This window comes from Lissotriton vulgaris, chromosome 7 (assembly GCF_964263255.1).
Source record: "Lissotriton vulgaris chromosome 7, aLisVul1.2, whole genome shotgun sequence".
In the NCBI taxonomy this organism is placed as follows: domain Eukaryota; kingdom Metazoa; phylum Chordata; class Amphibia; order Caudata; family Salamandridae; genus Lissotriton; species Lissotriton vulgaris.
This window is the reverse complement of record NC_141695.1, coordinates 1,438,541,674-1,438,830,031: the sequence shown is the minus strand read 5'-3', so window position 1 is coordinate 1,438,830,031 and position 288,358 is coordinate 1,438,541,674. Positions and strand designations below refer to the sequence as shown.

Here is a 288,358-nt window from a genome sequence, read left to right as displayed (position 1 = left end):
AACATCCCATGTCTATTTTCAAGGACAGTAATAGGGTGGCACTATTCCAGGAGTCGCCAACTCGTTCATCCACATATGGACATCGAAAACCTAAGTTTAGGGTTAATAGCGGTGACGTCATAGGGTGGGTCCCTGTCAAAGCCTTTGCACTTCAAAAGACTTCTATGGACGTCAATCCACCAAAATGCCTGGAATAGCAGAGCTGACATCATACACCCTTTGACTCCTAATGACGTCATATGTTGGACCAATTGACTACTCCTTAGCACCTTAACATCTTAATGTTTGCTCTTAAGGGGCTGAGGCAAATTGCAGTGAGTAGGCACTATAGAAAGAAATCAGGGTTATTTGATCCTTGTTTACTCTCTCTTCCAGCCACTGGCTTTTTGGCTTCTGAGAGAAGGAGTATTAATGACAGTGCCAGGGTGACCAAAGGGACACCACAGACCAGCATTTGCCATACTTCCTTACTCCATATTGACCTCCAGGCTGCCTACTATTTGCTGATATGGGCAGGAGTAGGGGAAGGCAGTGGGAACTAAAAAGCTCCTCAATGTCCCTTTCATTGCCTTCGTAGCCCCAGAGATCACGGGTAATAAAGGACAGTGCCTGGCAGTGGTGGCTGGTGACATTTGAAAATGGTGCGGCATAAATGTTTGTGATGAGTGCCCGGTGGCGAGCAAGCATTGCCAGCGAGCCTGACCATAATAAGGGGGGTGGGGGCGTTCAATTTTATTGTGTGCATTTTTAAGCATATTTGAGAAAGTAAGAAGGTTAATAAAGCAATTGTGAAAGTGTAGTTATTACATCCAATTCAAAAGTACTTTATTCGGTTTTTTACACAAAACCATAAAAGTTCCCAATACAAAATAAATCTCAGGTTTGTTAAAAGAAGAGCATGTTAAAATATATGTTGTTTAAAACAGGTATACCCTGGCATTAAAAAGGAGATCCATCTATTCCACATTTTAAAATACATCATACAGTTCTATACATCCAGTCATTTTCTGTAAATCATTTCACTTTTTAAAAAGCCAATCACATGAGGTATACAATCTAATTTTATTAGTTGCAGGTAAAGGAGAGCAGGGCGTGCTTGTACAAAGAGCATTCTTTTTAAAATAGGTTTAAGGCAAAAAGCTCTGGGGAATTCATAATATTTACAAAAAAAAATGAAATGCAACATGTCCTGCGGAGACAAACTGTCGTAGCCGCAGGGTTCTAGTACTGTTCCTCTGTGACTTCCCCTTGGCACTGCTATTAAGATGTGAAACAAATTAAACCTAAACCTAGTTAATAGGAAGCGCTCATACGTTGTTAAAGGCAATAGGAGATAAGGTTCCTCTCCGGGGCAGGTTTTAAGCATCATGTGTAGACGCGTATTTTGCATCGTCATGTCCTTTTCCTGCCTTTCCATTGCTTTTCGTGTGGAGAAGGTCTTTTTAATGTACTCTACATCATTTATGGTGATACCTTCCGGGTTTAAAAACAAATCCAGACGCCCCTCATTCCCAAGTCTGGTTTTGAGATACTTCAGCCAGGGAATCTTGGACATACAGTCTAGGCTCATTGTCTCTTTCAAGATACTGTGTGTTAAACCAAGCTGCTTATTGAGCCAACATTGTAGCCAGAATATAAGAGGTCGCAAGGACAAGGTGTTGCTAATAAAAGGCTGACCAGTCTCTTCATGTACAGATATGTTCGATGTCCCCTGTGGGACACACAGGAGCTTTTTTTTAAATTTATTTTCAACCACCTGTAGTCCCTCAAGGTTCCAGTAGCCCCATAACTCGCTTCCATAGGACGCTATCGCAATACTTTTTGCGCGATAGACCTTCAGCATGGCTCCCACAGGTCTATTGCCCATTCTCCCAGCAAAATCAAATAGTGCAGCGTTAGCCCTTGTAACTTCTCCCCTCTTTTTGTTCAGAAGTGGGGCCCAGTTCAGATGGTGATCAAAATAGAGAGAAAGTATTACACATAGGCACCGTGGTGCCATTAACTCGGATGTTGTGTTTTTTTCTCGCTAATTTCCCCATCTGCATCACGTAAGATTTTGTGTTGTTTATGGATAGGTCGCGGCTGGCCATAAACCCGTGGAATGTGTCAAGTAAAGTTTGAAGCCGTTTCGAGGTACGGGCTAGGAGGACGGCGTCGTTAGCATAAAGCAAGACGGGCAGTCCTCGACGGCCCACATAAGGATAGTCCGCCCCTGTATCCACCAATGTCTCTTCAAGGTCATTTATATAAAGATTAAAAAGAAAGGGAGCCAGGATGCACCCCTGCCTGACCCCCCGACTAGTTCTGAAATTCCTTGTTACCTTGAGATCCACTGTGTATCTTACATTAGCCCTTGTGTCACTATGAAGATCTTTCAAAAAATTCACCAGTTTTTGCTCTACCCCCATGGCCTCCATGGACTGCCACAACTTTCCCCGGTTGACACAGTCAAAAGCCGAGGAAAGGTCCATAAAAACCATACAGATAGTCCCAGATCATGCGGGAGTGTATTTGCCCAATATCAAATAAAGATTTAGGCATTGCGCCACAGTCGAGTGCCCAGTCGGGAACCCATACTGGGCGTCTGAAATTATCTGCTTCTCCTCTGCCCACGGGGTTAGCCTTTTAAGTATGACTCCCCCTAGAACTTTTACAATGGAGTCAATCAAGGAGATGGGCCTATAGTTTAGGGTGCTGTTTCGATCTCCCTTCTTAAACACCGGTACAATTGTTGAAAGACCCCATGACGATGGGCAACCCTTTTCTGCTGCGGCGTTTCCCACTACTGTCAAAATTGGGGCCCAGAATGGGGGACTAAATTTAAATAGGTCAGGGGGAATACCATCTGGGCTGGGGGCCTTCTTGTTCGAGAGATTATTAATTCCCTCTGTTATTTCCGCAACTGAAAATGTCGTAAAAGCCACTACCGTCTCTGCTATTGGTAGGTCAGGGCATGGCACAGTGTCTTTAAAGATTGTAGCAAAATGGGACACCCACTCCTCCTCCATGATATTTGATCCCACCTCGTTCATCCCTGCCATTAATAATGGTGAGCGGTTGATTGTGGTCCAGAATCTAGAGGAACTGCCCAGGGTGACGGGATCCAAGAGTTCCTTCCATAGATAATTTTTCATTTCCTTTTTCCTGTTGGCCAGTACACTTTTATAGGTAAAACGGAGTGTACGGATCCTACATCTGTCCCGGGGATTTATTTTAAGGGCCTTTTTTAGTTCTCTGGATGCCTTAGAGCAGTTATGACAGAATCATTTGGGGTCTCCAGATACTGGTTTCCCCCTAGGGGCCTGTAGCATCTTTCCTACATGATCGGCTATGCTCTCAAAGGCTTTAAGAACTCCTTCCACCGATGGTTCTATACTAGTGCAAATTGACAATTCAGTGGCACAGTCTTTTTTTAGGCTCTCTAGGAAATCGGGCGGGGTAACCTGGTTCCATTTAATACGTCGTCCTCCGTTTACGGGTTTGGACGTGTTACTTCCCACAATTTTTTCCCTTTTCTTCATAAGATTTCTTCCTAGTAGGATGCAGACTGGGTTGTGATCACTATGTGCGCTCGATGTTATACAAAAGGCCAAAAGGAGACTCATGATAGCTCTGGAAACTAGGATAAAATCTATGAAACTCCCTGGACTTCTACCCTTAAACGTGGGATCCTTTTGTGTTGATAACGGGGGTGCAATGCTCATAGTGAACAGGAGATCTTGCTCGTCTAAGATATGGTTCAACTCATTTCCCTGTTTTGTATGTTCAAAGTGTAACCCCGTTATCTGCTGGCAGCCCATAGTCAATAAGGTGTTTAGCAGAGGGTCGCCGCAGGGATGTACATTGAAGTCGCCTGCTAATAGTAGGTTCCTTCTAGTTGGGCCGCGACATTGTGTTATGAAGTTATGTAGTTCTGTTATCCTACAACCCTCGCCCTGGTTGGTTGCGTTATAAAAATTTATCACGCACAGGCTGCTTTCTTTTTTCCCCAGGAGGATGGCCTGGATGTTTTTCGTTGCCTGAAGAAAGAGCCCTAATATTACATCTTAGTGCCAGGGAGGTAAAGATAACTAATCCTTCCGACGTTCGGCCACTATTTGAGCTTTTCGCAGGAACATAGAATGATTTGTAACCCACCAATGACGGGTTACTGTTGGTAATCCAAGTTTCTTGAAGACAGATGATGGAGTATGTGCTTACAAACTGCACCCATAAGGGGTCTTGAATCTTTCCCACCAGCCCGGCAATATTCCAGGAGAGAATGTTAAATTCTTGGTTAGCATCTCCAAGCACCCTGACAGGCTGTCTAGATAGAACAGGTTGGGTTGGTCTAGGGTGGGTTACCCTACAAGGTCCTTTGACTGATAACAGTGCAGTATCAGTTGGGATGCCAGAGGTAAAGTTATTAAAATCACTCTCTGGGCTAACCGGTGTTGTGGGGTATACAGGGAAGGTGTGAGAGGTATCTTGTGAGGGGAACCTAGAAGGAATACCAGAGGTAAGGTTATTAGAATCACTCTCTGGACTGGCCGGTTCTGAAGCGTATACAGGGGAGTTATGAGAATCGTTGTGATGATGGTAACTAAGAGACTTTCCCCCCAGTCAGTCACAGTCATTAATGCCCGATAGGGCGTTGAATCTGTTTGTAACCTCTATGTCCGACAAGTAACCTGGTCCCCCCTCATCATCTGTGCTGCATTGAATATCAAGGGAATTGTTTTCCACCCTTCTATCCTTCTGGGATAAACCTGATTGTTAACAGGCATCCTGTTTCTATTGGTGTAGTGGCTGGGAGCACCCTGCAGCCCTGGTCTATAAAAGAATCCAAGGGGCAATATTTCTATTCCCTGCCCCCCCTGCAGGAGACTACCCTCTGCCCCCCTAAGTATCATCTCTACTGGGACTGGGCTGTTAAAATTTACTACAATGCAGTCTCCTTTCCTAGTTTTCCTGGAGTGACCTACCCAGGCTACTCGAATTACCATAATTATATTATGAACTGCCCTTTTGCCTCCCGCGGTGTTTCGAGAGAGCCAGTGTGTGACCTTGTTTTTAATCTGAGAGAAGTCCTCTCTTTCTCCTTGACGGAGAGGGGGAACGTTTCCCAGAACGATCACTAAGGGAGTGCTTTGGGGGGGGGGGGAGATCTAGAAACATGCAATTGCCCACCCCCTGCACTGGTATTTTGGTCTGTGTGTGTCCCTTAGTCACTGTGGCTGGTTGGTCGCCCTCAACCTGGTGTATTTGGGATATCCTCACAGTGCTACAGCTACCCTCCGTGCTCTGACAACTGTCCTTAATGACAGTTGGACTGTTGTCGTTATTAGTGGAAATTCTTTTTTCTGATTGTGTTACAGGATTGGTGGAGATAGGTGCGGGGGTTGGTTTAAAGTTGGGCCGTTTGCCTGGATGTGTAACATGTCCTCCCTCCTTATTAATATCCACTAGATAGTGTAATAGTTGAGTATTGTCAGCTGTACCTGTTGCAGTTTATCAATGCTTGTACTAATTATTTTCAATCTCTCAATGAGAGGTAACATTAGAGACTTTACAAGCTGTTCCGCCCGTCCGTTCAGCCCTTCCTCTCCTTGTATCGTCGGGGGAAAATGTTTCGTTTGATGTAGTTGGCCGTTTATCTGAAGAAGGGGTGCGCTCCTATTCTGAGCGGAAGAGACTACCTCTTTCTGTTTATGTATGCTTACCCCTTTACCCATCTTAGTTGTTAATTTGGGGACCTTTGACTGTTTGCCTTTCTGTTCATCCCCACCCTGCTTTCGTTTCCCGTTTTTTGTGGTACATGGTAGCGTTTCGGTACTAAGACATACCGGTGTCTTTATAAGGGGTGTCTTACAGGGCACATTTTCCTCGTTGATGATAGCGTTTTGTGTGTCCAGTATGCTACTCTCCAAGATGATATCACTTTGTGTATCCGACCCTATACTTAAGTCGGGCAAACCCAGATCACTAAGGCGTTGATTTAAACGGTTCTCAGGGGTTATACAACTCTTGATAGGACCCAGGGAGTATCGTTTTGAAAATATTTCTAATGAGAGCCGTTTTTCCACATCTACAATCTCCCGGTCTAGTGCTGCTGCTGCCCGGGTGATGTAGTTATCTAAAGTCCCCATGAGGCTCCCACCTGTGTGTTTAGAAAAGGGATTTCCCCCTTTATCTGTTAGTGTAGGCATGGTATAAGAGACAGCACTTAAATGTGATATATCAATTGACAATTATTCTCAACATATATGTATTCAGACCTTGGGGATCCGGAAGCGTCTCGTTCGCCTATAACTCCAGTCTATAATGTAGTGGTCGCGATCTTAGGGGGGTGGCCCAGCCCGGCCTCCTTCGGCCCGGACGGCCACAGATGGCCCGCCCTTTGCCCGGGCTTAGCCCGGTGTGACCCGCGCGCGACCTCGCGGGGCGAGGGACCAGGCGTGCTCTTATGCGCCTCCTGGCGCGCGATGCTGACTCGTCCTGCCCCAAAGGATCGTGGGACTTGCTGTCCTCAGCGGAGCCAAGCCTGGCCGGACAGCAAACTGGAGCAGGGATGTCGTCAGAGGGTGGAGGGGCGGAGCCAAGCCCGGCCGTGGTGGAGGGATGAAAGAATCAAAGGAGCCCAGCAGAAAAAGTCATCAGGTAGGGAGTGCCCCAAAGGATCATGGGACTTGCTGTCCTCAGCAGAGCCAAGCCCGGCCGGACACCAAATTGGAGCAGGGATGTCGTCAGAGGGTGGAGGGGCGGAGCCAAGCCCGGCCGCGGTGGAGGGATGAAAGAATCAAAGGAGCCCAGCAGAAAAAGTCGTCAGGTAGGGAGTGCTCTGTTTCAAAAGGATTTACCACATCAATAAAGAGATTTCATGTGACAATGACCTAGGGGGCTGCTTATTCAGAATAAGCTCATAGCTATTAGTTTGTCTGACATGGCTGTCCATTTCTCTCTGCCCAGGCTCATCTCGAGCCCCAGCCTCTATCCTCCTTCCTGCTAGCCCCTAATGTTTTTGTGCTCTCGATTATCTCCACTGAGTTCCCAGCCAGTCAACCCCTTGTACTGACGGTGTTCTCTCGGTTCAAGCACATTGCGTGTGTGCTCTCTTCCCCTTTCCATGCTCTCTCCCCTACACTAGACTGTACCAGAAGTCTCCTGGGCTATCTTGTGACACCTTTACATTGCTCTTGTGCTCCCTCCCCTCCCAATGCTCTCTCTCTCTGAACCATCAGCCTCCTGTGGTATCCTTCGACTCCAGTGCTTTAGTCCTACAATCTCTCGTCCCGGTCCTTTCTACTTCTCTGCACCCCCAGCTTCCTGAAATCTCAAATCAAGAACTTACAGTAAGTGAATTCTCTGGATCATTCTAAAACCTCTGTTCATAAAAAACTTACACAAACTCTTTTACATGCAAACAACTAGCCAGAGAACTGTCAATCTGACAAACCTGGAGAACCATCGATACAGTGACGCAACAGATCAGTATTATCCTTAAAATTCCCTGTTCAAAACTCCCTTACTCCAGACAGGCATTCAATTTTGTGAATCTCAGGGTTTGCGTTCACAAAAATGCCTTGCACATGAGGCCTTTACACACCTTTTGCTAGTGGGACACCCCAGATGCACAGTGGGACAGACTACCTTACATCATTCCTTATGTAGTCTGTCTTCTTTATGTATCCACAGAAAGGAAGGCAACAGAATGGTAGGCAGCAAGAACACCAAAATATAAAGAACAGTAAAATAAGTAAAGGCAACAGTACTCTAGCTCCCTATTACGTATGGCAGCATAAACATTCTACGGTGTTACTTCTATTCAGTAAGATAGCTGAGCGCGTGCTGCAGTGATTTACATTATAACCTGTAAGTAATAGTTCAGACACTTTGATGACGCCTCAGCGTTTCACACTTTTGTGGATCATAAAATGACTATCAGTGGTGCAATAAAAGCTATATTACACAACGCTCTTGACACAATTTAGTATCTGATACAAGCTATATAACACCATATCATTCTGGCTAACCAAAGCAAATTTTGTTGAACCTGTTCGTTTAAGGCTACCACTTTTAAATGTCACTAGCGGCCATTGACTTTGTCTTGGTTATTAGTGACGTCCCAGACTAAGAAGACAGTACTATGCATTGTATGAAAAGCACTGCATGGTCTGACGTCTAATTACATTTCTAAATATTTGACTCTAACAATACTACAGAGACAGTTAGATTTGTAGCAGAAAAAAACTTGCTACCCATAAGTGGAACTTTTATAAGATGGTAGAAAGGTAGCAAGCACTTGCGGGTAGCTGGGGTCACGCTATTGATCCAATTGCCAGTATCACTTTGTTCTGTCTCATGTCTTCTTGGTTTTCAGCATGAGTTTAAAAGATTATTACCTGAGCCAGAAATATTTTTTATACCTTTGTAGAGTATTTCTTCTTTTTCGCAATGTGTTAGTCCTTGGATTCTCACAAAGCGCACTTACTTCAGAGAAAGACCTCAATATTTCTTGCCCAGAGAGATTAAACAGGTGCAGTGCATTACAAGAATTAAGTAAGGTGAAATGCTTGCTCAAAGAGCTGGATTTTGAGCCTACCTTTTTACACAGTCAGAACTCCAAGATCCTTAATGGGCAGAAGGGCATTCCATTCCAGGCCACAGAAAATGAAAATGCAAGTCCACTCTCCCTGGTCTGTCTGAATCTTGACACACAGAGCTACATGATTTTTGCAGTCTGCGATGCTCTCGGATGGAAGAAAGGAAACAATTGAGCTCAAATGGCAATGTGTACCAGACAGAGAGACTTAATTGTGTGCGTTCCTGTAATGATAGCTTCTGCTTACTGGGAAAAATGATGTGGAATTCTGGGTAAGCCGGCACATCGCGTTAGCGGTTGCATTTTGGAGTTGTTGCAGCTTATCAAGCACATAGGTGCATACATTAACAATTAACAGTAGAGTCTGTAGCAGATACCTAAGGCTGCTTGTTTCTGCGAAATAATGAGAAGTGCGAAGATCTTACTTAAAAAATGATGAGGTGAAAAAATCACTTGCAAAGGATGAGGTCCATTTCACATACTGTAGTTGAGATGGTTAATTCTGCCATCACAGGCACTTGAAAGCTATCATTGCCTTTCATATGTTGTTAACACAATATAAGCTTTATCAGTGGGCTGCACGCTCATCCCCAAGGCTGTCTCTGGGCGTTCTTGATAAATATTAAGGGCCAGATGTAGGTAATCCTATTTTACCGATTCTAAAATACCGAATTTTACCGATTCGGTATTTCAGAATCGGTAAATGGGATGTAGCTAATTATTCGGTAAATTTTACCGAATCGGTAGGATTCGGTATTTACCGAATCGGTAAATACCGATTCTGTATTTACCGAATCAGTATTTCCCATTCATTCCTATGGACCTGGAGGCCCATAGGAATGATTGGGAATTACCGATTCGGACCGATTCGGTAAATACCGAATCGGTAATAGGCGGACCATGTTCAAGGGTGGCAGGGTGTCACATTGACAGCCTGTTGCACCCCTGAATAGTGCATGGGTGCACATGTGGCACACATACATGCCCTAAGGGCATGTATGTCTGCCACATGGCACAGTAAAAAAAGCACAAAATTGCTTTTTATTAAGGTTTTCGATATTTACCACCAACCTTTATTTGGTAGTAAATACATAGGGCCCGATGTAGGTAATATTGATTTACCGATTTTTAATTACAGAATTTTACCGATTCGGTAATTGAAAATCGGTAAATCAATGTGGTTGACATGTAGGTATTTCCAGATGTGGAAATACCGATTCTGTAACATTCGGTATTTACCGATTCTGTAAATACAGAATCGGTATTTCCCATTGATTCCTATGGGCTTCAAAGCCCATAGGAATCAATGGGAAATACCGATTCTGTATTTACAGAATCGGTAAATACCGAATTTTGCAAGGGTGCAGGGGGTGTCACTTTGACACCCTCTGGCACCCCACAAATAGGCATGTGCACCATGTGGCACACAGACATGCCCTAAGGGCATGTCTGTCTGTCACATGGCTAGGTGTGCATGCACACATGTGCATGCACACCTGAAATCGGTATTTTACCACACAATAGGATTGTGTGGTAAAATACCGATTTTGTAGGGCCTTTGGGACTCAGAAGAGTCCCACCTACATCTGAGATTTACCGAATCGGTAAAAATACCGATTTGGTATTATTTCTGAATCGGTAACTTTACCGAATCGGTAAAGTTACCGATTCTGTAAAATTGTGCCCCTACATTTCAAATCATGTATACCGGTCGGTAACGGCCGAAAATACCGATTTTCGGCCGTTACCGACCGACCTACATCTGGCCCCAAATCCTTAACTGTGCCAAGCACTCATTTGAGTGCTCCCAACATTTCAGATTCGGCAATTTACCGATTCGGTATTTTAAGGAATCGGTAATGTACCGATTCCTTAAATTACCGATTCGGTAAATTATCGAATCTGAAATGTAGCCACCTACATCCCAAATGCCCAATACCGGTCGGTTACGGCCGAAATTCGGTAATTTCAGCCGTTACCGACCGGTATTGGGCCACCTACATCTGGCCCTAAATCTCTTATGTTTTTCGGAATTCAATGTCATTCCTTTATCGATTTATAAAGACTCTGCTCCCGCCCAGTATCGAATCTGTGCAAAATTCAAGGAGTGGGTTCAGGAGTCTTGTTACTGCAGCCGATAGCTGTCACCTAAGTAGTGATGCATAACAAGCACAGTAGGATATGAAAGCAAGACGTTTAATAGCATAAACAAGAAGCCACAGCATCAGCCTGCAGGATGGTATGTAAGATTTTGTGGAAAAATCCTAGGTAACGCTTGCAGTTTTCATTCATACCTCTGCCCTGAGCAGTAATCCCCAACAACACTACACTCCTCAAGGACTAACCAAGCTGGGCCTGTAGGACGCACAGCATAAACAGGAGTATATAAAGACATTCAGCCATTCTCCCACATAGGTAAATCACGTTGCATTGCCATTTTAAATCTCCTTTACCATTATGGTCTTGCTAGTACTTACATTCCCTTGTATTGAATGCATTGCTGGCACTTTCTTGGTGCTGATGGGGCAGACCATCCAACAGTAGATTGCAGCCTATGTAGGAAGGCTTTTCTGGCTAGTTCGCCTGACCCTCAGACTGTGTTAATGAGAACAATTCAGTTAAACAAAGCAAATACTATAGTCAATGCAGAAGCACACACAAATAGGAGAGGTATCGCGGCCTGCAGCAACTCGTCTACTAACAGTGCAACCTTTGCGGCCATTAAGTAGGATCTCTTGTGCACTTCAGAATAAGTGGAAACGCAGCCTCCATGGCCAGACGGGCAGTAGCGGGCCCTGAGTGTTTTACCGGAGGGCTGGAAGGGTGGGTACCGGTTTTCGAGCGGTGAGGTTGGTTTTGTGACTGGAGGCCGGTTTTGCAGCAGTGCTGCAATATGAATATAGGACGTTACAATGCATACATTTACAACGCATGCCTTTACAATGCAGTTTTTACATTGCAACATCCATTACTAAGCATGATTTTACTTCGCATGTCATCACAGCACATTTTTAGAAACTTCATTTACAACGCATTCCATTACAGCGCATACCATTACAACGCATACCATTACAATGCATATTACTTTTAGGGCAACAGTAGGGTAAGTGTTGGATAATGTAGGGGTAAAAATTACTATTCCCACTCCAGTGAGGGCAACAGTAGGGTAAGTGTTGGATAGTGTAGGGGTAAAAATTTCTATTCCCCATTACTTATCTTTTATTGCATTGTAATGGCATGCGTTGTAGTGACATGTGATGTAATAGCTGCGTTGTAATGGCATGCGTTGTAAAGGATGTTGCACTGTAATGACTGCGTTATAAAGGTAGTGCGATGTAATGACTGCGTTGTAAAGGTTGTTTCCCCTGCAATATGGACCCCCTGTCACAAAAGTGGCAGTAGTGCTAAAGCGGCAGCAGTTCTACTTACTAGCAACCCCCCCAACCCCCAGGGAGCGGTCCAGCTGAATTGCCAGGGCTTGTTAGTGTCCCTATTCTGGCTCTGGCTACCTTCCTCCTCCAGGTCACTTGCTGAGTGAGTTGGTGGACATGTTGCTAGTTATAATAAACCATATCAAGCATAGGTTGAAAATATTCACATGAAGGGTAAGGGAGTGCATGAAACAAACAGACACATACGTATTTTAAACATACCAAAAATCAACTTACCTCAGCACTGCAGTAGATCTTCTTTCTACACCCGCAGCCTGACTCAGCTGAGCAATGCATGCTGGGCAGGCAAAGTGAAACGAAAACACCATGCATCTCATCCAATGAAAACACAGCTCTCATGCTGTTTATAACAGTAAACAGCATAAGAGTAGTGCAAGGATTGGCTGGGACAGGTGACCACAGCACTCCATCTTAGACCAATGGGGCGGTGCTGATTGTTCAGCTCGCTGGCAACTATATCTAGGAGGAAACCATGAGCAAAATACCAGCCAACCTGACATGCACAGCTCAGTTAAAACAGCCCTAGCAGCCAGTCGGCAATCAAGCCACGCCTACTACTGTTAGTGAATGGCTTGCAGCTCCGTGTAGTGGCATATATACAGTTTGTATGTACATACAAGTAATTCTATGGCTGCATTCAGGGGGTCAACACCTGTGTGTTCTTATGTTGAAACCACTGCTGGAAAAATGCGCAATTTTAATATTTTTTTAACTTTAATAATCAAGGATGACAGATGCCACATGGAGCGGTAAATAAAACAAGCATTGGCAAAGTCAATAGATTTGGCCTAAGTGAAAAATATTGGCTTTGTCAATTTTTTGACGCGTTACACAGCTGTGTGAGCTTCTGTATAACATAGCTTAAAGTAAAAAAAATAAATAATAGCACTTTTTTCCCCTTTAAACCATGTTGCAAAGCAGCCAGCACAGCTGGTCAATATGTAAAAAACTGTGAGAAGCGTTGAGGGGGGCAACACATTGGAGAAGGAGAGTTATTTTTGGACATCCACTCAATAAGAGTGGGTGTCCAAAAGTAGCAAACGAATACCTGAGAGCCTGTGGCCAGTGGGAGGACACTGGTCACTGGAAGCTGTCATTGGAATATGCTCCATTGTAGGGACACACAGAGAAACCCCAGATGGAAACTGAGGCGAGGAGGTGGCACTGGCCAATGGCAAATAATGAAACAACTGTCACGTGGGAGTCAACTGATGGTAAGTAAAGGTAAGTAACAGGCAAGCTGTAAGCACATTTTTGGATTATTATTTTTAGAACAATAGCTTTCTCACACAGTGCATGCCTAAAAATTAGTTCTCACTTGGCAAAAGTGCATTTGTGAAAGTGGAGAAGCCTTGCAAAAAATTGCAGTTGTCTGGTCTACAAAAAATTGAACAAATAAGTATTTTAAGGACCACGAGTGAAGGGAGATCAATAAAGAAGCAAGTGGGGGGAGCTGGTGGGGCGAAACAGCGGGTAGCTGGTCACTCTGAAATACTGACAAAAATAAAAAGCCATGTAGACCTGACCTCACCAAAAACAAACATTGTCAAAGCCAAGAAAGAAACAAGCATGCTTTGCTAATGATTTTGCTGTTTGTGAATGATTTTTGTTAAATTGTACAAGGGAACCACTTTTGGTGAGTAAGTGCACATTATGAAAGAGCAGAAAGCGGTCACTCAAGTGGGCAGACCCTTTGCCTCATGTTTATGCTGTGGCTGGGAGAACAAAAACGTGAATGGCCCAAAAAGAGACCAATAGTTGAAGAGGGACAGTTGAAAGTCTCTATAAGTAAGTTTATGACACAAAGATAATTTTAGTAAAATCAAAACCCTAGCTAACACCAAACTTATCAAGCATTGGCATAGCCAATAGGTCTCGCATTTTTGGACCTTATAAATATTTAGTTATCCAGCACAATATCCTTAGTGCAACAACATCAAGTGTTGCATGACTAAACACTTATAAGGTCCCAAAAGCGAGACATATTGGCTATGCCAATGCTTGTTTATCAATTCGGTTGCACCGGGGTGAGCTTAGACTGGCTACAAACATACCTTAATGAACTTAATGTATTCTTATAAATATGTAAAGCGGATGGTCCCGTTGCCTTGCTTGTCGGTTTACGTCCTGCTTTTTGGTGAAGAATGGTTGGCATCAACTATTCAAAATGGCGTCAAAACAAGCGCGTTAATGGAAGGGGAAACCATTAACAGACAGACGTCACATTAGCAAAAAAAACAGATTGCTCCTTATTAAGGCTAAAGAAAGGCAAAACTCAAAAAGGCAATTTTCAAGGTTAACGTAGGTTTATGGCAGAGAATGGCGGGTTTCCTGTTTGCTAGCCAAGCTCAAAAGGAAACTAGGCAGGTGGCAATCCATTTAGTACGGCATGATTGTATGCCAGGCCTTCCTTCAAATATACAGGAGTAACACCCACATAAGGATTGGACAGTGGGCGTACAAGTCTTCTGAGTGAGTTAGTGAGCGCCTACAAAAAACATTCGTTTTCGAGTATTTATAAATTCTTCTGTCCCTCTCTCACCCATGAAATGGTCAGCTATTTACAGACATTACTGTCATCTCAAATGTAATTTTGTGCATCTCAAACAAACATTGACATAGTCAGTATGCCTTGCTTTTTGTGAACAGAGGTGTTTGGTAATTGCAGGTCAGCATTTTGTGTTTGCCCCAGTGTTAATTGCAGGTCACACCTCTCTAAACGTATCCTTTTTGTGGGAGAAAGCTTGATAAGGACAACACTCTTTAACTGCAACACCACCGTCCTCCAGATTTAGTGGACGGGCTGCGGGGATACACTAAACTAGGCCCCAAAAGAATATTTGCTTAGAGGATGGAAGGCAGGCATGCACAACAGGCACTCAAAAGAAAAGAAAGATCAGCATTATATAAAAGAAAGACGAGGAAAATGACTCTGTCTCTTCCTTACTGCCCAGAGCAGACAAAGACAATGTCCTCTTCTTTTCTGTGCTGGCAGCAGGGGGAGGGGAAGAGAGGAGGGGGCCTGCGCCGGATTCCCTTGCAGGAGCGAACTGGGACCATATGTCAAAGCTCGCTCCCGCAAGGTAATCGCCAAGCGTGCTCGCGTTGCCATTGAAGACAAGGCAATGCGTGCACCTTTTTGGCAGACAAACTGCATCGATGGCTAAAGGTCTTTTCCCTAGCACATATGCGCTGTGTAGGCGAGTCCTAAAAAGGGCATGTGTAACAGTCCCTGACAAGCAACCTTTAAATAAAAGTTAGCAGATAGATTTATGCAGTGTTGACAAGTGATATGCTATCTGCAACGCCAGAAGGCAGTCTGGGAATCCTACTGCTAGGTATTGAACAAATTCTTTTCAGACCACAGATAGTTTCAAGTTCTAGCAATAAAACAAAGAGGAGTTTCTGGTGTGACAGAGCTTGAGTGAGGTATTAGCAGGATCATTGGAATAATACACACATGATTTTCACTGACTAGAAGATTTGTCCAGTAGGAGTCTAGATCAACAATTTCTTTAATATACATTGTCGCAAAATATGTAGACGATTAAAACAGCAATACTTGGGTGTTTTGCTGGCTGCCCAATTGATGAAACCAGGCAATGTTTTATCAAAAGTTTCCCTTATGGCAGTGGTGTAGCTAGACCTTTTGCTGCTTGTGATATTCGGGTCGTTTGCCATCCTGCGATGGCCAGAGGTAATAGCGGGGGTGGTGACGGCACCACAACGGCCGCAGGTAAGAGCGGGGGATAGAGCGATGGTACCGAGACGGCCACAGGTAAGAGCAGTGGAGGTCTGCCACCCCCAAAGCTCGCCCCCCCTTGCTATGCCACTGCCTCATAGTGCTGTTGCAAAAATGTACGATACAGAAACTAGCAAATTATCACCTGCCTTGAAGGGATATGTTGTAGAAAGGTTTGATAATGCAGCGAATTCATAACGTATGTTCTTTAGGCAATGAAAACTCAATTATTACAATTCCTATTCAAAGATGCACCGGGGCAAAGAATAATATTTTTGTCAGGCTTTTTCAGTGTCTACCCTGCAATTCTGGACCTGATTCACAAGCAGTCATTGGGGACTTTTCGCACTGATTCCGGTTCAAGTGCAGAGACTCAACCACTACTGGTGCGAGTGCGGAGGCCCTTTGAAATTCAGGTGGTAAAGTTTTCCTCAGTAACAGGGACGCTAGGTACACTATTCATACTAGAGTCTTGGAGGGTCATTAGGATGACGGGCGGACTTATTCCGCCCGCCCTACTATCGGTGATAGGGACTGCCCGCTATAAGGGCGGGGGCCCCGTGGGGGGTATTAGTATGCAGGAAATAGGCAATTTTGCCCACCCTAGTGTTATGAAAATATAAAGGCTGCCTGTACCATTTTCATACAATCCTGCATTGAACGGTGTTAATAATCACGTATATACCCAAGAGTGTACCAACATTTATAATCAAATTTTGATCTCGTATTATTGTAGTTTTTAGCTTCCTGTGCTATTGAATATGCTTTCTAACTTTCATGGCTAAAGAAGACTGGAAACCAGAAGGCTCAGGATTGTACATTTGCAAATTTTCTAGGAGCACAACCACTCTTTCTAATCTGGAAAGTGGAAGTGCGATTTAGGAGAATAATGAGACTAGGATTGTACATATGAATGACATCTACCTCTCAAGGGCATCCAGCATTTACTTAAGGAGAAGATACTGAAACCTGCTTATTAAATTCATTTTCACCGAGAGTAACACGTTTGTCAAGTGATTAAGTATGTATCCTTATAGTTTAGCTCTATGCCCCGAACTAACCACTTCCCAGTGAGAGCCCTGGCCAGACAGTTGGCTTTGATCTTTTATTATACTGCTTTCCATTTTACATTAAGCACTGGTTGGACAACAGGCTTCCTGACACGTTGTGTTTTTATTTTATCAGATGGTGCATGTGGCATTGGTATTCACCTCAACAGAAAGAAATCAAAGAAGGTGCGCGATAGACAGAAGTCCACATGATGACTCTAGGTGCCAGAGATGAAGATGTTGTTTCTCTAGGGAATGGGTCTTTCAAACTTTCTTGCTCTTAGCCCTCCAAAGTAAAATATTTAGAATTTGGGGTCCCCATTAAAACTTTATAGCAAGGATTGTAGTAGTGCAGGGGCAGAGCGGAGCACAGGTGTGGAGTTTTTAAGATCATATGATGGATAGTTTTTTCAGTAGTTTATAATCCACACTACCCGTGAGATTTGTAATAGCGCAAATTCAGCAAACAAAAACAGATTCCACCAAATACGATAGTGCTCCCCATAATTTGGGTGTTGTGAGACCCTCACTTCTGGGCCCCAATGCAACTGCACTACTGATAGCTCTGTCTCCTCTGTAGCTTTCATCCCAACCATGCCCGGCCATCACTCCAATTTTGAAACAGGGACTCTGTCCCAGTTAAAAAAAAATTAGATTTATGCCACGCAAACTCGGCCCTAGAGCACTGGAACAGTTTACATTGCAATAGCTCAGATTCATTTTTTTTATACGGGTAAACTGAGTGATTGGCCCAGAATCACAGAATGTTGAACTGATACCAGGACTTGAACCCGGATCATAAAAATGTCTGGTCTTGGTGTTAGGCGATATCTCCTCCCTTTTAGAAAGAAATGAGCTCCAACATGTTGCACCACACCTTTTTGCAGTAAAAGTGCTCTCAGCTCTAAAGCTACCAGGGAAAATTAACTCCAATACCCTTTTTATCTAGTCGGTTCCTTAGAACTCTGGACCCCAGTGCTGCTACACCTGCTTCCCTAATGATAGCTACTGCCTTGTAAGGAGGGCTGCTTCCTCTGCCCTTTTGTTAAAAACATGGACTCCTATTTTGCATCATCCCCCTCGCTGTCATCTCTCTGACTTCCAAATTAAGGTGTCTCCTGTTTCAATTTTCCCCTCCGTGTGTCCTTACTCTGGGGTCCAATGCAACAACAGCGGGGGCCTCATTTATGAGGCTGTGCGTCACTTTTACGCCGCCGATGCGTCACTTTTTGTGACGCACCAGTGGTGTAAAAAATGCGCCTTGTTGCGCCATATTTACAAAGTGACGCATCGAGGTAGATGCGTCACTTTGTAAACCCCTGCGCCACATTATACCTGCGCCAGGTATAATGTATGCAAGGGGGGCGTATTGACGCAAGGAAGGGTCGTAGAAGTGACGCAGTGAAATCTATGAGATTTCACTGCGTCACTTTTAGGACGCCGTTGCGTCAAAATCTTGCACCTGCCTCACAGCAGGCGTAAGACTGATGCAGGCCCTTTCACATGGGGCTTGGCCCATGTGAAAGGACGCATTGCTGGAGTTGCGTCACTTTTGTGACACACTCCAGCAATGCGTCACTTTTGCGATTACAGATACGTCAGAAATACTGACCTATCTGTAACTCCTTGCGACATGATGTGTCATACATTAAATATGACGCATCAGGAATGTCGCAAGGAGTGCGCACAGAGAAGTGACGCATCGCTGCTTTCACGCAGCGATGCTCATTTCTCATAAATGAGGCCCCAAGTGTGCATTTGGACCCTCATGCAAGCAATGAAAGATAGTAAAGCAATAATAATTGGAATTCAGTCAGGGTCACTAAAATTACGTGAATCTGCTGACATGGTGTGTTTTGCATAATTATGGGTTGAAATATTTGCTTCATAATCCATCATCTGCTGCATAATCTCTAGATTTGTACGAAATAAAAAAATAGTTTCTAACTCAAACAGGCAAACGTTACTAAAAATAAGGCGACATATGTTATCACACAGTAAAAGGCCCTTTGCAAAGCGTGACTGGTCACCTTTCAGTTGCCTATTGCTATATTTGGAGGCCAAACTGTTATAAATGTGGTGAAACCTGTGCCCAGGCAGTGTTACAAAATTTGAAAATGGCAAAATATTGATGTAATGCTATCACAAAATGTCTTTCTTGATGCATAATTTACTCAACAATGCCACATGATTTGGTCGCCTCATGCCACATAATTCCAGTCACCCTGGGCCTAGTTGGCCTTTGATACCGCTCAACCCTGTGCAATTGCTTAAGTACCAAATATAAAGTTTGCTTGGGAGCTAGTATATGTATGTTGGAGTCATTTGGAATTCCACTGTGAGAAAGATGTATTGTTCTTGGGTGATAATATAAGGGTGTTACCAGTTGAGTTCTGGAGTGTATTATTTTAATGAACATTTATTAAAATGCTTCTAGGTATAGTCTGATTACTTATTACTAAAATATATAAAACATCAATAATGATTTAGAGATCCACGGTGCTTTTCGCCACAAGCTGGAATCTTGCAGCACTCTAAATACACAAGTCATTATTCCCCACTATGCCAACCAGGATTCAATTCTGTGAGCTAGAGTTTGTGTACCAGCTACTCTTCCTCCTCCCTATCTATTTCCCCAGCTTACTGAACCACAAGAGAAAGAGAAGGAAAGCACAATGGTGGAGGATTTGTGGCACATGCTCCACATGCCAGCTGAGAAGTTTGGGGATGCATCTGATGAAGCACCCAAAAAGGGAGCAGCGCCTGCAGGACAATGTGCAGTTGGAGCACAAGGAGGTAATGCACAAATGAGCACTGTGATGTAATTGGCTGTAAAACACCTAGGTCAGAGGCTGATTCCATGGCTATGGATTAGCATAGCGTGTGCACATATTCTGCCCCTGGGCATAGAGACCAATTAGAAGTCCTACAATCACTCATAAAATCTTAGGAGTGATTTGATATCTGTGTATTATGTCTATTCTCTTTGTGTTTTTATCTTGTTTGCATTTGAATCATCTCGGGTGTGCCCTGGTCACTTGCCTGTTAGAATGTAGAATGTTGTCTTTCGAAGTCTCTTGGACTTGTAACAGGCAGGAGACCGGAGGTGGAGTTTCCTTTCCTCCTGTATTAAACTTGGATTTCATCTACTCACCCGGATCCTGGTGATATTTGATCAACCCCAACCTCACATTGGAAGCAAACAATATTTGCAATTCAATAGATCTTGCATTTGCTGAGGTCGCTGCTCTCGCTCAAGCACCTGTATTCTGGAACTCCATGATGCTTCTGCAGCTATTCCTGTGTGACAAGCGAGTTATTAGGTATCTTCCTGTTAGGCATCTGAGTGAATGCACCAGTCAAGTGTCAGTGAAGCGTATCTATTGCAGGAACGTTTGATGCATGTGTGTGCATTCAGCCACCTAGCACTCACAAACCCTACATGCTGCCATCTTGAAAGGGTTCCTGATGCGACTTTTTATGCTGTGCCAACCAGGTTGTCAGGGTTATGCTTACAATCTCCCGACGTACAGCCAAGTTATTGTCTGCTTCCAGCTGTGTCACTCTGACATGCCTTGCGAGTGACTGTATCACCTATGTTTTTTGGATGCTGCGCGTATCTGCACTGATGGCAGCTAGTATCTGTTGAGGGCAGCTAGTTTCTAACTACATTTGCTGCTACCTACGGGGAGCTTCCGGTGAGTCTTCTGCATTTTCTGTGCCACAGTGTGATTTTGATCCGCCACGCAGAGTGATTTTCTTTTGCCTGTTTTTCACGTTCTGTGTGTTTTGTACTTGCATTTGATAACTTTGTTTCCAGTTTAAGGTGTATGTTAAGACTTGCAGGTGCAAAATGACAATTCTGGTTCAGTAATACAGCTACATCATTCCAGTGCAAAAGAGTCAATTTAGGCATCTATTTGTTTCTTTATATTTAATTAAGAAGTGTGAAATGCCGAACATATCTCCCTCACCATTCTTTCTGGCCTCACCAGGTGAACCTGTACTTCCATGGGTTAAGTGGAAAAACGTTTTTGTTAATTACCCGAAGGTGTTTGGGACGAGTTTGTCTCCAGAGAAGAAGTCGGCCATGCTGCTTCACTTTCTTGGTGTGGAAGGGCAGAATGTTTTTGAGAACCGTCCTGAGTAAGTGGTACATGAGGATGGTGAAGGGGAGCATGGTGACAAGGATTTCGAGAGGGCAGTCACAATGCTGGATGATCACTATCTACCCAAGCTCTCTATCATACTAGAGATGTTTCACTTTGGGGGCAGTAAACTGGGTCCTGATGAATCCATTGAGGAGTTAATGCAAATTAGCTTCATCTTACAATTTTGGCATGGAGGTAGAGGAATGGATAAGGGATTGCTTTTTGCTGCAGTGCAATTCTGATCAAATCAGGGAGGAATTATGGTAAAAAAACTATCCTACATTATCTGAATTCATCATTATAGCAAAAATGGTAGAACTTTCTGTGGAGTTCATCAAAGAATTACAGAAGCAAAAGGACCATTCAACCCCATTTCAAGTTGTGAGCGCAGATACGAAGAAGTGTTTCTGGTAATGCCGTGCCGAAGGGTGTGTGTTTCAGATGTATGATCCCAAATCATTTTGCAAACTTCAAAGAGTGTCCTTCGGTTAAGGTTACCTGCGAAAATAGTTCTAAATGGGTCCCTTTGCTAAATGTTGCAGAGCAAAAATGATGAAGGAGAAAATTAATGAGTTAGACTTTGTGAGGGATCCTGTAGTCTTAGAGGTGATGAATGATGTCAGATGCGGGGTGTGACTATCCTTCAAGGCTAAATAAACAAAATGAATGCAGGGGCTGCATGACCCCCTTTGCAGCCCGTTTAAACACTGTTCAAACAGTTAACGCTGTCCTGGGGATCCCAACCTTCACAAGGCTGAAAATCAAAGAAGGTGGGAGGCCCGCGTGGCCCCATGCAGCCTCGGGAACTGCCAACTCTTAAGGGCAATTATTATATTGTAGGGGGACACGCAGCCCCAGGGACTGCCCCCTCCCCGGGGCACTGTTTAAATAAATGTGGGGGTCTATGCTCACCCCAGCCCCAGGGACTGCCTCCTCCATGGGGCTGAAGATAAAAATATGCGGAGGTCCATGTGGCCCCCACAGCCCCAGAGACCGCCACCTTCCTGGGGCAATCATTAAATTGTATGAGGAGCAGGCAGCCCGTGCCCCAGGGAACATCACCTCCATAAAGCTACAATCAAATAATGAAGGTGGTCCATTGCAACACCAGTGACCACCACCTTCCTCGGGCATGAAAAAATGATAAGAGGGAAATGTACAGCCCCCTGGAGGAGCCATAGATGGCCTTGAGTACCGCCACCACCCTGGGCCCGCTTCTGCTACCTACTAGGTGACCACCCTCGGAGGTGGCTATTTGCTTTTGCTTGTGGGAGCTGACAGCTTCCACCAAGCAAAAGCAATAGCAAACATAACTCTGCTTTCAGCAAGTGGGAGCTGTTAAACAACTTCCGCTTGCAGAAAGAGGAGTTTTCATCTGTTTCCTTGCATGCACCTATGCATGCAGGGAAACAGGTAAAAACATTACTCCAGCAAGCAGGGAGCTGATATTTAAAGCAACTCCCTACTTGCTAGAGCAATGCCGGCTACCACAGGAGTGGGAAGCTGGGACCACAGGGCATTGAGGTTTCCCCACATGGTCCCATTGCACACTTGGTGCCCTAGGTAGGCTTCAGGGCACCCAGAAAACATGGCTGGGCCCCAGGGGATGGGGTCCTCAGGCCGAAGTTGGCCTAGGGAGTTGGACACATAAAATCCTCCCATTAAAAAATAAAAACATTGCCCCGGGAGGCCCACGTGACCTCCCTTTTTATTTAGTTAATGGAGCCCCAGGGTGGTGGTGGTCCCTAGGGCCCGGGGGATTCATGCAGCGCAATAAATAGATTTTATGTTGTCCCGGGAGGTGGTGTTGCCTGGGAACTGGGGGGTGCATGGACCCCCCTAACTATTTTTGTTATTCTGCCCTGGGGAGTTTGTGGTCTCCGGGGACTAGGGGTCTTCGTGGTTACCCCCATTTATTTATTTATTGTAGCCCTGTGGAGATTGTGGTCAAAGGAGCCAGGGAGGGTCCATGTGGATCTCACATATAAATTAATTTCATGTTTTTCTGGGGAGTTGGTGGTCCCCAGGGCCCCACAGGGGACCACGTGGCCTGACTAACATTTTTAATTAGATTTTCCCAGGGTGGTTGTGGTCCCTGGGGCCTGGGGCTCCGCATGGGTAGCCTTATTTTTAATTAATGTAGTCCCGGGGAGGTGTTGAGTTCCAGGACCTGGGAGGTCCATGCAGCCCCTAAAAAAACAAAGGTTACAGGGATGTTATAGTTAGGAAATAGAATTTGAAAAAAGATAGAAATTCACTCAAAAAAAATCAAAGGCTACAGGGAAGTTATAGTTATGAATTTGCGTGTGTGTTAGAAGTTGGGAGTGTTTGTATGGCTGTGTCGGTGATTGAGTGCATGTGTCAGTATGGGTGAGTAAATGGGTATGTGAAAGGCCATATAGGTGATTGACGGGCTATATGAGTGACTGTATGCGTGAGTGAGTGAATGTGAGAGTGGCTATATGGATGAGTGCATGCTTCTGTCAGTGACTATAGGTGAGTGAGTATGTGTTACTATTTGTATGAGTAAGTAAGTGGGTGTGTGAGTAACTGTTTTGGTGAGTAAGTGGTTGTGTGATTGACTGTATAGGTGAGTATCTAGGTGTGTGAGTAGTTCTATGCTTACTCACTCAGTGTGTGAGTGCCTGTATAGGTGTATGAGTACATATGTCAAGGGCTGTATTAGTGAGTGAGTGGGTCTATGAGTGTCAGTATGGTTGAGCAAGTGAATATGTGTGTATATTTATGAAACAGTGAGTGGGTGTGTAAGTACTGGTATGACTCTGTGAATGGGTTTGTGAATGATTGTGTGGGAGTGGTGGTGGGTGTATAAAAGATTTGAAATGTCATCAGTGATGTCACTGATCATGTCATGAGTGATGTAAAATGTGGGATCATAAGCAGTGCATTGTGGGGACACGAGTTATAGTCAACTCAGGAAACTATAAAGGCTGAATTTCTGATGAAACATTAAACAAAATGCTGATGGACCATCCGGATATCATCTACAGAAATGTTGCATTGTTACGTGATATCCTAACCAGTAATCATTATATTCATGAGATTGTGAAGAAGAAAAAATGGCTAAATGAACCAGGGTTCTGGAAATGTTCAAAATGTAAAGCGTGCAAACATGGAACAGATAAAACCAGTTATAGATTGCACAATGGCGAAGATGAGAAGATTAATGAACACATAACATGTAATACAGACTTTGCAATCTAAGTTTTAGAGTTGCCATGTGGAAAATAGTACGTGATGAGTATGGTAAACAGGCTGTGATTACGAATCCTGCAACACCTTCTAGCAATGAAGAATCAAGACTTTTCAGATCCTGTTGCCAAACATTTTTGGGATGAACATGAAGGAAATGCAAAGAGTCTATGCTACTTTGGAATCAAACACATAAAGAAAATTGACAAAGGGGAGACTGTCAACTAACCCTGAGGAAGATGAAATTAAGACTGATTACCTTGATGGGCACAGAGGCACCAATGGGTCACAACTTAGACGCTGAACTGTATGTACGTTTATAAAATCATATTGCACCCTCAAGAATATAAAACTGTAATGGTCCTGAAACACAAACAAAATTGGTGGTGTCATAGGAAGAGATGTTTGGACTTGATGAGCAATAACTGTATAAACTTTCAGAAGGGAGGAGAGATAGAGGATTTAATTGAAGAAGAACCATCAACGTTATGCAGTATTGCCAATGCACTTGTACTTAAAACTTCTATTGATCAAAGTGATGATATTTGCGCATTAAGTAATTTTATTTTAAAAAGTATTTGCACTTGACCACTTGCACTTTGAATAGATTAGCATAGGCAATTATTAATAATTAAAATATCTCAATCAAATTGTCCTTCTAACTCCCTTATGTCTTAATTGATATTTATCTGTCTCTCTCTTTTACTATCTTGACCAAAATCACCCAAGTCGGATTGACCACATGTCGCAGAATTCATTACGGTGCATTACCAAGTAAATCAATGGCGCATTTCAAGTTCAATCCTTCGAAGTTGCACAAGAAATGCTGGATTGGTCTGACTGTTGTCCAATCAGTACCCAAATTCACCAAGTAACTAAGAGGTTTCAAAAGAAGCTGTCACAGATTCCCTGAGAGACTCTAAGGAGGCGACCCTTTGCTCTGCATGATCCACTGAGAGCATGTTCATGTACGTTGTGATCAATTAATACAAAATAACATTGCTGGTAGCATTACCTGTAATTTTTTTGAACTTTGTTTTTTTATCAAACACCCTTTGCCACATGCATGTTGACTGCAGCAAGCTTAAGTAATTAACTGCTAGAATATTGAAGAAGCCTCAGCTTTCATGCCAAAACTGAGGCCCTTCAATACATCATTTAATTAACAGCCTCTGTCTTTAAAACTGTTTTTATTAACCTCACCCAACCAATGCCTAAGTGTTTACTTTCAATATTGTGTTTCAACAAAAAGCCAGCACAGGTTTTGCAACAAAATAGGTGAAACTTTTTAAGTAAACTGTTCAGTTCTTCAGAACCACTGCCTCATGTTCAAACAGAATAATTCAATCTGACATGCATGAACTTTGAACAGTTCACACAGCCTCTTTACAAAAACAATTATACTGATAAAAGATCACGGTTTCCACCTAGGCTTCTGAAAAATTGTTGGAGACCTCAACAGGCTCAAAAATGAAATGAAACATAGCTTTATAATTCAATTGATCCTGCCGAATAGATATGCATTTTAGAATGTAATTGATCCTGCAGAATAGATATGCATCAAAGAAGAAGTCTGATCACCTTGTATTGAAGCAAACACAAGGAGCTGATGAACGGAGTGCTGACACTTTTCAGACACTCACTCCCAGTCATGGATCTGGCTTAAATCTATCATGATTCTTTAGTTCACTTTCCACCCCAGTTCAGACACAGCTATATGCAAATCAGTCTTGACCCTGTGCCTCAGTCCAGCCCGAACTGCCAAGCCATGTCTTCACTTGACCAGAAACAAGCATCCTGGTCCGGTATCTGGGCAACACCCTTCATCAGCCAGGCTAGCTTGAATCCAGTGGCAAAGTGAGCAAGGGAACCCTGCCAACTTAGGGCAAACAAAGCAAACACAAGGAGATGATGGACGGAGTGCTGAACTTTTCAGACACTCAGTCACAGATCTGGGTTGAATCCATCATTATTCTTTAGCTCACTTTGCCACCCCAGTTTAGGCACAGCTATATGCAAATCAGTCTTTACCCTGTGCCTCATGGGAACAGTCCAGCCCTAATTGCCAAGCCATGTCTTCATTGGACTGGAAACGAGCATCCTGGGATCAGTTCTGGGTAAGACCTTTCGTCAGACAGGCTAGCTTGAATCCAGTGACAAAGTGAGCAAGGGACCCACGTCTGGGCATACCCTGCCAAATTAGGACGAACAGAGCAAACACAATGTATTGAAGCCCATATAAGTTGCTAAAAGCAAAAAGGTTTGCACGACACAGGTCACAATATATAGGAACAATTTGGAATTTCATGGTCCCTGTTGTCAGTCTTTGGTGACACTTTATCACTTCCATCCCTTGTATGTCCATTAAATAGGGGCTCCCACTTATTTTGAAATTCCACATAGGCTCCCTTTTGGTGTTAAAAGTACGTACTGTGATATATTTTGTTCATGTTATTTTTCAAGAGCATGTTCCACAATTTGTGTTCATTCACTGTTTAATGTTTTGTGTTACTTGCTTTTAAGTCACAAAAGCTACAACAAGTATTCTTTGAAGTTAAATTAATGTTGTTTGTTTGTTCCTACATCTATGACAGATACAAAAAACTAATAATGATCTGGTGAAAAAAGAATGATGAAATAAATAGTGACCACGCTAATTAAGTTCAAAGGTCACAAACATAAAATAAGGCTTGCTTGAAGCAATGTCATTACTGGTTCTTGTGTTGTATTTGATATCTAAAGTGGACTAGCCTTGCTGAAAAAACAAAATTGGACCAACCCCTGGTTTGTTTTATAATTGCCACATGGGTGCATTTCATTTGTTCACCTTTAACTGCCAAGTGTAGGCTCTGATTAGGTATACTCCAAGTTCCTATGTGGAAAAGGACCTGAATGCATTTTCCATAAACAAGGTCAGAAAAAGACATGCTGTCATACACAGAGGATCAAATTCAAAAATGGATTTCGACTCCCTCATTTTTTTTTCAGTCACTCAGTTTTACGGCTAAGCAGCAAAATTAATCTGACAAACTGTTGAGACTTCAAAAGAAACGAATTTGGACTGAACTGCATGGTTACTTTTTACTTGAGCATTTAAAAGCTAACACAATTCGGTATAAATATACAACATCTCTGTATTTTGTATGGAGAATCCTGAATATCGGAAAGGATACAGTTTCATTGGCACAAAATCAGCTGCGATTTAATGGTCCTTTCAATTGCTCAAGAAACAATTAGACGAGATCTTACGTCTGGAACAAGGAATAATGGATAATCACTCATTGGTTCATGCTAAGACACTTTTGAAGAAAATAGACAAAGAAATTGCTGATTTCAAAGATTTCAAAATCAACCAAAAAAATACCAAGCTTGAGAGAGACAAGAAGTTGTTCAATTTGAAAACAGTCTATCCATACTTAAAAGAAAATTTCTTTCTCTCCCTTTATCTCTGAGATTTTTCTTCACAAGTTGACCTCGCACACCAAAAACAGTATAATAAACACGATATTAGTGCTTGATAAACATTTGTTTTGTGACAAAGATGGAATCCAACAGTTCTCCCAAGAAAATTTCAAGTCAGTTTTCTTCGTTTTATTCTTTCTTTTATTATTCAAAGTTCGCAGATAAAAATAGCCAACGCGTTTCGTCCGAAACCGGACTTCTTCAGGGCTTCATTTAAAAAGATACAAAAGTATATATAAGTGTGTGTATAGATACAGAAGTACGTGCACAGATAAATAAATCATACAGTTTAAACTCAGAGAAACAATTTATAATACACCAGACAATTTAGAAATTTACAACATACGAAAAAAGACTTGGAAGAAATGCATCTAAATTCCAGGGAGAACATACGTTGTTGCCAAAAATTATTCTAAATATAAAACGATATACTGTATACAGAGTATTATTAACCTAACCATTTAAGAAAGGGATTGTGAAAAGAGAGTGACTACTAAACTCTAACTTGAGTACACATTGTGATATTTACATAACAACTTTATAAACATAAATGGTTTTAAATACCTTTACGCAGTGTATTTTTATGCTACACGTCCCATCCGTCTTGAAAGTTGTCTCAACAATGTGGTTCTATAAGTAAATATATCCATGTTTTAGAGAGCATGGTCATATTTGGGATCCTATATTAACAAACAACCGTTGGTATCTATAAGGTTTAAAACTAGTTTAGGTGGAAGCATAGTCGATATCTAAATAGTATGCCTAATCTATGGGGCTATTTTATGAAAATATGCTTTTATTTAAAAAACAAAAAACTGGCAAAGGAGAGCCTACCTGTTTAAAAACACAAAAGTGTATACAGGGGTTAGAGAACGTTTGTTAATCACAGAGATGGGAAAATGAGCACTTACTATAATTGTATAGTAGGCAGATCTAATAACATCCATTCGTTAAGATCCAGTGGGATAAGAGAAGAATAAAGTGTATGCCTGAAAAGAAGGATTGGCAGAATATTATACAGAGAAGTGAAAACTATATGTTATAAGACCATAGACAACAGGTATTGATTAGTAAATGGTAGTCAACAGAGTGAAAGCCTTTTTGCATATATCCGTATGAGTAAAAGAGGAGTGTTGGACAAATGTCTAAAAAACCCATAATCACTGTAGTCAATATTTAGACATGTGAGATTTTGAACATATCGCGATAGTGAGGGAGTTCAACTAATAGGAAAATAGCCTAAGAGTACTTATATCCCTAAGATTTGAGCACTAACGATATTATATAAAGAGTCAGAAAATACGTGTTAGTTGTAAAACAATCACGCAATAAGGCTAAATATATTGTAAAGACCTATCTCATAGTACATAAGCACAAGCGGCAAACAGATGAAATAAGCCGATTGTGCAAGATAACAGTCAAGAAGAAAACCCCAACCTGTTACACAGTACGTCATGTACCGACCGAAAAAAGACACGAAAACGTGCCCGCCATCTTAGCGCGTATAGCCTGCATAGTCAGTCAGCTACAAAAGTCCATACACAGTAAATATTGTGATAGGATTAGACCCAGTGAGACAGCAAAAACTGTCAAAGAGTTATAAAAAGTATGTCTAAACAGACAATCTAGGAACCCATATAGCGTAATCCTTTGGGACTCACCATATATTCGGCGTCGTCGTCTCGTGCGTATGCGGTCGTCTGGTCTGCCGGTGAATAATGAAGGCATTTTTTGGAGGGTATATATATCCTCCAGAGGTGTGTAATTAATCAATTAAGATCACTAATTAGTCAAACACAAAAGGCGCGCAGTCCCTGATGACGTGAAGGACAATGCTAGCATAGCCGCCATCTTGGTCTAGTCAAAAGAAGACGGAAAAAGTAACGAAAAACGGATGAAGAGGTGATTTTTTGTTCTTTTGTACAAAAAGCAAGATAGTTTAGTGGCCGATAATATTACTAGGGATGGTTATAATTAGAAATCGTGCTAGCAAGTTAAAAAAGGAGCCTATTTATGGAATATTTATGGACGGTAAGACAAATATGTTAGGGTCCCAAAAGACATAAATGCGAGCAGACATCTTGTAATGGTAAAAATTAGGCATGAGAAGCCACATACACTTAAAAACAAGAGTCAAACATATCGTTATTGGGCTTACAATTATATACAGGCGTGATGTGACAATTTGAAAGAAAAATAAGCGCAATAGAATATTTTGCACATATTTATCAAAAAGTCCCGAATTATATCCCGTTTGAGGAGTCTTTGCTCACCTCAAATATTGGCGCTTATATATGCACGATTAAATGTAAGGAAGCTAAATAACGCACATACATTTGTGCTCACAGCCCAGGCATGTATAATGGCCAGCAGTCTGGAAAAAGGGTCAGATGTTAGTTTAGAGAGAACGCACTAAATGGTGTACAAAGCTGGCCATTGCGTCTATGGCCAGATATGTATGAGAGTCTGATCGATATGGCTATACAACACAAATATAGTCATGGTCATCTCTGAGATTTTTGCCTGAATACCAAGGGATATCAAAGAACCAATTCATTTTTTTCAGAAACTGCTTCAGACTTTACAGGTGAACCTGGCCCAGGGGAAGGTCCACCCAACCAGGCTTCACATCCAAAGAAACAATAGACAATAGACATTTTAGGGTGGGGCCAGCAAAGAGGCAGTGGAAGAAACAGATAAAACAACCAATCATTGAAAATGAGAATCCACTGTTAGTTATACAAGAACCAAAAAAATCTTATGTTTTCAATTAGTCCAAAAGAAAACACTCTGCAACTTGGAAAGCATTCTTTAAAAAAAAATGTTTTTTCACATTTGTGATTTCTGCTACAGAACCAGGAGAGGCTAAGAGTTTAGCTAGGGAGGTCCAGTTTCTCCACTTGGGACGGATGTGAATATCACGGGCCAAAAACATCCAGCGAAATCAAAGACCTGGGCCACCTACGCAAACACAGTCCATTGGAGAAGGGATTACAGCCATACAAAAGGCTACCCTGGTCGCGTAAACCAGTATAACATACAAATAATCATTGGACCAGTAGGTTAATTCACAGAGAAAAAGAATGGTTAGAGGGTGATATTGACGGAGTGATGTTTATAGCAGTATTCCCAGATCTCCCAGAATGTTGTTCTCTTTGAGTGAGCAGTTCTCTGGTCTAACTAAGATGTTCTTTGTACTGAGCATAGCCATTCCGACTCCGGGAGGGGATGGAGCAAGCGAGAACCCACTTAATACATAACTCTTTTTGTGCAAGTAAAATTAAAACAAAAATAAGTAATTTTTGTGCCTTAGAAAGTCATAAGTTATCCCCCCTTCCACCATACACCCCAAAAATTACCAAAGGCATGCTCACATTTAACTCATGGCCCGTAATCTTCAAATGAGTCTTACCAACTTTATGCCAGAAAATCTGAATTGAAGGGCACTGTAAGAACATATGGACATCAACAGCATTTTTTTCGCCCGCTTCGGGCACTTTCCTGCAACCCGATTTCCCAGCTTCAAAAGTTTCCTTGGAGTCCAGTGTAGACAGTAAAGAGATGGTTTCTCTTAAGCGGCACAGCCTTTACAGATAGCTATAAATAAGACATAGATACTTGCCAGACTGATTCGAGGTCTTGTCTGGCAGTTCCTTCTTCCAAATCTCTGTGAGAAAAGTTTGCATCTCTTCCCCAGCCTGGACTAACATCCAGTATCACTCTGAAACTTGCTTCCATAGAAATGGTTGTTGAGGTATCCTGTCCTCCTAATACTGGTTCCCCTTGCAATTTGTTCCTAGGTCCTTTGCCCAACTTGATAGTTGATAATATTTGAATTCCAATACGGAGCCTTCAGTAATATCTGCCAAATGCTGCCAGGATACTAACTGACTATTGTCTATTATTTGCCCCCATATGTGTCTCATAAAAGGGTTGCGAGAGTGGCAAGAAGGAAGGCTGGATTACCAGGTGAGTCCCATATGGGAGCAAATCTACTGTAATATGGAATTTCTAGTGAGAGTTTTACTTGGTACCAAAGCTTGCATGCGCCAGCCAGAATCTTAAGTCACACTTTTTAAGAGAATTTCAGGTGGCTAAATTTAAAGAGGTAAAAGTCCCAGTGTCCGGGAAGACCCACAGTAAGACCTCTGTTGGACTTCGCCCTTTTTGCAGGATCATCCCTGAGCTTTCTGCCTTCCTTCTATATTTCTTCTGACCTGTTGTTGGCTATTTTATGACTCTGGGCACTTTATCACTGCTGAACAGTGCTAAAGTGCATATGCTCTCCTTATTGTAAATTACTGTATGTATTAATTGGTGATTCCATGATTGATTATTTGGTTTACTTGTCAGACCCTAGTACAGTGCACTGAGTGTGCCAAGGGCGTATAATTCCAAATGCTGCTAGTGGGCTTGCAGCACTGGTTGGGCCACCCATAGAAGCGGCCTTGTAAAATGTGTCTAAGGTCTGCCATTGCAGAGCCTGCGTGCAGTCTGGTACTGTCATGCTGACTGGGCAAGTGCACCCACTTGCCAGTCCCTTAACCTTCCCTTGTCTTCATATTAGTCACCCCTATGGTAGGCCCATGGGCAGGGTGCATTGTAAGTATAAGGTAGGACAATCCCTGATGTGTGTGGCCTGTCCTAATAGTGAATTACAGCCATTTTCGTTCTTCACTAATGCAAGGCTACCTGTTCTCAATAGGCCAGAATGGGCTGCTAGATTATTACATGTTTATAATCCTAACAGACTCAGAGAACATGGTAGAAATTCGAGTTTAGTATGCCTGGACACAGAATAATAAAATACATCTTTTAGTGAAGTTTATTTTAATATTCTGTGTTTGCAAATACCACTTTTAGAAAGTAGGTATTTGCTTGCCTAACCATTTAAGCCTACCTCTGCGAGGTTGTGTATTCCTTCGTCTGGTTTTGTGAGTGACAGGGCTGGGGGATTCCAAGAGACTCGCTGGGACAGCCCGGTCGTGAATAGGGAGATCTGCATCTATATGGGAGGGAGGAGTTGCACCTGGGACCTGAATAGGGCTCGGCCTTCCCTCTACAATGCTGGCTCCACCTCTTGGGGTGTGGCTGATGTCTCTGCCCTGCACACTGAAAGAAGAGAAGGAAGACTGTCAACAGAGTGCTCCAGGACTGTTCTTGCCTTCCACAATGCCGGCTCCACCTCCTGTGGGGCGTCTGATGTGCCTGCCCTGCACTGTGAAAGGAAAGGAGAAGTCTGGCAAACAAAGTGCTTCAGAACTGGTTTTGACTGGGCACAGGCCTCTCTCCCCTTAGATAACAAATGATTTTGGGGTATAAGTATTGGGACCCTGATCCCAAGAAGTTAGATCACTTCTGGACTTACAAGACAAAACCTCTGCTGAGGCGAGGAACCTGAAGAAACTGAGGAGGGACTATTCCAAAGTTGAAGTGCTGCTTGGGGGATTGGCCTGCAGTGGTTGCCTGACTGCCAGAGAGAGGAGAAGGAACTTTGTGTACTTTACTTTCAACTTGTGAAAAGATTTCCAAGGTCTTGAAAGAGAGCTTGCCCACTGACCGAAGTCTCAGTACCAGTAGACTTCACCAGCCTTTGTGAATTGCTGCTGGAAACGCTGTTTCAGTGGCTACAGAGGCAGGGAGCTGTGACCAACTCTCACGACCAGCCCAGTGTCATGTACGCACCGCATCAAGCAACGTCCGCCTCGAACAACGCAAGCTCTGAGCTCACCGACTCTGTCCTGATGCCGTCACCGAGCCGTTGCCTGCACCGCGACTGATGGACACAGCGACGTGCAACGCCTCGCTACAGCGACTCATACTGGTCTGCCCGACACGGTCACTGCTGCTGACTTCGAGTCCTGTGAACGCACCGGAGTTGGTCACCGCCTCGCACGCTTCGCGATACACCGCCCAACTCGCACCGATGTCTGGACTGATCGACGCCTGCTCCCGAACTCCAGCTCTGTCACCGCACCGCAAGCTGCAAGCACCGCATCGAAGCACCGTCTCGCCCTGCAATGCACGCCTTGGATCCACCGACTCTGTCAACGGGCCACTGCCTGCATCGAGGGACAACGCATCCTGCAACGCTTCCTTTCTGCATCGCAACAAACCCCGGAACCGGCTCACACATCCGTGCCGGCCGCCTCATCTAAAAGGTACTGTGACTGAGTCTGTTGACATTTGAGTGGGCCCGTACCGACATGGTCCACTGGATTTGCTAGACTCTGTGTTATTTCAACAACCCTGTAGCCAGACCGGGCTACCGACTCGCACAGAACCTTGAGTTAAGCCTTTTAACCAGAACCCTCGAAATCTAATAGTACTGTGGATTATTTTTGTCCTTTATTGGTCTTGTGGTAACTCTATATAAAATATGCATATTTTTTACATAAAACCTTGTGTGGTGTCCATTTGTAGTGTTGTCACTGGGTTACTGTATGTGGTCACAAATGCTTAACTTACAACGCCTCTGAGATAAAGCTTTGCTGCTCTTGCCAAGCTACTAAGGGGGTGAGCAGGGGTTATTTTAGGAGTGTAATCCACTTATCCTGAGTAGAGGAGAGGGTCCCTATTTGTCACAAGTACCTACCTGTGCCAACTAGAGACCCCCAATTCTAACAAGTTCTTACTATCGGCGAAAAAAGGAACTATCCATCAATAACCATTTTACGTTGTTTAGATGAAAAGCACAATAATATTGATAGAGCATTCTTGAGAAAGCGTTGTCTTTTGTGCCCTTGAGACATACAGATTTTGTCTGCTTATAGACAGAAGCACTGGAATTATTTTGAAAAATATGTCTCAAAGCATATTTCTGGAACACAATTCTCCACAGAATACTGAAGTTGCAAATCTTGGAAACAAATACACTTTCTGACCTCCACCTAATACCATTCTAAAAGCAGGTCTAATGTTTCAGCAATCTGTTGTTTCAGCTGTTAATCATGTGGAACAGGAAAAAGAGTATGATAAAAGCAAAGTCACAAAGGACCAACAAACTGCCTTAGGAAATCTGAAAAATGATGACATGGTTGTAGTTGAAGTTTAGTAGGGTCTGCTTCCTATGGTTACCCCCACTTTTTGCTGTGTTTCACTGGTTTTTCGACTTTAGTATGACTGTGGCCCTGCTAATCAGGACCACAGCCTAGCTGTTCTCTCTCTAAATTGAAACCATGTACTTTAGGTACATACCAGATTGGTTACTGGGTCACCCTTATGAGTCCCTGTGTATGGTACCTTAGGTACCAAGGGCATAGGTACCACAGAGGCCTACCAGGGGCTGTAGCATGTATTGTGCCACCCCTGGTTACCCTTCCAAACTGACACCACAGGTCTGCACTTGCAGCCTGGGTAAGGTGGTGTAAGCACCCCTTACTTAGATATAGTATACCTATATCTACCTTTACATATAGACACATAGTAACCTATAATTCACTCCTATAGCAGGCCTTGACAATCCTGAAGGTAGAGCGCTTGATTTTGTGTGAGAGGGTGCCCTAGCATGAGCTGCGCCCCTCTGCAGCTTTCAGAAATATCTCCTTATAGCTTTTCTATGATATAGCCATACCGTATACTCTTAAGTGCATTATAATCCTCGCGGTTAATGCTAACTTTGGTTTGGCTTTATCAAAACATGTCGTGTTTGGTGTCAAACACTTTGGAATACTACCCCCCACCAGTTCTGGTGGTTGGGGTAGCATTCCACCCTTCTAGGGGGAGAAGACATGTACACACTGGTATACCTGGTTATAGTTAAACAGAGCCTCAGCATCACAAAATGGATGCTGATGGCACAGACACAAGTCTGCCCTCCTACTGCTGGATGAAACTCCAGCAGGGGAGGCCTGGACAAAAGGTTTCCTGTCCAGGGAGATGCTAGCACCTCCCCAGACAGGCTTTAGTGTATTGGGGCAGGGTGGGTTGCATTCAGTGAATGCTTTTCAGACACTGCTTGGGGCATACAAGGTGCTCCATGCATTTCGTGCTCCATGCATTTCCTAGTTCAAACCGGTTGCTGGGGCACTCAGCCCCAGCTCTGGAGCAAAACTGGACAAAGGGGAAGGGGTATAAACACCCCTTCCCCAGGTCCACCCATAGGAAGGACCTTAGAGTTAGTCCAACCCCTAAACTTGCTATAAGAATAGAAACCCAGTCCCTAGGACTTTAGGTTACCCTGGACAAAACTCTGCAACATATATCATGGACCTTCGACATTCCATATCGACTGGAAGATGGAAGAAATCTCCCTTGTGGCTAAGGAGTGACCACCCTGTTCAAACAGGCAACAAAAGCATCTTTGCCGGTTTGCATTTTTGAGGCTCCCGCCAGATCCCGAAGAATCCACAACACAGAACATGGACTTCCAGACATCTCTGAGCTGACCCAAGATCCCAGCAAAGCTGAGACCCGTAGCTGACATGAGAGACCCGAACTCCTGGACATCCTGCATTTTTGCATCTGCACCTACTTCCCGAGGTATCCCGAAGTTATGCATTGGGGTATTTGATGCCCCTGCCGAGCACCTTTTTTCACCAAAGTACAGAGGCCAGCACTCCACAAGTGACCCGTGACTCCCCTTTCTTCACTGCAGCTTGAGGCCCCTTTGCGGTTCATAGTCTGGTGGCTAGTGAGCCCCCACAAAGGCCAATCCTTGATTTCTTGAGCTTTCTTGGTTGCTCCAGAGGTGCTCTGACTCCCCTCCAAAAGAGGAGTCCCCCAGACCTTGCTGGTCTGAATCAAAGCCAATCTTGTTATCTTGCGTGGGTTGCTGTTGCCAAGGCTTGTTGGGTCCACTCTGAATTCTGACACGGCAGCACTTGACATCCTTTGTAGGATAGCTCAAATTCAGCTCCTGGTTGTCGTAGACGCCTCCTGGTCCGTGTGGCTGAAAAGTCAAGCTTCACCTCTTTCACCTGAAAACACCCGACATTGGTTGGCATCTTCCCATCGCCATCCTGGTCACTGGCTAGTGACCCAGACACTGTCCCTTCTGCTTTCAGGTTCTTTAAATCTCCGATCCACCCTTGGATCTACCCGGACACTTTTCCTCTGGTTGTCTGCAGCATTTCATTGCAGCTCTCCATGGCAATCGACGACGAAACCCGAAACCAAAAGACACCTATTCAGCCGTCTTCACTGGGTGAAGTAACACGAGTACTCCAGTGCTCCCGTGGGTTTTGACTCTCGAAGTGTCCTAGTCTAAAAGGGTTCCATCGTAGTTCACCTCTAAGTTCCCTTAATCTTTAAAATTGTAACTTGTTCGTTCTCCATAGAAAGTCAATGGTGATCCGCGGATGTGTTTAGACACTGCACACGTCCCCCGTGGACCTTGGGTGGTTCCTCATAGCCCCAGTAGTTCTACAAGCCCTAAGACTGCTTTCTAACCCTCACGTGGTTCTTATACCACTATTTTAGTATATGGTTTGTGAGACCCCTAGGGCATAACGTATACTGTGCAACTTATCATATGCTAATTAAGTTCTTTGTATTGCACTTTTACCTCTGACCTCATAAAGAGTCCAGAGGGGTTGTGTTTAGAATACATACATATTTGATATATATACCTTGTGTGGTGTGCTTTCATTTGATCATTCAAGAGATTATAATTGGTAAAACAACTTGCTTAACTCCCCTCTAAGTCTTAGCCTGAAGGTTGCTCTCCACATCTACCACTAGGATAGCTTTCTATAAAGGTTGACTAAAAACCTACCATCAATAAGGGTCGTTTGGACTGGTGCAAGGTGCCCTCTAGAATAGTGGAAATCATATGCCAGGCCAACTTCTCACAGTAGTAACACAGGAAGACAAGGGAGGGGCCATAGTAATATGGTCCACAGAAGAACAGAAAAGAAAGAAGGACAGAGACAGATTCTCAATCAAAAGTTCCATCATAGGATCTCTGGAGATCTTACTAAGGAAATTCAAGGTGAAATTGTAACTATTCTAAAGGATACATTGGTCCAAAAGAACATGGTTTACTCCCAGTGAACCTCTTCTTGAAAAAAATCCAAAGAAAGCATCAGAACGTCGTTTGTGTCTCAACATTTTGCTCACAAACCGATCGATTTAAGAAAATAATTCCACAGAATTTGTATTTCATTGCAAACCTGGATGAGTCATTTGAACCACTGTTTGCACATAAAAAGGACCAAAGTATTGGCAGATAAATAGCTCATGCTCATTTTCCTGCACCTACTCCCAAATGTATTCTCAGGCCACTTAGGAATCTCTCACCCTTGGAAGGATACCACAAATGTGGCGCCTGCATTGGTTTCCACCAAACCATAGAGGGGAATCAATTTCAACACAATAATACAAAATAAACATGTAAAGTTATTTTTAAATTGTAAAACAAAAAATGTCATTTATGGGATAATTTGTCCATATAAAAAAATATATATTGGAAAAACTAATCAGGAGATTCACCAAAGAATCATCCAGCACAAATCAAGAATGTGCTGGAAAGTCATTTCAGCACCACCGGTCAATCACTTCATGGAGAAACAACACAGTGAAGATGATTTTCATTGGACAGTTTTGGCAGTCATCCAACCAAACCCTTGTGGGGGCAGTGTTAAAAGAAGTTTGAATTAAAAAGAAGCTTATCTCATATTCATTTCAACATAGCCACTAATGGCCTAAATTAAATGACAGAGTTACATAACCTATGAGATGATTTCACTTTAATGATATCAGCAATCTAAATTAATAGTCCACATTTTGACTTTGTGGCCTCCCCTTTAGAGTCACACATTGGTACCCACTACAACTTATTTTCTAGTCCAGAAATGGTCCTAGGTCTCATATATAGTACAGTATGATTACTACACTACCAAGAATGCATCTTTGTTCACATTTCAGCAACAAAATGGCACTGTAACAATTGCAGTGTACGATTCAAAACAAGCCGGGTCTAACAGTTTTCCCATGTTATTAGTAGTGTCTGCCCTTGAAATGTTTTTTGGCCCTACTCCAGAGATATACATTTGGTCCCATAGTGACTAATCCCGGCCCCCTGATACACCTCTGTAAAATATTATTTGTCCAGAGATTTTCATTTTTGATTTGTGTTTTTGGATCATTAGAGAAGTAATTTAGGTTGAGTAGACATTGCTGGACAACATTTTTAAAAAGGGCGGCTGTGTTGAAGTGATGATGTAATATTTCAGGAACCATGAGACCTATATATTGCATTTTGGTGTCAAAATGTAGGTTTTGGGGGTCAAGTAGTTTTAGAGGGGCAGAAAATACCTCCTAAGAGCAACTCTACCGCCATTTTTCAAAATGGCGACTATAATGGAGGAAGAAGAAACATATATAGAAATGAAACAAATAATGTATTCTAATCCTTTTATGTATACACAAAACAATGTTTATGATCTGAATATGAAAAACGATTATGTTTATCACTGCTGCTTTAGATGCATTTTCACAGTTCACTTTATGTATTTGTTTCAACTATTGCTTGTGATACATTTGCAGAATGTTTAACATTTAAAAAGCGCATATCGACTCGGACATCTTTTTGTAGCACAGGATTTGCATGTACATGTGTGTGTAAGTTCTGTCTATAGAGGCTTTAGAAATTACAAAGGTTTTATAACCCTATCAATATCTTCCCAACCAAGTTCACATGGATCTTTCTCTACATATGCATGATCCAAACCATTTACACATCTTATGGTCAAGTAGCATGCTCTTTTAATTTGTCCAAGCACAGAATATGACATTGGTGCAAGGTCCCTTAGTGGGACTGATCACTTGAACTCACTGTACCGAAGATCGTCAAACGTGTGACAGACAGGACTTGTTTTCCATACATGCACAAGGTATTTTTCTATGTATTTAAAGTCAGATTCTTCTTCTGTCTCAGCAAATCCTTTTAGAAACTTCACAGTTCCAACAGTTAAAGCTCCAAGTTTTGTTTTAATTTTTCTCATAGTGTCATCACCCCTAAGAATATGTCCCTTGATAAGAACATTGGGCATCTCTAGTTCAAGTTTCTTGTACAGAATATGAAGAGTGATTGAGTGTCTTTTCTCACCTGTTCCATAACGCATCTATACATCTGACAATCCTTGACTTATGAACTTTGCAACAAATCTAAGTAGCACAATAATAACTTTTGTGTCATTTGATAGTACAATGACTCAATTGGAACCATTTTGAACAGCCCACTCAACATGTGGCAAAACGCAAAGGCCAGCTTCCTCCAGTTTGCTGTTAAGTTCTTGAACAATATGGCCTTACCTTTTGAATATATCTCTGTAGGCATAAATAACTCATTGACAATCATTCCACTTGCAATAATTGGAAATTCAGTGTTCACTGAAGCATCAACAATGGTTTTGTGAGTTAACTTCCCCAAGTTCATCTTGTTTGATGTTGGTGACCGGAATTTATCAAGTTGCACAAATATAGGTGTCGAATTTTTGATGCAGGCAAGTTCAGTTGTTCTATTTGTAGGCATTTGTCTGATTCTCTCACATTCTTTGACAGATAGTTCAAGAGGTGTACAGACAAAATATCGACTCCAAAATATCGACTGGACATAATATCGAGTTTTAAATATAGACTGGACAAAATATCGACTGGACATAATATCGACTACAAAAATATCGTTTTTCAGGTAAGTGAAGTAATATCGACTGTATAAAATATAGATAGCAAAAATATCGAATTTTTAATAATATAATATTTTATAGTGTATTTTTATGTAATAATATGTGTGAAAAGTGTGTCTTAATGTTATAAAATATTTTATTAAATGAATTTTGTTTTTATAATAATTGCGTAATGTAATTCTGTAGCGGGTTGTGGGTTTATAGGGGAATAGGGTGGGAAGTAATTTAATAATAATTAATTAATTAATATATGTTTGTTAATATTTTTAATTAATAATTAATTGATAATTAATTAATATTAATTAGTTAATTAATTAATATAATTTTGAACATATTTTGTATTAGTAATTAATTGGTAATTAATTAATTGTAATTAGTTAATTACATTAATTAGAGTAAATTTTTAATATATATAATTTTGTGTTATTTTTAAGTAATTAATTTGGAAAAAATAATATTAATTATTAAAATAATTACAGCTAATGTGCTAATATATTTACTTTATTGTTATTGTTAATTAATAATTAATTGGCAATTAAATAATATTGATACATTTTGGGTAAAGGAGCATTTTTAGGGTTCAGGGTCAGTTTTCAGTTTTAGGGTAAAGGGGTATTTTTGGGGTTAAGGGTCAGTTTTCAGTTTTTGGGTAAAGGGGCATTTTTAGGGTTCAGGGTCAGTTTTCAGTTTTAGGGTAAAGGGGTATTTTTAGGGTTCAGGGTCAGTTTTCAGTTCATGGGTAAAGGGGTATTTTTAGGGTTCAGGGTCAGTTTTCAGTTCATGGGTAAAGGGCTATTTTTAGGGTTCAGGGTCAGTTTTCAGTTCTTGGGTAAAGGGGTATTTTTAGGGTTCAGGGTCAGTTTTCAATTTTTGGGTAAAGGGGCATTTTTAGGGTTCAGGGTCAGTTTTCAGTTTTTGGGTAAAGGGGTATTTTTAGGGTTCAGGGTCAGTTTTGGGTTTTGGGGTAAAGGGGTATTTTTAGGGTTCAGGGTCAACAAATAAGATTGTAAAAAATTATTTTTATTATTTTCATTTATTATTTAATTATTATAATTTAATTTAAGTATTTTTAGGTATATTTTAGTAATTAAAATTTAATATTAATTTAATTTAACACTGTTTTTAATAAAGTCGATATTTTTTACATCTATATTATTGTTAACGATATTTTGTACTCGATATTTTTGTACTTACCTGTTTGTAGATACAAACTCGATATTTTGACTGTCGATATTTTGTCCACGATATTTTGGCAAGTCGATATTTTGTCCCTCAATATTATTTCAGTGATCCAGTTCAAGATAACTGTCAAAGACAATGAGCAGTTCTTGCAAGGTGCACATTGACTATGATATATGTAGAACACTCTAAATTACCTCTCTGAAGTTTTGCATGGACGCAATCAAGGTCATTCGCCATTGTGACATGCAGTCCACAGCATCAGTAGCTTTCAATAAGGACACCTTTCCAAATTGAAATTCTTCAGGTCAAAGCTTTTTTTCGAGCTCTTGTATGAGTTTGCGCTTCACTGGTTTGGTTGCAGCATCTCGATCAAATAATGTGTTTGTTGTAAGAAGATCCTGCGACAGAATGTCCTTGATAAATTCACCACTTTCTTTTGCCATCTCCATCTCTCTATGCCCTTGCAAAAGTTGTTTTTTGTAACCTGTTTTGTAGTGGCTGGTTGGATGAAACTTACAATGCCAATTAAAGCGTGGAAGTTTATCTTTAGTTATTATATCAAACAGCTTTTTCTCTTTCAATACAAATCTCTCCTGCGTCTGTTCTGTGTGCAGTTTTGATCCATGTTCCAGAACGTCTAGTACACATATCTTTATATGGTTGTGTAAGAGCAGAGAGGCGCACACAGTGAAGTCAATAGTATACAGAAGTCCAAAAAGAATTGTAGGTCTTCGGTTCTTATTAGTAAAAGTTTTCTTTATTTTCATGTACAGCGGCACAGCCAATGCGTTTCATTCCCATTCGTGCCTTGGGAATTTCATCAGGGCATGTATTAGACAGTCTAGTCTGTGCGGTTACTCTCGATATCGTACTTCTTCTAGAACAGTTTGAAGGGCAGTCACAGTGGGTCACAATGTGTACCTGCAGAATGCTTAATGTTGGAATCCAAGTGGAATGAAGGTCCAAGTTTCCACGAAATATCAGGTCGCTGTCACTATGATAGGTCAATAAAAGTAACAAATCCGGACCCCTCGGGGGAACTCCAGAGGGGAAGGGGAGTCTAAGTGCCCAACGAAGTCTCCGGCTTCAAAAGGGGTCCGCAGAAGCGTAGTGACGCCACGGTGCCTTCGGTATGGCCCCCGTTCTCCGCTGCTCCTCCTCCTGGAATTATGGACGCCGATATCTTTATATCACTATCCACATATTGTTTGGTCATGAAGTTGTGTAGTTGCACAGGCTCAATCCTTTCAAAGGGGGTTCCTTGTCGCTGCATGAAATGAAGAAGGCTGTCAACATGTTTGCTAAAGTTCCCCCTCTCTTTCTCACAAGTTTGCGGTGAGGAACAGTTTCACAATGCCCCATACATTTTGAATTCGTCATCTCTCTGATAACATTGCAAATAGAATGGACTTCATGGTAAACTAACTGCCATTGAGCAACATATCAACTCTTATATGTCTGATCAACAATTCCCTTGAAGCTTTTCTGTGATATCTGGATTGTCTGTTTAAGTTTTGTATCAGCATTTAACCTTCCCTGTGTTTCACCCCAAAATGTTTTTGGTGAATTTTCTGCAGAGGTATGTTTTTACCACTTCTTGCTTCTTCACTCTTTGCAAATACCAGGACCCATATCTCAGGTAGTTTATGCAATCAAATACAGGAAACACAGTAATCAGGAACTCCACAGTCTTGACGTGCAGCTCACAATAACCTTCAAAATCAGCATCGAACATGTTTGTCACTAGAGCTATCATGTGTAAACCATTTCCCCAGTAGTTGCAAAGTTCAGATTTTTATTCAAGCTCTTTGACAAACTCTACAAACTTGATTTTCAGGATTTTGGATTTTGAACTGAGTGCATTAAACATTGCCTGGCTTTTCATTATATTTTTTGAATGAAGTGCACCTTGTGCTTTTTTTCACTTCTGAGATAAGCAGCAGTGGCCGGTGAAGGTAAGTGCTGTACAGTGGTGAGGCGGGGTGCTGCTGTTGGTAAGTCAATGGAATAGGAGTTATTTATTTAATTTGTCTTATTCTATTGTCTCTGGATATTCACCCCACCACGCTTACCTGCTGCTGGAGTTAAGATAAGCAAAACCTAATTTGTCATTCTTGTCCCAGAAAGCATTGCAAAACACAATGTTTCTATAGCCTCAGTTATGATGAGCATAACTTGTAACGGAAGAAACATAATGAGTTCCACTCAATACTGACTGGACGGTTTTGCTTCCAAAGATTTCTGCCTCAATAAGTGCATCGTCAATGCCACATCCACTGAAATAACTTCCTGCACACTGCAATGCAACTTTTGTCATGTGAAAAGATGACCATTATTGGCTAAAGATCATAAAATTCTATTGGATTGCTCATAAAAATATCAGCTACAATACGAAAAACACCTTCATTGCAGAAAGCTTGCAGGATGGGTTGGTCTTCAAGCTGAGCACACATATTTTGGACATTTTTTAATAGGTATGTACATTGCTGCATAGTTTGTGACTGGAGATGCTACTACTGGTAAAAACTCAACCTTATTCAGTCGGACAGTATTCTGGCTGTTCAAAGCATGAATTCCTGTCCACGGTGGAACTGGCTTTTCATGATCCTTCAGGCTGCACCGAATTAGCGATATGATACATTCAGTTAAATCAGCTTTGCAGACCACAGCATCAGGTAGAAGAAGATCCATATGTATGATTCAAAACAAGATGGGTCTAATAGTTTTCCCATGTTTTTAGTAGTGTCTGCCCTTGTATAATCTTTTAGCCCTTCTCCAGAGATATACATTTGGTCCCATCATGATTAATCCCGGCCACCTGATACACTTCTGTAAAAGTATACTTGTCCAGAGATTTTCAATTTTGATTTGTGTTTTTGGATCATTAGAGAAGTAATTTAGCTTGAGTAGACATTGCTAATCTGGACCAAATTTGTCTTGACAACATTTTTAGGTCTCGGCTTAGCATACACTGCGCAGCAGTGTCGCACAGTCGAGATTTTATGTTTACAGTATGGGAGGCTTGAACCCGCCCATCTTCTCCATTGGCTGGCTTCCTGAACGGAGGCCAGCCATTGGAGGAGAGGGGCATCACTCAGTACAAGACGGGATTCGGGTGTGTGTTTTTTGGTGTTATTTCTCTCCCTGACATCATCAGCAGAGAGTACGCCCCTCATCACGCTGCCTGCACGCCCAAGTCAGCTTTCTGATTGGTCTTCCTGATTAACCAATCAGAGGTCCGGCTGGCGCGTGCAGGCAGCGTGAGACATGAAATCCCTGACTCATGGAGATGTTCTCGTATTAATCCGCCGCCTGCTTCTCACCCCAGTTTTCGTTTCTCAGTTGTAGTTGTGTGCAGGGTTTTCTGCCATTGCTCTGTACCCGGCTGTGTGTTCAGTGCACACTACGTGCTCCGTCTCCTCTCGCTCTGCGTCCAGCCCGCGGCTCTTCTTGTGCCAAATAGCCCACCCCTCTCTCGGGCTGACGTCCCCACGCCTGCTCTGTGTGTCCTTTCATCTGGTATAGGATGCAGTCACCCGCCCGGCCTCAGAGTTTGCACGGAGGAGCTGCCGCTTCTCACTCACCGCATCTCCGAGAGCCTGCACCAGGAGTACAATGAGTCCATACAACCCCTGCTTCAGCGCATGACCTCATGCAATTCCTCCGAGGAGCAGCAGCTCTACGGATTGTGGCAGGCCCCGCCCCTGGTGGGCTCCCCCTACTGCCTGCTGGCCTCCCTGCTCTACGCCGTCCGAGACTGCAGCAAGATGCAGGCCTCTCGCCTGGAGGCGGCGGAGCACGGCCTGGGCTGCAGCCTGGCCCGGGATGTGCTCCAGAGCCTGGAGGCCGCGCTCTCCATCAGCAGTGAGCCGGAGCCCGGGGCCTCAGCAGCAGACGAGGCTGGGCACAGGGAGACGCAGCTGCTGGGCGACCCCTCCGAATACATCTCAGCCGAGGAGAAGATGGAGCTGCTGTTGGCAAGCCTCCTGAACATGGGGCAGCTGCTCAAGGTCATGACCCGCCTATCCCAGTCCAAGGAGGAGCCCGAGAAGGCCGAGCTGAGCACCACCGCTGAGGCCATCACAGACAGCATCAGGGATGCCCTGGGCTCCTTGACAAGCGGCGCCAACCCTCCCCAGAACTCATCCGCAGACCAGGGCCAGTGGGTGCCTCTGAAATGCTCATCCGGGGGGCCCCTCAATGCCACGTCCACTCAAAGGCTGTCTGCGCCCCTCATATCCGCAGGGCACTCTGGATGGCAAAAGCGCAACAGCTCCACGGGGAGTGCCAGCCCCGGCCGGGCCCAGCGCTGCTCCGCAGGAGGCGAGACACGGGCCCCACAGGCCTCATGTCCGGGGAGCCCCTCACCAGGAACGTGGCCCTGGACTTCCCTGCCAGGCACCTGCCCTCCCATGCCAACCTGTCCCGCCCCAGTGGGCAGAGCTGGTACTTCCTGCAGGCACATGGGCAATGCCAGCTGCTGACCAGCCGAGCCATCAAGAGCGCACCCTCGGAGCAGGACTATGACGAGGCACAGCCGCGAGTAGAGAAGCTGCCGAGTCCTCTGCCCCAGCTGGTGAGTGCTCGCTTTTCTTGCCCTTTCCTGCCCCCTCGCTGTGCTTGCTCTCCTGCCCCATCGCTGTGCTTGCTCTCCTGCCCCCTCGCTGTGCTTGCTCTCCTGCCCCCCTCGCTGTGCTTGCTCTCCTGCCCCCTCGCTGTGCTTGCTCTCCTGCCCCCCTGGTTGTGCGTGCTCTCCTGCCCCCTGGCTGTGCTTGCTCTCCTGCCCCCTGGCTGTGCTTGCTCTCCTGCCCCCTGGCTGTGCTTGCTCCCCTGCCCCCTCGCTGTGCTTGCTCCCCTGCCCCCTCGCTGTGCTTGCTCTCCTGCCCCCCGGCTGTGCTTGCTCTCCTGCCCCCCCGGCTGTGCTTGCTCTCCTGCCCCCTGGCTGTGCTTGCTCTCCTGCCCCCTGGCTGTGCTTGCTCTCCTGCCCCCTGGCTGTGCTTGCTCTCCTGCCCCCTGGCTGTGCTTGCTCTCCTGTCCCCTGGCTGTGCTTGCTCTCCTGCCCCCTCGCTGTGCTTGCTCCCCTGCCCCCTCGCTGTGCTTGCTCCCCGGCCACCTGGCTGTGCTTGCAACCCTGCCCCCTGGCTGTGCTTGCTCCCCTGCCCCCTGGCTGTGCTTGCTCCCCTGCCCCCTGTCTGTGCTTGCTCTCCTGCCCCCTGGCTGTGCTTGCTCCCCTGCCCCCTGGCAGTGCTTTTTCGCCTACCCCTGCCTGTGCTTGCTCTCCTGCCCCCTTGCTGTGCTTGCTTTCCTGCCCCCTCGTTGTGAGCATTTTTTCTGGCCTCTGTTCCCTCGTTGTGAGCGTTTTTTCTGGCCTCTGTTCCCTGTGTGTGGCTCTGTGTGTGTGTGTGTTAGTGTGTGGCTCTGTGTGTGTGTGTGGCTCTGTGCGTGTGTGTGGCTCTGTGTGTGTGTGTCTGTGTGTGTGTGTGTGTGACTCTGTGTGTGTGTGGCTCTGTGTGCGTGTGGCTCTGTGTGTGTGGCTGTGTGTGTGTGGCTGTGTGTGTGTGTGGCTCTGTGTGTGTGGCTGTATGTGTCTGGCTCTGTGTGTGTGTGGCTCTTTGTGTGTGTGTGGCTCTGTGTGTGTGTTTAGCTCTGTGTGTGTGTGTGTGTGTGTGTGGCTCTGTGTGTATGTGTGACTCTGTGGGTGTGTGTGGCTCTGTGGGTGTGGCTCTGTGTGTGTGTGTGGCTCTGTGTGTGTGGCTCTGTGTGTGTGGCTCTGTGTGTGGCTCTGTGTGTGTGTGTGTGTGGCTCTGTGAGTGTATGGCTGTGTGTGTGGCTCTGTGTGTGTGTGTGGCTCTGAAAGTGTGTGTGTGGCTCTGTGTGTGTGTGTGTGGCTCTGTGTGTGGGTGTGGCTCTGTGTGTGTGTGGCTCTGTGTGTGTTGCTCTGTGTGTGTGTGTGGCTCTGTGTGTGGCTCTGTGTGTTTGTGTGGCTCTGTGTGTGTGGCTCTGTGTGTGTGTGTGGCTGTGTGTGTGGCTGTGTGTGTGTGGCTCTGTGTGTGTGGCTCTGTGTGTGTGTGTGTGTGTGTGTGTGTGGCTGTGTGTGTGTCTCTGTGTGTGTGGCTCTGTGTATGTGTGGCTCTGTGTGTATGTGTGTGGCTGTGTGTGTGTGTGTGGCTGTGTGTGTGTGGCTGTGTGAGTGTGGCTGTGTGTGTGTGTGGCTGTGTGTGTGTGGCTGTGTGTGTGGGTGTGGCTCTGTGTGTGTGTGGCTGTGTGTGTGTGTGGCTCTGTGTATGTGTGTGGCTCTATGTGTGTGTGGCTCTGTGTGTGTGTGTGGCTCTGTGTGTATGTGTGGCTCTGTGTGTGTGTGTGGCTTTGTGTGGGTGGCTCTGTGTGGGTGCAAATGCAATAGGTCTCGCATTTGCGAGCGAATAAGCTATTGCCATTGTAAACGACAATGCCATTTATTTATGTTTTAAAAAGAAAAACATGAATAAAAATAATGTCATGAGCAATGCCAATAGCTCTAACTTTAACAATGCCGAGACCATTGCATTGTAAATGCTCATTTAAAATGTGTGCTGGGTGTTCCAGACAAAGAGGACCTGTCTTCAAAATCAAAATTATCAAGAGCGGCAACTGTAAATCCATTCCGGGAAAAGTGAAGTGGTCTGCTGCGGATTCACAAGATTTTACTCCGTACCATGTCATTATAACTTTTTGAGACACCAATCCTATTCATTGAAGTGATTAACACTACTTTTGCACTTGCCATAGATTGCATGGCCAGTCATCAGGTGTAGCAGAGTTCTATTTTTTGCAGTGATGTAATTCATAAAACATGATTTTGGAAACAACAGTACATTTGCACAGCATAAGCCTGTCGGTTCATGGGATTGCCTTCTACTTCTTCATTTATATCTGCAAAGCCATCATAAGTGTTGTCGGCTTCTGTTACAAATTCATGAACTTTAGTTTGTAACAGTCTGCTTTGCTTTTATTAAACAATGATGTAAAAGAATGTTAAGATAATATCAGGTATTCCTGTTGACTCCTATGATTTGCGGAGCTCTGAGGCATCACGAAATGCGTAATTAAGTCTGAATCTAAATCTTTTTGGACATTTCTTAAAAGGGTTCCTGCTGATTTTACTGCATCCTGTGATCTTATTTTGGCAGCAGGAACTTCAGGAGTCAAATCATCTGAGAACACCATAAGTGGCTCATTATTTTATTTAGACTGACATAAACAATGTTTTCATTGTACATTATCATCAGAAAAATCTTAATTTCGTTATTATAGATCAATACAGTTTCCTCAGTTAGGAGGGGGGTGGGCGCACACTGCCTCACACTCCAGCACTCAATTTGCCACGATGCATCATAATAAATGCAGTGCATGATAACACTTTCTTCGGTGTCAGGTTTGAGTTTTTCACCCTTGTTGGTGCAGTCAGTGCTGTGTATCTCTAGACACGTGTTTCAGGATAATTGTCCTTCTTCAGTAGAGAGCAACACATTTTTGGGGGTGCTGGAGATGCTGCCCAAAGTCTTCTCAGGTCTCAGTACCACTCGCTGGGCGCAGGTGCATCAACCAGAGGTCATCAGCTCGTTAGCTCAAGGGAGCCTTTTCAAATAGGAAGGAGGTGGGCACACACTGCCTCACACTCTAGCACTCAGTTTGCCCCGATGCATTATAATAAATGCAATGCATGATAACACTTTTGTCCAATGTCAGGCTATAGTTTTTCACCCTTGTTGGTGCAGCCAGTGCTGTGTATCTCTAGACAAGTGTTTCAGGATAATTGTCCTTCTTCAGTAGAGAGCAACACTTTTTTGGGTGATGCTGGAGATGCTTCCCAAAGTCTTCTCAGGTCTCCGTACCACTCACTGGGCGCAGGTGTATCAACCAGAGCTCGTCAGCTCGTTAGCTCAAGGGAGCCTTTCCAAATAGGAGGGGATGGGCGCACACTGCCTCACACTCCAGCAATCAGTTTGCCCCGATGCATCATAATAAATGCAGTGCATGATAACACTTTCTTTGGTTTCAGGTTTGAGTTTTTCACCCTTCTTGGTGCAGCCAGTGCTGTGTATCTCTAGACACGTGTTTCAGGATAATTATCCTTCTTCAGTAGAGAGCAAAACTTTGTGGGGGGAGCTGGAGATGCTGCCCAAAGTCTTCTTAGGTCTCAGTACCACTCACTGGGCGCAGGTGCATCAACCAGAGCTCGTCAGCTCGTTAGCTCAAGGGAGCCTTTTCAAATAGGGGGGGGGGGGAGTGCACACTTCCTCACACTCCAGCACTCAGTTTACCCCGATGCATCATAATAAATGCAGTGCATAAGTTGTGAACAGTTGAAGACACCCCTCTTTACTTAGCATATACAGCGGCAATTGAGTAATTAATGGCCTCTTCTATCTTCAACTCAGCAGAGAAAGTTTCATGAAGAGTCTGACCTTGATGGGTTGATGGAAAAGGGAAAGTAGGATGGAAGGAGGAAGGACAGGTGAAATGTAATATGATTGGTGGAGAAGGATGCGTGGGTGAAAAGATGCATATAGGTGGCTGATAGTATGCATGGGTGGGTGAAGGATTGATGAAAGGTGAATGAATGGATGCCTGCCTGCGTGGTTAAAAGTGTATGGGTAAAAGGAACGCTCAAGGGGTTTTCATGGGTCAAAGGAGGTTGCATGGGTGGTTAAATGACAAATGTATATTGGTGAAAGGCTTGTTGAGAATGGTAGGCATGTTTGGATGGGTGGATGGTATTCATAGGTGAAGAGTGGATGAAGAGAATGTAAAACTTAACGGTGACTGAGTAGCAAATCCAAGGGTGAAAAATAAGAATAATATTAGAAGAACAATGTAAGGTTAAATGGAAAAATCCCTAGGAAGAAGAGTAAACAAGGAATTTTTTTTCAAGGGTTTTGATTCAAAGGTTTGAGGTTGTATTTCAGACTACTCACTTGACTCACAGTAGTTTTCAACCACAACATATATTATGTACCCATCCATCATCATCAATCACCACGCTCCGAGTCCTTACCCATGGCATTTCACCAGTGTCAGCCATGGGTGTCATATCATCTGCATGGTTACAATAGTAGTACCTCACTTTGTGCCATATATCATTCATATTTTAGTAACCATTCATCTGCCTTGATGTAGTAAGGGTGAAATTGAGCATTTAACAAAGCATGGCCTTGATAGGAAAATAGATAAGTGTATAGTACAGCCCGCAGACAGTAGCAATGTAACGCTACATGGGTATGTCTGTCTAGGGAGCAAGCTGAGCTGGCATGCTTACATTCATTTAGCTTAAAAAGAGAGAGATGAAAAATACGTGTATACTCCATAGTGCGTAATGTCTGAAACTCTATTCACATCAAAATTGATTAGGCTGAGGAATCAGGGACACCAGCAAATGTTATGTACTGGTAGTGCTACTTTGCCACTATATAATTTTATGTGTTACTGTTTTGCTAGGAGTATTGGTTACAATTTGGCTTTTTTTATCTTGATATAGCTACTCCTGCCAATCCATCACAACCTAACAGGCAGGCGGTAGCGGCCAAGACCCAGTAAAGAAAGATGGAGACCATCAGGGCCGAATACCAGAGGTTGGTAGTCTTGGAGGAGGATACGACGAAGTGGCAGCAGCTGCTGCCTCCAATGCCCCGGACCCTGGCCAAGCCTCAGTGCCTCCGGTAGTACAGCACCATCGTCAGGCAACCACCGGCAGCCATTCAACCACTGCTGCTTCCCCTTATAGACTCCATAGAGCCTTTCAGCACTGCATGCTCCAGAGGATGGCCTATTTGGAAGCCAGGATAAAGGAGCATTTCAACAGGTTGGCGAGGAAGCTCCTAGCCCACCACTAGACATCTCTTGCCCCTTTTTTATTTAATCTTCTGTTTGGTGGGTTGGATGTGTTGGAGAGAGGGTGGTAATGTTTGAGCATGGGAAATCTCAGGGTATTTCTCGTATTTATTTATGAATGTCAGGGACTCTTGGTACTCACTTGAAGCCAGTACTCCCTGGAGCAGAATGTAGAGTATTTCACAATTCCCACCCCAGGCTTTCACACGAAAACCAAATTGACTGGCGGTTGCGTGAACCCTGTCAGGGGAAAGGAGAAGTGGACAGAGAAGAGACTGCCTTGACTTTCTCTGTATCTTCTCACAAGCCTTCTTTTTCTTTCTTCTGAATGTACTTTTTCTTCCTGCTTTCTCACTCTTATCCTATTGCTATTGTGGAGATACTGTAATAGAAAGCACACAATTATTATTTCTCTCCCTGCCTCTCCTTGATATCTTTCTCCTAAACTTCCTTACCCAATTTGTCTAAGGCCTTAGCTCCTCTTCTATCTTCTTTTTAAAGTGTTTTGTAACTGACTTCCTAAACCATAAACAAGACTTCATAAGTTCTCCCTAGTAAATTCTCACATTAATTAATTATAGCTCTCCCACTCACACTCTGTCTTACTTGTTATTTTCTGTAACTCTCTTTGGTATTTTCTTCCGCAGGAGAATGAGTATGCTGAACGCTGTTGTCAATTGGGAGACTCAGGACCATCTGACAAACGGTAAGTGAAAATTCTTCCTTTGCCTATTTTTGCTATAACAACCTATGAACTGAATGCTAATTTCTGTCTAACTATCGCCGCAATGAAAAATGTTACCCTGCGCCTTAGCCCAGCAAGAAAACTAACCCAAACACTGACTGACTAACCACAGCTTCAAAGACTAACTCCTCACTCGGGAAATACGTTGGTGAAGTGTGCGGTACTGAATTCGACCGCGGCACTTCACAGCTGAGCAAGATCTCGCACCCGGTCCCTGGCACATGAAACTAGACCGCCAACCTCTCGAGCATTCCTTACTGTTGGGAGAACTGGACTGGTTCCCTTATTTCGCGCATCGATCACCAGTGATTCATTTTGAGCAGGTGATCGTTTCAAAATTGTTTTCCCCAGGACTGTAGTTGCGCAATGGAGTTTATGAACTCCTTACATTCCAACCCTGACAATGGACATGTGATTTATAGACAATTACGTTTTCTTTACTTTGGACATTGTTTGAGGTTAGGGAGTGAGGTGGGCCAGATGTTGTAGGTTTATTAGTTTATATTTGTTAGGGAAATACATTGTTTCTAGTTATACATATGATTTGAATCTTTTGGGGGGGTTACTCTTTTACTTCACACTGTTTCCTTGCCGCAGGCCCGCAGCCAATTTTTAAAATCTGCCAATAGTGTAACACACCAACAGATAGTTATGCGGTGCCCTCACTTGTCCTAATACCCTCTCCTTCTTGTCTCTGCAGTCTGCAATAATATTATCCCCTACAAACTCAGAGGGTGTGTGGGTGTGTGAATTTCCATTGTATATAGATTATTGCAGCTCACTAATGAATGTCCCCAGTTCTTCTCTTACCTGTGATTAGGCGAAACGATGCCTGCATGGTTTCCTAAGGTGCTATGGTGGTGGTAGTAGACAGTAGCAGGATGCTAGCAGACTAGTTAAATACTAGTAAAAGCACCAGATCCAGAATCAAGGTCCCACTCCCTCCTAGCCAAACAAAAACTGTAGGATGAGGAATTTTCATTGCAGGTAACAAATTAAATTGAAATAAAAACTGAGTTAATGCCGTTTTATATGCAAGGTTTGCAAAAAGAATGAGACAGTCTACAGAGGGAGACTAGAGTACGACTAGTAATAATCAAGAAAAAGAGAGCTAAATGAGAAAACATGACAACCAATGCTAAAGTGAAATCATATGAATGGTGAGTTAGTAAAAGTTACAGAATGAAGTTGACTTGAGCTATGAAATGGACAAGAATAACCTTTATTGCCGGAAGGATGATGATGCCGGCAAGTATGAATTATGTTCCTCTGAATAAAATGTAAATATCGAATACTGTGCAATGGTGGGCAATCTAATCTATATAATATTGCCAGTGTGGTCTATACTTAAAGCAGAAGAAGACCCTCACCCTGCCTTGAGTTGGTGTTCCTTTTATCACATCCGCCCCACCAAGTGTGTGATCAATTAATGGTGTAAATTAAATTTAGTCACACCTCAATAAATCACACAGTCCGTGGTTAGATAGTTAGGGGTTTGATGAATTGATGGGAAGGGGGATTTAAGGGAAAGGTTTGACAAAGACAAGCACTTTACAAGGACAACATTCATTTTGGTAGCCGACCATCATAAAACTGTTATGGGAGGGAAAGGAAATGCATGCATGATGATGAGTACAAGGAACAGGTAACCAAATCAAATTGTCCGTCTTCCCCCATTGAGGTTCCGTGACGATTTGAACCCGTGTTTTCAACATTGTCGTAAATACATAATTTTGGTATCAGTGAACCGCAAATGATCCATTTAGCATATCCTGGTGTTTTCGCTATGCTACGAGCAAGAGCACTCCTGTTATGAACACATTTCTGATCTACCCATGGCATCCATCTTAGATTACGGCAGCCATTTTGTATTTCTTGCCCTCACATAGTCAATGGACATGCAGTGACCTCTTTCACTTAAGGACACGTAAGCTTTAGCCGGAGATTCACCTTGCTAGTGACACGTGCACCTTAGGACAGAACACGCCATGGCTGCATGCCTCCTCGGCCTGAGGCCAGTCCTGCTATACTGGTTCTCGTGTTCGTTGGCCTGATCATGATTAGGCGGCCGAAGCTGGTAGCCTTGCCCATTTACGACCCACAAACATCTCTTATCCTGCTTTTCTATCTTCTGCACCTGGCTCTGCTCCTTTCCTTCTGGGCCTTTATTAGGGGGAGGTAACGAAATTTACGATGAGGCGGTCCGGCTCTTGAATGAAAAGTTGACATGGGATTATGATGGAACAGTGGGAACCCCTCGTTCGTAATGTTTTGACATCAAATATTGTTGACGATTCCTGTGCAACGCCAAATATTTATTGTTTAGGACACAAAGGTTTAGAAATGTACTAACATGTAAAGAATTTGCCCCAAGCCTAAAATTTAGTATATAAGGAGCAACCCACTTTGTACAAATCGAACAGGCTCCTAGATACTGCCCGTGTGTAGTTTCTGTGACTTCTGTGTCCCTGCAGTAATAAACCTTTGGTCTTTGACGCCACCATCGAGAAGCCCGTGTTTCTGTTTATTTGTGCACCGAGACAGGTAGAACTCCGGGGTCTTCGGGTGTTATCCCTGATACCTCTGGACGGAACCAAAAAGTCCAGAACTCCAATTGGCGCCCAACGTGGGGCGACGTCATTCGGTACCGGTCCAAAAGCCTGAAGAGTTCGAGAAGCTTCGTGTGAAGATTCCTGAGGGAGGCGCCCCACTTCATCGATCCCGGCATATTGCAAAAGTGGCCCGACGTTCTCTTCCACGAGGGTTCCCGTTCGGACGGCTGCAGTGGTCCGTTGCCTTGACCGTCGCCCTGTCTTGGACCCGAGGTGCAGTCCTTAGTACGGCGAGACGTGACGGGTTTCTCCTTGGTGACGTCTTCAGTGCCTCAGTTAAGTATTAAGTGGTTGCTAGTTGGTTACTTCGTAAGGGTTGCTCCTGTTTGGATAATCCTTTTAGTTCTTGGTTTGGTTTGGTTTCGTAAGATTATCACTGGTTGTTCTAGTTACGATAATCATTTGGTTTAGTTTGGGTATCGATACATTTGTTCGCTTTGGTAGGCCTAAGTTCTTGGTTCGAGTGCGCACCTTTTGTTTGTGATTTGTCTGTTCTGTGTTCCGGATTATAAAATGGTAAGTCGGAAAACTTGTATGTTGTCGTGTTTTGGTTGCAACAGTGATTCCCGGTTGGAGGACTCATGTCTGGTTCCTCCGATTGGAACTCCTCTTTATGATCTCTATTGTAAGTTTGGTGTGGGTCCTATATCTTATAATGAGGTGTGGATCCGATATACAGAGAAAGACGGTGTCCTTAGTTGCCCACTGCATGGTAGTTTTGAACCCGAAGTTCTTGATAATTTGGAAATGAAATTGTTTAAGAAGAAAGCCCGGCCGGCAATGTTTGATTCTTTCCGTTATTGGCGAAAAGAATCTAAACAGAGAGAAATTAAAAAGTTAAGGAAAGAACAGAAAGAGCAAGACGTGACTTTAGAACAGTCTGCCAAGCAGCTGCCACTCAACGAGTCTGAGAAAGCAATGGAGGTGGCCAATAGAGAGCGTAATTTAGCGATAGACAAGTGCTATCCTGCTTTGCCATCGAGTACAGCTAAGATAATAGAGGACCCCGAAAAGGATCCTCTGCTGTCTTACTTGTTGAGGTCACCCCCACCGTATGCACAGGGTGCTACGGCTCCACCTTTACCGAATGTTCCATTACCGGTTACTGGACAGCCTGGTATTCCTGCTCCTGCTCCCCTGAATCAAGCTCCTGTACCTCCTGTGGTCAATGTTAATGTTCCTTCGGCACCCCTTCTTCCAGGGTTGCCAGCTTCTTTGCCTGTGCCTGTACCGCTCATACCTGTTGTTTCACAAGCTACTTTGCCTGCTACTCCTACTGGTCCTGTTTTATCTGTTCCAACTGCTACTTTACTTACGGCTTCTGCTAGCATTATGACTCCCTTTTCTGTTCGACGGAGAATCACTGATTCTGTCTCTAATATTCTATCTCCCTTCTATAAAACTTTAATTAAGACTCCTGCCTCTGACTCTGTGCAGAGACGTAGTCAGCTTCCCAGTACTGAAGAACGGGGAATATTAGATTCCACAGCTCTTAGATGGATTTCGAAAAGTGGAAGATATAGTACTAGAGATGTATTAGATACATTTATGCAATGGAATGAACCGACACAGCGATATGTGTTTGATGAAATGTGCTCCCTTTTGCGTGAGGAATTGGAAGAGGATGACTCTGAATCAAATCTAGAAGAATTAATTCAAGTCCAGAAAGAATTTGCTGCAGGTATGATAGTTGGTCAAAGTATAAAGGAAGCGATGGAACTGATTTTAAGTTATAGGAATGATCCATCCCTTCGTTCACCTAGGGAGTTAGAGAAACGTAGCACGAAACAAGGTCGCCAATATCCTATGAGGGAGGTTCCTCCAATTTGGCGCGAAGCTGTACAAGCTGATGCACATCGTGGTATTGCTGCCGCTCCGGCCCAATTCCAGAGAGTGTGGATACACATTCCGTGGAAGCGAGCCGAAGTGTTAGCAGTGAAACAGGCCTTGCCTGATCCGCGTAAGAATCCCGCCGGATACTACAAAGAGTTAGCGCAGACAGTTGAAGCTTGTGTGATGAATTTAGCGGACATTGACATGTTATTTGGTAATGTAGTACCGCAACCAATTTGGGCTAAAATTCGTAAAGAGAATCATCCAGTTGCCCTAGGTGGTGATTGGGCAGCTATAATAGCAGCGGATGGTCAACAAGTAGGTGGTTCCAAACCCGAACCTCTAATTGCTGATTTACCTGGTAGAATAATAGATTTAATGAAGACTCTGATGCCAGCATTGCGCGTTAACTGGGACAAGTTGTCCGCATGCAGGCAGAAGAAAGACGAAAGTGTTTCCGACTTTTTCACAAGGTTTGAAGAGACTTTCGTAGATCACAGTGGTCAGGATATGAGCACGGAAGGAGGACAGAGACTATTTGTTGATAAATTTGTGCACAATCTGTTACCAGAACTTAGTAATAAATTGAAAGATTCTGAGAGTGCATGGGCTGTCTCTACGACTGCGCAAATACTTGCAACTGCCCAGTATTATGAAAATAGGAATAAAGAAGAGAAGGAAAAGTCAGATAAGAAAACGAAAGATTTAAAAACTAAAGTTCTTTTACAGCAAGCATATCCGCTTCGCACGAATCAGACTAACACACAGCAAGGATCATATCAAAGGACAGATTATGGTTCTCTGAGACCGCAATATCAGTGGAATCAGTGTGCTTACTGCAAGAAAGAAGGTCATTATAAGAATGAGTGTCCAGTGTTAGCACAGAATAATGCTGCAGCAGCTCAAAGAGGTCGTGGTGGTTCCATGCAAAATTCTAGAGGTAGAGGACGAGGTGCTATGCCTCCACAGACGAATGATCGCCCTTCTAATCATTTTGATCAGCGAAATGGACAGTCTGCTCAACAAAATAGATCTCAACAGTATCATGTTGAAGACTACTGTGAAGCTAGTGAGGAATTTCAGCAAAGTGAGTATTAGGACAGCTATGGACAAAGAGAGGGAGTAGTATCAGTTCCAGTAGATCAGAGTGGGCCTTATGTCGCAGTAGCAACATCAGGTGTAGTTGAACCGTTTCTGTTGGATACTGGTGCAGCAAAAAGTTCTATCATTCATGCGAAACTCCCTGGCGCACCTTTGTCTGGCTTAACAAATGTTTCCGTAGGTTTTTCAGGCGCCCCTGTTTACAACCCCGTATCTGGTCCTTTGTCTATTTCTGTTGGACCCCGTCAATTGAAAGCACCCTTGATTTTGATGACAGGTTGTAATGAAAATCTGCTTGGTTTAGACTTGTTAAAACGCCTGTACGCGACATTGTACTGTTCTCCGGCAGGAGTACAGCTTACATTGGGTAAAAGAATCATCTCTCCGATGTACTTGTCGATGGATGCGCTCCCACCAGAGCTGCGTTCTCTCCCTGATTCTCTTTGGGCGACTGGTCCTAACGATGTAGGTCTTTTAGAAATTCCACCATATGTAGTCACTTTGAAAGCAAATGTCAAATTTCCACGAATCCCACAATACAAGATCTCTAGTGAAGGTGAACGTGCGCTTTTATTGATTGCGCAAGATTTGATCAAGAAAGACGTAGTAGAAGAAACTAGAGGAAATGTCTGTAACAGTCCTGTATTACCAATTCTGAAACGCACTGATCCTTCAAAACCTCCAGTCTATAGGTTTGTAATCGATCTTAGAGAGGTTAACAAAATTGTGATTCCACAGTTCCCTGTGGTTCCAGACATTACTGCATTGTTAACATTGATTCCTGCCACAGCCACATGGTTTTCAGTTATCGACTTGAAGAATGCCTTTTTCAGCATTCCGATAGCCGAGGAGAGCAGAGATATTTTCGGCTTCTCTCTAGGAGGTCGAAGCTTCAGGTTTAAACGTGCTCCACAAGGCTATTGTGAGAGCCCATCCATTTACAGCCAGGCATTAAAAAGTCAGTTAGATTCCTTTGTACTTCCTTCTGGTTCTGCTTTAGTGCAATATGTCAATGATCTTCTAGTGGCTGCCGATGACAAGGAAACTTGCAGGCAGCTACAATTTCCTTATTGCATCATTTGTCTACTTTGAATCACAAGGTGTCACCTTCGAAAATGCAATACTGTTGCCAAGAAGTGACCTACCTAGGTCATCTCTTGTCAAAGGAGGGAAGAAAGTTGACCCCAGAGAGAATAAAAGCAATTACGCAAATGAGTGTTCCTAGCACACAGAGAGAAGTACGTGCCTTTTTAGGTATTACCTCATACTGTAGGCAATGGATCCCAAATTTTTCTCTTTTGGCAAAACCATTGGTAGCTTTGACTGGGAAAGGTGTTCCGAGTCCGGTGCCATGGTCTGCCGAATGTCAGCAGAGTTTTTCTGACTTACGAAATGCATTGTGTTCAGCTCCTGTATTGGGTACACCTGACTACAGTAAGCCATTTACGCTCTATGTTCACGAGAGAGAAGGTTGCGCGTTGAGTGTTCTGACACAAAGATTTGGTGATAAACAACGCCCTTGTGCGTATTTTTCATCAACATTAGATCCGGTAGCCAGAGCGTTGCCTAGTTGTTTGAGAGCTACAGCGGCAGCCGCAGCGTCCATTCGACAATCTGCTGGTTTGGTTATGAACAACATGCTAGTGGTCATGGTTCCACATGCCGTGGATACACTCATGAACCGAACCAAGACGCAACACCTTACCAGTGCTAGATTATCAGGCTACGAGCTGACACTGCTAGCGAGTCATATTCAGATCAAAAGATGCAATGTATTGAATCCAGCAACATTGTTGCCGACTAATCAGGAGTCGAGTGATTCGGAACCACATGACTGTTGTTTCAGAACCGAGGAAGAGACAAAAGGACAAATTGATCTTAAAAGACACTCCGTTACCAGATCCAGATGGCACGTTGTATGTTGATGGGTCTTGCTTTAAATTGGAGAATGGTGATGTGACTGCTGCTTATGCAGTAACGACTTTGAGTACGATTGTGGAGACTGCAAGAGTGAGTCAGAATTCTGCCCAAGCTGCAGAATTGATCGCACTAACGAGAGCGTGTGTTTTAGCTAAGGGAAAGAGAGTGAATGTGTTCACAGATAGTCAGTACGCGTTCGGCGTGGCCCATAGTTTTGGCCGTTTGTGGAAAGAGAGAGGTTTCATTACGTCCCATGGGACCAAGATTCAACATGGTCAGCTAGTTAATGACTTGTTGGAATCTCTAACCTTGCCGACTGAAGTTGCGATTGTGAAATGCAGTGCTCATAAAGCAATCACGGATGATGTTGGTCGTGGGAATGCTTTTGCTGATGAGACCGCTAAACAGACAGCTAGGAATATGATGAGTAGAATGTATGTTGCAACGTCTGCAAGATGGATTTCTGAGTCTGGAATGTGTGAGGACACAGTGGAAAGTGTGAAAGAAATTCAGAAAGAGGCGACTGAGGAGGAAAAGCTTGCATGGAAAGAGAATACGGGTAAATTGGACTCGAGTGGGTGTTGGATTGATTTGTCAGAACAACAGCGTTGGATGTTGCCTGATGCGTATGTGCTTGCAGTAGTAACGATGGCGCATGGAGCAGCGCACATCAGTTCTAAAGGGATTTGTAAGATGTTGGCTCCAGTCTGGAAGAATGATGGGATTAGTAAGTGTGCAGAGAGAGTGGTGAGAAATTGCATGGTATGCCTGATGCATAATCCTGGCAAGGGAATCCCCACACCCGCTGGTCATTTCGCTCCTCCTTCTTGCCCCTTTGAAGTGATTCAGCTAGACTTCATTCACATGGATCGTTGCAATAATCTAAAGTACATCCTAGTGGTAGTCTGTGCTTTTTCCAGATGGATCGAAGCATACCCACTGAAGGACAATACTGCCTTGTCCACTGCCAAAATCCTTCTCAAAGAATACTTCCCCAGATTTGGAATGCCACGGATTGTATGGTCAGATAATGGAAGTGAGTTCGTAGGGAAAGTTATGCAGAGTGTGTGTGCCGGCTTAGGGATAAAACAGAAGTTCCACAGTGCGAATCATCCCCAGTCTGCTGGTTTAGTTGAGGGTTACAATGGCACCCTCAAACTAAAACTTGCTAAGATACAAGCATCCACGGGTTTGTCCTGGCCAGATGCACTACCTTTGGCTCTGTTATCCACAAGAGCGACCGTGCATTCTAGAGTAGGGCTTAGTCCGTATGAAATTGTTTTTGGTCGGCCTGCAAATGTTTGGGGGGTACCTAGACCGAAGGAGTTTAAACAGCTGGAATACCCAATGTTAATTGATTACCTTTTCGACTTGACTGCTAAATTGAGTCTTATTCACCAACAGGTTTTCGATGCATTGCCAAAGCCACCGGAGAGTCGAGGTCATCAGCTGAAACCAGGTGACCAAGTGGTCATACGAAATTTTGGACGGACGAGAAATCTCCAACCCAGATTCGTCGGACCATTTCAAGTGTTGTTGGCAATGAGAACTGCTATTCGTGTGGCTGGCGGAAAGAACTGGATCCATACAACGCATGTCAAACGTGTGCCTCTGCCGCTTCCTTATGATAACTGGGTGAAGAAAGGAATCGGTGCCTCTGAAACTGAACAAGTCCCCAGGTTCATCCCTTTCAGCGATGCAGAACTGATCACTGATTCACCGAACTCTGACTCCCCTTCTGAAACTGCTCCTTTGAACTCCGAACATTTGTCCTCTGCATCAAAAGAACATTTGCCATCTGCGAACTTGAACATTGCAACCTCTGCTGAAAATACACTGTTTCCAGATCAAACAGCTCCTGCAAAATTGAGATACAATTTACGATCTCGCAATATGGACAAATAAAGCAGGAAACTGCCTATTTTACACATTTGAATTTCGATACATTGCCTCCAGCCAGGAAGTTTGCTAATACTTTGTATTGTTATGTTGTTTTAAAATTGCCTTGCCGTCTGGGTAGCCGTAGGGTCGTGGCTGTGTGCCTAGTTGAATCTGCGGGGGTCAGACACAAGGTCGATCTTTCTGTTAGTTCTGGGAACTCCCAGGGCTGATAGAGGCATTTTCATCTACGTACACATCATCAGTGGTCGCGAGCGGGTTGTAGAAGATGGAGCTTCCTGAGCTGCAACGAGAGAATGTAATTTATGTTCGCAGAAATAGACTTTACAAGATTCTTCATAGCAAATGCTTTCTGATGCAATGTGCAATTACGTTTTTGATTGTTTTAATAACGTTGGTGGGTGGAATCGTCTTTGGTGTGCATCTAATTTTTACACCGGTAACAACTACAGTACCTCCCCTTGATCCTGTTTCTTCTACTGTTGCTTCTATGCATTCTTTTCACTCGTTTCCTGAACATGAACAAGCTCGACGCTCAGAATTCATTAATAACACTTTTGTACAGCTCTTGCATCAACACCAACTGGTAGTTAACACAACAGACTGCTGGGTGTGTGGCCTGATACCCCACACTATGGATAAAGGCATTCCCTATCTAGTCTTGCCTTTTAGCTATAATGGATCATTTCAGGCCTTTCAGACCATTTTTACCTATGCCCTTGAGACCTATCCTCCGCGTCCACCACGTTCCACTAAATACAACTCTGCCAATAAAGCTTTAGTTCAGGGAATCATTGACATGATTAAAGACGTCAATAATACCCCATCTTACCCTAGAGATGAATTACGGGTATATTTGAGTTGGAATTCTACAGAGTATCGCATTAGTTTGGGAGAAAGCAAGCGTAAGAGCTCCACTCCAGTCTGGGTCGTACCTCACCGAGGTCTAGTCTGTTTGCAAGGAAATGGGAGAAATCCGAGAGCTCAGCTAGGGAAGAGTGAGTGCGTTGAGACTTACGTGTTTCCGTCTAACTCTTCCCCTGCCTTTCTTACTGCTAGGGGTACCTACTTCATCTGTCAAGACAGAGCGTATACATCGTTGCCTGCTGACTTTTCAGGTTCATGTTATATTGCTCGACTGTTGCCTCCAACGTACACTGCTTCTTCAGATTATCACAAGACCAGAGTAGCAAGAGGTGTTTTCAGCAAGGAAGATACCGCTGGTCAGGAAGCTGGAGACTTCTTCAAAGGTTTCCTTCCGTTCTGGGGGCCTATGGCCAATAGTAGAAATCTACGTCAGCTAACACGGGTAGTTGAATCTACTATTACAGAAACTGCTGGTGCCCTTAGTAACTTAACAGCTGAGCTTCAGGCGGATCGTCTCATGACGTTGCAGAACCGTATGGTTCTAGACGTAATACTTGCAGATCGAGGTGGGGTATGCAGAATGATCCAATCGAGCTGCTGTGTTTTTATTCCCAATAATGCTCCGACTGTCTATGAGGCGATCTCTAAGCTACACAAGATTTCCGAGTCTATTCACGTAGACAAGGGAAACTGGTCCTTAATGGAGTGGCTTTGGACTCTGTTATCAGCGTGGGGATGGAAGGTTCTGATGGTCATTGGTATCATCCTAGTATTCCTGTTCTCGTGCTGCCTTATTATCCAATGTGGTCCCGCTTTGTGTAGTCTCTGTGCTGCAACCTGTTTCAGAAAACCACCTGCGTTTGGAGAAAAGGTGCGAGAAAGGATGATGATACAACAACATGTCACTGACCTGCTGAGCATAGAGATAGACTCTGACATAGACTGAGTGATTGCCTATGTAAGGGCAAAAGGAGGGTCTGAGGTTCCGTGACGATTTGAACCCGTGTTTTCAACATTGTCGTAAATACATAATTTTGGTATCAGTGAACCGCAAATGATCCATTTAGCATATCCTGGTGTTTTCGCTATGCTACGAGCAAGAGCACTCCTGTTATGAACACATTTCTGATCTACCCATGGCATCCATCTTAGATTACGGCAGCCATTTTGTATTTCTTGCCCTCACATAGTCAATGGACACGCAGTGACCTCTTTCACTTAAGGACACGTAAGCTTTAGCCGGAGATTCACCTTGCTAGTGACACGTGCACCTTAGGACAGAACACGCCATGGCTGCATGACTCGACAGAAGCTGCCTCCTCGGCCTGAGGCCAGTCCTGCTATACTGGTTCTCGTGTTCGTTGGCCTGATCATGATTAGGCGGCCGAAGCTGGTAGCCTTGCCCATTTACGACCCACAAACATCTCTTATCCTGCTTTTCTATCTTCTGCACCTGGCTCTGCTCCTTTCCTTCTGGGCCTTTATTAGGGGGAGGTAACGAAATTTACGATGAGGCGGTCCGGCTCTTGAATGAAAAGTTGACATGGGATTATGATGGAACAGTGGGAACCCCTCGTTCGTAATGTTTTGACATCAAATATTGTTGACGATTCCTGTGCAACGCCAAATATTTATTGTTTAGGACACAAAGGTTTAGAAATGTACTAACATGTAAAGAATTTGCCCCAAGCCTAAAATTTAGTATATAAGGAGCAACCCACTTTGTACAAATCGAACAGGCTCCTAGATACTGCCCGTGTGTAGTTTCTGTGACTTCTGTGTCCCTGCAGTAATAAACCTTTGGTCTTTGACGCCACCATCGAGAAGCCCGTGTTTCTGTTTATTTGTGCACCGAGACAGGTAGAACTCCGGGGTCTTCGGGTGTTATCCCTGACACCTCTGGACGGAACCAAAAAGTCCAGAACTCCACCATAGAGACCCAAGTTACATTATGTTCAGTTGTACCGAGCTGTGAAAGATACTTAGCAAATAACATTAAAATATCTGTAGGAGTCAAGAAAACAAACATAAACAACACACACAGTTCTGATGATTAAAGAGAAAAAATTTGAGTCTATTGCCAAATTGGGAGTTGCATCTGAATTCCTCTTGGAATGTCTGTCAATCCTGGGTAGCTGGTGGATGTGGTTCTGTAAGGTAAGTGTGAGTATGTTATATTGTTTTTCCAGTATGGCGCAAGGTAAAGCACCTGTAGATTGAAAAACAAAAATGATATTGAAGAATCAAGGTGAAAAGTTAAACTAAATAAGGAGGCAATGATAGGACTCAGAGGTAGCATGGCTAAATGTCTGTTTCCTGCAGTTACCTTCAACAACAGGCCCCCTAACCAACCACCACTTAGCTATGAATTTGAGCCAGACAGCAGTGAGCACACACACCCAGCAACACAGCGTTTTCCAAATCAAGTAAAAAATAAACGCACCGCTGTTAGTCACACCATGCACCACCCCCACTTGTGTAGGTCTGTTGTTTACTTTTAGGCCACTTCAAAGTCATCATTATACAAATCAGTTGGTTTCAGTGAATTTGAAAACTTAAATCTTCTTCTGGTGGCAGTTCTCAAAGTAGTTATGCTCACGCCAACGCCATGATTTATTCTATCATCTTTGATCCTCTTAAGTTTGACCCCGAGTATGGTGTAAAACTTGATGCCAACTGTGCCCAAGTCCCCAACTCAAAATGTAATAGATCGGTGTTGGACTTGGCCCTTTTCCCAGGGTCATCTCTAAACTTTTTGCCTTTCTCCTAGCCTTTTTTCTGACATGGTGTTGGTGGTTTTAGGACTCTGTGCACTTTAGCACTGCTGTCCAGTGTAAAGTGTGTGACCTCTCTGTGTTACATTTGGTAAGATTGGTCTACACCTGTTTGGCATATTTAATTTACCTGTCTGTTCCTTGTAAAGTGGTATCTCATATACCCAGGGCTGGTAAATTAAATTCTACTGGTGGGCTTGCAGTACTGATTGCGCTACCCACCAAAGTAGCCTTGCCAACCTATCTTACGCCTCTGCCATCGCAGGGCCTGTGCGCGCAGTGTCACTGCCGCTGTGACGTGGTACCTATAGTGTGTGCCATGTCTGTGACCCCTCTTTTCCTGCATGTCAGTCACCCTTTAGGTAGGCTCTAGCTAGCCCTATGGGCAGGGTACATTGTAGGTAAAAGACAGGACATGTACCTTAAGTGTGTGACATGTCCTGGTAGTGACAATTTGCCATTTTGGTTTCTCACTACTGTGGGGCTGCCCTCCTATAGGAATGCATTGGGGATTTCCTGATAAGTGTTTCAGTGGGAATTCCTGATTTGAGAGGAACAGCGTGGTCAAGTTTAGTATATTTGGGATTGTCATAATAAATGCTGTGCAATGGTGTGTGCAGATTTATTATAACTATTTTAGAAATGCCACTTTTAGAAGTTGGCATTTCTGTGTGCTATGTGTCTGCCTGCCTGATGTGAATTGCATGTCTGGATTTTGAGTGACAGAGGCTGGGAGGTGTGTGTGGCTCCAGGAGGGGCAGGGTGAGTCAGCACTAGGCTGAATCGGACATCTGCATTGGGAGCAGGGAGAGTAGTAATCCCCTGACCCTGAATAGGTCTGTGCCTAGCCTGTGCAATGCTGGCTCCGCCCCCTGTGGTGTGTCTGATCACTGAGCCCCCACCTGACAAAGGGGAAGTGGAGCCTTGTAAACAAAGTGCTCCAATTCGCCCCTGAACCAGTTGCATCTGGTTCCCCCATGCCCTGCACTGCAGACAAAGGAGAAACAGAGTATAAGTATAGGGCCTGTGACCCCATATGTTTTGTGCTGTTCCTGGACCTTTGGGGGCTTGCCTCCCTGCTGGAGGGCCCTGTGTGCTGGCCTCCCTGGGACCAGCTATGCCCCCATGGACCCTGGAAGACTCTTAATGACTTTTTGCTGCGTCTAGTGCCTTGTGAGTGCTATATTTTAATTAGGAGGAGAAGAGCTTGTGGGCCTAGTGGCGCCGAACCTACAACTGATTTGGAGGGAATCCCAACTGGGGATCCCTCCTCCCAGTGATGCAGTGGAGCAGGTGCCCCCTCTGCATGCTTTGCGTACCGAGTGGGAGCCCACACCGCTTATTGAATAATTAAATTACTCACAACAAGTTCACATAACAACAAACAACAATCGCTCAGCGTGCAATGCATGCCAGCATTTACCTATTCCTACAGTGTGCTCACCTGATCAATTTGTGGTACATTGCAATATGCAGATCCTCATTTGTTCATGAAACACAGAATTGCCAATGTAAATTGAATTATAATAATGTCATATGTGGGGCAGTCCCTCTAGGGTGGCAAAGGATAGATAGTCACAGCACAGGGTTGGAGGCAGGCACACATGTATTTGTAATTTCTGTCCAATGTCTGGCTTGAAGTAAAAGGCTTTGGAGGGTGAGTCAGGACTTCTTGACTGCAAACAGTTGCAACTCTAAACTGGCAATAAAATGTGTCTAAGAGTAAGACAGTGGGAATTAATTGGTCAACCAGACCCACACAAAAAAATAGTAAATAATGTTCCCTAGCTATATTTTTTTTTTGGGTGGAGAGGTTTGGCATCAGAGAAAAAAAGAAAGCCTAGTAGTCTGGAAAGTAGAGCTCATCCTCAAACTCAGGTGGTTCGCCCAGAAGTAGGTAATCTAACACACTACTTCCATGACCTGAGTCTCCCTCTTCTTCCTCCTGTTTTACTTCATGTATGGTATAATCCGGTGGTATAAAGTGCTGATTCATTTTGATCATGCTTAATTTCTCCACATTTTGGGGCAAGAGACTGGTCCTTGTCACTGTAACAACGGCACCAGCGGCACTGAAAACACACTCCCCTAAGACACTGGCTACAGGGCAAGCCAGATAGTTTATTGCAAGACTGCTGAGCACTGGCCATTGGTGCCTCTTTCCATACCAATACACAAATGGGTTTTGATCAAGGTAGATCTCTGTTGCATCATCCAGATAGGGCTCGACCATTCGCTCAAATGTTCATTGATAGTGCTCCACTTTGCTCAACCTCTTTTTCCTTCACTACTGCACTGGACTTAAGCTCTTGCAGGAGAAAACACTCAGTTGCAGATTTGGGAGCTGGCTGATTCTCCTGGTCTTGTTGATTGTGTTCTTGTTGGTTTTGACTGCTGTGAGCCAACAGCACTACCCTCAGGCTCTGAACTTGACGGCTGCTCCACAGGACCTGTGCCGTAGAGCAGTTGACATCTAATTCCTTGTTGTTCTTTTTCTAGCTCACTGTCATGCCCAGCTTCCATGTTCTGCATTTTCTAGCATCCCTGTCTGAAAAAGGAATTAAAGTGAACAGAAATAGTTTTACTGTGGATCAAGAATTGTGGAACTGATGTAATGTATCTAGGACACAATGTCTTTGTGCACCCTTGTATCAGCAGACAAGTGAAGGATTAAGCTTTCCACCAAGTCATATGCGTCTTTGTTTCTTTCACACCTGTGTACAGTGCAGACACCTCCTTTAGCTGTTCCTGTAGCATGTGCAACAATGGCATAGCCTGGCCCATGGTACTGTCGTCCTTGCTGACTTCCTTGGTGACCTCTCTGACTCTGTGAGAGTCGGTCGCTCCCCACGCTCCCTGCCTGGATACCGCTGCTTGGCGTTTGGTTCTCACTGCTTGCCTGTTACAATATTGCTGCCTGGGTATCGTAGCGCTTGTGAAGATTACACGCATACATTTTGTGCCTGCTATTGTCCTTTGTATCGTAGCGCTTGCTGGCACTACACGCTAAGATTTTGTGCCTGCTATTGTCCTTTGCATTTAATTTGTGGCGCTCGCATTGCTGGAATTTAAAATTATTAATTATTGCCTGATTGTGCTTCATCTGTGTGCCCCAATCTCGCCCTGTTTCTGCTTTGTTTTCATCAGCCATTTTGTTTGTTGTGCCTCGTAGCCGGCCTCTCCGCCCCGCTCCCGCCTCCCAGCTGCTCCTCCCACGCTCCGCCCCCTCCACTATCCACTTATGACAGATGGTTTTGCGCGCAGCGTTCACGCGCAGCAGTCGCGCCCCATGCGCGCCGAAGGTGCACCAAAGGTAAGCCCGTCTACGCCCATTGGCGCCTGGACCGCGCCCAGCGCCATACCCCCTGGCCCCGCACTTCCCAGTCCGCCTGCATTACTTATAACGCCGCTTCCCTCTCAGCCCTTAACCCCGGCCGACTCCCAGACTGCTACCAAGCCGCTCCAGGTCACACCCATGGACCCTTCGCCTGCCACTCCTGCAAGTTCAACTGCATCAGGAACCACACCAAATCCACAAACTCCAAACAGAGCTCCGACACTAACCACCTAAAGTGCATCCTGATCAACACCCGCTCCGTCCACAGACACTCCGTTGAACTTTGGAACGTACTCGACACTACATCGCCGGACGTCGCCTTCCTCACAGAAACATGGATGAACGCCTCATCAGCGCCCGAAATCGCCATAGCCATCCCAGAAGCCTACAAGATCACCCGAAAAGATAGCACCAACCAAACAGGAGGAGGCATCGCCATCGTCCATAAGAACACCATCCGCATCACGACTAGTTCCATTGATAACCTCGCTTCCGCCGAACACCTTCACTTCCAGATTCACACCGACCACAAAACTACACTCAGAGGCACCCTCATCTACAGACCACCAGGTCCCCGCACACAATTCAACGAAGACATCGCTGACTTCATCAGCCCACATGCCCTCCCCTCCGAGAACTACATTCTACTGGGAGACCTCAACTTCCACCTGGAAAAGAAAAACGACAACAACACCACCACCCTTCTGGATAACCTGGCCAATCTAGGACTCAAACAACTTGTAGACACCCCCACCCACTACGCCGGACACACGCTCGACCCTATCTTCACCTCCAGCAAGCACATCTCCTTCGATCACACCACCGCTCTCCATTGGACGGACCACAGTTGCGTTCACTTCAACTACAAAAAACCCACGACCCAGAATCCCCCACTACCTATTCCTCGAAGAAATTGGAACAAAATCACCACCAAACAACTCTTCACATTGCTTCACCAAAACCCTCCCACCAAATCATCGGACCCTAACCAAGCAGCCACTAACTTCACTCAATGGATCACCCATAGTGCCGACGAACTTGCACCCTTGAAAAAGCATCTAATCAAGCAAGGTAGCAAAAAAGCCCCCTGGTTCAACGATGACCTCAAGAAATCCAAGAAGGTCTGTCGTACTCTCGAGAAAACCTGGAGAAAAAACCCAACCACTGATAACTTAGCCACCTTCAAGAACGCCACCCGCATACACCACCAACTAATCCGATCCACCAAAAAATCAGCATTCAAGGATCGACTTGACAACGATGCCCAAAACAGCAAGGAACTATTCAACATCGTCAAAGATTTTACTAACCCCACCGCCGGCACTAACGACATCTCTCCCTCCCAAGACCTCTGCGACTCTCTATCCTCATTCTTCCACAACAAAATCGCCGATATACATAACAGCTTTGACAACCAGTCCGAAGACATGTCCACTCCACCCATTTCCAATCCAATACCGCCCTCTAACATCCTTTACACCTGGAACCCAATCACCACCGAAGACACCATCCGCCTGATGAACTCCATCCACTCAGGATCGCCAACCGACCCCTGTCCCCACCACATTTTCAACAAAGCAGACTCCATCATCGCACCCCATCTCCGCGATGTCATCAACTGTTCCTTCAACTCCGCTACCTTCCCGGAAATCTGGAAACATGCCGAACTCAGCGCCCTTCTGAAGAAACCCACAGCAGACCCCACCGAACTCAAGAACTATCGCCCCATCTCGCTCCTCCCTTTCCCCGCCAAAGTCATCGAGAAAGCCGTTAATAGTCAGCTCGCCGCCTTCCTCGAATCCAACAAATCCCTCGACCCTTCACAATCTGGCTTCCGAGCCAAACACAGTACCGAAACCGCCCTCATCGCAGCAACAGACGACATCCGAACACTACTGGACAACGGAGAAACAGTTGCCCTCATCTTACTTGACCTCTCCGCAGCCTTCGACACAGTCTGTCATAACACCCTTATACAATGCCTCAGCAACATCGGAATACAAGGAAAAGCATTGGACTGGATCATCTCGTTCCTCGCCGGAAGAACCCAGAGAGTCCGCCTCCCCCCCTTCAAATCAGAGGCTAACGAAGTCATCTGCGGCGTACCACAAGGTTCTTCACTCAGTCCCACCCTCTTGTATGTATGTATTGTATGTATTGGCATTTATATAGCGCACTACTTACCCGTAGGGTCCCAAGGCGCTTCGACCGCTGCGAAACCCTTCCTGGCTTCCCTGAGAGATGGTCCCTTAATGGGTATCTCCAGGGTGAGACCAGGCATCCCCGGCGGTCTGGTGGGGCCGTTAGTGAAGATGAGGCAAGCTAATGCCCAGAGTTGCCGAGTGTGATCGCTGATCAGAGTGGGCACCGAGGCGAGAGAATTATCGAGTCCGCTGACCCTGGTCCAGAAACCTGCCGCGCCGGGAATCAAACCCTGGTCCCGGGCCGTCCTCTGCTCTCGGGTCTGCCGCCTCTAACCAGTGAGCCACACTACTTCACTATACTTCACTATACTCTTCAACGTATACATGAGTCCCCTCGCATCCATCGCGCACCAACACAACCTCAACATCATCTCTTACGCAGATGACACCCAGCTGATCCTCTCCCTCACCAAAGACCCGCACACCGCCAAAACCAACCTACACGAAGGAATGAAAGAAGTAGCCGAGTGGATGAAGAACAGCCGCTTAAAACTGAACTCGAACAAAACGGAAGTCCTCATCTTAGGATCATCTCCCTCGGCCTGGGATGACTCTTGGTGGCCAACAGCCCTGGGAACCGCACCCATTCCAACGGATCACGCACGTAACCTGGGCTTCATCCTGGACTCCTCCCTCTCAATGACCAGACAAGCCAATGCCGTCTCATCATCCTGCTTCAACATCCTACGCATGCTCAAAAAAGTCTTCCGTTGGATCCCCACGGAAACAAGAAAGACGGTCACCGACGCACTTGTCACCAGCCGACTGGATTACGGAAACACCCTCTACGCCAGAACCACAGCCAAACTACAGAAAAAACTTCAACACATTCAAAACGCATCAGCCAGACTCATATTGGACATCCCTCGTCAAGCTCACATTTCCGGTCACCTGAGAGATCTCCACTGGCTCCCTGTCAACAAGAGAATAACATTCCATCTCCTCACCCACGCACACAAAGCCCTCTACGACCTAGGACCCGAATGCCTCAACACGAGACTGTCCTTCTACACCCCCACCCGCCAACCACGATCATCCAACCAAGCCCTCGCCGCCATTCCTTGCATCCACTGATCCACCATGGGGGGAAGATCCTTCTTCTACTTAGCAGCCAAGACCTGGAATTCTCTCCCCACCCACCTACGCCTGACTCAGAACCACCTCTCCTTCAGAAAGCAATTAAAAACTTGGATATTCGATAAGTAAACGCTCCCGCCTCCTCAAGCGCCTTGAGACCCTCTGGGTGAGTAGTGCGCTATATAAATTTATGAACTTGAACTTGAACTTGACTTCCCACGTGAACACCTCAAAAGGAAGCAGCATCTCTGTCAGGGATTTGCCTAGGGCCTTATTAGTCCATTTCAATGATCATGCCTTTCACAGTTGCATCCCCTCTGTGCAGGACATATTCATTGATAGGTGTGTACTGCTCAAACAGGCATTCAAGAATGTAATAAGTGGAGTTCCATTGTGTTGGCACCGCCTGTACGAGTGCTTTAACTGGCATTCTTTTATCACATTGAATGACCCTCAGTATATTCGGGGCTTTAAATGAATGGCTGAAATGAGTGCTGATTCTTCTGCAGGTGGACAGTAAGTTGCTTACTTGGTCTTCTTTTTTTTTTAAAGTCCTGTACAATGATGTTGATGCAGTGCGCCAAACACAGAACTCTGAAATAACTACCATCTGTCATGACCTTAACTATATTACTTCCATTGTCAGTGGCAACAAACCCAATCTTAAGCCCTCTTGGTCGCACCATTCAAAACCTTGTTGTTAAAGTCTTCCAAAACTCTTTGCAGCCGTATGGGATTTCTTCTTTACGAACATCGCTACTGGTGCATGCTTCTGAGCAGCATTAAAAATCTCAGCAGTGTCAACACATGCAGATATTTTTTCTCTTGCCCCATCAAAAGAGACCTAGTGTTCAGTGATGCTCATGTAATCAGTCGCTTGGCAACTGGTCCACATGTCTGTTGTCAGGTTGATACTGTTAACAGCACTCTGCTGCAAACCTTGTCCAAGCAATTCAAGCACATCGTGATGTAGCGCTGGAACAGCAACTCTGGAAAAATAGGACCAGCTTGGAACCTACCATTTCTGGCAGATGGCTGCCACGAATTCAAGAAAACCCACCCCTTCCACAAAAGAAAAAGGGAGGAGGTCCAGAGCTAACATTTCAACCAGCTTTGCGCTGTACAAACATGCTGTCTGGCAGTGGTGTTCATACTGCGCCTCTGGCCTAAACATGCAGGAATAGTGACCTGACTTTTTTTCTTGCCTGATGCCACTGATGTAGGTAACTTCTTGAGAGCAGGTGGTGGTAGGCTCAATGTGCTTTTCAGCACTGTCCTCTGTTGCCTTGGTGTCTCGACCTGAGTCTTGTGCCATTGCGATGTTGCTGATGTGGGCGATACTACTGAACTGTTGGAGAGAGGGCTGCTTTGCGTAATGACGATGTCTTCCTCTTCTTCACCTTCCAGCGGGATCAGATCTAATTTGGATTCCCTGATCAGCCGGCTTTCACCCACTTCACCAAGAACACTTGCAGTTTTTTGGCCACTAAGGTGCACCTCCCAACTGATTGTATGGTGCTTTCTCAAATGGGTTGTTTGGCCAAGGTAACTATAGTTTGTACTAAGCTTACCCCGAGTAATACTTGCTCAACAAAGGGAGCATATGGCAATGGTTGCCTCCTCCTGTGTAACTGAAAAGAAGCCCCAAACTGGGGAGCTCAACTTTCTGATGCTGGCGCCAAAGCCAATGTCGGATGAACTGGCGATAGGTGGGCGTTTTGAATTTTGACTCTCTGTAGTACCTGAGGTGGTTGTGGATGTAGGTCGCTGACGGGACTTTGCAAATATGGCAGCTGGTGGTGGTTGGATCTGAAGTGCCACTGCCACATCCCCCCAGGGAAATTGGGATGGGGTAACGTCGCTCTCTACTGAGGGTGGGCTAACATCCATGATGGCTGGCTCGTCATAATCTTCCTCTTCTATATCTGCCACCATAACTCTAAAACTTTCCGGAATCTTCAATGTCCCTAGCCTTATCTGGGCCATCTAGTGGTGTTTCTCACTCTCAGACTGAGGCGGGATCCAAGCGGTGTCTAGATCATCAGAAGGTGGACTTGAAGATGAAGATGATGCACCACTTAGCCTCTTTTTCTAGCTGGAGATCTAGAAGACGATAGACCTTCTGGAGCAGATTGTTCTACTTCCTTAGGATGAAGCTCAATCCCTTGAACTGCTTCTACTTCAGGAGGAACGACTTTTGATGGTTTTGGCTGTTGTTCTTGTCCACTTCTCTGAGTTTCCTGCAACGATTGGGTACTACTTTGCGATAGAGATAAGCATATGTCAACATCACTGCTCGTGGGCTTTGCCGTGATTAGACTGGCTCCCTCTGTGACAGACATGGACTTGGGCCTAGATTGGGGTGGGTCCACTGATTTGGGGGTAGGGCTCCCAGCTTTCTCCCCAGAGGCCGGAATGGCAGGCCCAGTTTTTATTAACAAAAAACATCTGGGGCGACATACCAGTGGTGGTGGTGGTGGTTGGCTCCTTCTTATTCTCACTGGCCACTCTCTCGTTAGCAGTTTTAGGACCTTTATTTTTGGCCATCTAGAAGCTGTCAGTTAGCAGTGGCACTTAGCTTCACCAGTTGAAGAGATGTCTGATGTGCGGATCACTCAGGTGTCATGCTGTGCAGTGCCTTCATTCTGGCAGTACTGTGGGTGATGCTGTCTCTTGTTGTCTTGTTGTGCACCTAAAGGAAGCAAGAAGGACATAAGTGAAACATGGCATTGATGCTGTTCAATTAGTATTACAAACACAATATAATTTAGTGTGGTCACTGGTTGCTCCCTTTTAATTTACCCTACAGTGTATATCAATTTGTAAAACAGAAAACCACACCAATATAAACTTTCATGGTGGCTGACTGTACACTCAGGAAGAATAAAAGAGAACAGAAGCAACAACATACAGATTAAACTGATTGCTTCATGTGCATCATGGGACGTCACTCACATGTGATGTGGCACTCAGGGAGGTGCAGCTGACAAATGACAATGGAATAAATGATCTGTAGACATTGTATGCTGCTGTGCACCTATAGCAGACATGGGGTTGATTGATGCCTGATGTAGTAGAAAATGGAATGACCCAAAAAAAATGTAAAAAAATGTTTAAATGAATAATTATAAAATATAATTTGCCAATTAATTTAAAAAATGGAAAAATTGAAAATTTAAATATTAAACATATGAGAAGATAGCCTCAAAGATATAATAAAAAGTTATTATTAAACTGCTATCTCATTGCTCAACCATCCATACATCCTGTGGCAAAAGGACGACTTTGGTTGGACGCACAAAATGGCTGCCAGCCAGTGCCACATTGCCATCAACAACAACACTTTACAGGAAGGCATTCATTGGGAACAAAAAGAATATATATAGGCCTATAGGGAAAACACACTGGCTGGATGCACAAAATGGCTGCCACCCACATGGTCAAAACAAGAAGCAGGAGGCTTAGAACAAAGAGCGCATTCAGTCCTACGGCAAAGCACACTGGCTGCCTACACAAAATGGCTGTCAGCCACAGGATCACAACAACCAGCAAGAAGGCATGGTCATAACAAAGAAGACATGCAGGCTTATGGCAAAAGCACACTGGCTGGCAACACAAAATGGCCAACAGCCACATACTCACAACAAGAAGCTGGAGGCCTAGAACAATTAACGCATGCAGGCCTATGGCAAAAGCACACTGGCTAGATACACAAAATGGCTGCCACCCACATGGTCAAACAGCAAGAAGCTGGAGGCCTAGAACAAGGAACGCATGCAGGCCTATTGAAAAAGCACACTGGATGCCTACCCAAAATGGCCGCCAGCTACATGGTCACAACAAGAAGCTGGAGGCCTAGAACAAAGAACACATGCATGCCTATGGCAAAAGCACACTGGCTGAATACATAAAATGGCCGATAGCCACATTTTTGTCAAACATATTTTATTTGTTTTTGTACAAAGTACATCAAACAGAACTATCAAGTCACCCCTCACATGGGGTCTCCAGATTCAATGAGACTGTAATTGGCCAATAACACTTAACATTCCCCATCAATCCAACCCCACTATCACTGGATTGCTAAAAAGAGTTACAGTTCCTTGTATTGACGGGGTGTGGGTGAGGCCTTTAACAGCTTTTTAATGATAGCCAGCGTGTCAGTATGCATCCCATCTTTCTTTTGTGATGGAAAGAACATTGAATCCCTCATCAGAGGGATGCACTTGAACAGTTCATATTTGTGCAGGAACAATCCCCAACCAGGGGAAAACGGGAACAAACATAAAAATAATCCCTCTCTCCCTCCCTCCCCCCTCCCCGACATTGGTGGCGGTGGCGTTCAAACAGCTAGTCTGACTATGGCTGTGTAAGGCAGATTATAGTTGAAAAAGATGAAGAGCTCTAATGGATGAAGGGCATACAGCAGACTGTAGACCTCGTGAAAGGAAGGCTACCAGGGGACCCCACTTGAATTCAAAGTTCTTAAAGTCATCTCGTAAGACATCTGACATTTGTTCCAGACTGAGAAGTTTCCATAACCTAGAATGACACAAGGAGATCGCCGGTGCCTCCCTCCTTTTCCAGGCAGCTGCCAGGGGGATTATTGCTGCGCCTATACATAGCCACATGATTGTTTTCTCTGCTCGAGTCTGGTGCTCTAGTGCAGGATCACAAAGACCCAGAAGGACCCCCACAATGGTGGTTGGAATAGGGAACCCCAGCATATCCTTAATGTGCGCGAGTATTTCCTCCCAGAAGGGGCGAATAGTCAGGCAATCCCACTAGAAATGCGGAAAGTCTCTGAGTAACCCGCACCCTCTCCAGCATCTATCAGAAACGGTGTAGAAGAAAAGCTTGAGCTTGAAGGGGTGGAGGTACCAGTCCATCATGGTCTTTAGGTGAGCTTCCCGTAGATCATAGGAATGATTGAAACGTGTAATGTCGGTCCACAGGTGTTCCCATTCAGTATATGAGATGGGACGTTATAAAATGTCTTCCCACATGGACATGTATTGTGGCCTCGGAGAAGCGGTAGTGGTGAGAAGGAATTTGTATAAGAATGAGATCCCCCCTTCATGGTTGTGGTCTTAGTGAGGAAGGATTCTAATTGTGTGAGGGGCCGGGTAGCTGCTTCGCGAAATTTGTTGTGTTAGGGCCCAGTGCATCAATTGGGTATAGTGGTATCGCTCTGTGGTTCCCAGGCCATAGTCCCGCTGGCAACGGTCGAAGGTAAGAGGGTCATAATTATGAAAAAGGTGAGTCAGAGCAAGACAGCCCCTATCCCTCCAGGCATCAAAAGGCCCCTCTAAAATACCCGGTGGGAATTCTGGATTAAAGTGGAGTGGCGTAAACGGTGAAGGGAATGAGGTCCACCTTTCTTCTCCCGATACCGCATCCCATACTTTCACCGTGGTGCGCGTGGGCATAGCGATGTATGCGTTTTGGGGTTTATCTTGTTTAGGGCGCCAGATCAAGACCCAAATGGTTCTCCCAGTTACACTACGGTCCATGTGCAGCCAATGTTTGGCGGATTCCCTTTTTGACCACTCGACCAAGACTCTCAGCTGCGCAGCCTTGTAATACAACTGGATGTCTGGGAGGCCTACTCCCCCTTCTGAGCGGGTGCGACACAGCAGGGAGAAGGAGAAACAGGCAAGTCCCCCTTGCCATATAAAATGTAGGACCATAGTCTTAACTTGGCGGAAGAAGTCTCTTTCTACTCTATGGGCAGGGCCTGGAATAAATTAAGAAGCTTAGGGAGGAGTGTCATCTTCACTGCATGTATCTGGCCCAGCCAAGACAGGAAGAGGGGCTTCCATTTTGTAAGTTCCACTGGGTTGCGGTTGAGAATGAGCGGAAAATTAGCTGCATAGAGTTTTTCAATCTTCAGCGTCAGTTGAAGTCCTAGGTATAGTATGGAGGAGGAAGCCCATGTGAGGGAAATAAGAGGTTGGAGTCTGTGGACCTCTGTTGGTGGCAGTGTGAGGTTAAGGATGCAGGATTTGCTAACATTTATTTTAAAGCCTGCAACTAGTTTGTATAGTTCAAGTTCTGTCTGCAGGGCCGGAAGAGATGTGACCGGGTCCGAAAGAGAAAGGAGAACATTGTCTGCGAATAAGGAGATTTTATGTCGTTCCCCAGTGAATGGTAGACCCTGAATACTGGAATTATCTCTAATTGCCATAGCCAGGGGCTCTATGCTAAGGGCAAAGAGTAGGGGTGAAAGGGGACACACCTGTCTAGTGCCTCTAGAGTGAAAGAAGGAGGCTGAACTTACCCAGCTGACAACCACCCTGGAACGAGGTTGCTGATAATTGGCTTGGATCATGGTTAGAAATTTACCTGAAAATCCGAATGCCTTGAAGGTGTGGAACAAAAATGCCCAGTTAACTTGATCGAAAGCTTTCTCAGTGTCTAGATCCACTAGGACAGCAGGGATCTGACGTCTGTTGGCTTTTTCAATGAGATGGATAATTCTACGAGTGGTGTCGTGTGTTTGGCGGCCCTTAATGAATCCGGACTGGTCAGGATGTATGAGGTCAGGCATAAGATCATTCTGTCGTTTGGCTAAGATGGAGGAATATAATTTAGCATCTAGGTTGAGGAGCACAATAGGGCGATATGAGGCACAGTGTTGGGGATCTTTTCCAGGTTTCGGTATCACTGAGATCATGGCTTCAGTCATAGATGTAACAGGTTCCCCATCTTCGGCCATCTAATTGAAAAGCCACGTAAGGTAGGGGCAGATGTCTGGGGCAAAGGTCTTATAAAAAGGGCGGTATACCCGTCCGGGCCTGGGGCTTTGTGGGGTTTAAGGGCTTTAATCGCTAGATTGACTTCTTCATAGGTGCTGGGAGCGGAGAGTAGCTTGTTCCATTCGTTGGAAACCTGAGGTAGGGTGTCAGTATCTAAGTCATCAAATGAGCCAAAGATTTCGGCATTGTCTTCATCCCTGTGTGCAACCCCCCCAGAGGGACCCACAATGCCACCTATGTATTCTTTCTTCCGTTTATCTCATAATTGTCTGGCTAAATGTTTACCGATTTTATTGCTTTGGGAGTAAGATAAGAGGCGGAGTTTAAGATGTGTGAACAAAGCTCTGTAATTATAAATGGCACGAAGCATGCCGCAAAGTGCTGTCAAGTTGCGGAGAGTCTGTCGAGTGGGGTTACGTTTGTGGGCATTTTTGACAGAGGTCAGTTCCTGCTCTAGTTGTTCTCTTTCCCTAGTACGATGCACGTTTAATGCTACTGTTTTTCAGCCGTATCTAGACAATGTTAAGTTTTTTTCTCTTGAATCGGACGCCGCAGTGGGCGTGAATGGGGACCTCGGACCCATTGTCACCCCTGGTTTCCGCGGGGGCTTTACGCTCCCGGTGGAGCACTGTTAACAAATTTTGGAATCGCATTCTAATTTATGTATGTTTCTTTCTGTTGGGGGTTTGGGATGGGTTAGGGTGGGGACATGGTGGCGCCTTTTTATCATATAGCTCTGGTGGGCCCTTGGGTATTTGTACACCTTCGGATGAAATGAATGAGCAACACAACCTCCTCAGGGGGCTGGCGACGACACGGTACACACTTAGAATAAGGGGGCTTCTAAAGAGTCTACACATCTCCCACTGACACTATGACAGTTACCATTGGAACCTGGAATGTCAAAGGCCTTAATTCCCCTCAAAAACGCCAGAAAGTTTGGAAGTATATTATTAATCACCATTTAGATGTGGTGGCACTCCAGGAGACACATCTCACCAGAGCCTAAACACACGCTTTTGACACAAACAATGCCCCTTAATCTAGAGATCTTCGGCTCTTACCAAGCATAGCGGGGTGGCAATCCTGTTCCGCTCTACCATACATTTACAACCCCTAGATGTTCTTAGAGATAAGGAGAGTCTGTGGATCATGGTCAAGGGCCATTTGAGAGGGAAGATTTGCACCTTTGTAGAACTATACATGCCCAATTCTGGTCAGACGCTGTCCCTGCATACAATGCTGGGGAAGCTACTGGATTTTGCAGAGGGACAGATAGTCTTCATGGGAGACTTTAATTTGACCTGGCATAAGGAAATGGACAGCACAAACTCACAGAACTCTGAACTAGACTCTTTTTCCGCTGACATTCAACAACAAATCCAAGACCTAGGCCTGCTAGACTCATGGCATACTCTCTACCCACACACACAGGATTATAACTTTTACTCACATGTGCACCGCACATACTCCAGGCTTGATTATATTTTTATTAGTCAGTCCCTATTGGGTTCCCTCCAGGATGCCAAAATCTCCAGACCCTCCTTCAAATCGGTGATGTGGCGACGTTTGTTCTTAAAATCAAAACTTAACCTGAATGGATATGTCCCTCTATATCGAATGTGGTCCTCACGTAGTTTGGTAGTAATGCCTCTGAACAGTTATTCCCGCGCCAGAGTTGCCGGCGCTAGGTCTTGGTAGAATGAACACAGATGATTTTGGAATGAAATGGAGCTCTTCGTCCTGGACGCCTGGTGGACCGCATCTTTCACTTTGAAAGAATGGAACTTTGCTAAGATGTTGCGCGTTTTTTTCTTCTCACCAAGTTGCGCAGGGCCCACACGGTGTACCCTGTCCAGTTTGATTTTAGGTGTTTGGAGGACAGTATTTCCGCAAAAAGCCCCTCCACGAAGGCCGCCAGGTTGGGTCCCTCTGCGCCCTCTTCTAGGTCTCTAATACGTATGTTCTCTCTCCGTGACTGATTTTCAAGGTCCTCCGCCTTCAGTAGAGATTGGTGGAGCTGCTCCTGAAGTTGGCGGACATCTTCCTGCAGCTCTGTAGTTAGACGCTCTTGGGAATGCGTCTCTAGGTCAAGGACTCTAGTGCCCATGGAGTCCACATCTTGCTGGAGGAAGGTCAAGCGGTTTGTTAGGTCTGTCCGTAGTTGATCTATGGAGGTCCTAATGTCCTGGCTTAGGTCATTACGAAGTTCTGTTATAAAGTCTTTAAACATAGCCGTCAGGTCCGCTTTCGTGAGCGTCATTACAGTGGCTCCTGTGTCGCCCCGCAGTATAGGGTGTTTGTCTGAAGGGATGAAAAAATCAGAGACTTTACCCATCTGTTTGCTCGTCGTCTTCTTTGGCTGCATAGGCTGGCCCCTGAGTACCCGTCTGAGAAGATGAGGCTGCTGTGCTCCCATTCGCAGGCGTCCAAATGGGGCGATAAAGGTAGAGAGAGGGCTGTCAGGCTCCCAAGCGCGGCCCCGGTGAAAGATGTGTAATCTTCTAGTTAGGGATGCCTCATGGCGAGTGGGACGTGACTAGCCGGTGCCAGCAGTGCGATGAAGGGGTGCAACCATCAGGTGAGGGCCAATGAGGGGTGGTACAGTCTGTGGCCCGTCTGGTCATGCCAGAGTGCAGAGGCAGCGCACCAAGAGTTGTCGGTGTGAGCCGGGTCTGACTTTAGGTGTTCGGAACCACTGGCAGCGTGGTGTGCCCAGGCCGAGGTCCCCCAAGGCGCAAACACTATCGCGGAACCGGTGTTTCCAGGGTCAGGTCAAGCCCGGGGGCAGATCCGGACCATTCTGCCATTGGCTGGCCAAGAAGCAGGCTGAAGATTCAGGGGGAGACCGCAGGATTCGCTGGGAGACGGTGCAAGATTAGGATGAGCCAGGGAAGGCGCTGTTCATCGTCTGAAGGTCGCCGATAGCAGCCATCTTAGAGTCAGGCAAGTGCTAGGTGGAATATCTCAAAGGGGTCACCACCAAAGTGTACCTGATTAATATGCCCCCTCAGCCAGAAGGGTCAGCGGGAGTCTCCGCGGGGTGACAGAGCGCAGGCAGCAATCCTACCTCCTGTAGGTGGCCCCAGTCGGTGGTGTCCTCGGCAAGGTGCTGGCCACCATTTTGTGCGCCGCTGTTTCCCTGCTCCGCCGAGGAAATCAGCTGTGTCCGTGGCACCAGGAGCAGGCAAAGTTGCTCAGGGGATGCCCCAAACACTCCGCTTCAGGAAGGAATCATTAGTGTCAAGTAAGAAGCTCTGTAGCTGCCTAGAGCCGGGCCGGAGCAAAGCGTGGACCAGGAGCCGAGATTATCTACATCCGCTCGGCCATCTTGCCTGGCCGCGCCCCCGATAGCCACATTTTTCAGAACAAGAAGCTGGAGGCCTGGAGCAAAGAACACATGCGGGCCTATGAGAAAAGCACAATTGCTGCCTGCAAAAAATGGCTGACAGCAACACGGTCACCCAAAAGCCACAACAAGAGTCAGCAGCCTGAAAAACAAACTGCAGGCCTAGGGACAGTCCATTGACTATACAAAACGGCCGCTGGCCAATGGCCACATGGCATCTGGAACAAAGGCAAATGGTGGCCTATGGCAAACACACACACTAACCAGACAAAGGAGGCATGGTAAAACAGAGAAAACACACATCTTTTAAAGGCATTACCCCACCTAGTTCTTTGTACTGTTTGCATGAAAAAAACATTAAATACCACAAAAAACACATTTTCTATTTGAATCCAAATCCATCCATGGCCTAAATGCTGTAAACACCACAGAAAGAGTTGCTTCATGCACCCTTGACTAGCACTGGGCCTTCTAGCTGGAAGTCCAATTGGCAGACTAGGCCATATAGTGAATTACTTCAATATTGCAAATGTATTAAAAAAAAACATGGAGGAAATGTAGTAAAATTTGAAACATTTTTCCTTTACGAAAGAAGACAAATAAAATGCAAAAAAATCACTGATCACTAGGCCCCTACTGAAAACACAGGCCACCCATCACAAAAAATGTTTAAAATCCATTAACAGTACAAATGAATAAAGGTGCATGGCCCCAATCAAACAAACAACATCAGTTTTACAACTTACTTGTAAAAACTCAAATACAAAAAGTCCTTCAATGCAATGAGATATTCAGCACACACAAAGAGTGATTGTTCCAGCTCCAAATCCATATGAAAAGTGATCAGGAGATTGACAAAGCACTGGGAGGCACCTGTTGGACAGGAACATGAAGTTGGAGACTGAGGCACATCCTTCCAGTTAAAAAAAGTTAAAAACAAAAAAAGACTGCTCACACAAAACAACCACCACCAAATGTCAATTTGTGGAGGTTTTTAACTCCAAATCTTCAGTTTGGGAAGATTTTGATGCTCCTCAAAGGGAGAATCTTCCCCAGATTGCAGCTGCTGTAGATCCTGCACTTTTGAGATCGTGTACAGCAGAAAACATCCACCGGAAGTCGCTGGCGCACCCGAATTACATGTTGGCCACCGCAAAATCTTGTGAGATCATGCAACAGGCTAGCACATCTGGTGGAGCCGCGAACAGCACTAAAAATCTCGTGGGCAATCGTGAGTGCCCAACAAGTTGCTCCCGCATGAATAAAATGACATTTTGAGCGCGCTGACCATACAAAAAAGCTCAGCTCTGTTGCGGAGTGCGGAGTTCAATGGTAACTCTGCTTTTTCCGCAGAATGAAGAGTTGCCAAATTCGACAAACTCCGCGAACGGAGCTTAGTTTTGCGCCAGGGCTTACATGCAATGCTGCGCTAACCAGGATTTAAGGCTTTGTTTAGCAGGTCTAACTGGGTCCCTGTATCCAGCTCACACTCAATTGTGGTCAGCCTGAACTGGTGACTCTGGTGCGGCACGACCAGATATCCATAGATGGCACTATGTGCTTTTTTGGCACTATTTTTACAAAAATCTTTAAAGTTGAATATCTAAAGCTCTACTGATTTTATTTTCATTGTTTTGGTCTTGTTTTAGGTATCATAAATTACTCTACTTTTTAATCTTGATTTGGAATCCTTTTGTGGTGAGTTTTCAACGTGTTTGAAGTGTTGCACAAAATACTTTACACATTACCTCTGAGTTAAGCCTATCTGCTTCTGTGACAAGCTTCCCAATCGATGAGAACAGCTTAATTTAGGGTTTGCTTGTGACTTCAACCTGAGAATAATTGCAGTTGCTGACAGACCAGGGCTCTCACTCCAGTCAACCAACAACCCAATTTCCTACAGAACTGTAAACTAGGTAAAGCCCTTTCAGGGTCTCACAATCTGTGATTTTGTGAATCAGAGGCTTTGAGACTACATACTTTACATTTCAGGTACTACACACATCCCACAACAAACTGTGAGGAAAGCTGGTGATTATCAAATGCACTGTGCATCCAAACTGTATGATAATGAGGACATTTTCCACTGACATCTGCAGCGATCTGAAGGTCATACGTTTGATTACCAACAACGCAGGATCAGAATTTCATCATCCTGAAGCTGGTGAATTGAGCATCATTAAATTGGATATTTGTAACATTATTACAACACTTACAAATGCCATCACTCTATAACAAGAAGTAATTATATTTGCACTATTTCCCCTTTTGTTTCAAGGTCTGTTACAAATTGGGCAGCCTACATTTGGTGGTTAATGCACCACCAGCAGGGATTGAGTTGCAATATAAAGATCAACCACTGATAGATATACCTATCTGTGATGCTGTAGAGTATTGCACTCTGCCGCTGAAATTCCCAATGGACTTGTAATTGCACAGCAATGGTAGGTCATGTCACTCTCATAATGTGTATTGGAATTTTAACATGTCTGATCAATAGTAGCAGTGCTTTAAGTCGAATTTAAAGGGTGGGGAGTTGATTTGACAGCGATGCAGCCTCAAAAAAGCATAAATACAAACCATTTTCAATGGATTTGGCCAGGGCACAAGTCCTAAAAAAATAAGTGGGGGGACTAACCAAGTTAGGCAGTATGCAAGTGAAATCAATATGCATGCCATCATAGTGCATGATGTCACGACACATGACATTGCACGTGACCTCACTGGACGTGACCGCACTGTAAGTGACATCACAAGAAGTGACATCAGATATTAAGACCGCACATATGTTTATCTGGTATATCACGAGTACTTTTAAGTGCATTATGAGATTTACTAAATGAGATTTGGCATTGGAGTTGTGCCAAAAAAGTGGCGCAATCCCATGCAAAATCTGGGCCTTGACTAACACATTTTTTTTAAACCCTGCCACAAAGAAATTGGCAACAAGGAGACACATGGCAGTAGATCTCTTATGCTTAATTGGTTGCAACGTCTGCATTTTAAAATATTTGATTGGGTTAAGGCATCTGCTACAAAGGTGCCCAGTAAATCTCAGGGGATAATAATAATGGTGAGATAACCCTGGAGTTTAACAAACACATTTGTTGGAGAACTGTGCTTTTGTGTAGTCCCAGATTTGAATCAAATAAGGTTAATGTGTCTCCTGCAAAGCACACCACGTAACATGCAGATGACAGATTTTTATTTTATGTAGATAGTAAAGTATACCAGTATAGTTACTGCTTTTAACATGGAGATCATTTTGTTACCTAAAGTAAATAAAATGTAATCCTTCTAATATAGCACAGTGAGCTATAAAAGATATGTGGCTCGGACACCTTGCATCCCTCACTGTCTCTTGTAACTCATCTTGTACATTGATTAACACATGTACATGATTTATTGTCAATGTATATTGTGTATGTTACCTAAAGAGCTCTGCCACCCTGCATTGTGTTGCGTAGCACCATAAAAGAAATAAAATTGTGCTATTGAAATTGTTATGTTTGTAAATACTGGGACAGACCAACACTTTTGGCATTGTTACAGTGCATGCATCTCTTATATACAGGGACTGAACAAATGGAAAAGCATGGCTCTCCTAAGTACCTGTGAAGCGATAACAAGCTGTGTGCCTTTTTTCTTTTTTCACCTCCGTGGCATTTACATTTAGGTGTGAGGTTACAGGTCGCCTCCAGTCAGGATATTCAAACAAAAAGAGGCCTGATGGTGCCTTAACTTTGGCACATTTGGAGGTTAAAAAAAACTCCCTTGTTACCTGCATGTTGCCCCAAGGGAAATGCAGACAACCCACAGGTGCTGCTGAACGTGTCCAGGTGTCTGAAAATTGCACCAGGACAATTTCAGCAAATTTCTGTGGGGCTCAACTTCTTGGCAGGGGGGACAGTGTCTACCCCGTGAAATTACTGGGTGGACACTGTGTAAAAATAAAAAAAATGCCAGTATTTGAAAAGTGCACAGCTACCTCAAACGGAAGTGTCCCGGCACTGTCCGTATATCGCTTAGGAACCCTTCCTGGCTTTTCCCTGTGAATTGTCCACTCCTTGGCACCCCCAAGGTGAAGCCAGGCATCCCAGCGCTGTTGGGGTCGTTGTGGAGATTAAGCAAGCTATTGCCCAGAGTTGCAGAGTGGGACCCATGATTAGAATAGGCACCTAGGCGAGAATTATCAGGTCCGAGGAAATTGAACACAAGACCCGCCAAGGCGGGTATTGAACCCTGGTCCTGGGCCAGACCTCTGCATCAGAGTCTGCCACTCTAACCATTGAGCCACACTTCTCCACACTTTGTACCAGCGTGTACCCCCGACTTGTGCCCTGGAGGTGGCCCCTGTAATTAGGGGACTTGCTTACCACATAGTCTACTGAAATCCAACCCTTCTGAAAGAGCGCCACCTGACCAGTATTTGAGCTTCTTAGTCAGTTTTCAAATATGTCATCCAGATATATCATTCAACAACGAGCAGTCAAATGAGTAACAATGATTTTGTTGTGAATAATTAAAACTGAAACTATTTGAAGTCTGAAAACTATAGACTGTTATTCTAAATTTCCCAACTAATAAAATGGTATTCATAGGGCTGGAAGGGTTAGATGACTAAGTAATACATCACTAGGAGAGTTCAACAAGCACTGGCGTTGCCAATAGGTCTCGCAGTAGGAAAGTTGGAGCTATTGGTTTTGTGAGTGGCGTTGCGTGTGTGAGTGGCGTTGCGTGTGTGAGTGGCGTTGCGTGTGTGAGTGGCGTTGCGTGTGTGAGTGGCGTTGCGTGTGTGAGTGGCATTGCGTGTGTGAGTGGCGTAGTGTGTGTGAGTGGCGTAGTGTGTGTGAGTGGCGTTGCGTGGGTGAGTGGCGTTGCGTGTGTGAGTGGCGTTGCGTGTGTGAGTGGCGTTGCGTGGGTGAGTTGTGTTGCGTGTGTGAGTGGTGTTGCTTGGGTGAGTGGCGTTGCGTGGATGAGTGGCATTGCGTGGATGAGTGGGGTTGCGTGGATGAGTATGAGTGGGGTTGCGTGGATGAGTGGCGTTGCGTGTGTGAGTGGTGTTGCTTGGGTGAGTGGCGTTGCGTGGTTGAGTGTGGTGTTGCGTGGATGATAGTGGGCTTGCGTGGGTGTGAGTGGCGTTGTGTGTCTGTAAGTGTTGCTGTGTGGGTGAAAGTGGCACAGAGCCTTTGATGTGACATTTCAGGTGCAGAGCATGAGATTGATGCAAGGAGCAGGCATGGGAAACAAAACCTTCCTGATGTGAGAGACGATAACGGGTGCATATGCATAGGAGGAGAATACAGGTATATGGCATGTGAAGATATCAGGTGGAAAGATTGGGTAGGGAAGATAATAGGTTCAGGGCTTGCAAGGCATGAGTAGAGTAAAGCATGACTAAATGGTGCAAGGCATGAAAAGAAACTAATGCCAGGTGTGGAAATTGAGGAGTAAAAATAACGATACGGCATGAGATGTCCAGCAAGAGAATATAAAATGTGTGCCAAATTCAGGTGGCATGGGTAGGTAATGTAGTTCAAGCAACTGTGATATAAGTGACATCACAGGCTTTGGTGTGCAAGGCTAGCGAAGGGCCGTCACTGATGTAAGGCTTAGGAAGAGAACATAAAACGTCGAAAACAAGGAAAGCGAAGAAGATAGCTGTCTGACCATAGCTGATCCGAAAGTAGCCTTGTTTGCTATGATTACAAGTGCAAAGAATGTCCCGAGAAGGTAGGGAGTGCAAGGCATGATACAGGAAATTATGTGTGCCTTAAACCATGGTAATGTAAGCAAACTGATACAAGTTGATCGGCCGGGAAGCGGCCAGGAAACACAAGTACGGCCGGCCACATAATTAGGGGAGGAGAAGCCGCACAGCACACGCTGGGAGAAGCCCTTTGATGTGCTGTGCGGCCGCGATGCGCGCTCTGTGCTGGGGGAGGGGGAGGGCCATTAGGAACAGGAACAGATGGCCATGAAAGTGTATGGGCCAAATGCGCGTGCCTGTACGTGCACTCGAAGAAAACGCCACGGAAAAAAGCGGTGGTTTGACTATCCGATGGAGCACATGAATTCTCCCCCATTTCCCATTGCTTCATTGTTTTGTTTCAAATATTTACGCACAAACAAGAACCAAAAAAAAAAAGCGAGGTCATTGAAACCAAAGCGGTCATTCGTCTGCACGTGATCAGATGACTCAAGGGATCTGTTTTTCATTTGTGGCTCTTTTTGACTGTTATTCAAAGAGACTGGCTCTTTCTGTGCAGTTGGCTCGGCGCTTCATACATCTGCAGTTCAGAACAAGTCGGGTTGGGGCGGGAGAGTGAGAGAGTGGGAGGGAAGAGCTGGAAAAGCCCAGGCTCGGCAGTGCAGCATGGCTGTGATTGCGTGGAGAGAGAGGGGAGGTGCTGGTGTGGGAGGGGGAGGCTGTGATTGCGTGGAGAGAGAGGGGAGGTGCTGGTGTGGGAGGGGGGAGGTGCTGGTGTGGGGGGGGAGGCTGTGATTTCGTGGAAAGAGAGGGGAGGTGCTGGTGTGGGAGGGGGGAGGTGCTGGTGTGGGAGGGGGAGGCTGTGATTGCGTGGAGAGAAAGGGGAGGTGCTGGTGTGGGAGGGGGGAGTTGCTGGTGTGGGAGGAGTGCTGCTAGGGGAGGAGAAGCCTGATGCCGGATGGGGGCGGGAGAGGCTGGGCTTGCATGCGATGCGCGTGCATGTTCACGTGAACTTCATGAAAACCGCGGGGCTGAAAGCCCTTTGGTTTGAAGATGTTTTCGCCACATGAATTCTCGCTACGCTCGATGCGCTTGCGCACATCGATAGGTCGCGAGACCTAAAAACATGTGGGTACAGCTTTCCGGCTGTTTTTTTAAATATTATTAAAGGTGGCTTTTATCCAATAAATATATATGTAGAAAATGTGATACCAAATGTGTTTCAAATTTCGTTGGTGGGATAACCCACGCTTTCCTGGAGAGGGATGGAATGTTTTGCTGTGGTTGCTCAATACAATAAATGACTATGACTGATGCGTTTTCAAAGCTGATTTTTAGCTCACAGTCTATCAGTGAAATAGTAAGCATGAAAAAATGGGAGATTTTTTAGTTCTTTTGTCCTATTTCCCCATTTCAAACTCCACCTCCACCCTAAAAGAAAAGTTTAAAGGGACCCTTTTTATTTATATTGTGCTTCTACGTCCCAAAATATATTGATATCGTAGGCCCAAAAAAACAAAGGAAATTGTATGGCCAAATATGTATGCCTGTCTAGTATCCATCAAAGGATATTTAGTATTTGGTACTGCATAACAACGTTGTACAATGTTGCAGTAGTAAACCCCATGCAAGGGTAGTTTTAGTGGCTCAACAGTAATCTGTATTAGGAGTTTGGAAATGCCTAACGTGTGCCTTTGTAGGCATCCTCAGACTCTTCTCTTCCCTTTCCCATCTCGAACATTTTTGAAGATCTCCTCCAGGAAAGTGCTGGAGTAAATTCACTTCCAGCGTGGTAAGGGGGAAATAACACCCAAAATGTCCTGGGGTGCAGTGAAAGGAATTTCTCCACAAATACAAATATTATTTCCTGTAGAGAAAACACATTGCAACTCAGGGTTCCTCTAAAACAGTGACATGTTTTATTAGCAGGACTATTGTTGACATGTATAGAGCAGGTTAGTGAGCGACATTTACTTTTGCAAATGCCCTGCTCTCCAACAGTCACATTTGTAAACAAATGTCCTATTACTTACCGTAATCTTCATTACTCCGGGTCCCGTAGTCCACAACACTTTCATAACAAAGTGAGATAATCCATCTCACTGACAGCAAAAAAGAACGAAGGAATACTGGACCTACCCTCCCCCTCCCGCTGGGAGTACATAAGCGTACAGGTCCCAGCATTCCCTCTGAAATACCAAGCCATGAATGAAGGCCACAGATCGGGAGGGAGGGAGGGAATCCATGACCCCGGCATTCATCCAAAAACATAACAAACCACCAGGACACCAAATAAACCCAGAGATTTTTTGGACAAAAACAGAAGAAATCAGGAGCGAACACAGCCCAACACACCCAAAGCAAAACCGCCCTCAATCCCCAGAAGATGGAGAAGGCGGAAATGACAGACAAAAGTATCAGAAGAAGCCCAAGTGGCCGCCCTACAGAACACAGAGAGAGGAACACCCTGGACCTCAGCCCAAGAGGCAGCCACCCCCTCGTAGAACGACCATGAACTCCCACAGGAGGAGCCAAGCTGCAAGGGAGCACCCAGCGGGGCATATAGAACCCCCCCGAACCACCAGGAGAAAGGATTCCTGGAGAAGCGGAAGCCCCCAAGGAGTAACGCAGCCAGGAAGGACAAAAGACCAGGGAGAAAAAAACAGCAAGGGAGAAACCCACAGCCCCAGGTACCGCCAAGCAGCCGCCCCACCAGGGACAAAACAGGCCTACCCGGCCCAACCACTGAGAGAGCACGAGAACAGGCTGCACAGGAGGACACCACCAAGGCCCAGAAAGGAACCAGCAGGGGCAAGACAGAGAGTGAACCCCTCCCCAATGCAGGGAAGAAAGTGACCCACAGCCAGGGCAACCCACAAACGACCAAACCAAAAGGCGAGGGGAAGGAAGACGAGACCGAAGAGGCACGCCAAAGTGGGAACAAAACAAACGGGACCAACCACCGGCCAACCCCAATGCACCAGGGGAAGCCACCAGCAGAGACACCAAGACCGAAGAGGGAGGAACCAGACAAGAAAGCAGGCACCGACCCAGAGCAACAACCAGGAAGAAAGGGGCCAAGGAACCCAGACACGGCCGCCACCAACAGCCGACAGCCGCAGCAAAGGGGAACCGGAGGCACAGAAAACCCCCAGAAGGCCCAGCCAAGGCAAGAAAGACAAGCAGCCAACCCCAACAGAGACACCGGGCGCGAGGCCGCCACACCAGGAGAAGAAACCCGGGGCACAGGAACCAGCCAGCGGCCAGGCCCGAGGCAACCAAAAGCAGGAGACAAAGGGACATGAACCCAGGAACCTGCCCAGACCAGGCCAGGGAGAGCTAAAACAGCACCCAAAGCAGACACCACAAACGGCCAGGGCACAGACAAGAGAGAAAAACCAATGGCCGAACACGGAACCGGGGAAACCAATCCCAGAAACAGTAAGGAGGAACCGCCAGCAACTAAGAGCAGACCCACTAGCCAGGAGGACCCCAAGGAACTACCCAAGGCAAACCCCAAGAAGGGCAAAACATGAAGGCCAACAAGGAGGCCAAGAGCCCAACAACGCAGGAGGCCCAGAAAGACCCAAGAAGCCAACCGGACAATCGACATGCCAGCCAGCCAGGAGGACCCCAAAACGGCACCGGCAGAACGTGAAAGGGGAGGCAGAGGGCCAACCAACCAACCCCAAAAACCACAGAACAAGAAGGAGCCCATGGAAAGGCGCCAAAGCCCGCCACAGCCAAGCCAACAAGAGAGGAGAAGCAGCAGGAAGACAGAGAGGGAGACCGGCAAGCCACAACCGTCAAACAACACAAAGGGCCCAGCACACCAGCCAGGCGCAAAGGAGCGGCACAGGAAAGGACACAAGCCCAACCCAATACCCAGACGAACAGGGACAGAACCACCGGATACCAAGAGGCCACAAGAAAAGACACCCAAAGCACCAGAGAACGAGTGGCCAGGAGGCCAAGAACAGGGACCACCAGGGAACAACCCCAACAGAGGCAGAGCCGAGACCCCGAAAACCCAAGGCAACCCCAAACCACAGGAGAGGAGCCCGGAGAGACCAAAAAGGTGTACAACCCCCGAGAGGTGCGGGAACAGACCCAAAAAGGGGAAGAACAAACCCGGCAGAGACAGCAAGAGCAACGACCAGAGACACCACACGCCGAAAGCAGGCCGAAAGCAGGCCGCACAGGATGCGAAAACATCCAACCCCAAGGACAGGCCCGCAAGGGGAACACCACAGCACCAGGGCCAGGAAGGTCGGAAAGTGGAGCGGGGACGGAGTCAAGCGACCCACACACCAGGAGAGTCCGACACCAGACCACAACCGGCAACCACACCACTAAACCCACCTGCCAAGACCAAGAGAAGGCATGGGGAGGAGGACACAATGAACCGCACCAAAAAAGCAGGAAAGAAGGGCACAGGGCAACCCAAACCCTGAAATAGGGAGGGGCACAGAAGCAGCGCACCCAAGAAACCAAGGGGCCACCCAGGCAGAAGCCAAGGAAGACCCACAACACCCAGCCAACACAGGAGTCAAAGGGAGTGGCATCCTGCAAAAGGAAAAGGACCCCAAAGTGCACCAAGCCACAAAAAGAGCCAAAAGAGGGGAAAAGGAAACCACCACTGGAAACCAAACCCTACAAGCCAACCAAGCGCAACACAACATAGCACCAGGCAAGAGGCAAGCCACAACCATAGCCAGAAAGCCCACCAGGGGCCCCAGCAGGACATACCCGAAGCAACAGCCAACCAAGGCTCACCAGGACAGAGGGAGGGCAGAACAGCCCCCTTGCCCTGGAAAAAAACAACAGAACTTAGGAAACAGGGAGTCCGGAAGCACCAAGGATCCCGAAGCAGGAAGCACGAAGTGACCCAGCCAAAACCAAGCAGGGGCCAAGCTCAAGAGCAGATGCGCCACACCCAAACACAGGGTGGAACGGGGGCAGCACGGCCACCACCACGACCCGCAACCAGCACGAACCCCACTCACAGGAAACTCACCGGGGGAAAAACCCCACAGCCTGGGCAGGAGGGCACGCAGAAGGAGAGGAGCGAACGCAAGGGCACCGGAGGGCCCAGCTGCCACACCCAGGCACCATCAGGTGCCAGCAGGGAGGAAAAGGCCACAGGACAGGAAACCCCACACAGCGAAAACCAGAGCACCGGCCATGCACCAGGGGACAAGAAAAAACATGGCACCCCGAGCACGGGCCAAGCCAACACCCCGGGAAGGACACAAAGGAGCACCCAGCACCAGGAGTCACAGGCAGGCACCCAGACAGGAACGCATCAGGACCGAACCCACAAGAACAGGCAGGAACCAACAGGGCGGACAGGAGCAGAAGGCGGAAGAATCCAAGAAACTGGAAACCAAGGGCGACACCCCACCAGGCACCAAGGACGTCCAGGGGGAACAGAAGCACACAGAGCAGGAAGGCAAGAAGCCCTGAGGCCAGAGTATAGAACCAGGCCAAAACCTCGCCAAAGGAAACGCCTACGAGAGGGGAAAACATGGAGTAAAGGCTGCAGGCCAGCACAGCAGAAGAGTACAGCACATGGAAGAAGAAACCCGCAATGTGCAAACATAGTCCGACCCATAACCCCTCCGCCCAGACGCCAACCAGCAACAAGCGCCGGGCAAGCAGAAAGCCAGGAGGCCTGAGAATCCAAAACCTGTGGAGGTAGAAGCGCGCAGCACAGGGAAGAAAGGAAGAGACAGAGCGCAAAAACCACGCAAAGTCCCAACCCAGCGCAGGGACAGGAATCGTCACAAGCCAGAGAAAAGCCCCCGAAGACGCCGAGCAGGACTCCCAGACAGGACCCCTGAGGCAGCCCCACTACGCACAGCCAGACCCAACCAGGCAAAGCACAAAACACATGGCCATAGGAACATGGAAGTGCGAGGCAACTGGGGAAAAAGCGGAACTTCTATGCGGTACTCACCACAGGGGCAGGAAGGACTCCAAGCGCCCTGCCCCCAAGAGCCAGCCCAGGCGCCACCCATGACACCAGCGCCAGGCGGGGAAGAGGACTGCAGCCACCGGTCCGACACCGACCCTCCATAAAGCAGGCCTTCGCATCAACACCATGAACAGCAGGGGCGACAGAGAGGAATAAAGTCAGCAGCACCTCCACATAACTGGGGATGTATCCCAGTAGCAGATGGCATGCTGCGCATGCATGAGGCCCGGGTCAATCCTCTGCAGCACCAGGCATCTCCGTTGCCCATCCCGGCATTTCTCCAGAAGGGTAGCCTGCCATCATGCCATCAAACCAGGTAGGGGGACCAGGAGCACCGCCCAGCTTAGGCCCTGGGCCCCCAAAACAGCCTCAACTGCGCGTCATCCAACTGGCCAAGCCATAGGAAGACGCGCGCTGTAACCCAGAAGGAATCCTGGAGGAGCGGTGCCCCAGCCGCAAAGGGCCGGGCGCCCATCAACGCGACTCACAGCAAGCCCGGCAGGCCAGGAGAAGCGGAACAGCATGAAGAATCCACGGAAGAAACAGGTAAGCAGCAAACACGTCCTATACTGTCGGAGACAGAAAAAAAGAACAGAGGGAATGCTGGGACCTGTACGCTTATGTACTCCCAGCGGGAGGGGGATGGTAGGTCCAGCATTCCTTTGTTCTTTTTTTCTGTCAGTGAGATGGATTATCTCACTTTGTTATGGGTGTCGAGGACGTAGGGACCTGGGGGTAATGGCTTCCAGTGGAGTGTGTGCTGATGAACATTCTGTGAGACTCGAAGTTGGCCGACAGTCAATGCTTAATTTGAAATGGTTGTTTTGGGTGCTGGGGTTAATTATCAACACCAACTCCTATGACAGTCTGAACTATGATGCGCTGTTTGTCTAATTAAGAGAAGAGCACAACAACAGTTATTTATTCATTCATTAAATATTACAAATGACTAATACCTAATAATAAGCCATCATTATAGCTCAGGGCGCCTGGGATTGCATTGTTGCCTCTCTTGTAGGAGTGAGATGGCTAGTTGTTACCAGGGCTTTAAGTGGGGTGAAAAATCTGGGGGTCTTTCAAAGGGGCGTGGCCAGTGTAATTAAGGGCTGAGCACCGGTGAGACCCGGCCCACTTAAAACTTGTTACATTGGTACTGTCAGAGCTGGCTCCGGCAATGGGTGGTGCAAGCTGCAGCGGGCTCTGTAAAGTTAACTTCTTGACACAAGCTGCTCTTGAAGCATTTTATTAACATAGACAACACACCAAGGGAAGGTCTGCAGGGCAGGGAGCAGAGCCCGTTAATACCGTCAGCTGTCAAGGTCAGCCCAGCTGTCAACATGCCAGCTGGTTGCTGACCAATGAGGCGCAAGGGAAAGGCACATGCAAGGGAGGGTAAGGGAAAGAATGGAAGGACTAACCACAACACATCTCCTTCCCTAAGAAACAAAAGAAGGTTAGACAATAGCTACCCCCCCTAAGCTGTAACATTTTTAAACATGTCAGTCAACCACAAAGTCTTTATATTTGCTTAGTTTGCTCAGAATGGGCCATAGCTGCTAGTGCCAGCGCTTGCTTCTCCGGCACCATCCGTGGACCTACTACTTGTGTCCTCAGTGGATATGTCCTCCACACTCACAGCATCGCCTGTCTCCTTTAAGTTGAGATCACACTCCTGCTCCCCATTACCAGAAGTCTCATGTTCAGAGTCTATTCAGCTTGTCTGCGCACTTTCCTGTGGCTCCACAGACTCGCCTGAGCTTAGAGTCTTGTCCATTCCAATTGATTCTATGCATTCTTGGTTTTGCCTCATTCTGAATTCTGTACTCTCCACTGGTGCACCGAATTGACTGCCTTCCACATCTTCCTCATCATCTGTACATTCCAGGTGATGTCCGCCCTGCTTGTCACTACGTTCCATTTCACTTCGTTCCTTTACCTCTGATCTATGACACATTGCCATCCTTGAAGCGTGCCATACTTTTCCATCACTGAGTAATGCCGAGTTACAAAAAACTTCAACCACCTCTAAGGGTGATATCTAGTCTCCCCCTTGACTACATGTCCACTTTTTTAAATTCTCACCTTGTCCCCTACCCTGATGCACACATCTTTGAAATTCTTTCTCTTGTCGTGCTATTCCTTGTAAATATCTTGTGCTTTCTTTATCTTCTCCCTACTGGTTTCCACGGACCATTGTGTTGTTCTCGCTGACTTGAGCCATCCGATGTTGTCCATAGAAATGGGCGTTCTTCCTCTCATTTCTTCGAATGGGCTCACTAATGTTTTTTCTCCTGGAGTAATCCTGTACCGCCATATCATTTCCTTTACTTCCTTCCTCCAACATTTTCCACTGTTGTTAGCCAATTGGATGGTTCCTTTTATCACTCTATTAAACCTTTCCACTGCGCCATTTCCCGCTGGATGATAGACAGACGTGGTTTTTGTGGGTGATATTCCTGGCAACAAACATTTTGAAAGCTTCCGAAGTGAATTGGCTGCCATTTTCGCTAACTATAGTTTTCGGAATACCTTCCCTGGTGAATACATCGTCCATGAATGTTAATATGTCGCATGTGTCCACCTTCTTGCACACCTTTATTTCTGGCCATTTTGACAGATGGTCCACCATTACTATTATGTACACCTGTTCATCCTGCCATCTTATGAGTCCTGTTATGTCCACTCCGATCCTCTCCCACGGCATGTTAGGGCACGTCAAAGGTTTCAATGTAGGCCGGAGATCTGTTTGTGATTTGTCTGAATTTTCTCAATCTACACAGTCTCTTACCACTCTTTCTATTTCCAAGACGGGCTCCGAGCTGTTTGGGTTAAGGGTAATGCAAAGCTTTCCCTGGTCTTTCCATCCTAATACTGACGGGCCTGTAGCCGCCACATACAATTTACTGCACATTTCTCTTTCCTTGAAGAAGAAAGGTACCTCTCTGTACCCCAGAAGCTTTATTAGTTCCCCAGTAAATGTTTTCAACATTATGTCAGGCTTCTCCAATCTTTTTCCCAAGACACGTTTAAACTTTCCTTCCCACACTTCGTGGTTGACAATGGTGCATGGTGAACCCGAGTCTGCAATTATTTCAAGCTCTACACCTCATATTTCCACCTTGCAAACTGGTTTCTTCTTATTGTCTTTGTTGTCACCTTTGTTATCTGATGCCTCTGGCACATTTAATATGCAGAAATCATATTCCGATTCTTCTGATGAGTTTTCCTCATCCTCCTCTTCCTCTTGAACATATTTTACTTTAATTTTTCCACTTCTCTTGCATGCTTTTTGGAAATGTCCCACCAATCCACACTTGCTGCATTTGGTGTTCCTCGCCGGGCAGTTCCAATCATTAGCTAAGTGCCTGTCACTGTTACAGCGATAATGTAATAATAATAATAATAATAATAATAATAATAATAATAATAATAATAATAATAATAATAATAATAATGATAATGATAATGATAATAATAATAATAATAATAATAATAATAATAATAATAATGATTTGTTTCCTGACGAGTGTCCTCCCGTTTTTTTTTTTGCGAACTAATTTCTTCCTACAGCTGCATGCGACCGGGAGTGCTGCCCGCCCGAGAGGACATCCCAAACGCATGCGCCAAGTTATCAGAGTTCCTGAATTTCATGTCCATCCTTCCTCTCTTCACCAATCATTTTTTCACAGGATGCTCTCTGTATCCCCCCGAGATGTACAGTTGAAAAAATACAGTAGAGGAGGAGGAGGGGCACTCCGCAAGCCCCAGGACAAAACCAGCTGCGCCAGCATAGGACTTCTTCAGCAGCGCGCGGTCGGTGTGGATACTCGAAGCTGATGCGCGAGCGCAAACTGCCGTCAGGTAAGAGCCGTCACGAGGCTAGTTCTGGAATGAATTCTATGCCACGCGACTTCCCCAAACTCGTTATCTGCCACGGCGATCCGAGTGTGCGGATAACAGTCGTGATGCCGCGTTGGAAACTTCACTTAACCTTTATTTCCGAGCACGAGCCAGCAGGACCAGGACTCGACACTAAGCTATTGAAGCGCTTTGCACGAGCACCAGTTCTTTTAGGCTAGGAAGGTCACATTCGTTTTTTGTGCACGGGGAGATTAGATGATTCCCTAGAATCACAGAATGTTCAGCTGATGCCGACGATTGAACCTGGCTCCCCAGTTCCTAGGTCGGCAGCTGTGGCTGTAACGCTACATCCTCACGAACCGAGTCAGTGCTCGCAGTTAATAAAGATGGTGAGGTGATCTGAGGTAATGAGGAGTTGAATATATGTTCTTATAGGCACGCTGTTACCTTGGTGCCCAGAGCAATCGCGGTTCTCTTCCAAAAAACACGCAGTGTCAGAAAATCCTGTATTTCTATTTGCAGTCGCCTGGGCATGTCAACCTTTTGAAATGAAAGGGGTCCCATCTCTCTCCCTGGTATAGGTGAAATGTGATGGGACGAGCTTGGACCTGCGTGCAGGCAAGCAACATTAAGTTTCTGCTTTTTTCCTCACAACCCTGGCGCTTAGCTCAGACTTAGCTGGCAGTAAAGGATGTACGATATGCTTTGCTCTCTCTACTTATTCTGATGCTGTGTTGTATTATGGCGTTGATGTTTGCAGAGTTCATGTCTCCTATTGGAATATAGCCTAGGTTTAGGTATGGGGGCATAAAATATTGTTTCGAAAGGAGCCCCTCCTCGTATGAATACTATTTTGGGTAACAATTAGCACTTGAAAGCCAATTCACAGAGAGCATTTTTTAGTATTGGCTATAATACAACAGGAATACTCTTGTACATAATCTTACATGCCTGTATATCAATACTTCCATTGTATTCCCATTGTAGGTGTTTTGAGGCTAAGTCACACAATCATGTATTAGTACATAAAAGTATTCTACGTTGCATACTCTGAAATGCCTTTGTGACTAAACCTCCTCCCATTCAGTGGCAAGATACTCCTCAGGGTGATCATGAGCACTACATTTTCTGTTATGTTTATTTTCAACCGGCTTGCAGGCAATGCATGTTTCAGTGCTCCTGATAGGATCTGCTTTGCATGGGCAAGCTCTACTTTGTGGCAGTGTGGGGTTTTGGATGGTGTCTCAAACAGATTCACTGACACAGGATGTCGGGGTAGTGCGGGTTTTATTATCTTATAAAGTCTGCGTTTCTGTACAGGCACTCGGTAGAAAGGTAGGGGTTGTTCTGCTTCTTCCGTGGTGGATCTTCCCCCTCCGGACCGTCGGTCCCACTGCCTCCTGGGAGCTGTAGGCCTTCTCCCCGCCGTCTCGATATCCTCGGTATGCCGGTATGAAAAAGAAAGGAAATCGTCTCAGTCAAACTGATCGGTGCGACACTTGCTCGCAGGGAAAGGGAGTGAGGAAACACACGTGAAACCCGTACCCCTGATCAGTGACGTGACCTCGTGTAAAGACAAGGGGGGGGATGTGCAGTAGGGGTCTCGTGCATTCAGTGAGGCTTGCCTCGTCTAATGCCCGCCCACCCGCTGAACCTGGACCGTACCTGGTCGAGCCACACTTCCGTGTTAGTGTGGCTGGGCGAAGCGCGGTCCACAATGCCTCCTGGCTTGAAGCTGTAGTCGCCCTCAGCGTCGACCTTCGGACCTGGCGCCGCCTTCTCTCCTGAAGCCTCCTCGGAACTCCGCTCCGCCTGATGTTCTTCCCCCGTCCTTCTCCGAGGTCCCGGTCCGTATCCCCCGTCTTTCCTCCGATGTTCCACCACGTCCTCCGCCTCCGTCCTACGCTCTTCTTCCTCTTCGTCCTCCGATCCTCGTCCTCCTCCGTCCTCCGATACTCATCCTCCTCCGTTCTCCGATCCTCGTCCTCCGTCCACTCCGCTCCGCTCTCTCTCCACTCTCGCCACCAGTCTCCTACTCCGCCTCCGGGTGTCTCGCACACCTGGTTGGACTCCGGGATGGGTTTTACCTCTTCGGTGAGGGCGTGCCGCCATTCTGGGTCCGCCCCCTTAAAGGTGTAAGGCTGCCTGTTCTCCATATCGGGCCGACGTCGGATGACATCCGGAGTGTTCCAGGCCTCTGTGTGCTGCACAAAAAGAGTAGAGACGTTAATAGGCATACCCGGGGGCCCCTCGTCCGGGTCCCCCATGTCACACACCTCCCCCCTAGGAATCTCCCGATCGGGGAGAGGGTACCGAGACAGGAAGTCCGCATTGATATTGTCAGACCCCTTCTGGTGCCGGACCTGGAACCTGAAGGGTTGCAAGGCCAGGAACCAGCGCATTACTCGTGGGTTATTTGAAATGTTCCTTGCCATCCACAATAGAGGGGCATGGTCAGTGTACAACAGGAAGGTACGCCCCTCCAGATAGTAGCGCAGCTTGTCCACCGCCCACCGGATGGCAAGGCACTCCTTCTCGATGGTAGGATACCTGACCTCCCGTGGGAACAGCTTCTTGCTGATGTACAGGATGGGCTGAATGCCCCCCTCCCCTGTGTCCTGGGATAAAACAGCCCCGATGCCGAAGTCCGAAGCATCCGTATTCAAGATGAAGGGTTTGTTGAAATCGGGAGATGTCAGCGCCGGACTGGTGGTGATAGCCTTTTTAAGGGTTTGGAAGGCCTTCCACATGGCCGGTGTCGGGCTGTGGAAGTCCGTGCCGGTTTTTGTTTTCCTGAGGGTATCGGTCAGGGGCGCCGCCACCTCTGAAAAAGCTGGTATGAATCTCCGGTAGTAGCCTACCAAGCCTAAAAAGGCTCGCATATCCTTCATGTTTTTCGGGAAAGGGGTGTCCGCTATGGCCCTCACTTTTTCTATTTGCGGTTCGATGGCACCATGTCCCAGGAGGTATCCCAAATATTTGACCTTATGGAATCCTATTCTGGACTTCTTGGAGTTCACGTGTAGGCCGGCGGTTTTTAGCAGTTGTAGCACAATGCCGAGATGGTGTAGGTGGTCTTCCCATGAGGGGCTAAAAATGATAATGTCATCTAGGTATGCAGAGCAATACCGATGATGTCCCCGTAAGACCGTATTCATGAGCCTCTGAAAAGTGGCAGGGGCTCCGTGCAGTCCGAAGGGCAAGACAGTGAATTCGTATAGTCCCTCAGGTGTTGCGAATGCTGTTTTTTTTCTGTCTTCCTCCCGTAGGGGTACCTGCCAATACCCCTTGGTCAGGTCTAGTGTGCTTATGTACTTCGCGTCCCGAGTTTCTCGATGAGCTCATCTATCCGGGGAATGGGGTAAGAATCGAATGCAGATACCGCGTTTAGAGCACGGAAGTCCATACAAAAACGGCTACTGCCATCAGGTTTTGGTACCATGACAATGGGTGATGACCACTCACTCCTGGACGGCCGTATCACGCCTAACCTGAGCATCTCCTCTACCTCTCTCGCGATTGCTTCTCTTTTGGCAGCGGGTATCCTGTATGGACGCTGTTTGACTGTGGTCCCAGCAGGCGTATCGATCCTGTGTTCTACTAGGCTGGTCCTTCCTGGAAGGTCGGAGAATATAGGAGCAAACCCCTTCAATACCTGGCGGAGTCCGTCCTGTTCGTCCTTGTACAGCTCCTCGTTGACAACCAAATCATCCAGGGTGGTTGTGGCGTCCGTCTTGTTTGTGGTTACCAGATGGGCTGTCACTGGATTTGTTCCCAGCCATTTCTTCAGCAAATTTATGTGGAATATCTGGGATTTTTTTGCTGAGAGACGCAAACGGTACGTCGTCTTACCTATCATCTCGGTGACTTCAAAGGGGCCCTGCCATTCGTTTTGGAATTTCTTGGACGTCGAGGGCAGCAGTACTAGGGCCCAATCTCCAATGCGTAGGGATCTCCATTTTTTCCCTTTGTTATATTGAACCTGTTGTTGCTTCTGGCTTTCTTCCAAGTGTGTAAAGGCAAGTTCTCTGATTTTTCCCAACTTGTTCTTTAAGTTTGTACTGTATTCGAGAAGAGCTCTGGTCTCTCCTGTTTGTTCTGTTTCCCAGACTTCTTTTGTCATGTCCAACAGGCTTCTGGGTTGTCTCCCATAAAGCATTTCGAATGATGAACAACCAAGACTGCTTTGTCTCTGGCCCCTGATCACATACAGGGCCAGCGGTAACAAAGCGTCCCAGTCTGTATGATTCACGGTAATCATTTTCTTTAGGACTGTCTTTAGGGTCCTGTTATACCGCTCCACTAATCCGTCTGTTTGCGGGTGGTACACGGAAGTCTTAATCTGGTGTAGTCCTAACAACTGGCACACTTCCTTCATAACCTTGGACATGAATGGGGTCCCTTGGTCCGTGAGGATCTCTTTAGGGAACCCCACTCGAGAGAAAAGTTCAAGAAATTTGTCGGCTATGTTCCGGGAGGTAGGGGCCTTTAGTGGAAACGCCTCTGGGAACCTGGTGGCATAATCCACGATGACGAGAGTGTATTTGCAGCCCTTTTTGGTGGGCGTTAATGGACCTATTAGGTCCATACCCACCCTCTCAAAGGGGGTTCCTATGACCGGAAGAGGTTGCAAAGGCACCGCGGGAGGTCTCTGGGTATTTTTTTTCTGGCAAAGATCACACGTTTGACAGTGTTTTTTTATATCACTGTAGATACCCGGCCAGTAGAAGTTCCTGAGTACATTTTGTGTGGTTTTCTCACTCCCGATATGTCCAGCCAACAGGTGTGTATGCGCATAGAACATGATCTGTTCGCGAAAACAGGATGGCACCAACAATTGCATTGGGTCATCTCGAGAGGCCTGTCGGTACAGTAGATCCTCCTTGATCAGAAAACGGGGGTAACTGGGGGAGGTGTTGGTTAGTCCGCTGTGTGCCTGCTCCCAAGCGTTGATGAGGGAGTCATCGTTGGCCTGGGCGAAGCGAAAACTCCTGTCTCCCTCCCAGGGTCCCGTGGACAAGAGAGTAGGTACCGCTACCTCACGGTCGCTGTCCTGGCGTAGGCGGCCTTTGAATAAGTTCAGGAAATGGGGATTATCCGTACCCAAGATCAGGGGTTCAGGCAGGGCGTCCAGTACCCCCACTTTTACAACCAACCTTTCCATCCCCTCCAGCCCAATGGGGAGGTGTGCGACCGGGTACTCCTTCACATCCCCGTGTACGCATTTTATGAATACACTGGTGTCAGGCACCAGTTGCAGAGGCTTCACATAAGACCCTTGGATCACCGACTGTTTACACCCGGAATCAAGGAGTGCCCTGACCACCACCCCATTGACAGCAACACTCACGTGGAAGGAGCCTCCCAGTTCTGCTGAATACAACACCGCCTTGGGAAGATAGTTGATGTCCATCGGCTCTTCCGGGGTCCGTTTCTGGGGGCATAAGCGAGCTATGTGTCCCCACTGTCCACAGTCAAAGCACTGCGGACCCCGGAATGGGGGATGTTCCGCAGCCGATGGTCGTGGTGGGGGAGGGAGTAGTCCCGGCGGAGCCCTTACTCTGCGTTCGGGTCTTGTCGGGCCCTTTGCTGGTCTGTCTGGTTCCACATTATGTAGACGTGGTTGGGCTCTGGCATAGGTGGAGGCCATCTCCATTGCCTGGGTTGTAGTTAAATTGGAATGCTGACGCAGCCACCGCTGTGTCCCATAGGGAAGGGCTTCGAGGTATTGCTCCAGGTATATTTTATCCATGATCTGTTCCTTGGAGCATGTTGTCGGGGTAAGCCATTTGTCCGCTGCGGTTTTCAATCGAAAAAACAATGTTTATGGATTGTCGCCGGCTTGCCCTCTTTCCTTTCGAAACCGCACCCTGTAGGCTTCAGAGTCCAAGCCTAGGTGATCCAGTATAATAGTTTTGATCTGGGCATACGGCGTTATACCATTGCTGTTAGCGACCTGATATGCTGCCTGTGCCTCCCCGTTCAACAAGGGGGCTAAGAAAAATGGCCACTTATCCAGAGCCCATCCACATGCCAGAGCCACCCTTTCAAAGTTAGTCAGGAAAGCGTCGGGGTCCTCCCCGCTGACGTATTTCTGCAGCGAAATACCTGCGGGAGTAGGGGGGGCCCGGCTCTCCCGGACAGGGAGACTGGCTGTGTCACCGGTACCCCTCATTCCCTCTAGTTGCTTGACCACTGTACTCCGAAACGTGTCTCTGTCCAGTTGGGCGGCGGCGAGTTGCTGCTCTATCGCCCATGCTAGCTGTTCTTGTCCCTTCACGAGGGCCTGTAGGATCGCATCCATCGTTGTATCCTCGATGTTTACCTCTGGAATGCCCGCATTCTCCACCACTTGTGGGGTTTCGGATGGTGTCTCAAACAGATTCACTGACACAGGATGTCGGGGAAGTGCGGGTTTTATTATCTTATAAAGTCTGCGTTTCTGTACAGGCACTCGGTAGAAAGGTAGGGGTTGTTCTACTTCTTCCGTGGTGGATCTTCCCCCTCCGGACCGTCGGTCCCACTGCCTCCTGGGAGCTGTAGGCCTTCTCCCCGCCGTCTCGATATCCTCGGTATGCCGGTATGAAAAAGAAAGGAAATCGTCTCAGTCAAACTGATCGGTGCGACACTTGCTCGCAGGGAAAGGGAGTGAGGAAACACACGTGAAACCCGTACCCCTGATCAGTGACGTGACCTTGTGTAAAGACAAGGGGGGGGATGTGCAGTAGGGGTCTCGTGCATTCAGTGGGGCTTGCCTCGTCTAATGCCCGCCCACCCGCTGAACCTGGACCGTACCTGGTCGAGCCACACTTCCGTGTTAGTGTGGCTGGGCGAAGCGCGGTCCACAATGCCTCCTGGCTTGAAGCTGTAGTCGCCCTCAGCGTCGACCTTCGGACCTGGCGCCGCCTTCTCTCCTGAAGCCTCCTCGGAACTCCGCTCCGCCTGATGTTCTTCCCCCGTCCTTCTCCGAGGTCCCGGTCCGTATCCCTCGTCTTTCCTCCGATGTTCCACCACGTCTTCCGCCTCCGTCCTACGCTCTTCTTCCTCTTCGTCCTCCGTCCTCCGATCCTCGTCCTCCTCCGTCCTCCGATACTCGTCCTCCTCCGTTCTCCGATCCTCGTCCTCCGTCCACTCCGCTCCGCTCTCTCTCCACTCTCGCCACCAGTCTCCTACTCCGCCTCCGGGTGTCTCGCACACCTGGTTGGACTCCGGGATGGGTTTTACCTCTTCGGTGAGGGCGTGCCGCCATTCTGGGTCCGCTCCCTTAAAGGTGTAAGGCTGCCTGTTCTCCATATCGGGCCGACGTCGGATGACATCCGGAGTGTTCCAGGCCTCTGTGTGCTGCACAAAAAGAGTAGAGACGTTAATAGGCATACCCGGGGGCCCCTCGTCCGGGTCCCCCATGTCACAGGCAGCTATGCAAAGAAGCCAAGCTGAGCTGGGTGGCGGGTGTCTCCTAGTGAACCCAGGGTTCACTGCTGTACTTACACCACCACATCTTGTTATTTCTAGGCTCTGCTGATTTGTCCCCCACCCCCAAGGAGCTTTATATAACCACAATGTGCCCAAATTAACTTGGAAATCTGACAACTATTATTTGCTGTGTGTTAATGTATCCGGAATGTCTGGAAGTCTTGGCAGACGTTTTACAATGCAGACAAGTTACAGCAGCTTTACTTTCTTAAAAACAAAACACATTCCTTTTCACAATATCTACTTTCTTTCTTAATGGTGTCTGGATGGGTAAAAAGATTGCACAACGCCCTGTCACTTTGAGGTGGAAATGTCCAATTTTAAAAATGCAATACTTTCCGTAGGCCCTATTCACGAAAGGTAGTAGATCAGATGCCTTTAGATTTATGCCTCCATGAAGAGGCAGATTTACTATTTTATGGGACTCACAAATTCTCCCAGATGTATGCATAGAATGTGGCACCAGATACAGGTTTCAATGTTCACTTTTGGGAATGGCGTGTGATTATTTCAAGGACGCCTATTTACCTTGAGTGGAAGTGTCCATAGTGGAGAAGTTTGCACAGGAGGAATGGAGCTCCATCTGCAAAAGTGCTTTTTGTCTTTTTTTCACAAGGAAAGCTTTTTTCCCCCTGAAGAGATAGCCACACCCGCATCCTAACCAAATATAGAGGAGATCCGTTCCATTTTCAAAGCTTTACAGGGAATAACTTCATCCCTTTGCATGAGTATCTCTCTAACAATTGCCAGGGTGGAAAGTGGGCAAGGAATGTTTGGAAATGCTCACACATGTATATGTTGATGGGAGTGCCCAAACGTTCAAGGCAAACCATGCCTTGGAATACACACTTCTCACTGCCTGAGTGGGATTAACAAGTGAAAATGCCTGTGCACTAATAGCTGAGCAATCTGCGCTCCTAAATGCATAAACGGATGCCAATAATTTATTTGTGGATTGCTGGCAGATGTAGAAAAGTAAAATTTGGTCAAAAACGTATGTTTATGGCTGAATTTGCTTCTGTGAATTGGCATCGCTGTGTTTATGTTCATGGAAGACCAAGATTTATCCTTGTTTTTGTTCATCTAACTCCAGTACTTAATTTTAGCAATTGGCTGCTGTTTATGCAAAACAACTTAGGCAGGCACCACTCTCCCAGTATTTCCTTAATATGGTCAAAGAATTTTCCTACTAAACAGTGGAGAAAAAAGTAGGAAGATGGCTTTATTTTGTCTCTTTCTAACCCCTGCAACACATCCCTTGATCCTTCACTGGAGCAAATACTTCTGCTTGGCACACCTTAGCCCCGAATACTAGAACTGAACTCACCCGGCTTGCCTACACAAAATATAAAACAAGCATTGGCATAGCCAATAGGTCTCACCTTCGGGGCATTATAATTATTTAGACAGAGCTTTTGGCTTTGTTAACGTGCAATGTGCAATAAGGTGAAAGGAAGCATGCACCACAGCTGTGCACTGGGGTGAAAGGAGGAGCATACCACATATCTGCACTGTGCATGTTTGTGAAAGGAAGCACGCACCACTACTGTGCAGTGGGGTGAAAGAAAGCACTTGCCACAACTGTGTACTGTGCAATAGGGGAAAGGAAGCACACACCACAGCTGTGCATTGTGCAGAGATTTCAAAGGTAGCACACACCAAGGGCTGCGCAGAGAAGTGAAAGGAAGCAGTGATGAAGAAACACGAATGTTGAAAGGTGCGGTCCATTTTGAAGCTGTGCACCGTGCAATGGGGGGAAAGGAAGCATGCACCACAGCTGTGTACTGTGCAGAGATGTCAAAGGTAGCACGCACCACAGCTGCACAGAGGTGTGAAAATAAACGCACACCACAGCGCTGAAAAAACGCCAATGTTAAAAGGTGCGGTACATTTTTAAGCTGTGTACTGTGCAATGGGGGGAAATGAAGCACGCACCACAACTGTGCACTGTGCAGAGATGTGAAAGGTAGCATGCACCACAGCTGCACAGAGGCATTATTTAGCAGCCGGTGCCAGCAAGCATGCATGCACAAAAAGCAAGTGCTAATAATTTAGTGCCCATGTACACACCGGCAGACACCGGCTGAAATTAACCCCCAGCAAGGGCCTATATTACGCCCCTAGATCGAGCGAGCACCAAAAGCAATGTGGGGAAAGGAAACATGCACCACAGCTGTGTACTATGCAGAGATGTCAAAGGTAGCACGCACCACAGCTGCGCAGAGGTGCAAAAGGAAGCACGCACCAAAGTGAAGAAAAAACGCTAATGTTAGACGGTGCGGTCAATTTTTAAGATAGTACCCAAAAAGAGGCCACTATAGAGGCCAAGTACAGAGTACAGCAAATGTCTTGACAATAAAATACTAATACAAAGATAACGGTGCAGGAAGAGAGTGCTGACATAGATGAAATGCGAGTGCTGGAAAAAGAAGCACGCACTCTTGTGGCGGTGGGGTCTGTCCCTTGGCCAGGGTGGAGGGAAAGCAAGGTCTTGAAATGAAACATGATCCACAAAAGATGGCACGCTGTGCACCGCTGCTCGCTCCCGCCGCTCGCTCCCGACAGCTAAACGCTGTGTGACTAAACATTTTCAGAAAAGATGGGACATGCACCCGCTTTTGGCCAATTGCGTGCTTTCATTTTTGAAAGCCACACACAAAGGGCAATAGCATGTGTATAAAATCGAACGCCACACGCACAAGTTTGCAGAAAGTCTGAAGTGATTCCAAGAAGCCTTCTCCTAGAGCAGTGCATGCACACTGAGCTAGGCTTGACCTAAAAATCAGTCTGTTTAATCCCTTTCTGAACAAATTGCAATGTCTTACAGGCAAATCGGCTAATGGTTATGATATTTTTTTTGTTATACTTCACTGGTCTTGTCTTCTACTTTGCATATTTCCCAAAACATTCAGGAAAATTCTCCCCTGTTTCATCTGTCTTCTTCAACTTCTCTCCACTGTTCCCATGCAACCATTCCTTAATATACATTTATTTATCCCTTGTTCTTATTTTCTATGTAAATTGTTAAGTTGTATCTAAAGGGCCCTAACAATCTTTGGTGAGCTTTGCAAACCTTAGGTAAATAAACAAATACAAATATTTAAAGTGAAGCAGGGTTCGTGAGAAGGCAAATTCCAGATGAGGAAGGTTTCAGCAAGGAGGCATAATGTAAGGCAAAGTAATGTCGATGAAGAGTTTCACCAAACTTTTGCTGCCTCTCATATAACTGGGGGCTGTAACAGGTATGTGCAAGCACTTTCTGTGTCCTGGGGCTGTTTGGTATTACAGAAGGCGCTGCAGATTCTTACTTCTTTAATACAGCGAATGATGGTGCACATATAGTGCAAGCAAAACACCAAGGGTCTGTTCCCTTATGTACATGGGACAGAGACCACAAGCAAAACAAAGAATATTTTGCCTTTGGATCTAAAAGTGGATTCAGTTCTCATAAAGTTGTCACATTCAATCAGTGCTTAATATGAGCCGGTAGTTTCCGGCGCTGTGCATCGGCACTTAATCCCCAACACCAGTGCTTTTCATGATCACCAGTTAATGGCACATTCATTTTTGGGGAGATTAAGTGATTTGTCCAGAATCACAGGATGTTGAGCTGATGCTGAGAGTCGAACCTGGTTCACCAGCTCTGAAGTCGGCAGCTCTGGCCACTACTCTACATCCTCTCTTCACTTTGGTGGTTAGTAGTTGGTTCTGTTTTAGACGGCACTGGCAGGAGAAATGGGCTGGTGCAAGCTGCTCATAAGGAGAGCCCCGTCAATTTTTTCTTTACAATTTAACCCCTGCATTCAATTCCTATCTCCTGTATGTATTTTTCTACTGAAAGCAATAGTTTTTTCTTCTATTTTTTCTCCTGCATTCAAGTAAAGCCAAAGGGGCCGGTTTTAATGTGATAAATATTATTTGTGTATGTATCAAATATGAACAGCATTGCAAATGCAAGTGCAATAAAGCCTAACCTCTTGACTTCTTTTAAAGCTGGTTGTTAAATGCTGCGCCTTTTATTGTAAATTACTCAAAGTAAGTCTTCACATTGTATTGTTCTTCCTGCTCTATTGCTGCCTTTTAATTGCGTGTTGTTTTTTCCCTGTGTATTGTTTGTATGTGTATAAATACCATCATTTTTTTTTAAAGATATATTTATATATATTAGAATAATCTTTTCATTAGGAGAACTAACCATGGCATGGTGTTTAATTTCTTATTTGCTCCCATTAATTATTATTAAATTGTTTTAAAAACGAAATAAAAATGGTTAGGGAAATACACCCTAATGAATCAGAGTTTAAATGAACGCAAAAACTCCCTTTGGGGAAACACTTCGGTTAACAATTTTACAACAAATACAAACATACCATTTTGCTTCCGACTTAAAAATCCTTGCACCGAAGCTGGCCAGCAAATGTGATTTTTCACATTGTGCATGCTTAAGTAGCAGACATGAAGTACAGGGTAATACTAGCATGTTTTTTACTGAAATGCTTGTGCTCTCGTAAATGATCAACGGATTCCTGCTTTTCAGACCAGGACAACTTCAATTACCGTTTTCACATTAAAAATAAGAAGAAACACATGGCTGGCAGAAAGAAGTGTATAAACAGTGCAAATCCAGCTCGAAGTTTTTGGAGCACCAGTCACATTATACAACCTCACATTCTTCTTACTTTTAATTAGGACACAGAGATATTGATTTGCCAAAAACCACGGAGGGTTGAGCCGATGCGAAGACTGGAACTTTTGGGCCATATTATCAAGAAAGGGCGATACATTATCGCCGCTTTTATCGGCAAGAAACTGCCGCTAAAGAGGCGATAATGGGCTTGATAATATGCCCTTGTGAATTTCCATAGAAGCCCAGGTTATGGTGTTAACCTGGGCTTCTATGGGAATTCAAAAGGGCATATTATCAAGCCCATTATCGCCGCATTAGCGGCAGTTTCCTGCCGATAAAAGCGGCGATAATGTATCGGCCCTTTCTTGATAATATGGCCCAGGGTTCGCCAGATCCAAAGCTGGCAGCTCTAGCCATAATGCCGCATCTTCTCTCTCAGTTCATCGATAGAGAAACGAATAACATGACAGCTAATATCCACTTACCTCCACAAGTACTGATAACACAGGGGCTCACTCTCAAACAACACGGAGTAGATTTAAAACTACATTTGTTTTTGTCCCACATTTTTGGGGGAGTTGCAGAATTCTAGAGGGTAACACTGACATCAATGATGGATGCAGTCTTCTAGGTTTAAACCCCTTAATCCTTCAGTGCTTAATTTGTAAAGGAAAATAAGTGCCAAGGCTTTACTCAGGAGGCCACTGCAGCTTGCACCACATATTTCCCCTGCCATGCTGCTAATGGAAGTAACAACACAACTACTAACCATCACACTCCTACATGTGTGACCATTTGGACTATTCCGGACCCTCAAATTTAAAAGAATGGCTTGGGCGGCAGGTAATAGTACTTTTTAATGCATACTGAATTAATAGTTGACTGTTGTTGTGGTTATCCGAGACAGTGCCACCTTGTGGAAGACTGCCACAAGCACCCATGTTCACAATTAAGTGCTGGTGCTGAAAAACGGAAACCACCGGCTCAAATTAAGCACTGTTCTTCTCCATAACCTCCCTAAATGTAACCTGACTTGAGAAAAGTTTGTACTTTCTTTAAATCTGTTCTTTCTCTAGAGGCAAAATATGGCTCCTAGTAGAAACTCCTTTTCCAACACAATGAAATATGGGGATGTCCCCTTCCGCACAGAGCCGTCTTAACAGCATTATAGGCCCCGGGCAAATATATATTGGATTCATCAATAATACAGCAATTGCTCTTATGGCACGCACAGTTTTATTGTTTGTTGAAGTACAATAGTATAAATAACAAGTGGTTCAAACAATAGGTAACTCAGTAACCCAGATTGGTCAACATTGTACACAATACCTTACATGAGCCTTTCACACCTGGGTGCAATATTGTAGATGTGTCGTTTTGAAAGGGATAGATCAATTCAGATGCAGTTTCAAGAGTTAATAGCAATAGTCCAAGACATACAGTAAGAACTAGACACAGTGTTAAAAAAAATGTAAATTCCTGGAAAAAGGGCCTTCAAATGAGACCATAGAGATATATATAATGACAATTTTTTATGGAACCTCCTTTTATTCCTAGTTTTATTGTCTGCCCCTGTGCATCTCGACATACTCTTTGCTATTTATTCGTTCTTGCTATATTGTTTACCCACTTTGAGGTCATTCAATGGGAAAACGCAAAGATGTTCAAGAATAAGTGAAGCTTGCCCAGATGCTGCCTGTGCTACAACTGCAGTTTGCAGATGTGTGTATTTGTGTTTGTGTATTTCTGGGTGCGTATAAAATAAAGGTTTATACCGCTATTGCCTGTGTAATAATTGTTCTGCCTGTTTGACGGAAACTTGCACCACGTCTTACACATCGAGTAGAGTACCTATTGAATGTGTGAGCATGTGTGTGTTATTGCACATACTCTACCAGCTCAGTGTGTGGGAGGGACCACTGATGCTGCTTTGGTAAATTTGTTTTACTATATAAAAGCTAAAACAATTGGTGTTGTCAAAGTGTGTTTGTACAACCCTCTGGTCAAGACTTAAGTATGGAAGTGCCTCTCAATGTCCTGCACAGTGGCTGCATGTCAAAAAGCTGGAATCTCTGGTGGTCAAGGAATTTATGTATCAAGCCTTTTTCCCGTTTGCAAATAGGCCGATTCTCAGAATTAGCCCGTTTGCGGATTCCAAAAGGCCATTGCAAAATAGAGAATTGCAAAATTTGCGATTCTCTATTTTGCGAATGCATTTAAGGAATTGCAAATTGCGATTCCTTAAATGCAATTCTGGAAGCACCAAAAAAATGCTATTTGGCCTTAAGGAATTGCAAATTACCACCAACTTCAAGTTGGTGGTAATTTGCTATTTTCATTACACAAAAACACTTATTTGATTTTTTTAAAGTGCTATATGTCACACATACGTGCTCAAAATGTGCACACATGCATATTTCAGGGGTGCAACAGGGGAGCGCCGTTGAGATACCCGTGAACGTGCCCATAAGGGGCACCAGCCCTGACCCCCAGTGACAGCCGGGGAGGGGGAGCGCTGCGGCGCCCCCTTGAAGACAAGCTCAGGGCCGCCAACTCCGGGCCCCGGTGATGGCACTGATGAGGAGGGAGGGCGCCCTCACACAACCCCCCTCGCGGACGAAGAAAAGCCGGGGAACGCCGTCGCACTCCCTTTGAAGAATCTTTGGGGGCCCGGGACTCCATCTCCGAGCCCGGTGGGAGAATTTAAGTCAGGGAGCGCCGTCGCGCTCCCCATGAAGCTGGCCCAAGGTTCCAGGACCCCATCCCCGGGCCCCGACGTGAGGGAAAAGGCAGGGGAGTGCGTCACACTCCCCTGAAGTCTGGGTGGACCGGTAGGATTCCCCACTTCTGCCAGCTGGAGCCGCTGGGGGTGGAGTCCCTGAGTAACTCTCCAACAGGAGGCAAGACAAGGTGCCCGGGTGGGACCGGGGCCCCAAAAAGGCAAAAGGTGAAGGTGAGAGGGGCCCGGGTGGGACAGGCCCCCCGAAGACAGCATGAGCAGCCAGGGGTGGGCTCCCCACCCTGTATAACTCCCCTGGAAGTCTGGTTGGGACCAGACCCTCCAACGAAGCCAAGACGTGGCCTGAGGCCCACAGCGCGGCTAGGCCCACAGCGCGGCTCTCCCCGCGCAGCGGGGAGCTCCTCTTAGGGCATTCACAGAGAATGGATGAAGCGTCCCGTAATGCCTTGCAGGCCTGGACAGGCCTGCAAGGGAAAGTAGCTTTTCCTCGGTTCGTGGTGGCCCCAGGAGGACAGGGTCACCGCCAAATGTGTGAAAAGGTGCAGGGGGAGCTGCAGGAGTAACGCAGTCTCCCCCAACACGAAGATGAAGGTCCCCCCTAAGTCTCATGGGTACTTAAAAGAAACAACCCCTCAAGGGCTCAGCCAGCAATAAACTTCCCCTCCGGGCTGGAACTGTTGTTCTTCAGCTGGGGGTTGCCTTAAGTATTACCTCAATGTGTGGAAGGCTGTGCTAGGGATGTCTGGAGAAGAGCATCCCCTTGAGGTGAAGAGGTGTAATTGCACCAGAAACGCAGAGACCCATGTTATTTCTTTTTAGAGGGACTGTAAGTCACACGTGTAATGTGAAGTACCTCTGTAAGGTAGAGTCATAAGAGAAGTGTAGTTATGTTCCCAGATATTCCTGCTATGGTGTCTGGCTGTAAAGGCTTAATCCTATGAATTTACCTATGATGCCTTTTCGAGGCTGTGATTGCAATGCATTACAACTGTTATCAGCTATGAAAAGTACCTCATTCAAAGTGATGCCCAAACATATATTCTTGCTACTGTGTTAGGAGAGGAACAACCCAGACTGTTAGCTACTAAGATGTAGAGGTGCATACAGTATGGTCAGAATAAAATGCTCGGTCAGAGTAATGTGTCCCCAGGGCAGGATTACCTACTTGTAATGCCTGTTGAGATGTTGGCTGGGTCGCCACTGGGATGGTGCCAGTTGGCAAGGCCCTCGCTCCAGGTTGTGTCAACCCACTGCATTAGGGGGCAAGTCGATGTGCATACAGTGGAGTGGTGGTACAGCTTATGTATATTTGTAAATTAGTGCATAGTATTGAGTAGTGTGTGTGTCTAATAAATGTACTCTCACTTTAATAAAGCAAAGTACATATCGGACAATCAATTATTGAGTGTTATTTCTGCGTACTTGTAATAGCGATTACTAGTCTACACCACCTCCCTTGAGTAAGCTTTAGACTGCTTTGCAAAGCTACCCTCTGAGAATCAAGCACTACAATAGGGTGTTTGTTTCCCAGTGAAGGGCAACTGTGACATGTTATTTGTGCAGGCCTCACAGATACTGCCTCGTTTTCCAACACTCACATTCTAACGTTGTGCCTCGAAGACGAGGTGTTGGGCATGCCTCAACTTCTTAGCTTTGAAAGATTGGGCAACTGATTCTGCAAATGCAATATAACTGAGGAAGTGGGGCAAGAATTTGTGAACCCCGAAAGGTCATCTGGACTAGGGGGTGAAAAAAATCCAGGTGAGTAGATAACAGAAACTGTAGTTTCACAGTGTTTCAGCATTGACAGCTTCAAGCACATACTATTCATTGACAGCATTATAATGCCACCAAGTAAAATGCAAACAAACTGCAAAGCACGACCTGTCTGTACACAAACTTGCAGTGCTTGAGCGCTGAAGAAACATGGTTGATGGCATTCAGCCTAAGATGCAGCACATCAATGTTTAACCCTTTTGCTGCGGCGGCTATTCCACCGCAGCGCTAAGGGGGTGGGGCGGCCGCGCGGCGGTTCCGTGCTTGTGATGGAACCGCTCCGTCACGGCTCGCGGGTGAGCTGTGCTTGTGACGGAACGGTTCCGTCACGAACCCGCCCGCCCATTAATTCGTCAGCGCAGGCGCGGAATTTGCGCAGCGCAGGCACGGCGAGCGGGCCGTGACGGAACCGTTCCGTCACAAGCACAGCTCACCCGAGGCTTGTGACGGAACGGTTCCGTCACAAGCATGCAAGGGGTTAATGTAAGTGAATGCCTCGCCATTAATTCGTCAGCGCAGGCGCGGAATTTGCGCAGCGCAGGCACGGCGAGCGGGCCGTGACGGAACCGTTCCGTCACAAGCACAGCTCACCCGAGGCTTGTGACGGAACGGTTCCGTCACAAGCATGCAAGGGGTTAATGTAAGTGAATGCCTCGTTTTCACAGTCAGTAAATGTATACACATAGAGCATGTGTGGCCTCATCCTAAGGTGCTGTACTTTTACGGTCCCCAAACATGTGGAGTTTTTATTCCCATATGCAGCACCTGTACACTACAGAAGCATGAACATGTTTAGAGGCAGCATAGCAGATGTGAACTGCAGGCATATTCTCTGTCTGCACCCCAAGATGCAGCATCTGTGTACTGCATTGCTTTCAGTTGCAGCAAACCACCTACGCACTGCAGATGCAGGCACGTCCTTTATCATAGCTCCAAGACCTGTGCCGTACAGAAGCATGAACTTCTTTGGAGGCAGCACAGCAGATGTGGACTGTAGGCATATTCTCTGCCTGCATCTCAAGATGCAGCATCTGTGTACTGCATTGCTTTCAGATGCAGCATAGCACCTATGCACTGCAGATGCAGACACTTCCTATACCATAGTTCTAGCCCCTGTGTACTACAGAAGCATGAACTTCTTCAGGGTCAGCATAGCAGATGTGAACTGCAGGCATATTCTTGGTCTGCCTCCCAGGATGCATCATCTGGGTACTGCATTGTTTTCAGTTGCAGCATAGCACCTATTCACTTCTGATGCAGGCACTTCCTATACCATAGCTCCAACACCTGTGCCGTACAGAAGCATGAACTTCTTCGGAGGCAGCACAGCAGATGTGGACTGTAGGCATATTCTCTGTCTGCATCTCAAGATGCAGCATCTGTGTACTGTATTGCTTTCAGATGCAGCATAGCACCTATTCACTGCAGATGCAGACACTTCCTATACCATAGCTCTAGCGCCTGTGTACTACAGAAGCATGAACTTCATCAGAGTCAGCATAGCAGATGTGTACAGCAGGCATATTCTTGGTCTGCCTCCCAGGATGCAGCAACTGGGTACTGCATTGTTTTCAGTTGCAGCATGGCACCTATTCACTGCAGATGCAGGCCCTTCCTATACAGTAGCTCTATTGCCTGCGCACTACAGAAGCATGAACTTCTTCAAAGGCAGAATAGCAGATGTGAACCACAAGCATATTCCCTCTGTGCACCCCAAGTGCAGCATCTGTGTACTGCATTGCCTTCAGTTGCAGCACAGAACCTATGCACCTCAGATGCAGGCACGTTACTTACAATAGCTGCAGCTCCTGTGCACCGTAGAAGCATGAACGTCGTCAGAGACAGCATAGCAGATGTGAACTGCAGGTATATTCCCTCTCTGCACCCCAAGATGCAGCATCTGTGTACTGCATTGCTTTCAGTTGCAGCATAGCACCTATTCACTTCTGATGCAGGCACTTCCTATACCATAGCTCTAGCGCCTGTGCACGACAGAAGTATGAACTTCTTCGAAGGCAGCTTAGCAGATGTAAACTGCAAGCATATTCTCTGTCTGCATCTCAAGATGCAGCATCTATGTACTGCAATGCTTTCAGTTGCAGCATACTACCTATGCACCGCAGATGCATACACTTCCTTTATCATAGCTCCATCACCTGTGTACTACAGAAGCATAATAGAGGCAATACAGCAGATGTGAACTACAAGCATATTCTCTGTCTGCACCTCAAGATATGGCATATCTGTACTCCACTGCTTACAGTTGCAGCACAGCTCCTATGCACTACAGATGCAGGCATGTCCATTATCAGAGCTGCAGCACCTGTACACTGCAGGCTCATGCTCTGCTTCACTCTCCGCTACATTATCTGTGAGCTGCAGTGACTTTCTCGACAGTGTCTTCGCTCTCAACAATAGGAGCATGTCCTAACACCGCTACAAGCCTACAGCATTTCCTGCTCTACTGCAGGAAGTAGCTGTGCAGATGAGCAGGGGCGGCCTTGGCATGAGCAAGCCGTGCACCTGCACAGGGCCGCCAAACCCCAGGGACTGCCACACCAATATATATCCTTAATATAATATTCCTCTGAGGATGGATACATATTTGCGTGGTGGCCCCTGGCAGGGATTTGGCGGCCTCCAGCTTTGTTCCACTTCCAAACACTCTAACCCCCTCCTCTTCACTGGCCTCCGAGCCTGCATTCCTCCGGGGGGCCCCTACCTAGTCTCTCTTTAGTCTCTCTTTTATAGCGCACAAATCACCTGGGGGCATCTCGGTGCTTAACTCTAAAACACCCCAAAAGGCAGGAAGCACAGAGGGTAGGAGAGCGTTAGAACAGTAGGGCCTTAAGATGTTTCCTAAACATCAGGTAGGAGGGGGATTCCAGCAGGGACAACGGCAGACTGTTCCACTATTTAGGCACAAGGCATGAAAAGGCCATGCCCCCAGATCTGCAAAGTCTGGACCGAGGAACCACCAATAACTGTTTAAGACTTGATCTCAAAGAGCGTGAGGGGATATATCTTCCCAGTTTCTTCCGAAGATACTCAGGACCTTGCCCCTGCAGCGCACAGTAAGTAAGGCAGCAGATCTTAAAAAAAGACCTCTGTTTTATAGGAAGCCAGTGGAGCCTTCTCAGTAAAGGTTGCGAAGGGGTGCCAGATGGCAGATTCATGACCAGTCTAGCTGCCGTATTTTGAATGACCTGTAATTTTTTCAGGGAGGTGGTTCCCACCTCAGCCAGCAGCGCGTTCCCCTAATCGATGCGACTCAAGACCAGGGCTTGCGTGACTGTTCTACGGTGTTCTAGGGGAATAAAAGGGAGGATTTTTCTAAGTAATCTGAGCCTATAATAGCATGCGCCAGATACCGTGGTCACATGGTCCTGCATGGTTAAGGACTCATTTAATTTAATGCCCAAATTATTTACACAAGATTTAGCCGTGGGGGGCAAGCCCAATTCTGCCGGCCACCAGTCACTATTCCACATTACTGAGGCTTTTCCTAGAAGCATCAGCTCCGTCTTGCTCGGGTTCAACTGGAGACAGTTGTTATTCATCCAGTTAGAGATCGCCAATAACCCCGTAGCAAAGCAAAGCCTGTCCGCCTCAACATGTGGTCCGATGTTAAATAGTAGCTGGTTGTCATCGGCGTACGATATTATTTCGAACCCCAGGGCCTCTGCCACTCTGGACAAAGGGGCCATATAGATATTAAAAAGGGTGGGGCTAAGGCAGGAGCCCTGGGGCACCCCCTTATCCAATGATGTTCTTTCAGATTGATATGGACCCATTTAAACTGATTGTGAACGGTCTGCCAAGAAATTCCATAGCCAATTAAGGGCAGGGCCCTTGATACCACAAGAGTTTAACCTCTCTGCAAGCCTATGGTGAGAGATGGTATCAAAGGCCGCGGAGAGGTCCAACAGTATCAAAATAGCAGAGCGTCCTGCGTCCACTATTGTTCGGAGGGAGTCAGTCACCGCCAAAAGGGCCGTTTCCTTGCTGAACCCCCGCCGGAAGCCGGACTGCGAGGGATCCAGGATGTTATTCGCCTCTAAATAGCTATTTAATTGCCTATTAATCAGGCTTTCTAATATTTTACCCAGAAGAGGGAGCAGGGATATGGGACGATAATTGCTCAACTCTTTCGGGTCGGCCGTGGATTTATTTAGAGTAGGGCGAACATGAGCCTACTTCCAGGCTACTGGGATTATTCCTTCCCTCATGGAGAGATTCAACATCTCCTGGACTGTAGGGGCCAAACTATGAGATAGAAGCGACATGATTTTGGGTGGGCAGAGATCTGTCGGAGAGCCTGATTTAGCAGAGGCCAACGCCATCTGTGTCTCTGCAAGAGAGACTGGCTCAAAGTCATCTAAGGAGCAGTCAGATCTAATAACATCTTCTTCAGGGAGCCTGTCACCAGGTGTAGTCACCAGCTTATCGGTGGGGAAATTTGCATAGATTTTATCAATTTTCTCAGAGAAAAACTCTGCTAAAGAATTACAAAGTTCCATTGACTCCATAGTAGGTTGTTTGCACACCGTCGGTTCCACAAAGTCCTTTACAATATCGAAAAGGGCTTTGGCTGAGTTCTTAGAACGCTCAATTTGGCTGGCAATAAACACACGGCGTGCAGCCTTCAGGTTTAGGTGATAGGTCGCCGGAGCTGATTTATAGAGATGTTTGGAGTTCACTGTTTTGTTATGTCGCCACGCTCGGTCCAATTTTTTTACAGACAGCCTTTTCCTGGCTCAGTTCTGGGGTATATATGCAAAGTAACACTCCCAGGCATATACTACAGCAAATACACAATAGATTAAACAAACAAACTAGTCCGGTTTAGAAAATATACATTTTTAATTTGATTAAAAAAGAAATAATAAAAGTCAGTGCAATGATCAGGCTTGATAAAATAACGATGTAATGATACATATGTATTCACAAATTTTTTTTTTAAAAAGAGGTTAGATGGCATCCGGTCGACGCGTTTCGACATAAAGAATATGCCTTCATCAGGACTTTAACCATCAAATTTCTAAAATTGTAATCATGTACAGAGATAATACTATTCTCATGTAAGGAAGCTGTAGTACGACTGTATCAGGGATGTATCGTCGAATTCCAGACTTGGTATTTTATTTACAACTTTCTTGCATGTATGTTAATATCTCTGTATATAGTTTCCAGTGGAGCATTCATAACATGAGTTTATTTAGGTCCAAAGGGATGACACTTCCCCCTAAGCAATTAGAATAAGTTCTTCATCTGGGGTCTTTTTATCGGTGTGGCACCACGAGTATACACTGATATGTAGGAAAGAGTCCTAGATATCGTAGAACGCTGTTTATTAGTGGTGCCAGTCCTTCCTCATAATTGGGTTTAAAATATGTACGGCGTAGGCGTCGTGATTTCTATTATATCAGGTTGATCTCTTTGAAACTGGACCCGCCGGTAGTGTATCCGTAATCAACTTTACCCTCGTGAATTTCTTCCGGAGTAACGTGCGCACGGCGATAAAAAAGAATAGATATCACGAAGCCACCGCCGTATACTCAAATACCTGGCTACGAGGGGGGAACGGCACTGCTAGTAAACAGCGTTCTTTCAGATTTAGGAGCAATGTGCGAACGGCAGTAGAATATAATAGAAATCACGACGCCAACGCCGTACATATTTTAAACCCAATTATGAGGAAGGACTGGCACCACTAATAAACAGCGTTCTACGATATCTAGGACTCTTTCCTACATATCAGTGTATACTCGTGGTGCCACACCGATAAAAAGACCCCAGATGAAGAACTTATTCTAATTGCTTAGGGGGAAGTGTCATCCCTTTGGACCTAAATAAACTCATGTTATGAATGCTCCACTGGAAACTATATACAGAGATATTAACATACATGCAAGAAAGTTGTAAATAAAATACCAAGTCTGGAATTCGACGATACATCCCTGATACAGTCGTACTACAGCTTCCTTACATGAGAATAGTATTATCTCTGTACATGATTACAATTTTAGAAATTTGATGGTTAAAGTCCTGATGAAGGCATATTCTTTATGTCGAAACGCGTCGACCGGATGCCATCTAACCTCTTTTCAAAAAAAATGTTTGTGAATACATATGTATCATTACATCGTTATTTTATCAAGCCTGATCATTGCACTGACTTTTATTATTCCTTTTTTAATCAAATTAAAAATGTATATTTTCTAAACCGGACTAGTTTGTTTGTTTAATCTATTGTGTATTTGCTGTAGTATATGCCTGGGAGTGTTACTTTGCATATATTTTTTACCCTGTCCCAGGATATTGATCCGTATCAGGGGGTCCTTGTTGTTAACTCAGTTCTGGGGTATACCACTTAGCAGTAGGTCTGCTAGGAGTGGGCTTTAGATTGTAATTCCTAGGTATGGTGACATCAAATGCTTTTTCCAACCCAGCGTTAAATTCAGCCAACATGTTAGCTGCCCCCAGGGCTTCTAGCTGAGCCGGAGGCCTATAGGCTTCCTCGAAAGCCTGTGGGGTGAGTTTATTCCATGGCCTATATGCCGTGGGACGCCGATCAGCCGTTTGCTCCCTTTGAGACTGCATAGGCAGCAGGTATATGAACTTGATCATCGAGTGATCAGTCCATACAAGAGGCAGTGGTATATCAAATTTAAGCTCCTCTACATTGGAGAAGACAAGGTCAAGAGTATGACCACCACTATGCGTAGGCCCTTGTATTCTTTGATGGAGACCCAGTTGCTCCATATCAGTAAGGAGTTTCTTAACTTCAGGTGGGGACCAAGTTCTCCATGGTAGTTAAAGTCACCTAATACCAAAAATGTGTTAGCCGCAAGGGCGTGCGTGGCTATCAAGTCTACAAGTGAGTCAGTGAAATCGGTTTTTGGGCCGGGAGGCCGGTAAACTAGTGCTCCCGACCAGCACTCCGATGCTGAAAAGTGCATTTTAAAAATCCCGATTTCCAGACTCTCCTCCAGTTTGGAGCTAATCCAGGAAATGTTAATATGCTGTCTATATGCTATTGCAATGCCCCCCCGATTTAGCTGTCCTATCAAGATGAATACCTAGGTTCACTGCCCAGGTCCGCCATGAGACTAAAGCCGCCCCTCAGATGAAAACCCACGACTGAGGATATTTTGCACTGTTAGTGGGTTACTCCTGAGTGGGAAGTTTAGGGAATTGCAGTAGAGTCCTGCGGGTGTGCGCTGACATTGACTGCAGCTGCTAATGGTGGTCATAAACCTGGCACTAGATTAGGTCCAGGACTAACTAAGGGTTAACTGACACCCTATGGTTATTGCTGAAAATGTCAGAATGGGCAAGTCATCTGGTTGTCAGACAGCCCCATGTTTTCACTGGGACATAGCCGGTCAAACATTATCCCACTGCATTCTGGGGATTTGAACCTCTGTTCATGTCAGTATAATCTAATTCACTTTAGGGTATGCTGATTTACAGGACTTTGCGACCACCGATGTGCTTTAAATAGTGGTGAAAAGCCATACTAAAGTTAAGTTTTGGCCTACCAAAGATATGCAGAAAAAATGTACTTTTAGTTTGCAAATTCAATCAATATATTTTGCAGGAACCTATGGCCGCCGGTGAAGTTGTGCAATGTTCACAAACTTAGCAAGTTTGCTGAGCGCAAAGCGGATCGACTTTCAACAGCTACGCTGGCGGTATTTTAGTTCCCCACATCTTTATCTCTGGTGGTTTGTCCGTGGAAAATGCAGGAGGGCAAATTCAGTTGCCAATGCATACAAACTAAGGCATGAAAATGTTAATTTGCAACTGCCAGCACCGTCAGATAATGGCATATTTAGGACGGAGTGCGAACGCGTGCCACTGCCAAACCGCTAATGATAAATTATGAAATGACCTCATCTGTCACGTGACTCCCCCAGAGAAGCACTCAAGCACTCTTATTATTTACTTACTGATTCATTTCAAAAAGTGTTTCTAACATTTGAGCGTCAGGGTCCTGCTACATTTGTGTATTGGGCAAATGAACACATCATCGGTCAATTGAGGTGCGAGTGTGATGATGTAGTAATCGGACCACGCTTTAACTAAGGCATCAGTGGCATAAGTGTGACTTTGTGCCATTGTCAAGATGTGCACCACTTGAGTAGACTATGGTGTGGGTGTAATAATGTACCCCTATCAGTGTGATCATTGTCATCCCCACTCCTTCAGGGGAAAACGGAAGAGCTAAAGTCCCTGGACTGGCATTTGCTGTGATGTTATGTTAAAAAACACTTATTAAGTGTGAGTACACCAATGGTTTCTTGGCGCTCATGTAAGGATCATGGCGGAGGTGAGGAAAGTGCTCAATCAGTATATGCTTGAGTAAACAGCCAGGTCTTTAACTGCTTCCTGAAGTGGGTAAGGGAGGACAAAGACCTTAGCTCCACTGGAAGGGAGTTCCAAAGTTGAGGAGCAAGGACAGAGAACCGTAGTCCGCCAAACTTCTTCCCTTTGGCTGAAGGAATTTCCAGCAGATTGAGATGAGAGAATCTAAGGTTTTGGGATGGAGTGTAACGGTGGAGACACGCCAAAAGGAAAGCCGGTCCGTTGCCATGTAGTGCATTGAAGATAGCACAGCCCATCTTAAAAATGCAGCGCTTACTCACTAAGAGCCAATGTAAGCTTTTCATTAGTGGGATGACATGATGTCATTTAGTATAGACAGGTTTCATACAAATGTAATAAGAACTGGTCATTTATTCAGGAAACAACACGAAGAGAGGCGGATTACAGAAGCCTAGAGCTTAACTGGCCCTGAGCCTGAACATTCATAACATAGCAAGAAAGAGATTCCATGGCACAATGTCCACTAGCCAGTCCTGGCATAAATGGATACCGACAATGGTGTGCGACATAGTTTCCTCATCACAAAAAGGCAGAGATGGATAATGTGACTAATGGCTGGAACCCCTTTAGAGGCAAGATGGCGTCGGTGTGAGAGGTCACTACAGTGCCTGCTCCTGAGACCTGAGAATGCCTAATATAATATTCTGATTAATTTGTCAGCCTTCAACCTTCAGACCTTCAGACCTTTAGACCTTTAAAAGACAGAGACGCCGTCCTTGAGCTTGCCAGCGGGGATTATCGCAATGCGAGCAAAGTGAAGCTGTTACTGCCGTTGTAGCTCATACCGGCTTCATTTAGCTGCGTGGTGCACGGTGTTCTCTTATCATTCTGGAGGCTGCTGCTGCTGTTACTGAATTGATGAATTGATGGCTAAAGCAGCATTTTTTTTTTAACATCATTTTTATTGCATCACCAACATAAAAGTACAGACAAGATATTCATCAACATCAGTATGAACATGGACCAAGGCAATTGAGGAATTTTGTGTCTTCCTTCCGGGGGTCTCTCCCCGCTTGTGATGCTGGCAGCTTCGCCTTCCATCTTGGTCTCGTACTTCTTACATTGTCTGACTACTTCATCGTGCACATAACCCTGGAATGCTTTTGTGGTTTACGCCCCTCCCCCTCCCCAAATTTTGGTGCCCCAACATCCCTCCAAATCAGCTTCCTACCCACCCTCCCCCGTGGTCGCGTTGCGCTTGAGTAACCATGTGTCAGTGTCTGGTGTGTTGCAGGAGGAAGCAAACAATCGCTAAGGTGTGTTCTCCTGTATAGTGTTGGGGTCTGCTCCTGCTAGTTCGCTCTCGCCTTCCTGCTCCTCATCGCCCACATCCCTGAGCGCCTGCACCATCATCTCCCATGCAGTCGCCCTTTCCAGTGCTTTCTCGTCATTCGACCTCCAGGCCATCTGATATCGCAGGGTGCTATCACACGCGGCCCATCGCAGACACTCCCCATACCATCTTTTATACGTGGGCCCCACTCTGGACTTCCAATTTCGTGTGATCCCCCGCTTGGCCAAGATAAGCCCTAAATCTATAAATTTACTCGTCATCGTATTTCTAGGTGTATGTGGGAACCAGTGGAGGATGCCAACTGCCTTAGTATACTGAATATCCCTATCCGTCGCCTCGTTAAGGGCCCGCCCAACTTCCTGCCAATAGTCGCCCAGAGAGGGGCAATCCCACAGCATATGACAAAGATCCGCCCCCGCTGTACTACATCTAGGGCAAGCAGCGTCGGCCGCCCCAAAGTATTGTTGGATTTTCCCGGGTGTGAGGTATGCCCTGTGGACAACATAAAAGTGGATCAATTGGAACCTGGCATTCCTCGAGCTCTTCCGCGCCCTCCTCAGCAGTTGGCCCCAGGTCGTGTCTGGTATCTCCACCTGGAGGTCCAACTCCCACTTGGCCTTCAGGGCTGCCAAAGGTTGCAAGGCCTCCCGCTGCATTCTCGAGTACAAGCACGTGACGGCCTTAAAGGTTCCCGCCGCCATCATGGCGTACTGGCATGCCATTGAGGTACCCGGTTCCTGCTGCCCTTCCCCCCAATGGGCTCGCATGGCGCCTGTGACTGCCGCGTGCAGCAGATAGTCACCCCTCGGTAGGTCAAATCTCTCTTGTAGGTCCCGAAACGGCAGCAACACCCCATCTTCGTAGAGGTCACCCAGCACGTGTACTCCCGCCTCCTCCCACCCGAGCAGGCGCGACCAGTCACCTCCATGTGGGAGGGCAGTGATCATACCCAGCGGTATTTCGGGGGCGTACATAAGGCGGACACCCGCCCGCTTACGGGCCCGGTCCCAACATAGACGGAAAGTCTGCTCCTCGACCGTCAGGTCTCCCACTCGGAGTTTCTGGTGCAGCGTGATATACGCCAGAACGTGTCGCGGGGTGCCTTCGGCTCTTGCGTCCTCGGGACCTCTATACACCCTCGCCACCTCCTGAGTAAAAGTCTGCAGCTGGGCAGCGAGGTAATATCCTTCGAAGTCCGGCTCTGCCATACCTCCCTCATCCTTGGGGCGTAACAGCGTGTCGAGCGCTATGCGTCTCCTGCCCGTGCCCCACAGGAACAGTATGATCAGTGACCTCAGGCGTTTGAAAATCGAACTCGGGATCCATACCGGCAGTGTCCGGAAATAGTACAAAAGCCTAGGCAGGGCTATCATTTTAAGCAGGGAAATTCTACCAGCCAGAGAGAGCGGTAGAGTCGCCCAGAAGTCCATAGATCCACGCAGGGCGTTAATACAGCGAGTTACGTTGCCATCCAGCAGGTCGGATGAGGTGTGGTAGATATAAACCCCTAGATAATGTAGGCAGCGCGGCTCCCACCGGAGTTCCTGAGCAGTAAGTGGGCAAGGCTCTCCCGGCCTCAGGGGGAACAGACAGGATTTGGGCCAGTTGACCCTCAGGCCCGATAACCTACCGAACTGCTCCAGTAGCCTCCGTGCCCCCTGGAGTTCAGCGCTGGCATCAGCCAAAAACATTAACAGGTCATCCGCATAAAGTGAGATGAGGTGTGGCCTCCCTCTAAAGGGCAAACCTGCGTAGTGGCGGCCCATTCTGGCTACCGCAGCGAAGGGTTCCATTGCTAACGCAAACAGTAGCGGGGATAGGGAACAACCCTGTCTAGTGCCACGCCTGATCGAGTATTGTCTCGAGATCAGCGCACCTACCCGGACCCTTGCTACCGCCTCCGTATAGAGGACCTTGGTCCACCGTATATATCCGTCTCCCAGTCCGAAGCGACGCATCACCTCATACAGGTATCCCCATTTGAGGCTGTCAAACGCCTTTTCAATGTCGATGGACAGGACAAAGGGGGAGATGGTGTCTGGCCAGTCCACACCCATCAGTCTCGTGAGTCTGCGGATATTATGAGTGGTGTTGCGTGTCGGTATGAAACCGCACTGGTCACCATGAACCAGGCTTGTCATATGCACTAGCAATCTGTTGGCTAGAATTTTACTGAGGATTTTGTAATCCGTCGTCAACATAGACAACGGGCGGTACGAGGACAGCGCCGTACCCTCCCTGCCCGGCTTCAAGAGTGGGATCATAAGGGCCTCGCACATGGAGCCCGGGAGTCGGCCCTTCTCCTGTGCCTCATTGTATACCTCGCGCAGCCGTGGAGCAAGATGCTCCAGGTATTTGCCATAAAATTCGATCGGTAGACCGTCAAGGCCCGGGGTCTTGTTTCTAGCCATCTGTTTCACAGCGCAACCTATTTCTCCGAGGGAGATGGGCCGCCCCAACTCCTCTGCCTCCGAGTCCTCCACTCGCGGCAACTCCAGCCCGTCCAAGAACTCCTCAAGCTCCTCCGTCCCTCCAGTATCACCACTCAGATAGAGCCCTTCATAATAGGCTCGGAACTTGTTCAGGATCCCGGGTTGGGAGTGGCAGGGCTCCTCCCCTGGCACCTGGATCCTCATGATCGGCCCTCCCCCCCGGATAGGGTTAGCAAGCCAAGCCAACATCGCCCCCGCCTTATCACCTTCCGCATGCGCCCTCGTCACGTACGCCTTGTGGTCGAAGCTACGCAGCCGCTCTAGCTCTACCGCCAGCCCATCCCGCGCCCCGCTAAGCCCCTCCTGCAATTCAGGGTGATTCGGGCGCCTCTTCTCAAGATCCCTCAGCCGCGTCTCAGCCTTACCTAAGTCATCCAACAAAGTCTTCCGTGCCCCTGCCGTGTGCCCAATACAGTGTCCCCGCACCACCACCTTGAAAGCATCCCATTCAACCGCCCTCGTGGAAGCCGAGCCACTGTTCTCCTCAAAATATCTCTCAATACGGTCACTCAGGGCCTCCCTGAACAACAAGTCGTCCAGGGTGTCAGGTTGCAGGCGCCATGTTGGTACGCTGTTAACAGTCACCATCCATTCCAGAGACATCAACAAGGGGTTGTGGTCCGATATCGTCCTTGCCAAGTATTCCGCCCCACCCACCGCAGGGAGCACACATTCCGAACAAAGAAACGCATCCAGCCTCACATGTAAATCATGCAGGTGTGAGTGAAAGGAGTAATCCCTAGTGGTGGGGTGTAACGCCCTCCACGCATCCGTGAGGGCCCAGCTCTCCTGCCATTCCAATCTACGCTTGGCGATCCTATGTGCTGGGGATGCGCGAAGCGGGGGATGGGACCTATCTAGTAGTACATCCTCAACCGAGTTGAAGTCCCCCCCCAGGAGGACCGGCCCTGCCAAGTAACCCGCCAATTTGCCCGAAACGTTAGATAAGAAAGCGGGCAGGTCTACATTAGGAGCATACACATTGCATAGCGATATCATCCTGCCTCTCAGCCTTCCTTCCACAGCCACATATCTGCCCTCTGGGTCTACCGACGACTTCGAGACTTGGAAGGGGACCCCCGCCCGTATCCAGATCAATGTCCCCCTCGCAAATGCTGAAAATGTCGTGTAGAATAACTGCCCCCTCCAGCGCCTTTGTAGAGCCGCCCCTTCCTGCTTATTTAGGTGCGTCTCCTGTAGGAACGCTATGTGAACCCCCCTACGCTTGAGGTATGCCTGAACCTTATGTCTGCGCGTCATGGACTGCATGCCCCGCACATTCCAGGTAACACATTTCAATGCTCCAGTACTAGCCATTCCCTCCTACACAACCGGACCACACAACGAAGAACAGTGTTCGCCTAAGTCCCGCGACCACGGGCCCTCCCCCCCACCCTCTCCAAACAGGAAGCCAAACCCCTCCAACAGCTACAACCCCTCGAGCAACCCCAACGGCCCGCAACTCCCACCCCCCCAGGACAGGCCCCCCCGCAACTGGAAGTACCCCCATCCAAACCAACACTCCCGACCACCCCTCAAGGAAAGGTGATAATATTCGCAGTCCCCACTGCGATGACCTTAGGGGCCAGCAAGGCGCGGCTCAATGCTATAAGACCTCCAACGAATCAGCCCCGCGTGCTCCATCCCTCAATCCCCACATTACAGTTCCCCAAAACCTCAATCAATGTCTTTCCACTGCCGTGGGTCCATCGCCCCGGTGTCCAACCAGCGAGTCCATTCCGCCAAACCAGTTCAGCACGCCTCCAGTATCTCTCCCGAGGTCTGCGGCGTCACAATAGGGCCCCGGGCTCCACCAAACTCCGATTGCCCTGTCTCTGAGCCCGTTCCCGGGGCCTCCGAATCCGTGCCCTTCCCAGATTGAGTCCTGGCGGCTTTAGATAAGTCCACCACCGCCTGTAGGGCCGCCTGCCTCTCCGCCTCCGTCTGTGACATCGAGGGTTTCCCGGTCCTCTTGCGATTCTTCCTGATCCGTTGGGACTGTCTGATCGGCCTATCCGCCTTGGCCTCTTCCTCCCTGACCTTGGCACCGTCCGTTCCTGCCTTATAAGTGTCCCACCAGTCCCATGCATCCGCGGAAGTCGTGAAGAATAAAGACTTTTCGTCCACCACCACTCGTAGTTTGGCAGGAAACAACAGGGAGTACTTGATGCCTTCCTGGCGGAGCTCTCGCTTGAGGGACAAGAAGTTTGCCCGAAGTCGCTGAGTCTCAAACTTGTAGTCCGGGAACATGGTGACTCTGTTGTTTTCCACCTGAAAGGGCCCTGCCTCTCTCGCCCTCTGCAAAAGCCAGTCTCTGTCCCGGTAATGGAGCAACTTGAACACCACCGGGCGAGGAGGAAGGCCCAAGGCTGGCGGACGCGCCGGAACTCTATGCGCCCGCTCCAGGGAGAAGAAGGGGGACAGACCTTCAGGTGCCACCTCCGTCCGCAGCCAGTTATCCAAGTAGCCCACCATGTCGTCGCCTTCAATTTTCTCCGGCAGGCCCACTAGGCGCACGTTGTTGCGCCTGTTCCTGTTTTCTGCATCCTCGGCCCTCCTTTCCAGTACCTTCAGACGGTCCATCACATCGGCCATCTGGGCCTTCACCGTTGCCTGGGCCGGGGCTAAATCCTTAACCGTGGTCTCCACGGATTTCACCCTGTCCTTCAGTTTGTCGTGGTCGGCCTTCAGGAGGCCCAAGCCCGTCGCCACCTGAGCTATATCTTGCTGCAGGGCATCCTTTGTGGTGGCGATGGCTTCCAGGATACGATCCTGCATCCGTTGTAACGCCGCCTGATCCCTCTCCGCTCCTTCCGCCGCCTCAGTGTCGGTCGCGCCATCTCCCTTCCCCTTCGGTTTCCCCATCTGGGCCGGGATGGGCGGCGGTCCTCAGAAAACGTTCCTGGTCGCCCTCCAAGCGACGCCGGGCACCGTCCTCCGGCCGGGTTCTCAGGTCTAGAAGTGTCACCGATAGGCAGGAAGCACCGAGCGGTCGTGGCTCGGCCAGCGCCAGTTGCGCCTGAGATCCGGGGTCTCGTCTCCGAGTCACTGTCGCTCCGTTGTCGCCCCAGTCAGGAGACGGTCCTCAACCACCGCCCAAGGGTGCGCCAAAAGTTCTGCCAGTGCCGGGGGAGAGGCGCGACGCGGCCGCCAACACCTCTAGCGTGTCCGGGAGCGAACTTCAGTGGGTCTCCGGGCAGATGTCTCCGTCACCAGCGATCTCATGCCATCGCCGCCATTTTGGGGTCCGCGACTTCTCGGCCGAGTTCAGCTTTCGAAGTTACGATACTGCTGCGGAAATGCTCGGTGTCGTCTTCCGCGGGTCCCGGACCCTCCGCAGCACCGTCTAGTACCGGATTATGTCCTTTATCTTGGGGTTCGAATGGATTTTCAGGATATTTTCGGGGATCGGGCACGGAGCTCCGGGCTCACGCTGCCTACCTCCTCGGCATCCAAGCCACGCCCCCTGGCTAAAGCAGCATGAGTCGTGTATGACAGCACGGACTAGTTGCTCTGAAGTAGCTGAAGTTTGCAGTGTATATAGAACCGGAGTGCACGGAGCGCGCAGAGCACAACTAAAACTGCAATTTGAAAACTGCTAACTACCAGCGACTAACTAATAGTAACTAACTAGCTATAGCAACCAAAGCTCCATGTTCTCTGGACTCTCTGGACTTAATGCTCAACGCTTGCAATGATGATAGCGATTGCAACACAACACGATAGAAGCACAATAGAAGCGAAATAAAATAAAAAGAAATCAATCGGCGGTGCGGCGGTGCGAGTTGTGAAAGAAGCTGTGAAAAAAAAAGTGGAAAAGAAAAGAGATTCTTGGACCAAAGGGACTTTACCTGCTTCCCGCTCAGCGGTGCTTGCTCTCCTCACCCTCATTAGCAGTGGAGCTTGATTTTCTTCAACAAGCTCGGTGCTCGGTGCTCAGGGCTCAGGGCTCAGTGCTTCTCTCTCTCTGCCTTTCTGGCTTCGCTCACCGCCTCACCTCTGCTGCTGCCGTCTTCCACCTGTCATCTGCAGACACGGCGGCAGAGTGTAAGAAGGCAGGATACCGCGTTGTTGCCAAGGGAGACGACGTCAGCCCAGGAAGCTCTGAAAGGCCCAGGCCGGTGGGGGAACCGAAGTAACAAAAGAAATAGGAGCTATAGAGGCCTATAGAGGATTATAATACGAGAATACAGCACAGTACAACACAGTATAACACAGGGGCAGAATAGTGGACAAAATAGTGGAAAATAATGGGAAGGAAAATAAAGTAAAGAAAAATTCAAGGAAAAAAGTCTAAAATCTTACAATTATCTCATTATCTTATAATACATACAGAGAGCAAGAGAAGGAGAACTACATATGGGCTCTCTGGTGGTCAGCAAAAGTTTTCATCTGATTTCCTCAGACCTACAAGTGGGAAAAAATACAGGTCTAGAAATCAAGATTACTGGGATTCTTGGGAGAAAGAGAGTGTATGCTGGATTCTCGAGTGTATGCTGGATTCTCAAGCTTACTCAAACCAATTACAAGGATTAGAGGTGGAGGCGGAGGATTCGGGTTCAGAGGCATTGCAGTACTGCTAGCAAATACCACGGAAATTACTATACAGACTGTGAATACAATCATGGAGAAAGATATGGAGAAAATTAAAGAAAAAGACAAAAGTAAAGATACGGATAAAGCCAGGGATAGTCAAGCCCAAATCCAAATCCAAAAACAGAATCAAACTGAGACAAAGAGCGATACAATAACCGATACAAAAGTAAAAGCAAAGGCCCTGGCTCAAGGAGGAGGAGGAGGAGGAGGAGGAGGAGAGGGCGATCAAGAAAAACAAGAAAGCCAAGAAAGGGAAGAGAACTCAGATGACAGAGGAAATACCAAAGAGATCTGTAATCTACAAGGATCTCAGAAGATAAAAGAAACACAGAGACGACCCGAAACCAGGGGTTATAAGACGATGGAAAATAATGATGAAAATAATGATGGTAAAATAAGAGCTACCAAGCCTGATGGAAGAGATAGAAACATTGAGAATGAACAGATTGAACAGAAACTGCATAAGGAAGCCGAGAAATCAAAAAAGAAAGTCAAGGAAAAACAGAGAGCAAGAGAAGCAGAAAAGGAACTGGTAAGCAGAGAGAATCTTGATCTCTTGGAGAAAAAGGCCAAAAGACTACAGACGATCAAAAATTTAAAAGCTGCGGCTAACATAACTGGGCACTCAATAGGCTCCCAACCTAGAATTTCAAACATATTCAGCCCAGCAATCAAAGAAAGACAACAGAATTGCCTTCCTAATGAAACCGCACTAATCACGATGGATCAACAGGAATTACAAAATAAGACCATCACTGCAGCAGCTGAGGTTTTACTCCCAGTAGAGCATCCAGAACATGAAAATATGAGGGGAGAAAGCGGATCTGGCCCTAACATAGACGCAGTTTTAAATATTAATCCATTGGTGAAAGGCAGCACTTCAGTAGAAGCCTCAAATATAAACCCAGCGACGGAGGGGTATGCTTCAGCAGAAGTCTCAGATGGCTCTGAATCAGAGATCTATGAGACAGGAATATCAATCTCCAGTGAATCCAGCAAATCCAGTCAAGAGAGTGATCTTGGCGAGAATCCCAGACAGGAGGAACAGGACAAAAAAGTACCTTCACCGACAGATACTGGATCTAAAAATGCCCTATTATACGATTGTACACCAACAAAAAAATTGGGGAAAAAAAGAAGTAAACATAAAAGGCACCCAAATATATTTCATGATGAAACAACAGATCCTGGGAGTAATCCAGAACATACAACAGCGAGAACCAAATTCTCACGTAAAAGCCCTCATCGTAAAACAAACGGTGAATCTAAAAGAAATAAGAATATCTCTGACATCCCGGATGACGATAAGCAGACGAAGCATAGAGAACCTACACTTAGTGAAGTCCTCGAATCAATCAAAAATTTTCATCAGGACATAAAGAAAGATAGCCAAAGAAACCATGTCGCCATTCAAAAATTGGAAGGCGCTATCAATAAAGTTGGCAACACATGCCAGGAAATCTCTGATAGAATCTGCTCGGTAGAAGTTCGTGCAGAAAACCTGGAATCAGACGTCGGCAGATTACAACTCCAAGCTAAGGAGCACGAGGGAATAATTAAGGACTTAATGATAAAGGCTGAAGACCAAGAAAATAGAGCAAGGAGGAATAATCTTCGATTTCTTAGGATTCCCGAGGGTTCGGAAGGGAGTGATCCAAGAAGCTTCATGACTAATCTACTAAAATCTTCTTTTCCAGAACTCAACTCCTGGGAAATGGATAAAGAAGTATGCCGAGCACATCGCTTTTCACTAACACTACCAAAACGGTCAGAGAAATCTCCAAAATATCCTAGAGCTGTTTTAGTCAACTTTGGAAACTTTCTGGTACGGGACACTATATATGACTTGGCCAGGCCAACGGCTCACAGAGAATATAGGGGCTTTAAGTTTTTCGCACGACCAGATTTCGCACATGCAACAGTAGAAAGACGATGGCGAATGCGACAACTTTTTGCCCCTTTTGAAAAGCTAGGAGCAACGGTCTATCTGCAAAATCCGGCGCGTTTAAAAATAACGTACAAAGGCTCAACGAGGAGCTTCACAAGTGAAATCCAGGCGGAGGCCTATCTTAAGGAGGTTGAAGCAAGAACGAAACAAAATAATGGTAACTGAATAGAAGAGGGAATCTAGTGCCGACAAACTATTAATATTTGATATAAGGTTGACACTCTCTAGGATCAAACAATATCAGGCCAGGGGCAGGTCCAGGCGCACAGAACGCACGGCCACCAACATCTGGGTGAGTCTAAACCCAGGTTGCCTCAAAGGGTGGCAGGAGGGGGGGGCAAGAGGGTGGGGTAGGGAGGGGTAGGGAGGGGGGAAAGGGGGTGAGGAGGCGGGTGTGGGGGGAGAAAATAAAAAACTGAAGAGAGTTCGTACTGTTAAAGTGATTTCGAATGAAATCCAGGCGGAGGCCTATCTTAAGGAGGTTGAAGCAAGAACGAAACAAAATAATGGTAACTGAATAGAAGAGGGAATCTAGTGCCGACAAACTATTAATATTTGATATAAGGTTGACACTCTCTAGGATCAAACAATATCAGGCCAGGGGCAGGTCCAGGCGCACAGAACGCACGGCCACCAACAGCTGGGTGAGTCTAAACCCAGGTTGCCTCAAAGGGTGGCAGGAGGGGCGGGGCAAGAGGGTGGGGTAGGGAGGGGGGGAAAGGGGGTGAGGAGGCGGGTGTGGGGGGAGAAAATAAAAAACTGAAGAGAGTTCGTACTGTTAAAGTGATTTCGAATGAAAGAGTAAATTTGAAACAAACGATATGTTCTCATTATGTATATCGTATATGCATCAGTTATTTGGACAGGTTGATGTTATGGAAATATTTAAAAACTATATATGCCTAAACTAAGGATTGGATCTCTCAATATAGGAGGATTGAATGATTGGAAAAAGAGGGGAAAGTTTGAACAATATTTAAATATGATAAACTTAGATTTAATATGTCTACAAGAGACTCACTTACCCTGGAGCAAAAAACATTTCTTGAATTTTAAAGGCTATGAATTGCTGTCATGTACATCCCAGACTTCTAAGATAAGAGGTGTGGCCATAATTGGCAAAGTGGGGGTAGGGGGGGCCAAAAGGTGTAAGGCGGAATCACTAGGAAGATGGGCAATTTGCGAAATGAATTTAGGTTTCACTATTTGCTCAGTATATGGATCTAACACAGACGAGTCAGAAGTCTTTAGCCACATTGAAAATGAACTAATTGACTGGCATACCCCCATAGTATTATGTGGCGATTTTAACATCTCTGCAAATTTTTTGGATGGTAGCACATACATTGGCAGGAAGCCAAGGGTGTTTAGAGCAATCACTTCAATGATGCAGTCACATGGCTTAGACGACGCCTGGGGAAATTTACGGATTGGAGATCCAGGGTTTACTTATTTTTCACATCCCTTCAATAAATACTCGAAATTGGATTACTTCATGATCTCGACCACCCTACTTAAGAGCCTCCAAATAAACAAACTTCCCAAAATCATGTCAGATCACAATCCCCTAGTCCTAAATATGGTCATCAATAAACCATATAAGGTTCCTAGACCTTGGTCATTTGATAAAAAATTATTAGCAGATGTCGATTATATCGCTCATATGAAAACATGGTCCCAGGCCTTTTTCGACGCTAATAGGTATAGTGCATCAAGGGCAGGGGTGTGGGATAGCTTCAAGGCAGGAATAAGAGGAGAGACTATAAGTTATACTACCAACGTATGGAAAAAGGTTAATAGGAAAAGGGAAGCATTGATGGGAAAACTGAGTGAGGCAGAGACACAACATAGACAAGATATAACTACAGGTACTCAATCTGTCGAGAGCCTACATAGAGTAAACTCCCTAAAAGCAGAGATTCAGAAACAACTAGCTAGAAAGGCGGCAGCAAATTATCAGGCACAGAGAACACGCCTTTATGAAACTGGTGAGCAAGCAGGTAGAGCCCTCGCCCTGCGAATTAGACAGGTTGCAAGTAAGAACATAGTGACACAAATTGAATATCAGGGCCAAATATACGATAAACCAGGTGAAATTTTGGAGGGGTTTAGGAAATTTTACCAAGAAATATATCAGGAGGAAGCAGCTGCAGAGGCCCCAAATATAAGCGGGTTAGACATGGGTAGTAAGTTAAAACCAGTCCAGATTGAATCTCTGGAACAAGATATTACAATGTCTGAGGTATTGGAAGCTCTGCATGATCTTGCAAGCGGAAAGGCGGCGGGCCCAGATGCTATACCGGTAGAGCTATATAAAAGTCTAAGGGAGGAAACAACACCAATGCTTTTAGATCTATTTAATGGTGTTATGAATACCGGAACAATACCTGAGTCCTGGCAAGAAACTAATATAGTGATCTTTCATAAAAAAGGGAAACCTAAGACAAACCCGGGCTCCTACAGACCAATATCATTGATCAACAGTGATAACAAGCTATATGCTAAAATCATGGCCACTCGCATGGGAAGGATCATTGCGTCCTTGGTGTCCCCCTGGCAGCATGGGTTTATCCCAGGAAGGGGAACCACAAACCATATTAGGAGAGCTATCACCCTATTTGACATCGGTGCTGCTAGGGGGGAAGGGGTCGCGATGATCCTCCGAGATGCGGAGAAGGCATTTGATCGCGTCAGATGGAGTTTCTTATGGAAGGTTCTGGAGGCAAGGGGATTTGGCCCTAGATTTTGTCAAGCCATTCAGGCTATGTATTCATCACCTACGGCAAGAATTCAATCAATGGGGGAAAGATCAGATAGGATCAACATAACAAGGGGTACGAGACAGGGTTGCCCATGCTCTCCAATCTTGTTCGCGCTCTACATAGACCCTCTAATCACACAATTAATGAACAGTGTGGCTATTAAATCAGTAATATCAAATGGGTTTCAGACTAAACTTCTCGCATACGCGGATGACTTAGCAGTCATCACAAAAGACCCAGAGCTAGCTATGAGGGAGGTAGTTAATATAACCGGTCAGTTTGGAGATGTGTCGGGCTACAGACTAAATGTGGACAAAACACAGGTATTATGCTCTAAAAAAATAGCCAAGGTGGATGGCAGATATGTAGAATCTGTAGTTTACCTGGGTATAACAATAAATGCAGAACCAGGTAAAATAATTGACGATAATTACACACCTCTTATCCAATCTATGGAAACAGAACTAAAAAGAATGGACTCATTACAGCTGTCACTGATTGGGAGGGCTAACGTTATAAAAATGACAATGTTTCCCAAGGTGCTGTATAAATTAAGATCAATCCCATTTAAAATTGACGAGAAAATTATTAAGAAGATTGAGGCTATATTCATGAAATTTTTGTGGCAATATGGTAAAATAAGGCGATCAAACAGATATATGTCATTACCACAAGATAGAGGAGGGTTGGGATTGCCAGATATTAAGAGCTATCATCTAGCATGTCTCCTCACAGACATGGCTATCCTACTTCATCCGGGGGGCCCAACCCTCAGGCAAGCGGTGATACCATCAATTTTTCAGCTATTGGTGGGAAGTGAAGCCGTAGGGCTTTTATTAAGGAGAACTCAGAGGAGTTATTACAAGGAAATTGGATATAAGACGCTTGAAGATTTATGGTATATATGGAAAACTGTTAAAAAAATTCTAGATATACCCACTATCCATCACCGCACACCACTTTGGAACTCAACACTCTTTCCAAACCTTAGCAGGGATGGAGCGTGGCGTCATTGGGAGAGCCATGGTATAGTGGAGTTGGGCCAATTAATGATTAGAGATCACTGTAGAACACTTGAAGAACTTACACAACACTATTCACTACAAGGTTATCAAGAGTTTAAATACCTACAGATTGTCAATAGAATTAAATCAATTAGGCCACGTATCACTTTGCTTGGGAAATTTGAACTAATTGAGTATTTGAAGTCGGGGGGCCATAGAATTGGAGATATATATAAAATATTTAACGACGCATCGATGGACGATATTGGAAAAATGGAAACCGCATGGTCCAAAAAATTGGGGGATCCCGAGGTAGATCTTGATAAGGCACTAGCTATGGATAAGAGGTTTCTGCGCTCCTCGAATCTCAGGGCCCAACATTACAAAACGCTATTTAATCTATACTATACGCCCGAAAAATTATTCTCTTGGGGGAAAGCGGCAGATAGCAACTGCCCCAGATGTGGAAATGGTACAGCAGATATTATACATATATTCTATGGCTGTGAAAAATTAAAAACTATTAAAACTGAAATAGAGCGGTTTTTAGAGGGGCTACTTGACGTCAAAATTAACTTATCCCCAACCCTGATAATAATTGGATGTGATGTGAAATTAAATATGAGTACTGAGGCCGAAGCTTTAGTTTTTATTTCCGTAGCAGTCCTTAGGATTTTAATTAGCGCAGCCTGGAAGGATACAGAAGCTCCTACTTTTCAAATGTGGTTGTGCAGAATGTTGGGTATACATAACATTGAGGAAGCATTATATGATTTAAAGGGAGCTAAGTTAAGGGATATGGGTAAGCGACTTTGGGCCCCAGTGGCTACTTGGAGGACAGTAAAAGCACAAATGAATGATTTACTGGTCTTGTAGATATTTAACCTGTCAATTGATTTTTCTATTTGTTTATTATTCTTTCTGTTTTTTCGCTTGATGGTATAACGCTATGCATCTATCTATGTATTTATGTACGCATTTATGAATATGTATTTACCGGCATGAACTCTCAATAAAAATATAATAAAAAAAAAAAAAAAAGAAGATAGCACAGCCCATCTTAAAAATGCAGCGCTTACTCACTGAGAGCCAATGTAAGCTTTTCATTAGTGGGATGACATGATGTCATTTAGTAAAGACAGGTTTCATACAAATGTAATAAGAACTGGTCATTTATTCAGGAAACAACACGAAGAGAGGCGGATTACAGAAGCCTAGAGCTTAACTGGCCCTGAGCCTGAACATTCATAACATAGCAAGAAAGAGATTCCATGGCACAATGTCCACTAGCCAGTCCTGGCATAAATGGATACCGACAATGGTGTGCGACATAGTTTCCTCATCACAAAAAGGCAGAGATGGATAATGTGACTAATTACGAACAAGATGAAAAAGAAGTTCACAAATCTACATCAGCACAACAATAACATGAGTAATACATTTGGTACTCACTCATAAACAGTATCTAAATGGAAAATTGCAAGAACAAACGTTATGAATAAACTTAAGGCTTGGTTTAGAGTTTGTCGAACAGGGTACTCCATCAAAAAGTGATAACATGCCCTTTCCGCCAAACACTTGGGCTACCTATCTCATTAAGAGTCAAGTGCACTGTAAGTATGCCATCGAAGGAACCTCAGTTGACTCCATCGACGGAATACTTCCTCTGACATCCCAACAGAGTAGGAGCCGTCGTGAAAAAGACTGTTCAGTCTGCACTATTTAGTTTGGATGATGTCTACCATTTTTCCTTGTCTGTCACTGCCAGTAAAAAGCTGGCAGTATGGGTCAGGAAAAAAATACAACAATGAACACACACTCTCAAAGAAAACTTCTAGGGTGTGAGGGCCATTCGTTTTTTGTTATTCATAAATAAACACCTGCTTTGGGAGTCTGCAAAATTAGCTGGATGTTGCTTGTGATCACTTTGTAAATATTGCAGATTGTCTTGAAGGTAGTCGGGGCTGGTAAGAGCAGCTGATTGAGTTTCATTAGGGTGGGGGTGATGAGATCATAGTTCTTCAGGCCCTGGGTTAGATGTGCTGCGGTGTATAGAATGACCCTAAAGGGTGCAACTGTGGAGTCTGTTTGGCCAAAGTGTAGGGCATTGCAACCACCGTAATGCAGGAGTACAAGAGTTTGAATAACCATTCCGAAGTAGTTTTCTGGAGGAAATGGTTTGACTTTCTTTAGAAGAGAGAGATGGTACCAGCCTGCATTTGGTTTTTTGGGCAGTGTTTTTCTTGAGGGAGAGATTGGTTTCCAGGGTGAATCCAAGTGATTTGTGAAAATTGGGACTACAAAGCCATCAAGGTTCATATCACTGAACTAGGTTTGTACTGTATCTTTTATGATGCTCTTGGCAAATAATAGAAATTCTTTCTTGGTTAGTTTGGGCATCAGGTAGTCACTGGACATCCAAGTTTGGATGATGTGCAAGCAGTGGTTGAGATATTGGATGTCTGCCGCAGAGGAGAATTTGAAGCAGAGTTGTGTATAATCTGCTAATTGGTGCTGTTGATGTCATCTCGGAGTACAGCCCCAAGTTTCTGTATGTATAGAAGTGAGGTTGACAGGAGACAGTGTGGAACTGGGGAGACTCAACGTGTGATAGGGACCTTTTGTGATTCAGAGGTTCCTATGTGAACACACTGGTGTCGGTTAGAAAGGTAAGAGGAGAAACATTGAAGGACATTGTCAGTTAATCACATTTGTGATTCAAGGGTGCATATGAGGATGGGATGGCCAACTGTGTTGAAGGCAACTGAAAGGTCTAGCAATATCAGGAGGCATTGACACTGGTAAGTAGATAGGAGAGCAAATCCATGTAGAGCTTTGTGAACAGCAATGGTAAGACACTATCTTCATAAGAAGTGGCTTTGAGGAACTTGAGTATCACTGCCAGATCTGGTAAACAAAGGGCTTTTAAGGCTAACCATTGTGGGATTCTATGGGAAGGGCGGGTGTGAGAGATGAAGCAGACTTGGTATAGTTTATGTGCTGTCAGATCCTCTGCATTTGTTTTTACTGAAGAATAGGTTGATGGCATTGCGCTTTCTCTGGAATGAGGAATAGGTGGGTCTGGAGGGGGATGATGCAATGCTTGCCTGTCTTGAACAATGTAATGCTCCTGTTGGTGGCTTTATTGATGGTGATGCAGTATTACTTTGCTTTGAATAATGTGAGGAGCTGTCTGCTAGTTGCGCGGAAGTACTCCTCTTTCAAGAGGTCTTCTGGAGTTTCATTTCCCTTACATTTTCTATCCTGTCTGCAATTGAATCATTATAGTAAGTTGCTGGTTTGCGAGAAGGCTTTGACTTGTACTTGCGTGCTGTATTTGGCACGTGGACATTCACATAGCTGTTCTTTTTTTTTATAAAATATTTTTATTGGTATTTTCACATCACAATATATGTTTAGAAGGGATTTGGCATCGGATGTGGAGATAATAGGGCATGAATGAGTTCCAGCACTAGGCTGTCTATAGAGAATTCTCTGAAGCATCTGAAGGTTTGGTCTTCTCTTTTGTGCTGACCTTGGTTTGTTGGTAGTACCCTGAACAGGGAGATAGGTATGGCAGAGTGGTCATACCAGTCTAATGATAAGGGTGGTTTGAATTGCATTTTTGGTGATCTTGAGAAGACAATATAAAGGATGTGGCCTTTGGTGTGTGTTGTTTGTGTGACACGCTGTATCACAATGAGTGTATCAATGAGGTTGAAGAGGGTGTCTCTTATTTTGTTTTGAGCTTGCATTGCATGAGAGGTTGAAGATTCTCTAGAGAGCAGTATGGGCATGTCAAATGGAGAAGGTGATGAGGAGATCTGAGAATTCATCAATGAAGATGTTGTTCTGCCTGGGGGCCTGTCAATGAGAAATAATGTGGTAGTCTGACTTGCAGAGAGTGGGTTATTACATGTCAGAAGCTCAATGGAGTTGAATGTTACTTGCTTTGCAGCACAGTTATACTTACATTTTCAATGTAAAGGATTTATAAGTGCTAACATTTGAGTATGAAAGCACAGGATAGTGATACGTTTGTTACATTTTACACATTGTACTTGTACAATGGGAAAAACAGCCCCTTTAAGCTAAAGTTATGTAGATAGGCATTATTGCCACAATGAATTAAACATGTATCTAATTTTTTAACCTTCTTTTTCAACTGGTCAACAACTATCACAGTAGGACTTTCTCAGAGGTAGCCACAAAGACTCAACTTTGATAGCGAGAAGGAGGAAGCCTCCACCAGCAGGGGAACATGCCCAACCAAAGACTAACACAATCTGTCTCCAAGAGGTTTAGGGTGGAGACTGAATAGTCACCTAAGGGGCATTTGAATGTGGACAACACCAGCTAGGGGAAACACGTTTCTTGGGCTCCTTCCGGCCTTGTGCAAGACCAATCTGCTATGTACCAAGAGCAGGCCCCAGCACCATCTGGACCTGCTCCCAGCCCCTCCTTAAGGCCTGAGACCCCCATTCCATCAGGGCCTAAAGCTGCGCCCGTGCCCAGGCATCACCTTCTCCTCTCAGCGCCCGCTCAGACGAACATGTTTTGAGGGACACTTCTGCCCCAACACCCCACACCCCTCTTGTGCTGCCCAATCCCTTCCCCTGGAATATGTGTCATTGACTGGTCTCAAGGAGGCCCTCCCCTAGGACCAATTGGAGAAGTCCAAGACGTACCCTCTCTGGACATCTGGGAGTTAATTGGGGATGTCTAGATGCTCCAACAGATGGACTCAAGGCAGCTCCAAACTTCATGAGACATCATCACCTTATTGAGCAGCCCCTACGATTTATCTGCTTCCTGAATCCTTCTGCAACTCCTGTTGTCCTCCTATCTCCCAGTTCACCTGAGATCTCTGTTTCCCCCACTACTCCTCTGTTTCATTATTCCCATGGAGTGTCTGCTCCATCCATGGCCAGCCATTTGACGTTCTCGTCAGAGGAGTATTTCATGGAATGGATAAAACAGAGAACGAGGATAGCCTATGACCTTTTCTCCCAAGCCAAAAGACTGAGTCAGATACACCCTTGGGGTATGCCTTCATATAATTCTGGACAGTGAACTCTTGTGTTTGGATCCTACATGGACTTTTTTGTTTCCCCTTTGTATATAGACTGGTTCCATTGATGCTCCCTGGTGTGTTTTTATTACTTGACGAAACCCCTCCAATTTAGCATTTCTCCTCTGAGTGAAGACTACATTTTCATTCATTTGGGGCTATTCCAGAGGACAAATGGTCATTTCCCCAAATGACGTTTCTTTCTATTAAAAATATTTTTCACACATATAGGAGCTTACTTCCAAATGAAACTGAAATTGTCTTCCATCTATAAATCTTACTGCATGATTCATTGTGTGTAAGCCAAAATAAATGTTTGTTTAACTACAAGATGCTTTTTATACACTTACACTTTGAAAATTTGTAATGAAGATAACATATATTAAACTATTCCATGTAGTAGAATCAACATTAAACTTTCAACACAGATGAAAGGTTGAAACAGGTTTGTATTGTAAAACGTATGTAGATTTTCATTAAGGAAAAATGGTGACAGTGAATGTGTTAGAGATACAGATAGAACACAGTTATTATGGTTATTTTCTCCTAATACTTTGCCTGTGCAATGCTGGTGGGGAGAATGTTTAAGACTGAAATGTTTTAAGTGGCTGGGTTGGTGGTGAAGACGGTAGTGCAGGTAGTTTAGGTGGTGCAAGTGGAGGTGGTAGAGGTGTGAGGCTGGCAGCTGCTGATTACCTCCTATGTTGCATTGTCTGCATAATCTCCTGAATGCTTTAACCGTGAAGATTGACAATGGCAGTTTTTGATATTGCCACTATCCTCTTTGTGTTCACACCAAGCTACTGTGCATTCTCTTCCCTAAAAGTACATCGATGTTATTGGTGCATCTTTGCCATGTCTTGATAACATTTCAAAACATTATACAAAACTCAGGTTTACCTGTCAATCATGTAAGAGAGTCCTTTCAGGGAGTTGGCAATTTCACGGAGAGTAACCCCCATAGCATGAATATCCTGTCACATATTAATCTGTTATTGGCAAAACTGATCCTCCTAGTGAGCGGCATTAGCCATGCCAAACACCCCACATGTATGGCCATCTGTCATGGTCAGCAGGAAGACCCACACGGAGAGGGAGAAGATTCACGAATAAGGGATATGTGCTCTTCGCCAGAGGCGTGCTCTCTCTCAGATGCTGTGAGAAGATCAGAGATGTAGCGCAAAAACTACCCCTTGGTACTCCTCTGGATTGCGAGAATTGAAACGTAAATATAAAGGATTAGAAAGGAAATGCAGATTGGATTACTCCCCCTCCAGGAAAATTGCTCATAGAGAAATGCTCAGACCTTATAAAAACGAAATGAAACTGGCACAATCAACCTTCTTTGAAGGAAAAATCAACGCAGCAGCCTCTAAACCAAAAGAGATTTATCGCATTGCGGGAACCCTCCTTAAGCTTCCAGAAAAGCCCATCTGGCCCCACTAATGTACAGGCCCGCTGTAACAATCTGGCCGAATACTTTTTTCAAAAAACTCAAAATATCTACACCTCTTTCCCCACTACTCTAACTGATTCTCTGCTGACTATACCCCCTGTATTAGATATACAATCTCGGGCCATCCTCGAGTCTTTCCCTGTTCTCAACCTTACTACATCAGAACCTATTTTGGGCCAGGTGAACTCAGGCTCCCCTAATGATCCAGCCCCTCCGCGTACTCTACCCATAATGTCCTTCCGACTATACTCAACTTGCTTAATGCTTCTCTAGCTACAAGCTCTGTCCCGCCCCCCTGGAAGTGCGCTATGGTAAAGGCCCTTCTCAGAAAACCTAATCTAGAGCAGGGAAATCCTAGTAATTATCGACCAATTTCCCTGCTCCCCTGGTTGAGCAACATCTTGGAAAAATATGCCAACACGGCACTAATAGAGTTTCTTGAGACTAACCACCTGCTTGACCTTTCTCAGACAGGATTCTGTCCCATGCATGGGACCAAAATTGCGTTGGTGGCAGTGACGGAGGAGGCAAGGAAGATCGTAGACCAGGGAGGATCGGCAGCTATAATCCTCCTTGATTTTAGTGCCACCTTTGGCACTGTAAACCATAATATCCTACTTCAGCGACTCCCCAGCTTAGAAGTCTCAGGGAAAGGTATTGCCTGGTTGGATCCTTTCTCTGTGATCGCTCTTTTCAAGTGTTTGAGGGCGACATTACTTCTCCGAGTAAGCCTCTCGACTGTGGTGTGCAGCAGGGCTCTTCTTTGAGTCCTACGCTATTTAATATATATATGAGCCCCTAGCTGATATAGTCCGTCCGTTTGGAATAAAAATCATTACCTACACTGGCGACACCCAGCTAGTGGTGGCTCTCAATCAATCAGACACTGCGCCCAACGGTCTTAGGGACTGCCTGGAGGAGGTCACCAAATGGATGACTCTGTCATGCCTCAAACTTAACGGCGAAAAAACTGAGCTTATGCTCTTAGGTAATTCCCCTACGCTCACGATCAAGCCAAAGTGGCCCACCTGTCTTGACCCTGCCCCCATACCAAAGGACAGATTCAAGAGCCTGGGTATTTGGCTGGATAAATCTCTTAACTTTAATTCCCAAGCAGCCAAATTGTCAGCTACCTGCTTTGGCCTACTTAGGCTTTTGAGGAAGATTCTTCCCCTACTGCCTTTTAAAGCCAGGCAGATTATGGTTCAGGGGCTTGTTCTATCCCGGTTGGATTTTTGGAATGCCTTGTATTTGGGTGCCCCCCAAACCACTCTGAACAAGCTTCAGATCATACAAAATTGTGTGGCACGAACACTACTTCAAATTCCCCGCAGAATCTCTGTGAAATCTGGTTTGAAGAGCCTTCACTGTCTCCCTGTCAGAGAAAGAATTGAATTTAAGACCCTTTGCATTACTCATTTAGCATATTGGAAAACTGGTGCTGTCATCAATCGTTCACTGATCCTTCCCTATAACCTGACCAGACAGCTTAGATCGTCATCGTCTCTCCTGGTGACAGTGCCCAGGATTAAGAGAGCCAGATGTGGAGGTCGGTCGTTTTCATATAATGCCTCAATACTCTGGAATTCCCTTCCTTATCATCTATGATCAGAGTCCAATTTACTCTCCTTTCCTAAACAATTAAAAACCCTGCTCTTCAATTAAATGGATTAATCTCTTAAACTGCTCTCTTGCCCGTGCCGTCTGCAGCACTAGGACGCCTCAGGGTAGCTATAGCGCTCTATAAATGGTCTTTTCATTTCATTTCATTTCATTCATTCATTTAATTTCATTCATGTACCTTCATGGTTGAAGTATGTTGGAGATTATACAGAGAGACTTGTAATTTGGGGACGCATGGAGGTGATTGTTGCTTAGGCGGAACCAACATTCATTGCTCCTTAGCTAATAGCTGGGGACTTGAAACCATCAGAAGGTATTTAGGAGAACTGTTAATGCTCGGACATAAAATGGACTTCTTGAAGATGTTCTGTGTAGGGGCAATGGGGCCCTCTGTTTCATCAAGGTCCTCCTTCTCCCCAACTCCTGGTCCTTTTCCTTCACTTTTTCCTCTTCTTGGTGCGCAGTACTGGCTGCATATGTTGTAGCTTGGATGTGTATCAGATTCTCTCATCGGATTGCCCAACATCTTTTGCTTGTAGATGGTTCAGTATCAATGCCCAGCTCAATGTCACCAGCACCTGGAAGAAGAAGATTTCAAGAGATAGAATACATCAAGTCCAGTATTGTGTCAAATTGTCAACACAGTACTTTAATATACATTGTACTGCAAACAAAGAATAAAGAATACACTTAATATCATGGTTACAAAAGTCTGAATATGCTATCAAGGGTTTTTTCATTGATGAAATTATGTTTCAACAACGTGAACTCACCAGCTCCAGTAACAGAGATGACATTTTGGGTGATGCCCGGTGAGATCAGCTGATGGACCTCAGTCTACCGGGTGTTTCCATATATGTTCATATCCAGCAGCTACAGGGAGAATATGTATGTTAAGTGCAGATTGCCAAGTTGTATAAGTTGTCATCATGATCACAATGTAGCTATATTAGAGAGAAATACTGGAGAATATACACTAACACATAATACATTTTCTAACATTGGGTATACTTACAAAAAAGAGAGGAGAGAAAATTGAGTTAGATAAAGGAATGATGATGAGATATATAAGTTAACATCTTAGCTCCCAGAGTTACCTGACAAATCAAGTTTAGAGAGCCTAATTACTGTTGCCAGGATGTCCCTTGTTGTTCTTTGTGGGTGTTTTCAAGGTTGACACCAGGGCTTGTTGTGTAACAGAAGCTGACAAAAGAGAGAGAAACATACATATTCCCATATGTATGTCTCTCTCTCTCTCCTGTAAGTCATTGTAAATCAAACAAGAAGGTGCCAGGTACATTGTTTCACTACTCATTTTAGGAGGCACATAAAGTTATATTTTCCAAGTAGGAAGAAAGCCTAACATATCTTATAGTGCTACATTTACATTGCCACATTTCAGGGACTTTATTATTATTACAATAATAATATGTAAAGAAATAGAATGGCATATAGAGCATGGTGCCAGTAGAGATGTGTGACAAAAGACCTATTTAATAAGAGATGATGCATTCCAGCTCTCATTATGAGCTGGCACACTGAGCGCTGCCTAGTGCCAACGCAAGCACCCTTGAGCCATGGTGCAAGGGTGCCTGCATTACAGGCAGGATTGTTTTTGCACAGGAACACTTTCCTGCTCCAAAACTTGTGGGTAATATTTAAGTGAAAGTGTGGCTCACATGCCTAAGTGAAACTGTAATGGCAAAAACTTAAATATTACCCACTATGGCATGTGAGCCCAACCTGAAATTCAATTATTACTGCACACCTTGTTTTTGTCGCATGGTTTTTACCACATTGCGCCGTGGATGCCTAGCACAGGTTGCGTGACACTTCTCACAGGTATGATTTAGCAACACTTTAAGAGCATGGTATGAGTTCTAAGTCTAGAAATAATTCAAGTGATACACAGAAGTCTAAATTCCTTGTTACATGTTCCCCTTGTTTACGTTTTTGCAGGCTTTTAATCAGGCAGACAATGGTAGTCCTGATGATGATCCACCATTCTTGAATGGATCGAAACGCCGTCGACATGATATGTGGGCTTAACACTAGTTCACTATTATGTGCATAATCTGTTTTGTTCCCCGCATATGTGAAGCAAGCACATTGTAAAGTTTTCTTTTCTTGCTCCATTTTTTGTTACTTGCCTGATATATCCCATGTGTTTGTATTGTCTCCAAGTTTATGTAAGCGTTGTGGATACAGGACTGTGTCCCACTGGTTTATTGTTCTTCCAACTGATTATTGAATTATTGATTAAATTGCAAGTCCGGCTGGACTTTCTTGTTGTTATAGCGCACATCGTGGCCTAAAATTATTACAATCTTCAATTCTTCATAACAAGCAGCATCCTTCAGGCATAGCGGTGGCCGACGGACCAAAAGCTAAAGAGGCAAAAACAGATCCTATAGTGTGGTCATTATGTATGTAATTGAAAGAGAATATGTCTCAGGTGTGTTGAATTTCTTTCAGGTGTATATCATTTTCCCATTGGCTGCCATGCGAAAGTCCACAATTCACTGCCATGCAATGATCTCTTTTTCACTGTCATGTCGAAGTCTCTGCCCCATGCGCGGGGATTCTGTCCTGTGTGGGGTAATCTCCTATTGACCACCATGCAGAGTCTTCGCCCCGAGGTGGAGACTCAACCCCAAGTGCAGAGGTGGTATAATACAGCCACAAGTTAGATGTAGTAACTAGACGGTTGTAAATTATGATTACTCTTACTCCATCCCCTGAAACTGAGGGTATGGGACATATAAGTCTCCACTTTTGTGTAACTTCACTCTCATATTTAGCAAATAGCCAAAATACTAAGGTTACCCAAAAGTGTATGAGGAGAGGACACATGTAAATTACTCACAAGTGTTAGTTACCTTTTGTTATTAGCCCCAGAACCCCCCCCCCCAATGTACACCCAACTTTATTACAACTTAGAGTTGTGTACAGATTAACATATGAAAATATTAAGTGGAATGAGAGCTGGTACTTTCAATACAATTTGTGGTTAATAGCAGACCTCTTAAAAGCTTGGTAGCTGTCTTAAAAAAAAGAGAAACGAAAATTGCAAAACAAAAAAATAGTGATTTGGAATAGAATATGTAGAAAATGAGTTGAGGACCCGGTGGAGTAGTTCACTGATACAAGTGCCGAATCAGAGCCTTTTAACAAAGACATGTAGCAGGGAGTAGGGGCTGGAGCGTTCTCGCCATCACCTCTATGTTGCCCTTCCTGAACAGCAGTAGCACCAAGAAGGTGGTATAGCAAATTGTGCCTTAATGTCCATAATTAAAATAAGTACCCATCCTTGGCCTTCTTCTCGGCAACCTCCTTATTCAAATACCTTAAGTATCTACAAATCCTCCTGCCGCTATTACTCATAACTCCAGCCGCAGCCCGTGGAGGGAGTTTCGATGGGGCAGAAAGGTGGAGCGGGGGAGGGGTAGGGTGTGGGGTGCTAAAAAACGGAATATGGATAATTGGAGGTAAGTAAACAATTTAATTAATAAAACGAATTTCGTAGTGCGCGCTGTATCAACATTTTCGGCATTCCTCACCAAGGATCCGACGGAGAGAGACGTAAGCTGCCTTCGCTCCTAAATCAATGCGGCACCCCTGATTGATTTATCCCCCAGGCTTGCACAGCTATTTTCTTGTGAAAAAGAGACAAGACAGCATCACAGAACTACACGTGCTAGTCGGCTGACTAGCACCGTCCCCAATATAGGACCAGACGAGTCATACACCTCAGACGATTCATACACCTCAGAAGGCTGTCCCATGTTTAACCAGTCCTGATGAAGACCCGCCCTTGATGCGCACAAATCAGCGCATTGCTCCCCAGGGTCGAAACGTTGACGCACCATGTTTGAGGTCTAACTGTACAAAGTACGTTAGGAACAAAAAATTATTGATTTGCCTACTTGACTATTGTGTTCACAGTTGACAATCTTTAAGAGTTGACCCATCACGTATTTACGTATGTATGTTTTAATCTGCACCAGTCCTTCACAAACCTCTTTTTTTTGATTTGTATATCTTCATTTGTCATTTGGACAGCACAACTAATGTCTGAAAAGAATTTGAAATTGTAAGAAAGTATATGACAAAAAAATTGACTTTCTCTATCAGTGTGGTCAGTGTTTTTGTTCTTTGTTTAAGTGCTACCACATGTGTACCCCGACAGGCACATATTAATACAGTAAAAAAATTCGAATACCTTATCATTAGGTATTCTCTTCCGACAGAACCATTATTGTTTGTTTAAGTTAAGGCTGACTGCTATTGGTGCCTTGCTACCCAGAGCTAAGCACATGTTAATTTCATGACTTTTGGTGGTTTACCCTGCAAGGGATTGTGGCTGTAGCTTGACCAGAGGTCATAGCCCAGTCAACCAACAACCACATTTCTCACAGTTATCAGCAGTAGAGCTGAAAGAAGAAGGTGGATTATCAAACTAAGAAGCCTGACAATTACACACTCCTGTAGAGAGATATTTTGCAATAGTATAACGTTTTTAGAAAAGTTTGTCAAGAATAGACTGAACTGTAGTGACTTATTTAGGAATTATAAAATTCAAGTCCAGATTCTTAAAGGCAGTGGATTAACCATCCTTTTCCACCTTCTACTGGTGGGATTTTCCAGGAACTTGTAACTTATTTTGTGCAGTAACAGTAAGAAAAGTGCCAATGTGGCTGGGTACCCCAGCAGGCATTTAAATGGGTGGTCAAGGGCTCATGCATGGAGACAGTAACTTCTGGATTACTAACCAAATGGGGAGTACTAAGCACAGCCCTCACCCCATGACTATCCAAATGAATTGCATTAATAATGAGGAAATCAGTACCACTCCCTTTGTGTAATAAGGCACCAGGGCCCAATGAGATCCCCACATATCTGTTACTGGACGACGTCAAGCTCTTAGGCCCAGTCCTCACATTGATTTTAAATGCTGCTGTGAAAGTGGATTCCCCGCCAAAGTGGTCCACTGCTATAATTGTACCCATTTTTAAGAAGGGGGACAAAGGAAACCCTTAATGTTATCGGCATTTCGCCCTGATTGTTACAGTGGTAAAAGTTATGGGCAGGGTGGTGCTCGATAGATGATGGGGTGAGCAGAAAAGCACAAAATAATCTCTTATGTTCAATACGGTTTTATACAAGGCAGATCAAAAACCGAACAATGTCTTGACTTTCATCTGGTAATCAATAAATACACTTTTGCCAGACCCAAATCAGTCCACCTTGCCTTCATGGATTTAACATCCATGTTTGACAACTGAGGGAAATTGTGGAGTTTCCTTCTTGCTTTGGGGGTGGACCCTTACATTGTTAATTTGTTGAGTGATCTACACGCCCACAAAACAGAATCAGTTCAATACTCACAGGTATCGGTTTGCACTTGGCCCTTTGGCACTAGCAGAGGGATGTGTCCTGGTTGTATTCTTTCCCCATTTCTGTTCATGCTGTATGGTAACAAGCTGGAACAAGCAAGACCTATTGTCTGGGGGGCTGTTTGGTCAAAGGCTGGGTCTATATCGCTACCGGTTTTGCTGTAAGCTGATGACTCGGTCATCATGGCGGGGACCGCCCTGGGCCTACAGTTGTGCTGGACAAGTTTATTGATTTTATGGGTAGCTTAGATCTCAAAGTTAATGTCACTAAATGTTAATAGGCTTGGACCCAAGAAGCACTAGATCAAAAACATTTAAAGTGGGTGTTCACAAATTGCCAAAGTCCCTTTTTTCATACCTTGGGGTTTAGTTTGTATGTGGTAGAAATTGGAAGACCTTTGTCGAAAACAAGACAATTGAGCTTGGCAAAGCAAACAATGCTGTTTTTAGATTTGCTCAAAGATTTGGGTCCCACCAGCCCAGAACCTTAATCATGGTGTATCCGGCCAAGTTTGCCTCCAAGGTCCAATATGGCAGTAAGGTGCAGGGGTATAAGAGTATTAAAAGCATCCCATCTGGCGAAAAACAGTTTTTAAGGTGGCTGTTGTAGGTTCCCCTAAAGTACACCAGTAATATCTGAGCATGGCAAACTAGGTGTCCTGTTCATAATTGACATGATTGCTCTTAGGCCACTAATATGTTGGATCAAGGTGTGGACGAGAGAAGAATCCCAGCTGAATAGGCTAATTCGCAAGGGCTGTTTATCTGTGAATAATGCCACTAAAATTCAATGGATTGCATATATCAGGAGTGCTTTTAGTTGCCTGGGTGGGAGAATCTATTCTGTAGTCCTCAATCCTTGTGCATCGCAGAGGTAAAATGAGTAAGGGATACATTTTTAGGTTGCAAGTCATTGCAGAGGGAGCCAGCATAACTGTCGAGACCTTTGGTAAGCTGGCATATGCTGGTGAAATCCGTTTGGACCATGGAACCATACCTGTTTAATGTGAAGACTGGTAGGGACAGATTTTTACTGTACAGATTTAGATTCAACATGATACATTATCTTCTGGCTTCCTTGAGGGGCTGGAGTCCTCTGGGTTGTTTGGGTCCCTGTGAGTGCTACGGTTAGTCTCCACAGGACACCCTTCACTTCAAGATCTTCTATAGTTACTATACCGGTCCAGGGAAAATAGTTATTAAGCCTTCATTGAAGTCCCTAAACGTTAGGCAAGTTCGGCCTCTTCTGATGTTTCTTTAGTTTTTAATGGATGATCACCATTTTTTTTAAGTGTTTTGCTTTCTTAGTGCTACAATGAGAGTACCAGATTTGATGCTTGATTAACCATAACTCACTTTATTAACTCTTGTAATTTGACAGTGTGTTTCATAGAATTGTATGTGAGGCTTTTGCTTATTTTTGAATTGTGAATTTGAATTGCTTTGTATGTTCTATTTATGAAATATTTTACAGTGGATTGTATGTGCTTTTATAGTTACAGTATAACTGATTAACGACTATTTGATAATGAATAAAAGTGTGAAGGATCTGTGTACTCAACAGATCAAAAGCTAAAATCTGATTTGCTGCTACCACATTCCCAAAGATAAGGCGGCAGCCATTTAGGACACCAGGACTTTTAGGGGGGAAGCATGCAGTCTTCCTCCCAGATGTTTTAGAAGGCCTCAATGAACCCCATCCCATGAGAGCTATACCTATTTAAGAGAGGGTATAGCACCATCTCCCGATCAATTATCACATCCCAGAGACCCTGGGGCCACAACACTTTAAAATTGTGTGGGTGCCCCAGGTGCCCACCATGGACAACCACAGTAATAGGAGCAGAAGTAACCGCTGTACCCACTGGCTCCCCAGCCCAGCCTGCACCCATCAAGGTGCAGCAGGAGCTTGTTTCACTGGTTTGCTAACCCTTGTCCCCTGCCTGCAATAGTGTAGAAAGTGAATTTAAGTTCTCCATGTCCATGCTCTTGCCGACAGGGAACTGCAGTGTCTTGAGGGATGGAGTCCCCAGGCTGCAAGATATCTCATGGAGGGGTGCCTCACCCCACACCACCAAAAAGCAATGTCACCGGGGAATTGCGTGACCCGTGGAGGGCTGAACCATGCCCTCTTCCTCAATAACAGAAATTGGCCCTGGGGTGCCCTAAAGTGGTCAGGAAGGGGACTCACACTTTGTGTGCAAAATTAATTACACATAAAAATAAGGTTTAGAGCCATAGGCAGAAACACATTTAATGTTTAAATAATGTTAACATGCAAATGCACCTTTATGTGTACATAAATTAGATTATAACCACACCAAGGCAAATTATACATTATAGTTTCTTTAGACTTTGCAGGTGAGGGTGCTTGGTCAAGACTTGTGTGGCATGTCAGAGATGGAGTGGAGTGAACATCAAGTCATAGTTCCCCGTATTGTGTTTTTAAAAGCTCTGTTGCATAAAACCACATTTGAACAGGGGACTCTTAGGATGTTAGCAGGCAGCATCAAAGTCAGGTATGGTTAAGCGTAGGTTGAAAAGGAAGAAGAGAGGGCAGAGGGAAGAGCTCAATGGTAGTGGAGCACCTTCATGACTTTGCTTCAGCTGCACAAGTCCGATTCCATGAGGTGCAGAATAATATTCTCAGCTTTAATTGTGGGTTGTGCATTGCTTTAGTGTGACACTAGCAAAAACTCATGAACATAATGGAGGAGCAATATCTTTTGATGCAACAATTTATTTGTAAGAAAAGTGATTGTTTTTATGATGGAGTTTAAAGTAGAAGATTTTGTTTACAAAAAATATATATAATTGGCTATTATTATTATGGCTAATATTAGTTGTGTTGTTAGTTGTATATTTACTATAACTTCCCTAAAACCGGATGATCCACCTATTTACCATCTGAATTGATGCTGAGCACCAAAACCTGGCCCGTAACAAAGAAATTGTTTAATTTTCGACCCTTATTATCATATGTCTAGTCTACTCTCTACCTAAATTGAGGTCCTTACCACCAGGCTAATCATAATACAGGCCTCCAGTCCACTCAACTGTAATAAGTGTTGGAAAATTGATGGTGCATTATCTTTGCTGCTCCCTTTCATGACTTCCTTGATGTCACCTGAGAACACCCACTCTCCCATCAGTCAATGGTAGTAATACCAGTGTTCTACCCTGTCCTCCTTACCTAGACACCATCAAGAATGAATATACTACGTATAACAACCAAAGGAATACAGAAAACGTGTTTACATTATGTAGACTGCAAAGTCCTGTCCGTCCTAAAACCCAACCACTCCCACCTTCCAGGTCTTACCTGAGCAGAAATACTGTCTACCACCTACCCGAAGACTTGCTGTTGGTGCAGGGTGTTTGTTTTCCAAAGGGCTTACTACTAGTGGTCCTAACAACTCCAAACAGGGAAAATATCGCAGAAATAACAAGGTTCTTCTTATTCCGGCAAGGAACTAGAAGGATTCTAATTCTGCAAAATGACACAAAAAGAAAGATGGAGTGGAAAATCCGGGAAAAAGACCAGCATGAATCAACAGAGTTGAAAGGGGGAGATATTTACTGGAGTGTAATGAATATTTTTTCCCAAAAGATAAGTATCTGTAGAATCATCAGGTAGATTAAATATCAGTGGGGTGTAGAGTATGAAAAAAAAGTGCACATTAGCTATCCTTGGCCTACCATTTTAAAAAATATTCTTTAAAATACCTCTCCCTTTCTTCTTAGAAGGTAGCATTCATCCTCAAATTTAGAGAGGTTGTCTGTAAGAGGATCACCTGCCACACTGTTGATGTCCAGTAAATTCTCTGATCTAACAGTGTGTTTTCTGTGACCTTATAATTTGTGGGTATGAAATGTCTATTAATTTTAATCCTTGTAAGTCTCTCCAAGTTTTGAGAAGAGAGACTGGTCCTTCCAACTGTGGTAATTGTCCAAGCTGCATTGAACACCCACTCCAAAAATACACTTGCTACAGGACAAGCTAGAAACCTTATTTCAAAGCATCCTGGGTTGTGGTTACTGTTCCTACTTCCCATGACAATAGGCCAATGGGCCGTGAGCTAGGTAGAGCTTGTGTGGGTCATCCAAATAGGCTTGCACCAGCTTCTAAATTCTCATTGGTGTTGACATTTACTTTGGTGTTGTTTTTGCCTGTGCCCTTGATTTAAGTCCTGCTATATCAGTAAATCAACCTATTGCAAATGTTGGAAGTGATGCTGTTGGTGATGTTGATTTTATAGCAGACAATGGTGTTAAAACTTGTGAGTGGGGCTGCTGCAGTTGTGACATGCTTCTGGATTCTGCACTCTGAGGATGTTGAAGGCTGCACTTCAACTCTGCTATGGCTTCATGTTTGCAACTGTTCATCTTCTAGGTAACTTACTTTACTGACAAACCAATTCTTGTCAATTGAGACATCCACTGTTAAAAAAGAAATTAAAGTTAGCATGCTCTTTTTTGTGATGTGGATCCAGTCTTGTGGCAGAGATGTCATATTCTAGGACACAATCTCTCTTTTGCAGACTTTGATTTTTGTGTTCACATGAAGGATTAAATTGTTGACCATAACAACTGCTTCTTCATTGACACTGGTAAATGTTTGTTCAACCTTTCATAAATGTTCCCGCAGCATATGCAAGAATGGGATCGCTTGGCTCATGGTACTGTTCTGCCTGTTGACTGCCTGTGTCAATATCTCAAAATGCACTAACAAATTTAATAGTTTCTCTACTAGTTTCTTTTTGTCAATCTCCATCGTCCTGAATTGGCAGTTGCATCCCCTATCCTTTGTAATACGTAACAATAGTACTCCACTAGTTCCCTTTTGTCAATCTCCAGTGTCCTGAATTGGCAGTTGCATCCCCTCTCCTTTGTAGTACGTCAGCGCTGAAGGGCCTGTCTACTTCAAACATGCTCTGAAGCATGTAAAAGGCAGAGTTCCAACTGATTAGCACCTCATGTATGAAGACTTTTACAAGGACCCTTTTAGCTAACTGAATGACCCTCAACTGCTTTTGGGATTTGAAAGAATGACTGAAATGAGGGAAAATCTGTCCACTGGTGACTAGTATGTTGTTGACTACCACTTTTTATTTTTGAGGAAGCCTTGCACAATGAGCTAAACATGGGATAATGAAGTATCCTTCATCACCCATGGTCTTGACAAAATTACCCCTGTTGTCAGTGGCAACAAATCCAAAGCAGAGACCTTTGGGGTGAGCTTGTTTTTTTGCCATTATTATTACTTTCTTCAACAGTGTTGGCAACTGTATGTGATTTCTCCATGAACAACCTTGTATCTGCTGCATGCCACTGAATGCCTCGAAAAGCATCCTCAGTGGGGAGACAAGTGGCTGCCTTCACTTAACCCACTTACCCACATGTCTGTCATGAGGTGAATGGACTGAACAGTGTTCTCCTTCGTTGCTTTACCAGCCAAATTTAGCACCTAATAGTGCAGAGCTGGTACAGAGATAGTGGAAAAATAGGTCTAGCTTGGAAAATACAGATTCCATCTTCCAAGGGTGGACGATGCAGAAGTGATTACAGAGAAAGAGATATGCTTTACCTCCAGAATCCATATCCAAAAGGACCAGTGCCTGAACAAATCACGCATAGGAGTTTTCAGCATGAGGAAGTTTACATTATATGTATAGTAGCCTCACTCTATATGGTACTTTCTCTGTATAAAACAAAAAAAATGCTTTTTGAACTCATAATTTAACCAAATCATCCACATTGTACAGAAAAAAAGAAATGATTGGCACTTTCGGGTCCATAGCGTTGTTACTGCACAGTGATTGTGTTGTTCCCGTGCTCCCACAATAGGATTTTTTCCCTAAACTGTCAGCCCATTTGTGAGGCAGTGTAGTAGAATGATCTTTGGTCTGATTTCTAATTCTCATAATGAGAAACTTCACACATTACCACAGATTACACCAACATAATAAAAATTACATCCCCACCTAGGCTGTACAATAGATATAAAAACTTGATGGTTACAGTTTTGTGAATTTTGTCGGCAAAGTATTCATTCATTGCCACACCATTTGGCCAATTTGGTAGGTGTAGTTTTATCAACTGCCAGTAGTGTCAAATATATTCCGTACAAGAATATGGTAGGATACACATGGAATTTAAATCAAATATGAGAATAGCTTAATACCAGAGCCAACTGTCAGTCATTTGCTCTGGATTCAGACCCAACCAACTGATGTTCATTCTGCTTGTGATGGTAAGGAAAGCTAATATAATTCGTGCTCACACAGAAAAGTAAAATAATTAAAAATATGAATACAAAAATAAATAAAAATAAAATACAATCATTAAAAACAAAACTAAAATATAATATTTTAAAAAGTAACATTATTACACTGGGCCAGAGGAAAGTTTTACCTCAAGACCAACAGCTAAATGAACAAAATCATAGGACACTACAGAAGACCTTACAGCAAAGAGACACCGACAGATACAAGATGGTCAAAACGTAAGGAAAGTGGAACAGTAGACAAGACAAGCACCCTTAGATGAGAGAATATAATCACAAACATGCTCTCGCCAGTCCCTCAGTAGGAAAGGTAGGTGCCCAGGGGCATGTAACAAGAAGCACACAATCAAACAACCTTGTTACGGTTTAGAATCTCCGACCAGAGTTTTTCACATGTATTTAACCCCACCAGAAACAATCACTACTGTACTTACCTTGAACAAGTGGCACTGTCAGAAAGCTACACAAGCAGGATTTCTGCTGCAGCAACTACAGGGCCCACAGAGGTTGTTTAAGAGATACTTGGTGAAGTACTCTGCAAGGGGTTCAAGTATGTCTGCTTGTCTGTGGGAACTGGGGCGTCTATGCCAGGTGTCTTGTGTGCAGGAAAAATTTCAGAAATGATCATTACTAAAATGGGGAAATTATTGAAATTGTTAGAAGTCCACTGTTAGAACTAGCATTATTGCGTGGGTTTCCCCTGTATTTTTGCCTCCTGTAATTTGGCTGTGTGTTCGACTTCCTTTTGCTGGTCTAGATGCTTTGGGCACATTGCCACTGCTGTTCAGCCACTTGCCAGGCCCTAATCATCCCTTTTTTTACATGTGAGTCACCCCTAAGGTAGGCCCAATGTACGCCTGTGGCAGGGTGCAGTGTATGTGAAAGGTAGGACATGCCTGATGTGTGTGGCATGTCCTGATAGGGAAATACTGCCAATTTCGTTTTTCACTATTGTAAGGCTAACTGTCCCCACAGGATGGAATGGGGAGTTTGCTTATAACATCTTATAAGCATAACTACCCCCAGGAACCAGATTAGAAAATCAAGTTTGATATGCCTGAACTCAGAATGTTAAGATGCATCTTTTAATGAGGGTGACTTTTACATTCTGGGTTTGAAAATACCACTTTTATATAGTTAATATTATCTTGCTTAACCATCCAGAGTGCCTCTGCTTTGTTGTGTATTGACTGTCTGGCTTTGGAGCGACAGGGGCTGGGGATGTGCATTATGGTTAGACAGTCACTGGGGGGGGGGGGGGGGGTAGGTGTGTCCTGCCTTTCCATGGTGAGCCAGGGCTTGGCTGAATAGACCTGGGCTACATTTAGAGTAGGGGGAGGAGATTTCTTTCACACCTGAATGAGCCTGGTCTGCCTTTGACAATGCTGTCTCCATCTCCTGCCAGGAAGCTGCACCAGAGAGGACAGAACTGGTTTTGGCTGGGCAAAGAGCTTCTCTACACTAGAGAACAAAGAGATTTACTGTATAAAAAGAGGGGTCCATACCCCAGACTTTTAGATCACTTTTGGACTTCAAGAGGAACCTCTGCCAAGGAGAAGAGCTGGAGAAACTGGAGGAGGAGTATGCCCCTTTGCTGTGTGCTGTCAGGGAGTTGGTCTGCAGTGGCTGTTTCTGCCAAGGAGAGGAACTGTGTGTGCATCTTGATAGAGAAAGTGTCTCCAAGGGCTTGAAGTGGAGATTTCCCCTGTTCAATAGGTCTCAGGAGCATATTTCTTGGCATCGTCTCTGGTTCCATTGGTTCCAGTCATGCAAGAAGTAAAGAGCAGCCGGTTCCGTCTCTGAGTCCGTTGTAGACGCCATGTCCTGAAGGCACTGCATAGAGCACCGCCTCACTTTGCAATGCAACCCTGGTCTCACCGACTCTGCCAACGAGCCGCTGCTTGAACTGTGTCCTGTGGCCACAGCTTCACTACACACTCCACAGATGTCACCAACTCCGTCTCTGCCCGACTCAACCATCAACTGGGTCCGTCACGACCCTGAGACCTGCCAGCACCGCATCGAGGACTGTCTCACCCTACAACGCAAGCCTTGGTCTCACCGACTTCATCAACGAGCCGCTGCTTGCATTGAGCTGTGAGGACACGCATGTTGCAATGCTTCCTTCTCACATCGCAACCACGATGGTTGCCCCAACCGACTCGCACTGGCAGGTTGGCCGCAGCGCCTAAGTTACTCTCTCCGAGTCTGTCAACTCTTTAGTTGACCTGTACCGACGTGGTTGGCTGGAATTGTTAAACTCTGTCATGTTCAGTATCGCGGTAGCCCCGAACTGAGCTACCAAGTCAGAGGAACTGTGTTTTCACATTATTCCTGCAATTTAAATGTTATTTTAAACAGTAACAATTTTTACAGTATTGCATGTTGGATTTTTGTTGGTTTTGGTCTTGTTGATTTAGAAAAAGTTTTGCTTATTTTTCTAAACTGGCGTGATGTCCATGTGTACTGTTTTCACTCTGTTACTGTATGCATGCACAAATGCTCCACACACTGCCTCTGAGATAAGCCTGTCTGCCCATGCCAAGCTACCAAGAGGGTGAGCAGGGGTTATTTTAGAAGTGTATGCCTGTTACCCTGACTAGGCAGAAAGGTCTCTACTTGGACAAAGGTAACTACCTCTGCCAACTACAGACCATGATTTCTAGAATCCACCAACAACAGTTTAATTAAAAAAAAGAGGTAAAACGTCAGGATGAACACTGTTACAGACGCCATATTAGCATTAAATTGTGATTAAATTGCAAATGCACCGTCATACACAAACAACTATGGAAATCATAAACAGCAATGCCCCCTTACACACAAACAACTATGGACATCATGACAATGACACACTCTCATACACAAACAACTATGGACATTATGACAGCACTCGACCCAAACAAACCAAAAATAAACTTCCCAAAAAAATGCAATCCAGACATGTACCCACAAAAACAGAGTTCCACAACAATTCAAGCTGATGCCTTTTGAGCACATTACAAAATCACGCCCCCCCAAACCAACCTTCTCCTCTAGTGCACGTGCAGCATGACCATGCACAAATACTGTCAGTGGAATACTTAACAATAGGTCTCTGAGGTAAGCATCTCACTTCAAATCAGGACAACAGTCACTACACTTTGTAAGTACACAGCCTCACTCACAATACTTCATACCATGGGCAAAGTACTGGAGTACTTATCAAACTGAACTCAAAAGATCCTGGTTATTACAGTCATGCAATGACTGGAACTGGACAAGAGAAACATCCTACAAGGAGGCCATATTCACAATGCAACTGAAAAGTGACAATAAGAAATACATGATAAAAGCCAAGCATGCAAAGATACTGCATGGCAAGCATGCCCAATCTCACCTCATACACCAGGAAACTCTAAAGAAAAAGCTGCACCAGAAATCTGTTGGCCATAAAAATCACTATTGCATTATGACAACACAGTAAGCCATATCCTGGTTTGTCTGGCTTAGCCTAATAGCCAAGAAAATGTAACAGAGCAGAACTAGCACATTATTGGCTCTTAAAAGAAGCTCCACTGTAGGAGTACTCAAAAGTGCCAAATGTACCAGCAGAAATAAAAGTAAGGCGAATTCAAGTACCACTAGTATTACTAGCAGCAACAACTAATGATGATGCAGGAGTCTCTTAAAATATAGTACTAAAGGACCAACATGCCATACCTTATTATAACTGAGAAGCGCATTTTCTTAGGCAATAAATTCAGGTCCTATATTTCTCTCTCATATTTTTAGACAAAGCTTAGATAACTGTAAAAGAAAAACTTCCTAAGGACTGTTTGCTGAGGAATTTGGTTGCAGACCAAATTGAACTTTGAAAGTTCAACCTTTCATTATGACGCTAGCTTCATTTCCTCACCTGCTTAGCTCTATGAAAATCTTAGATTTCGAAGCAGAGGCTGCAATCTTGGGAATCTAGCTCGGCTACAATAACATCCTCCTGATCAGTGCGTTAAGTGGTAGAAAAAGGTGGTGGGGTCCTAAAACCAGTGTGGAGAGAGAAGTGTCTCTATGAAACCAATAAATGTGAAATAGGCTTCTGTGTGCGAAAAATTAATATATGGAGGCTTACTGGAAAACGCCCAACAAAAAACAGAATTTTTTTATTAACAGTCTTTTCACCCATTTTATCGATGGCCATAAGCAATAAAAATGTTGACTACGCAAATTTTAAAATAAGTCAAAATATTCAATTTATACGCGGCGATCTAGGCTGCGGTAGTAGGTTGTGCTCCTGTAGTGAACCTTTGATCTCGCTGCTGATTTACCAGCACGCTGGACAAGCATTTTTAAAATTGTAATCCTGTATTTTATTGTTGTTATCTCTGCTGATTTTAATAGCACGCTGATAATATTTGCACATTACATTGCACTTTGCCTCTGGAGCTAGTAAGATACTCTTACCTGCATCTTAATTCCCTCGTGGCCCCGTTCCGCCCCGGCTTGTGCCGTTTGCGCGGAGGGTCAGTTCGAGGAGCGGCACTTCCTGTCAGTGACATCACTTCCGCCCTGCACAGAATCCTCGCAGGTTAGCGGTCTAGTGCTGACGAGCCTTCCGACTACTTAAACCTTTCTTTAGCTCCTAGCCCCATTGATAAAACGCGGCGATCTAGGCTGCGGTAGTAGGTTGTGCTCCTGTAGTGAACCTTTGATCTCGCTGCTGATTTACCAGCACGCTGGACAAGCCTTTTTAAAATTGTAATCCTGTATTTTATTGTTGTTATCTCTGCTTATTTTAATAGCACGCTGATAATATTTGCACATTACATTGCACTTTGCCTCTGGAGCTAGTAAGATACTCTTACCTGCATCTTAATTCCCTCGTGGCCCCGTTCCGCCCCGGCTTGTGCCGTTTGCGCGGAGGGTCAGTTCGAGGAGCGGCACTTCCTGTCAGTGTCATCACTTCCGCCCTGCACAGAATCCTCGCAGGTTAGCGGTCTAGTGCTGCCGAGCCTTCCGACTACTTAAACCTTTCTTTAGCTCCTAGCCCCATTGATAAAACGCGGCGATCTAGGCTGCGGTAGTAGGTTGTGCTCCTGTAGTGAACCTTTGATCTCGCTGCTGATTTACCAGCACGCTGGACAAGCATTTTTAAAATTGTAATCCTGTATTTTATTGTTGTTATCTCTGCTGATTTTAATAGCACGCTGATAATATTTGCACATTACATTGCACTTTGCCTCTGGAGCTAGTAAGATACTCTTACCTGCATCTTAATTCCCTCGTGGCCCCGTTCCGCCCCGGCTTGTGCCGTTTGCGCGGAGGGTCAGTTCGAGGAGCGGCACTTCCTGTCAGTGACATCACTTCCGCCCTGCACAGAATCCTCGCAGGTTAGCGGTCTAGTGCTGCCGAGCCTTCCGACTACTTAAACCTTTCTTTAGCTCCTAGCCCCATTGATAAAACGCGGCGATCTAGGCTGCGGTAGTAGGTTGTGCTCCTGTAGTGAACCTTTGATCTCGCTGCTGATTTACCAGCACGCTGGACAAGCATTTTTAAAATTGTAATCCTGTATTTTATTGTTGTTATCTCTGCTGATTTTAATAGCACGCTGATAATATTTGCACATTACATTGCACTTTGCCTCTGGAGCTAGTAAGATACTCTTACCTGCATCTTAATTCCCTCGTGGCCCCGTTCCGCCCCGGCTTGTGCCGTTTGCGCGGAGGGTCAGTTCGAGGACTGGCACTTCCTGTCAGTGACATCACTTCCGCCCTGCACAGAATCCTCGCAGGTTAGCGGTCTAGTGCTCCCTCCCCTTCAGTACTTAATGGTGGCATGGCGGAAGCGCAGCGGACGAGCGCAGCGGGAGCGCCGACTTCGCGCCGAAGTCGCGCACAAGTCAAGCCCGTCTGCACCCGTCCGCGGCCGACCAGGCCCAGGGCCCCGTCATAATGCCCATTTCTACTCCTATTCCCCGGCCGACCTTTTAAGACTCAATTGTGCAGGACCCATCCCTGCCCGTGCTGCTAAAGCGGCTCAGACATGTGGCATTCTCGTCCCATCTGACTTTCCGGCGCTGGTCGATCTCCACGACCCTTCCCCCTCTACACCTCAGTTCACCACCTCCCTATCGATCTGCTACCTTAACACACGTTCCCTCATTCTACATCAGCTCGAAATCTTCCAATTACTGCATCAAAGTTCTATTGATATCCTTCTTTTAGCAGAAACTTGGATTACTGAAGACTCAGCCCCCGATATTCTTGCAGCAATCCCTACGGGATACTATATTATGTACGCCAACCGGCCAGCTGGGAAGACTGGTGGCGGAGTGGCGGCCATCATTCGCTCTAAACACACCTTTTCCAAGATCACGATGACCCCCATCCCGAAAACAGAACACTTGGCACTAAAATTCACTTCCCCTAAATCATCTTTTGTCTGTGTTCTTGTATATAGACCCCCTGATCCTATGCCTCTCTTTCCCCAACTCTTTAGCGATGCTATCGCTCAACTGGCAATCAACCACGCTAATATCGTGGTTATCGGTGATTTTAATTACTGGCCATCTGATGCCCACGAAAGCCTTGCATCGGTGGAATTCACTGACCTTCTTAAAGGTATGAACCTCTCTCAACATATTCACACCCCCACCCATCTGAAAGGTCACATACTTGACCAAGTCTGGACATCTAACCTTGACATCTCACCTCCCTCAGTCCTTCCGTGCTCCTGGTCCGACCACTACTTCCTCTCTTTTCACTTACATCTGCACACTTTGTGTCTTCCCCCCGCACTAAGAACAAGATGGCTCGCAACTGGAAAAGGGTCAATTTACCTGATTTCTACGCCTCATTGGCCTCCACTGCACCCTCGCCGCTGCCCTCATTAGAGAATCAGGCTGAGAAACTCGACGTATGGCTACGTCAGGCTAGCGACAAAGCTGCCCCCCTGAAAACAATCAAAGCTATGCGCCCCCACGACGCTCAACGTTGGTTTACGGACCAACTCAAAGCGGATAAACTCGCCCTGCGGCAAGCAGAACGCCGCTGGCGACGCCACTACGATCCTCAGCTTAAACTCGTTTACATTGAGACCTTAAAATCTTACAAACAATCTATCTTGGCAGCCAAGACAGCCTATTTTTCACAAAAAATTCTGAACTCAAATAACAAAACGAAAGAGTTTTTCTCAATTGTAAATGAGCTCTCCCTACCAGACAGAGTCACCCCCCAACCTCAGCCGACCCAAATCCTTTGCGATTCGCTCAACTCTTATTTCATCGAAAAAATCACAACAATAAAAACCAACATCCCAACCCCGGCATCCCCTACTCCTCCTCCTCTTCCCCCTTCAAACACTAGCATCCTGACTGAATTCCCACCTATATCTATACAAGAGTTTTCCTCACTGCTTCATAAAGTCAGCTCGGGATCCCCCAATGATTGCTGTCCTCCGCAGGTTCTGAAAGGAGCCTTTCTTGCGTGCCCTGGCCCCCCGCTAGCATTACTTAACAACTCCCTTGCCACCGGGGAGGTCCCATCCTCCTTCAAGCAAGCTGCAGTCTTACCAATCTTAAAGAAACCCAATGCAGACCCTACAGTACTCAGTAACTACAGACCCATTTCCCTCCTCCCCTACCTAGGTAAGATCTTGGAGACCTACGTTACCCGCTGCTTGAGCTCTTTCATAGAGAAATCTTCTTTTTTAGATCCTCAACAAGCAGGATTCAGACCCCTCCACTCCACCGAGGCGGTCATAGTAGCAGTCATGGACACCCTTAGGAATGGAGCTGACAAAAACACCTCTCAAGCCCTTGTCCTACTGGATCTCTCAGCGGCATTTGACACGGTCGATCACACCATCTTGATTGACCGTGTCCATAACGCCGGCCTTCAGGGAGTGGCCCTTGACTGGCTCAGATCTTTCCTTCACCAGCGTTCACAGTCCGTTCACCTTTCTACCTTTTCCGCACCCTTCACCTCCCTTCACTGCGGTGTCCCACAGGGCTCTGCACTATCCCCTCTCCTTTTTAATTTGTATCTCCAACCACTTTTAGCCTCCCTCCGCAATTCCCCGGTCACAATTTTTAATTATGCCGACGACCTTCAGTTAATTTTTCCCATAGACTCCCTCCCTTCCTCCCGCATCAACTTCCAGTCCACCATGCTGACCATTGCTGAGTGGATGTACCACAGCCACTTAAAGATGAACCCCACCAAGACCGAGCTCGTCCTGGTGGGTGGCCCCAACCACCCATGGAATGCCACTTTCTGGCCTACATCTTTGGGGACCGCACCCACTCCCGTGAGCTCAGTCAAAAGCCTGGGGGTGATCATTTCCGAAGATCTATCAATGAGACCACACATCAACGCGGTTACTTCTGCCTGTTTCTTCCACCTCAGGCGGATCCGCAAGATCAGTAAGTTTCTTACCAAAGAGGCCCTGACCCAGGTTGTCATTTGGCTCATCACCTCCAGGCTCGATTACGCCAACATTTTGTACGCAGGAATTCCTGCATGTCACCTTCACCGACTTCAGCTGGTGCAAAATCAGGCTGCCCGCCTGATTTTCTGCCAGCCCAAACACCAGCACGTCACCCCCCTCCTCCGCAGTCTGCATTGGCTCCCTGTCTCCAAACGCTGCACCTTCAAACTGGCATGGACTACCTTTAAGGCCCTATCGGACGCAGCTCCCAGGTTCATCTCTTCTGCCTTGTCCCGTCACATTCCTGCGAGAGCCCTGCGCTCAGCATCTTTAAATCTCCTTGAGGTCCCCAGATTCAAAAGAAAAAAGCATGGTGGCCTGAGTTTCTCTGTCCTGGCTCCCACCACCTGGAACTCCCTAACCCCCTCTCTCCGTCTCTGCCCAAAGTACGACAGTTTCCGTACACTCTTAAAAACTCTGCTCTTTCCAGCGGCGTATGACTAACTCCTCACCCTGGATCAACGCTATATATATCAATGAGCGCCAAGAAACCGATGGTGATAGTGCGCGTTATAAATAATTTTAATAATAATAATAATAATAATAATTTGAATGAAATAGTGCTTTGGGCACTGGGACACCAGATATAAACAGCATTGTCCACCATGTTGCTTGGCCCTGGTTCACAAAGGTGGCTTTGTTTAACATTGTATTGCAGAACTAGCATATGACAGGGAGTCAGGTACAGGTCCTTTTTTCCTTCAGCAGGGGAATTGGGTCCCAATGGGCCCCACAGGGCACTAGCTAAAGGTACACGTTTGTTTGCCCATGCCTAGCCCTGCAGCCCTGACACACTGAGGGCATTGATCTTGCATATTTCAACATATGTTTCTCTTTAGAGTCTAGTTTTGTCTATCTCATTTTACAGATATTCACTTTTCACTGCTTTCATTGGGTTAGAAATACATCCATAGGAGGTCTTAAGGATTTGGCTTTGTGTTGCCCTAACAGTTCCTTACTTCCATAAATATCAAGGAGGAGGCTGTGCTTTTTCTGGCCTTGTACTGGCATTATGGAACTTTTTGACTTGCGACCATTTTCAAATGTATTCTAACAGTGTCTATCTCATTGTCTATCTCAGCTTGGAATACATTTTTCTACCTCATATGTGTACTGCCAATTTGTGATTATAATAACAACCTGCCAAAATATTGTGGCAGATCTTTTGACTGGGGGATAATGTTTGCATTGTCAGCATTCCGTCCATCATTTTTTTGCTGTAAAACTTTTCGCCCTAAGTGGGATGGTTATGCCCAGACGTGGGTCCCTTGCTCACTGTGCCACTGGATTCAAGCTAGCCTGGCTGAAGAAGGGTGACATACCCTGAAACCAGTCCCAGGATGCTCGTTTCCGGTCCAGGGAGGACCTGGTCTGACAGTTCGGTTCGTACTGTTCTCATGGGGCACACGGTCAAGACAGATTTGCATATGGTTGGGTCCAAACTGGGGGGCTTAGTGGGCAAAAGAACGATGGATTTAACCCAGATCTTTTGACTGGGGGAGAATGTTTGCAGTGTCAGCATTACGTCCATCATTTGTTTGCGGTAACATGATATCGACTTCCAACATATCATCAAGGTAATTATATGTGGAGTTAAGAACAGTAAATGACATTTTTCTCTATGAACTTTTGTTGGTGATATGTTGGCAGTCCTTGTCAATGGATAGAATATGTTGGCAGTTCGATATTAAAACCACAATAATTGAAGTGAAGTACATTCATCTCATTCAGCACCATTTTGGTGTGTAAGTGCTTAAACTCCAACAGTCCACAATCACTTGAAAAGAAACCTCTGGGACTAGGTTAAATAACAAAATATGTGTTTTTTTTAAATGTAAAGCAGTCTTCTCTATGCACACGTTCAGAGTTTAACTAGTATTACAAATAGGTCTCTGCTTTTACCAATAGGTAGGTATGTAAAAATATTGATATTCTGGCTTTTTGTCATACATATTACAATGCTGGCCATTTCTCTGCCTATACCGAGCTGCGGAACAGACTCTGCAGCAGGTGCAGGTGGGGAGATGACTGAAAAAATGAAATTACTCACAGAGGGGCACATGTGGAGGTCACCAGCGGCGGCCCCTCCGCTATGGCGGAGGAGCGTTGTCGCCCCTCCTCCAGCAGCCAAAAAACATAAAACCATAATAAACGTGTTTTTGTTTTCATTTTATTTTGGCTGTCGAAGATGATAGGCTGGTGCAGGAGTGTTTTGCACTGTGATCAGTGCGCATGACAGTTTGGCTGGCTGTCTCAGAGCGACCAAACTGTCATGCACTCTGAAGCTCTCTCCAACCCAAGCTGCATTGCTGTGTTGTAGAGAGCAGGCAAAGGCTCCCATTCTACATGGGAGCACAAATACACGGTGCTCAGGCCAATCCTGACTCTTCTTTCTTGCAATGTCAGGATAGGCCACAGCGGATTCTGTCAGCCTGTGCCTGCAGTTCACGGAGCCAGATTGTTGCGTTGGAGCGTGGATGCAGGTAAATTATTCATTTATTATTTTGTTATCCTGCTGACGGAAAAAAAGTACCTTTACCTAACTCCCTGTCACAAGATGGTTCAGCAATACAATGTTATTGGAAGCCACCTTTGTGACACGGGGCCAAGCAACTTGGCGGATTATGCTGTTAATAGCAAGATTGCCTTTCTGCTCCCCTGTTTTTAAATTGCAGTGAAGCTTGAAGTATAGAAGTAGCCACACCATGATTACAGTTTCTATTTAAAAGAGAACCCCTTTTAAATTGAAACTATAAGCATGCTGTAGCCACTTCTATATTTCAAGCTTTTGTGTGATATAAAAGCAGGGAAGCAGAAAGGCAAAAGCTGTGAGAGACGTTCAAAAGCCGCATGGAATAAATTCCTACAGCATGTTAACTGGCAAATGAGGGATGTCTCTTTTTTGAATGCGTGGGTATTAACCAGCATTGGGTATCCCCTTCTAGACTGCCAAAGCGCTGTTTTGGAACTCCAAACCACACTCATAGGGCCACACTTTCTGAAATGTTTCCCTGATTTCTAGGCTTGAACGAGCCTGGAGGAAGAACTATTCACTAGAGGCAAGAGATGTATACAGAGCTAGCATAAAAGAATACCACCTCCAAATCAGGAAAGCCAAAGCGACCTTCTATGCGGATCGAATAGATAGTGCTAACTGCTCATCCAAGGAACTCTTCAGGATTTAGAGATTACTTCACCTCCCCCCGCTTTAGAGCAGGCCGACACATCAGCACAATCATGTAACGCTATCGCGGAATTTTTCCACAAAAAAGTACGCGACATTTACAACAGTTTCCCGGATGATGCAAGAACTGGCTCTAACCTTCTTCCTCCTCAGGAAGAAGCAACTTGGGAGGCAAAGATCGAAGACTGCCTCACAGTATACCAAGTTCCGTCAGAGGATCTCCTGATAGCCATCGCTAAAGGCATTAAATCAGGCTCCCCGCACGATCCTGCCCCTGCCAAATACCTGGCCAGCGCCATGAGTCATCTGGCACCTTATGTTGGCCACATACTATCTACCTCTTTCAACACTGGCAAGGTCCCTCACCGGTGGAAACAGGCAGTCGTACTGCCTCTGAAGAAAAAACCCAACATCAGTGCGTCCCAGCTTAGCAATTTACGCCCCATTTCGCTTCTACCCTTCTTCTCTAAACTGGCGGAAAAGCTGGTTAACCAACAACTATCCGCGCACATAGAGTCCAGAGGCCTCCTGCATACCAACCAATCGGGATTCCGAGCACGCCACTCCACGGAATCAGCCCTCCTTTTTTCGACTGAGGCACTGAGGAAGCACGTAGATGCAGGACATGTGGCAGCACTAATGCTCCTGGACCTCAGTGCAGCCTTCGACACTGTAGCACATCATACGCTGCTACAGTGTCTGAAGAAAGGAGGGGTGACAGGCATGGCCTGGTCATGGCTGGAATCTTTTCTCACCAACCGGAGCTTCTCGGTAGAGCAAGGAGGAGCACGCTCCGACACCTTCGACCTCGGTCAAGGAGTGCCGCAGGGCTCAAGCCTCAGTCCAACCCTTTTTAATTTATATGTCACCCCCGTGGCTACTACTGCGGAACGATACGGGGTAGAAGTAGTGACATACGCAGACGACACACAGTTGGTGGTCGCTCTGACCCAACCTGCTGAACAAGCCGCCGCTAACTTCTCAGCATGTCTGCAGGATATGGCGGGATGGATGGCGAAGAATTGCCTCCGTCTTAATGGTGACAAGACTGAGGTGCTGATTGTTGGAAAACCCCCCTCAGTCTGGACATCTGCTTGGTGGCCGCAGACCCTGGGGCCCCTTCCTACCCCTAGTGATCAGGTCAAGAATCTGGGAGTATGGGTGGACTCAAAGCTGGACTACGACTACCATACTAGACGGGTAGCCGGTACGTGCTTCTCGATTCTACGGAAACTCCGCAAAACCATCGACCTGCTCCCAGAATCATCTAGGAAGACCCTGGTCCACGCCCTTGTCACGTCAAGACTGGACTACGGCAATGCCCTTTATCTGGGAGCCAATGCCACTAGCCGGCGGCGACTGCAGACAATTCAGAATGCTGCCGCTCGCCTGGTCCTCCGGCTGCCCAGAAGAGCCCCTTCAAAAAAATCCCTACAAACTTTACATTGGCTCCCGATCAATGAAAGAATTGATTTCAAAGTCCTTTGTATTGGTCACAGGATCGTACATGGCAGGGGCCCGGCCTTCCTTCGGAACCTTCTCTGCCCCTATACGCCTACTCGACAACTCCGCTCGTTAGGAGCAGGCCTCCTCGCGGTCCCCAGACACAAGAAAGCCAGAATGGGAGGAAGATCCTTTCGTACTTTGGCGGCACATAAATGGAACTCTCTTCCCCTGAGCTTAAGAGTGGAAACATCGGAGCTCATCTTCCGTAGAAAGCTCAAAACATTCCTCTTCCCTAAAGATTAACCCGTCTTGTCTGACTGACGGAGTAGATGGCTCTTCTGACAGCGCGGGGACACACTGAAAGTGTAACCATGCGCTTTACAAATTCAGAAATAAATAAATAAATAAATAAAATGTAATGTTGGTAAGGTTAGGTTGAGAACACTCCAGCTCTAGCTAAAACTCTTGAGATGTCTTACCTACCCAAGTATACTCACTTGGAACGGAATACTAGCGCCAGTAACTTCCAATTGAGATGCACCACCAAAAGGGGGCTCGAAAATACATTCCTTTTTATAGAGCTGAAAAAATCTGCTTGCTGCACTTGCCCAGGGCCAGGCTTGTGCAGTGACCCTCTTCGATCTGTCCGCAGTAATCTGGCTTGCAATTAATTGTGCAATCATCTGTGGCATCAAAAGATTGCCACTCCATTTGTTCGGTTTCCTCCTGTCCGAAAATGGCATCAGGTAAAACGCTTGGTTACTTGTTTATTTCCATCTTCCTCTCCTGTGGAGTCCATCAATGCCCAGCACTGTCACCGACCATAGTCAATGTTCAAATATTATACCTCACAAACATCATCAAAATCTTTAATGTGGGGCACCACATATATGCTGAAAACACCCAAATATACACCAATGTTAAAAATGAATCACGTGTCTGTCATTCTTCATCAATTGCTGAACCCGGAAGAGAACCTGAGGCAAGACTTGGTACATCTCAATGCATTAACAAATGACGGGGCATATCATCAAGCGGCAGCGATAATTATCGCTGGCCGCGCATAGCGTGAACATTTCTATCGCCGTCTATCGCCGAATTCTATCGCCCGGTTAGCGCGCTATTAACAACGCGCATCGCCGAGGCAATAGAAATTCCGGCAATAGCAGTGAAAAGCGAGAATATCGCTTGATTACCAGCGATAAAGAACAGCGATAGGGAAACCATTGTTGATAGGGAGAAGTGGACTTAACTTTACAATCCACCTCCCATGATTCATATAGGTAAGTCAGAAAATTAGCAGGTGTTAGAAACAGGCGATATACGCGGTTAGCACAACTTTTTATGTCGCTAGGTGGGTTAGCGATATCCTTGCTGATAGTGAGAAGCTGAGTTAGTGACTGTTTTTGCTGAATTTCATTCGGGAACTCCTACCTTCCATCTCATTAGCGAGGTGAGACCCAAAGGATATGGGCACTAAGGCATGGATTCAAGCGCTAGCATGAGCTTGCTTATATTGCGATATAATTATCGCCGCTTTTTGCCTGAAAACGAAAGCTAAAGCAGTGATAATTCTATCGCGGCCTCTTGATGATATGCTACGACTTCCTTTCAGTATGCTCAGATGACCGATCATTCATTCAGCTCTCCAACCTTCATGGACATGCCATCATCTTCCTTTCAAAAAGTTTGTATCCTTTCAATGAAACTACAGGTGAACTACACAACTAAAATATAATTGTACCACCTGATCATCCTACAGGGATATCTGCCTTAAGAAATCCTACATCAAGGATCACAATTTTGACAGCCGTTGCAATTGCAAAATCACCTTCAACAGAATCTATGTAGACCTACCAGGAAATGACAGGCAAGATCCATAGAGTGCAAAATGATGTTCCCACCTGCATCCTTGCCAAACATATCCTATTTCTTGCATCTTGATGTGACTACACTAAGGGCCAGATGTACGACTAGTGTAAATTGCGACTCGCAATTTGCGCTCCATTGTGGGTCGCAATTTACAATGAACAACAATGTCAGAGACACTGATTACAATTCCCGATGGGGTCGCAAAATGTGAGACTCATGAATATTAATGAGGCACTCACAATTTGCGACCCCATTGCTAATGACTGGCTCTCCCAGGGATCGTGGATTGCTGTGCTCAGCAGACCTCCATGTCTGGGACTGCTTTGAATAAAGCACTTTTTTAAAAATGCAGTCTGTTTTCCTTAAAGGAAAATGGGATGCACTTTAAAAAAAATGAACCGTTTTCGTTTAATTTTTTAGGGGCAGATAGGGGTCCCTTGGACCACTGCCTGCCCCTAACAAATATGTTTCCCTGCATTTCCGTGGTACATCAGGCCCTAACTGTTTTCCATGCACTTCAACTTAAGACTGAAGGGGCTGTGAATTCTGGTCTTCAAGGACAAGCAAGGTCTTAACTATCATATCATATCATACTAGCTTTATTCGATTTTTTGTTTAAAATCGTAAAAGCATACATTTAAAAACACTCATATCAAAAATTACATACAAAAGCACAAAATGGCAAAAAGATAAAACATTTGTCTATGCTACATGAATAAATTCCTTTGTTTCATAGTAAAATTCATGATTTTCCATACCCATGGCCATTGTACATTGTTACAGGGTAATTGAAGGCGGAAAAGCCATGGCACAGGGTGCACAGGTATTTTTGCTCCTCGAGTGAGCTGACTCTGCCCTTAGTTTTAGGCGCGGGGTATATGCCATGCTTGGATAAAAGTCACGTAAGTACCAGACGGATATAGGGCCAACACCTTCACGGGGGTACAAAGTTCACAGGTAGGGAACAACTGAACTGCTTCTAAATTTTATTAAAACAAGGTCACCGTCGATGTCTTTTTTTAGGGGACCTAGCCAGCCCACCCTTCTAACAGCCATGATGGTACCGTCCGATCCTAGTGGCAGGGGCCTGTTTTTAGTTAGCCAATGCGTGACTTTGTTAAGTAAGTCTTGTTCCCGCTCAATTTTCCCACTTTTGAGTGCTGGAACTCCCGCAAGAACGCACACAAAGGGTACAGCCTCCGGGGGTAGCTGTATGTGTCTTAGTTTATTAGGCTCTACTCTTGTAACAGTATATTGTATAGGTCCGGATTTGGGGTTAATTTTAGGGGCATTAGGGGGTGAAGGGATAGGGGCTAAAAGGTGAGTTTGAGTGTTACTGCTTGTACCAGGTGGGTTGGGACAGATTGGTGTTAAAGGTTTTTCAGTACATATTTGGCTGTTCTTAATACATTTCTCTATTCCCAGCAACCTATCCACTAGGGTGGAAATTTTGTCAATGAGTGGCGAAATGAGTGAGCCAGCCATTTGTTCAATCTGGGTCAGAAAGTTCGAATTGAGAGATGTTACCAATTGGTCAATTTTTTCTTCCAATTTTAGAAAGGGGTTAGTTGCAGTCAGCGGGGATCTAAAAGACAGTTTTTGTTGTTTAGGTTTGTTCCCTGTGGGCTTGACCCCATCCCACTTCCTTTTGCTAGTTGAGGACTGGGGAATGACTGTGGTTGGTGTGTTAACCAAGGGACTAGCGGTTGGGCTTGACATACAGGTTGGCATACAGGTTCTTTTATCAGGGCAAGGGGAGGGACTTTTAGTTTCATTTCTGGGTTCCACAGTGGCATACCTTGTTTTGCAGAGGGAATTTAACTCGTCCAGCAGTGAGAGTTGTTGCGGTATACCATTAGTTGGATGGGGCGGTTGATTGGTGGACATGCTAGTCCTTGCAGGTTCATTCGTTAGAGCGGTGGGCGGAGATGGCCCGCAAAGAGCTTGTGACCCTGAGTGCAAGCGTCTCTGGTTGATGGATTTATTAGTCATTCCCTTATGAGTCATTGTAAGGTGTGCAAAGTTAGGCTCTAACAAGGCCGCAAGAAAATCTGAGGGTATTGGAAAATTTGCAACTTAAGGCCAGTGGGTAAACCTTTGCCGGAATGTCAGAAAGAACGTACAGTTATTACTATGTAAGCAGGTGGAACAGTATTTCCCAAAGAGAAACGGTAGGTTGACTCAAAAAACATTTACTCTACTACAGGATAGATTAAAAAAATTATATAAATATATGTATATTGCCATTACCAACTGCAGGTAACGTTTTGAGATTCTAGAAAACACATATCCTGACCGACCATCACACTTCAAATTGCAATTGACTATCTTTGTAGTCTGATGCTTTACGTCTTGAATATATGTGTACGCATAATCAAGATGTTGACTTTACATGATTTCTGCACTTATTTTGGAGTTAGTTTTCCATTATGAGTACAATTGCACCCATGAGTCTATTTATGCACCAATGTTTGAGCTTTTTCTAATGAAATAGCACACAGTTCACCCACAAAGATATGGTTTAATGCATTCTTAATTCCCCCTGTGGTGTTAATGGAAACTCAATGTGTGAATGGTGGAAGATTTCTGTTTGAGGTATTTGAAAGCTGTTGTGGTCTGTTTCTCATATTATATTAATGTGAGGTGATTTGACTTTTTGAGTAGAGTTGTGGTTAAATTGGTTGGTGTTCATATGGTATTAATATTTCATTGTTTATTTATTTGCCCGTGATGTAGCTCTGCTAAGAGCATTGAATATTGTGTAATGCATCTTTTATCAGATAAAGAATGCTTTGATGCAGGTGTACTTGACTACTGCGTCAAGGAGATATGGCATACTTTCCTATTTCAATGTAATCTACAGGATAGTCTCAAGGATATTTGGCTCTTTAGACTCCCTCCCTTTGTTTGCCACCCGTGCAGCTACATACCTGTTCAATGGATTCACAAATGCCACTCGCAGCAGAGGTTACCAGTCGTCGAGTGCCCACCTTTCTTTTGTTTTTGCTCAGCATCTTCTGTTGACCAACCTCTCGATTTCCTCTTTGCATGCAATCTTATCTGAGCTCTCCTTATCATTACTCCTGTCCTTTCCACATGACTTAAAAAACACAATGTTCAACAGTTTGTGCTATGACCCCCTATAGCGTTGGCGACTTATTTCTGCCCCTTTGCATCCCAAGGTCTTAGGCATTCCTCCTCAGAACTGGTCCCTAGAAGATCTTTCCTTAGCAGAATACTATTTGGGCACTAGGAGTGATGTGTAGAGTGACACATAAGCAATCAGGGTGCACCTTATCTTCACTGGTGTAGCTCTGAGGAGATTCTTCCGTTTGGCGCCACTCGTTGTTAGTCCGCACATGACCAGGTAAGAGCGTCTCTACGTGTTCAGTTCTCCTCAGTCCAGGAGCCAACTTGGCACACAGACAAAAATTGGTTTTGCTAAAAATGTAAAATAGACATGATTAGCTAATTGAGGGACCTGTTTTTAATAATCATGCATGGTGTAATTTTACAATTCAGAGCTATGCTTGGGGCTATTAGCAAGATGGCATCCTCAGAAGGACTGAAGAAACATCAAAGCCGTCTCTACCATTCTGAAGGTGTAAAGTGGACCCTCACTTCCTGACACCTCGCTCTCAAATTACATGCACTCTTCTTCCAGTCAACACCACAATCAAGCACTGTGAGATGCCACCAGAGACTGACTCAGCTCTGGCGGTATCAGAACATTATGGCAAGAAAGGCTTACACATCAGTCATGCTTTCACTCAGAACAACCACAGAAACAAACCCTTGTTAATCTCGCTTTCCATAGTTAAATGGCAACACACATTCAGATTTAGTAAAAAAAACCTCTGGGTCCTGTATATTTCAGGTAGTTATTAAATACTTACACTTGTACCATAAACTTTATGATGGTTACATCTGGAACCAGGAAGTCAGCAAATAAAACACATACCAGATCCATGAGAAACTTCCTGCTGAACATGCACAAATCAAGCCTCATCACTGACAAAATGTAATCTCCTTCCACAGTCAGTTTCCCTCCGATAACAGAAGGCCATTAAAATCGACAGTTTTGGCAGAACAAATTACCCGTTTAAGCAAGGCAGGTTCGCTACAATGTTTTGAGTCTTTTTACAAGGAGATATGCAACAACATCAATATCAGAGATGTCAAAAAGGGAAAAGGGTGAATTTAATAACAAAAGTTGGCATAGAAAAAGTTTCGCTTTTTAAAGCAAGCCTTGCTAAAGGCAATAATTCTGTCTTGTAAATGAAAATTCAAACCTGACGAATAGGCTGTGGCAGATTGCGATCTCAGTCCCATTAATTACTGTTTTCCTACTCTGCACCCGCAAAAGACACACAATTTAAATAAACAGAAAATACACACATGAACATCCTCAGCCAAATGTGGTATTTGCATGTCCCCAGAGTTTTACAAAGCAGCAGTCGACACAATCCTGAGTCTTGCAGCAGTTTCTTGGGCTGTTAGCAGAGGTCTCTTGAGGGACAAGATAATCTCTTGCTCTAGCAGAGTGCATTACTATATGTCCCTACAAACGATGCCTGTAGTCAGAAAAAAATAAACATGGAGACCCTCTATTCAGGCACAACTGCACAACTCCATGCTGTGCGCAGGCTGCTGTCCTTAGGCCGTTAGTAGATTTGCCATTGGAGTACCCCACTGCCCTCAATCTCAAAGTCTCATTTACAAGGCCCTTGCGCTGCAGCTGCATCACTTTTGTTTTGCACTACACTGTGTCATATCTACAAACTGACGCATTGGGTCCAATGCTTCAGTTTGTAGAGCCCTGCATCACATTATACCAGGTATAACATATGCAGGGTGGCGTTACCACACAAAGAAAGCCATGTAGACCTGGTGCAGTGAAATTTACATTTCACTGCATCACTCTATGACTTCACTGTGTCAAAATCCTTGTGCCTGCACAGACCATGAGTAAGAATGAAGCAGGGATTTTACAATGGGACTCGCCCATGTGTTCTGATGCATTGCTGGAGTTGTGTCAGTTTTACTGCCAACTCAAGCAATTCGTCATTTTTGCACCAACAGATGTGTCAGCATTTCTGATGCATATGTTAATCATTGCGCCATGGATCCTTGTATTGTAAATACAGAGCATCTATGGTGTTGCAAGGACATTTGGCTCAAGCGCAATGAAACTGACGTATCAATGCAGATGTATCAGTTTGTTGTAAGTGAGACCCTCAATAGACAAAACATTTTGAGCAACATTGCAAAATAAATTGATGAACGGAGTGTTAAAACTTTTTAAACACTCAGCCCCTCTCACAAATCTGGGTTTGATCCATCATTATTTTGCTCACCACATCACCCGAGTTTGGACCCAACCATGTGCAAATCAGTCTTGACCCTGCTCCCCATGGGAACAGTCCAGCTGAAACTGCCAAGCCATGTCCTCTATGGACAGGAAACAGGCATTCTCGGACCAGTTTCAGGGTATCACCCCTCATCAGCCAGACTAGCTTGAATCCAGTGGCGCAGCAAGCAAGGAAACCATGTCTAGGCATACCCTTAGGCACTTGGGGCGCACATAGCAACATCACAAAATCGAGAGCTGTTTGAGTAAAGCAGGATCCTACCAAAGCCCTCTTATGTTCATAGTGAAAGAAACAATGACAGGAACTCGAATGTGCTTTTGTTTTCGTGCACCAGAGCATGAAGAGGTGGTGACCGCAACATCTATATTTGCATATTCACGTCCAGAAGATTAATAATTTATAAATAAATATGCTAGTCTGGGTTATGATGGTCATAGTTGTTACCAAGGGTGTGGGTATAACTCAGATATGTTCGGTTAGCAGTCTTTTTTAATATTGATAGATATTACAAGTTTTTGTATTTGTAGTTTTGGATTTGCAAAGCATGTAGCCTGTCACTGTAGAAGCGGTGTCCTGTTGCTGTCAAAAATCAAAGATGAGGAACAGAGACATAAAAAAAATCCTAAAATTACCATTACAACTTTGGAATGTTAAGAGCTCCATTGAAAACTATGAAGTGGCTCCGGGCTTATAATGGCTGCTATAAGTCTTTTGGTCCATCATTCCAATGTTTGTTTTTCTGTTTCTCCCTTTATAATTTAGAACATTCTACCCTTAGTGAGTGTAATGTTCTAACAGACTTATAGCCCTTCTGCTTCGGGCTATGTCTGTTGTTGAAGGCCCTCACCCTCGTTATAGGTCCTCACCTACAACTCAGGCATATAACTCAAGTTCAGGGCCTTTAACAGCCAGTATAACTCTTGGCAGCCTATAAAGCAATAGACCAGTGGCAGCTTCTCCATTATGGTGGAGGAGCATCGCCCCCCCCCCCCGCCAGCTGCCTCAAAACGGCAGGAAAGGAAAAATAAAACACTAATAAACATGTTTTATTATCTTTTTATTGTTCCTTTATTGCTGAGTCTTTTGGGAGCGGTGCCATGGGGATGACAGGCTGCAGGGTTGGGGGTAAGTGCCATCTGATCAGTGTGCATGATGGTTTGGGAGGCTGTCTCAAGCCGGCTTAACCATCATGCACACTGAATCTATCTCGAACCCAAGCTGCGTTGCCAGGTTGGAGACAGCATGCACAGGCTCGCAGTCTCACTGGGTGCGTAAATTCACAGCGCTCAGGCCAATCCTGACGCTGCTGCCAGCAGCATGAGAGCAGCATCAGGACTGGCGGCAGTGGGGTCTGGGAAGCTGTGCCTGCAGAGGAGAGGAGCAGAAGTGCGCAACGCGGCCGGCTGCAGGTAACTTATTTTAATTTATTTTTTGGTTTTGTCATTTGTCATCTGTCGGCACCCTCCCCCGCCACTCTTCAAAAATACTAGTTGCTACTGCAATAGACTAACACAATTCATAGTGATTTCAGGAAGAGCATGGTTTTCAAGGCCTTTTTAAGCCTGGCATGAGTCTGCTTTTTTCTAGATTTATACTGACAGTTCTTTCTATTGCTTAGCCATAGCAATTGAGAATGCACATCTGCCCAGTCAAGACCAAATTGAAATGTGAGACCACCAAGAGGGAGACGTCACTCGATTTTAACCGACATCGAGTTTCATAGAAGGCAAAATGGTGCCCAAGAGAGAGTTCTTGAAGGGGTATGCAGCTCTGTGCACCAGATAAAGTGATTTAAAAAATAACACTCTCCTTCACAGTAAGCCAATGGATTGAGATTAGTGTGTGAGAATTGAGGTCCATAGGTTTAAGCCCAGGGACCCGTCTTGTGGTATAATTCTGAACCATTTGAAATTTGTGGAATGGATGTAGTGCAAGATCTGTGTACACCGTGTTGCAATAGTCTAACAATGAGGCAATAATCACACTCTCAATCATCACTTTGTGAGAGAAAAAAATGTAGAGGATTCTTTTGAGCGTTCACACTAGAATGAAACATGAGTTTACCCCTAACTTCACCTTTTCCACCACAGATTGGAGCCGAATTTTACTCCTATATTCAATTTACAATGAGAGCTGGGGAAACTTTGCTCCAACTGAGATGGCCAGTGAGGAAGGTTGCAGAATGGTGATGATCTCAAGGAGAAGAGAACCTCCGTTTTCCTTATTCCTATTTAGTTCAAAGTAGTTTTTGGTCATCCATTGTTGAACCTGAAGCATGTAAGAATGAAAATTTGTGACCCCCTCCTCATGAGCATTGGTGATTTTTGGAAGACAATATAAGTGTCATTGACATATATGTACAGCTCAAACCCGCATGACAAGATCAGCTTGACGAGGGTCCTATGTACAGGTTGTAGACCAAAGGAGATAAAGCTGACCCAGGTTGCACCCTGCAAGATAGTGACTGGATAATGGAGCAATAAGCTCTATTAGTTATTGAAATGCCCTGTTTGACAGAAAACTGTGAAAATAGGACCAAGCCTCTCCATTGATACCCATGTCTCTTAAGCAGTTGTATGACATCTAATAGTTGACAGAATTGAAGGTTAGTGAGATGTCTAATAGAATCAGTGCCGGAGGAAGGGTGCAATAAGTCATGGCACTCAATAAAAAAAACAGATGTCTGACCTAAACCTACCCTCTCCAGTAGCTTCACCAGATAGGGTAGCTGGGATATGGGGCAGCTACTAGTCAGAACTTCAGGGTACATAGGTGCTTGCAGACCCTTGCAAATTTTAACTCAGAAGGCACCTCACCTGTCGACAGAGACTCATTAATTATGACTTTGGGGGTCAGGTACCAGTTTGGAGAGGTCTCTAAGATTTCTCACAGGGAGCAGATCCTTATGATAACCAGACAGTTTAGGTTAACCCACTAATTGAAGAAATATCTCATCTCTAAAGAGTCAACATTGCAATAAAGATTATGGCATTGAATATTTCCTGGAGAATGCACACAAGGTGGCTTATCATTTGCATTAATTTTCTCTTCAAAATATTCTACCATCAATTTACACCTATCAATGTATACGCAATTAATTTGTATTGAGTGTAGATCTCGAAGCCTCTCTAACAGCTAGCAAAATAGCAGCCTCCATGTAAGGAGCTGAGAAAATATGTGTAGTAAACAAACGCCGTTTAGTATTATGAATGGTTCATTTGTACATGTGGTTTAGATGCTTTCATTCTGTTCCATTCTAAGTTTACATGTGTTGCTTGTATGCAGGAAAAATAATCCTTTATTTAATCTCCACAACAGTTCTTTAGCTGTTTTCTGGGAGGTATTCTGTATGAGGGGGTCTGCAAGTAGAGCTTAAGTGTAGAGTCAGGAAGAGAAAAGATGGAGTGACTGGAATTATTTGAAGGTTTTATATAGCTCGGATAACACTCTTGCGAATATCAGAGCGCTTTACAAGTCGAAGATATAGAATACAATGATCTAAGTGAGTAAGTTATACATAGTTCTTAATCGAGAAAAAACCATAATAAGCTAGCAATAAATAATAAAATTCAGTGAAAAGACATTGGGTTCACGTGAATTTAGCCATGAGGATAGCTTTCACTTCTCTTTTGAAGGAGGTTGTGGAAGGGTTCATACTTGTGTCACTGGGCAAAGCGTTCCAAATCCTCGGGGCCATGCCGGAAAAGGACCGGTTACAAGTTTTTTTCTTGGCAAATCGTTGAGGTTGTAGGAGAAGAGTCTTGGCACTCCTGGAGGCTCTGTTGCCAGCAGAGGGTACCAGTTTCTGAGCTAGGTAGTGTGGGGCGTTGTGGTGGAGGGCCGTGCGAGTCATACAAGTGATTTGTAGATGAATTCTGGCTTCAAACGGTAGCCAGTTGAGGGCTCGCAGGTCTGGTGATATGTGAGTGTTTCTCTTAGAGCCTTTGATGAGTCTCGCTGCTGAGTTGATCGTGGCTCTTAGCTGAGCTGTCGATGACCTTGGGAGGCCGCATAAGGTTACTGCTCCATATTCCACCCGGGGGATTAGTAGGGCTTGCACTGCTTGTTTGAAATCGTAGGCGTGCAAAAACGGTTTCAGTTTTCGCAAGGTCTTAAAGTGGAAGTTCGCACCTTTTGTTGAGGCGCTAATGTGTTTCTGCATCTTTAGGTTACTGTCTAGCGTTACCCCCAAGGGTTTTCGCTGAGTCGACTATGAGCGGTTGAGCATTGAGAGCTGTTAGGTGTTTCATCCAATCCAGGACAGTGTGAGTTTTGTTGGGGGAGCGATTAAAAGGAATTCTGCTTTGAGGGAGTTAAGTTTCAAATGGTTTTCTGCCAGCCAAATTTGGGTTTTTTGTAAGGTGGTGTTGAGCGATTTTATGTCTTCCAGTAGTTATTTTAGGAAGGTAGGATCCTTCTGCATGGTTACCCCAACTTTTTGCCTGGTGGTATGCTGGTTTCGGACTAGTCTGACTGGGATTCCGCTAATCGGTACCCCAGTCTCTCTGCTTTTTCCCTTAAATTGTTGTGGTCAGTACTTGGGTACATCCCAGATTGGATACTGGGGTAACCTTATCAGTCCCTAGTATATGGTACTAAGGAACCCAGGGCAGAGGTCCCTTATGGGCTGAGGCATGTATTATGACACCCATGGGAGACCATTCAAAATACAACTACAGGCCTGCCATTGCATCCTATGTAAATTGGTGCTAGCACCACTTACTAAAGATATAGGCATCCTATATCTAAGGTCACTGCATTTAAAACCTATAAGTCACCTCTATAGCCGGCCTTTACAATCCTGAGTGCAGGGTGCTTGGTTCTAAGTGTGAGGGTGCCCCTGCATGAGCAGGACACCCCTACAGCCTACGGAGTCCATTCTCTGGGGTTGTAAGCGAGACAGCCATATAGTATATAGAGTGGCACCCCGTAATTATGCAGTGACCATCTCGAAATTGGCTGAACAAATCTTATCATGTTTGGTATCAAACATCCAAGCACTGGAACAGACCTCCATTAGACTCTCAGTGCTCCTGGTGCCAGTCTTCTAGACCCGGACAGCACAACATGGCTGCTGTCGACCAGAGACACGATTCTGCCCTCTTGCTGCTAAGCCTAGCTCAAGCAGGTAAAGGCAGAACAATAGGCATCCATTCACAGGAAGGTGTGACCACTTCCCAGACAGGATTTAGGGTATTGGGGCTGGGTGGGTGCGCTTGCCAGCGCCACTCAGTCTGCATGGAGGCACATTTGGTGCCCTCCATTCACAGTCCAGTTCAAACCAGTCCTGGGAGACGTTGGCTCCTGCTCTGGTGTGAAACTGGACAAAGGACATAGGAGTAACCTCCCCCCTCTCCAAACCCTCCCCTGTGAGGGTCCCCTGAATCATCCCAACCCTTTCTTTAGGGTGCTTAAGGGCTTGCCTGAGTGTAGGTCCCTAGATTCGTCATGGGACAAGATTCAAGTCAGACACAACTTCAACTTCTACCGTCTAGGCTCTCTGGACTTCGCTGGATTTTGTTTGGGCTCGAATTTGTCTCCCTTCCAGTCTACTGCATCGTCTGTGCCTGTGCATCATACAGGAACCTTCCAAGGCCTGTGGGCATCCTAGACACCTGAAGGAATCTCCCTTAAAGTGAAGGAGTCACTTCCCTGCATTTGCAGGTACCAAAACAAAGGTGACCGGTCTGCTGATCCTGGGCTCCTATGGACTCCGGAAGACTCAACAACACAGGTGGTGGTTCTCCACATCCCTCGAGGCCTGCGCTATCTTCGAGTGATGTGGCCAGGATCCCACACTTCAATAACCGAACTCCTGTGCACCAAGTTGACTTGCCATTGCAAAGACTTTTTGGCTTCCTTCCACCAAGATCTTCGGGCTCCAAGTAGCTCTAACCTCTAGCATCTTCTGTGACCAAAATCTTTGTCCACACCATATTACTTGTACCGTGGGCTGAATCTTTTGATAAGCTGCTCAAGGTTCTCTTGCGACTCAAGTGACTTTGGTCTGTGAGTCCTGTTGAGGGTCATATTTGAATTATTTGGCCCCCCTGATTGCTCGGGCCTGCCCTGACTCACCTGTTTCTGGTGAGTCTCCTGGGCCTTCCTGGTCCTGACACTGCACATTCTCCAACTTCTAAATTGGTTACAGTCGCCAAGGCTTGTGGGTGCTCCCAACGGACACCGACCCCTCAACTCTCGACATCCGGTGTGGGACAGTTTGTGCATGGCTCCTGGTCTTCCTCAGCATCACCTGGTACTCACGGCTGCAGACTCAAGGTCACCGTCCATTCTCCTTCAACTCCCGACATTGGTGGACATTCGTCTTCCAGGTCTCCGGGTCACTCTTAAGTGACATAGACTTTGTCCTTTCTGCATGCAGGTGCCGGCACTTTCCTGAAGTCCTCCATTGAAGTCGACGGCGGTTTCCGACATTACTTCACACCTATGAACCCGGCTACTCTGGTGTTGGTAACATGGCCACTAGGGTATCCACGCGGGGTGGCTCTCCAACCTTCTGTCTTCCACAGGGTTTCTTCAGAGTCCACTGAGAAGGGTCCTTAATCTTTAAAATTCCAACCGCGACTCACACGTTGAATTGTACGGAGAATGCGGTTGTGTTCTCACACTGCACACGCTCTCCGTGGGGTCCCTATATACTTACCTTGGGTGGTTCTGTGGGTCCCCAGCACTTCTACGTCCTCTCGTCATTGTCTTGACACGAGTCATGGTTCTCATACCACTTTCTTAATATATGGTTTGGTGTCCCCCAGGGTCCACTGTGTATTTTGTGCTATTTTCATGTTTTTCATGCAAAGTATTGTGTGCTTTGTGCATATCTCTGGGTAGGTATGTGTTAGTGAGTGTTATATAATAAATACATATTTTTATAAATACATTATGTGGTTCTTTTTCACTTAATCTATACTTTAAGATTGCATTCTGGTTAAAAAAAAAAAGCTCTTTACGCTCCTTCTGGGCTAGACCTGAAGGCTGCTCTCCACAGCTACCACTTAGAGAGATTTCTAAGGTTGTCTAAGATCTCTTAAATCACCATAAGGGTTGTCTTCACTGGTGTAGGGTGCCCACTTACATTAGTGGGCATCATATACCAGGCTAGCCTCTCAAAGAGATGCCAACAGACAGAAAACAGCAGAGAAGAAATCTTGGGCGATGTAGTGAGGAGGCAAAATGAAAATGGGAGGGGAAAAGAGGGAGAAAGGGAAAGGCTAAGAAGTGGGACTACTTCTTGAAGCCCATCACCAAATTCAAAATGGCAACAGCAATGGGATGATGGAACCTTCCATGAAAGTACATGAGGTTGATGAACAGCCCATCCATACCTTGTGAAACCACTAGACACACGAGAGCCAACGACAGAAGGGGGCTAGCCCACCTTACACTCTCTGTGTATATTATTTTTGAAGTATTCACAGCATTCTATCAAACAACTGAAACTGTCCAGAGGGAGACTGAAACTGGAATCATGAGATTCTGTTCACACATTTCGCCAAAGAATCACTTCAGGGTATCATGGCAATGGTTAAAGATCGCAATGCCAAGAAATTAGCAGGTGAGTCTCAGTCTCGATATTTTGTCATCAAAATGTAAGTTATCAGGAGAGTAAATACATTCATGCATTCCTGCATACAAGCGTCGAGGGTGTAAAGCACTTCATATCTGCACTTTACAAAATGATGTGTGCTGAAGGAAACGTTAAGACTTTGGAATATTAAGCTCATGGTCTAAATACATGCAGCACAATCTAGCTGATGAAAATGAGCCCAAATATTTTCCATTTCACACTTGGACACTTGAAGCACACATGGAGTTAATACTCAGCTGAAAAAACTGTACCCCTGCGCCTATTTGACTTAAGCAAACAACTGAAATTAAATCACACTCTTGGAGAAGGTACTGTGGGAGAAAGGGTGAGTTGACACGTACGTAGGTGCAACCACTAAATTGATTTTTATTAGAATTGGTTTTATCCTAAGTTGATGCGGTTGTGTTGGGTTCTTCCCATGAACACTGCGCTCTATTGATCCACTCTAGATGGGAAGCATGTTCTCCAATTACATAGGACCGAACTCCCATGATGAAAAGCTTTGCCATGCAGTCAACAGGGGCTTCAGTACTGGAATGTATGTCCTCAAAGTTTAAAGAAGTGAGATGTCCAAAGCACTTCAGTGTCCAACATATACCAGAGTCAAGGAGGGGGCATCATGACTCTTTGGCTATCACTACCAGTTCAGAGGGAATCCTGTTTCACCCAGCAACAGGGGTTAATGGATTAACCCAGTATTTGTAAAGCGCAAACTAATCACCCGCGAACTAATCACCCGTAAGGGTCTCCAGGTGCTGGGGGCCGTCGCGAAGATTAAGTGAACTATTGCCCAGAGTCACATGATGCTGAGCTGATCTGCTTCCTGCTGGGGATCGAACAGTTAGCCCCACGCTCCGGAGTCAGCCGCCCTGGCCACTGTGCCACACCTGGATGAATTATTGTTATGAGTTTTGCAGATTTTTCCAAGGACACATTTTTCCAACTAAAGATAGGAACTATAATAGGGAAGTGAGAAAATGTGGAAATAACATCTGTGGGGTAGTGCAGAAACACTGATTTCTGAGTTTACCCCCTATTGTAGGCTTCATCCCTTGTCATGTTGCTCAAATACCACACCCGGTTATTACTCCAGCCGCGGTATTGGGATTTCCGCGTGCTTGCTGGCAAATTAGCGCTCTTGGTAAACTTGTAATGAGTTCAGGAGGTCCTTAGTTTTAACCCGTTGTAAACAGATTTGTCACAGTGAAGAAAAAGCTATTTTTCCAGTGGAGGAGACATTAAAATTAATGTAGGCATCATAGGAACACATTTAAGTGCCTAACGCTCTGAAACAGTGTTGCATAACATCTCATACCGTACAGTGTATCCTTGATGAAATACCAATGGAAACTTCCAGAATCAGAAAAATAACAATAACTTTCAGGAGGCAATGGAGCTTTGTGCTGCAGCGATTGAATTTTAGGGCATATTATCAACAACTAGCGATAATTATCGCTATGTTGGTTTAGCGCGATATTTTTATCGCCGAGCTGCGGCAATTTTTATGGCTTAGGAACCTTGCTATTATCAAGGTTTATCTCCTAAGCGATAAAAATAGGCCGAAATGCATGAATATCGCTGAAAAGTCCGCGATATTCATGCATTACCGAGCTAATGCTCTTAGCCATGTTATCCACCTACCATTGGATAACATGGCTAAGAACTGCTCAGAGGCAGGTGTTAGCTTTTGGAGATATTCCCGCTTAGCGCGAATATCTCCAAAAGTTGGTAATAGGAGATAGCGATGTTAGTGACTGTTTCCAGTCGCTAACATCTTGGCACGCCCACTTTGCATGTCATTAGTGATAAATATCACTGACATGCAAAGCGGGGCCCAAGATGGTCGCTATCTCCTACTAGCTGTCGCTAACTGGTGTTAGCGACAGCTAGGTAATAGGGAGATCATTTTATCTCCGCTTTCTTGGCTTTTAAAGACAAAAAAGCGGAGATAAACCCCCTTGATAATATGCCCCTGAGTGAGGTGTGCCAGCACTCCGTACTAATTTGACCTTAACTAATACATTTTTTAAAGGATTTGTATGATGTTCATTTATGAAGTCCCATAGTGTCAGCATTCTTTCATATCACCAGTAAAAGCTCTGATCATCTATTTTGACCAGAACCGTTCTATGAAATAGCTGATGACCGAGAAGTAATTATTTACTAAAATTGCCTAGGAATACACTACCTTTCTTGGAAGTAGGTCTTTTCATCTTATCGATAATCCAAATCAGTATTGGCAGATCTCCTAACTTGTTGCCTTCAATTACTCCGCGGAATTAGAACAGCACAGCTGGTGTGATGTTCAGATCGAAGAGACATGGCTACATCACTCCAGCTTTGGCCAAGGTGCATTGGATTCTGGTGAAAGCTAAGGTCCTCTGAGTGGCCTGTAAATACTTTTGGCACGGAACTCTTATTACCTTAACATAATTCAGGCCAATCAGCTTGTGTCAGTGAAGGAAAGGTACAATGGGGCAGATTTACAATTACTGGTGCATCCCTGCATATCGACAAGGATGCGCCAGTAATTGTGCGCCGCAGCTCCACCACCCATGATGCGCTGCATTTACAATGCGGCGCACCATTGGGCAAAAACAGTACAGATGCGTCACGCATCTGTGCCATAAAAGCGACGCATTGCTGGAGTTGCATCGCAAGTGTGATGCAGCTCCAGCAATGATCAGGGGGGCCCTATGTGTACAATGCTGCATCAATCCTTACGCCTGCTTCAACCAGGCGCAGGGTTTTGACGCAGCATGGGCCCAAAAGTGACTGAGTGAAATCTTGTAGATTTCACTCAGCCACTAATGGGAGGAGTTCCTGCGCCGGAACGCCTCCCCCTGCGATGGTACGCCTCTTCTGGCACAGGGCTTTACAACGTGACGCATCTAGGAGATGCATCACGTTGTAAATACCCCGCACCATGGGGCATCTTTTGCGCCGCCGCTGCGTCACAAAAGTGACGCAACGGCGGCGTAAAAGCGGCACAAGGGGCTTGTAAATCTGCCCCTAAATGTCTTGTGCCAGAAAAACGTACCTCGGTCCTACCCTGCGAAAATGTGGTCTAAGATAATTTAGAAATTAATGAGATAAGGTCGGTCAATTTACATTTTTGTCTATGAGTGTATAGGGATGCATGCACTGATGTTGAGTGATCCAGTAGTGACTGACAAGATTGTTGACTTCTTAACATGTGCTGTATGAAACTAATCTTTCGTTTTCTTTTAGGTGGGACCGTGAGAAGCAAAATGGATTCTGAAAATGCCTGCATTTTCCTGTTGGATCTAAGAGACGTCTTAAAAAGCGTTAAAGAAAGGCAGTTCACAGATACCATGGAAGGACTGCGCATTTCCAGTTTGGTGATTTCTGTGTTGACATGTATCCTGGGGCTAGTGGGAAACTCCGTTGTAATTTGGGTGACTGGATTTAAAATGAAGAAGGGGAAAGCAATGGCATGGTTCTTGAATTTGGCAGTAGCTGACTTAGTGTTCCTGCTTTGTTTGACAATGAAGGCCCTTTCTTTGTTTACTGGGCAGTGGTATTTTGGAGAATTTTCCTGCAAGATCTACCACTTTGTTTTCAATCTAAACATGTACGTCAGCATCTTCATCCTCACGGTCCTCAGCGTTGACCGTTGCCTCAGTGTGGCACTGCCCCTCTGGCATCTGACATTTGTGTCCAAGCACTTCTCCCGCCGTGTCTGCTTGGTTATTTGGACCCTCACCATGGTGATGAGCATTCCTGGTCTCTGTTTTGGTCACCTGGAGAAAATTGATAATACAACACGGTGCGCCTTCGGTTTCTACAGAAGCGACTCTTTCGACTACAGCAATATCTTAGTAAATTCTAGCACCTGTCAGAATGCTGAGATTTTAGGGGATCGCACCCACGCCCAGGAGGCAATGACTACACTAGCGAGAGCATTCCAAAATGGAGTTGCAGCAGAAGATTTAACAAAACTTCTACACTCCCGCAATGATTGCCGGAGTGACGAATTTCGGGACTATTTTGAGGAGTGTGTTAATAAAGATCTGATTAAGAAATGGAACGATATTCTTACCTTCTCAAAGAGCTTTGTCATCCCACTACTAATCTTTGGCTTCCTGATCCCACTAGTCACCATCACATTAACCAACATCATCACAATTATTAAGGGACAACGTGCGCTACGTAAAACTTCCTCCAAGCTGTACCAGCTCATCATAGTAATGGTTGCTACATACTTTTTCGCCTGGACTCCTCTTGCTGTGGTGGAGACAGTTTTCATCATAGCAGCCCACAAGTTGGACCTGGCATTAATGCTCACAATGAACAGTGTGCTGCCACTGGTTTCCAGTATATCCTCATTCCACAGCTGTCTTAACCCAATTCTCTATGTGCTGCTGAGCGGGACTGTAAGGAACAATATGACCGAGTCCTTTAACAAGGTATGGACCAGCCTCAATTCACGCTCTACCACCACAACTCAGTGCAACCGGTCAAAATTGTAGATTTTATACAAGTTTCAGCACTAGAATTCTCACCAAACTCTTGTAACAACAAACGTTTGATTTGCTCTGCTGTGTAACTGCTTGTTCCAAGCCATTTAGGATTGGCTGTGTTGACGTACATTTTACAAACGATACCACAGGGACAGGACCATATGTGTTTACGTCTATTGCTTTACAATTAGGATTCTTAACTTTTCATTTAGGATTATTTCATGATATTTCCGTCAATTTCGGTGGACCCGAAAACAGTCCTTTAAGAAAGAATCTTACGTTGTAGTTGTTACATTCTTCCTTCTACAGTATTTTGTGGATCCCGCAACAGCTCACCACGCATCAAGCCCCATCTTTTTGGTTTACCAATATGCTTCTTCCAAGGATAAACTGGGGTGCCTTCAAACCAAAATCTACCTATTTAACATCAGACCCAGAAGTTGGTCCAAGACATGTCATATATGCTTGAAAAATATTGGAATATATATGTAATTCATCATATTTGAGAAACAGGTAAATGCAAAATAAATACAGAATAAATGCATAATACAAATCAGAATAAAATGAAAACGGAATAAATCAAAATAAAACCATGCAATCCAACATTTGAATTACTTTTGTCACATACATAAAATCTTTTGCAAGGAGAAAGCTATCACACGGGGAATTATTATAAAACTGGACCGTGTTTGTTTCTGCTTGTTTCTGCCATGGTTACGTTTCCTAACTTTGGACTAAGGATTATGCCATGATCTATCGGCCAATTTCAGGGAACTCGAAAACAGTCCTTTAGGGAAAAATCATACATTGTAGTTATAATGATTCTCCATATACAGTATTTTGTGGATCCCACAGCTGCCCATCACACATCACACCCCATTGTTTTGGTCTGCTAGCATGCTTCTTCCAATAATAAACTGGGTGCCTTTAACGCAAAATCTATCTATTTAACATCAAACCTAAAATTTGGTCCAGTAAACGTCATATATAAATATTTGAAAAACATGGCATATATACGTAAATCCATTCCATTTTAGAAACGGAAAATGAAAATATGCAGATCAAATGCAGAATACAAATAAAAATGAAATGAAAACAGAATAATTCAAATTAAAACCATGCAATACAAAATTTGAACTGTTTTTGTTGCATTCATAACATCTTTTCAAGGGGAAAGCTATCTACTATAATCTACTATAAAACTTTAAAAAGAACCATGAACCCACAGAAAATGAAATCACTTTCCACAGGGCCACCACCTAAGTGCATGCAATGTATTATGTATTTTAGAGTCAAAGCATTTCAAGGCAGATACAGGGATTTGTCATCTTCAATATCCACTACATAAAATGTCTTTCAAGATGAATTAGGTGGTTCTCTTCAGTTGCTCAAATGCAGACATAGGTAGTAAAACTTGAGGACTCAAGATTTTCTACCTAAGGATCAGTCCTCTGTTCAATGTTTACTTGACGTCCATGGGCGAACTAATTAGAGAAATGAGAATAAGCATACAGCAATACGTGGATGTCGCCCAAAGGTTTTCACTATGTGTCAGTCAGTCGCATGGCAGGCACAATAACATTCTTCCTGGCCTGATCTCTTTATAGTGGTTGCCCTAAGAAGTGTAATATATTTTGAAATTCACTTCAACACAACTGCGGGGCTGAAACACCTGCCATCCTCAAATGGCCCGAGCATGGAGCAGCAGAGATGGACCCCGTCTAGAGCTTCCGAACTGCAATCCAAGAATTTGGAACTGGTTGCCACCAGAACATTACTGTGATGTGTCACATGGTTTTAAAAGCAAGACCACCAGTTCCTCCTCTAAAACACCTTCCAGGAAGTGTCTGAAATAAATATAGCCTTTTACGTCACATGCTGTTACAACGCATATGATTACAACGACCGTGTTGTTACATCGCAGTCCCATTACAATGCAAGTCATTACAACGACTTGCTCTAGGGGGCGCGCTGGACTTAGGAATAGTATAATTTACTATTCCTACTCTAGTGTGTGCACCAGTAGGGAAGGTGTTGGAATAGTAAATTATTCTATTGCTTAGTTTAGAGCACCCCCTAGAGCAAGTCTTTGTAGAGACTTGCGTTGTGATGGTACTGCGATGTTACTCTGTGGTCGTTGTAAGACTTTGTTGTAATTGCATGCGTTGTAACGCATGCAATGTGATGGCTGTTTCCCATCTGAAACAAACTAAGCTTAAATCTAGATATCAAAGCTATAATACACCCACCAGGTAACTATAAACAATTGAGTCTACCGCCACACCCAGGTTTCTATTTTGAAACTGAAGAGTCCATACCGACATAGCTGCTGCCACCATCTGCCCATCAAGAACATCCAGAATAAATATACACGGCACACCTTCAGAGCTATATTTATGCCAATTTATAGTGGACACACTATATGCTGGCCTGAGGTTACATGCTATGTCATTATTATTATCCAGCCATGTCCTACACAGTTCAGCACTTCAACTGAATGCCCACTAATGCATGGAAATAGTATCCTTTGAGTTTCAACTTCGATTTTCCCCTCAAAAAACAATCTGGCACCTGAAATGTATTCACTGTCCACCTGACCTCTCTTTATGGTTAACTAAACAATGTTTAGCACTGAAATAAAAGACTGATGTGTTTTTGAGTAGACCCCAATATATTGACATTCCTCCAAGTTATGTGCATCTCATTTTGTAATTGCAATATTGTGAGGATATGCATCATCATTTCTATCTACTTTACACCCATTAGCGACTGCTTCATTGGATAGAAAGCCTTAAAAATAAAAGCAATACTTGATTGACATTTCAACATAAATAGTGGCTATCAGCTAAGTAATACCAACATCTCATGTGCTCTGTGGCCAGAGGAATATGCTGTGCTCATAATTTTGTTATTCAACTAGTAAATACATTACTTACTCAACCAGTCGGTTAGAATTACAAGTCCACAGTCTTAGTAGTGGATCTTCTTGGTTTGCAGCCCCTCTGCACCAAGTAGCTCAGAACCAATGCTGCTGCTTACATTAAACGAAGGAGGATATTTCAGAGAAAATGTCAGAGAGTGCAGCTACGCCCAATTTGGCATTTTCAAAATGCGGGGATGCACTGTATTCACAAGAATATGGCACACCCCTGTGTTTTTCTAAGTGTTGGCGCATGTGGTGCAAGGGTGCCTGCTTGGCGCCAGGAAAACACAGAGGCACAGAGGTGTATTTGTGTGTTTTGAAAATGTAGGAGCATGGCGCTGGCAAATTTGGCGCAGCTCCATGCTCCGACATTTTCTTGTAAATATGCTCCTATGTGTGCTGCAGAATGCAACACACATAGAAAAAGCAAAAACAAGGAGAAATACAAGTATTTCTCCTTCTTTCACCATTCTAACCCCTGCTGTTGCATGGCGTTAGTTTATGGTGCTGTCTCGGATTTACACCTCCTTATGAATCTGGGGCAGTGTCAAAAGCAATGGGTGTTGCGGTGGAATGCCCACATTATCTATTGCACGCCCCTTTCACGTTAAGTGATGCGCTTAAAGGGGCCTTTATTTACAAAAAGTGGCTTAATGCCGCTCCTTAAATATAGAGAAGTGCATATCACTACCAGAACGTCGCTAAAAATGACGTTCTGGTGGGCATATCTGCTTGTAAATATGCCCCACAATCTTCTGTTTTGCATGGTTATGCTTGATTATTATAGTAGCAGTATTAGCAGTGCTGGTAATGGCAAAATTGCAATAATGCACACATGATGGTTATCTAACACACTTGCCCAGAGTGTGTTTCTAAAAAAGCCCTCCTACAAATTAGACAGTTAGCCAGCGATGTTGTGATTTTAATACGTCTGCATGGGTACAGGTTCCAGGCACGATAAACTGATGCTCTCTGCAGACAGCTGAGGATTGTTCAATCTGTGCAGTGTACAATATATTCTCACTAACACGAGTAGCACCATGTAAATTTGAATGAGCATCAAATTCACACACTGTATAACCCACTTACTGGATTGGATGATTTAATTTACAGTGTGGGCTCTACAGCAGTGTGTCTCCCTGGAACCTCTTTCCAGGAAGAACCAGGGGCCTCATTTATGAAAAGTGACGCATTGCTGCGTGAAAACAGCGAGGTGTCACTTTTCACTGCGCACTCCTTACGACATTCCTGATGCGTCATATTTAATGTATGACGCATCATGTCGCAAGGAGTTACAGATAGGTCAGTATTTCTGACGTATCTGTAAGCGCAAAAGTGACGCATTGCTGGAGTGTGTCACAAAAGTGACGTAACTCCAGCAATGCGTCCTTTCACATGGGGAAAGCCCCATGTGAAAGGGCTTGCGTCAGTCTTACACCTGCTGTGAGGCAGGCTCAAGATTCTGACGCAACGGCGTCCTAAAAGTGACGCACTGAAATCTCATAGATTTCACTGCGTCACTATTACGAGGCTTTTTGCGAGGGAATGCCCCCTCTGCATACATTATACCTGACGCAGGTATAATGTGGCGCAGGGGTTTAAAAAGTGACGCATCTACCTAGATGCGTCATTTTTTAAATATGGCACAACGAGGCACATTTTTTACACCGCTGGTGCGTCACAAAAAGTGACGCACTGGCGGCGTAAAACTGACGCAAGGCCTTCATAAATAAGGCCCCAGGGGTCCAGTTCCCCCTGGACTGGACTGGAGGCTAGAATGAAGTTGGTGTCCATAGCTTGATTCATGGGAGCAGTCATAAATAGCAGATTCTAGTATAGATAGCCGGTTTCCTCAATTGAAGCACTGGTATGCTCCGTCAAAAAGAGAGCATGCACAAGGATTAAAAAACAGAGATATGTAGGAGTGTAGCATATTGCACATAAAACGATATGTTAAAAAGCGCCAACATTCCAGTTACATTTAACAGTTCCTTTTGTGTGCATTTTCTGGTTTGTAAATTAAATGAAATATTTAACAATTTGTGTTTTTGATGTACATGTGATTCTCTATTTCTGTGTATTGTTTTATAAATCAAATATAAAGTGCTGAGGCTGGCAGTGTCCCTGGCACCTAATATTCCTACCTAAGGCACAGAAAGTACGACTGGCAGGCCGAGCCCTGATTTTAAAATGTGAGCTCGCATGAATCTGACTTTGGAAGTCCACCAGTGGTTTCAAGTGGAGTCACACAATTCACAATACAAGCATTTGCACAAAATGCAAGACTTTGTTTACCAATCACTGATGGTGAAGATAAAAGCTGGCCCACGACTAAAAGCAAAATAAGGAGCTCAGATTAGCTAACACACAAGAGTTAATGCAGAGGGTTAGACACTAGTACCCTAGAAGGTACCTTGCAGTTCAGCTCAAAGAATGCTCTAAATATTACTGTGAGAATACAATCCCGTCTTTGGCTTTACAGAAAATACCCCAAAAACAAGTGTTTCAAGCAAGTTTTTGACCACATAGGGTAGAAGAGGAAACATTATCTCTGAGCAATACAGAAATGGACCCCCCTTTTCTCCATCTTATGGAACTTAACAATACCTCCTCTGTCTCCGATCTTCCTACTATCCAATACTACCTCACAAACTCTAAGATTATTGCAGTTGATGTAACATAAGCACTCACTTGCTGCATGACTCAGGAGAACTAGTAAAGAGCATGGGGCAGGTTTCCAAGCTCCTTTCGACACTTTTACGCCACCATTGTATCACTTTGTGACACAGCGGCATTGTAAACAATGCGCCATGTTGCGACACGTTTACAACGTGACGCATCTAGGGAGATGCGTCACGTTGTAAAGCTCTGCATCAAATTATACTTCGGTCAGGTATAATATATGCAGGGTGGGCGTTCCAACGCAAGAAAGGCTCGTAAATGTGACGCAGTGAAATCTACAATATTTCACAGCTGCACTTCTATGATGCCACTGGGTCAAAACCCTACACCTGCTTGAAGCAGGCGTAAGGAGTGACACAGCACAATAGAAAAAGGCATTCCTGTACATTGCTGGAGCTGCATCGCACTTGCGACACAACTCCAGCAATGTGTTACCTTTATGCCAACAGATGCGTGACGCATTTGTTAATCCTTGCGCCACAGTGCGCCGCAGTGTAAATGTGGGGCATCCATGGAGGGTGTAAGGGTTTTTTTGCGTGACGCAATTGAACTGACGTATCTCTGCTAAAATGCAAAGCTGCCTCAGTTCTTGTAAATCTGCCCCCATATCTCTAGTATGGTACCACAATTTGGGTTAAGTCTTGTAATACATTTATCTAAAAGATCAAGCATTTATTAGCATCTTTTTTAACAGCAAAATGGATAGTATTCCCCAAACTAAACCCTATAGTTTAGGAAACAGAAAAATATTATAATTGAATGTTTTATTTTTCAAATGTGAACATTTTCTAAGACAATTCTCCCACAAATAAAACAGAATGTTTCCGCCTCGAAAATACACTTTCGCGGGCCTACTTCATGGATTTTACTTGCTGCTGATATTAGGCTCAATGACATTACAAGCAATGACTTTTGTGTAAAAAACACCTATAAACACAATAATCAGACACTAACATTGAAACATGTTTAGCACGTTTAAAGGCATTGTGTCAATATTTAGCAAATAAGCCATTGTAAACTGATGTATAATATTAATTTCTCTGAAAAAATATTTTTGAATCATTGATTTCAGAAGAGATTGTAAATACAGAATGCTTTTGTTTTTCCTTGGAAAATGTCAAATTTTAGAGATGAAATATCACTGAACAGCTGGCACTTCATGTTTTTACCTCTGTAAATAACACTACTGTTTACATTCATATTAAAAGATACAAGCTATGTTTGAAAGGCATCTGCTCTTGCTTCTTAGCGTATTAGAATATTACTTCGAGTTTATATTTTTGTTTATATAAAATTACGAGCATGTTTGTATTAAATATTTTGACTAATATACTTTTACGAGACTTAGTTCGACATTATTATTGATCATAAGAATCTCATTTCACAGTTCATTGCAAAATTGATTCTTCACTGAGTAAAACCTTTCAAAATGCCGATTCAATGCCATTTTGTGATTTGTACTGTTAACAAAAAAATATACGTTTTGTACTACTAAATTATATGTATCAGTTTAAAAGGAATGTGTTATGTATATTTTTATATTTACTTTAGCAATTTATTGTATTATGCATTTATTAGACGTATCATTTCTGATGTGACTGCAATGACGTTGAATTGATACTTTATATTAGCATGTAACAATAACTGCAGACATCCTACAGGACATCAATGTAGACACATTTAGTCTCAATTTGATGTTCCATCAATGCATGCCTTTACAACACTTCAGCCTAAGTTATGCAAATTCATGCATTGCTTGTAGAAGTGCTTTATTAAAAAATACTTGCTTTCAAACAAAAATAAACGTTATGCGAAATCACTTTGAAATAAAGGGGTGGCATTTTGAAAAAGAGTTTAATCAACCTAATCCTGGGAGCATGGCTTGGGGCGTCAAAATGGTTTCAACTCTGAGAGTGCTACGTTCCCCTCCGTCAATGCCACCATCCAAGGACCATCAGGACACCCACCAATTCAGCAAGGTGAACCCGAAGGTGGCTGTTGTGAGCTCTCTCCGCCTGCAGAGCCATCCTGAACTCCTGTCCCTGACTTAAAACAGCAGCCAGAGTGGGAGCAAGCTGCCGCACAACCCCATTGCCAGTGAACATTGCGGCCCCGGGCCCAGACTGGTATACCTCCCGTGAAGCCACCCTGGCCTCCTTCCCCTGGGGACTCCCACCTCCCTCCTGTGGGACCTCCTGTGCTCCTTCCTGGGGTTTGGTGGGGCAGATGTGGACATTCCTGAAGTCCGCAGGGCTGTGGGAGAGCTGCATCCGGACCTGTTGCTTGAGGGTTGGCCTCCTGCTGAATTCACGGGGCATGGAGCGCTGGTCTCACTGGTTGCCACCAGGACTGCTCGGAGGGGAAGGGACCCCGCGGAGCAGGGGTGAGTATGCCCCTGTTGAGGCTTCTGGGACCTTTGTATTTTGCTCTCTAGGCCCACTTGAGACTGGTAATCACATGATCGCTTTTGGTCTGTTCTGTTTGCAGCCGCTGACCAGGGTGGTGGGTGATGAGCCCGCCTGCGTGGCACTACGTGAAGGTCGAGGGCCCCCCTTGGATTCAGGTATGTCAGTTTGCGCTGGAGCCTGGTTCAGCTGGGTGCGTAAAGGTCTTGGGTGCACATGACTTGAGGAGCTCCTGCTTGCTGTTTTTGTGACCCCTGATAGCCCCATCCCTATCTCCTGGAATGGTACAGGCCTGACCTGGGTGTCCTGCAGCCCTGAGTCCTCAGGCTGTGCCATGACCCTTAGTGGAGGTGGACCACCGCATCTGATACTACTGGTGCGCATACATACTTAGCTTGGACACTAACAAGACTGCCCCAGTACCAATTCAACTGTGCCATCCAAGTGCATATCTTTTAAAGTGAAGAAACCCTAAAAGGCTTGTTCTGCAGTGACCCTCTCTCTTTTGAGTCTGCCTGATGTGGTTTTAAATTGCTGTACATTTTGACTGTCTCCACTAGTCTTTGGACCCCTGCCACCTGCCTGCGGCCAAAAAACATTTAATAATTGGCATGAGTACCTACACCGGTCACCGGGACCCTAAGGCACGGAGGAGCCCAGAGGCAGTTCTTTTGAACACTGCTGTATGTCCATGGGGCCAACAGCCTGTCTGTTGCGGCTGACTAAGTCACCCCTTGAAGCCACCTTGGGCACTCCCATCCTTATTGATTCCCATCATCTGCTTAATATATAACATGTGGCCGGAGGGGAGTAGGGTGTGACTGGCTATGCAACCTGAATGAATGAATGAAATACTTGTAAAGCGCCTGGTTACCCAAAGGCATCCCAGCTCTAAGAACACTAAATCAGAATCATAACATATATCTGGGGAAAAGAAAGGTTTTCAGCTGTTTGCGAAAAAACTGGTAGTTAGATTGGGAACGAATGGTACACAGATAAAATATCGAGTTTTAAATTTCGATATACAATTATATCGAAGTTTAAATATCGATGGGACAAAATATCGAAGGTAAGTAATATCGACAGTCTTAATATCGATATTAGTATGATATTAGTAATATCGAAGTTTTAAATATTGATGTCAATAATATCGAAATAAATAATTTCGATGTTACTAATATCAATTTTTAAATACATTTAGTGTATATTATATTGTATTTATTATGTTTTATTATTTATTTGTAATGTAATTTAATTAAATATTGTCTTTTAGTACTGTAGCGGGTTGTGGGTTTATAGGGGAATAGGGTGGGAAGTAATTTAATTATGTTAAATTAATTATTAATTAGTAGGAATTATTAATTAATTAATTGAGAATTAATTTTTAATTAATTTTAATTAATTGATTAATTGATAAATATGTTCTGTAGCGGGTTATGGGTTTATAGGGGAATAGGGTGGGAAGTAATTTAATAATAATTAATTAATTAATATATGTTTGTAAATATTTTAATTAATAATTAATTGGTAATTAATTTTTATTAATTAGTTAATTAATTAATATAATTTTGTACATATTTGTAATTATTAATTAGTTGGTAATTAATTTATATTAATTAGTTAATTACATTAATTAGAGTAATTTTTTTATATATAATTTTTTGTTATTCTTAATTAATTAATTGGGAAAAAATAATATTAATTATTAAATTAAATTAATTACAGCTAATGTGCTAATATATTTACTTTATTGTTATTGTTAATTAATAATTAATTGGTAATTAAATAATATTAATTAATTTTGGGTAAAGGAGTATTTATAGGGTTCAGGGTCAGTTTTCAGTTCTTGGGTAAAGGGGTATTTTTAGGGTTCAGGGTCAGTTTTCGGTTTTTGGGTAAAGGGGTATTTTTAGGGTTCAGGGTCAGTTTTCAGTTCTTGGGTAAAGGGGTATTTTTAGGGTTCAGGGTCAGTTTTCAGTTTTTGGGTAAAGGGGTATTTTTAGGGTTCAGGGTCAGTTTTCAGTTTTTGGGTAAAGGGGTATTTTTAGGGTTCAGGGTCAGTTTTCAGTTCTTGGGTAAAGGGGTATTTTTTGGGTTCAGGGTCAGTTTTCAGTTTTTGGGTAAAGGGGTATTTTTAGGGTTCAGGGTCAGTTTTGGGTTTTTGGGGTACAGGGATATTTTTAGGGTTCAGGGTCAGTTTTGGGTTTTTGGGGTACAGGAATATTTTTAGGGTTCAGGGTCAGTTTTGGGTTTTTGGGGTACAGGCGTACAGGGTAAAAATAAAATAAATTTACATTAAATCAATTAAATGAAATTAAAAAAAAGAAAATTACATTAAATTATGATGTGTTTTATTTATTTTAAATGTATATGTATTAGTTTTAATTTTGTTTTAATATTTTTATTTAATATTTGTAAAATTATATGTATTTTAAAATTATTTTTACATTATTATTAATACATTTAAAAAACGATATTTTTAATTTCGATATTTTTGTACTACAACATTATTTTTTCGATATTTTTGTACTTACCTTTATGAAGATATGACTCCGATATTTTTGATTTCGATATTTTTGTGCCGATATTTTTGTATTTCGATATTCTGTCTGTCGATATTATGTCAGACATTCGGAATGAATATGAAGGGGAGGATGATTCCACAGTTTGACAGCAGAATATGAGAGCAAATGGCCTCCACTTCTTGTGCGTTCAACTCTTGGAACTATAAGAAGGTGTTTACCCTCTGATCTTAGGACTCTTTTGGGCTGGTAGGGGAGGATCATAGCATGAACCAACCTAGATCCCTTTCCTTCCAGTGACTTATGTGTGATACACATAGCCTTAAATTGAATCCTTTCATGGATGGGAAGCCAATGAAGTGAGGCCAGAGCGGGTTTAGCTGAAGAGCGTTTGAGAACATTTTAAAGAAGCCGGGCTGCCTAGTTTTGAACAGTCTGTAGTATTTTAGTGGTGGATGGAGGAGCTCCAAGATAAATCTTATTCACATAGTCCAATCTAGATAGGATCAATGCTTCTATTACATCACAGCAAAGAAAAGCAACTGGCACTCCCTGGGGCTTTGGTGTCACTCACTGTGGGTTTCTAGGCACGTTCCTGATGGTGCCCAACTTCCTCACCTGGTGCCTTGCCATTGGAAATGCACTGGCCAGTGGTGCTGTCTCCTGAGGCCTAGCTGCTCATGCTGCTGTGTAAGCGGCAAATGGGCTGGGCCCCTCTGAATGTACATTCTGTCTCTATGCAGCAGTGCGGAAAGACAAGTCCACTCGTCAGGGTGCCTCCCAAACAAGAATGGACCATTGTCCATGGAAGGGGATCTGGCCACAATCCTCCAAACCATCCATACCTCCCAATCAGCAGTGGAAACGAAGATTGGGGAACTCTGCGTTTATGTGGCATTTCTGCAACAAGCTCTGCGCAACGTCACAAGTACGCTTAACAAAGCAGAGTCACCTGTCCACACTGGTAGATGACGTTACAGATCTGTAACAATGGTCACCCGCCTCTTCTCACAAATATACAACCTACGCTTAGTGGGAATACACAAGGGTGCGGAGCCACATCAAGAAGCATCATTCATTGGAGATTGGATAAAGTCATAGATGCCGCCGACCAACTATGCCCCTGGTTCGCCGTCTAAATGGTGCATAGAGCTCTGACATCTAAGCCACCTCCAGGAGGTCTGCACAGGCCCATGATTGCTTGCATCTTGAACTTCAAAGACAGAGATTTCATCTTGAGAGAGGCCCGATCCCACCATGACCTCAGATGCCATGATGCAAAGGTTCTCATGTTTCCAGACTAGAGAGGTACAACTGTAGCGCCACTATTTTGCGGCAGTCAAACAGAAACTTCAGTTGCTCAACCTCTCCTACAGACTGTTGTTGCCGGTCCACCTCAGACTAACACATGCAGACAAATTCCATTTCTTGCGATACTATGGAGGTGGCTTGGACATGACTCCCTCAATGGCGACCTCTCTGCGGGCCAGGAAGCTTAACTTCATCCTAACCTCCCCCCCATAACCCTGCCTTAGAGAGTTCCCTAGGCCGAAGCATGTGGATGTTGCCCCAAGAAAGAAAATATGTCCCACCCGCTCTTGCAGGGGCCATGGTGCCACAAGAGCGGATTCACTGTTAACTGCCTCACTTTCCTCCTAGCCTAGTACCATGGTGGATATCTCACTGAGCCAAGAGGGACATCTCACATCGACCCCATCTCTTGCTGACTGGGTGGCAGACTATGACCTGTCCTGGAACCCCACACTTTGACCTGTCTCCTCTCTCTGGGGTCGTGATGATAACTAGGGACTACACTTTGCTACTTACAGTGTGCTACATTTTCTGAAGGATGCATTTGATCCTATTTTACTCCACCACTGGTTACACATTGTTTTGGTGCTTTTGTTCTCAATTTGTGGGCAACAGATGCTTCGGGGGTGGAAGTATGGGATTGAGGGGTTGTTGGGGGTAGAGATTGAATATTGTTAAGTTTCCTGTTTTCTTTGTGTTTTCTTGTTTGTTTCTGTATATACTTTTGTTCTACACCACACGCAGATGGGCAATTATGTGGCAACTCCTACAACTAACCCTGGGTACATTGTCACTCTTCACACATCCTGAGTGAATGCTATGGCAGACCTTTCACAAAAGGGTCAGTTTCCCCCTGCTCCCTTTGTCCCTATGAAACTATTCATTCCTTGATGTTAATTCCATGCAAGTGCTGTCCTGGAACAGGGCTGCAGCACCTGGTGAAAAGAACTGAGGTCCTGAGATATACACAACGATTTCTCCCTGCTGCCCTGATGTGACAGGAGACTCTTCCACTCTGGCTATGCCTGCAGCTCCTGGGGAGTAGAGATCCTACTTTGTCGCTCCTTCCCCATGACTGTCCTACAAGAAATGAGGGAACCCCCAGGCTGCTTCCTTGACTTACTGGTATGGTTGAAGGACGAGCCATTAACCTTATTTGTGTCTATTCACCCCCTGCTGCCTTCGGTGTCCTTCTCAGAGACCTCTCTATGATGTTACTGGGCCTTCCTGAGGGGCTGACGGTGATAGGAGACAAATTCAATGCAGACCCGGCTCTGGACCTGAATGCCACAGGTGCTCTGACCACATTCCGTCGGACTGGTGCTCGGTGCATCTCGAACTGGATCTCCACTCTCGTCTCTTTGATGTGTGGAGGGTATGCAACCCTCAATGACGTCAATACACCCATACCTCCCCTGTGCACCATACTCATTCGCGCATCGATCTTATATTTACGCCTGCTTCAGACTGTCAAGAGGTGTCTGAGGTACAGATCATTTCACATGGTATATCTGATCACACACCTCTTTTCCTCTGGTTTGGAACATCTACAGTAATTCCTAGCTCCATGAGGCGTCTTAATGCCTGGTATCTCCAAGACGAGTACTATACACAGGCCCTTGACGGCGAAATCAAAGCCTATTTCAGACCAATGAGGGCACAGTCCATTCAATTGGCACATTATGGGCAGTCAGCAAAGCCACTATTAAGAGTGAAGGCAGGGGCCAAATCAGAAAGAAGGAGGGAGCTCTCTCCTAGCACATCACTCAGCTGGAGGCTCAAGCCCTTTGCTAGAACAATATCTTACCTCTGACTTCCAAAGTGATATATCCCAGCAACTAGGTCTGGTGTGTGAGGAGATCCACCTCTTGTTGCTTGAGGCTGCAAAGCAGCTGTGGTGAGCAAGGGTTTATGGATGGGGAGACAAGAATGGCAAGATACTGTACTGGCTGGCCTCCCACCCACTAGAGAATAGGATAATACCGGAAATCATAGAAAAATATGGTTGCACTCATCACACTCTTCGAGGTATTGCAACCTACATGGCAACCTCTAGAGTGCGGGCTGAACCCGGCCTTCACTTCCTGCAAGAGGTGCCCCTTCCTCGATTGTCCCACTCTGAGATCTTTTTGTTGGCGCAACTGCTGTCGGTTGAAGAGGTGGGAACAGCCGTGTCGGCCGCAGCCTCTGGGAAGACACCCGGACCCGACAGGTTTCACAGATAATACTATACTGTTTCAGGGATTCTGCACAAACACAGAACTATGTGCAGGAATATGGGACCTTGGTGTATAGGGACTGGGTCTTCCTACCACCTTACTGCCCTCAAACCCAGGAACAACTAGCTACAGTGTCTTACTTGCTCTCCTTCTCACTCACAGAGAAACAAATGATTAGACACCCCAGAACACAACACTCTCAGATCCCTCAGGAATCACGGAAACAAGACACACCTTTTAACCCACTCTCTTGTACTTGTCCTCAGTTAAGTCTGACAGAGACACAAAACAGTATAAAACATTTATTTGAACTAACGTGCCCTAACATGCAGAATACATGCCACAACAAGCAGGAAAATGCATAGTACAAATATAGTCAGCATAGCAGCTAGTCCATATATAATGAAGGGAGATGTCATCATAGAAAGACAATGGAGAAAAGACTAACGTGCCTAACCTCCCTCCCTTGCTAAGAAGAAGTATTATTATATAATAGAAGATCTCTGGGCTTTGTCAGCAGAATCCCAGACCGTAGATCTACATCATAAGTGTTGTCTCGCTCTTCTCCCTGGAAAGGTCCCTTTCCAAGTGTGTGCTACCTATTTGTGTACCGCACTAAAAAACCAAAGTACGCTGCCCAAACAACAGCTACATCGGTATGTCTTGTCTAAAGGCTAAGGTCTGGCCAGAACAAAATAACAAGGGGTATTGTTGTTTGACCTTGCACATAATATTTCGTCAAAATCCCAAGAACATGCAGAGTGAACACAGCAATGAGTTCTCATGTGAAAGCAATCATTGCAATATTTGCAAAAATAAAGACTTGTAGTAACGTGCGCAAAAGCAGCAGAAAAGCAGCAACGTGCTCATGCTAATTTAGTGAAAAACAACAATGTCCCTAGGGGCCATATGACAATACCACATTCAGGGACACCCCGGCTCCTCGCTCTTAATGAAGAGGAGTCAAAGGTTGGTGCCTTCCCACCTGAAACAGATATGGCCACTATTGTGGTCATCCCGAAGATGCAACCCCCATTGACCTCCTTCCCCGACTACAGTCCGATCTCCCTCCTCAATGGTTAGGTAAAGATCGATGCCATGATGCTAGCCACCCAACTAAGGCAAGTTCTCCGCACCCTCATAAACCCTGACCAATTAGGTTTTATGGCAACCAGGAGTGTGAGGCACTGGCTTTGGCATCTCCATGTCTCCCTAGCCCACTGTCACCTGCTTCCATCCTGTTTAGACTTGCTTGTTATTGACTTTGAAAAGGCCTTTGATATGTGGACTGGGGCTATTTGTACCATGTGCTGCTGAGGGCGGTCTTTGGACCACACTTTTGAGAGCTCATCTGCATGCTCTACTCTAACCCCACCACATGGGCTCAGCTCAACAGTGTGCTCTCTGATGCTTTCCCCATCCGACCGGGGTTTTGGCGGGGCTGTCCCCTGCCTCCTCCTCTGCGCCCTGCTGATTGGGCCGCTTGCACATCTCCTATGCTGTGACATGGTGGGAAGGGGGTCACAAAAACCGAATGACATGCTACGCCGATGATGTCCTTCTCTTCCTTGCGGACCCTGTGATGAGTAGCCCCTGATGCCTTCAGATCTTTCGGCTCTTCGGGGAAGCTCCAAGCTTACAGTCAACCCTGCTAAATCAGTTTTAGTGCCCCAGGCCCTGACTCTGGCTTGTATAGCCTGGCAGACTGACATCCCTGTGCGTCGTCTTAGCTTTCGCTATCTGGGTAAGACTCCACCATGCAATCACTTGGTCTCTTAATCTTTAACCCCTGAAGCGAAAAGCCAAAAAGGACCTAAATAAAAGGCAATCCCTCCTGTTGAACATGATGGGCAGAATTACCCTCTACAAAACAATGACACTGCCAAGGTTCATCTATCTTTTTCAGAATCTTACAGTACTCTTGCCTTGTCAATGGTTCTGCAAATGGGATAGACTGGCATTGTCGTTCCTCTGGCATAATTCTAGGCCTCGCCTAGCCTTTATCCACTGTCATTGTACTCCCTATGATGGAGAACTGGGGATGTTCAGCATTTATCTCTAGTAACTCGCATCCCAACTCCTGGTGATCAATGACTGGTTTAGTGGAGGATGTTCTGACCCTGAGTACCAGCTGGGGGTTCCTCGAGAGATAGCCATGCTATATGGGTCCTCGGTCCCTGCCACTATTCCGGTGGTGACCCGGGTGTTTTTTCTCGCCTGGGGGGCTGCACTACAACATACTAAATGGGGCACAAAACTCACACTCCAGAAGCCTTCATGGCATGGCACATGGCTGCAAGAGGTGGCTGCGCTGGAAGGCTTTGGGAGATGGGACCTCATTGGTGTAACGCAAATCAGCAGGACATGACCTGGGTCCAACATACGCTTCTTCCAGGATCTTCAAGAAACCAATGCACTCACGGAATTCAACCCTCTAGAGGTCAAACTCCTCATGGGCGCGTTGGGCAACTGGGGTATATCACAGATCTACCGTACTTTAATCATCAGTGGCCCTGCTACACTGGACCACCTTAGGACACATCGGGAGGGATGGCTGGTCCCCCTGAAGATGACAACTGGGGCAATGCTATGTTGGCCCCTTTCATCTAAGTTATGCCTGACCCAGACCTACTATCTCGCCTCTGCCTACCTCACACCAGCCAGGTAACACCGAACAGGCCTTCTCCCTGACCCAACCTGCCCCCGCTGGTCTAGCATCCTCACTGACTTCTACCACATGGTTTGGATGTGCCTGGTGATTCACAGATACTGGACTGCTGTTACGAGGGAACTTTCAGATGTGTTGGGCTAGGAGGAACAATTTTTCCCCTTGCTGCAGCTGTTGGGGATCCTGGAGGGCTACAGGGGTGAGGAGTGGACTGGTGTGCACAGCAGGAGATACCAGTATATGAGGCCAGAGGCTGCCCCTCATAGCATGAAAGAATATAGGGGAAATGGTTCGGTCAACTTGGGTGAACCTCTGATCGCAATGTGTCTTCTGCTTTTGCATCCTGACTGCTATTTGGCAATTTGCCTCATTCTGCTGTGTCATTTTGTGCACTTGTAATGTGATCTGTATATGTACCCTCTTCTGCCATCTGAGTGGTTTACATTGTTGGTGATAAAATTCAATAAAATTGGTTACTAAAAAAACAAAAAAACATTCTTATTATAAGCTACGACTTTTCAGTTTAATATGCACACACACACACACACACACGCACACCCACCCACACACACACACACACACACTCACATACACCCACGCATGCACACAGACTAACCAATACCTGACGCTTATCCTGCATGATTTCCAAACGCTCCATATACCATAACAGTGCTTGGAGGTACCACCAATAGTAGCGCAGTGCCATATCATTTCCAATTACAAGGTGAAGAGGCTGAAGGAAGGGATGAATGTGATAAAATATTGTTTTATTGTCATGGACAGAGAAACGGTCTCTTACTGTCAGCAAATTTGAACGTACTATGAAAGAAAATATTTTGGATACCCAGACAGAGAGAACTTACTGAAATGAATACGAGAACTTAATCATGGGAAAAGTAACAGACTATGGGTGACATGAACTGAAGTAGTGAAGAGTCGTTACTGACTTCTGAATTCCGTCTGTGAGTAGTCATTACCCAGAGTAAAATGTGGGATACAATCTCACTATATATTATTCACCCACTAGCACTGAAGTACTGACCATAAGCAATCATAGGTAAGCAATGTCTTTGAATGATCAGTTCAGGCATGAGATGCCATACCTTCCTCCTCGTAGTATAGGAGTATAATCCAAATGCTAACCTTATATGGGAGCAAACGTGGAATTAATGTGGATATAAATAAGCACCTGTAGCTTTATAGAATTCTAGGTTTACATATAGCTATTCTGCACATATGCCATAGATATGGTCAAGGCCCATTCTCCTGCCAAGGTAGGGAATTTAAATTAAAAGAAAAAAAATAGGAACAATGGCGGACTAGAAAGGCCGCACCTCAATCTCAGTTTGTATACTATATATTGTCTTGTGCACAATTCTTCCGGCACCTGCCGCTGCTCAGTGCCACTGTCCAGCAGATCAGTGATCATAGCAGATAGGAAGGTGCACCAGAAAAAAGTAAAGCTCCAATATGTATTCAAAATGTATCCTTCATTATATTCCTTCAATACAAAGCGGTTAAAATTCAGCCAACGTGTTTTGTTCCAAATGTTCCTGGAACTTCATCAGGACTGAAAACAACATACAGAAAACAACAACATAAAAGAATATAATAAACTTATAATATATAGACATACACACAACAACCATTATTCTAATAACACATAAAAATGTAAATAAATTACACATGACCTACAAAACTATGGTTCTGTGAGCAGAGATCCTATCAAACAGCCACCCCAAGTTACATAACCTGGCAGATACATAAATAATACACCAACATTTATTTAAAGGCAAATTACCTCAATCACAATACTTCAAATGGGACAGCATCATGACTAAATATCACTATAAACAATCCATATTTAAAACAGATAGGCAAATGGAAGATTTGACACCAACAGACATGGACCTCAAAGAAATATACCCGAACCACATAAATATCCATGACAGACTGTAAACGGATACAGGACTCACAAGCGAAATATAAACAAATGTAGTATTATGACCCTAAACATTAAATGATGATTAGTGCACCAGAAATCATTGTTTCTTTTTATATACAACTAGTAGCCCGCCCCGGCGTTGCCCGGGGCAGAAGGGGGCTGGGGGCACCATTTTAGGCCTCTCTGCACTCCCGCCCCGACATTGCCCAGACCGCGTCACTCCCGCCTCCCGCCTCCTGCCTCCCGCCTCGCCGCCGCCCCCCGGCGCCCACCCCCGCCCGCCCCGACATTGCCCATACCGCCTCCCGCCTCCCGCCTCGCGCCTCGAGCCTCCCGCACGCCTCCCACCTCCCGCCTCCCGCCTCCCGCCTCCCGCCTGCCTTTGCCTTACCTGAGCTGCCGGCTCCGGATTTCACCGCCACTCCTCACCGCACGTCACCGCTCCTCCCCGCATGTCGTCATTACATCTAGGTCGCGGTCAGCGCTACGTCGCGGCCGGCGCTAGTTTTAGGGGACTACTTTGTTTAGAAATTTTAATTTTTAAATTTACGTTTTTTTTAATTTTATGTCGCCTATGTCCATCTACACACCCTGAGGATTCCAACAATGTATTGGGTGTGTGGATTGGCGCTGTGGTTCCCCTGTTTACCTTGCCAAAAGGTTTCTGGTCTCTCTTTATACCAGTAGTATAGATTATACCTGTATTATTTAAAAATTTCCTGTATCGTGTTTTTATCAAATATTTTTGTTTTTATCTGGAGTATACAGTGCCCAAGTTCATGTTTTTAAAATTCTTGATGAGTCTCTCACCTCAGAATGGTATCAGGTGAGTATTTTCCTACATCATATAACATGACCGCCCATCCACAAAATATAAACTGAAAATCCTCCACAATGAATCATCAGCCAATTGGTAGCTTTCAGTTAGTACCAGGGAAGTTCATAGAACACTATCAGCCAGATTCATCATTGAAAAATCGGCTCCCAAAGGGCCAGATTTTGAGAATCTGGTCCTTTGCGAGCACAATTTTTGCATTTGGGATTCATCATCCCAAATGCAAAAATCGCAAATTGCAAAATCGCTAAATTGCGAGGAATTGCATTTAAGGAATCTCTATTTGAGATTCCTTAAATGCATTTCATGAACCATTTTTGAATTGCAAAATCGCTATTTTTGGCCGCTATATACCACGAAGTCTGACTTCGTGGTAAATAGCGAAAACTTAAAAAAATGCACTTTAGTGCATTTTTCTAAGTTGTATGTTACACACACACATGTCCTTTGGACATGTGTGTGCGCAACATCAGTCTACATTTACATTTCAGGGGCACCCTTCAAATCGCATCCTTATTTACTCCCCATTCATTCCCATGGGCCCCAGGCCCATAGGAATGAATGGGGAGTCATTCCTTATTTGCGATTAGCAATTTGCTAATCGCAAATAAGGAAGCTGTAGGAATCGCAAATAATATTGCGCTTTCTACATGAATCCCGTTTTGCGAGTCATTAATAGCGATTCCTTAATAATCGCTATTAAGGACTCGAAAATCGTGACACTGATGAATCTGGCTGTATATTTGATACCTGTATAGATAATGTGATGTAATAAATCTCTATCGCACTTCATTAACCATTCTTTAAAAAAATTATTCCACACTGCTAAAATGTGCCCTCATACAAAGTACTAAGGGGCAGATTTACAAGCCCCTTGCGCCACTTTTGCGTCACTTTTTTTTTTAAAACTATTTTTATTATTTTTATTGTGTTAAACCATACACGTTGACAATCAGTACGACAAATGTTCTGCAATGTTCTAGATATACAGTTGTACATAATCGGAGTTAACAAAGACAGTACCACTAGAGGCAGTTCATTATGCAGTCTGTTATGGTTAGCAGTTTAAATGTCACAGTACCATTCCCCCTTTTCTTCTCCTGAACTGGCATCATTTTCTTCTGGTAGTGGATCGCACAGTTCCCCCCTATATGTGTTCCAATTAGTCCAGACTCTGTTCCACTTACGAGGGCAAGCGCTAGATACATACACCACTCTTTCAGTAAACATCAGTAAGTCCATGTTCCTGCTCCATTGCGCCAGTGTGGGTAGTTCAGCTGCGCCCCATTTCTGCACGATATCTCGCTTCGCCACCATAAGGGCCAACGTGCCCCATATTAACCCATATCTGGATGTCATTTGGATCCCAAATATTCAAAATACATTTACGTGGTTCTGGAGTTAGTGACACCTTTAGTGTTTGTGAAATCGTGCGCAGTACTTGACGCCAATAGGCTGCTATGAATGGGCAGTCCCAAAGGGTATGAAACAAGGTACCCTCTGCACCACAGTTCCGAAGACAATAGGGATGCGGTGCCCTCTGGAGTTTGTGTAATGTGGTTCTAGTATAATACACGCGGTGTAAGATTTTTAATTGTACGAGCCTGAATCTAGCCGAGATGCCCACCTCCCTAAGGGACGCCAGCGCTTTTTTGCGTCACTTTTAACATTGGAAAAGTGACGCAAAAGTGGCGCAAGGGGCTTGTAAATCTGCCCCTGAGTCCCCCTTCTTACAGGGGCTATGGTATCCATTCATGTACCTCACGATGCTCATAAATGTTTATGGAAAGTGTCAACTGTTTACACCACTATGAAGCCACATCATCCATTGGTGTACCAAGGGTCACCTTGCAATCCCTCGGCTGCCCAATCACCGTAAATCAAGAAGGAGAGAACCTGCAATGATTTTCATTGTCAAGTGTCATGTCCATACAATGACACAACGAGTTTGTCAAAAACAAAGTTGACCAGCAGAAACGGTTGCTCCACTACTAGAAATGTATGATAGGCAATGTATGCCGGTTGCATTATATGGCACTAGAGTCTGAGGATATGCAAATGAGTGACTTGTTTAGTTGGAAGAGAGTCATTGTCTCTGTTGTCTTTTGAGCCTTCCTCCCTCTTGCTCTAGTTTTATTGGTCATGAGGAGCTACACCTTCTTTTTCTAGATGATCCAATGGTCAAACCTGCTCTGCTTTTACTTTGGCTTTCCGGTTGGTCTACCTTTAATCAACTTGTTAATAGTGATTGTCTAAGTTGTGAAAAGTGTATTAATGTTCCTTGACTGTCACATGTTAGAAAGCCATGGAGATCCCAAGGATACCTAATCTGTTTACGATTTGGAAGCTGGACAGATTGAATGTCAAGCAACTGTTTTCAAGTAAAAGGCACATAGTTAGAAAATACAAATTACTGCCTAAAACCCTATGTTAGGACAAATGCTGCTTTACAGACAAGTTTTAGAGTTGACCCTTTATATTAAAAGTAGTTGGGCGTTGTGATAGAGCACTTTTAACTGGTTTCCATACATTCTCAAATATGCTTTCTCTTGGGCTAATATGGCCGCTCTATAATATGTGTCTGTTCTGGTGATTGTCATTCAGACCCGACACTTCTGCACTTTGTTTTCTTTTATAAATATTACTGTATTTATTCTAAATGTGTTTTTAATTCCTCTGCTGAAAAGGTATAATTTGTATCTAATGTAGACCCCCTTTGTGCTTTTTATATTGAAAAATGGGGATGATGTTTGCTTGGTATTGTGCTTCTTTTTAAAATCTGACATAAAATGCTGGGAGACAATACTTTTTTAAATATATGTCATTGTAATATCTTGTACTTTTATGATTATGTATTGCCTCCTACTACTACTAACTGTAATAACACAAATGTAACTATGACATATTTTTCATAGGGTCACTTGCTCTATATTTAGATTAGTAAGAATTAAATACAGATTGAAAATAGGTATGAAAGAATGAAGCTCACCTTTCTGAAACATTTTCAGTAGCACATTCCCCTCTATGAAATTCTTTCTGGAGAGAATATCTAAGAAGAAATGCTTTGTAGATGCATTATTCTTTCTGACTTATATGGAGCCAGAGAAATCATTTTGAAAAACCGCAGACTATTCTCCATGAACACATATGCACATAAGAAAAGATATTGGATTGTTCAATTTTATGCTCAAAATCACCTTTGGGTGTCCTTGGATAATCAGGAATTTTGGGCCCCACTCCTTACTAATGTTTTAACATTTTAGCACAGATGGTTGTATTACCCTCTTGGAAAAAGACAGTCATAATATCTATTTTTTAAAAAGGGGACAAGGCTAATTCAAAAAACTACAGACCGATCTCTTTATTGGACGGCCACATTTATGAGCAGCCTACTTTTAAATAGATTGGAGGAATGGGCCACTGAAAGGAATAATATAATCCTCTCGCAATACGGCTTTAGAAAAGGAAAGGGGACAATCAATCAGTGTTTAAATTTAAATTTGATTATTGCAAAATACACGGCGGCTAAAGTCGGCCACTTGTACATGGCCTTTATGGACCTGTCAGCGCGTTCGATTGTGTAGTCCATTCCAAGCTGTGGAGAATTATGGAAGAAATGGGAGCTGACATTACCATTATGAATTTTATCCGTGGGTTGTATGCTGACGCTACAGCCTGTGTCAGGTATGGCAGAGAGACAAGTGTATGAGTCATTTTAACATCACCCGTGGAGTGAGACAGGGATGCGTTCTTGCCCCTTTTTATTTGCCCTATATACTAATGCTATAGACCAGGCTATGGAGGGATCTACTAATAACGTTCCCTCTGTTAATTCCTCTTTTATTTCCATCCTGCTCTATGCAGACAATGCAGTGCTACTGGCAAGTACAGGGAATGCACTCCAAAGACTCATAGGGGATTACACACATTTTATGGGGAACCTTTCCTGAAAGTTAATGAATCAAAGTCCTTTGTTGTTGTGGCAGGTAACGAGCTTACGAAATATCCTAAAATGCAGTTAGAAGGGGGTAAGCTTGAGGTTGTGAAAGCTTTTAACTACCTGGGGGTCACATTTGATAGGGAGAGTAACTGGCGAAACATGGTGGCCAATACAGGGCTGCAAATGGAAAGGCCATTGGAGGGCTCTTTAGTTTTGTAAAAAAAACCTAGTTCAAAACCAATTGACACTATAAAAAAGATCTATCGGGCAAAGGTAGTGTCAGTTGCAATGTACGGGCCAGCTATAGGGGGTTTGACTGACACATCGAGACTTCAAATTTTAGAGGACGTTTTTCTGAGGATGTTAGGTTCCCTTCTGCAAACCTGTTCCTCTTATAATTGCCACTACAAATTTAACCTCCCCTACATCATGGATCAAATCTGTATTGCACCAGTTTTATTGTGGCACTCAATCTGGAAAATGGAAACACTCTATTTACCTAGGGATATTGTAAAAGACTGCCTGAAATTAGACGGGGCACATAAAATATGTTGGTTAAAGTATATGGAATCCAACTTAGAAACAATTGCCCTCGGAAAACTGTTTAAAGAGCCTAAATTATGCATGGCATTTTCAAGAGCAGAACTGAAAGCTAAACTACTGGATAGATTGAGCAGAGATAGATGGGAGGGGAATCGCAGCAAGTTTATGGTTAAGCAATACTTTCTAATGCTGAGTATAGATAACCATGTGTCTTCATATTTAACATTAGTGTCTAATCTCCAGAACAGATATGTACTGTTACAATTCCAGATGCAATATATCCCTCTAATGCTATGTTACCCTGCCAATGTACATCAATGCACTGCCACTTTGTCCTTGTGATGGTCAATCCTCTCAGAATGAAGTCAATTTCCTATTCTTTTGTGATTTATATACAGATGAAAGGAAAAGATCAATTTTACCGCTCATGCAAAAACTTAATTTTAGTCAATGTCGTCCAGAGCTGTATTATCTTCAACTATTGTCACACCCTTTTGTCTGCTACTGTGTAGCCTTTTTGTTTCTCTCTGCCTTAAGAAGAAGGAAATTAATTTTATATGGAGGAGTGCATGCTCATACAGAGATGTCAGTAATATAAATGAATTCATATCTGATTGGAGAGATTCATTTTATCTTTTGTACGATTTTAATATCTTTGTATGTTTCTTGGTATTTTTGAATGATTTAAAAGTTTAATTGATTGATTGTTCTAGAATACTTTTTATGCCATATGTAATGGTGAAATAAAGCTATTATGATTGACTGACTGTTACCTGCCATTCAATCCATCCTTATAGCTTTGGGGGCCTGAAATCGACTGAATTGTCACACTTGTAGGAGTGTGATGGTTATTGGTCGTGTTGTTACTATCCTTGGCAGTATAACAGGGGCAATATGTGGTTCAAGCTGCAGTGGCCTCCAGAGGAGGGCTCTCAGCACTTCTTTTTTTACAAAAATAAGCACTGACTCCAACCCTAGCATCCATTACACTAGGTATCCTCCCACCTGATATAAAAAAGGCTTTGACCAAAGACAAACAAATTCTATGGGACATTTTGGTCACATCCGGCCTCAAAGTCACCCTCTCTGAATGGAAAGACTTATCCAAACTCTCCTCCTATTCCTGGTGAGAATAGGCTCAATTCACCAGAGGTGCAAGTAACTCGCAAAATAAACACCTTAATACCCCACCAATGAAAAATGGAAGAATCTGGCAAAAAAAAAAATATTTTGTATCAAACAAGTCCCTACAGTTACACCATTGATCACCCCATTCATCACTCCCTCCACCCCACCTCTGCATCCCCCACCCCCTACCCACCTGCTCCTCTCCACACTTTCTCTCCACTATTACTCCCACTGCCCTCCCCTGTCCTTTCTTCCCCCCTCTCTTTCCTCTTCTATTCTTTCATCTCTCTTTCCCTTTCGCTCGACAACCATCTGCACACAATGAAGGTACCATACACATCTCCTTCATTAAGCAATTTCACCCCCTCATCATACTAATACTAGAGAACTCTTCCTTATTATCACTTTTACAAATGGTTATACTTACATATCCATCACTACAATTGCATAAAACTCACGGACAATGAGATATACCGAGGTTGTCCACATAGCTTGTCGGAACCATCCAACCAAGGGTTTGCTTTAGCTGTACTCTATCAGCTGTATTTTCTTATTTGTATAAAAACCTAATAAAAACTTTCTGAAATTAAAAAAATACTAGTGTACATATAAAATGCTTTAAGTGGATTGAAAAAGTGGGGTGGTCTTTAAAAACTAATTGCCAATAAAGTGTCACTAGGAAACCTTTCCAAGAAGTGTGGCCTATAAGATTAAGGGTGTGCCTTAAAACTTATGATCTAGGATCATGTGCTTGAAACTGACGCCCGCATCGGAACTTGGTTTGTTGGCGCTTTTACTCTGTGGCTTACCTGCACTCTGCCCAGCTGCTGTCTTTCATCTTGCCACCTCACGAGGATTGCTTGCCAGTGAGAGGGGGAGCCTGCCTGCTAGTCGTGCTCTGCTAGACCCGCGAACCGCGCACTGCCCTGCCTACAATATCCAGGGGGTAGTGCGGTCTCGCGAGAGGCGCGTAGTAGTTGCCCCCCATGGGACCTTTAAAAACCAGCGCGGGCTCCCGCATCGCGGGACGCGCGTGGGCGAACCCGGGCCAAGGGCGGGCCCGTGTGAGCCCATACGAGACTGGTAGAGACTGGACTGGGCCACCTCTCGAAGTTTGTAAATACTGTACTTTTTATATCCTCTGCCTATAAGTTTCTCAAGGGGAAAAACAGTGCTTAGGAAACACTATGGCTCTAGAGTTGGGAGAGGTAGAAAGGCATTAAATGCAATGACAGAAGGGGGCATTACTGGGACTTTGGACAAATTTATTACTAGAGCAACCTCGGTCTTAGAACACGAGATTGCTCTGACTGAACGCCGCCTGTCCCTGGAACCCATGTACCTGAGGCAATCATCGATGGGAGGAATAGCATTAGCGTCCTCTTCAAACAAAGGGATTGCTCCCGCCTTGTCTTCCGACATTATTTTATGGAAATAACCATCATTTGCATGAGCTAGAGCAATCTGACTTGATAGATACTTGGAAAACCAGTGCACCGGTCACATTAGATGACTCCTCTATAGATAACACCCTGAACATTACTGGACAGAGCATTTCCACCAGATCCACAACCTTACTTATGGCTAATCCTCAAATTCCAAAACCGATAGTGAAGAGAAAACGCCGGGGCATTCATAAGGGGGGGTTGTATAAAGAAGACCAAGGTAACAAATCCAACGAGTGCACCATTAAAACCAATGGCTGATACCACTAATGTGTCATCATCCTTGACTACCACTCAGTTGCAAAAGGTCCCCCTGGCCCATGTGGCACTGAACCCTGGAATATTTGAAGATATATTAAATGAAGATCTAGGCGGGCACAATTTTGATACATGCACCCAGTTAGTTGTTAAGGGAGCCGAGAACGTCCCAAAAGCAGGATATAAGGCGAAAAAGAGTAAATGGTCTGTTATGTCCTGGAATGTTGCAGGCATAAGATCCAAGAGAAGTAATCCGATATGGGTAAAGTTAATTAATGAATATGATGTAGTCTGTCTTCAGGAGACCTGGGCAGTAGAAGCATCTCATTTGAGCGGCTTTAAAACCTTTTTTTTCACCTGCTATAGGCTCTGTACATGGCAGAGCTAAAGGAGGGCTCTGGACTTATGTTTTCAACCTTTTTAAATGTGAGAAAATAGAATTTCCACGGAATAATAGGTTTTATCATATGGTTAGGATACATACTAGTAAAAAACTGTGTTTGATTATCGTGAACTTTTATAATAACGTTCCTTTGGATAACATCGAACCAACTTTAAAAAATGTACAATCAGATATTAATTTCTTGCGAGGAGAAAAAGCCAAAGAGGCTATAGTTATTTGGGTTGGCGATTTCAACTGTCAAATATGTAAAAGAGGAGAATTGGGGACTTGTGGTCTATTGGTAGACAAGGAAACTGATCTACTGCACTTTGACCACACTGTTAGTGGGGACCTATTAAATGATATTATTATTTCAAGCGATCTGGGCTTTGCTAACAGAATGTGTGAACCCGAGATTCTATTCTCTCCCACTTTCAATGGTAGAGGAGTGCTTTCAACAATTGATTTTATATTTATCTCCTCATGCTACAGAGAGAATGTACTAACTTTCAAACATTGGATAATTCTTTAAGTGACCATTTCCCTATTAGAGTTGAAGTATTTAATCCCCATTTTGATGAGGCGGGTGACCGCATACATGGGCAACATATGGGTAACATCGCCTTAAAAAGTCAAAACGGGAATTCCCTAAAATGGTTAAAGAATAAAGAAAACTATGTTCATTGATTCTAAGCTCCTGGATTTTATTCACACTTTTCCGTATTTGGGTATTTTGTTCTATCAATCTGGCCTTTGGACGTCAGCTGTAAATACAAGGAGATTGTTGTTCTCCAAGTCCATTATGGGCCTGATAACTTTTAGTAGGAAAATGGGTAGAAAGCCTATTAACGAACTGTTATGCATCTATAAAGCAACTTGCGTGGCGATTGCGATATATGGTGCGGGTATCTGGGGTCTTGCCAATGTGAAATCGCTGCAGGTAATTGAAAATTGTTTCTTGAGACATCTTTTATCTGAGCCAGATAGTGTGCCCACCCATAATTGCCATGCAGAACTGGGATTACCATATTTAGAGGATGTCATCAAGGTACAACCAATTCTCCTTTGGCACAGGGTGTGGACCACCGAGGAGTGTTCTTTTAACCATTTCATTTTGGGGGATGCATTAAGCCTTGATAACGGCCATAAAATGAAATGGTTACATTATATAAAATCGTTTTTTATTCAAATAGGTCACTTAGACTATTATGTAGAACCTTCTCTATTGCAGCATATCCCAAGGAAAGTACTGAAAAAATTGTGTATGACCCACCTAGAGGATGTTAGAAACAAGGCGGAATTTACCAAAATATCAGTAATTTCCCATCAGCTAATCCTGACTAGGAATGATATGCAACCATATGTAACTTTACAGATGCAAGACTTTGACAGGTTTTTATTGATACGTTTTAGATTTAATATATTTTTTAGGCTATTAAGTTTTCCTACTATGAATGACTGGTCAAAGCAACTAATCAAATGCCCATGCGATGATTTGTCTAATCAATCTGAAATTCATATTTTGTTCTTTTGTAAATTGTACACAATTCCAAGGAAAAGATGGATTGTACCTATTTTAAAGTATATGGACCTTAGACAGTGTCGACCTGCCTTTTTAGCTATCCAGATGTTAGATGATATTTTTACTGTCGCATCTGTCTCGGCTTTTCTTAAAAATGTTTTTAACTCACGGAAATCAATACATGAATGAAATTGAAATGAGGCTAGGGTACTGGATTGGTAATGATTGATTTTATATCTCCTTTTATATATTGTTGTGATGTGATTTTATTGTACTTTTATGGTTATCTATGAATTATAACCGAATAAAGTTATTGATTGATTGATTGATTCACCAGTACTGGGGGTGCCTCTCTGTAATTTGTTTGTTACTGCATCCAGATGTACAGCATGAAGAACACATTCACCAAAAACAAGCCAGATCTATTGACTTTGGTAATGCTCGTTAGCAGTATAAGACAAAGGAATACCAAAAATTAGACTGTGGAAAATTAAAATTTTAAATGTTTTAATTTTGAAAGTATGATACTAAATTGAACATTACTAAGGTCTGTGAAATGGGGGAATCATTTGAGTATCTCAATTACTCCTGTTCTCCTCGTCACACCATTTTCTTCAACAATATATCTGTATTACACTCTTTAAAAAAGTATTTATTGACATTTATATCTTAATAAATATTTCAGTTTATACATATTCTCATTTTCAACATGTGAGATCCTTAGTTGTAGCGTTATTTAAATTAACTTGGTTGCATTCATATTTAGTTCTGTTGCAGTCTCACTTTATCGTTTTACAAATTATTGCTGCTATGTGCTTTTCATATTTGTTAATTAACATTGGCATTATTCAAGCACCTAAGCAATCTAAGAAAAATTGTATTTATCTTTCAGTGGTCAAGAATTACAATGGATTGATTAAATGACTAGTACTCAATTGTCTGTCTTGAGTCTGAGCTTGTAAAGCTGATTCTTATAGCCTCTCAGATTGATGACGGGGCAGGGGGATACCAAGGGATATCAGCCTATCTCTAGTAAGTGAGATTCCTAAGTTAGGAATCACTCTGATATTCTTCTTATCTTTGGGGGACTGAGGAGAATGAATGCAGATCTCATATCTGTTCGGCATATAGCGCTTACTAGAGGTTTGAAGCCTATCCTTCAGGATTGTGAAGTTCTATTGTTGTGCACACGTACCTGGGTCAATCTCTGGGAGTGTGGAATTCTTCTGTTAGAAACTTACGCTTCTTCCCACATTTTTTAGAAATTACTCCATCTGCATATCTCACAAATCATCACCCTTCTCTTCATTACTGTATTTATGCTCTGTCTTTCTGTAATTTATTGTCTCACCTCACCTTCACCAGTCTCTCTTCTGCGCACCCGCTCTCTCCATTTACTTTAACATTTGCAATGTCAATATTTCAACAGTTGGGTATATTTCCTTCACATAAAATGATCATTACATTTGGCACATCTGTGACCATCGCTCTATAGAAAGGCCAAGAAGTGGATGAACATGGCATCAGAACCCCCTTTCACCCAGGGTCAGGCACTGTGACAAACTAACAATGTACACTGCTTCAACTCTATATATTTTGATGCTGCACAATTTCCTATACCTACAGGCTGTGATGTAGTCATCAAACAGATTGTGCCACTGGTCGTATAGACCTTTCGATATCGAACAGAATGTTTATTCCGGGACCTAACATCAGTACAGCAAGTCAAATTACAGGGAACCTGTGTAGCTCCACAAGAACAACATAAAGGATGGTTTCAAAACCATGAAGGTTTATTATCAGTTTAGTCACAGTTTTAGACTTTATTCATTAGGAATTCAATGAATCAAGTAAGCATAGAATGTAATATTGTTAATCTATCCGCCAATATATTTCCTTACGGGCGGTCGCCAGTAGGTAGTTATAGTTAGGACCTAGTTTCTGTAGGAAATCCGCAACATTCTATTTGGGATAACTTTGGCCCCGGTTTGAATCTTTGTGAAATTCTCCAAGAAGATGGGGCGTTCCACTCCGCTCCTATTCTGAAAGTTTCGGATTGGTTCATCCAGCGGGGGCTGAGAAAAAAGCCTCCCGGGGCTTCTAAAAATGTTTTAAAAACTGTGGGGGGGGGGGGGCTCAAGCCTCCCAACATGCCCCGGGGACGGCCACTTCCCTGGGGCTTTTAAATGTTGGGAGGGCTCCTGGACCTTTGTGGTGGCCCTGGGGACCGCCACCCCCCAGGGCCGGCTCCTGCAGTGTCCCGGGGTCTTGCGGCTCCCACCCTACCATAGCAAACCTCAACTAGCCCACCAGGTACCTCCAGTAAGCGCCACAGAGGTTTTCACCAGAAAAGTTTCTAAGTGTCTATTTTTGAAACGTACAAATATTCCTCTAAAATCAGCCGAACTACAAATTCCGATTTACTCACCTGTTATAAGGAGAGACCTCAGTGCTGCATCTTTCAGCCCACTACTGAGCCTGAAAAGTAATTCTAACCATACTTACAGTAACTTGAATTTCCTTCCGTAGGCTAACATTGACTGGTTTCACTTGGAAATTCTTCTAAGTGTGGAGTTTTGGAACTTTAAAAAATTCCTCTAAAATCAGCCAAACTACGAATTCCGATTTACTCACCTGTTATCAGGAGAGACCTCAGTGCTGCATCTTTCAGCCCACTACTGATCCTGAAAAGTAATTCTAACCATACTTACAGTAACTTGAATTTCCTTACTTAGGCTAACATTGACTGTTTTCACTTGGAAATTCTAAGTGTGGAGTTTTGGAACTTTAAAAAATTCCTCTAAAATCTGCCCAACTATGAATTCCGATTTACTTGCATGTTAGCAGGAGAGAGATCAGTGCTGCATCTTTCAGCCGACTACTGATCCTGAAAAGTAATTCTAACTGTACTTACAGTAACTTGAATTTCCTTCCATAGGCTAATATTGACTGGTTTCACTTGGAAATTCATCCGATTTACTCACCTGTTATCAGGAGAGACCTCAGTGCTGCATCTTTCAGCCCACTACTGATCCTGAAAAGTAATTCTAACCATACTTACCAGTAACTTGAATTTCCTTCCATAGGATATCATTACCTGCTATATAGTATATATATACATTTTAAAAAATATAAAATAAAAAAACAAATATTACAATTTGAATATTTTTAAAAACATTTTTTTTCAATTTATATTAAAAATATGTAATGTGATTTAAAAAAATAAAATATCCAAAAATAAATAGTTAAACAATGTAGTAAATCAGTATAAAAAAATATAACAATTAATAAATGTAAAATGTATCATTTACAAAAGCTTTTAAATTCACTGAAAAAACCATAGGTTTCAGCCACGTTATAGTAAGGAATTAGCATTTAAAAAACCTTCAAAATTCACTGAAAAAAACCATAGGTTTCAGCCACGTTATAGTTAGGAAGTAGCATTTAAAAAACCTTAGAAAGTCACTGAAAAAACCATAGGTTTCACACATGTTATAGTTAGCTGGACATTTCACTCATACAAAACCATTGAAATTCCCCTGTTATAGTTAGTTCAGCTAATTATAACTCACGCGCCCGCAATGCACTGCTGATGACATCACATATTACATCACTCATGACATGGTCAGTGACATCACTCATGACATCACTGATGACATCTCAAATGACATCACTGATGACATCATCCAGTGAAACCTATGGTTTTTTCAGTGAATTTCTAAGGTTTTTTAAATGCTATTTCCTAACTATAACGTAGCAGAAACCTATGTTTTTTTCTATGAATATTAGATAGATTACTTAGCAAACCATGATAATGTACAAAAGAAAGAACAAAGAAAGTATTGATCCATAAAGAACTTCTCTAAATTAGATAAAGCATGGTGAGATGGCACGGCGAGGCGTTGAAGACGACATAGAAATAGGTGAAATCAGTAACATTGAGAAAGGTCACTCCCTCAGCGAAGTCAGGAGAGGATCACCCTAACTCTTCTAAGACACAGATAGAATTACATTGGATTCTCCATCAGAACTTCTTCCTACCTACTTCTAACATGTGGCCCAATCAGGTTAAGCCGTCTTCCTGGAACAAGTAAGCTCAACTCGTTTTTATCACTGAACAAAGGCTACACAGCTGCATGGCCTCCAATGATTTACCGGCACAGACTGCATGGTATAGGAGGATCTTTCTCATCCCCAAGCATGTTAGGAATCACAACAAACGGCCAAGTAGCCCTATGTGCTCTAACATTTCTATACACAATAAATGAACTACTCTTCTAACTAGCGTAGGTTATCTAGAACCTAAAATCTTAAGGCAAATGTAAAAGCACATTTCGAAATGAACATCATGTTCAACAGAGAGAGATCCTTGAGCAAATGCAGTCTACTAGCATTTAGGTCAACTTTAAGTAAGGACATTTAGATGAACACAAATATACTATGAGCTAATACGTATACACTGATTATAAAAAGTGTGGCTAGTTTATACGCATATGGCCACGAATTAACATACAAATTAACATATGATTAGTAAAGTTTTAAGCACAACATTTTACACTGAACTACTCTCAATGGCTCCATGTCACAAACACCTACCCAAAACCTGAATTGACTCCTCAATTATTATTATTCATTACGCAAGAGTCATATGTTGCATGGAAAATCTACAAAAAACACAATTAAAAAAAAGCAAACACTGAATTGTAACTAAAGTGAAACATGAAGTGTAAACAGGGACTGCCCCAATAACATGGATTATATTACGAGTATTTACATTCACAGTTGAATAAACGGCGTGCTTTTATCTGTAATGATAAAAATATGAAAATAAGGCCCGGTATGAAGCAGTTTCAAAGTCTGATTCTGTAAATATTTTCCCAAAAGTTAGGCATGTGGGGCCGCTTAATCCATAAGGGGATGAAATGGCCCACTGGTTGGCCTCTACTGAAGGCCTGCCAACCTCACCTATTCAACCCAGCCTAAACTATAAAGGTTTGAATTAAGAGGCATCCAGTTTTTTTATACGATCACACTAGAGTTCTTTGTTATATCCTCAGGAGAGGACTTCATTTTATGCTACCTGCATTTGTAGCTATTCTGGGACATCTGAAGTGACAGAGATAATTGAGCCATTGTCACAGTTCGCTGTTTATTTGGCAAGTGTTTGGGAGTCTAATTTGCTCTTTATGTTTGAACATAGGATGACATTGTGTTGGATCGACAGTTAGCACACCTGGAAGAGTGCAGAGTATTTTCAGAAAACACACACACTGACAAGAATGTCCTATAATTGAGGGTTTGTTCCAGTGGCGGCTGCTGTCAGCGAAAAGTGTTGGGCAGCGTGAGGGACAAAAACAAAGAATAAATACAACATAACTTACTTGCTGCCTGCAGCTTCACCGCCTTTGTGCTCTTCTGCTCCAATGCTGCTGGTGCACATGCTCCCAGACTCCCCTAAGCCAATCCAGACACTGTACTCATGCTGGTAATACCCCAGCATGAGAGAAGTGCCAGGATTGGTCTGAGCGGGCTGATTTTGACATCCCCTAGAGGGACAGGGAGCCTGTGCCTGCTGTTCTCCACTCGACGGTGCTACACTGCTGGTGTTGGAAAAATCTAAGTGCACATGACGGTTTGCCCATCCTAAGACAGCCGGCCAAACTGATCCTTGCAGTGCCCACCACTCCTCCTTCATGCTGGCTGCTGTTGTCAAAATGACCCCGCCCTGAGGCTCGCCTCCATGATGAAAAATAAAATGAGAATAAAATTGTTTTATTATCATTTTGTTTTTCATGTTTCCATCTGCTGGCTCCCGGCAGTGGGGCGACCCTCCTCTGCTTTACCAGAGGAGCCAACTCTGCTTGATTCCAAGTGGTTCAGCAGGGAGCAGACAAAAATATGTTTTTGCGTGTCATATATTTTTATTAAGAGTAGTCCAAATTCCATTTTTGGTGCTGTGTGTCAGCTTGTACAGTATCCACTATCTCAGTGTTATGAATTAATGATGGTGGAAATGTGCCCAACTCCAGTATAAGCCTATATCACAGAAAGTGAGCACTGGGTATGTTAATTTAAGAACAGTCTCTGCCATAGTGTTTGGACTGACAAGTGCCTGGAATGAAGCTTTACAGGAATGTGCTGCTTTTAGCTAGAAATGTAGCAGCATTTGTTAACTTTTCTAAATAAAAAAACACAAACTTATAACATTACAAAAGTAAAATAGCAATGTAACTAACACAACACAACAAAATAAAATCATACATCTGTCTTCATAACACTGTGACAACAACACTCAGACATGATGTTGGGGCAAGGTGAATGAGAGGGACTTAAGGATACAGTGAAAGGGCTCTGGAGCACTATTTGGGGCAGAGAAGAACACCATGAGAGACACTGGACAGGAAAGAGCCCTGAGAGCGACACTGGCACAGGAAAGAGCACTGTAAGGGACACTGGGACAGGGAAGAGCACTGTGAGAGACACTGGGACAGGGTAACGCTCTTAGAGCACTGTGAGAGACACTGGGACAGGATAGACACTGGGACAGGATAAAGCTCTTAAAGAACTATGAGAGACAATGTGACAGTAAAGAGCACTGTGAGTGATACTGGAACAGGAATGGGCACTGTCAGGGACACTGGGCCAGGATAAAGCTCTTGGAGCACTGTGAGAGACACTGGGACAGGATAAAGCTGTTAGAGTACTGTGAAAGACACTGGGACAGGATAAAACTTTCAGAGCACTGTGAGAGACACTGGGACAGAAAAGAGCACTGTGAGTGATACTGGAACAGGAATGGGCACTGTGAGGGACACTGGGGCAGGAAAAAGCTCTTAGAGCTCTGTGAGAGACACTGGGACAGGATACATCTCTCAAAGCACTGTGAGAGACACTGTAGCAGAGTAGAGCACTATGAGAGACACGGTGACAGAAAATAGCACTGTGAGTGATACTGGAAAAGGAATGGGCACTGTGAGGGACACTGGGGCAGGAAAAAGCTCTTAGAGCTCTGTGAGAGACACTGGGACAGAATAAAGCACTATGAGAGACACTGTGACAGAAAAGAGCACTGTGAGTGATACTGGGACAGGATAGAACACTGTGAGGGACACTGGGAGAGACACTGAAACAGGATAGAGCAATGTGGAGACACTGTGAAATGAAAGAACATTGTGAGAGACTCTGAGACAGGAAAAATCACAATGAGAGACACTGGGACAAGACTGAGCACTATGAGAGATACTGTGATAGAAAAGAGCACTGTGAGTGATACTGGGACAGGATAGAACACTGTGAGGGACACCGGGACAGGAAAGAGCACTGCAAGAGTAACTGGAACAGGATAGCACCGACAGAGATACTGTCACGGGAAAGAACACCGTGAGAGACACTGGTACAGGAAGGAATAATGTGAGAGACACTGGGGCAGGAAAGAGTAATGTGAGAGACACTGGGGCAGGAAAGAGTAATGTGAGAGACACTGGGGCAGGAAAGAGCCCTGCGAGAGACACAGTTGCAGGAAGAGCACTGTGAGAGATACTGCGACAGGTTAGAGTACTGTGAGCGACACTGCTGCAGGAAAGAGTAATGTGAGATACACTGGGACAGGTTAGAGTACTGTGAGAGATACTGGGATTGTATAGAGCACTGTGAGAGATACTGGGACAAGTTAGAGCACTGTGAGCGACACTGCTGCAGGAAAGAGTAATGTGAGATACACTGGGACAGGTTAGAGTACTGTGAGAGATACTGGACCTGCATAGAGAAATATGAGAGTCACTGTGATAGAAAAGAGCACTGTGAGTGATACTGGGAAGGGAATGGGCACTGGGCGAGACACTGGGACAGGAAAGAGCACTGCAAGAGTAACTGGAACAGGATATAGTGCCGTCAAAGTCACTGTCTTGGGAAAGAGCACTGTGAGAGACACTGGTACAGGAAAGAGTAATGTGAGAGACACAGGGGCAGAAAATAGCACTGTGAGGAACACCGTGACAGCAAGAGCACTGTGAGAGAAACTGGGACAGGTTAGATCCCTGTGAGCGACACTGGGACAGGAAAGAGCACTGTGTGCGACACTTGGACGGGATAAAGCTCTTAGAGCACTGTGGAGACACTGGGACAGGACAGAGCACTGTTATAGACACTGTAACAGTAAAGAATACTGTGGGAGATACTGGAACAGGGTGATTGTTGGTGTCAGTTTTCAGTTCAAATTTGCACTTGACTCAGGCGATCTGAAATTTTGATGCTGTCTTCTTCATCCTTGCCGTGATTAGGCAGGACGAAGCCGACTGTTCTCAGTCATCTACTCACTTACACTATTTTCTACTCATGTCACAAAGAATTATCCTGACTTCAGTCTACATTTTAAACAAATCATTGTATCCCTGGCATTTGGAGTATGGCATACTATCAATATTCTCTCTGCTGGAAAGAGAGCCAGGCATATGGGGAGGTTCTCTGCAGTGGGGCCACTGCTGAAAGTGTTAGGCATGAGGTGACTGACGCAGAAGAGTATGTCAAGGTACAGAGGATAGCTATTTCTCCAAGTAGAGCTTGGCAGCTGCATGCATAGTGTTGGAAAAAGATGGGCTAGTATGTGTGGAAGACAAGGCAGGGCAGGACATTAGATACCTCCCAGCAGGGCTTTTGTATTGTTTTCCCCTCTGGGGAGAGGGTCATTCTTATGCTTTTATCAGCTTACTTTTCTGTTCATGAACAGTACTCAAGGCTACACTCTGATTATCACGCATCAGGAAGCCTATGATGAGACAAGATTGTGAAGAGAGGGCTATTTTTTCGGGGACAGCATCCTGCCTCTGTGATTGCTAGAAGGACGGGTGTCACTTTTATGACACATTTGAGTGTTATTAGTGGAATGAGTTAGTGTACAGAGAACCTCTGCATAATTTGAGCCGGTGTTTGAGGGTGGGGCCATTAGAAACACATTTTGAGGTCAAAATCTAATCGAGAAACATATTCGGGGCATTCTGTAATCTTACCTAGAAATGCATTCTGTCCATTGCTTACCATTGTCTTTGACTTTTGTCACTCACATTTGCTTGCTTTCTATTCACTGGCTTCATTTGTTTTAGGCTGTCCAGCTCGTGTAAGTTCCTCTAATGGAGCCTAGCCTGTTTACCACCTGTCTGTTTGCCTGCTTCTATTCTTCCACGACTACTTGCTTTTTGGGAACTCGATTCCTCTCCATTTGTGGCTTCTGTTTACCTAAAAAGTGGCATTGTGTCTACGAACTTTTAACCGATATCATTACTTCCAGCTGCTTATTATTTATGGCTTCTGTAACGGGCTCTGTAGATTCTGCGGTCACTTTTACCAGTAGCTGTTTTTGTGCTCAGTTTATAAGAGACATTTTTTATTCTTGAAAGTTATGTTTTGTTTAGCTTGCTATCCAGCTATGACTGCTATTTTCGAAGGAGCCGGTTGTCAAAGAACTTGCTCCTAAAACGCCTCGTTTTACTGCTTACCACAACATGCCTTTCACTGTGATGCCAGGAATAGTTATTTTGTTTTTGCAACTGCTAAGATTTGTAGGCCGTTTGGCCCATGAAGTCAGCATAGTGTTATCTTAATAGCATGCCAGCAAATTATCACAGGCCCATTTCCTGCGTGTCCAGTGGCCTGGACATACAGCAAAATAAATACATTGTCCAAATATTTTCTGTATCTACTTCTGTCTACTTTGAAAGTTCTTAACACTGATAATGAAATTTGTTCTAAAAACCGGCATACTTTGTGCCAAACATTCCAGGCCGCTCTAAGAGGCTTAAATCGGTTTTTTTTGTTTTTTTTTAAAGTAAATACCCTCTAACTGCCTTAATAAAACTCCTGGTGCTGCACCCCATATAGCCAGCTCATAGATTGAAGGGGGAGTTTCACTTTCCCGACCTCTCAAATCTGTCTAATCCTCAGTATTGGATTTGAACAATACACCATATGTTGTAATGTTATAGCCCAATAATAATAAAGTATGTTAGGGACCGCCGACCCCCCCCCCCCCCCCCCCCATCTTGAAAAAGAGTAAAAAATGTCAGAACTACCTATGTACTTACTCTCATGACGTTGACCCTTATTTCCGGCTACCCTTTATGATTAAGTAGGAAAACTCTGGGAACAGGAAGGAACTACCAGGATAGGTGATGTTATTGATATGAAAGGAATCATTTCTTTTGTAGAGCTTCAGGAGTGGTAAAGCCTTGACGATAGATAATTTTTAAGTTTCTCCAAATTAGGGAGACGATTAGACCTTTTGTATCTCAAATTCTTAGCACAGGTCTGATTCCGCTGCTAGAAACCATGCTGTATAAACAACCTCGAACAAAGGATATATATTCCATTTTAATAAATGCCAATCCAGATGACCTAGTAAAGACCGAGACCATATGGGCAGGCAAGCTAGGAAACCAGGATGTGGACCAAGAAAGTGTTTCTTTCTGCTAACTTAAATGCCCAACACTTCAAAAACAGTGTATAATCTGTACTTTACCCCGATTTAATTATTCGCTTGGGGGAAGAGGGAAAATGATCACTGCCCAAGATGTGGTCAAGGCTCTGCAGATTTGGTCCATGTGTTCTGGGACTGTAGTAAACTAAATCTGCTGAAAAAGGGAATTGAAACCTTCTTGTGTAAAATATTGAATCAGAATATGTTTGTTTCACCACCTATGATGTTATTAGGATGTGATAAGAATGCACAACTAGGTCCTACGTAGGTATATTTCTGCTTCATGCTAACCGCAGTAGTCCGTTTATTGATTGCAATGAAATGGAAGGATGCTGACCGACCAACGTATCAAGCTTGGTATGCCAGATTGTTCCATATATACAACTTAGAGACAGCATTGTGTAAATGTAAAGGCTGGAGGGCTAGGAGAAGGGGTAGGTGGGCCCTCTGATGGATCTGACTGATTAGGTAGAGAATACTTTCTCTTTTTATTTACCAATGTTTAATGTACCCATGTGTTAATGTTATTTGTTTTGTTATTGTTTATCTTAGTCAAGCGCGCATGTTGATGCAATCCAGCTACGGGGCAAAAAGGTCGCCCATCATCTTTTTTTCTTACTTTTTTTGGGATATACATGTATACGTAGCTCTGGAAGGATGGATGTAAGAGCTCTCTCATTTGTTCTTTTTTTCCCTTTTATTTTTTGTTGCTCTTTAAGATTGTTCTCTACAATTGCCTATACATGTACACTTCTTTTTATTTTGGTTGGCTTATGTAATTACTGTTTTTTGTTTATGGTTCTTTTTTGCTTTTTTCTGGGTCAAAAATAAAAAAAAGATAATGAAATTTGTTCGTCTAACACAAATATAAGCTCCTGGACATGCATGTTTTTTTGCCAAATCTCAAATTACTGTGCAGTGAATAAAAGTTCAATATAGCACCCTTCTGTTGGGTGTTTACCTACTGTGGAGCAAACTCTCATTTGTTCTCTTGGGACGTGTTTTCCACTATGCACAATACTTTAAAACAATCTGGATAAATCAGTTAGATTCATTTATTGCTTAGCAATCAGTATGCTGAGCGTTGCCCTTCCGCATGTTCTACAATAATGGTATAAACACATATTATTTCATTTTCATAATTCTTTTTTTTTTCTCTTTTTTTTATTGAGTTTTTCTTGGCAGCAGACAGACAAAATGCAAACATACATCAGAAAGAGGCGTATACAAAAACTGTACAGGAGATTTCAGTTCCAGCCGTCCTTGTCAAATCCAATCGTTAGAGTGAAAACTCATAAACCTATCCAGCTTTGCGATTGGAGACCAAAGCTTCCGACCAAAAGTTTTCTTCCTTATGCACTTCATTTTATATAATGCAGTTTCTAAATAAAACATAGATAAGAGCTTTGTTTGCCACATTATAAAGTTGGGTGAGTCCGTGTCAAGCCAATGAGATGTAATACATGAACGATATGCTGACATGCAGATAAAGATAAAACCTTCTTCTTCTTCAGATCTTTGCTGATTCAACCACTCATCATAACCAAAGTTAGCCAGTGATGGCGTTATTTTAATTGGAATACCTAAATTCCTCTACACAAAATATTCTATATCGGCAATAAACTGACCCAGTTTAGGACATACGAAAAACATGTGAACAGCATCTGCTGCATAGAAGCTACAACGGTTACACATCGTCCCCCGCCCAGAATTCCATTTTGCTAGCTTGCTTGGTGTATAGTAAAGCTCAAATATTGACATAAAATGCTGACTTATCAGGGGTCCATTCAGCAGTGCTTTAGCAGCTATCTCAATGCTTTTCTCTAAATTAACACATTCTATACCCATTTTGTTTTGCTACTTAACAGCTCTAATTGCTAAATCGTCTTCCAACGTCTCCACAAATAATCGATATAGAGACCCAATTTTCTGCTGGCTTTTAACTGCTTCTAGCAACCCATTCTTCTCCAATCCTATCATGGATTTTGACATTTTCTGCATACAAAAACTTCGAACCTGGAGATACTTAAAAAAATCCATACGGGGTACCTGATATTCTTTCATTAAATACTCAAAAGAGACAAACTCATTCCCCTGAAAAACATTCCCAAACTTACAAATCCCCAGGTTATACCATCTGAGCATCACCCCATCTTGAAATAATTCCGGTAAAAAAGTGCAGCCCCTCAGCGGAGTATAAATATTAATGTTCGGGCCGAAACAAAACCTCTTTTTTAAATTTCTCCATATATAATAAGCCGTTACAAAAATCTTAAATTTGTTTTTTTTGTAGTAACTAGGTTCAATAACCCGGGTTAGACACTGCTTTGCCTCTGTGCCCAAGAGCATTTCATATATAGATGGCCTCATAAAATCCTCTGTGGGGTCTTCTGAAAACATTAAGAACCCCATATACTGCAGTAATGCACTCAAATGGTAAATCTGGAAATATGGAATGCCCCATCCCCCTTTCTCTCTGGGTAATGCACAATACTTAAGTGCTCTCCTAGCCCGGTGGTACCCCCAAAGAAACCTTGAGCACATTCTGTCTACACGAACAAAGTAACCAGAAGAAATTAAAAAAGGAATAGCACGAAATACATACAAAAATTTGGGAAAAATGAGCATTTTTATCACGTTACTGCATCCGAAAAGGGAGAGCTTCAAGTTATTTATCCATTCAAGTATTTTATTAGAAGAGCCTATTATAGGATCTAAATTAATAGGAATACTATCTTACGTATTTGCAGTGATCTTAATTCCTAAATAGGAGGCCTCTTTATCAAATTTTATACTCTCTGGATGGCCTGCCACCGAATGGATAAGCTGTGTCTTATTGATATTTAATTTATATCCAGAATACTGGCCAAATTCCTCCGCAGAGTCCACTATGATGGGTAATGCACTAGAAATCTCCGACGATACTATGGCTATATCATCTGCATATGCGCAAACCTTAAAATCCAAGTTATTTATCTGTACTGGTTTTATTGCCGGGTTTATTTCCAACTTGTTAATGAACGGGTCAATGTACAGTGCAAACAGCAGGGGCAAGCAGGGGCAGCCCCGCCTCGTCCCCCTTGCTATCCCCACCCTACCGGAGGTCTTCCCTGAAATCCGAATCACGGCAGATGGCTGTGAATACAGTGCCTTTACAGCCTTAACCAGTTCTTCCAGGAGGCCTTTTTTCGCCTAAACAGACCACAAAAAGGTCCACGTGACCCTGTTGAACGTTTCTTCGGCGTCCAACAGGGCCACGCCAATAGGTGAGCCAGACCCCTGGGACCAGTCTAGCAACAATATTATACGCCTTATATGGTCTGTGGTGCCTCTACCCTGTATAAAGCCATGCTGTCTAAGGGAAACAAATCTTGGCATCAAGTCGTGTAGCCGGTTAGCAATCACTTTCAAATAGATTTTGCTGTCTGAATTAAGTAGTGATATAGGTCTATAAGACCCCAATTCATCCTCTTTTTTGCCTTTCTTTTTAAACACCACAATAGTGGCTTCTGCCCAGGAGCTCGGTGCCTTTCCCAAAAACGCTTGCTGACACACCACCTCTAGCTCTCTTCTTAATAAGTGTCTAAACTTTCTATAGAACTCCAGAGGGATATTATCAGGCCCCATAGCCTTTCCCTGGGCTAACCCACAGATAGCTAACTCGATTTCTCCCCAGTGTGGCAGTGCAGATAAGATTGCATATCGAGCTTCAGTTAGGGTCACAGGAGTCACATCATATAAATACTCGCTAACTGCGGCTGTATCGACCTCAATATCATCGTTATATAGCTGCTGATAATACTCTTGGAAGGCGGTCAGCACACCTTCCTTTGTCTCCTGCATAACTCCCTGCAAGTTCTTAATTTTTGATATTGCGTTATATACCGCTTTCTCCCTTGCCCTTTTCGCCAATATTCTGCCTGTTTTTTCCCCAAATTCATATGCTGTTTCTTAATGTTGGGAGTAATTGGCTGCGATTTGTTCGGCAATGTTGGCATAGACATTAGCCTTTTTAATAGTGAGGTCTTTTTGAGCTTGATTGCGTTCTTCTACTTCTGCTCCTAGTCTTATAACCTCTGCTAATTTTTCCTCTGCCTGCAAAACCTGATTAAACTCCGGCCGTTGTTTAAGGCGCATCTGTTTGCACCTGAATGTAGAGAAGCTTAAGGTCCCTCCACGAACCACGGATTTAAATGCGTCCCATACTATTTCTTGTGTTGCAGTACCTTTATTTATGTAAAAAAAAAACCTGAATAGTTTGGGTCATGTACTGACAGTATTCCTCATCTAATAGCATTTTCGGTCAAAAGACCATGGAGAGAATTCTAATAGTCCTTCAAGTTCTAAAGCCAGGTCAATCATAACCGGATTGTGATCGGAGACCAGTTTGCGACAAATTGCTATAGTACTTTTAGCTAATAGTTCAAAAGAGGAGAAAAAATAATCCAGCCGTACGAATTTTGAGTGGGGAGCTGAAAAAAAGGTAAAGCCCGGGTCAGCGGGGTACTTTGCCTGCCATATATCATAGAGAACATGATCCAAACACAGTTGCCGTATTGCTGTGTACGTTAGCTTCTTTCTACCAGTATACACTTGGTTGGATCTTATATGCAAATCTACACCTATATTAATATTAAGATCACCACACAGCAGCACAGGTGTAGTCCATTGTGCCGACTCAAGATTTAAGAAATTGAAGACCTCTGCATCGTCCAAATTTGGGCCGTAAACATTACAAATTGTAGATTTATACCTTCCCAGCTTAAAATCAGCAATGGCCCAACGGCCCCACTTAACTGCCAGTGTCTTCATACACTCCCCCACTCCCCGTTTTTTAAGTATCGCCACCCCCCTTTTAATACCTGTTTGTTTAGAGCAAACAATCAACTCCAGACCCATATTTTTTTAAATAATCCCTATTGGCCCAAGCCACATGGGTTTCCTGTAGGCAAAATATATCAACCCCTAATATTTGAACTATTTTTGCTAACATTCGACGTTTCCTCGGATCGTTCAAACCACAAATATTTAAGGTGCAAATCTTAAGCGTCCTATCCTTTCCTCTTATTGATGCCATATTCTAAGCTAAGGTAACCAAATATGGATCCTATAAACCACTCTCCCGGACTTCTCTTCCCTTTCTTGAAATACATTGATCAATTTATCCCAACCGTCTAAACTATACAGCCCTTTTCCTCTTCCATGCTGCCTGCTGCTGCCTTTCCCCCCCACCACCACACCCCCAAACTCCCCCCTATCCCACCCCTCCCCCGTCTGCCCTTCCCTTCCCTCCCCCCCACCCAACCTTCCCAACATATGAGGCCCAAGGACTGTCAGTCCCTGCATTGATGGAGTGCCATGTCCTCCCCCCTGCCCCCTGAGGCCTAAAAAAACCCAAAAAGACACACCTTTATGACACATTCTACTGGTATTACCGATAAGGCTCAAAGAAAAAAAAAAAGAAAATCGGCCCCCTTCAACAACACACTCAGAAGGCAATATCCGATCCCTGAACATCCAATTCTAACCCAGGCTATCTACCTTTCTACACTCCCTAAATAGATTCCAAGTACTCTTTAGCCTGAATCTCTGACCAGAAAAACTTGGTTTGCCCTTTTAGCATTACTTTTAGTTTAGCCAGGTTTTGTAAATATACCACCGCCCCCTTTTTTTGAAAGTCCGGAATGAGTTGTCTTAGATGCCAGCGTTTGGAGACTGTTGCCTGGCAAAAATCCGGCCTTACAGTTTTTAGCAGTTGCTTTCTTATCCGGTCTCGCCAAAGCATAAATATCTTCTCTGCCAGGAAGTTGTTGAAACAAACTAAGATCGCTCTAGGCAGATCCTCTGTTCCTTGGCGTTTTTTTTTTACTGAAAACGGGAACCGATGTGCCCGCTGAATTTCTCGGGACCAGTCCCAGATTATGAGCTCCGGGAAGGCTTCTTGCAGTAACTCGGCAACAAATTTACGAACATCAGCGGCCTCCAGTTTCTCGGGTACCCCCAGAAAGCGCAGATTATTCCTGCGTGAATGATTTTCAAGTTCAGACAACTTAAAACTCAGGTCATCCCGATGAGCCTTAATTGATTCTAGCTCTTCTTTCTGTGCCGCAGCGTAGTCCTCAAGAGCGGATATCCGAGCTTCTGCCTCTGTGACTCTATCCGCAGTTTCTGCCCCTAGTTTTATCGCCCGCCAAACAGCATTTTTGACCTTACTGCAAGTAGCTTGCATACAAATATTCTCAGCTTTTCTCTCCACTCTATGGCCCATCATTGTTTCGTATATAGTAACCAACGTGATTTCCTGAAGCCTTTGATTGGCTACAGAATTTGAAGCTTCTTTTTCACCATTTAGAACTGGAGTGCTAACTACTTGAGTTCCATTCATATTTTCCCCGGGTGTTGGGGGGCCTTCAGGTGTCCTCTGTGATGACCCTTTTTTCTTTGTTTTCCTTTTGATAGTTGTTACACTGCAATTAGGCATCATGTTACTTCCACCTAAGGCCTCTTCCGGGCTGCTCCCTTCGCTTCACCTTCGCTGTGATCTACCCAGTCCTTGCTCAGGCTGGAGCCCTCATCTGAGGATGCCTCTGATAATTAGTGGAAATTTTCCCCTACTTCTGGTACGTTAGTGCCCTCCGGTACATGGATGCCTAAGGCCGGGATAATGGTCTCACCCAATGTCGCCTTCTTTTGAGTGCCCTCTCTAAGTAATACGATCCCCATCACTGTTTCTCATTGTGTCGCCAGCTAGCCCGTTTCGTTCAATTTGCAACAGCTGTAGCTGTACCTCGCTTATTTCTACATTGTTTCAGGGTATCGGTAATGTCCAAGAGTGCCGTCCCCAACATTGCATGCTCAGTCATTACCTCAAGCACATCATCCCCCTGAACTGCTGGTATGTCAATATTGCGGGCATTCTGTCTCTCGAACATTGCTGGAAGAGTCTGACTCTGAATATTTTGCTTTGATACCCTCTGAGCTGCAACACTCTTCCCCTTGCCTTCGCCATCTTTTAACCGAGCTGAGCAAGCGCCGTTAAGGGTACTAACCGTGCTAGCGGGGTCCATAGCAGCTTCACCATCTCTACGAGAGTCCTCTGCCATTTTGCCAGCCGTTCCGCTACCCACTCTGGATGCCTCCATGCCTTGCTCTTTGTTTTTCCCTCTTCGGGTGTTTACTTTTACGGTTTCATTTACTTTTGCTGCCCCCTTCGCCGGCATCCTTTTTTTTAAAGAGGCACCTCCTCGCCCATGGGCTACCCTGCTATAATACCCGTGCAACAGCCAAGCGGGAATTCTCCAGTACAGGGCTTTATGCTAACTCGTTAACAAGTTCCCGAGCATTCATGGTAGAATTGCCAGTAAAACCTTGTACCAAGCCGATATGTCTACCGCTTTCACCACTTTAGTCACTTTAGCCGCTCTACCCCCAATTCAGAGTCGCACCGGCTCTGTTCCACGTCAGATTCAATATGATCAGTGTTCCCAATAATAATGATATTGCCACCGACAGGGGATTCCTGGGAGTTCCAGGCGGGTTACCAAACAAAGTAAAACGAGTAGCGTGCTGATGCCGAAGATGATCCGAAATTTTTTTTTCACCATACACCGAGCAATGTTACCGCAGCCGCGGCGTATCCACAAAATGTCCAGCGTCTTACCCGAGTCAAGCTCTCATCGGGCTCTCATCTTAACGCTGATTTCTCCAACGGTCTTTTTTCCCTCGCTTTTTCCACACTGCAGCTTCCGATTACACTGCCGATTGCACTGAGCAGCTCCGCCCGAGCTCTTCCTGAGCTCCAGCCCACACCGGTGGCCAGTCCTGTGAGGTGTGTGCCAAACTAGCCGTTAGTTTTTGGATCGTCCCGGGATCACCGTCTTCAACGCTTCAGCACCTTTCCTCGCAAAGGCAAAAACAAACGTGTAACCATCGATATGTGAAGCGGCTAATATTCCCAGCTTTCACGCCTGGCAAGTCTTCCTAAGTTTCACTTCTCAGCATGCGCCATTCTCCACAACAGTGAGTCCGTAGGTCCAGGGGACAGGAGAGAAGAGCGGAGCTGCCTACACAGCCCACGCCACAGCCGCCATCTTGCCCTAATTTTCATAATTCTAGCTTCTTTCCCAATGCACACAGCATTCCATGTGTGCTTTAATGTAATAAAAAGACAAATCTGTTGTTCCTAGTTGGCTTTGGACCACTCATATAAGAGGGACTAGGTATGAGTTTTTGGTTCTAAACGTCTTCTTAAGAAACCACACTTATTGGTTTCTTAGGAACCCTAATTAAAATAGTAAATGTTGCTGCCTGCTCGTGATGGAGCCTACAGTAAACTGCATCACCAGTGTCACATCTGCCTCTTGTCTCTGTGCCTATTTTTTTTTAACTTTGAAAAGGCCTTTTTTGGCACAGATTTGCAGCCTTGATAATATTTTGTAGTCATGGTCACAAAACACTGTAAGTTCGAAATATTTTTTTTGCTGGCTGTTTTTGGTGAATGAATGCATACTCTGTTAATAACCCTAATTAAGTTAGAGCTTTGTCTTATGATTGCTATATTGCATGTGAAAGTGCTGTAGCAATTGCTTCATTTGTTGATATGTATTTATTTTTCATATTTTATTTTTAGTAAACTGAACTCTCTCCAAACTTGTGGGCCAATTACGATGGCAGTGAATCTGCGACCGCCGGGCCGGCGTTGAGGCCCACCGGGCCGGCGGTCGCGGATTCACCGCCATCAACCTTAAAGTTCCCACCACCATATTAGGATGGTGGTGGGAAGGGAAAAGGTACAGCGGTGGACGGAGAGACCGTCCGCCGTGGTCCCGCAAGGCGAGCCTGTTCCGCCCGCCTTGCGGGACCAGGTACAGGGGGTTAATGGAGGCGGTGCCGTGCAGGCACCGCCGTGGGTATTTGGATGCCTGTTTTTTGCAGCGGAGTTTCCGCCACAAAAAGACAGGCAGAAATGCCTTCGGGGGCCCATTGCGGGCCCCCAGGGGGGTGGGGGATGGGGTGCTGCACGTGGGGGGTACCTATGGTACCCTCTGACATTTGCATGTACAAGGTGGCAGGCACCGCATGGTTCCTGCCACGCTGTACATTCAAATGTAAAACATGTGTCTTTACATTGTGGCGGCTGCTGCCACCCGCCACAATGTAAACATACAGGATGTGCCCGCCAGTGTGGCGGCGCATCCTAATTTGTGTTGCAGGACCGCCGCACCTATGGCGGACGGTCCCTATTGCACCACGATGTAATCGGCCCCTTGTTTTCCGCTTCAACCTGAGCCTCAAACAACGGCGGGCCGTGGTGGGTCAGCAAAACCCATTAAATCCAAGTTCTCTTATTTCCATACACAAAACAGCAGTCCATGGCGCCCAATTGCTTCAAGCTGATTTGTTCATATATACACACATATATATATATATATATATATATATATATATATATATATATATATATATATATATATATATATATATATATATATATATATATATATATATATATATATATATATATATATATATATGTATATATATATATATATATTCACTGAATAAACCATAGGTTTCAGGTTATATATAGTTAGGAATTAGCTTTTAAAAAACCATTGAAATTGCTCCTATATAGTTAGTTGTACTAACTATATTTCGCGCACCCGCAATCCACTGCTGAAGATGTCATATTACATCATTCATGACATGGTCAGTGACATCACTGATGACATCTCATTTGACATCACTGATGACATCTCAATTGACATCACTGATCACATCACTGATGATATCATTCATGTGATAATACAATGCACCTCTTCACACTTTAATATAACCTTTGATACACCCAGTGTTAAATACAGACTACCATTCTTGAAACCATTGACACACCAATACCAATAATGTTTTTTTCAGTGAATTTGCAAGGTTTTTTAAATGCTAATTCCTAACTATATATAAGCTGAAACCTATGGTTTTTTCAGTGAATTTGCAAGGTTTTTTAAATGCTAATACCTAACTATATATGACCTGAAACCTATGGTTTTTTTGTGAATTTGCAAGGTTTTTTAAATGCTAATACCTAACTATGTAAGGCTTGAAACCTATGGTTTATTCACTCAATATATATGTTTAATATAATATATATATAATTTTTATTTTCAAGTTTTTTTTATATGATTACAGGGTCCGCACACCGTAAACGCTCTGAGCTCTTACCCCGACAAATTTTTTACATTTCTAAAATATAATATCTACGTTTTTAACGTAGATTTTAAAAGTAGACAATATCTGCTTTAATGTAGAAAATAGTTTTTTAAAACTTTTAACAACAGTATATTACTTTTTAAAGTAGTAACAAATCTTGCGAGGGTAGGTCACACGTGCACGCAACGTAAGAACTCCGTCCGCGCACCGTGAGAGCTTCGAGCTCTTACTCCCGAAAGTTTTATAAACTTTAAATCATTATATCTACATATTTATTGCACAATATAAAGGTACACATTATCTGGGATAATAAAGAACATGTTACTTTGAAATTTTAAAGACCATATATAACTTTAGGCAAATAAAAATCTCGCGACGGTGCGTACTACGTAAACGCATCGGAAGATGACGTCAGCGCTCTGTAAATAGAGCGTAAACGCACCGTAAGCTTACGTATTCGCTCCGTAAACGCTACGTAAGAGCTCCGTAAGCTTACGTCCAACCATGTGACCCCAAAACAAAAGATTTAATTGGTTTATAATACTTCCGACTCCAATTGTTAAAGACCTCTCCCATGTACATCATTCTTCTTTGGCTTTCAGAGAAGCAACACCTTTTTTCTACAGCTCCTAGCTACAGAAAAATACTTCCAAATGGCTGAGCATCCAGACTCTGACCATTCTTCTAATGAAGAATTTGTTGATGAGGACCCTCACCCAAGTAAGAAGAAGGAGTCCATAGTCTGGAAATTTTTCAGATTTCCAGAACATCAAAAGAAGGTAAATTCACCACTGGTCACCTGCAAGATCTGTGACACAGTGTTATCAAGAGGAAATCCAAATAGGAAATATTCATTTGGAACCCACAGCATGGAACGCCATGTAAAAAATATACACCCCAACAATTGGAGTAGAGCTGTGGTGCAAAGATCTCAGGAGGAGGACTCTTCTCCTAGTACATTTCCAGCAACAACCGGAGTACCACCAATGCCATCTTCAATGGTGGCAAATATTCAGCCATAACTGAAAAATGTAATGATGCAATGCATACATTGCAGTAAATTAGTAGTCTTCGGACAACAGTCCATTGAAGTAATTTTACAGAAGAACAGGAACCACAGATGCAGCAAATATTTTTTTTCTTTCAATTTCATAGTTTGTTCCTGTTGAACAATTATTTTGTGTAAAAAGCTCATTTTTCTACGTTTTTCAAGCAAAACTAAAAAAAACAGTTATTTTTAGAACTACCTCTTCTGGTTAAAGAAAGAACTAAATTTCTATGTTTGTATGTAAAAGTTTGTCATAGTGAATGTCAAAGCGCAAAACTATAAGGATGTGGTTCAGCATAAACCTATAAGGTGTTTACCTATAGTATACTGTACTACTTCCAAAGCACTGAAATGTAACATATGTATATAAATATGTTACAACTGAATGGGCCAGATGTACGTAATCTCAATTTACCTACTCATAAATAACGAGGGCCCGATGTAGGTAATCCCAGATTACCACTTCTTAAATAACGAATCATAACGATTCGGTATTTAAGAACTGACAATGGAGATGTAGGTATTTTTACCGAATAATTACCGATTCGGTAAAATTCGTTACTTACCGATTCGATAATTACCGAATCTGTATTTGCCATTGATTCCTATGGACTTTGAAGCCCATAGGAATCAATGGCAAATATCGATTGGGTAATTACCGAATCAGTAAATACCGAATCCTGCCAGGGGGAACAGGGTGTCACTTTGACACCCTGTAGCACCCTTGTTTTTGGCTTGTGTGCAATGTGACACACATACATGCCCTTAGGGCATGTATGTGTGCCACATGGCACAGGTGTGCATGCACAGATGTGCATGTACACAGGAATTCCTTATTTACCACCCAATTGTATTGGGTGGTAAATAACGAATTCTTAGACGCCTCTAGCACTGTCAACAGTGCTACCTACATTAGAATTGACAGACTTGGTATTTTTACAGAGCCTGTATTTACTGATTCGCTAATTTTACCGATTCGGTAAATACAGAATCGGTAAAAATACCAAATCTGTAAATAAATGCCTCCTACATAGGAAAAGGCATTTACCGGTCAGCAACGGCCAAATTCAGCCGTTACCGACCAATAAATGCCTACCAACATCGCGTCCCAAATCATACCACTTCAATATTTAAGACTAAGTAAATGGGATGTAGGTAATTTGTCTTTTAAAATTACCGAATCTGTTTAATTCAGTCATTTTACCAAATCAGTATTTACCAATTCGGTAATTGCCATTGATTCCTATGGGCCTTGAGGCCAATAGGAAGCAATGGCAATTACTGAATCAGTAAATACCGATTCGGTAAAATTACCGAATTGTCAAAGGGGACAGGTTCTCACTTTGACAGCCTGTTGCACCCCTGATTCTGACTTGTGTGCCATGTAACACACATACATGGTCTTACGACATGTATATGTGCCACATGGCACAAATGTACATGCACAAATGTGCATGTACACAGCAATTCATTTTTTACCCCGAAAGTGTTATCGTTATATCTACATATTCATTGTACAATATAAAAGTACACATTATCTGGGATAATAAAGAACATGTTTATTTTAATTTTTAAACAACATATGTAACTTTATTTAAGCAACTTTTAAACAACATATATAACTTTATTTAAGCAACTTTTAAAAAACATATATAACTTTATTTAAGCAATTACAAATCTTGTAAGAGTGCGTACCAAACAGTTCTTTTTACAACTACCTCTACTGGTTAAAAAAAGAACTACATTTTTATGTTTGTATGTAAAAGTTTATCATACTGAATGTCAAAGTGCAAAACTATAAGGATGTGGTACAGCATAAACCTATAAGGTGTTTACCTATAGTATATTGTACTACTTCCAAAGCACTGAAATGTAACATATGTATATAAATATGCATGTACACAGGAATTTATTATTTACCTCCGAAAGTTTTATAAACTTTAAATTGTTATATCTACGTATTCATTGCACAATATAAAGGAACATATTACCTGGGATAATAAAGAACATGTTTATTTTAAACTTTAAAACAACATATATAACTTTATTTAAACAATTATATTTCTCACGAGGGTGCTAAATCATTATATCTACATAATCATTATCCAATATAAAGGAACATATTAACTGAGATAATAAAGAACATGTTTATTTTAAACTTTTAAACAACATATATAACTTTATGTAAACAATTCTAAATGTCACGAGAGTGCGTACCACGTAAGAACATCATAAGATGACGTAAGCACTCTGTAAAAAAAACGTAAACGCAACATAAGCTTACGTGAGCACTCGGTAAACAATCCATAAACACTCCGTAAACTTACATCCAACCATGTGACCTTATAACAAAAGATTTTATTAGTTTATAATAATTCTTACTCTAATTCTTGAAAGACCCCTCCCATGTTCATCATTCTTCTTTGGCTTTCAGAGAAGCAACACCTTTTTTCTAGTCTGGAAGTTTTTCAGCTTTCCAGAACATCAGAAGAAAGTAAATGCACCACTGGTCACCTGCAAGATCTGTGACACAGTGTTATCTAGAGGAAATCCTAATACGAAATATTCATTCGGAACCCTCAGCATGGAACGCCATGCAAAAAATATACACCCCAACAATTGGAATAGAGCTGTGGTGCAAAGATGTCAGGAGCAGGACTCTTCTCCTAGTACATCTACAGCAAGAACTAGAGTACCACCAATGCCATCTTCAATAGTGGCGAACATTCAGCCAGAACTGAAAAATGTAATGATGCAATGCATACATTGCAATAAATTGGTAGTCTTCGGAGAACAGTCAATTGTAATTTTGCAGAAGAATAGGAACCACAGATGCAACAATTGTTTTGTGTAAAAAGTTCATTCATCTACTTCATCTTCAGAAGAGTTTGTTCCTGAAACCCCTAGAACACAGAGAGAGTCCATAGTACGGAAATTAAAAAAAACCACAAAGAGTGAAAAAGGTAAATGCGCCTTTTGTCACATGTAAAATCTGTCACACAGTACTTTCAAGAGGGAATCCACAGAAACAGTACAGCTTTGGAACTTATAGCATAGAATGCCATGTCCAGAATATACACCCAAACAATTGGAGTAAAGCAGTAACAAAAAAGATCATCAGAGGAACAGGGCTCTACTCCCAGCACTTCTTCTGAAGCAACAGCACCAGCAATGCAAGCATCAATGGTTGCAAATATCCCACCTGAACTTAAGAATTTGATGATGTAATGCATTTGTTGCCAGAAACTAATAACCTTTGCACAAGAGTCCATTCAAGTTATCCTGCAAAAAAACAGGAAGCACAGGTGCATTACCAGGAGCATTTTATCTTTTCTCTGAAGATTGTCTTCTTGATGAATGTTCTAATTGAGTCCTCTTGATTGATAAAACTTGCTTATAAATTCTTTGTTTGCGGTTCTTGGTAGGCATACTCTATTATGACTCTGTAGATATTTACAATCTGTTGTAAAGAAAAATATGACATATTATAGACCACTACCAACATAGCACATAGCAATTACATTAACTAAACAATATAAACACTAGTTCACATCTCTCTTTCTGTGTCTCATATCACTCTCTGCCTGCACCATCTCCGTCTTTCCATGCCTCATCTTACTCTCTCCTTCCACCATCTCTCTGTTTGTATGTGTGTGTTATCTCACTCTCTGCCTACACCATCTGTCTCTTTGTGTGTGTGTCTCATCTCACTTTCTGTGTCTAAAACGATTTACCATACTAAATGTTTTTTGTTGAAATGTCTGGCTTTAAGTTTTTTGACAAGGAACACACTGAGTGTGTATGTGAATTAAGGAATTATATTTTCATCTTTTTCCATAATGTTAGCTGTGTGTGCTAACAATTTGTATCTTTTAGCTTACAGGGTAGGCTTCTTTTTAAAGTGTTTATCATGCTTAAATTCAATGCTGGTACAGAGATAGTGCAAATAGTTTAATTTGGCTTGTAAATCTGCTCCTTTTTTACAAGCGCCTTGTGCAATCTTTAACATGGGTGGAAGCAGTGAATGTATGGAGAGGGATAGGAATAGCAGATAGAAAACCTTACGAAATGGTGTGGGAGATGCATAAAGGATTTCACTAATGGCATCAATTGAGATGGAATATAAGATTAAGAGGGGCATATTTACAAGCCCCTTGCGCAATGTTTGACATGGGTGCAAGCAGAAAATTCATGCAGAGTAATAAAATTGCCACACAGACAAGAATATGAAATGTCTTGAGAGATGCTTAAAGGGTTTTTCTAATGGCATAAATTGAGATAGAATTTACAAAAAAAGAGAGGCATATTTACAAGGCCCTTGTGCAATGTTTGACATTAATGATGGTATAGAGATAGTGTAATGGTTTCATTTGCATATTTACAAGCCCCTTGCGCAATGTTTAACATTAATGCTGGTATTGAGATAGTTTAATGGTTTCATTGGCATATTTTAAAGCCCCTTGTGCAATGTTTGACATAAATGCTGGTATACAGATAGTGTAATGGTTTCATTGGCATATTTACAAGCCCCTTGCGCAATGTTTGACATTAATGCTGGTATAGAGATAGTGTAATGGTTTCATTGGCATATTTACAAGCCCCTTGCGCAATGTTTAACTTTAATGCTGCTATAGAGATAGTGTAATGGTTTCATTGGCATATTTACAAGCCCCTTGCATAATGTTTGACATTAATGCTGGTATACAGATATTGTAATGGTTTCATTGGCATATTTACAAGCCCCTTGCGCAATGTTTGACATTTATGTTGGTATAGAGATAGTGTAATGGTTTCATTGGCATATTTACAAGCCTCTCTCGCAATATTTGACATTAATGCTGGTATACAGATAGTGTAATGGTTTCATTGGCATATTTACAAGCCCCTTGCGCAATGTTTGACATTAATGCTGGTATACAGATAGTATAATGGTTTCATTGGCATATTTACAAGCCCCTTGCGCAATGTTTGACATTAATGCTGGTATACAGATAGTGTAATGGTTTATTGGCATATTTACAAGCCCCTTGAGCAATGTTTGACATTAATGCTGGCAAATGAATTCATCAAGGTTGTTGAAGCTTTCAATATAACAGCTAATCTTGTGCAATGTTCCTTTCAATTACCTTTTCTGAACCATTAGAATTGCTTCTTTTAAAAAACAAAACTATGCACCCTAATATGCTCTTTTGCATTTTCAGAAAGCACCAATCACCTCATAAGCTTCAAGTGCAGTGAATGTCCTCCTCTTTTTTTCTAAACTGTAAGCTTTCCAACTGCCATTTCATTTACAGCCCTCATCTGAGTACAACCAGATCTGCCTTGAACATGCTTTCAGTATGCTTTTTAGGACACCGCTTTGTATTCTGGTCTAAAAGGTATGCAATAAACAGAGGAATTTTAAACCTTGATTTACCAAATGTGGATATTTTATGGATTGGCCAGAGATGATTGAGATGTCACCAATTGATACCATTGGTGAAATACTTCATGCATCTCCCACATCCTGACCTCATAATTGTGCACTGTGGTGGAAATGACTTATGCACTTTGACTGGGGTTGGTCTGGAAATGCTATTGAAGGACATCTTTGGACAATTGATGTCACTTTTTCCTCAAACTGCCTTTGTCTATTCCAATATATGCCAAAGGCAAAAATGGAATTGGTCCAATCAATTTTGTCCGCAGATTGAGAAACATGAGAGACTATGGAATGGGTTGTATATACCACAACAACTTGTGTTACAACATGCAAGGTATCTATAGGACAGATGGTGTACATTTCACCCATAAAGGGAACAAAGTCTTTCTCTGTAACATCAGACTCTGCATTGGTACTTACTTGTAGGTACCAAAAAAAAACACAATGAACACAACGGCTCTTTTTAGAGCCAACTAAGATGTAAACACTCAAATATGATTTTTAACTTAATTTTTTTTATAAATTTTTACCGAGGTCCGCGCACCGAGCACTCACTGAGCACTCCCCGTGCGCGGACCTTTCGTGTTTTCTGGTATTTTTTAAAGAAAAACATTATTTTCAACCTTAAGAGTCCTTGAAGAACCCCCTCAGAAGACCTAAGGGGTCAGGGACACTCTACCCTACCCCCTTCCCACGTTTTTAAGTTATATTTTTCACTCTCTTCTGAAACCACAAAATGGCGGCGAAAGGGTTCGCGCACCATGCTTTCACCGAGCACTCACGGTGCGCGGACCTATTGGAATTTAAAAAAAACGAAATAGAAATGGACATCGTCTCCTCTGTAGATACCTTGAAGGTTGTAATGCAAGTTATTGTGGTATATTGAATCCATACTGTAGTCTTTCAGGAAAGCAGAAACAGATTTGTTCACATGATTCCTTCCTTTCTCAATGTGTGGTCAGAATTGGCGTAGGAGGTCATGAGTTCTTACTTTGGTGAAAAACACTTTCTGTTCTATATACTTACTTATGTTGTAAACTAGTGAATCAGAGACAGTCAATGAAAGAAAGGATGCAGGACATGAAGAGCACAAAATTGTATCACTTTGCTACTAGTTCATAAATTACATTTAAATAAGTATACACATTAAAACAAATGTTTCATTAATAAATTAAAATGTATTTATCAGAATTTTCAAAATCTAAAAGAACTTGGAGCATTTTTTCATCAGAAATTTCATCCATCAAAGTGTCTATAAATGATTTGTCCAACTCAACAATGTCTACACACTCCATTAATTCGATGTCCAGTGTTTCATCCAAAAAATCTGCCATGGTATCTTCATGTCCTTCATGATTTGTTTCAACAACAGGATCAATAAACGTTGCTGTGATTTCGATGTCAAATGACTCTACATTTTCTGCCATTATTGAAGTTAGTGTACTATTAAAAGAAAGAGAAAGACAGTGAGATGTTGTCCTGGACAGTGTATAGTATCAAGCAAGAATTAGAAATATAAAGCACTGCATCTGATGTTGCCCTACTCAATCCATGAGTATAACAGAAAAACATAAAATAACTAACTAACAGAAAACATTTTTCCTATTAACTTAAAGTGAACAACAGAGTTATACTTACAAATTAACAACTCATCTTCTGGAAAACTGTTGTACAGTAAAATCTGTCTCAATCTCACACCTCAGAAGTATACCTCAAACACTAATATCTCAAAATGGCTGTGTTCTCCTCTCATTTTTCATACATATTCAAATACCCAGCCAATCACATTTCATCACACACAAAATCAAAACCAAAGTAACATTTTAATTGGTTCAAATTATCAACACATTCAAACTCACATAATCTTCAACCTACCCCCAATGCTCTCTACCAATTACCATACAAACTCTCCACAAAACACCTAACTAAACCCAAAGGTGAAAGAGTCATCACTCAATGCTGCACTTAACTTGTTCTTTTAACCTATTTCTTTTTTGTCTTTTTGAGCCACAGTCCGCGCATGGTGCGCGGACCCCGCGATTTTAAAAACATTTTATTTTATTTTTTTCAACCTTCGAGGTCTTTTACAGACCCCATGACAAAACCTAGGGCGCTCAGGAATCTCTATCCTGCCTCCTTGTCAACTATTTCACTTCTGTTTACAACCACTATCATTTGCCACAAAAACAAGATGGCGGACAACACTTCCTCATTTCCACTGACTGGAATGTTGACAGACGTCTAACAGCCAATCAGAATTCCGTGCGCGCACGCTATGGTCCGCGCACGTGCAAGGACAGTGCAAGGATGGAGCATGCCCGTGCGCACTCCGTGTCCCGCCCATAGATATATAATTTGAAAAAAGTCGATTTTCTCAACAATTACTGGAGGGATTTTCACCAACTATACAAAAGGCACTTCTGCATACCAGGCTCTACCATTTTGCCAAGTTTGCAGTAATTCCATTCAGCCGTTCGGGCTGTAGCTGTGTCTAAAGGTCCTATGGAAAATTGCATAGGACTCAATTTCACATTCAATTTTCTCAAAAACTACTGGAGGGATTTACACCAAACATACAAAAGGCACTGCTCCATACCAGTCCCTACCATTTTGCCAAATCTGGTGTAATTCCGTTCAGCCGTTCGAGCTGTAGCCTTGTCAGAATGTCCCTATGGAAATTAACATGGGGAAAACACGTTTTGGGACCCCCTTTTTTTCTCGGTCCCCGCTTAACGAATCTCCCCGAAACTTTCAGGGAAGGGGCGGAGCGCAACGAGGCAAGCTTAAGGAAAATTACAGGCAGATCCCTCAATCGGCGCCAAAGTTATTCCCAATAGAATGTTCGGCATTTCCTATGGTAACTAGGTCCTAACTATATATACCTACTGGCTATCGCCAGTAGGTAATATATATATAGTGCCCAATGACATCAGGGGGCGCAGCAAGGCACATATATCTTCATGGAGACAGGACTACATACGGCATAGCACTTACGGTTGGAGAGGGGCGCCGAAGAAGCCCTACAAGCTGAAATGCATCCGCCTGAGACTTTACCGAAATAAAGTGCTCTTTTGAATATCCCCTGGGATCACTACTCTTTCTTACGGAGGAGGTCTATGCCATATATATATATATATATATATATATATATTCACTGAAAAAACCATAGGTTATAGACCATATATAGTTAGGATTTTAGCATTTGCAAAACCTTATTTTACTCACACAAAACCATTGAAATTCGCATATATAGTTAGTTGCACTAACTATATATCGCGCACCCACAATCCACTGCTGATCATGTCACATATTACATCATTCATGACATGGTCAGTGACATCACTGATGACATCACTGATGACATCACTGATGACATCTCAAATGACATCACTGATGACATCACTGATGACATCTCAAATGACATCACTGATGACATCACTGATGACATCTCAAATGACATCACTGATGACATCACTGATGACATCTCATTTGACATTACTGATCACATCACTGATGACATCATTCATGTGATTATACGATGAACCTCTTCAGACTCTAATATAACCTTAGATACACTCAGTGTAAACAGACACTCACAGACTGTCACTCATCCATGGAGTTACTCACACACCTAGTCAGTCATGCAAAGAATCAATCACACCTCCATTTCCTCAACTATACAGTTATACACACCTTACTTATTCAAACATATACTAACACATATTTACTCTCTTATACAATCCCTGATACAAGTTCACAATGATCCATACAGCCACTCACACATTCACTGGCTCTTATGCACAGTTATTTATATATGTCAACTCTCACATGTACTGTGTTTTACATATGTACTTACTTTGACATGTAGCACTGAGATATCCATTCACTCACCAATACACTCATGCACACAGTCAACCGCCCATACAGCTGTTTCCACATGCACTTTTGAACCCATACATCTAGTGAATCAACTGCTCACACATCTATGCACAGAGTCATACACCTCCCAGCCACCCAGACACACACTCAGTCTCCCATACAAATACTTGGGCAACCAATCAATAACCCATATAGTTACTCATATAGCTACTGATCAACACATGCAGCAGTTTACAGAACAACAAACATAATGATGCACAAATTAAGACAGTTTAGTCACTAACCCATGCACTCAGTGAGACACATTTAATCACTCACTCATACAGTCAGTCATGCACCTACTAAATCCTTCATCCAGACACTTATACATCCACTCATTCTTCAATATGTAAGACATATTTTAACTTTACAGAAACATACAGTCACTGGATGTTGTCATCAGTGATGTCATCAGTGATGTCATTTGAGATGTCATCAGTGATGTCATCAGTGATGTCGCTGACCATGTCATGAATGATGTAATATGTGACATGATCAGCAGTGGATTGCGGGTGCGCGATATATAGTTAGTGCAACTAACTATATATGCAAATTTCAATGGTTTTGTGTGAGTAAAATAAGGTTTTGTAAATGCTAATTCCTAACTATATATGGTCTATAACCTATGGGTGGACGATAATCACATCCTGTCCGATATGCAAGCCGGGTTCCGCTCAGGTACAGGAACCATCGAACAGGTCTTCAGGCTCTTGTTAGTATACTGGAAGGTGGTGGTGCTGGGCAAAGGCAGTCTTTACTTGGCCTTTATTGACCTCAAGACTGCCTTTGACCTGGTACCCAGGGAGGAACTCTGGAGGGTCCTTTACGGTTTAGGGATGCCCCCGTATATATTAAACCTCCTTATCAACCTGCACACCAACACCTATGCCCAGGTCAGATGGGGGTTGAATGGGGAAAAGACCGACAAGATCAGGGTCGAGAGGGGAGTAAGGCAGGGCTGCGTTCTGGCCCCTACCTTATTCTCCCTCTACATTAACGGGGTGGTAGATCACCTATTGGGCGAACCAGCAGACGCTCCCACCCTGGGAGGAGTAAAAATTCCAACCTTGCTGTTCGCCGACGACACCCTCCTCATCTCTAAAACCCCCCAAGGCCTCCAGACACTGCTGAACCGCTTTCAGGACTTCTGTACCACTAAGGGCCTAGTTATCAATGTAGATAAGACCAAGTACTTAGTTATACATCCACCTCGCAAACTTGGACGCCCTCCCATCCTGAACTCCATACCCCTAGAAAGAGTGGCAGAATTTGATTATCTGGGAATCCGACTGAACGATGTGATGAGCTGGACCGCCCACATTGACAAAATGACATTGGCCCACAAAAGGGTGGGGGCGCTATTCTTAAGGAGTTTAACAACTCTTCAAAACGCTGTGTTGCCCCTCTACTTGAGATATACAAAGCACGTGCGGTCCCTGCGTCACTCTATGGAGCGGAACTGTGGGGCTCGGGCAAAGTCGACTCACTGAGCAAGGCTGAAAATAAATTCATCAAGGATCTCCTTGCCATTCCATCGAGTAGCCCGACCATCCCAGTGCTCATGGACACTGGCTGCAAAGCCATAAGGGACCAGGGTCGGCTTCGACCCCTTTTGCTTTGGGCACGTCTGTGGAGGGTCCCGGAGCTAAAATCCTATGCCAATGGTCTGGCAGAGGTGATGCATTCTGACGGTTGGCATCGCATCAAATGGCTGAAGGATATAAAACAACTTTTAGGGGACCTAGGCCTGGACTCATGCTGGCGAAGCCACTCCGCTCCTCCGAAGGAGACCTTAAAAAAACTTTTCTGGGAGTGGGTCTGTATGAAGCGCTTGAGAAGCCAGCAGCACTGCAAAACCACCGCAGCTTTTCTGCTGATAAAAGACGCTGTCATGTATGAGCCGTACATGGACATTATATCAGTGGCTATGGATAGGTCCTTGTACATTAAATTTCGGTTAGGAACCCTACCCTTGGCCGACTTCTGCTCGAGGTGGAATAAATCCCAGCCTACATCATGCTTCTGTGCTCTTTGTCAAGACAAGCCAGAGACGGTGCCACATTTTCTTTTTGAATGCCCGGACTACGGTCGCCCCAGATCACGTTGGCTCGGTCCCATCTGCAGAGAACTGGGTACTCGTCAGCACTCCGTTGCACTCCGGATTCTCTTAACTAACACAGCCCCTCCCATTGTTTGTGCTGTTGCTAAGTTTTTAAAATGGGCTTGGTTGATTAGAACTAGAAGACTGTCCATATCAATTTAATTCTCTTTTTATCTAATTTATGCTGACTTAATGCGTTTTATCTTTTTACTAAATGTACAGTCTTACTTTTTTCGACATGCTGTTTTTATCTTTTGTACTGCTTTTATGATATGTGCATATCGAAATAAAGCAATCAATCATCAATCATATAACCTATGTTTTTTTCAGTGAATTTTCAAGGTTTTGTAAATGCTAATTCCTAACTATATATGGTCTAAAACCTATGGTTTTTTCAGTGAATTTCAATGGTTTTTTAATAGCAAATATCAAAAGCTGTAAAATGTATTCTTCTTTTAAAGGAAAAATATATTTTATATGTATTTAATATAATTTTGTTTTGTATATACATTTTTTGAGGGAACGAATTTATCAACTATCATGCTGAAGAAGAGTGTGGGGAAAAAAAACCAAAGAGGAGGACTAAGAGGAAAGAACAATCAGTTCAAAAATACAATTGCTTTAAAGCATGAAGTGCTTTTCCAAACATTTACATTTAAATAACCCATATTAGAACATACAAAATATCTACAGAGGAGACGGTGTACATTGAATTTTAGACTCTTCATTGGTACCTACATGTTGGTACTTACATCACCCACACAACACAACAGCTCTATTCAGAGCTACCCTACCTCAAAGCACTCTAAAATATTATTTTACTATTTCCCTTGGTTTTCCCCTTGTTACGCTTTCCGGAACGCTACCCGGTGCGCGGACTGGGCGCTAACCGTGCGATTTTTTTTTTTTTTACATATATGGGCCTCCTCAGCCACCCTCAGAAAACCTAGGGGGTCAGGATATGTCTCCCGTGCCCCCTTATACCCATTCCCAACATTGTTTATCCTCCATCTTGTGACTAAATTCGTCCGAAACACAAGATGGCGGACTCCCGTTACGCTACCGGTGAGCTACCCGGTTCGCGTACCGGGTAGCGCTTCCACCGCGAAAAATTGAAAAAAAAATTATTTTATGTTTTTGCCCCGCGGGGCCCTTTAATAGCCCCCACATCAATCCTAGGGGGTCAGGAGAGGTCTACCTTGCCCCCTTTCATTCATTTCCCCCTTCGTTTATTTCCACCTCTTGTCTCTCGATCCTACCGAGAGACAAGATGGCGGCCGCTCCGGACTGTTTAGAATGTTGACAGTCACCGGAGAGCCAATCCGCTTCTCCTCGCGAAGTTCCGTTACGCGTCTGGTACGCGAACCGAGGCGCTAACCAGGACGTTGTCACAGATATATATATTTTTTTTAACGTTAATTTCTCAAAATCCACTGGAGCACATATCTTGAGACCTAGCAAAGGCACATCGGGCAAACAGTCTCTACAATTTTGCCAAGTTTCATAGAAATCCATTCAGCCGTTCGAGCTAAAAGTGAGTCCAACCGCCCTATGGAAAACTCAATGTTAAAAACACGTTTTGGGACCCCCCTTTTTTCTCGGCCCCCGCTTGACGAAACCCCCCCCCCCAAACTGTCAGGGGATACTCAGAAACAAAATGTGCCATTTTCCTGAAAATTTCAGCCAATTCCGTCCATCAACGCCAAAGTTATTCAACATAGAATTTTCAAAAATCCCTATTCAAAAAAATCCTAACTATATATACCTACTGGCGACCGCCAGTAGGTAATATATATATATATATAACTCATATAGTTAGGATCAACTTTTCCCATAGACACATTTTTTTTTGTCTTGCTAATAACTTCTCTGCAGTTTGGCAAATCTTCACAAAAGATTAGAAACCAATACCCAAATTAGTTCAACTGCTCTCTGGAAAGTTTCAGGGTGATTCGGCAAGACGGGGGCAAGAAAAAGGGAGGTCCCAAAATCCTTTTTCCCCATACAATGTCTATAGGGATTTCGCTTTTTTTAATGTAACTACAGCCTGAACCGCTAAATGGATTTACACCAAATTTGGCAGAAAGCGTTCTCTTGGTCCAAAAAGATCTCATCTCTTTTTCTAATTTAATTGCAATCTGTTCAGTAGTTTGGCACTTATTAAAGAAAGAAATGTATAGATATCTAAGGATGCTGATCCTCCACATATCGGAACCGAAACCCAATTGGGAAAAACTCAAACACACACCCCCGTCGCACACGGCTAAAGGATGTGTGAAGCATGGGGCTGGGTGCCTGGGGGTGGGCTTGCCGCCAGGCCCTCTGGCCAACCTATACCGTGCTAGACCAAATGCAGTGCATGGCAGTGGCTCCATTTCCATACAGTAATTATATATTTCTTTCATTGAAAAAACTGAGAAATTGCCTTAAAAAACAGGGACACTATATGTAGGTTTACCTTTTACCACCACAAAACCATGCAAATTCAGCAGTTATAGTTATACTTATCAAATTAATCTATAATATGTACGTTAAGTAACTTTAGGCCGCGAGTTTTAGTGTCTTAATATAAGAATGACTATAATTATAACTATAATTGCCGAATTTGTCTGGTTAGGTATGAGTAAAATGTGAACTTAACTATAATGTCCCTTTAATCTATGTTTTTTTTCAGGGAATATTACCTATACATATATACGTTTTTCAGAAAATTTGCTCCTAAAACGCCTTGTTTTACTGCTTGTCACAATATGCCATTCACTGAGATGCCAGGAATAGTCATTTTGTTTTTACCATGAGTCAGAGTTTGCATTGGTAGAGTGTTGTTTATTTTGCTAATAATGTTAGTGCCCTTTAAGGAATCGCCACCAAACATTTAAAAAAATAATACATCTACCTCTGGTCCTTCCTGGAAAGTTTCAGAGTGATCCATCAAGTGGGGCTGAGAAAAAGGGGTGCTTTTTTGTAATTTGGTGTACATTATTCACCTGTTTTTTGGGAAATTAAGGTTTAAAAAATACCATTATCTAGTGCCATAGGACTCCTGCTGAAAAAAGAATTATGACTGAGTGGTCTCGCAAGATTTTGTGGTACAGAGCCATGTGATTGGTTGCAGCAACATGAAGAAGTCCCCCAGAACTGAAAAGTAAAATACAAAATGAAATACTAGGCAGTGAAGGGATACCCAGAACCCCTAGCCTTTGTGGCATGTCAGAGAGGGACTTCCATGTGACAAAATGAAAAAATAGTTGGGGGGTATATTGAGGTCCCCCCATGTCATCCAGAGAGTTTTTGCAGGAGTGCGAGTGTGTGTTGTTGGATGAACACTTGTGGGGGTGTTGACCGCCCATGAGCGGGTTGCCCATTTCTGGGTCATTGGGCTCAGGATTTGGCTGCAGGTACGCAGTCATTAGCAGTGCACTGTTAAGATGCGCTGCTTTTGACTGCACATATTACATCACTGATGGGCCGGGGAGCGTGTTGTAAGACATCACTGCAAAATAATATCTAAAGACAAACACTCTCCCTTCCATGAGCATAGACGAGCCCACCATCCGATAGTCTTGCAAAAGGGTCTTGATCACATGGTACATAATACAAGGTCAGCTGCTTCTGCTTTTTAAAACATGAAAAAATACATAGACAGTGAGAGAGGACTCCGTTAACTTAATCTCATAACACCAAAGTGGTGATAACTGTACTTAATGATATAGGGCCACATGTATCAAAATTGGAAATTGCTATTACCGAATCGTGATTTTCAGAAAATCGCAATTAGGTCATCACAATTTCCAATGTATGAAACTCCAAGAGATTCATATTCTGATTCCTAGGGGGTCGCAAATCCACCTATCTTATTAATATTAATGAGGTAGATCGCACTTTGCAACCCCCTAGGAATCGCTAAATTCACGGGGATGGTGGCCTGCTGGGGTCAGCAGAACACCATGTCCGTGATTTCTTTTAAATAAAGCTATCTATTTTTTTTTTAATGCAGCTCATTTTTCTAAAAGGACAACAGGTTGCGTTTAAAAAAAATAATAAAAGTTTTCTTTTCATAAGAAATGTTTTTACAACCATTCCCAAAGGGGAAGAGGTCAGTGGGGACCCCTTCTCATTTGCGAATGGGTTACCACCTTCTTGAAGTAAGTGGTAAAATGCAAATGTTTTGCGACCGCATTCACGGTCACAAAACATTCATACATACCATTCAGATTCGCTATTTGGAAGGGACGCCCTAAACAAGCCCCTTCCAAATACCAAATTGCAAACCTATTTTGCGATTCGGTAACAGGTTACCTAATTGCAAAATGGGTTTTGATACATGTAAGGAGCCTTTTTTGCATTTGCAAATAGGCTGTTTGCGAACGCAAATTTGGTTGATACATTTAGCCTATAGTTCTTATGAGAAATGAGGAAGACGTTTAATGCTTGTAACATCAGTGTACCAAATAGTTCTCATAATGAAGGATTATATGCAGATTACTGGTCAAATTATTTCCAAGTACAAAAGGTTTTCAAACCACTTCCATACAGTGACTACATTGACCAGAATTCCTCACTCATTTGCAGGTCCATCACTCACAGTATTGTCATTCTACTCGATTTTAAATATCTCATCAGAGTTCTTTCAAACAGAGAATCACCTTATAGCCTCTTTCATGTTTCAGTTTCATGTTGTGCTTGGAGATCCAAGTGTTCTATGTAACTGATAATAAATGCAACATTGACTTTGTAAAACAGACCTCTGGTGAATATTTTGCACTTCAGCCAACCAACTCGGCAACATGCTGGAGTTATCTTCCCCTGCAAACCCTGGCTGCATACCAGCCTCCGAAATTTAATAAATCCTGGGTGCTGTCACCCTTCACCGGTAACTTTTTCTTGATTTAGTCCTTTCAAATAGAATGATGCAGTTGGTGGGCAGTCTCATACATATTGCTTCACATTGTGTGGCATCCATAAGAAGGCCCTTCCTTGTAGGCCGGGGCTTGTGTTGCGTGACGTCACAGTAAAATATATCCACAGACAAACACTCTCCCTCTGAGAGCACTTCAACCAGGAAGTGTTTGCAGCCATCTTGAGACTCCCGAAAAAACGTTAAAAAAAGAAAAGAGGGCAGGGTAGGAATACCCTGCCCCCCTAGCCTTTTAGTAAGGGCTAAAAATCGTTTTTTTTTATTTCTGCAGCAAAATGATGACAGAGTCACAAATTTGCAGTAAGAATTTAAAACAGAATTAAGATTGGTCTCCCACACTTAATTATCTTTCAGCCCCTGGTGACCCAGGTTCCGGGGCCTTCATTAATTAATCAAAAAAGAGTTTGTGGGAGAAAGTTGATAAGTATTACACCCTGGGGAGAGCGGACTTACTTCAAAGGGCGGTTTGACTTTTACATTATCTAAAACCAGGTGCAAATAAATGCTGTTGCAAAACAGTCACTCATGAAAACCCATTAAAGTGCATGTGAGAGTCTGTAGCACTTTAAAACTTCATTTCACATCCCTGGGAGAATGGGGTCAGTAAATCTGGGAAAAGAAAGGAACCCTGTGCTACCATGTGTAACAACAGGACTATGCCACAGGCTGTGCTGTGTCCCAGGGCTTTACATCAGCCTCTGCAGTCGGATTCCCAGGCCCAATCTGTGCACCCCTTTCACCCTCCCAGCCACTATGGCCCTTCCCAGTGTGACTGGGAGTGCATGGGCTTTGATTAGCAGGCAGCACTCAGAGAAATAAAGGCCTGAAGCAAGCCGAAGTGTGCCCTCCAAACCCCAAACCTGCTTCCGAACAAACATATGCATAAAGGCCCCTGAAGAAGGGCTGGGTCTGATATTACCTTAGAATTTTTCTTGTAGGTCCAGACATATGTAAACAGAGTGTGCTCAGCATACTAATTGTATGGAATTAAGTAAGAGCTTCTTCAAGGTGCTGTACAAGCAAGAACTCCCATGCACCTTATACATAGAGGAGAGACTGATTACAAGTGGGAAAGGTGTGCAGTGGGCATGCGTTTCAGGGTCTTCGAACACAGACTGTGAACTTACCATATTTAGGTGTTGAAATGTGTACCCCACAAGTAGCATTGTTAACATGGATTTAGATGACTAATTGGCATTCGTAATTTGTCATTCAGATAAGTAGGATAGGGGCATTATATTTCTTGTTGTAGTGCAAAGAGCATTAATACCACTGGTGCAATTATTAAATCCATTTACACATTTAACAGTGAGCTCATTGTTTATGTGCATTATCCTATTATCATCGGGCATTAGTATAGACAAATATATAATGGCTAAAAGAGAGCCCATTCTCCAGGAACTCATGTCGCTAACCTTTATTATAGATATGCAACTACTACAATCCCACAAGCACATCATACACACATACGCACAAAGCTTGCATTTGGACATATTTTCAACTACTTTCCTTCTAAAATGTGCCTAGCTCTCAAAAGAGCAGCCACTGGAGGTTATTCGAGATGTCATCAGTGATGTCACAAGTGATGTCACTGACAATGTCATGCCTGATGTAATATGTGAGGTTACAAGCAGTGCATTGCAGGAGCATTAGTTATGGTTAGCTCGGCTAACTTTAATTGCTGAATGTCACTGGTTCTGTACAAGTGAAATCTGAGCCTAACTATAAAGTCCTTGTAACTTTTATTTTTTTCAGTGAATATATGTGGTATACCCTGCACCACTCTCCCAGCCAGGAAACACGACTTCGCTCCCGCCTGGGCAGAGCAAAGAATAGAGTTGCTCCCTCCCAGGTGGAAGCAAGGGAAAGGCTATTGCTCCCACTAACCCAACAGGTTGCTGGCTGGGGACCTGGCTGGGGCTATGGGGGCCTTGGGCTTGACCTGAAGCCAGCCCAGCTTATCAACATGATGTGGGTGCCCTGGGTGGGAAAAGGGTACAAACAGTAGAAGAATATTGCCGGCCCATTCCAGCAGGGGCCACTAGAGCTTTGGGGCTCAGCCCGCAGCCCTCAACATTAAAAAAAGGCAACCCAAAACAAATAACAAAATAAAAAGCAATACATAATGAATAATAAATGAATGGCAGGAGCAACTCATTTAATATTTACTGCTCAGGACAAGGAGCTCCCAATTATGCCATGTGAGGGCTTTTTGGTTATAATGTCGCTAAAAGGGAAGAGGCACCTTCAAGCAAATTTTCAATGTTGTAGGGGCCTGCTGGGAGTGCAAAATCCTCCCAGCAACATAAACAATTCAGTAAGTCTCCTGGGTCATTGAAATCACTCCCAGCTGGAACTGTATGCTCTTCAGCAGGAGTGTGGTTCTCTGGGCTGCACTTTGTGGTCTGAAAAATGCTAAAAGAAAGACTGAAAGACATTGCTTATTTTGTAAGCAACATTCTGTGGCCTTACCACTAACAAAGAGGCACTTGGAGGCAGTCCATTGCCTACCATTGACTAGCTTTCCCATTGCTAACACTTGCCTTCTTCGTATTGCATTTTTTTTCAATCTTGTATTTGTCACTCTCACGGAGCTCAGCCTCTTTAGCCTTGTCTTTCTTTGGCTGGCTACTGTGCTTCTTCTTGCTTTTATGAAAGTATTTTTTTCTTTTTCAATGAACATTTCATGAGAAAGCGTGGCTTTTTCAGCTGTCTCCCTCATATTCTTTTATACCCACTCTCTCTCTGAGCTCATGTGCTGCTCTAACCACACCCACACTTGTGTTGTTCTCTCTGTCTCACCTGTCTGCTTTCTACCCCAGCACACTATGTTGCTACCTTTCACATAAGCTCTAATTCCGCCCACTTTATGTTAAGTCTGTGTTCTCACCCTTTTGTTGCTTCTCCCCACCCGCCATGTGGCTTCACCCTCCACCCTCTCCAGCAACCTGCTCATCTATTACTTTATTTTCTTTAAGTGCTTTCAATCTCCGTTTTAAAATAGTGCTTTTGCGCTTCTTTTTTTATTTCCTAACCCATTTCGGATCTCGTGAAAGGGTGTTGAACAAATGCACATGCTACAAAATGACACAATGGTCACTCCAGAATATCTTTTTTTTGTAGCCATGGTGCACAGCAGTTGCGGTGCTGTACTGCATGGCTAAAAGATTAGCAAAGCCAGTAGGTCTTCTTGGAGACTGGAACTTATTCATCATCCGACTATGACCAGAGCAAAAGATAAAAAGAAAAAGAAGAGAGAAAGAAGTAAGAGGTGAAAGCTGGGAAAAGAGGGGCATATTATCAAGGGGGTTTATCTCCGCTTTTTTGGCTTTAAAAGCCAAGAAAGCGGAGATAAAATTATCTCCCTATTACCTAGCTGTCGCTAACACCAGTTAGCGACAGCTAGTAGGAGATAGCGACCATCTTGGGCCCCACTTTGTATGTCAGAGAAATTTATCACTAATGACATGCAAAGTGGCCGTGCCAAGATGTTAGCGACTGGAAACAGTCGCTAACATCGCTATCTCCTATTACCAACTTTTGGAGATATTCGCGCTAAGAGCGAACATCTCCGAAAACTAACACCTGCCCTGAGCAGTTCTTAGCCATGTTATCCAATGGGAGGTGGATAACATGGCTAAGAGCATTAGCTCGGTAATGCATGAATATCGCTGACTTTTCAGCGATATTCATGCATTGCGGACGATTTTTATCGCATTTGCAATAAACCTTGGTAATACCAAGGTTTATCTGCGATAAAAATCGCCGCAGGTCGGCGATAAATTTTTGTCTCTAACCAAGCAATAGCGATAATTATCGCTATTGCTTGGTAATATGCCCCAGAGTGTCATAGCAGGAAAGTAGAGATACAATGATTCTCCAAGAATGAAATAAGGAGGTAGGGTGTCAATGGTGGTGGATGAAAGAAGCATGAGGTGGAAATAAGACACAACAACCTTGGTATCTGGCAGCCCCGGTATTCGGCAGTCCTGGCGGTGGGCTTTTGAACAAATATTGTGGCCCTGGCAATTATGGTTTTAAAAATGAAGTACTGCCTAGAGCCATAAAGGTAAATATATTATGATCAGAAGGATAAGCATTATCAGAGGGGGGCCTTAATTGCTCATTTGATACTATGCTACAGACACAGGAACACAGCTTCATTCCAAAAGCAAAAACACTAAGAATGGACAGAGCTCTGTGCGTGCTGGTCGCGCAGTTCTGAGAGGAGGCTATTCCTAGCCTAATGACAATGTTAGCAAGTTAGAGAGGGCCATGCAACTATAAGTAGATTATGACTCAAACTTCCTAGAATGAGTACATTGTCAATCAAAGAGAGTTTTGTGAGTTGAAAGATGAGTACAGCTTCGAGGGCATGGATCTTGAAGCGCATGATTGCTATGAAGGACCTAAGGGGGCCAGCTTGGAGAATGACGGCTTGGTTCGACTTTATGGGACTATAGTCTGGTCAAGAAAGTACAGAGGAAAGAGTGGGATTACCAGAGACTTTGTCGAAGATGGTGCCTAGAAGCATGAGTGGGAAGATTGCCTAGTTATAGGACAGCTGAAAGTCGGGAATCCTGTATTGACAGACTACTGAACACAGAGATTCACCATGGAGTTATAATGGATGCAGTAGAAACGAAGGAACACCATGTGTAATTTGTATTGAAAATATTCGATAAAATTGTTATTTGGCCTTCAAGTGTATTGTAAGGTTTCCCTTACTAAGACCAGAGTGAGGGTACTCACTGATTGAAATCCTCTGTGGAAGTAATGCTCTTACAAAAGGGTTGCACTTGCAGGACTAAAAGCTTGCACTTTGATACTAAACCATAATTAGATGCTCCAAACCTTGGCTGGTAACATAGTTCAGTGAGCCTTTTTGAAAATGTGAACTTCACATTGGCCAGACAGAAAATGGAGGCTTACAAGGTGAAGCTCCAGCAAAACATAAAACAAGCGTTTACAAAGCCAACAGTTCTCACTTTCATGTGCTAACCTGTCCACACATAGGCATGCAAAAATGTAAACCAACTGTACTATGTCTCTGTGAAAATTTCCTCCGTCAGTGTCTAACATCTTTGTGCCCTGTTTACTAATTTCCCAAGGCAGTTGTTTTGCTTGACTCCAGCCCTTCAGAGTTAATAAATAAAAAAGATCAGCAATACATGTTTAGGGAGTAAATTCAGGCACTGAAATCTACGCCCAAGGAGTGCTACAATCATCATATATTTTCTCATCTAATAACATATGTTCAATTATTCAGTTGTCTGTTTCAAATGTAAATGCACTATTGTTAATGTTATAATTGCAGCATGCTAATTCAGCTTGCTTGAATAAACAGTCATGCTTTTCTCTGCCTACGGGTTTGAATTGCCTTTCCACTGAATGATTTTAAATACACACAAGGCGTAATAGAAATATATAGCTTTACTTATGACTTATTGTGTTTAAACCATAACCAAGGTTTCACAGAATGAAAGTAAGTAAAAGAGTAGAAGGGATTTACTAGTAATTGATTATTTCGAAAACGTCTGAAAATGTTCAGAAAGAAAATATAAACTAGAACATATAGAGAGGAACTTCGTACCAGGAATTCAAGACTACGGGTCAACCAGAGCTGTTCTCATTCTTCAAGAAGACCACAGGGAAGGCACACCAACCTTCACTCAGCTTGCCTGCTGAATTTTCAGATGGAGATACAGCTGTTGTTTCCTTGCAGGACATCAGTTCTGTTGTTCAGAAAAGGTATGCTGCTGTGAACCATCTATGAAACTTGGAGTCGGCCTCTTTTAGTGCTACATTTAGCCTAGTTAGCCGAGGGGAAATCGGGGGGGGGGGGGGGGAGGGGGAGGGGGGGTTGGGGATATTGATGTAAAAAAGCTTTATGATGCCATCATAATGTTACTATGAGAAATGTGGTTCTTGGGTGGGGGGAAGGGTGAGACCTTCTTAAGCAACAGCCACAGTCCTTGTCAGAGTGAACCACAAAAAGTGACTAAATTAACCTGTACTTAACCCTCTGTTAGCTTGGCATAAAGGCAGTCTGGCTTCACCTAGAGGCAATGTGTAGAGTGTTTATGCTGAACACAAACACTAATAAAGTAAACACAACACAAAAAAAATTCCACAACAATTTACACAAATAAAGTACAATTGAATACATTATTTGACACAACAAACACAAATCTCCAATCAATAGAACTGGAGATATGCAATTTCAGAGTTACAGGAAGTATAGCGCCTTGAAAGGATATAGAGGCACTCGCGGTTATCTAGTCATGCTTATTTGGGTGAAAGTCACAAGTTCAGGCTGACCACGATGGCACACTGGCCAAAAACAAGGACCAGGTTAGTCCTGCTGGAAAAGTTACCTGCGAGTCTAGTACATGGTGAAGTGGGCAGTAGAGAGCAGGGACAGCGGCGGGGATAGTCACTGCTGTAGCATGAAGATCCTGTTGGGCATCATGAATGGTTGTTGCTGGAGCTACGCGTTGGCTGTCGATGCTGTAGTGTGAAGTGTAGACCTCACGCTGCCGGTTGTCGCTGGTGGTCAAAGCTTTGCGTGGCTGCAACATCTTTGGGAAAACTGGTCCAATCTCGGGTGCAAATAGGCCAGTTCGCGGTCGTGAAGAACCCAAAACATGAGGATTTCTCTTTTTATGCCAGGAGGAGCTCAACTGATGCCACACCAAGGATCCAGGACCTGAGAGGGCATCACTAGGGTAACTTACTCCTGCAAAGGCCAGCAGGCCTCAGGCAGGTCCAGTTGCAGGATCAGGCAAGTCCAGTGAAGCAGATCGCTGGGCAGTTGCAGAGAGGCCTCTGGAGCTCGCTGTGTCTCTGTAGCTCAGCATAGGAGATCAGCTAACTAGCCTTTGGAATGACTTTGGTATTCTGGAATGTAGGAAGCAGGTCCAGTTTTCCTTCTTAGATAGCAGGGCATGCCTCAAGTAGCAGGGCAGTCCTTTTCAGTGGGGTCTACAGGTCTGAAGTATACTGAAGAGTAAATCTGAGGATTCTAGTTTCATACCTGGTACTAGCATTGAAGTAGAAGAAACTTCTGGAGTTTTCTCCACAGTAGGAATTTTCTTCCTCCATGCCCTGGTCCCAGGATGGCTGGGGGGACAATAGGTTAGTGTGAAGTTCTTTGTGTTTGTGCTGGGGCAGTGTATTTAAAGTGCAAGTGTGACAGGTGACAACTCCGTCCCTTCAATCAACTCAGTATGGCCCATCCTGCCAACTCATAGACGCTTATTAATTGTTTATTTTTCTCCGAAACTCAAGCATAAGCATCATAAAGTAGAGGCAAAATAATAACATAAATGGGGAAAATAAACGTGGTAACAGGAGGGAATTGAGACAGATTCTGAAATTACCACCATCCATAACAAGAAAACCGCAAGTCATCCCACTAAAATGTGACTTGAAAAAAAATCATTGATATAAAACTAAGAGAGCAGCAAGTAGTCTGCAACATAATGACATTTCAACAGACATCTTTTAGAACACTCTCAACAATCAGAAACATCTTTGTGATTACTTAGAGGGATAATCAAGCGTTGGAAATTAAGGAACATAAACTGTACATCTATTAAATAGATCTAACAACTGCTTTTGATAGGGTTGAAAAAGCTTTAGTATAAGTAATGGCCTGGGGAATTTACTAAATATTTCTTAATACTGTTTTTTTGTGCCTGCTAAGGGAAGAATTGTAAACCCCCAATCAACTTCGAGCAAAAAGATTTGGGCTTCTTCGTGTGTGGGTGAACACCCTGATGCCTGTGGCACCACTCCAACCTTTCCTTTTTGGACCATTTCTCCATGGTGTCTACTGGGAATTTTACCCACTAATGGAAGATTAGGGGGAAGTACAAATCGGGGCAAACTATCGGCCCTCTTTGGGGAGAAAAAATGCTCTATTGCCCCTTATGGTATTAGGGCATTGCCCCATGTCAGGGTGGAATTCCTCAATTATTTTCTTTTGGAACTATTTTGAAATCCTGGGTGTCTAGTGGGCCTTCTGCCTTGCCCCCACCACCACCAGGGCTGCAAATTGGGATGAACCCATTTTTAGCCCCCAGGTGGGGGGCAGCAAAACCTGTTCTTTTGGTGCAGGAGTGTGGCCAAATCCCAGGGTGGGAAACCCTCTTCCCTTTTTCGTGCCCCACTGTAAAATTCCTGGTACTAGTGGCCTTTCTAATACCCCCAGGGAAGGGGGGCAGAATATGGGTGAATCCTCAATTAGGGCAAACATCATATATGGCTCCTGGAGGGTTGGCGGAAAGGCTCCATTGCCCATTCTGGGTTGAGGTCATGGCTATTTGTATTGTCACCATTTACAAATCCCTGGTATCTAGGGGACATTCTGCACCAGAGGATACATTTGGGACCGCTTTTGAGGTGGGGTGTGGCCTGGCTCCATTGTGGGCCACCCACTTCCTTCTAAAAAATGTGTCCTACAAAAACATGGTGTCTAGCGGCTTTCCAGCCCCCACCCCGGAGGACAGATTGGGAGTAATCTTCCCAATCCATCTCACAAGGGGGGGGGGGGGCAGAAAGACTTTATGTAGACAACACCAGTCAATGTCTTCTCCAAGTGGGTTTATTGTGAACAGACGTCCCCAGCACATTCAGATGGACACACTACAGCTCCCAATCCAGTACTGGTTACTTTCATAACCCACCATTCCACCCTCGGTTCTGCCATCCATGCAATGCTCCAGATTACATCATCAACTCTACATATCTCTCCCCATACAAAGGCAAAACAACAATAAAGTAACAAGCAACAATAAAGTAACAGAAACAACTTTACTCACTACATCCTAAAATATCTTGACAGTACCTATCCAAAAATAAATATATTTATACATGAAGAAAATCAGCAGATAAGAATGTACATTTTAACGGTTTCCTTCCTCTCTCTGATAGTTGACAACCTTACAAGTGTTTTCCATACAGAACCATCTCTACTTCAATTACACTCTGTCTCACCTCAATGACCTTAAGTGGGCAAAAACATTTACCTTCACCTTTCCTCACTATCCCACCTTTTCCCGTCACCACCCAGTCACCCACTTCAATGTGAACCTCTCGTACTCCTTTCTTCACATTATAATATTCTTCCAGACATTTCTGTCTCACTGTAACTGCTGCTTTAATTCCCTCATGATCCACCCATACTCTGGCTTTGTCAACCAGCCAAGCAGGATTCTCTTTCCTACTTAATTCTATTCCCTTTAAAGAAACAAAGGGGGAAATTCCAGTCACCGAATGGGGGGTAGTTCTATGTGCCTTTACCAATTACCTCAACTCTTTCCTCTAAGGTAACCCTTTGGCCAATGACAACTGCGAATTATCCATAATCAAACGGTTTACTCTTTCCACCATCCTGTTAGCTTGCAGTCTGAACAAAGCTAGCCTTGCATGGGTATTACCCTACTTTCCCATAAAATGCTTTATCTCACGGGATACAAACTGCACCCAATTATCAAAGATAATGGGTTTTGGTACACACTCCTCTAGAAAAAATTCTTCAAGAAAATCACATTTCCTGTGTCAATACAATCTACTGTCTTGACTACAAACCACTTTATATGATAATCTACAAGTACAATCATGAATCTACACTCAACTCTCAGTTTGTTTATAGGACCAAGGAAATCTATTGCCAACCTTTCCCATGGTCTTTTGTGTATCTGAACACACTTTAGCAGAGGTCTTCTCACTATCTTCACCTTATCACTGTTGGCACAAGCATAAGAATGTCTTACCACATCTTCAACCATACTGTCAAGTTTTGGCCATTAATATACCTGTCTTATCCTCCTCTAGGTCAGGTTCCTACCAAGATGGCCTTCATGTGCCTGTTGAATAATGCGATACCGGACCCCCACAGGAAGAATGATTCAACATCTTCTCATCACTTGAGCACCACAAATGCTTTATTCCTCCTTCACGCCCAATGCTCTTCCACCTGAACATTTTGACACACTTTCTGAGTCCATCCATGCCTCACACACTCCTTCACTTTGCTCAAAACCAAATCTTTATCCATGGAAATGACCCTTTCCTCTCTCTTCAACGCCATTCCTTCCTGACCATCAAACATGTCACTTACATCAATTTCTTTTTCCAAAGCTATCTCATCCATAGACAGCCTTGACAGGCAATCTGCCACTACATTCTTTAGCCCCTTCAATTACTCCATTTCAAAATCATATTCAAGAACAGCTAACATCCATCTGGAAATTCTAGGTGTCACATTTCCTTCCAGACCTCTGCCACCTTTAAACAAGTGCACGAGTGGCTTATGGTCGGTTCTAATCTTAAAAGGCAAGCCCATAGGAAGTAAAGAGCCTGATTCCCCAGATACATGCCAAGGCTTCTCTCTCAATCACAGAATAGGACTTCTCTGTACCTTGTAAATCTGTAAATGTTTTGAAGAGGTTGCCTATTAACCCTTACGTTCCTATTTGGGGTTCAAAGATCTATACACAGCCTAATCTTAGCACCTTCCTTGGGTGCAATTACAATTGGAGTTAGCTATTATGATGATTCTACAGGTTCAATGCTTTCCTGCTTCAGAATGATTTTATATAAAAAAAACCTTTGAGCAATCCTAAATTGTCCTTGAACACCTGAGGATATTTTCTCACTACATATTCCTCAAGTGCATTAATTTTGTTTACTTGTTGCGACTTCCTAGTGATTGTCACTACTGGAGTTTCAGTATTGGGATCCAGAATTATTCCCAGATCCTTCTGGTGGAACCACCCCAATAGATTTCAACCAAAGTCAATTAAATACACACAACCATACACTTTCTGTTCCTTGAATGCTATGGTCATCCATCTCATTCCAAGAATGTCTATTTTCATCCCTCCATATCCCACAGCTTTTATGTCAGGATCAGACCTGTTTTTCTATACATCTTTAGATAAAGTATTTTTGGATATCAGAGTGTACAGGCTTACTGAATCTACCAGCACTTTCACTTTCAAGTCACCTAAGCACACAATACAACGTAGTTTCTCCAATTTTCCACTGCTTTCCTTCATTACTCTATCAACCCCCTTTATTAGATTACATTCTATACTTCCGCCAGACATTTCTCTGGCAATTTCTCTGGATTGCTCTTCCTAAACAGTCAATACCACCTCCTTGAAGTTTTCACACATATAATAAACCTCTTTGACTTTTACTTGGGAAGATCTCGCTCTGCACATTTTGGAAAAGTGTCCTTTTTTTCTACAATTGTGACACACAGCACTTCTAACAGCACATTTGAAATTAGTAGTAATGTAACCTGGAGCACCACATCGAGAACTCTTTATCTCCCTCTCTCTATTTTTTTACTCACACTAGTATCCTATATGTCCTTTTTCATGTCCTCCTTGGAAGTCCACTCTTCTTGGACAGAAACGCATTTGGTACTCACATCTTTAATCTCCTTAGAAGACAAATCCATCTCTTTTATCCATTTTGATGCCTGTTCCATTACTTTGGTATGTTTTCCTCTTTCTATTGTTAGTTTATGTTCTATTGTTCAAGAAAGTTTTTGCTAAGTTGTCCCTTTTCTATGTTATTTCCTAAAGGAAGGTAGAAGGAGGACACACCAACAAAGAAATCCATGTTAGCCGATGTGGAATAAGGTAGCACTTATATATATATTTTTATACTTCGCACTAGTGAAAGCACTTTTTTTATTTGCCTGACGTCCCGTACATACAACAACACACACGCGGCCACTTCTGTGATAACTTCGCCTGCAATGCCTTGTGCAGTGAAGGTGCTCGTTTATGTGCCCAGCATTGCACTCCTACAACAACACACATGCCGTCTTGTTCGTGATAACTTTTCCTGCAATCCATTGCACAGTGATGGCACTCGATTACCTGCCCAGTATCACGCACAATTATTCGTACCCAAGAGTGTGGCGTGCCCTTCATTCGGTGATTAACAGTTGGTTTTCACACGCTCAACCAAGCGGCATCCAATATCCTTTTCGATTCACCCAATGTGCACAATATACGACCAGAAGTCACTAAAATAAATTCTTAGTCCAGAATTAACACTATTAAATTATATCAATGTAGGATGTCTCCCGCATGTAATACTTTAAATAAACTTTAATTTGGGTGTTGCTTGACCCAAATTTGGGTGCAGCTTTCACATTTAAGTGCATTTAAGTCGTTCACCAGCCCTACACAGCCCAACAATATCAAAGAATTTGTAATCTTACCCTGCTCTGAAGGTTTTATACTTTCATAATTTAGACCAGGGATTTATCATGAACAGATGTAACCAGCACATTCAGCTGCACACACTGCAGCTTCAAATCCAGTACTGGTCACCTTTCATAACTCAAAATTCCATCCTTGGTTCTGCCCACCCATTTCACGCTCCAGATTACATCATCAACTCTACACAACTGTTTCAGTTCAGTTCAGAATAGCTTTATTCGATATAACTCATGAAAGCACAAGACAATACATATAACATTTAAGGATAAGGCAAATACAATGTACATATTTAAAAGCTTCAATTAAAAAAAAAAATACAATCTAAACTAATGGAAGAAATAGAAATTAATTTCAGCTATTACCAATTAATTAAAACGCATTTTCAGTATTCACAATTAATTAAAACTTATGTTCAATTATGTTAAACACAAATAAAAACAGATTAAAATTGGTCAATCCTACTTCATGGGTAGACTAAAAAGGTTGAAATGGATGGCCACAAGAAATTACCCCAAATTTGAATTCTGCCTTAAGACCCACACCCACCCTAGGTATTTGGCTAATGCTATTGAAATATATGGCAAAGTACTGGCACGTAAAAGCCTTTCTGCATCAACGCTTCTATTTGTGCCCAGTAATTTGCACATTGGGGTAAGCCACACTCGCCTAAGGATAGCATATACAGGGCAGACAAAAAGCAGGTGGGCAAGTGTTTCCTTGTATCTCGCACATGCAGGGTAGTTATTATTGCTTACATCAGTCCACCTGGCAGTCAATAACTTCAGGGGTAGCGAACCTGCCCTAAACTGAAAAGAAAGCTTCCTATCCCTAGGCTTGGTAATGTCATCCCAATACGATTCGAGACTGGGGATAAATGTTGTCTCTAGATAAATCCCCGCCATCGTGGATGAATCAGTGGTGCTCCAGACTTTGTAAGCAATACATTCCCAGTATTTTTCCTTTAGGATATTTTAAGATGAAATAGGGCTCCTACTGGGTCATCTCACCGTGTTTGCATGCCCAAAGCAACCAAACTATTTCTAACATTCCTTAGCCAACTAATTTTATGGAAGCCATCGGATTGTATAACATCAAGGAACCCGGCGGAATATGATGAAAGTTTGGGCATTGTCCACAGCCTGCGCCAGTATAAAATAGGTCGCAGCTTGGCGACATCTACATTGGCTTTCCTACCCAAGTCATACCTAAGTGGCATTAAGGGAGTGCTCTGTGAGAGACTAGTAATGCTACGAAGGAACTTATTATCAGAGAGGGTTAGCGGGACAACTTTCTCATACCCCCATAGCTCCGCGCCATAAAGCGCTGAGCTAACAGCTTTTGATTCATAAACCTGGAGAGCAGACTTAATTGGTCTCGTTAGAGACCTTTTGTGTTCCAAGCTTAAAGCTCCTGCATGCTGCTGATGTTTCAAAGCAGCTTTGTCTATGTGGTGTTCCCACCTAAGATCCTTTTCTAAATGGATGCCCAAATAAGTGAAGGCTTTGACCATTTTGACTGGTTGACCATTCATGAAAATGTTCCCTTTAACACCATCGCTGCTGATGGTATTCTCCTCCTGTGCTGGGCCCTTATTAAAATGGGTTTGGTCGTGACAGAACCATTCCGTCATCATCACAGCCCAACCGTGACTGATGACGGAATGGTTCCGTCACAAGCATCGAAGGGGTTAAAACCTCGATGCGGATTAAATGACATACATTTTGTTTTTGCCACATTAACTTCCAGGCCTCAAAGAGCACAAAAGTCTTCAAAAATGACTAAAGCACGCTGGAGGCCACTGGGGGTTTTGGATAAAATTAATGTGTCATCCACAAACATTAAAATCAGGATTTTTAAACGGGCTAGAGAAGGGGCGTCAGTAATTATTGGAAGCAAACGGTCTACTATTCCGTTAGTATACAGAGAAAATAATGTTGGGGCCATGGCACAGGCTTGCTGCATGCCACGATCAACTGGGAACTGGGTAGTGACCCTGCTATGCCCTCCCCATTGGATCCTAGCATAATTTGCTTTGTGCAGTCTCATTACTAGGGGTGGGCGGCCAGCTACGCTCCGTGCACGGAGTGTGCGTAGTGCCGCCTACTCCGCATTTTGCGGAGCGGGCGTAGCCAGGCGGCACTACGCACGCTCCGCAGACGGAGCGTAGCTGGCCGCCACCCGCCTCCCTCCCGCCCTCCCTAAATACTTTAAATTAAAGGAATCAAATAATTTAAAACGCACTTACCTTGCCCGCCACTGCCCGCCGCGTCCCCGGGGCTCGCTATCTTCCGTCTTCCGTCTTCTTTACTAATGCGCATGCGCGGGCGGCCGCGCATGCGCATTTTCTCGTGAGAAATGCGCATGCGCGGCCGCCCGCGCATGCGCATTAGTAAAGCAGACGGAAGACGGAAGATAGCGAGCCCCGGGGACGCAGCGGGCAGCGGCGGGCAAGGTAAGTGCGTTTTAAATTATTTGACTCCTTTAATTTAAAGTATTTAGGGAGGGCGGGAGGGAGGCGGTGGCGGGGCTGGCGGCCAGTGGTGTTTGCGGAGTGGGGCTACGCGGAGTGCGGAGGTGGGCGTAGTTTCTCGCCCACTTCGCGTAGCTCCGCGAAGCCCCACTCCGCCAACGCCGCCCAGGGTTACTCATTACCAAAGTTAAAATCTCATCTGAAAGACCTAGTCCCCTCAGAGTAACCCATAATTGAGAACGGTGATCAAGGTCAAAGGCTGCACGTATGTCAACAAAGGCAGCATAAAGGCTGCCTTTGCCCAAAATCACAGTCTTCCAATAGAGAAGAATAAAACGAAAGACTTGATCGATGGTACTAGTATGTTTACGAAAACCCGCTTGGAAAGGGGACAATATACTATTCTCCTGGATCCATTCTAATATCCTATATAGAGTCATCCTCCCAACTACTTTTTGAATAGTGCCTATCAGACTAATAGGTCTGTAGTTTCCCGGGTTAGTTTTATCGCCCTTTTTGTATACTGGGATTATCTCTGCCCCGTTCCAAGAAACCGGGATCGGAGCACCCTGGGCCATTGCATTTATCAACAACAGAATATTTTTACCCCATCGACTCTTGTCATAAAGGAAAACATCGGTGGGGACACCATCTGGTCCAGGGGCTCTTCCTCCAGCCACAGCATTAAGAGCTATTAAAACATCATCATTAAAAGCCTCATCCTTATAAAGAACATACCCAAAATCTTCCATATGATTCTCAGAAGGGTTACATGCATATTGTGGTTTAAAGTAATCAACCCATTCTTCTTGAGTGACATAATTTTGGGGCTGGTCTGACTGGACCCCTCTACCCCACTTGACAATATTCCATTATAATCTGGAATTATTCTTGTCACTTGCTTCTTTCATGCCTAGCTAAACAAACAGCTCCTACTTCCCCACCCTTAATAGCATTACCCAGAGCAACTCTAGCTTGCCTACAATCATTATTATACCAATGCAATGGTTTAAGGCTAGCTAGATTCTTAGTTTTATTGGGCGTAGAGAAATGGGCACTAATACGGATGAAAAGACTATCATGCAGCTGAGTAACAGACCTCAAATCATCTCCAGAGCTAACTACATTTATCGGTTCCAATGTAGTCTTGTCAACCTCATTATTTATACTTTCCAAGACCTCTGTTTGTTTTCGACGTGCGCCCAATTAAGCCGGCTTATATCATTGGTAGGAACAATAATTGGGGCACAAAGCTCAGCCTCATCCGCACGAGGTTTCCCCAGCTTCCACCAGGCATGCGCAACACAAAAGGAGTTATGGTCACTTTTCCCGCGATCCTTGACCATCATGTCAATTATCGTGTGCCAAAGCTTCAGACTACAAAGGATATAATCAATCCTACTTTTACTGTGACCATTATTAAATTGATTAAACCCGAGTCTGTCTTGCAATGTCCTGCCATTAAGGGCTCTAAGTCCCCGTTCGAAACAAATAGTATTGATATGGATAATGACCTCTGTCCATTTTTTAACGGGGTTGAGTTCCAATTTTGGTACCCTCCATAGGCTATCCTTGTCATCAGTAAGATGTCAATCGGGAGTAGCTAATGGCTCAAAAGTTGAATTTAGATCACCCGCAAGGATCGCACTACTGTCTATTGAGTGTAGCTCAAGGAGGGCATCCTAAGCCACTAGAACCTGAGACTTACCCCCAGGACACCCCTCACATAAACATTATAAATGTCCAGAAGGCCTAAAGAACCCAGATCTAATCTTATTGCTTGGATGTCTTTACTCTTTGAGAGCAATTCTTTAATGGTCAGAGCCAATGCCTGGAGTACCCATATAGTTAGGCCACCCTTTGGGCATCCTTTGGAGCCCTTATTTGCTGGTAAATTGTTTTTAATTAACCCGGGCAAAAATGTGGCTCGAACAGCCAAATCTATTGGAAGACACAAACTTCAAATTCACTAACAAATGTCAACCATTCTGGTAAAGATGTTTTGGCACCTAGACCTGCAACATTCCATGAGATAAGAGAGCCTCCTATATAGACACAGTCTGTATAAAATGGATTACTTCCTTCACATAAAAAATGTGTCCTGGGCTTACTCTTTGGTCCAGGACTATAAGGATCCTATAATTGCATAAAATTAGGAGCCCTCCCATGCGTCGAACCACTTGATATGATGATATTATCTAACTGCAGGCTATCAGCACTAATAGGCAGACAATCGGCCAAACCAATTCCTAATTCATGCAGAAGTTTCTTACACGGGGTATTACTAGCATTACCAACATCACCAGTTAGGTCCTCTATACCATCACTAAACAATGATCTTTTATCAGGAATATAACCAACAGAATCACTCCTCCCAAGATTCCCAGGACTAGAACAGATAAAGTTTTGGTCGTACACACCAAAAAGTCAATCAATGTTTTCTAACCCAGAGCCTCCAGTTCTATCCTGTTGCCTCTGCTCAGAGGAGAAATGGACCTGGGGGGGGGGGGGAGGGGGGGGCTGGGGTGGTAGAGTCTTCCTTAACTGGATACACAAATGTGGTGGAGGGCTGGATCTAAACTCAAGAGCAAATAGATTCTCTGACATAATCTCTGTCTCTAATGTTAGTTCAATGCAGTCATATTGCTCCGAGGATGAAGTTAGCCTCCGCGCCTTCATAATGTCGTCCCTGATTACCGATCGACAGCCCCTGACATGACGTAGCCAATGAATTGCTTTGTTAGTCAGAGAGTCAACGCTCTCGTACTTTCTTGGGACAGCAACTTTAGGGACATTAGTCATATAAATTATATTGGCACTATGTGGTCCACTTATTTTCTTACCCTCCCTCCCAATTGGGAATTTACCCTCATGAGTTACCTTAGGATAAATGCCCCACCTATTGTCAGTTGGAAAACGTTCCTTCTCTGCTGTCTTCACCTGATTAAATGAGCTATTTATGGGGCGTATCAGCTGTTTGTTTTGGGCATCTGAAAGAGGCATAGGTTTACTTGTCTTAGCCACCTTACTGTAAGAGGAGGAAACGTTACACCCCCCAACCCACTACCATTCTTGATCCCGACAGATTTGCCATGCTAGTGCCAGTTTTCAAAGGAAAGGGATTGGTATCGTTTCTAGTAGAATTCACCATGGTGCACACACCACCACTAAGTACATGCCCTACCATGCAGATAAATTCACGATCAGGGTCTTCATTGACTCTATCTCATCTCTCAGAAGTGCAACTAAATTCATTAAGCCTTCAATGTCGTGTGGGCCATTTCTGCTCTTGCTACTAGGTTGAGTTTGGGGATCAGGAACAGATCTTGGTGGGTGATTTAAAACAACACCTAATGCTGTTCCAGTAGCTTGCGATATTTGTAACAGAGGGCTCTCACTATGAAAAGGGGGTGGTGATGAACAGAGTGTCTGAATTAAGCAGACCACTCTTACCCAGTCCAAAGATCAGGGCTTGATCCATCACCGTTATTTATCTCACTGCACCATCCCAGCTCAGAACCTGGCTATATGAAAATCAGTCTGTCTCTGGCCCAGTGCATCATGGGAACAGGGCAGACTAAACTACCAAGCCAATTCTTCACCAGAAAGGAGACAAGCTACCGGGGACCGGTTTCTGGCATTTCAGCCTTCTTCGGCCCGGCTTGCTTGAATCCTGATGGTGCAGTGAGAAAGGGACTCATGTCTGAGTATACCCTGTTCCCATGATGCACTGGGCCAGGGACAGAGTAATTTGCATGTAGCCAGGTTCTGAGCTGGGATGGTGCAGTGAGCTAAAAAACGGTGATGGATCAAGCCCTGATCTTTGGACTGGGTAAGAGTGGTCTGCTTAATTCAGACACTCTGTTCATCACCACCCCCTTTTCTGAATAATTTTGTCCACCATAAGTGTGGAAGGGTACACTCAGATGTGGGTCCCTTGCTCATTGCACCATCAGGATTCAAGCAAGCCGGGCCGAAGACGGCTGAAATGCCAGAAACCGGTCTCCGGAAGCTTGTTTCCTTCCCAGTATAAGAATTGGCTTGGTAGTCTGGACTGCCCTGTTCCCATGATGCACTGGGCCAGGGACAGAGTAATTTGCATGTAGCCAGGTTCTGACCTGGGATGGTGCAGTGAGCTAAAAAACGGTGATGGAGCAAGTCCTGATCTTTGGACTGGGTAAGAGTGGTCTGCTTAATTCAGACACTCTGTTCATCACCACCCCCTTTTCTGAATAATTTTGTCCACCATAAGTGTGGAAGGGTATACTCAGATGTGAGTCCCTTGCTCATTGCACCATCAGGATTCAAGCAAGCCGGGCCGAAGACGGCTGAAATGCCAGAAACCGGTCCCCGGAAGCTTGTTTCCTTCCCAGTATAAGAATTAGCTTGGTAGTCTGGTCTGCCCTGTTCCCATGATGCACTGGGCCAGGGACAGAGTAATTTGCATGTAGCCAGGTTCTGTGCTGGGATGGTGCAGTGAGCTAAAAAACGGTGATGGATCAAGCCCTGATCTTTGGACTGGGTAAGAGTGGTCTGCTTAATTCAGACACTCTGTTCATCACCACCCCCTTTTCTGAATAATTTTGTCCACCATAAGTGTGGAAGGGTATACTCAGATGTGAGTCCCTTGCTCATTGCACCATGAGGATTCAAGCAAGCCGGGCCGAAGACGGCTGAAATGCCAGAAACAGGTCCCCGGAAGCTTGTTTCCTTCCCAGTATAAGAATTGGCTTGGTAGTCTGGTCTGCCCTGTTCCCATGATGCACTGGGCCAGGGACAGAGTAATTTGCATGTAGCCAGGTTCTGAGCTGGGATGGTGCAGTGAGCTAAAAAACGGTGATGGATCAAGCCCTGATTTTTGGACTGGGTAAGAGTGGTCTGCTTAATTCAGACACCCTGTTCATCACCACCCCCTTTTCTGAATAATTTTGTCCACCATAAGTGTGGAAGGGTATACTCAGATGTGAGTCCCTTGCTCATTGCACCATCAGGATTCAAGCAAGCCGGGCCGAAGACGGCTGAAATGCCAGAACCGGTCCCCGGAAGCTTGTTTCCTTCCCAGTATAAGAATTGGCTTGGCAGTCTGGTCTGCCCTGTTCCCATGATGCACTGGGCCAGGGACAGAGTAATTTGCATGTAGCCAGGATCTGAGCTGGGATGGTGCAGTGAGCTAAAAAACGGTGATGGATCAAGCCCTGATCTTTGGACTGGGTAAGAGTGGTCTGCCTAATTCAGACACTCTGTTCATCACCACCCCCTTTTCTGAATAATTTTGTCCACCATAAGTGTGGAAGGGTATACTCAGATGTGAGTCCCTTGCTCATTGCACCATCAGGATTCAAGCAAGCCGGGCCGAAGTCGGCTGAAATGCCAGAAACAGTTCCCTGGAAGCTTGTTTCCTTCCCAGTATAAGAATTGGCTTGGTAGTCTGGTCTGCCCTGTTCCCATGATGCACTGGGCCAGGGACAGAGTAATTTGCATGTAGCCAGGTTCTGAGCTGGGATGGTGCAGTGAGCTAAAAAACGGTGATGGATCAAGCCCTGATCTTTGGACTGGGTAAGAGTGGTCTGCTTAATTCAAACACTCTGTTCATCACCACCCCCTTTTCTGAACATAGAGAATGAAGGCGGGTCCGAACTAATCCATTCCTTAGTAATGCAAGATCTAACTGCAGCCATACATACAAATAAAAAGTAAGAAATTGGTCTTGGTCTAGTAACTGTATGATCAATGCCCAACAGCAAAAATTCCGCAGTTATCTTAATCTCACATTTAAGAATAATAGATCGAAAATTTTCAATATGTTGAAACAACGTAAAAAGTTTAGGGAAAAAAAAAAACATATGCAATTCATCAGCTGCGAATAGCCCGCAGCGACTGCAGTTCGTACCTGTCGTCGTACTCCACTTAGCAACTTTACTCGGGGTATAATAAAGATTATGAATACACATAAAATGTTGGGATTTCATCATCCCTGTTATTAAACAATCTGAAGCCATTTTAATCGATTGCAAAATATCGACATCAGGTATACTTAGGCTGTTAGCCCATTTCAGCTGACATAGTCCTAAATCATCCCCATATTCCTGAATTAAGCTTGAGTAAATAGTTCCTATACTTGGTTTTTTTTGTAAAAGTTCTAGCAATGGAATTTTTATTATTTTAGCTGGAGAAATTAAGGAATGGCTCTGTAGGAAGCTTCGAAGTTGAAGAAATTTAAAAAAGTCATTTCTTCCCACTGAAAAATTGTTTATTAAATCCTGGAATGAGGCAAATTGGTCATTACTGAATAGATCTCCCAAATACCATATTCCTTTCTGCTGCCATCTATACATAGTTAAATCACAAAAAAATTCTGGTAAGAGGCCTTTTGATATGAAGGGAGTATAAAAATTTAGTTTACATATTTTTAAATGTTTTCAAACTTTTTGCCACACTCCAAAAGCTGCCTTCAGTATCTTATGTTTTGTTTTTTTGTGGTAACTAGGCTCTACAATCCTCAGAAAGCTACCCTTAGCTTTCTCACCCATAATCATTTCGTAAATTGACGGAGTTTGACAGTTCAGCACTTCTACTCTGTCTCCCATAATTAAAGGGCTTATATATTGCAATGCGGCAGATAAATAATAAAAAAGAAAATAAGTAACATTCCATCCGCCACATTCATTACTAAGTATCATTTTCTTTGATGCTTTCCTATGACGTTTATAACCCCATAAAAACCGAAAAGTACTTCTTTCTAGATTTTTAAAGCAGAGCAACTGAAATTCTAATGGTATTGTGCGATACATATTCAGTACTTTTGGTAAAATCATCATTTTTAAAATGTTAAGTCTGCCGTATAGTGATAAATGTAGGTGGTCTAGGCGCTGCAGTGAAGCATTAATTTGAGTTATTATGGGGTTTATATTGCGTTCTGGTATCTTCTCTATGGGCAGGGAGATCTTAATTCCTAAATATGTGACCTCTGAAATAGTGGAGATATTTGAAGGTGGATTAGCTCCTGAACAGAGAATTTGTGTTTTCTCCAGGTTGAGTTTGTAGCCAGAGAAAAGCCCGAATTGCTTAGCAAGGTCATCAATCGCTGGTAGAGCTGTCTGAATATCGGTAGTGGTTATCACTATATCATCAGCATAAGCTAAAACTCAATAATTATTATTGGCTAAATGAATAGGTTTAATTTTTGGTTCCAGAAAAAAGCGGTTAATTAAAGGATCAATATAAATAGCAAAAAGTAAAGGAGAACAGGGACATCCTTGTCGGGTGCCCCTGGTAATTGAAAAAGGAGGGGAGATTTGCCCATTAATTCGAATACACGCTTTAGGAGCGATGTACAGAGTTTTTACAGCTTTTATAATACCAGGGCCTAGTCCCTTCCTGGAAGGAAGTTCCCACAGGTAGCCCCAAGCAACCCGGTCAAAAGCTTTTTCAACATCTAGAAATACAAGTCCGACATTAGACCGAGTTGCTTGGGACCAATCCAGGAACGAAATCACTCGTCGAATGAGTCAGCAGTGTCTCTAGCGGGAATAAAGCTGTGTTGATAAATAGAAACTAAGGGAGAAATGATATTGGATAATCGTAAAGCTAGGATTTTAGAAAAAACTTTGCTGTCGGCACTTATGAGTGATATTGGACGGAAAGATGAGGGTAATAACGGAGGTTTGCCTTTTTTAAGAAACACAGTAATTATAGAATCATGCTATGATTGAGGGGCAATACCCCGTTGAGCTCTCAGACATAAATCCAGTAGTTCTATTTTTAAGACACTCCGAAACTGTTTAAAAAACTCTAAAGGGATAGCATCAGGGCCCGCTGCTTTTCCTGAGGCTAGAGACATTAGAGAGAGTTCAATTTCCTCCCAAGTAAATGGTAAATCTAATTTCTCCTTCTCTTCGCTATATAAGGTGCTATTCAAAGCTGATTCGACAAACTGAGTAATCTGATCTGAACAATCTAACCTAACATCCTCAGTATACAATTTAGAGTAGAAGTCACTAAATACTTTAAGAATGTCTTCTATTTTATTAACAGTCATCCCTGTCAGGTTATTTATTTTATCGATACTAGCAAAGGTCGCTTTCTGTCTGGCCCTCTTAGCCAAATGTTTACCAGAGTTTTCTCCAACTTCATAAACCTCTGTTCTAAAGGCAGAAACTTGCTGAGCAAACTTTGTAGCAAATCCCTGATGAATCTTGACTTTAAGGGTCATTAACTCCTTTGTAATGCTTTCAGTAGCTAGTCCTTTATTGCACACCTGCATAAGCTGAATCTCTAGCGATCTTAGATTTTTCATTTCTAATTCTTCTCGCATTCTAGCCTCCTTTTGTTTTCTTATTGAGTAGCTCAGTGTTTCTCCCCGAACCCCACATTTAAAAGCATCCCAGACTATTTCTGAAGATGCAGTGCCTTTGTTATTAGAAAAAAATTCGGGGATCCAAATATTCATATGGTCAACATAGGTTGAATCAAACAATAGTTTGCGATCAAATGACCATAATTGAGGGGTGGGTGAAGTGATTAATTCAAACTTAAAAGTTATGGGATTATGATCTGAAATAATTTTTGGTAGCACCTCATATTCCACTTGAGTAAGCTCATTGTATAAACACTTAGATACGAAAAAGTAGTCCAATCTAAAGAGTCTTTGATGCGGGGCAGAAAAAAAGTATATCCAAACATTCCTCCCCTTTTCTCATACCCTACATCTAGCATTCTGTATTCTTGAATTATCCCTTTAAGTGCCCCAAACACCTTCTTCTGCCTGCCTTTATATGGGGTACTACCATAGATGTCAAATGTTTTATCCAAGTGTAGATTAAAATCTCCACATAATATAATATTGGATGACCATTGAGCTAACTCCACACTTAGATGATTAAAGGCAGTGGGGTCGTCAATTATTGATGCGTATAATGAGCAGATAGTAACAATCAGTCCTCCAAATTTAAGTTCAGCAATAACCCATTGTCCTAATGAATCTTCTTTAACTTTTTTAGTTTCCCCCAATCCAAATCTCTTTAAAATTGCAACCCCTCTTATTGTAGAGCTCTGACGAGAGCACCCTACAACTTCCAATCCAAAATCTTTTAGCCACCCTCTATTGGACCAAGCGATATGAGTCTCCTGTACACAGACTACGTCCAACCACATAGTTTTTAATATCTGAGCCATTATACCCCTTTTTCTTTTATCATTTAAACCACAGACATTAATAGAGCATATTATCAGTTTAGCCATTATATTCTTTTAGTAATTTAGCACAGTTAATCATATAGTAACAGAAAATTCCAAGATTCGACACCTGCCACAAATGGATCATAAACTTAGAATGGAAACATCTTTCAGCTGTATGTCCTTGCACCCCAAAAAAAAAAGTTTTTTCCCACCCACAACCCCCCCAAATGATCCCTCCCAACCCACCCTTTCCCCAACACCCCCCACCAGAAGCGTAAGGGCTAATGCCCTCATTGATGGTAAGTGAGTATGGGCTGTTAGTTCCGCCCAGGCCAACCCGACCTGAAAAGTAATATACCTCTGGCACAAAAAAAATGAAAAGTCATAAAAGTAAAGCACAGCTAGAAGGGCCGCCCACTCAAGCTAAATATAGTTATTATCCTTCACCTTTATCCTATGAATCATTATTGCATAGTTTCTAGAAACTGTTGTGCTTTGATCTCCGATACAAAGTAAATAGTTCTCCCCTTATGCACAACCTTAACCTTAGCTGGATTTAAAAGGAAGGCTTGTCCCCCCTTAGATAGTATTGGTGCCATTAACTGTTTAAGTCTCCAGCGTTGTTGCACTGTTGCGGAACAAAAAACTGGTCAAACAAAAAATTTGTGCCCCAGACCCTTTCTAATTTTAGATGGCCTTGCCAAGTCATATAGAATCTCACGGAGTAGATAATTCTGCAAACTTATAAGAATAGCTCTTGGATTTTTGTTTCCCCCCTCCTGATCATGTTTTTGGTTAAAAGGAAAATGATGAGCTCTTATGACTTCTTTATCCCAATCCCATCCTTTGAGATCCTGAAAGGCATCTGAGATCATCTCTACAACAAACCGTCGAACATCCTTTCCTTCTGATTTTTCTGCCACTCCCAATATACGTAGGTTGTTACGCCTTGCGCGATTTTCCAAGTCAGTTAGTTTCCAATCGATATCTTGTCTAGTACTATCGAGATCTTTGATTGAGGTTTTTTGTACAAAAACTTCTACAAGACTGTCAATGCGATCAAGGACACAGTTGGAAGCAGCATGCTTTATTATCTTTCTTGCCTTCTTTCTTTTCCGGGATTTTGAAGGATTCCCAGCATCAGTCCCCTGCACCCCCTTCCATTGACTTACCCTTGCCCATACCAATAGGACTACAACCCTCTATTACTGGAACTTCTGAAGTTTGTTAAACAACAATCAACACTAGTAAACCACTAGCAATACGAGTGGAATAACAGAAGAACCTTCAAGCTGGCAAAGAGTGATATAAACGAGGGATAAACAGTGCCTTATAAAAACCTCAGGATGAGTCCATGCATTTAGTTCAGCTTAGCATCTAGCTAGCAAGTCCGAAATGTTAGGGGAATGGCCCTGGCCTGGCTCTTTCTGGTGCTGATGGGCGCGGGACGGGCCTGTCCTTGGCCCGGGCTTTGCCCAGGCAGCACCCGGGCACGCCCGCGCGCCTCCCGTGCCACATTAATATTATCTTGAGAAAAGCAAGTGCTGACCATACAAAAAAGTGATCTCCTTCTTTGGAGTGACAAATAGAGAAAATTTCAGAATTTGTCTGGTATTATTTATTTTATACCCTTTTACTTTTTGTTTTTTAGATTTAGAAATTCATTTGTCCGAAAAAGACATACCATATACATTTAACATACACTTATTCGAAAACACATATACAAAAAGACATTGAATGTAAACAACAGAACATAAATCTGAACATTTCATATATACATTTGCACAAATGTTTGTGCATCACCATAAATATTCATTATTTACACTATCTTCCTTGAAAAAGAAGTGTGTTAGCACTCAAATAAAGAAGAAATCAGATGGAGAGAATGGTAAATGTTCAAAGCAATACAAGAAAGACTGAATGACTAAATCTCAATCTCAGTCAAACAAGGAGTAACTCATTGCTAGCTGTCATCAGATGCTTGTCTCCATTTGGCCGACGCGTTTCGAACTCGCTATTTTACTTTGCGTGTTCTCGTCAGGGCTTTATGACTTTTTCCTGCAGAGGGTGTGCAAAAATATGAATAAAAAGGAAGAGTAACGCCAGTTCCTTTTTTTGGTGTTAGATAGCCTCATTAACTAGCTCTAATGTCTGCATTAACTTGGTAAATACATACCTTACAAAAATCGTCACCGGTGGGTGGAGTTCAAAAATTATCTACGGAGGTCCCCGTCGTAGTATCTAGAAGAGGGGGAGACCAATGGAATGGGTTCAATTGTCTGTCCCAATAACAAGCCTGATGCCTGATGCCAAAAAACACACTCCTCACTCCTACCTTATTCCAGTGTTCTTTTCTTTCCTTCAAATTCAGAGATAGCGTTCACCCTTTATTCATGGACGCCCCCGTGGGTCTCGTGTACCTGCCCAGGGAGAGAATGGTAGGTAACTGTCCCTCATTTTCTCAGTTCATATCTATTCATATGGCCCGCGAAGCTTAAAAGGTACCTGTGCTTCGAGCTTGGTAGCGTAAGTTCTCGGCTGGGGCGGGGTCCGCTTATTATTTATTTACGCGGTCCGCTTCAGTGGCGTTGGTTCCTGCAGTTTAAGGCGGGGGTCCGCTGGGTGTTTGAAGGCGCGGTCCGTTTCTAAGAAAATGACACGCGTTTGATTACAGACTGCTTGTCGATAATGCTACAGCTAAGCTGACAGTTCAAAGAGCGGGATATGGACCTACCCGGTAACCTCTGGTCAATCTGCAGACATGACTTGCAGTGGCTTGCCATCAGTGCGCCATGTTCAATGGGGGCGTGGATATTTCAGTGTATCACATGCTTCTTGGAATTCTGGGATATGTAGTCTATATCTGATATCTTGAATAGGGGTGAATCTGACTTTTTATTTTTCATTTTTTGTGGCATCTACAGTCCAGAGATTTCCGACATGGAGTTCGACCCAGTTTGCAGGCTGTTAAATCGCAATATCAAATAGGCTTCTTTTCTGAGTAAGACATCATCCACATCCTGGACTCTTTTCATGTGCCCTATTGTGTACAGGACTGTCCATTTAAAATCCATCTCTGAATGACCCTGTTCAATAAAATGTTGAACCATCGGTGCAGACACAACTTTATTTTCAATACGTGATCTGTGTTGTGTGATGCGAGTATTAATTTGCTGGTTCGTTTTACCAATATACAATTTATCACAGCTACAGGTAATTGCATAAACCCCATTCTTGGTTTTACAATTGCTGAAACCTTCATTCCTCCATCTGATATTCCTGTGGATGAATTCACTGCCCTCAATTGTTGTCTCGCACGATACACAATTACCACATCTGTGATGACCTCTTATCTGTTTCATGCCCCATATCGAGAGCAGATCGTGTTTGGGTTTTTCAATCATTACATCTGCCCGCACAATTTGTTGACCTATGCTCCGTTTTTTTTTTTAACGCAAAAATTGGTCGTGGAAATGAGCATTCCAATTCTTCTAGTAGGTGCCAATTTCTAAGTATAGTTTGTCGCACCTGATGAGTATGGGGGCCAAACGTTGTGACACAGACTAGTTTGTCCAGATCATGTTTCTCTTTACGTTCGAGAAGGCACTCACGTGGTGTGTATCGTGCCCATTTGCGTGCATGTTTCAGCAGTTTAGTGGGGTATTCCCTAGTGATCATTTCTTCACAAAACCTTTGAGCGTGTAAATCATAATCTCCAACCTCTGATCAGTTTCTTCAAATACGAAGAAGCTGCCCATAAGGTAGATTGGTCCGCAAATTTCTGGGATGTGCACTCCGATGGTGAAGGATGGTGTTTCTGTCTGTCTTCTTTTTGAAGAGAGAGGATTTTAAACAACCATCCACACAGCTTATTTTAAAATCTAAAAACGTCATTTTTGAGTTGCTCTGTTCAATGGAAAACTTGATGTCTTGATGTTTATTGTTTAGCCAGTGGTGAAATTCTACCAGTTCCGTGTGGCTCCCCTGCCACAGGAGCCACACGTCGTCAATATATCTGAGCCACTGCTTTATGTGTTTTTTGTAGGGGTTGTTGTTCTCCACGAACTTATTCTCATATTCTGCCATAAACAATATGGCCATCTCTGGCGCATAAGGACAGCCCATGGCTGTCCCTTTGACTTGTGTAAAAAACTCATCATTGAAGCGAAAATAATTTTTCTTCAATGTCAATTCCGCAATTTCCAGGATAAATGACGTAGGGACCCTGTGGGGTCTTGCCCTCAATTTTGATCAAAACGTCAGTGGTGTCTTGGAGGTATGACTTAACATTGCTCACAAAAGGCTTCAAGAAGTAGTCAACGTACTTCGATAATGGTTCCAAGCACGAGTCACACCCTGAAACGATTGGTCGTCCAGGGGGCTCGGCAGAGTTTTTATGTATTTTGTGAGCAATGTGAAGTCGTACCTCCAAGACACCACTGACTTTTTGATCAAAATTGAGGGCACAGAATTCAACCCTTCCACTGAGATCATGGTCACAATGGACGTGACTTCACTATATACACAAATTCCCCAAAGTGAAGCACTGGAGGTAATTGAATTATACCTGGATATGAGGGTAAGACCCCACAGGGTCCCTACGTCATTTATCCTGGAAATTGCGGAATTGACATTGAAGAAAAATTATTTTCGCTTCAATGATGAGTTTTTTGCACAAGTCAAAGGGACAGCCATGGGCTGTCCTTGTGCGCCGGAGATGGCCATATTGTTTATGGCAGAATATGAGAATAAGTTCGTGGAGAACAACAACCCCTACAAAAAACACATAAAGCAGTGGCTCAGATAAATTGACGACGTGTGGCTCCTGTGGCAGGGGAGCCACACGGAACTGGTAGAATTTCACCACTGGCTAAACAATAAACATCAAGACATCAAGTTTTCCATTGAACAGAGCAACTCAAAAATGAAGTTTTTAGATGTTGAAATAAGCTGTGTGGATGGTTGTTTAAAATCCTCTCTCTTCAAAAAGAAGACAGACAGAAACACCATCCTTCACCATCGGAGTGCACATCCCAGAAATTTGCGGATCAATCTACCTTATGGGCAGCTTCTTCGTATTCGAAGAAACTGCTCAGAGGTTGGAGATTATGATTTACACGCTCAAAGGTTTTGCAAAGAAATGATCACTAGGGGATACCCCACTAAACTGCTGAAACATGCACGCAAAAGGGCACGATGCACACCACGTGAGTGCCTTCTCGAACGTAAAGAGAAACATGATCTGGACAAACTAGTCTGTGTCACAACGTTTGGCCCCCATACTCATCAGGTGCGACAAACTATACTTAGAAATTGGCACCTACTAGAAGAATTGGAATGCTCATTTCCACGACCAATTTTTGCTTTAAAAAAAACTGGAGCATAGGTCAACAAATTGTGCGGGCAGAAGTAATGATTGAAAAACCCAAACACGATATGGGGCATGAAACAGATAAGAGGTCATCACAGATGTGGTAATTGTGTATCGTGCGAGACAACAATTGAGGGTAGGGAATTCATCCACAGGAATATCAGATGGAGGAATGAAGGTTTCAGCAATTGTAAAACCAAGAATGTGGTTTATGCATTTACCTGTAGCTGTGATAAATTGTATATTGGTAAAACGAACCAGCAAATTAATACTCGCATCACACAACACAGATCACGTATTAAAAATAAAGTTGTGTCTGTACCGATGGTTCAACATTTTATTGAACAGGGTCATTCAGAGATGGATTTTAAATGGATAGTCCTGTACACAATAGGGCACATGAAAAGAGTCCAGGATGTGGATGATGACTTACTCAGAAAAGAAGCCTATTTGATATTGCGATTTAACAGCCTGCAAACTGGGTTGAACTCCATGTCGGAAATCTCTCGACTGTAGATGCCACGAAAAATGAAAAATAAAAAGTCAGATTCACCCCTATTCAAGATATCAGATATAGACTACATTTCCCAGAATTCCAAGAAGCATGTGATACACTGAAATATCCACGCCCCCATTGAACATGGCGCACTGATGGCAAGCCACTGCAAGTAATGTCTGCAGATTGACCAGAGGTTACCGGGTAGGTCCGTATCCCGCTCTTTGAACTGTCAGCTTAGCTGTAGCATTATCGACAAGCAGTCTGTAATCAAACGCGTGTCATTTTCTTAGAAACGGACCGCGCCTTCAAACACCCAGCGGACCCCCGCCTTAAACTGCAAGAACCAACGCCACTGAAGCGGACCGCGTAAATAAATAACAAGCGGACCCCGCCCCAGCCGAGAACTTACGCTACCAAGCTCGAAGCACAGGTACCTTTTAAGCTTCGCGGGCCATATGAATAGATATGAACTGAGAAAATGAGGGACAGTTACCTACCATTCTCTCCACGGGCAGGTACACGGGACCCACGGGGGCGTCCATGAATAAAGGGTGAACGCTATCTCTGAATTTGAAGGAAAGAAAAGAACACTTGAATAAGGTAGGAGTGAGGAGTGTGTTTTTTGGCATCAGGCATCAGGCTTGTTATTGGGACAGACAATTGAACCCATTCCATTGGTCTCCCCCGCTTCTAGATACTACGACGGGGACCTCCGTAGATAATTTTTTAACCCCACCCACCGGTGACGATTTTTGTAAGGTATGCATTTACCAAGTTAATGCAGACATTAGAGCTAGTTAATGAGGCTATCTAACACCAAAAAAAAAGGAACTGACGTTACTCTTCCTTTTTATTCATATTTTTGCACACCCTCTGCAGGAAAAAGTCATAAAGCCCTGACGAGAACACGCAAAGTAAAATAGCGAGTTCGAAACGCGTCGGCCAAATGGAGACAAGCATCTGACGACAGCTAGCAATGAGTTGCTCCTTGTTTGACTGAGATTGAGATTTAGTACTTCAGTCTTTCTTGTATTGCTTTGAACATTTACCGTTCTCTCCATCTGATTTCTTCTTTATTTGAGTGCTAACACACTTCTTTTTCAAGGAAGATAATGTAAATAATGAATATTTATGGTGATGCACAAACATTTGTGCAAATGTATATATGAAATGTTCAGATTTATGTTTTGTTGTTTACATTCAATGTCTTTTTGTATATGTGTTTTCAAATAAGTGTATGTTAAATGTATATGGTATGTCTTTTTCGGACAAATGAATTTCTAAATCTAAAAAACAAAAAGTAAAAGGGTATAAAATAAATAATACCAGACAAATTCTGAAATTTTCTCTATTTGTCACTCCAAAGAAGGAGATCACTTTTTTTTTTGTATGGTCAGCACTTGCTTTTCTCAAAATATTATATATGGTCCAGCTGACCTTACGTCCCAGGACCTATCTCCCTGTTTTACAAAACATTAATATTATCAACACCTCATAACAACAATCTCTGATCGTTCTAAACTTTATGAGTTAGAATGTAAATCATTATTAGAAAAGACAGTTGAAGCATGGGACTCTTGTCTGGAATAATTTAAATACAAAAACACTGAACACCTACAAACCACGTACAACATGAAACATCAAACATATTTGAAATTTTAAAATGAATGCACAGAAAAACAATCCTTCTTAGGTGTCAGACAGTGCTTGTGAAATCTCTTGTGAACAACACAAAGGGGCACATGCATCAACCTATTTAGGAAGTGCAAACGGTGCGAATCTGTAAATTCTGCCGTTTGCACTTCCTAAATACGTTTTTGGGATCCATAAAACAATTTTTTCAAAATTCGCTTTTTTTGCATTTCCTAAAAATGCGAATGCATTTAAGGAATCGCATTTGTGTGATTCCTTAAATGCAATGCATCAATTTTTTTAAAAAATGCGAATTTTGAAATAGGAAGTGCAAATTAACATGAGGTTGACCCTCGTGTTAATTTGCGAAATTCTTTAAAAAATGCATTTTGGAAAGTGTCATGTTACACACACACATGTCCTTAGGACATGTGTGTGTGAAACATGCACTTTAAAATACATTTCAGGGGTGCAGGGGGAGTCCTTTGGACCCCCCTCTGCACCCTTGCAATGCATCAACAAATTGCGAATTCCAAAAAAAAGAAATGCAAAACGGCATTGATTCCTATGGGCCTCTAGGCCCATAGGAATCAATGTAATGCCATTCCTTAATTGCGATTCGCAATTAAGGAATCGCAAATTCGGAAAATTAAGAAATCCTACAAAAATTTAGGATTTCTTGATGCATAGGATTTTGCAATTCCAAAATTGCGATTGCTTAGTTTTCGCAATTTAGGAAATGCAAATTCCTACAATGATGCATGTGCCCCAAAATCTTAAAGGGGCTTGGGGGCACGTGCATCATTGCACCCGTTTGCGATTCCTAAATTGCGAAAATTAAGGAATCGTAATTTAGAAATCACAAACGGCAAGGCATGATTAATTCGCAAATATTTTTGCGAATTCTTAATTTTCCTTAATTGCCATTCACATTTTGCGAATCGCAATTAAGGAAAACCTTCCCATTGATTCCTATGGGCCAAAAGGCCCATAGGAATCAATGGGAATTGCGAATTCGCAAATTGGAATTCGCAAAATGTTAATGCATACCATGGGTGCAGGGGGGGGTCCAAAGGACCCCCCCGCACCCCTGAAATGTATTTTTAAATGGATGTTTCACACACACATGTCCTAAGGACATGTGTGTCTGTAACATGAGAGTGTTTTAAATGCTAATTTGAGCATTTGAAACCTTTTTCGCAAATTACCACGAGGTTCACCCTCGTGGTAATTTGCCCCCCCTAATTGCGAATTCGCAATTTTAAAATGAATCATGCATTGCTTTTAAGGAATCACAAATTTGCGATTCCTTAAGAGCAATCGCATTTTTGGAATTCGCTAAAAATAGCGATTTTTCCAAAAATGCATGATGCATACTAAAAAGGTATTTAGGAATCGCAAACGGCCGATTTTACAGAATCGCACCGTT

The 288,358-nt window shown here is 44.0% G+C and overlaps 1 protein-coding gene across 1 annotated transcript; it reads left to right on the top strand.

The window, feature by feature from the left end:
• Window positions 1-97,293: 97,293 nt before the first annotated feature.
• LOC147705790 (chemerin-like receptor 1) lies at window positions 97,294-192,888 on the top strand. The gene is made up of 2 exons (XM_086932246.1): window positions 97,294-97,355; window positions 187,468-192,888. The coding sequence occupies exons 1-2, from the start codon at window positions 97,331-97,333 to the stop codon at window positions 188,727-188,729; spliced, it is 1,287 nt and encodes a 428-aa protein (XP_086788372.1). The 5' UTR covers window positions 97,294-97,330; the 3' UTR covers window positions 188,730-192,888.
• The last annotated feature ends 95,470 nt before the right edge of the window (window positions 192,889-288,358 follow it).

Bases quoted from the DNA above. Each gene is read 5' to 3' on its own strand.
- LOC147705790 (XM_086932246.1), top strand. From the start codon at position 97,331: ATGCGCGAGCGCAAACTGCCGTCAG. The intron at 97,356-187,467 runs GTAAGAGCCGTC...GTTTTCTTTTAG, and splicing joins CGAGCGCAAACTGCCGTCAG to GTGGGACCGTGAGAAGCAAA.